This window comes from Cetorhinus maximus, chromosome 1 (assembly GCF_964194155.1).
Source record: "Cetorhinus maximus chromosome 1, sCetMax3.hap1.1, whole genome shotgun sequence".
Taxonomy (NCBI): Eukaryota; Metazoa; Chordata; class Chondrichthyes; order Lamniformes; family Cetorhinidae; genus Cetorhinus; species Cetorhinus maximus.
This window is the reverse complement of record NC_135879.1, coordinates 226,708,083-226,992,779: the sequence shown is the minus strand read 5'-3', so window position 1 is coordinate 226,992,779 and position 284,697 is coordinate 226,708,083. Positions and strand designations below refer to the sequence as shown.

The 284,697-nt window shown below is 46.5% G+C and overlaps 1 long non-coding RNA gene across 2 annotated transcripts; it reads right to left on the bottom strand.

The window, feature by feature from the left end:
* Positions 1-44,717: 44,717 nt before the first annotated feature.
* Positions 44,718-267,854, bottom strand: LOC144692012 (uncharacterized). 2 transcript variants are annotated; one of them, XR_013579270.1, is made up of 4 exons: positions 267,791-267,854; positions 253,282-253,421; positions 45,207-45,291; positions 44,718-45,025 (listed from the first exon to the last, which is right to left on the bottom strand). It is a non-coding gene; the product is annotated as an uncharacterized LOC144692012 (long non-coding RNA). The 2 variants fall into 2 exon arrangements; XR_013579253.1 differs by lacking the exon at positions 45,207-45,291.
* Between the last annotated feature and the right edge of the window lie 16,843 nt (positions 267,855-284,697).

Sequence of the window (284,697 nt, the reverse complement as noted above, 5' to 3'; positions counted from 1 at the left end):
GAACACTCACACAAAGATGCTGGGCCTGTCACATCCCCCCCTTGGCCAAATGCTGCCTACATCACATCAGGCACCACACGGTCTAACCTCCAATCGCAAGGAGGCACAAGCACGTGGAGTGCAGAGGACAGCAGATCGATTGGTGCCACACCACCTTGAAGCTCCCCTCCCAGCATGTCATCACCCTGACTTTGACATGTCCTGGAGTTCCAGCACTGCGCCTAGCTGCAGCTCCTCCAGGTTGCCCCCAACACAGTAATGTGGGTCTCAGTGTACCACATGCTGCGGGTGCAGAACCCATCTCTTCACCATCCTCTCAGGGTGACCTCGGCATGGGCAATATCTGCTGGCCCACCCAGTGAAGGACACATGCCATCAATGATTCAATGCAATCATTGCACTCAGACTTGGGGGGAGGGGGGTTTGCGGCGGGGGGGGGTGGTGCCAGGGAGGAAAGGCTACCTGCTGGGTTAAGTGACCAATGCCAACATGGTACTCACCCTTCCTGAGCGCAACAAATCGTTCAATCGCTTGCGACACTGGATCCAGGTGCACCGCACCACGTCGCAGGAGCTCACCACCTCCGCCACCTCCCCCCAGGCACGTTTGGTCATGTCCATCCTGGGGGACCAGCACCTCCGGCTGTGCTGCCACCTCCTCGAGGAGGGAAGCAAGGCATTCATCAGAAAAATGAGGGGCACAGTGCCCCCCCTGCCCTACCCTCCTGCCTGGCCTGCTCTCCAGCAGTGCTCTGGGGAGATCTTCCGCTGGCCATGATTCGCAGCCTTTGAAAGGCTGCAGCAGCTTTTTAAAACAGGCCACTGGGTCGCCATTGAACCCAGTGGTCATTGCAGTCCTGCCGCCGCCCGCCCACTCCCACTGTCCTCGGCAACCACGATTCACACTGGGCGGGCCATTAAATGTAAAATGGCGGCGCGGGCCCGATCGCGGGCGGTGACCAGGTCTGCACCCACCCACGCCAGCTCCCGCGCCGCCTGCCTGACAGGCAGAAAATTTCTGCCCACTATCACCAAATGCATCGCATCCATCGGCTGAACACTTGCCATTAGACTCAACCATATATCTATTCTTTCCCTTCGTGTGGACAAAGAGAGCACAGAATCCCAGAGAGAGGAAGAGAACCAGATGTTTCCTGACATTAAAACACAGAAGTGATGGCTACCTCCCAAATACCTGGCAATGCTATTAAATGTCAGCCACCTACATGTCATACGGCATTCAGTCATGTCGACTTGATTTCAACATCATGGGAAATACATAACAATATCTAAGACATCCACGTGTATACCCTTGTACAAGTACAAATCTTTAATCTTCATTCCCTTGTGCCCCTAAGTGTGCAACCTCTGTGGCTTCAGTAGAGGATGTTGGCAGACAGCAGGGATCCCTGCTCTGACTGCTGAGTTGCTCTTGACTGATGACCTTTTGAGTTTTGGAACCCGTGAGGGCCCTGCCAAGGAGTGTAAGGGCAGACATGGGCCATTGAGATATGAGGTACCATGTGAGTTACAGATCGAGGGTGAAGCAACAGGTGAGAAGTGGAAGCACTTTGAAAGGAGTCCCCACTTCTATGTCCACTTATGCCATCATCCCTCTCATGGCCCAGCCACATTTCCCTGTTAGCACGCTGATGGAGAACACTTTGCTGTAGATCTGTGGGGCGCTGCAAGGCAAAGGCTAGGGTATCTCATCCTATTTATGGTGGGATCCAGAGTCTGCACGCCCTCGCACAAGTTTTGCATGGACTCATGCGATTGCCACAATTGATGCTGTGTGCAGTTGGCCAGTCAGTCCATGCAAGAAGACAACGTAGCAGTGCTGTGCGACATCAACTTACTCATGCTCAAGGGGGACCCCTTCACTCACTCTACAGTCATTGTCAGCATGCTTGGAAGGCCTGTCAATGCATTACACATTATCTGCTACTGCTCAATAATGATCCTATTGATCAGCAGTTCCCAGGGTACAGCATCTGTGCTCAGCTGAGCAGGGCTTGGAGAAGGTTGGACTCTTCAACATAGACTCTTCACTGCAAATTTATGCCATTGCCATCTGTTCCTCTGCTCTTGCTCTCTTGTGAAGTATGAGACTGCACATGAAAACCCAGCCGTTTCTCTTACTGGTCCCACCCAAAGTGTGAGCATCCAAATTGATGCATGACAAGCATGAGTCATGTAACAGTGTGCCCTCTGAATGATTGTCATCCATGATCTCCATCAACGCCTGCTGCACACATGAAGGTCCTGAGGAGATAAAAGCCATGAAGTAAGTTAAAAATATTGCCAGTTACCATTATGAAAATGACCATATTTCCTGCCATGTTGAAATCAAGCCAACATGATTGAATGCCGTATGACGTGTTGGTGACTGACATTTAATAGTGTCACCAGGTAGCTGGGAGTTCCCCATCTCCTCTGTGTTTTTACATGGAAACCTCCAATTCTCTGCCTCTCCTTGGAATTCTGTGCTCTCTTTCACCTGCATCAAGGGAAAGAACGCTAATATGGCTGAGTATATTGGCATGTGTTCAGCCAATGGGTGCGGTGCATTTGGTGAGGGTGTCTGTGAGGAGGAGGCATGAAACTGCATAAGGATGAGGGTGAGTGTCAGTGGTGGATGAATAGATGGGGATGTGAAAAAGTCCATAACCAGTGAAGGATGAACGCACCTCCAAGATGTCTTTGAGAATGCTGAGTGAAGGGGTTGGGCAGATGCACACAGTGGGATTTGGGTGAAGGTCCTCAACGTATTCTACTTTCTTGACTTAGTGAGGTCATTAAACACTTCCTGCACTGTATCCAAGGCGTGTGGTACTACGCTTCTGCTGCTGACCTCCAGTGCCACCTACAGCTATGCCTTCTTGATGTCAGCAGCAGGTTTTTCTCGCCTGTTGTTGGGGAATGGAACCACTCTCTGACTCCTCACCACTCCTAGCGGCATTCCGCGGAAGTGTCATTATAGCAGGACGCAGCCTTTCACCATACTGATTCCATTGTGATATTCCTTCCTCTGTTTCTTCCAACTCCAAGCTTCAGCAAATTACATCTTTGAATTGGCCCTTTAAATCCTGGAGTTGAGATTGTGTTAGGCGAGTCCTCGTCTGTTGCTGATTGAACACGGAACCCAAAAGTAAATAATGAGATGACTTCATTAAAAAGACACAGACAGTCGCATTAAACATCATTGTGGTCTTTCCCTGCAATATCAGATAGCCCTCGTAACCCCCTCCCCCCCCTCCTCTCCCCTCACACACTTCTCTGAGTTAGTATTGGGGCCAATGTATCAAAATGGCTGGAGCAGGGCTTGAACGCATAGCTTTCCAACTCAGAAAGGGAGAAGGCTGCCAACTGAGCAACAATTAACATCTCAGTCAACTGAATTAGCATTGTTAACAGGAACATTAGTTTTACTTATGATCCATGATCAGGCTTCATGAGAATTCCTCCAGGCATTGCGTTTATTGACAAGATGGTTACATGATATTTTCTGTGGGCTAAATGTGAGACGCTGAGGAATTTCCAGCCAAATATAGTGATCATTAAGCGAGTGCTACAAATACTTGTAAGAAACATCAATACGCTATTTAGGAGAGATGTCTGAATTTCTGCCTGTTTTATTTCTCTTCAACGCAAGTGTAAGACGCAGAAACATTTGGTCGAGATTCTGCAGCACATTGGAGGTTCAAATTCAGGATCACATGTGAAATGGTATGTTATGTTTCCTTTCAGTTCCAGTACAGCTACAACACTGGCATTTACCCGGCTATGTGGAAAATTGCCCAGGTATGTCCTGTACACAAAAAGCAGGACGAATCCAGTCCAGCCAATTGCTGCCCCATCAGCCTACTCTCGATCATCAGTAAAATAATGGAAGGCGTGATCAACAGTGCTATCAAGCGGCCTTGCTTAGCAATAACCTGCTCACTGACGCCCAGTCTGAGTTCTGCCAGGGTCACTCAGCTCCTCATTACAGCCTTGGTTCAAACATGGACAAAACAGCTGAACTCCCAAGGTGAGGTGAGAGTGAGTGTCTTTGACATCAAGGCAGCATTTGACCAAGTGTGGCATCAAGGAGCCCTAATGAAACTGGGGTCAATGGGAATCGGGGAAAACTCTCCGCTGGTTGGAGTCATAACTAGTGCAAAGGAAGAAGGTTGTGGTTGTTGGAGGTCAATCATCTCAGCTCCAGGACATCGCTGCAGGAGTTCCTCAGGGTAGTGCCCTAGGCCCAACCATCTTCAGCTGCTTCATTAATGATCTTCCTTCCATCACAAGGTCAGAAGTGGAGATCTTCGCTGGTGATTGCACAATATTCAGCACCATTCACGACTGCTCAGATACTGAAGCAGTCCATGTCCAAATGCAGCAAGACTTGGAAAATATCCAGGCTTGGACTGACAAGTGGCAAGTAACATTCGCGCCATACAATTGCTAGGCAATTACTTTCTCCAACAAGAGAGAATCTAACCATCGCCCTTGACATTCAATCGCATTACCATCACTAAACCCCCCCCACTATCAACATCTTGGGGGTTACCATTGACCTGAAACTGAACTGGACTAGCCATATAAATACTCTGCCTACAAGCACAGGTCAGAGACTCGGAATCCTGCAGCAAGTAACTCACTCCTTGACTCCCCAAAGCCTGTCCACCATCTACAAGGCACAAATCAGGAGCGTGATGGAATAGTCTCCACTTGCCTGGATGAGTGCGGATCCAACAACACTCAAGAAGCTTGACACCATCCAGGACAAAGCAGCCCGCTTGATTGGCACCCCATCCACAAACATTCACTCCCTCCACCACTGGCACACATTAGCAGCAGTGCGTACCATCTACAAGATGCACTATAGGAATTCACCAAGCCTCCTTAGACAGCACCTTCCAAACCCACGACCACTACCATCTAGAAGGTCAAGGGCAGCAGATAGATGGGAACAGCACCACCTGGTAGTTCCCCTCCAAGTCACTCACCATCCTGACTTGGAAATATATCGCAGTTCCTTCACTGTTGCTAGTTCAAAGTCCTGGAATTCCCTCCCTAACAGCACTGCAGCGGTTCAAGAAGGTAACGCACCACCACCTGCTCAAGGGCAATTATGGATGGGTAATAAATGTTGGTATATCCAGCAATGCCCACATCCCATGAATAAATAAAGAAACAAGTGCCATGGCTGACCTTAAAGAAAGCTGCCCACAATGATCTAATAATCTCTGCGGCATGAATTGCCCTTATCCCAATTCTGCTGCCAAGTCAAGGAGATCTGCAGGCGCCAATTAACTGAGAGGTCATCACGCAATCAAAATGGCCAGTCCCATTGAAGGATTCTCACAGAGAGCAAACCAGGAAGTAAAATACGCTGATTATCCTCCCTAAATTTTCCAGAGTGAAATGCACATCAGGACATAAACACATGAATAGCCTCGAGGCTGATATATCACAAACAAATGTTTTCTGAAGGAAAAGCATTTAGGGAGGCAGTGGCATAATGGTAATGTCACGGCACCAATAATCCGGAGATTGAGGCTAATAATGGTCTGGGAGCATGGGTTGAAATCCCATCATAGCAGCTGGTAGGATTTAAATTCAGTTAACAAACATGGAATTGAAAGCTTGTCTCAGTAATAATGACTATGGAACTATTGTCAATTCTTGTAAAAACCGACCTGGCTCATTAATGCCCCTTAAAGAAGGAAATCTGCTATTGTTAACTGGCCTGGCCTATATGTGACTCAGACTCACAGCAATATGGTTGACTCTTAACTGTCCTCTGGAATGGTTTAGCAACTACTCAGTTCAAGGGCAATTAGGGATGGGTAGCAAATGCTAACCTTGCCAGTGACACCCACAGACCATGAAATAATAAATTATAAAGAACTCATGTCAACCAACAGGGGATAAGAAAAGGTGGCTGGCAATTGGCGAAGTAGTGACATGGTGAGGGGAAAATGCGGAATCGTGGCTAATGTATGGAGGGAGATGCAAATGTGGAATAATGGATTTGTATGAGGTTGTTGGATGGGTCCGTCATTGGAACTCAGATGAACCATGCAATAACCTGGGTGCCCCTAACATTTTGGGCAGCTATATATGAAACTGGTGGTGCATTTCCTTCATCAGCTGGGTGGAGAGAAAACTGCTACAGGACAAAAGCATCATGGCAGCTGGCTGGGAATCTCGCGCACACCTGCAGAAATAGCTCCTTGTAGTTGCACACCTGTTGCGCATTGATGAAGTAAAATCCCTTGTGGTTAATGGATACTCCTGGGTGACCTGATGCCACTTGCATGCAGTCAATGACTTCCTAGCCCTGTTGGAAGCCAGCCAGAGCTGCATACCTGAGTGCCCACTCCTTTTGACCAGCATCAATGCAGGCAAAGTTGGCATAATTGGTGGCCATGAAACAACTCTTCTGTCTTATTCAATTGTGGGCTGTCAACTGGGAGACCCTCCGGATGTCTCCAGCAGAATCCTGGAAGGATCCAAAAGCAAAAAAAAAATTAATTCAATGGTGACTTTGACAATCATTGCTAAAATTATGGCTTCCATATCCTCCTCTGACAGGCTACAGATATCTGATCCTCCTGAAGCACTGTGTAATGGCGTAAGGAGTATCATGGAGTTCAGTTCTATGGAGTACTGCTTCTACAGCGTACTAAACTCAGCTTTCAGGTCAGTGAGAGAAGAGGTACTGTTCTGGTAGATTAAAAAAAAGTAATGGTCTGCAAGAGGGAGTGGGAGACAGCAAAACCGGAGAGCTGAGGTCTAGACTTATTAGCTAAAATGAATCATTTAAACCCGTAAACTTTATCACCTAGAAGGAGAAGGGTAGAAGGTGCATGGGAACACCACAGCCTGCAAGTTCCCCTCCAAGCCATACATCATCCTGATTTGGAAATATATCGCCGTTCCTTCACTGTTGCTGGATCAAAACCCTGGAACTCCTTTCCTAACAGCACTCTGCGTGTTCCTACAACACATGGACTGCAGTGGTTCAAAAAGGAAGCTCACCGCCACCTTCTCAAGGGCAATTAGGGATGGGCAATAAATGTTGACATAGCCAGCGAAGCCCACATCCAGTGAAAGAGTAAAAAAAAAACAAGGTGCTAAAAGATTCCAAAAGATGGAGCAGAGATTTTTTTTCAGATCATGGATGGCCAGCTGTGCCCTGTTGCTTGCAATTCCTGAGCTTTGTGGGGACTTCAGAACCCTTCATGGGCCTTGGGAGGCAACATGTGTAGGAAGTGTCTCCAGCTGCTTTAGGTCAAGCTCAGGATTTCTGAGCTTGAAGGCATCAGGGGGGATGAGAGCATCCTGGATCCCACATTCCAGGAGGTGGTCACCCCACAGGCAGTGAGAGTTCAGGATAGTAGATGGGTGGCCAACTGGAAGTATAGGAAGAAGCAGTAAGCGCAGGAGATTTTGGGGCATGTGCCACTCTCAAACGGGTACTCAGCATTGGAAATAGCTGGGAGTGACAACGGCTAGGAGGGCCTACGGTTCAGACCAAGGCAGTGAAGTGCAAAGGAATGCTCAGCAGCGAGCAACAGAACATAAAGATGCAGTCATTATAGGAGATTCCACAGTTAAGGGCACAGACAGGTGTTTCTGTAACCATCATACAAACATACGAACAAAGAGCAGGAGTAGGCCATTCAGCCCCTCGAGCCTGCTCCGTCATTTAATAAGATCGTGACTGATCTGATAGTAACCCCAAATCTGCATCCCACCTACCCTGATAACCTATCACCCCCTTGCTTACCAAGAATCTATCCACCTTTGCCTTAAAAATATTCAAAGACTCTGCTTCCACCACCTTTTCAGAAAGGGACTTCCAAAGACTCATGAATGAAAAGAAATTCTCCTCATCTCTGTTTTAAATGGCTGACCTCTTATTTTTAAACAGTGACCCCTAGATTCTCCAACAAGAGGAAACATCCTTTCCACATCCATCCTGTCAAGACCCCTGAGAATCTTATATGTTTCAATCAAGTCATCTCTTACTTATCCAAATTCCAGTGGATACAAGCCTAACATGTTCAACTTTTCCTCATAAGACAGCCCGCCCATTCCACATATTAGTCTGGTAAAACTTATCTGAGCTGCTTCAAACATATTTACATCCTTCCTTAAATAGGTGACCAATACTACACACAATACTCTAGATGTGATCTCATGAGTGCTCTGTATAACTGAAGCATAACCTCCCTACATTTACATTCAATTCCCCTCGTAATAAATGGTAATTCTATTACCTTTCCTAATTACTTGCTGTACCTGCATACTAACCTTTTATGATTCATGAACTAGGACACCCAGATTCCTCTGCATCTCAGAGCTCTGCAATCTCTCACCATTTAGATAATGTGCTTCTCTTTTATTCTTTCTGTCAAAATGGACAATTTCACATTTTCCCACATTTTCCTCCATTGGCCAGACCTTTGCCCACATACTTAACCTATCTATATCTTTTTGTAACCTCCTTATGTCCTCTTCACAATTAACTTTCCTACCTATCTTTGTGTCATCAGCAAATTTGGCAACTACCCCATCAATCCCTTCATCCAAGTCATTTCTATAAATTGTAAACAGTTGAGGTCCCAGCACTGATCCCTGTGGCACACCACTCATTACATCTTGTCAACCTGAAAAATACCCATTTATGCCTACTCTGTTTCCTGTTAACCAGCCAATCTTCTACCCATGCCAATATGTAACGCCCTATACCATGAGCTTTTATTTTCCGCAATAAACTTTGATGTGGCACTTTATCAAATGCCTTCAAGAAATCTAAGTACAGTACATTCATTGCTTTCCTTTGTCGTAAAGGGACCTTGGCGTGTGTGTCCATAGATCTCTGAAGACAGAGGGGCATGTTAGTGGGGTGGTGAAAAACGCATATGGGACACTTGCCTTTGTCAATCGAGGCATAGATTACAAAAGTAGGGAGGTCATGTTGGAGTTGTACAGAACCTTGGTGAGGCCACAGCTGGAGTACTGTGTGCAGTTCTGGTCGCCACATTATAGGAAGGATGTGATTGCACTGGAGAGGGTGCAGAGGAGATTCACCAGGATGTTGCCTGGGATGAAACATTTAAGTTATGAAGAGAGGTTGCATAGACTTGTGTTGTTTTCATTGGAGCAGAGAAGACTGAGGGGCGACCTGATCGAGGTGTAGAAGATTATGAGGGGCGTGGGCAGGGTGGATAGGGAGCAGCTGTTCCCCTTAGTTGAAGGGTCAGTCACAAGGGGGCATAAATTCAAGGTGAGGGGCAGGAGGTTTAGGGGGGATGTGAAGAAAAGCTTTTTTACCCAGAGGGTGGTGACGGCCTGGAATGCACTGCCTGGGAGGGTGGTGGAGGTGGGTTGCCTCACACCCTTTAAAAAGTACCTGGACGAGCACTTGGCACGTCATAACATTCAAGGCTATGGGCCAAGAGCTGGTAAATATGATAAAGTAGGTAGGTCAGGCGTTTCTCACGTGTTGGTGCAGACTCGATGGGCCGAAGGGCCTCTTCTGCACTGTGATTCTGTCATTTTGTGTATCCACAGTACATGTTACTTCCTCAAAGAACTCCAACAAGCTGGTTAAATATGATTTCCCTTTCACAAAACCATGTTAACTCTGCCCGATTACCTTGAGTTTATCTGAGTGTCCTGCTATAGATTCTTTAATAACAGCTTCTGCCATTTTCATGGTGAGTCCTGAATGGTGTGTTTCCTCTCTGGTGCCAGGATAAAAGACATCACTAAGAGGGTGTAGTTTTTAAAAAAAATTTATTCATTCATGGGATGCGGGTGGCTAGACCAGCATTTATTGCCCATCTCTTATTGCTCTTGAGAAGCTGGTGGTGAGCCGTCTTCTTGAACTGCTGCAGTCCGTGAGTTGTAGCGCACAGTGCTGTTAGGAAGGTAGGAAAGGAGTTCCAGAATTCTGACCCAACAGTAGTGAAGGAACAACGATATAGTTCCACGTCGGGACGGTGTGTGGCTTGGAGGGGACCTTGAGGGACTTGAGGAACTCTGCAAGGGGAAGGAAGTGAACCAGAATTTGTGACACAGATGGGTACCAATGACATAAAGAGAGCAGGGATTGAGATCCTACAGTCAGATTTCAAGCGCTGGGGAGGAAGTTAAGAAGTACGACCTCGAAGATAGCAATCCCTGGATTACTCCCAGTGCCATTCACTAGCAAGAGTAGAAAAAGCAGGATAGGAGGGAACAATGCGCGGCTTGAGGCATGGTGTAGGAGGCAGGGATTCAGATTATTGGGACATTGGGACCAGTTCTGGGGCAGCAGATATCTATTCACAGAATCACAGAATCTTTACAGTGCAGAAGGGGACCATTCAGCCCCTTACTGAAAGAGAATTCTACCTAGTTGCACTCCCCTGATTTATCCCCGTAACCTTGCACATTCTCTCTTTTCAGGTAGCAGTCCAATTCCGTTTTGAATACCTCGCCTTCACCACCCTCTCAGGAACTTTGTTCCAGACTCCAACCACCCTCTGGGTGAAAGAAATTTTCCTCACATCACATTTACTCCTTTTGCCAATTATTTTGAATCTATGCCCTTTGGTTCTTGATGCTTCCTTGAGTGGGAACAGTTTCTCACTATTCACCCTGTCCATACTCCTCAGGATCTTGAATACCTCTATCAAGTCTCCTCTCAGCCTTTTTTTCTCAAAAGATAACAGTCCCAACCTCTCCCATCCATCCTCATCGCTACAGTTCTTCATCCCTGGAATTATTCTTGTGAATCTCCTCTGTACTCTCTCCAATGCCTTCATATCCCTCCTCAAGTATGGTGCCCAGAACTGGATTTAATACTCCAGATGAGGCTTAACTAGTGTGTTATACAAGTTCAACATGACCTCCTTAGTCTTTTACGCAATGCCCCTATTAATAAAGCCTAAGATACTATATGCTTTATTAACAATTCCCTCAACATACCCTGCCATCTTCAATGACCTATGTACATAGACACTGAGCTCCCCTTTGTTCCTGCAACTCCCCCAGAGTTTCTCCCTTTATTTTATACGCCTCTCCACATTTTTCCTGTCAAAATGTATCACCTCACACTTCTCTGCATTGAACGCCATCTGCCACTTGTCTGCCCAATCCACCACCATGTCTATGCCCTTTTGAAGTTCAAGACTATCCCCATCACAGTTGTCAATGTTTTCAATCTTAGTATCATCTGCAAATTTTGAAATCATGCCCTGCACACCACAGTCCAAGTTATTAATATACATCAGAAAGAGCAAGGGTCAATCGCAGAAGGTGCCACACCTGCCCCTTTACCTCCCCCCTCCTCACCGTCCAAGGGCCCAAAAACTCCTTTCAAGTGAAGCAGCGCTTCACTTGCACCTCCTTCAATTTGGTCTACTGCATTCGCTGCTCCCAATGCGGTCTCCTCTAAATTGGAGAGATCAAACGCAGACTGGGTGACCGCTATGCGGAACACCTTCAGTCTGTCCGCAAGCACACCACCCTGCTCTCATGCCCACATGTCCATCCTTGGCCTGCTGCAATGTTCCAGTGAAGCCCAACACAAATTGGAGGAACAGCACCTCATCTTCTGATTAGCACTTTACAGCTTCCGGACTTAACATTGAGTTCAATAATTTCAGACCCTGAACTCTCTCCTCTATCTTTATCCTTTTTAAATTACTTTTTACAAACTTGTTTTTATTTTATTTATTTTTAAATTTTTAAAAATTTGTTTATTTATTATGTTTTATCCTTTTTCTCCAACCACTTCCACCCCTACACCCACCCCCAGGGCCATCTGTCACTGGTTTCTATGTTGTTCTTTCACAGGTTGCTAACCCTTGTACTGTTTTCTTACCTTTGCGCCACTATCAGCACCTTCGTAAGCCTTCACCACTACCATTAACACTCCCTTTGCCTTTTGTCCATGACATCTTTGTCAGTCTGTGCTCGGCCCCCACCTATCGCTGACCTTCTATCCTATTTTACCTGCTCCAACCTCCCCCCTTCAACAGTATAAATTCCATCACATTTCTACTTCTCTTCAGCTCTGAAGAAGAGTCATACGGACTCGACACGTTAACCCTGTTTCTCTCTCCACAGATGCTGCCAGACCTGCTGAGTTTTTCCAGCATTTTCTGTTTTTGCCCCAACACTAACCCCTGGGGAATGCCACTACAAACCTTCTTCCAATCTGAAATGCAACCATTTATCACTACTTTCTGTATCCGGCCACTCAGCCAATTTCTTATCCAAGTGCCTACTTCCCTTTTATTTCATGAGCTGGAATTTTGCTCACAAGTTTGTTATCAACCTTATCTCTTAGCTCCTCAATAAACTCCAGCAAGTTAGTCAAACATGATTTTTCCTTAATGATTTCATGCTGGCTTTCCTTAATTATCCTGCACTTGTCTAAGTGACTATTGACTTTGCCCTGAACTATAGTTTCTAGAAGTTTCCCTACCACTGAGGTCAAGCTGACTGGCCTGTAGTTGCCTGCTTTATACTTGCACCCCTTTTTGAACAAGGGTGTAACATTCACAGTTCTCTGGTCCTCTGGCACTATCTCTGTTTCTAAGGAAGACGGGAAGATTATCACTAGTGCCTCTGAAATTTCCGCTCTCACTTCCCTCAGTACCCTCGGATGCATCTCACCTGCTCATGGTACCTTATCACTTTTAAATAAAGAAAGCTTTTCTGAAACCTCCTCCTTCTCAATTGTAAATTCTTTTAGTCTACCAGTTACCTCCTCTCTCACCTCGGCCTGCCTAGCATTTTATTTCTTTGTAAAAACAGATGAAAAGTACTCGTTTAATACCTCCTATAATATTTCTTCTGCCTCCACATGCACATCCCTTTTTATCCCTAATTGGCCCTACTTTTCGTTCTTTCTTTCTTGGGCTATTATCTCAAACTGTTATTTTTTGGAAACCTCAACACTGATTTTTTGGCAGTCTCTGTAGAGTTATACACTCTCTGATTCTCATTTCTCTGTGTTTATGCTAGTAATCCAGTGTCTCATTTGAAAGTGCAGCTTAAACCCACACATTTATAAGATTTGCTCTAATGCTTACCTCTTTAATAGTTACAATCTAAACTACTTATCCATTAATGTTCCTTCCATTTACTCAGGGACAAAGCAGCTCAGTCTTCATCTCTATGCACACTTTAGATGAAGAACATAAAAGTGATGAATCAAAGTTCTATATATATTTAGAACTTGAATGGACATTCAGAAAGTTTAGTAAGTCAACAATACTCAAGCCTGTTGATTGGAAAGAATTAGAGGTATTAAATCATCTCTTAATAATGCAAAGCTGTCAGTGCTGAATTATTTATTCTTAGTCCTTGCATTTTAAAAATATATTTCCTTTCAGAAAAGCTGAGCCTCTTTATTTCCAGCTCAGAAGAGTAACTGAAGATGTACACTGATGCGTATGCCCAGATTCTCCTTCCAGTAGACAGCTCAGTGTCATGAACTTGACCGGAGGGAAGTAGACACCCCAGCCCTTCAAAACATAATTTATTTAACCTCAAGTTCCAAGTTGTTCCTTTTAGTTCTAATTTAACACAGTGGAAAATCATTAGAGACTGAGAAACATTACCTCACAAAGGAAATTTATCCCCTTAACATACCTGCATCAACTTTACCGTTACTTCTGGGGTGCCTGGAGGATTTGTCCTTGGTCCCCTCCTCTCCGTCCACATGTTGCTCCTCGGCAACACCGTCTGCAGACATGAGGCCAACTTCCACATATGCTGGTGACTTTGAGTTCCACATTTCTACTGCTTTTTTGTTGTAGAAGCTGCTTATTCAGCCTCCAGAATCACACGAGCTGCATTTACATCCAGTTGAACATAGCAAAACCTAAAATCATCATCTTACGCTCCCACAGCACCCTTGCAATTGACAAGTCCAACCTGACCAATTACTGCCCCATCAGCCTAATCACAATCGTCAGCAAAGTGATGGAAGATGTTATCAGCAGTGTTATTAAGCAGCGTTTACTGAGAAATAACCTGCTCAGTGACACTCGGACTGGGTTCCACCAGGGCCACTCAGATCCTGTCCTCATTACAGCCTTGGATCAAATATAAAAGCTGAACTTCAAAGATGAGGTGAGAGTGACTGCCGTTGACATCAAGGCCGCATTTGACTAAGTGCGACATCAAGGGGGTCTTTTAAAATTTAAGTCAGTGGGAATCAGGGCAGAACCGGCCACTGCCTGGAGTCATACATAGGACAAAGTAAGACAGTTATGGTGGTTGGAGGCCAATCATCTCACCTCAGGACATCATTGCAGTGTTCCTCAGGGTAGTGCCCTAGGCACAAACATCTCAGTTGTTTCATAAATTACCTTCCTTCCATCATAAGATTAAGAACAGGGGTATTCACTGAACTTCTCAGATACTGAAGCAGTCCTGCAACATGCAGCATTAACTGGACAAGATTTAGGCTTGGGCTGTTAAGCAGCAAGTGCCAAACATGTGTCAGGCAATGGCCATCCCCAACAAGAGAAAATCTAACCATGTCCTCTTGACATTCAATGGCATTATCATCACTGGATTCCCTACTATCAACACTCTTGGGGTCACCATTGACTAGAAACTGAACTGGATTTGCCACCTGAATACTGTGGTTACAAGAGCAGATCAGAGGTTGGAATTTAAGTGGCGAGTATCTCATCTCCTAGCTCCCTAATGCCTGTCCACCATCTACATGGCATAAATCAGGAGTGTGATGGAATACTCTCCATTTACCTGGATGAGTGCAGCTCCCACAACACTCAAGAAACTCGACACCATCAAGGACAAAGCAGAACTCGCTTGATTGGCACCACATCCACCACCTTAAATATTCATTCCCTCCCTCACTGGCATATGGTGACAGCAGTACAGAATGCACTGAACAACTCACTAAACCTCCTTTGATAACACCTTCAAACCCAGATTCTATGCCACTTAGAAGGACAATGACAACAGACATATGGAAATGCCACAATCTGCAAGTTCCCCTCCAAGTCATTCACCACCCAGTACTATTCGCGACTCCTCAGATACTGAAGTATCTGTGTCCAAATGTAGCGAAACCTGGACAATATCTAGCCTTGGGCTGACAAGTAGCAAGTAACATTTGTGCCACACAAGTACCGGGCAATGACCATCTCCAACAAGAGAGAATCTAAGCATCGCCCCTTGACGTTCAATGGCATTATGATCACTGAATCCCACGCTATCAACATCCTGGGGCTACCACTGACCAGAAACTGACCTGGACTAGCCATCCTGACTTGGAAACGTATCGCTGTTCCTTCACTGTCACTGGGTCAAAATTCTGGAACTCCCTTCCTAATAGCACTGTGGGTCTACCTACACCACATGGACCGTAGTGGTGCAAGAGGTGGCTCACCACCACCTTCTCAAGGACAATTTGAGATGGGCAATAAATGCTGGCCTAGCCATGGACCCATAAATGAATTTTTAAAAAAATGATTCTATCCACTTCAGCATCCAGTACCTCAGGTTGAACAAAACTATTTGCAACCTGGGTGTGCTATCCAAACCCTCAAGCCGCTCCAACCACTGATCCTCCCATTACAAAGACACCCTGCTTTCATTTAAATAACAGCACTGGTCTCTGCCCTCACCTCATCCCATCTGCTGCTGAAACTTTCAACCTTGGGCACTGCCCCCCTTGTCTTTACCCACCATTGATGGCTGTAGCTGAGTGCGAAATGTGCAGTGGGTGGGGAGACATTCAGACCAAGTGACAACTCAACCCAGCCCAGCCTGCCAGACAGACACAGGCGCCTGGCATCAGCTGAGCTTGAAGGAAGCCATTTGTGATTCAATTTTCCGCTTTTATACTGAGTATTATTAATTATTAATCTGGGTCCTTGCTTTAGACAGCGATGTGAGAGATGGGAGCTAACAGGAAAGTGGAGTTGAAACCACAACCAGATCAGCCATGATCTTATTGAATGGCAGAACAGGCTCAAAGGGCTGAATGGCCTACTCCTGTTCCTAAGCCCTACTCCTGCTTCTAAGCCCTATGTTCTTATGTTTCTGGAACTGAAGCCCCTGTTCCCTTCCCTTACTGCGCATCATCAGTATGTTTTTGAAATGGAAAAGCCGCATGTATCTTAAGCCTTGAATGTGTGGACATATTGAGTAACCAGCATCAAGTTTCTCATAGGTTTAAATAAAAAGGATTGTTTATTCACATCTTCACCCCAAAAATCTAATGCTCTGTCACTTACTCACCCACTCACATGCACGCACTCGAGTTAACTTTCACAAGTTACAAAAGAATAGTTCATAATTCACGTGATTGGCTTGTCTTGGAAAACATGGTGCAGGCCTGATGAAAAAGAGGTTTTTCACTCCTGAGGTGCATTTAGGTGAATTCAATAGCCAAAGTCATATACTAGGGTTGATTCAGGATTCTCTCAAAAAGATGGACTTTCTGCAGGTCACGGAGTTAGTTGCTAGTGGTCTTGTTACCAGGGGGTCGGTTTTTTGAATTGGAGGACTTGAAAAGGAACAGGTTGGAGAAGTTATGATGTTTCAATCTCCAGTTCTTAAGGCATAGCTGTTGCTGCCCTTACTGCTACTGCTGGTGTGTCTCTTGCAGACAGCTCATAAACATGGCTGCCTTACCAGGGGGAGAATCTTCCCCACGTCAGGCGGGCCGTGCAGGAGCAGGGACAGGCGGGCGCGGACCCGATCATTGCCCGCGATCGGGTCCGTGCCACCATTGCACGCGGGCAGGCCAATTAAGGCCCGCTCAGCATAGTTCATCACTCCCGTGTATAGCGCGAGTGGACGGGTGGTGGCGGGTGTGCTCAGACCACCGGGTCCAATGGCGACCCGGCGGCCTGTTTAAATGAAGGCCTGGCTTCCTTGAAAAGGCTGCTCACAATGGCTGGGAGAAGAGCACATCAGAGGGAAAATGTGCCTGATGCAAGTCCGGAGGGTAGGCCATTGGGGCAGGCCAGGCCGGAGGGTAGGCCAGCGGGGCAGGCCAGGCCGGAGGGTAGGCCAGCGGGCAGTGTGCCCTTCGTTTTTCCAAGTAGGTGGCAGCGCATCAGGAGGTTCTTCTTCCAAGGGAAGGGAGGCGGAGGCTCTCCCCACCTGACCAAAAGTGCGTGGGAGGAGATGGCCAAGAGTGTTAGTTCCCATGATGTGGTGCGGCGCACATGGCTTCAGTGCCGCAAAAGATTCAACAATCTCCTGTGTTTGGGAAGGGTGAGCACCATTTTGCCTCAAGTCATTTAATGCAGCCGTCACTCTTTCCCTCCCAATGCTCCTCCCACCCCAGGCAACTCTGAGTACAGTAACGGCATTGAATCCCTCATGGCATGTATCCCTCACTGGTGTGTCAGCAGAGATTGCCCATACCTAGTTCACCCTGAGAAGGTTGAGCTAGGATGTGTTCTGCACCTGCAGCATGTGTGACACTGATACCCAGAGTATAGAATGGGGGTGAAAGTCAAGGGTCTACACCTAGGCAGAGTGCTGGAACTGGGAAGCATATCAAAGTCAGGGTGCTAACATGCTGGGAATTCTGGGAGGGGAGCTTCCAGTTGGCAGGGCACCAATCCATCTGCTGGTCTTTGTGCTCCATGTGCTTGTGTGAAGGAGGCAACATTTGGGCAATGGAGGGTTGGGGGTGGTGGTGGTCAGCCCTGGCTTGTTTGGGTGAGTGTGCGGCAGCTGCAGGGTGATGAAGAACCAGACTCCTGCAATGTCCCACTCTGGCTGGGTTGGCAGGGATGTGATGGGAATTCAGGTGCCGGCTGGACTAACCAATGCTCCTCTCTCCTTTTCAGGAGAAGACTGCGCACAAAGCGACTGAATGAATGCGGACTGGCGCAGGGCAGGCCCAGTTGGCCATTCTAACAGCTTTCGAGCAGCAGGCCATGGATCTGGAGAGGTGCCATACCCCCAGGTCCACCGGTGGCGGTGAGGCTGGGGTGCCACGGAGAGGTATGTTTGGCGAGCACTCAGGTCACCATGTGTGCCCCAGGAGCCATGGCACTGCTGAATGCTCCGTGATTGAAGTTAGCAACATGGGTTGACCATTGATTATGGAAGGATGATCTGGGGGAGCGGCATGCAAGTTGACATTGTCTGCACTGTAACTAATCAAATGTCCTTTTTCATCCTCTCAGCATCACCAGAGCAGGGCCAGGAGGAGGAGGCAAAGGGCCCACCTCTCACCCCTGAAACCCCAGAGCAAATCCACTCACCAGCGTCACACCATCTCAGCCAGGCAGGCACCAGCGCAGATACTAGTACCTCGGTGGGAATTATATATTCGGCTAGTGTCCCGGGGCACAGCGGTGAGGGCACTTCACACTCGCTTGAGGTGCGGGCAGAGACAGAGAGTGCCCAGGGCGCCGCCAGTTGGAAGACTGCTGGGGACCAGGTACATGCTCGGTCGGTGGCTGATGATGTGCCTCTGGAGACGTCCGTGAGGCAGCGAATGCTGGAAGTGCAGCAGGGTATATGGGACAATCTGGCAGAGATCCATGAGGCTATGTGTGGCATGGTGCCCGTGCTGGTGGAGTCCACGTGGAGCATCACTGGTGCAATCAGCCTCATGGCTGAGTGCCATGCTCCCTCCGTGGAGAGAGTGGCGACTCTCATGGAGAGGCTTCTCCAGGAGAACAATCAGGATCTCCTGGGGATGCACTCGGACCTGCAAGACCTCACAGTGGCACTGGCCTCAGCTGGTCAGTGCCAGTGTGGGAGATGGTCTGGGCACTGTTGTGGTATCTTTGATGAATGGACCACAGGCGACTCAGGTACAAGTTACGATCGTTTATTCGAGCAATTGCAAGGAGGGCACCATCTCAATGCAGCTTGAGACTGTATTCTGCTAAGCTACATATTTATAACTTACTGGTCACGTACAAGAACATCCTCCAGATTCCAATCTCGTCAACATATAGGTTTACGTTAAGCAGACAAATCTCTGGTCACAAAGGTTACATCATCTGTGCCTGCCTTCACCCCGGCAGACACCCTCCCAAGACCATCTGTTCTTTCCCTATCTGCTGTAAACAGGCTCAATCTTAGTTGTTTTCCAATGTAAGGCTCCAGTCTGACTCCCAAAACTCCCAATCTATCATACATACATTCTTCTTTGTCCAATATGGCCTTGCTGATGCTCACAAGCCCTGAGAATGTGCTGGTTTAGATTTCTCTCTGTCCAGCCTGACCTTTAACTGTTAACTGCTTATGCAGACAGGATTTGCCTGCTTGACTTTTTAAGTATTGATTCCCTTCAATAAAATCTTGCTGCATCCCTATGCTGTATCCCTTTACTTCCCCCTAACAGCACCAAGTGTCCCAGCTCGGTGCCCATCCATCCACGGTGAGCAGGGAGGTCCAAAGCGACCTCACGTCGGTGCAGCAGCTGCCTGTCGTCTCTGCGGGCTCCTCTCAGGGCGCTCCGGATGAGGGCAGCAGCTCTTCCGCCCCTCCACCAGTAACCGTGGCATCCAATGAGGCTGCGGTGACTGGGGAGACGGCAGCCGTGCCACTGGCCACGCCCTCCTAGAAGGGGCCATCAAATGCTCCACAGGCGAGAGGATGTCCACCAAGGTCATTGAGGCCAACAGGACAGCCACAGTGAGCAGTCTGTCTCAGATGCCAGTGCCAGCGAGGGGACAGCACCTAGACGTAGCACCCATAAGCGTAAATTTAAGGCACCTTAGACACACCACGGGTTTCTCACTGGTGCTTTTATGTTGGCCCATAATACTTTGTGGAAGACTTGGTGTGATGCCCAGAACCGTTTTTGTTTTGCTTTATGAAGTTACATTCATTCACTCAATAAATTTTGACATGTTGCCATGCCTCAGGATGATCCCTTACTTCTGCAAGTGGACGGGAAGCCATGATGTTATGAGTGAGTTGTTTGACATTGAGCTTTATTGACAAGGGCCTTAGTTAATGTTAGTATCCAGGCAGATTTAGCACTCAGATATCGAGTGTGGAGCCTGCAGCCCTGACATGTATTGGAGCTCCATCTGCGGTGGGCTAGCTGAAGGTTCTTTGGATTAAAACCTCCCGGGTGTCCCTGCCTTCCTGAAGTATGGCCAGGTCAGCATCTACCACCCTCAGTGTCCTCCTGTGCGTGCTGGGAGCATTGGGGGAATTCCATGGGTACCTTGCACAGACTTGTAGAAACAGCATCCTGTGGTCACACATTATCTGCACGTTCATGAGGTGGAAGCCCTTCCTGTTGACGAAGGCACTGGGCTCACCTGCTGGTGCCTTGATGGCCATGTGTATGCAGTCGATTGCACCCTGGATGCGGGGGAAGCCAGCAATCGCTGCAAAGCCTCTTGCTCGCTGTGTCTGGCTGGCATCGTCCCAGCGGTAGTGGATGAAAGCATACCTGAATAGAGCATCTATAACCTGCTTGACACAAGCATGGACAGCTGACTGGGACACTCTGCAAAGATCACCCACCGACTCCTGGAAAGAGCCAGAGGCATAGAAGCTGAGGGCAGTTGTGACCTTTAGAGCCACTAGCATGGGGTGTCTACCCACATAATTTGCAGAGATTTCAGGCTCTATCATCTGACAGATGGAGGTGACTGTCTCCCTGGAGAGATGGAGCCTCCTTTGGCACTGGACCTCAGACATATTGAGGTAGCTGCTTTGCCGCCCGTTTACCCTGGCAGCAGGATATTGGCATCTTCTGCGGCCCTTTCCGCCTTGCACTTCCTGTTGACCCTGCGCCCCTCGTGCCTGCGCCTCTCCCTCCAAAGGTATCTCCCCTGGAGGCTGAATGTGGACTCTGAGCCTCCTCCGCCCTTCTGGCCCTCCCTTCCTCCTCAAAGGAGGTGCCTCCAGTGGAGAGCACAACTCCCACTCCCAGGCTAAGGGAAGGCTTCCTGAAAGCTGCAGGCCCCAGAAATGATCTTTTCTGTAGAGTCCTGACCAAGTCTTTTACTCCTGCCCTAGCAGCTAATATGAGTTCTGAAGTCTTCCTGCTCACACAGGCAAGTATAAGTTACTTTCACACTTAAATACCTGAAACATCACATTCGCGACCCCACACACCTCTCTTATCCCGCCCATGGATGAGGTTTATACAAATGACTTGTACCCGCCTGCCCCTTGTGCCCGTGTGACATCCTGAAGATTGCACGGGCTGCGAAAAATCAAATTCAATTGGTGCCTCAAGGGCCTTAACTGATGGCCAGCGCACATCCAAACTTATAACATACCCACCTTTCCAAGTATCGTAACAGCGGGCGGTGATGTCGGGACGCTCGCCTGACGTCACCACGCGTCATTTTATGCGTGGGGAAAATTCTGCCCCAGGTGTTTTTTTCAGCCCTCTTTTCCAAATATGCCGTTAGTCTTGAGTTGACTAACCATAACCAAGGCTATTGTTTGCAGACATCCACCCTGGGAGTTTGAGACAATCACTCTCTTGGTTTCAGGATGACCCATTCAAGTCAGGAATGCAGTTTGGATAATCTCAGGATTTGGGCATCGACACTTCTCAGCCTGGAATGTGTTCTTTTGCCCTCTTGAGACAGTGTGGCAGTTTTTGAATCCACTGAACAAGGCAGGTGACCCTCGGTGGCCATCTTTTGCAGCACTTTATTGACAATTATTAAACGTAAAATCAGTTCCAGAAGATGCCACACTGAGTACAGCTCATGTTGTAAAAGTCATGAATAGGACATACCTTTACCGGGCATGACAGGCCCCACATTCTCCTTTAGAGCCTCCTAAAATCCTTATCCTTAATGAAGCTTGAGGTTACCTCTCCTCACGACTCCTTCTTTGGCTTAGCGTTCATTTTTTTTGTGAAAAGCCTGGGGCATTTGTCTACATTAAAGGTACTATAAACAAGTTGGTTTTGTTGCTGTTCTTACCTGCTTATTTTTTTTTAATCAATCAAATCACAGCAGCACCAGTTGTGTGTAATATGAGTGACTGTGTTTGGAAGTTGTACAGTAATACCCTTTACCCAACCAGATTAACACCCAGAAGAGGTTGACTGTTGGAACACGGAGTTTTCCTGGCAGTTTTGACCATTTTTTTCAAACCCGGTTGCTGTCATTTTCTGTTTGGAAATGCTACATTTTCCAGTCTCTCTCTCTCTCTCTCAGACTCTGTAACCACATTTAACTACAACTTAAAAATCCATAATTATCATCGACAGACCTCGCGCTTTGGTCATAAATAAGCAACCAACGTGCTGGAAAGTGTAAAGATTATCCTTAAGAAAAATGCATTCTTCAAAACCTCAGAAAAACTCTGTTTCACAAACGTGATTAATGATTCTTGCACTTCTAGCGTTTGAGGCCAGAAATTATTGTTGGCAGCAATATTTGCTTTAAAAGCCTCCATTAAATTAGTGGAAAAAATGCACTTAGTGTTGGTCCGATGATACAACAAACCCAAAACTTTCTAATTTTTGACAGTTGACGGGGCGGTTATAATTTTCAGATATTCCCTTTTCACCTTTACATTTATTCTTGTCCAACTAACTGAATGAATAGTTGCTTGATTTTCTACTTAACAGTGACATTGTAAATATTGTAGGATGATTCCTAGTGTGTTTACTCCTGGCAAAATCATAAAAGCATTCTTTCCAGTATGAGGGTGTGCATTTTCACAAGAGATACTGACCAGACAGTAAACAGATCAAAAATAAATGTATCCCTGTGATCACTTATTGAAAGTAAATGGTTTCATCAATCATTTACTGAAAATAAATGGTGTCATTGATCACTATTTAAAAGTATTGCCCTTATCACCCATTGCAATTGTTTCGGTGATCATTTAACAAAAGGTAATCATGTTTCATGTTTCAATCATCTCTCGTATTGAAAGGAAATGGTTTTATTGATCATTGAATGGAAGTAAATTGTTTCATCAATCACTTATTAGATGGAAATGTGCTCATTGATCACCTAGTAAATGTAAATGTGTTTCAGTGATCATTTATTTAAAGTAAATTGTTTCATTGATCTCTTATTGAAAGTAAATGCAGAATCTAAAGACGTCCAGGGGTATGGGGAGAGAGCAGGAGTATGGCAATGAGATAGAGGATCAGTCATGATCCATGTTGAATGGTGGAGCAGGCTCGAAGGGCTGAATGACCTACTCCTGCTCCTACTTCCTATGTTTCTTTGTTAAAAATTGGTCAGTGCCTCTGGATGGAGAAGTGCCAAACAAACACTGTTATCACAAACTATTATCACCAACAATAATTTAGGGCCTATCAGGCACTTTATGTTTCATCCAAATTGTAAGTAATTATGTTTAATTTAATTGACTTTTCCCCAATTATGGTTATAGCATTACTGTGTAATGACTATTTGTGCAGTTGTGTAAAATAGAACCACTAAAGGATATGAGTAGCAGAAATGTCTCTACTTCCACAAAAGAGACTTATAAACTAGAACACCATATCCTCCTATGACGCTGGGTGTTGTGCCAAAGAATAGGAAGATTGAAGACGTGACACAACTGTTCAAAAAGGCAGAGAATTACAGGCCAGTCAGCCTAACATCAGTGGTGGAAATCTTTTAGTGACATTAATCTAGTGCAAAATGAATTGCTCCTTGAAAAAATACGTGTTAAAATGTGTTGGAAATGAGGCGGACCCAGTAAATCAAGTGCCAGTGGGGGAACATTTAAGAGACAGTGATCATTGTATTGTATGTTTTAGGATGATGATAGAAAAGGACAATAGGCAATGCAGAGTAAAAAATAATTAACTGGACAAGAGCCGACTTCTATGGGGCAAGAATGGATGGAATTAGTAGTCACATGGAAAAACATGGGTTGATAAGGAAGAGCCAGCATGGATTTCTAAAGGGGAAATCATGTTTAAGTAACTTGCTGAAGTTTTTTGAAGAGGCAGCAGAAAAGGTTGCTGAGGATCTGTTGATGTGATGTACATGGACTTTGAAAAGGCATTTTACACAGTACCACACAACCGACTTGTGAGAAAAGTTATTACTCATGCAATAAAAGGGACAGTAGCAATGTGAATACAAAATTGGCTGAAAAATAGGAAGCAGAGAGTAATGGTCAATAGATGTTTTTCGGACTGGAGAAAGGTTTGTAGTGGAGTTCCCCAGGGGCCGGTATCGGGACCCATGCTTTTCCTGATATATATTAAAGATCCAGATCTTAGTGTTCAGGGGACAATTTCAAAGTTTGTGAATGATACGCAGTTTGGGAGTGTTGTGAACTGCGAGGAGGACAGTGTGGAACTTCAAGAGGACATAGACAAGTCGGTGGAGCGGACAGATAGGTGGCAGATGAAGTTCAATGAGGAGAAGTGAGAGGTGATACATTTTGGTAGGAAGAACATGGACAGACAATATAAAATGAGGTGGAATTTTGAAGGGGGTGCAGGAGCAGAAAGACTTGGGTGTATATGTGCATAGATCATTGAAGGTGGCAGGACAGGTGGAGAGAGCAGTTAATAAAGCATGTAGTATCCTGGGCTTTATTAGTGGGGCATAGAGTACAAGAGCAGGGAGCTTATGCTGAGTTTATGTAAGATCCTCGTTAGACCTCAGCTGGAATATTGTGTTGTATTGTATCTGTTGTATTGTTGTGGTTGTTTTGAAATTTGGAACTCTTATATTTGTTCTAATGTGTGAAAGACTAAAAGCTTCAGTAACATGCTTCCCTTTTCAGCAATATTCAACCTCTGTACTACAAAGTGACTTGAGTAAGAGTGCAGTAGTTATCCCCAGGACTCGATGTTGTTGGCACTACTACTTTTATATTTATTAATGAACTGGGCTTGGATATACAAGACATAATTTCCAAGTTTTCAGATGACAGAAAACTAAGAAATGTCATAAGCAGTGAGGAGCGTAGCACCAGACTTCAGGAGTGCGTAGACAGACTGGTGAGATGGGCAGACACATGGGCCCAGACTTTTGTGCCTCCACCCATGTTGGGGAAGAAGCGGGGGGATTTAAAAATGGTGGACGGGTCCTTATTCTGGGATTCTGGCCCCTGTACCTGACATTGTGGGATTTTTATGGCCCTGGGTTAAGGGTGCAGGTAGCAAGCCTGCATTCTGCAATACCGCTCTTGCCTACTCCATTACAGGGTTGGGCATTTTAGACCCCCTGCTATTTTCATAGAGTAAGGATCAATTCTATGGGGCAATGTGGTTCTGGGCACCATATTGTAGGAAGGATGTGAACACTTTGGAGAGAGTGCAGATGAGGTTTACAAGAATGGTCTCAGGGGTGAGAAACTTCAGCTATGAGGGTAGATTGGAGAAGTTGGGACTGTTTTCCTTGGAGAGGAGAAAGCTGAGAGGAGACTTGATAGAAGTTTTCAAAATCATGAGGGGACCGGACAGATTAGATAGTGAGAAGCTGTTCTCACTCATAAAAGTATCAAGAACGAGAGGGCACAGACTTAAAGTGATTTGCAAAAGAAGCAAAAGTGACGTGAGAAAATACTTTTTCACACAACAAATGTTTTGGGTCTGGAATGCACTGACTGGAAGTGTGGTGAAGGCAGGTTCAATTGAGGCACTCAAGAGGGAATTAGATGATTATTTGATTAAAAACAACATGCAGGGATACGGAGAAAAGGCAGGGCAGTGACACCATGTCATATGCTCATTTGCAGAGCCGGTGCAGATACGATGGGCCGAATGGCCTTCTTCTGTGCCATTAAGATTCTATGATTCTGATTCTCTATTAGTGCAGATTGTGTTTGACTAGCTTGATCCAGTTCTTCATGGAAGGAAGGAGAGGGTTGATGAGGGTAATGCAGTTAATTTTGTGTATATGGACTTTTAAAATGCATTGACTTATCAGAAAATGGTAACCTTTTGGATTAAAAGGCCAGTTACTGCTTGGATATCAAATGTGGTAACAATTGGGTAATTCCAAAATAAACGTTCTGCTGACCATATAACTGAGCAAGGTTATACATTAATTACCCAAGTGCTTGGGAATGCCTCAGCCAATCAGAGTCGGCTTGCCAGCCAAGCAGTATCCTTTCCTCCTGTTGTATTGTTGTGGTTGTTTTGAAATTTGGAACTCTTGTATTTGTCCTAATGTGTGAAAGACTAAAAGCTTCAGCAAGCATGTGCCTTCACCTTGTTCATAATAGACAGAGTACAGACCATGCTCAGCCAGCTCACATTTGCAAAACCCAAAACAAAACACGTACAGTTAGATGTGATTCTGCGATTGGGTGACAGTTGCTTAATAATCCCAAGTGTGCTAATAGCTGCACTAATTTAAGATAATCAGTCAGGCTCATAATGTGGCTTACTTATGCTTGCTAGAAGCAATATACATTCAAACACAGGGAATCTCTGCAAACAAAAGGAATATATTCAAGCCTTGCACCTTTTTTTTGAAGTGCTTGGGAATGCCTCAACCAATCAGAGTCGGCTTGCCAGCCAAGCAGTATCCTTTCCTCCTGTTGTATTGTTGTGGTTGTTTTGAAATTTGGAACTCTTGTATTTGTCCTAATGTGTGAAAGACTAAAAGCTTCAGTAACATGCTTCCCTTTTCAGCAATATTCAACCTCTGTACTACAAAGTGACTTGAGTAAGAGTGCAGTAGTTATCCCCAGGACTCGGTGTTGTGGGCACTACTACTTTTATATTTATTAATGAACTGGGCTTGGATATACAAGACATAATTTCCAAGTTTTCAGATGACAGAAAACTAAGAAATGTCATAAACAGTGAGGAGCGTAGCACCAGACTTCAGAAGTGCGTAGACAGACTGGTGAGATGGGCAGACACATGGGCCCAGACTTTTGTGCCTCCACCCATGTTGGAGAAGAGGCGGGGGGATTTAAAAATGGTGGACAGGTCCTTATTCTGGGATTCCGGCCCCTGTACCTGACATTGTGGGGTTTTTATGGCCCTGGGTTAAGGGTGCAGGTAGCAAGCCTGCATTCTGCAATCCCGCTCTTGCCTACTCCATTACAGGGTTGGGCATTTTAGACCCCCTGCTATTTTCATAGAGTAAGGATCCATTCTGTGGGGCAATGTGGTTCATGGCACCTCAGAGGATTTGTGAACCACAGAGGAACCCCAGTCTCAAGTAGGAAGCAAAAAAAAATACAACCACATTCTCCTGGAATTCTTTCATTGACAGGCTTTGAAATAAAAAAAAATGTTATTTAGGTTTCAATAGTTAGATGATGTAATGTAAGTTAGATGCGTGTTTATTGAGTTGATTCACCACAGGGCTCAGTCCAGCAAAGTTGATCATTTCATTGATCAGCATTGTGTAAGTGTTGAGATGCATTACAGTACTTTTACTGTTTGAAAAAAATGTTCTTATGGATTCAAAACTGAAGAAAGCACTGCTTTGGATCTCTAGAGCAATAACCTAAAGTGATTTAAATGCCCAGAGTCCTTTCAAAATGAGAAAAAAAAACACCTTTGGCAGCTTTCACTTAGAGAGAGAAGAAAGCACTTTCACATGGTCTGCTTTGATTGAAAGGACATCTGGTGAGGCTTTGAAAAACACAATTTTTTTTTTGGTTTCAGCGGACTCCATTGTTTACATTTCCCAAAGTTTAAATGCTTGGTTGAGTTTCAAAACTCCAGCACCACTTATCATAGCAGGGGACTATGTTCACATTTTAATTGACAGTTATAAATTATTATCTGGCTTTGAATCAACCTTCCCACCTCTTGTACACAATTTCAGCTCATGGAAAAAGACATTTCACATAGAGAATTACACAGTGATTCATTCTAGTTAGAAGAATAAGGATAGGCAATATAAACTAAATGAATTATTTTTAGAGGGAATGTAAGAAGGGAGAGAGCTGGGGGTGTACGTACATAAATCTTTGAAGGCAGCAAATAGAAGGTATATAATACAAGTTGAGAAGGCTGTTCAAAGAGCAAATGAGATTGTTGGCTTTATAAATAGAGATAGAGCACAAAAGCAAGGAAGTTATGCTAAATCTTCATAAAATTTGTTAGGTTCTAGCTTTCGTTTTTATTCATTCAGTTGCATATCCCTTGAGAAGGTGGTGGTGAGCTGACTTCTTAAACTGCTGCAGGTATACCCACAGTGCTGGGATATACAGCCTATGAACCTGGCATCGCACTGACACTGAAATTCATACATGACATTCATACAGAAGAATTTGCACAACAGGGTAAGGAAGCTATTTCATGTTGCTACTATGCAGTGGCCACGCGAGTGGTATTTTCCGCGAACAGATTGTAGCCATCAGTCCAAAAAGTGCTGGTCAGGGAGGAGGTTCCAGGATTTTGAAACAGCAACAGTGAAAGAATAGCGATGTAGTTCCAAGTCAGAATGGCATGTGGCTTGCAAGGCAAATTACAGGCGGTCTGCTGCCCTTGTTCTTCTAGGTGGTGGAGGTCGTGGGTTTGGAAGATGCTGTCAAAGAAGTCTCGGAGAATTGCTGACGTGCATCATATAGATGATAGCTGCAACACTGTGCCCAATCCAATTCTGGGCACCACGCTTTGGGGTGGATCTCAAAGCCTTAGAAAGGATGCAGAGAAGATTCACGAGAATAGTACCAGGAATGAAAGGCTCCAGCGACTTGGAGAGACAAATGAAAATGGGGCTGCTCTGCTTAGAACAGAGATTGTTAAGGGACAATTTGATAGAGTGACTAAGGAGGAACTGTTTTGAGAGGCAGTAGAGTCAGCAACCGGGGGACACAGATTTAAAATAATTGACGAAAGAACAGAGGTGAAAAGAGGAAAAAAATTACACATTGAGTTATTCTGATCTGGAGTGCATTGCCTGAAAGGGGGATTGGTGTAGGTTCAATAACAACTTTTAAAAGGTAACTGGAGAAATTGAATATATGTTTGAAGCTGAGAAATGCTGCAGGATTATAGGGAAAGTGTAGGGGAGTGGGACTAATTGGATAATTCTTTCAATGAGCCAGCAAAGACAATGGCACAAATGGCCTCCTTCTGAGCTGTATCATTATATGGAGGCCACAAATATAAGTGACTTTGTTAAGAAACAATTCCATTTGCACCAACTAGTAAAAAGTGTGGATAACAATATTAAAGGTTGCAAATAAGCAGTAAAAAACAAATTTCACATTTTGCATCAGGTTGTAATGTTAGAAGCAGTTCTGTCATTTTCCTGAACTATTATGCATTCACTTACAGAAACGGATTGGAATTAATGGTGTTAGGTTTCTCCGTGTTGATATGTGTGGGAGTAATACTGGAGCATTGTGACTGCTAAACGCCATTGAATACTTATTACCCATGACATGGTTTTGATGGGGAAATTATAGCAAAATCCAGCAGCAGCAATCAGCTCTGCAGAGCCATGGTATATAATAATGCAGCAGCCCTGCCAAGCAAATACCAACCAACATTGTAGTCAACGTCTAGAAATGTTAAACAATATTCTACTCACCAAACACTTCCAAATGATTAGAGGAACCTGCATTAGCTGCACTTGCACCCACAGTAGATTGGCATTGGAGTTAGCAATAAGTATGTTGAGAATGTCTATTTACGGTTAAGATAAATCCTGAAAACCATTCTTAATCTTTAACCACACCCCTGCCAATTAGGTGATGCTTCTCCAACATTTGGTTTCCTAACCTCTGTCCCCCCTATAATCTTTCTTGCCTTTTATTAGCATTGGTTTAGACATTGTTCTGCTGAAGTCTACATTTCTGCCTTTACTACGTTGAAACAAGCCTGCTTCCTTGCTTTCCTTACTTCCTGTGGCTTCCCTGGGTTGTAATTAAGATTTATTTCAGCATCCCCTCTCTCACGATATTTCAGAGTTTTAAAAATTTATTCACAGGATGTGGGCATCGCTGGCTAGGCCAACACATGTTGCCCATCACTAATTGCCCTTGGGAAGGTGCTGGTAAGACACCTTCTCGAATCGCTGCAGTCCATGTGGTGTAGGTACACCCTTAGAGGAATTCCAGGATTTTGACCCAACGACACTGAAGAAACAGCGATACATTTCCAAGTCAGGATGGTGAGTGGCTTGGAGGGGAACTTCCAGGTGGTGGTGCAGCTGCTGCCCTTGACCTTCGAGGTTGTAGAGGTTGTGGTTTGGAAGGTGCTGTTTAAGGAGCCTTGGTGAGTTGCTGCAGTGCATCTTGTAGATGGTACACACTGCTGCCACTGTGCAATGGTAGTGGAAGGATTGGATGTTGAAGGTGGTGGATGGGGCGCCAATCAAGTGGGCTGCTTTGTTCTGAATGGTGTCAAGCTTCTTGTGTTGTTGAAGCTGCATTCAACCAGGCAAGTGGGGAGTATTCCACTACACTCTTGATTGTGCCTTACAGATAGTGGACAGGCTTTGAGGAGTCAGGAGGTGAGTTACTCGCCGCACAATTCCTAGCCTCTGCTATTTTTATAGCCACTGCATTTATATGGCTAGTCCAGTTCAGTTTCTGGTCAATGGTAACCCCCAGGATGTTGATAGTGGGGGATTCAGTGATGGTAATACCATTGAATGTCAAGGGGAGTTGGTTAGATTCTCTCCTGTTGGAGATGCTCATTGCCTGCTGCTTATGTGGTGCAAATGTTACTTGCTACTTGTCAGCTCAAGCCTGGATATTGTCCAGTTCTTGCTGCATTTGGGCATGGATTGCTTCAGTATTCGAGGAGTCATGAATGGTGCCGAACATTGTGCAGACATCAGCGAACATCCCCACTTCTGACCTTAAGACGGAAGGAAGGTCATTGATGAAGCAGCTGAAGACGGTTGGGCTGAGGAGAACCATCTAGTTTGAGGTGTTAAACCGAGTTTCTCAGGGATCCGAAAGATCCCATAGCACTATTTTGAAAAAGGGCAGGGTCCTGGAAAGTATTTATTTCTCAACCTACAAAGTTAAAAACAGATTATCTGACCATTATCACATTGCTGTTTGAAGGAATTTGTGTGTGAACTGCTGCTGGATTTTCTACATTAAATACAAGAAGTAGCTCATCCACGGTGAAGTGCTTTGGGATGTCCAGTTGGTATATAAATGCCCCTTCTTTCTTTGTTTACCACAACTTTCTGTACTGCATTGTAGCTTTCCTCCTACCTTTTAATCTTTGTCAATGTGCCACACCGTGGAACTTGGCCTTTTGTCTTAGTTTCTAAGTCAACACAGCAAAAGTCAGAACAATGGGTGTTGTAATTCATGCTTTAAAAGTAGAATTTTGGCATAACATATGCAGTTGGGGTTATTTGCAAAGTGATTTATTCCCTTTGGCATTGACCATTGGATTTAATTAGCTAAGTTACAGATGAAAGCTGAATAAAATGACTGGGAGAAAATGTTAACAACAATGTAAATGAATAGGCCCACATGCTGAATGTCATTTCTTTATTTGTTAAGCAACTTTCTTGATTATGAAGAACAAGGAGTTTTATGAGGTGACAAAGTTGGATATTTAAATTCAATAAATTCTGGAGATTTTCTTTATTCTTGGATAAGGGTGGCACCAAGAAGGCTGAATTTTATTGCCCATGCTTATTTCCCTGAAGGCATCAAGAATCAACCACAGAGTTTAAAAGTGGAGTTACATGTAAACCTGCAGTGGTTCAAGAAGGCAGATCACCACCACCTTCTCAAGGGCAATTAGCAATGCGCGATAAAAATACTGGCCTAGCCAGCGATGCCCACGCCCTGTGAAAGAATTAAAACAGCAGCCTCAGAATGCTCCAAATCGCAGTCAATGACTTCTAAAGTTATAATATAGGAAATTGGACAGCCAATATGCACAAAACAAGGTCCCAAAAACAATAATACGGTAGACCTGTTTTTAGAGATGTTGGTTGAGGGTTAGATATTAGCCAGGACACAGGGGAGCACTCCTCTGCTCTTCTTCAAATAGACCCATAAATCCACCTGATAGGGCTTTGGTTTAACATCTCATGTGTGAGCACGCCTGACAGTAAAATAATCAGGAATAGTATTGGTCTGAATTTCATGTCTTAAGCCTCTGAAGCAGGACTTGAACCCACAGCCTTCTGACTTGGAGGTAAGAATGCTAATAACTGAGCTACAGATGACATTACTTCTTGCTACAATTCAGCACGAATTGTGGCCATTGTTTCCTGCTGTTAGCCAATGTTACAAGATTTATTGAATTCAATTTCACAACTAACTATGGTAAGATTCAAACTCAGGACCTCTGGCTTGCTAGTCAAAGGTCACAACCATTAGACTGCAGTAACCATTCCAAGACATCCCCAAATTGAAAGCCAGACATACCAGACTGGTATTTGACCTCATTTTTACTTCAGTAATATTTACATCTCTAGATTTCCTAAAGTAAATCTTCTAGTATGTTCAAGGAGTTTATCATGGAGCTTCAATCATGTCTAACACTGCCAAAATCATTGCTTTGGAGTCGTCATAGCTTAAGAATCTGTCCTCAGCCAGTGACAGTAAGCATGATTTATATCAACAACAATCTTTTATATATCATCTTTACTGAAGAAAAACATCAGAACATAGGAAACAGTAGCAGGAAGAGGCAGCCACCTCTGCCATTCAATTAGAACGCTGCTAATCTTCTACCTCAACCACCCTATCCCCATTGAACATCCCAAGTTGCTTTACAAAGGTGTAATCAGATAAAAGTGGATGCAAGACAAAGGGAATGCTGTTATGTGATGTGGCCTAAAGGTTGGTCAAGGAGGCAAGTTTTAAAGCAGGATGAAGGTGGAGATGTGGGTGAGGTTTTGGGAGGGAATTCCTAGACAGCTGAAGGCACAGTCAGTAATGGTGGGGTAAAGTGGAGGGGCATAGGTAAAAGGCAGTACTGGAGGAACACAGAGTTTGGTGGGGAGGGCTAGTGGGCACATGGATAAGGGCTGGAAGAAGTTATGGAGATAGAAGTATAAATGCAACCACAATTTACCCAATTTTCAATGCACATTTATGGAAGTCAAGTAAGAGCTAAAAAGTACATGAGTGCCTTTTAGGCATTACGTCAACATGCTGTAACCAAAAAAGCAGTTTGAGGATTTCTCTTGCGCTGAACATTTAGGGCAGAAAACTCTCACCAAATTGTAAATCATCACATGTCAGGATTTGGTTGCACTGAGCCATTAAATGCTCACCTGGAAACGAGCCAACAGATTTAAACTTTAGCTTGATAAATTAGCTTTTGCACTTTGATTAAGTGTGCCCCAAGTCCCAGGACTATACAGTAATCGAAGACCAGGTATTTTGAGTATCAGATATCAGACAGTTCTCTGGCAGTGGTTGCAATGGGTTCAGCACTGAACCACTTGCACTGACGACTCTCAGTGAGCAAAACTCAAATCACTGCAGTAACTTGGATGAAATTATTCAGATTTATCACCTTAATGATGAGGAAACACTCTCCTGAGTTGCACAAATGATGTGACTTTATTACCATACACACAAACAACAAATTTGATTGTAGGTTTAGAATCAGAATGTAGAGAAATAATTATGAGGGAAATAATGCCAAATGACAGGGAAGATTAGATGAGCAGAAGTGGCAGCTTCAGCTGTTTTAAACATTATTTGGAAGCATTTTTACGTATTCGCTGATTTTCCATGATATTGATCGGAGTCGAATTCTTCAAAGAAAAAGCATGAATTTATTCCTATTTTAATTGCCCTTAGCTGGCAGTGACAGTCACCTCCATCAATTCTGCTTCCTTACTGCCATGTCCCATTATTGAGCAGGACACCCACAGGGTTAACTTCATCACTTTTTCAGTGGCCTAAGCAATGACCCTTCAAGGGACTGCTGGAGACCCCCATCAGAAAAGGCAAGTGTTTTCTTTTAAACTCACCTTAACATGGAGCCAAGGATGAGCAGCAGTGTCCCTTCTCCATCCACAACACGATGATGCACTGCTGTCAACTGGCACTAGTCTCCTTCCTATTCTTAATCCCCCGCATCTCCACCCATCACCCCTCCAACCCTCCTGATTTATGACAAGGTGACTACCCCAAACTGGTCCTCTTCCAGGTAGCATGCTGCCTCTGGGTATCTAATTGATGTTTGCAGATTGACAGAATTATGCTGATGGGATTCTAGGCTTAAGTTTGATTGCATCTCAGGACACAAACTTCTGCCCTGTTCTCCCAATTCCCTGTCCAAACTTCCAAATGGAATTCTTGATACGATCTGCTATTATATACAGGCTTGAAACCCTGGGAGGCAGTGAGTAATACCCTGCCGGTACATAGAAACATAGAATAGAGCTTATATTACTGGGCTAGTCCAGAAGCCTGGATTAATGAACTGGAGATGTGAGTTCAAAACTCCTCCATAGCAGCTGGGAGTCACCACTCAGTTAAATAAAAAAAATAGTTATAAGGGCATTTAGGAATGGGCAATAAATGCTGGCTTTGCCAAGGCATCTCATGACTGAATAAATAAGGAAAAAGGGAACAGAGCCCTGGGGTAAAGGGAGCAGAACCTTTTGAAAGGGAGCAGGAACCTGGGAGGGATGGCTGGGGCGAACAAGAGCAGAATTCCAGCGCCAGGGAGGAGATACCAGTGCCAATGGTGTTGAAATCTGAGCAGACTCCCTCAGGTTTGCGGAGCTGACTCCAACGCCGTATGGCCCAATTACGATAATGTTAAGAGACACAGATTTTATCATACTTGCTGACCAATTGTGTGCCCCACGGGAAAGTGGGGAAACAGAGGCCTGTGGGTAACCTCCAAGTTATTTTCAGCATTTTCAGGGTAAAGTAGTTTAGAGGTACATGTTCACCTAACATCTTCGCTGGATGAGAAAGGAAAAGCCTCTGATTTCAATAATTCCTTTTACATCCTCGGATGCTCTCAATTTTTACAATTCATTCATGGGATGTGGGCATTGCTGGCTAGGCCAGAATTTACTGCCCATCCCTAATTGCCCTTGATAAGGTGATGGTGAACTGCCTTTTTGAACAGCTAAAGTCCATGTGGTGTAGATACACCCACATTACTTTTAGGGTGGGAGTTCCAGGATTTTGACCCAGCAACAGTGAAGGAACGGCAATATATCCAAGTCAGCATGGTGTGTGGCTTGGAGGGGAACCTCCAGGTGGTGGTGGTGTTCCCATCTATCTTTGAGATTGTAGAGGTTGCGGTTTGGTAGGTGCTGTCCAAGGAGCCTTGGTGAGTTGTTGCAGTGCATCTTGTAGATAGTGCACATTGTTGCTACAATGTGTCGGTAGTGGATGTTTGTGGATGGGGTGCCAATCAAGCAGGCTGCTTTGTATTGGATGGTGTCAAGCTTCTTGTGTGTTGTTGGAGCTGCACTCATTGAGGCAAGTGGAGAGTTTTCTATCACATTCCTGACTTGTGCCTTGTGGAGGGTGGACAGGCCTTGGGGAGTCAGGAGGTGGGTTACTCACCGCAGGATTCTTTGCTTCTGACCTGCTCTTGTAACCACAGTATTTATATGGCTAGTCCAGCTCAGTTTCTGGCCAACGGTAACCCTCTGGATGTTGATAGTGGGGGATTCAGTGATGGTAATACCATTGAATGTCAAGGGGCAATAGTTAGATTCTCTCTTGTTGGAAATGGTCATTGCCTGGTACTTGTGTGATGTGAATGTTACTAGTCGCTTGTCAGCCCAAGCCTGGATATTGTCCAGGACTTGTTGCATTTTGACGTGGACTACTTCTGTATCTGAGGAGCGTAGGGGTTCCCCTTTTCCCTCAGAGACCCTTCCCACACTCAAGTTCGTGACACCAGATTCACAAGTGTATGGCTTGAACAGAATGACCAGCGAGATAAGTTTCTTCTGATAATTCACAATTACTTTATTGAATCCTCAAAGCCCCACAGTACAAAACCCAAAATTTAAAACAACCTATTCCCAGTACCCAACACGAAGTCACCACAACTCGGTTAAAACTTACGAAAACGCAGGCAAAACACCATGTCCTGTCTTGAAACCTTAAGAAAAAACCCTCAGACCAATATCAATCACTATGATTTGGCTGAAATTTACAATCCCCAACATGGCTGATCTGTCCAGTGTTGACTGTAGGCCAGAGTCAAGGTGACCAAACTCGACCCTTTTTCTGACCGCAGTAGACATACTCAGATGTGCTGTTCTTTAATAATAATTTAACTTAGACATGTCAAAAACATATTTCCTGTTGTTCCAATGCCCATTTAGTTGATTCCACGCAAAGTCCCGACAAATGTCATCAGTTCCTGCTGGTTGAAACAATATAGGGTTTTCGAAGGAAGATGTATCCAGACGAATATTATCAGTTCTCATTGTAAGGGCAATTCTCCTGCTGTTTGAGATGGCACAGTAACAGCACAGTAACCTGGCTCTAAAGTTAATGAGGGTTTGAATGACCCTATTCCAGTAATATTGTTTGTGGTGGCTGAATAGTTCCTTGAGTGTATTGTATTGATGATATGTCCTTTGTGCCATTGTATTGGGTAATCAGACTTCTTGATCGTGTTAGTCAATGCCCAAACCCTTTTGATGAATCACTGTGTTTTCACTAAATGTCTGAGTTAACCCCTTGCTGCCCAGCTCTGTACTGCTGACTGCAGCTTAACTTTTTGAAATTTATAGTTCTAATCATGACGTCAAAATATGTCTGTGGGTTTGAAATTATGTTCCATAAATTTCCAAGTTTGAGGAGATTTCCTCCCTTTAATATCTCTTTTATACCTTAAATAAGATATTACTGCTGATGAATCTTCCGCCATGATGAAGTATTGCAGGTCCCAGCCAAACCTACATATTTTTACAGAATCTACACATTTAAATCCATTAACCCAAATCCCCCTTTAAATAACCCTTCCAATTTTCACCTGTTTTGCCTTATGTTTTAATTTACATAATAGTATAATTAGATATAACGCCATAACTAACTGTACAATTACTAATACATGTGATATAATTCAAATCCAAAGGGGGGCTTCAATATGGAGACCAATATCCCACCAAGGTGGGGTAGTTATCTCCCTGATCTCGTCTCTCATTTTACTATTCTCCTGTTGGAGAGTATAATAATGTTTTTGTGAAAGCTCCACCTCTTTTACCAGTTTTGTTAAAACGCTTGGGTAATGGCAGGATATCATACCCAAAATGAGATATTACTGCTTGGTCACATGTCTTTTGCTAACCACGGGTGACTGTAAGTGTTTCCTCCCCTTAACTAACTAAGTTACGTACATATTTATCTAAGCAGTTGCCCATTTTACAACATCCCTTCTCTTTCTTTGCAATTGCACATAATCATACAGACATCTGGCTTTCTTACATCTACGTCTTCTCAAACCACACAGTAAATATAATACAATAATGAATTGCACAGTGACAAAAAATGAGGAGCAATACAGATCCAGGGATGGATCTGAATATCAGTGCCAAAATCCATCCTTGGCATCACTGATCTCTCTGGGGTGAAACAGCTTATCCATTGTAACTTGAATTTGATCTCTGAATAATATCAGCTTAAACTGATACCCCTTTCGGTGTGACACTCCCGACCTGCAGATCACTTCGCTTAATATCATTAAAATTACATCATGCATGGCCTTAAAGGATCCTCCAGCTCTCCCTTCATCTGTATCCATCATGTCGTTTCCCAGTCAGGGGTTGCTCACCCATCTTTTGGTCCCTCACTCAGGGATCTTCCTATTTCTATGCATTTGCTCACCTGTTTTGTGGTTTCCCACTCCGGGGCCTTGCAATTCCTGTGCTTTTCACATCTCAAAATTGTCCTAAGTCCAAATAACAGTGTTGTTGGGCAGACAGATTTCTTGTAATATTTAATTCACTTCTTCTTCAAAAGAAACCCCTTTTTTTATGTCCATAGAAACCACCTAGATGGTCTGTGTATACCATTTTGTTTTCCCAGAATCCCTTTGAATTTCAGATAACTTTCCGTTTTCTGATAAATTAACGTTTAGAGTGCCAACCCATATGAATTAAAATTAATTCATCAATTCCAATCTCCTGTGTCCAGGCTTACTGCTTTTGAAAAGTATGACACTCATTGGTCAATGTGTTCACATCAGACTTCCCATACTCAAGCCCTTTGTCTGGGACATAACCAATGGCCTGAATGAGCTAAGGCCAAATTCCTCTTAGTTTTCCTTTTTTTCAAAAAAAAAGTATTTAGTCCATGACTATTTTGTTGAAGCTACTGCAGATCTTGTTACTTGCAATTTACCTGTAAGAAAAACACAAAAAAATCCATTTTGCTCAGGGCAAAATGGGTTAATTTGCCCCAACTTATCCGACAACTGAAAAACTTAAAAATTTTGTAATGCCCAATACGAATAAATATTAAAAAAATAGAAACTGTTTCTACGTTTTGAATTCTCATATCTCTTACACACTTGCTCAAATTTCTTAATATTCTCCTCGGACGGTATTTTAAATTACTCTTCCAGTTGTTTAAAATTCTAAGCTGTCTATTTTATTTCCCCTACTTTTGGCAGTCTGAAGTCAAGTATCCAATCTCAAAATTTTCCCTTTTCTAGGGGCAAAATTCCCAAATCCAAGACCAATCCAATTAGGATTAGCCATGATCACTTCAAATATCCCAGATTCCAATCAACCCTACCAAACATTAAAACTACCTTGCTCTCACATGTGTGAATTCATATCAGGATTAAAATTCCCACATGTTTATCAAAATACCCTGGAACCATGATTCTGGACAGTAATCATGATTCCAGGTTCAAACCTTGAAGATTTTACTTCACTAATTACACCTCCCTTTTAAGATAGATATCACAGTTTCAGAAGAAATTTTAAAACATACTCATCCGCGCAAAATCTTTATCACACACACATTCTCTCACGATATTGCGACTTTTGAAACACATTAAACAACCAATTGTTTGAAAACCACATACGAAAACAGACCGCAAGGGGTTAAGTGACACAGACGCTGGCTTGCAGACACACGAAGAAAGCAAAGAGACAAAGACCCACACTCTCTCTCTCACTCAGCACAAGCCTACAGCACAATTGGATTTAACACTTCCAACATCCATTCATTGACTGGCACTGGAGTACAGACACACAAATTCAAACAAGACGTTCTACTAAAACACACAGGTTTATTTTACCGTTCACACAGCATTTTAGCTATTCTGTGGGCATATCAATGGAATTTCTTACTTTCTCCTAGCCATTTTCTTTAACTCCAGAGTTTCTGTTATATCTCAACCTTATGCAAACAGCTGGACTATAGTCTCTCTGACAGAGGAGCTCATCCCCTCTTATCTCAGCAGGGACCAGAACCTGTTGCCTGCCCATTTTCCCTTTTAAGTTCCCAGTTCCCTTCTTTGCCCTGCATCTTACATTCTCTGACTCCTGAAAAACCTTGCCACATTTCTCAGCACAATAAATTGTTCTAACCAAAAGGCCTGTTACCTTTTCAGCTCTTAGCTTTTTCTCCTCTATCCATACTTGGATGAACACAACTTCTTCAAAATAGACTCTGTCCCCCTCCTCCAGGCACTCAGTGAGCAGTGTCTAGACCTCTTTATTAGACATTTCAAGAGGGACCTTGTCCCTGTTCTGTTCCTTTACCAAATGGTAAGCCACCTTCACACCCTCACACTTTGTCTTCAAGTCCTGAGCCTGTGCCTCGACCTCATAATATAACCTCTGATATTTGTTTCTCTCTTCCTCTACATTACAGAAGTGGCCCTGATAATAGCTCATGGTTTGTTCATGCCCTGACTATTCTGTGGCCCTTCCGATCTTTAGCTCCTCAAGTTCCTTCATCAAACGGTTAACTACCGCTTCCCTGTCTGAGGCTTGTTTCCTCAGGGTCTCTACTTCTTGTCTGAGTTTAATATTTTCACACTGATCTTTACGGTGTTGATTGTCATATCTGTACAACCACACAGCCTTTTCTATCTTCTTTCACCTTTGGGATGACTCAGCTCATCCCTTGACCCATCTTAATGGATCCTCCGAATTAGCTACTTCCCTTAGCCAAGCCTCACTTGGCTTTAGCTTCTCACAGGTATACTTCTGAAATCCTCATTTCCATTGTCATGGGAGGATCACTTTTCCTCCCTCACTTTGTCCACTGTGCCGTCTGTTCAGCCATATCACCTACTGGTGTCTTGTCATGGTCGCCAATTCTGTAGGGTTATGGGTGATTCAATAAAGCAATTGTGAATGATCAGAAGAAACTTGTCTCTCTGGTCAACTTGTCATTGTCATCAACAAGCCATACATTTCTGAATCTGTTATCATAAACTTAAGTGTGGGGAGGGTCTCTGAGGGAAAAGGGGAAACCTACAGGAGTTGCAAATGGTTCTGAACATTGTGCAATCATCAGTGAACGTCCCCACTTCTGACCTTATGATGGGAGGAAGGTCATTGATGAAGCAGCTGAAGATGGTTGGACCGAGGACACAACCCTGTGGAACTCTTTCAGTGATGCCCTGGAACTGAGATGATTGACCTGCAACAACACGACCATCTTCCTTTGTGCTAGGTATTTCTCCAACCAGCAGAGAGTTTTCCCCCCAATTCCCATTAATTTCTTTTTAAAAATTTATTTATGAGATGTGGGCTTCGCTGGCTTGGCCAGAATTTATTGCCCACCTCTAGGGCTCCTTCACAGAGTCACACAGTGCAGAAGAGGCCCTTTGGCCCATCATGCACCGACATATGAGAAACACCTGAACGACCTAGTAAATCCCATTTACCAGCACTAGGCCCATAGCCTTGAATGTTATGACGTGCCAAGTGCTCATCCAGGTACTTTTTAAAGGATGTGAGGCAACCCGCCTCCACCACCCTCCCAGGCAGCGCATTCCAGACCATCACCACCCTCTGGATACAAAAGTTTTCCCTCACATCCCGCCTAAACCTCCTGCCCCTCAACTTGAACTTGTGTCCCCTCATGACTGACCCTTCAACTAAGGGGAACAGCTGCTCCCTATCCACCCTGTCCATGCCCCTCATAATCTTGTACACCTCGATCAGGTCGGCCCTCGGTCTTCTCTGCTCCAACGAAAACAACCCAAGTCTATCCAACCTTTCTTCATAACTTAAATGTTTCATCCCAGGCAACATCCTGGTGAATCTCCTCTGCACCCCCTCCAGTGCTATCACATCCTTCCTATAGTGTAGTGACCAGAACTGCACACAGTACTCCAGCTGTGGCCTCACCAAGGTTCTATACAACTCCAACATGACCTCCCTACTTTTGTAATCTATGCCTCGATTGATAAAGGCAAGTGCCCCAAATGCCTTTTTCACGACCCCACTAACATGTCCCTCTGCCTTCAGAGATCTATGGACACACATGCCAAGGTCCCTTTGTTCCTCAGAACTTCCTAGTGTCATGCCATTCATTGAATACTTTCCTGTCAAATTACTCTTCCAAAGTGTATCACCTCACACTTTTCAGGGTTAAATTCCATCTGCCACTTATCTGTCCACTTGACCATCCCGACTATATCTTTCTGTAGCCCAAGACACTCAACTTCACTGTTAACCACCTGGCTAATCTTTGTGTCATCCGCAAACTTACTAATCCTACTCCCTTGATGCCACACTCAGTCAAATGCTGGCTTGATGTCAAAGGCAGTCACTCTCACCTCACTTCTGGAGTCCAGCTATTTTGTCCATATTTGAACCAAGGCTGTAATGAGGTCAGGATCTGAGTGGCTCTGATGGAACCCAAACTGAGTGTCAGTGAGCAGGTTATTGCTAAGCAAGTGCTGCTTGATAGGACTGTTACCCCTTACATCACTTTACTGATGATCAAGAGTAGACTGATGAGGCGGTAATTGGCTGGGTTGGATTTGTCCTGCTTTTTCTGTACAGAACATACCTGGGCAATTTTCCAAATTGCTGGGTAGATGCCAGTGTTGTAGCTGTACTGGAACAGCTTGGCTAGGAGCGCAGCAAGTTCTGGAGTACAAGTCTTCAGCACTATTGCCGGAATGTTGTCAGGGCCCATAGCCTTGGCAGTATCCTGTGCCTTCAGCTGCTTATTGATATCACATTGGAGTGAATCAAATTGGCTGAAGACTGGCATCTTGATGCTGGGACCTCTGGAAGAGGCCAAGATGGATAAACCGCTCGGCACTTCTTGGCTGAAGATTGTTGCAAATGCTTTAGCCTTATCTTTTCCACTGGTGTGCTGGGCTCTCCCATCATTGAGGATGGGGATATTTGTGTAGCCTCCTCCTCTAGTGAGTTGTTTAATTGTCCACCACCATTCACGACTGGATTTGACAGGGCTGCAGAGATTAGATCTGATCCTTTGGCTGTGGCTTAGCTCTGTCTGTCACTTGCTGCTTATGCTGTTTGGCATGCAAGTAGTCCTGTGTTATAGCTTCGCCAGGTTGACAACTTATTTTTAGGTATGCCTGCTGCTGCTCCTGGCATGCCCTCCTGCACTCTTCATTGAACCAGGGTTGATCCCCTGGCTTGGTGGTAATGGTAGAGTGGGGGAAATGCCGGGCCATGAGGTTACAGATTGTGTTCGAGTACAATTCTGCTGCTGCTGATGGTCCACAGCGCCTCATGGATGCCCAGTCTTGAGTTGCTAGATCTGGTCAACAGTTATCCCATTTAGCATGGTGGTAGTGCCACACATCATGATGAAGGGTATCGATAATGTGAAGACAGGTCGTCGTCTCCACAAGGACTGTGCAGTGGTTACACATACCAATACTGTCATAGACAGATGCATCTGCGGCAGGCAGGTTGGTAAGTATGAGGGCAAATATGTTGTTCCCTCATGTTGGTTCCCTCAACCACCTGCTGCAGACCCAGCCTAGCAGCTATATCCTTTAGGACCATGCCAGCTCAGTCTGTACGGGTGCCACTGAGCTACTCTTGGTGATGGACATTGGAGTCCCCCAACCAGAGTGCTTTCTGTGCCATTGTCACCCTCAGTGCTTCCTCCAAGTCGTGTTCAACATGAGGGCTCATTCATCGCCATTGAATTACTTAAGAAGCTCAGTGAAACTGCAGGAGCCAATGTAAGAACTTGGGAACAGGAGTAGGTATTCATCCTGGGTCCCTTTTCATCATTCAGTTAAATCACAGCTGTGTGTTTCAACTCCATTTACCCACCTTTCATCCATATCCCTTAATATCCTTACCTAACAAAGATCTGTTGATCTCCATCCTGCAAATGTGTCTTATGGATAAGTTTCACACTTTCCAACATACTGGTTGCTTATTTATGATATTACCATCCCAGCTGATGATAATAATGGACAAGGCAGGTTCCCAGAGTGAAACCTGGTCGTTGGATCCTAACTTTTGTTTTAGAAACTGTGGAGGGAAGTTACTGAACAAATTCACAAGTGTCTGCTGATGAATTTTAACACAAATAATAAAATATTTATTAAGCAAGAGAAATGAACTATATTGCACCAGACAAAAAGGTTGGAAAAGTCACAATACAAACATAAGACGATGGTTCAAATTCCCACTATTCCTTTACCCCAGCAATATCTTTACAGACTCACAAGCCAATGAAGAGCTACCACTAAGGCTTCTCGCTTGGGACTGGCGCAGTTGAAAATGGTTTTCTTCTGATGAATTCTCAAGCATTTACTCAATGCTTTTCACCCAACTCGTATCTCTCCCCGAGATACCCAAAACCGCACTCTAAACTCACTATTACTTGAATTTTAGTGCAAATACATGAGTTCCCAAAACTCGGTCTTCCAGTAGCACCTCTGCCAAACTGATCACTTTGCTGAGTTCTATAACTGTCTATTATTCAGTCAACTACTATCTCCAATAGCCTTGTCTTTCTTATCAGAAAGCATAGAATTCCTGCCCTCTTTCTCTGACACACACTGAACTCTTTATTTGAATGTCTTTCTCTCTGTGTCTGTGTCACTTGGCCACTGTATCTAGGTAACAGTAAAGTTTTTTCTCCAGAATCACTAAACTTTTAACCCATCTCTTTACCTTCAGGGGCTGTAAAATCTCATTAAAAAAAAAATATATATATATACAAACAAACCCCAAAGATCTGACCTTTAGTCAGGAGTCTACCCAGACTGCCAAAGGCTCACAAAAGATGAAAGCAAAATACTACGGATGCTGGAAATCTGAAATTAAAAACAGAAAATGCTGGACAACCTCAGCAGGTGTGGCAGCATCTGTGGAGAGAGAAATAGAGTTAACATTTTGAGCCCATATGACTCTTCTTCAGACTCTTTAAGGATGCTGCCAGACTTGCTAAGTTTTTCCAGCATTTTCAGGTTTTATTACCAAGGCTCACAAACAACCTAAATGAAACTGAAACCATTTTACCTTTCTTAACACACAAATATATATGTGTGATTTCAACTTTAAAAAATATACATTGTTCATAACAATGACCAACGCGCTAGGTCTCTCGATGAAAATTAAGGGCGTTTAAGTTGTAACTAAATGTGGCTTAAAACAAGTTGCAGTTTTTCATGTGTTTACAGAATCTGAGAGAGAGAGAGAGAGAGAGAAAAAGAGAGAGAGATAAACTGGAAAATGTAACATTTCCAAACAGAAAATCATAGCAATTGAGTTTGAAAAAATGGTCAAAGCTGCCAGCTCTGCATTCCAAAGTCAATCCCTTCAGGTTGTTAACTTGGTTGGGTACAGGGGTATTACTGTGTAGCTTCCAAACACAGCCACTCATATTACACTCAACTGGTGCTGTTATGGTTTGCTTGGTAAGAAAACTATAAGCAGGTAAGAACAACAACAAAGGCAACTTGTGTTTATATTGCACCTTTCATGTAGGAAAATGTGCCAGGCTTTTCACAAATAAAATTGAATGCTAAGCTAAATTAGAAGATATTAGGGAAGGTGACCAAAAGCTTCATGAAGCCCTGGCTGCAGGCCTCTTGTGTCCGGTGACTCACCAGAGGCAGATCCTGTCTCAACAGCTACCTTCTAAAGTATGCACAGTACCAGTATCTGCAAGTGTGAGATCAACAGATGGTGCCTCCTCTTCACCAGACTCTCGTTCCTTTTGGACTTCATTCTCCTGCATAAGTTCTTGACCAGGTGACAGTTCTTGGGTATCTAAAGGGAGAGAGGTATAAGGGTAGGGTTGGGATGAGGAAAGCAAAAGGTCGATGGTTACCACCTGCAGCTTACAAATCAGGAGAGATTGTGGGAAGAGGGTGAAGTGGGATGTGAGAAGGAGAATTAGGTAGAAACATTCCACAATGCTCTATATTCCTGCTGCTGATCACAGTCTCACCAATTACTGCCACACTGTCTCCTCCAAGGGGTTGAGAGGACACCAATAGTTAAATGCAGATGCCTCCAATTATCGGCAACTGTGCCTGCAAGAGAGAGGGAATCATGTCAGTGAATGTAGGGCAATGTGTCTGCCTGATGTGTCTGTCACAACTGAATAGCTGGCAGTGTATACACAGCTGTAAGATGTGGGTGTGAGGCTTCCAGCATTGCTAACCGTGAAATTCTGAATGTTAGGGATGAGTTGTAGTTGATGGGGATTGCTGGTAGGTGAGGGAAGGGGGAGTGATGAATGGAGTAGTCTGGGTTTATTTGTAAGGATCTAGCATTTGTAGATGCATTTACTGATTTCGATCCCTGTGTGAGATGATTGAACTTTTGTGACATTGCATCCAGCTTCTCCGAGCTAGTCTACTGTCAGTGACCGCTAAGGCTATTTGCTCTCCACTGCTTTTGTAATGTCTGTCTGGAGAGCATCTAGGCCCCTGAAGGAAGAGGATCCCTCTTCTCCTGACCACCTCCTGCACCAAGGCTGCATTGGACAAGCATGTTTTTAAAAATTCATTTATGGGATGTAGGCATCGATGGCTAGGCCAGTATTTATTGCCCATCCCTAATTGATGTTGAGCTGACTTCTTAAACTGCTGTTAGGAAGGGAGTTCCAGGATTTTGACCCAGCACCAGTGAAGGAACGGAGGTATTTTTCCAAGCCAGGATGTTGAGTGGCTTGGAGGGGAACTTCCAGGTGGTGGCAGTCAAGGACTGCTGCCCTTGACCTTCTAGATGGGAGTGGTCATGTGTGGGAAGGTGCTGTCTAAGGAGCCTTGGTGAGATCCTGCAGTGCATCATGTTAGATGGTGCATCATGTTAGATGGCGCACACTGCTACCACTTTGCATCGATGGTGGAGGGAGTGTATGTTTGCAGATCGGGTGCCAATCAGGCGGGTTGCTTTGTTGTGGATGGTCTCAAGCTTCTTGAGCGTTGTTGGAGCTGCACTCATCCAGGCAAGTGGAGAGTATTCCATCAAACTCCTGACTTGTGCATTGTAGATGGTGGACAGGCTTTGGGGAGTTAGGAGTCAGGATTCCTAGCCTCTGACCTGCTCTTGCAGCCACAGTATTTATGTGGCTAGTCCAGTTCAGTTTCTAGTAAATGGTAACCCCCAGGATATTGATAATGGGGGTTTCAGCAGTGGTAATGCCATTGAATGTCAAGGGGCGATAGTTGGAGATGGCCTTACTGGAGATGGTCATTGCCTGGCACTTGTATGGCATGAATGTTACTTGCCACTTGTCAGCCCAAGCCTGGATATTGTCCAGTCTTGCTGCATTTGGACATGGACGTCTTCAGTAACTGAGAAGTTGTGAATGGTGCTGAACCTTGTGTAATCATCAGCAAACATCCCCTCTTCTGATGTTATGATGCTCATCAACAGTGCTATCAAACGACACTTGCTTAGGAACAACCTGTTCACTGATGCTTAGTCGGGGTTCCACCAGGGCCACTCAGCTCCTGACATCATTACAAACTTGGTTCTAACATGGACAAAAGACCTGAACTCCAGAGGCGATGTGAGAGTGACTGCCGTTGACATCAAGGCAGCAGGTTCCTTCATTGTGGTTGTCAGAGATCAATCATCTCAACTTCAGGACATCACTGGAATAGTTCCTCAGGCTAGCGCCCTAGGCCCAACCACATACATCTGCGTCATCAAAGACCTTCCTTCCATCTTAAGGTTTAGAAGTGGGGATGTTTACTGATGATTGCGCAATGTTCAGCACCATTCCTGACTCCTCAAATACTGAAGCAGTCCATGTCCAAACGCAGCAAGACCTGGACAATATCCAGGCTTGGGCTGACAAGTGGCAAGTAACATTCGCGCCACACAAGTACCAGGCAATGGCCATCTCCAACAAGAGAGGATCCAACCATCACCCCTTGACGCCCCAAAGCCTGTCCACCATCTACAAGGCACAAGTCAGGAGTGTGACGGAATACTCCCCGCTTGCCTGGATGAGTGCAGCCCCAACAACACTCAAGAAGCTTGACACCATCCAGGAGAAAGCAGCCCGCTTGATTGGCACCACATTGACAAACATTCACTCCCTTCACCACCGACGAACAGTGGCAGAAGTGTGTACCATCTACAAGGTGCACTGAAAAAACTCACCAATGCTCCTTAGGCAGCACCTTCCAAACCCACGACCGGTACCATCTGGAAGGACAAGGGCAGCAGACACGTGGGACACTGCCATCTGGAAGTTCCCCTCCAAGTCACTCACCATCCTACCTCGGATATATATCACCATTCCTTCATTGTCACTGGGTCAAGATCCTGGAACTCCCTTCCTAACAGCACTGTGGGTGTACCTACACCACATGGGCTGCAGTGGTTCAAGAAGGCGGCTCACCATCACCTTCCCAAGGGCAATCAAGGATGGGAAATAAATGCTGGCTCTGCCAGCGAAGCCCACATCCAGTAAACAAATTGCAAAAACCCCCTTCCATCACTTTACCGATGATGGAGAATAGACTGATGGGGCTGGTAATTGGCCAGCTTGGATTTGTCCAGCTTTTTGTGTACAGGACATACCTGGGCAATTTTCCACATAGCCAGGTAGATATCAGTGTTGTAGCTGTATGGAACAGTTTGGCTAGGGCGCGCAGCAACTTCTGTAGCACAAGTCTTCAGTACTATTGCCAGAATATTGTCAGGGCCTTAGCCTTTGCGGTATCCAGTGCCTTCAGCTGTTTCTTGCTATCACGTGGAGTGAATCGACTTGGCTGAAGACTGACACCTGTGATGCTGGGGACCTCCGGAGGGGGCCAAGGTGGATCATCCACTCAGCACTTCTGCCTGAAGATTGCGGCAAAGGCTTCAGCTTTATCTTTTGCATTAATGTGCTGGGCTCCCCCATCTCTGGTCTGTTGTGCCACTTTCGCTCATTACCCACTTCAAGTACCTGCTGTGGCCAGAAAGCACCTTGCATTTAAGAGCTGTGTTCCGGCTGGTAAGGAGTGCAAGTTAGCTTTAAGTGGTGCTACCCTCAAATGCATTGGACCCCTTGCTGAGGTGTGCAGCCACTCAGCTGGGCTGCCATGCATTTAAATTAGCAGGAAGTTCTTGTGCTGCCCGCCACACTATAAACAGGCGTAAGTTAATCATGCATCACAATCCCCAGCCTGATTACTGACCATATCCAATTTTCCCTGATCAGCTGGAACCACAGAATCATAGAAAAGTTATGATGCAGAAAGAGGCCATTCAATCTATCGTGTCTGCGCCGGCCAAAAAAGTGAAAAAAAAAAACTAGCTGCTCATTTTAATCTCACTTTCCAACACCTGGTCCGTAGCCTTGCAGGTTCCAGCACTTCAGATGCAGCTTCAGGAACCTTTTAAATGAGTTGAGCATTTCAGCCTCAACCACCAACTTAGGCAGTGAATTCCAGACACCCACTACACTCTGGGTGAAAAAGCTTTCCCTCATGTCCCCTCTATACCTTCTATCAATCACCTTAAATCTATGCCCCCTGGTATTGACCCCTCAGCTGGGGGAAACAAGTCTTTCCTGTATACCTATCTAGGTCCCTCGTAATTTTGTACATCTCAATTAGGTCATCCCTCAGCCTCCTCAGTTCTAAGGAAAACAACCCCAGCCCATCCAATCTCTCCTCATAGCTGAAATTTTCAAGCCCTGGCAACATTCTTGTAAATCTCTTCTGCACTTTCTCCAGAGAAAGTATGTACTTCCTGTAATGTGGTGACCAGAACGGAGCGGGAGAGGAGCAGCCTTATAAAGAGCAGGGGTGGAGCAGCTGTATAAAGAGCGGGAGTTTACCTGTGAGGGAGTGGAGCAGCTATATAAAGAGGAGAGTGGAGTTTACCTGCGAGGGAGTGAAATGGCTATATAAAGAGGGGAGTGAGGTTTACCTGTGAGGGAGCGGAGCGGCTGTATAATGAGGGGAGTGGAGTTTACCTGCGAGGTAGCGGAACGGCTATATAAAGAGTGGACCGGAGTTTACCTGTGAGGGTGCTGATTCTCAACCAGACACTTGGCGGCGCTGGAATGCGAAAGGACTAACGTCAGGACAAGGGAGAGAGCTGATTGGTCGGTAGTGGGTACGTTGTTATTTTTCCACTTTAAAGCAACATACAGAAGCTAAGAATCTCAGCATTTGTTTTTTTAAGAAAAACTAAATAGTTTTCTACTTGGCTTAAATTTGAGGAAATAGTCTTAATTAAAAACAAAAAAAAAGTATGGCAAGGGTGCTCAGTCCTGTGTGTTGTACGGTCTGCAGCATGTGGGAAATCTTAGACACTCCTTGCAGTCTGGATGACCACAAGTGCAGGAAATGTCACCGGCTTGACCAGTTTGAGCAACGGATTTCGGAGCTTCAGCGTCAGCTGGAGGCACAGCGGAGCATCCGGGAGGCTGAGGGCTATGTGGATATTAGGTGTGGTCAGTCCGCAGCTTAAGGAAGTGCAGTCAGAGAGGGAATGGGTGAACACCATTCAGGAGAAGAGAGGCAGGCAAGTAGTCAGGAAAGCCCCAGAGTGCATCTCACTCAAGAACCGTTTTTCTGTGTTGGAAAAAGGTGAGGGTGAAGGTTCATCTGGAGAGTGCAGCCAGAGCCAAGTTCACAGCGCTGTGGGAGGCTCAGCTGCACAGGGGGGGAGGAGTTAAAGTGCAAGAGCAATAGTCATAGGAGACTCAAGTGAGGGGCACAGACAGGTCTTTCTGTGGCTATAGACGTGACTCCAGGATGATGTGTTGCCTCCCTGGTGCCAGGGTCAAGGATGTCACAAAATGGCAGCAGGACATTCTGAAGAGGGAGGGCAAACAGTCAGAGGTTGTGGTTCACATTGGTACCAATGACATAGGTAGAAAGAGGGTTGAGGTCCTGCAACAAGAATTTAGGGAGCGAGGTTACAGATTGAAAAGCAGGACTTCAAAGGTTATAATCTCTGGATCACTCCATGTACCACATGCTAGTGAGTATAGGAATAGGAAGATAGAGAGGATGAATGCGTGGCTGAAGAGATGGTGCGGGAGGGATGGCATTAGTTTCCTGGATCACTGGGTCTGTTTCTGGTGAAGGTGGGGCCTGTAGAAGTCGGACAGTTGCACTGAACCGGAATGGGACCAACATCCTTGCGGGGAGGTTCACTAGTGCTGTTGGTGGGGTTGGGGGGTGGGGGGTGGGTGCGGGTGGTGGAGGTCAGGGGAAGGGGTTTAAACTAATTTGGCAGGGGGATGGGATACAGAGTGGAGGTACAGTAGGGGGTGATGCACAGTCAAATATAGAAGAGAAACTAAGTCAGTCTGGAAGGCAAAGCAAATATAGACCTGTTAAGGCACAAGGGAATAATGCAAGGCTGGGTTGCAACTATTTTGACACAAGGAGCCTCACAAGTGAGGCAGATGAATTGAGGGCGTTGATTAACACATGGGAATATGATATTGTTGCTACCACAGAGACATGGTTGAGGGAATGGCAGGACTGGCAGCTCAATATTCCAGGGTACAGAATCTTCAGGCTTGATGGGGGATGGGGGGGGGGGTGTGTAAAAGAGGAGGTGCCATTACACTTTTGATCAAGGAGTCAGTTACTGCAGTAAGGAGGAATGGTATCTTAGAAGGTTCCTCAAATGAGGCCATGTGGATAGAACTTAAAAGCAAAAAGGGGGCAATCACTTTGCTGGGCATGTATTATAGGCCCCCAAACAGTCAGGGGGAGATAGGGGAGCAGATATGTAGGCAAATCTCAGAGAAGTGTAAAAATAATAGGATAATAATAGTAGGCGATTTCAACTTCCCCAATATTAACTGGGATATTCTTAGTGTGAGAGGCTTAGAGGCAACAGAATTCTTAAAGTGCATCCAGTAGAGCTTTTTGAGCCAGCACATAGAAAGTCCTACAAGAGAAGGGCAGTACTGGGCCTAATCGTAGGGAATGAAGCCGGGCAATTGGTAGAAGTGTCAGTGGGGGAGCATTTCAGGAATAGTGACCATAACTCTGTTAGGTTTAAGGTACTTATGGGAAAGGAAAAAGATGGACTGGAAATAAAGGTCCTGAATTGAGGGAAGGCTGATTTCAATATGATAAGACAGGATCTGGCCAAAGTGGACTGGTAGCAGCTACTTGTAGGAAAGTCTACATCAGAATAGTGGAAGTCATTCAAAATGGAAATAGTGGGAGTTCAGGGCCAACATGTTCCCGTAAAGGTGAAGGGTAGAACCAACAAGTCCAGAGAACCCTGGATGTCAAGGAATATAAAGGATTGGATAAGGGAAAAAAGGGAGGCTTATGGCAGATACAGAGGGCTGAAAACAGCGGGAGCCCTAGAGGAGTATAGAAAGTATAGGGGGTACTTTAAAACGTAATTAGGAGAGCGAAGAGGGGGCATGATAAAACACTAGCAGGAAAGATAAAGGAAAATCCCAAGGCATTTTATAAAGATATTAAGGATAAGAGAATAACCAGGGAAAGAGTAGGTCCCATTAGGAACCAAAGTGGCAATCTGTGCGTGGAGCTAGGGGACGTAGGTGAGGTTTTAAATGATTATTTTTCATCTGTGTTCATGATGGAGAAGGACTATTTAGGTGTAGAAATCAGGGAGGTGGACTGTGATATACTTGAACAGATTAGCATTGAAAGGGAGGAGGTATTAGCTGTTTTAGCGGGCTTAAAAATGGATAAATGCCCAGGCCCAGGTGAGATGTATCTCAGGCTGCTATGTGGGGCATGGGAGGAGATTGCAGGGGCTCTGACACTAATGTTAAAATTCTCTGTGGCCACAGGAGAGGTGCCAGAGGACTGGAGGACAGCGAATGTGGTACCATTATTCAAGAAGGGTAGTAAGGATAAACCAGGTAATTACAGGCCAGTGAGTCTAACATCAGTAGAAGGGAAACAATTGGAAAAAATTCTGAGGGACAGGATTAATCTCCACTTGGAGAGGCAGGGATTAATCAGGGATAGTCAGCATGGCTTTGTCAGGGGGAGATCACGTCTAACAAATCTGATTGAATTTTTCGAGGAGGTGACTAGTTGTGTAGATGAGGATAGTGCAGTTGATGTAGTCTACATGGACTTCAGTAAGGCTTTTAACAAGGTCCCACATGGGATAATAGTCAAGAAGGTAAGAGCCCATGGGATCCAGGGTAATTTGGCAAATTGAATCCAAAATTGGCTTAGTAGCAGGAGGCAGAGGGTGATGGTTGAAGGTTGTTTTTGCGATTGGAAGCCTGTGATGAGTGGTGTACCGCAGGGATCAGTGCTGGGACCCTTGCTGTTTGTAGTGTACATTAATGATTTAGATGTGAATAAAGGAGGTATGATCAGTGAGTTCGCAGATGTCACGAAAACTGGTGGTGTCATAAATAGTGAGGAGGAAAGCCTTAGATTACTGTACGATATAGATGGACTGATAAGATGGGCAGAGCAATGGCAAACGGAATTTAATCCTGAGAAGTGTGAGGTGATGCACTTTGGGGGGACTAACATGGCAAGGGAATACACAATGAATGGTAGGACCCTAGGAAGTACAGAGGATCATAGTACATGGTGTACATGTCCATAGATTCCTGAAGGCAGAAGCACAGGCAGATAAGATGGTTAAGAAGGCATATGGGATACTTGCTTTTATTAGAGGCACAGAATATAAGAGCAGGGAGGTTATGATGGTGCTGTATAAAATGCTAGTTAGGCCACAGCTGGAGTACTGTGTGCAGCTCTGGATCGCCACACTATAGAAAGAATCTGATTGTACTAGAGAGGGTGCAGAGGAACTTCACCAGGATGTTGCCTGGGCTGGAGCGTTTCAGTTATGAAGAGAGATTGGATAGGCTAAGATTGTTTTCCTTAGAGCAGAGAAGGCTGAGAGGGGACCTGATAGAGGTATACAAAATTATGAGGGGCATAGGTAAGGTAGATAGGAAGAAACGTTTCCCCTCAGCAGAGATGTCAATAACCTGGGGGCATAGATTTAAGGTACGGGGCAGGAGGTTTAGAGGGGATTTGAGGATACAATTTTTTTATCCAGAGGATGGTTGGAATCTGGAACACACTCCCTGAGGAGGAGGTACAGGCAGGAACCCTCACAACATTTAAGAAGTCTTTAGATGAGCACTTGAAACGCCATTGCATACAGGGCTACTGGCCAAGTGCTGGAAAATTGAAAGAGAATAGATAGGTGCTTCATGGCCAGCATGGTCACGATGGGCCTAAGGGCCTGTTTCTGTGCTGTATAACTTTATGACTCTATGAGAAGTGTACACAACATTCCAGCTTTGGCCTAACCAGCGTTTTATATAGTTCCATCATTACATCCCTGTTTTTGTATTGAATACCTCGCCCAATAAAGGAAAGCATTTCATGTGCTTTTTTGACCACATTGTCCATTTGTGCTGCGACCTTCAAGGGCCCGTGCACTCCAAGGTCTCTCACTTCCTCAACCCCTCTCAATAACTTCCCATTTATTGAGTATTCCCGTGCTTTGCTTGACCTCCCCAAATGCATTACCTCACACTTTTCTGGATTGAATTCCATTTGACGCTTCTCCACCCATTCAACCAAGCCATTGATATCATTCTCGGGTCAACAGCTATCTTCTTTACTATCAACTACACAGCCAATTTTTGTGTCATCCAGTATAGGAAGATCAAGAGATTGATTAAGAGGGGAAAACTGGAATATGAGAGTAAACTTGCAAGGAACATAAAAGCTTCTATAAGTATATAAAAAGAAAAAGATTCGTGAAGGCAAATGTATGTCCTTTACTGTCCGAAATGGGAGAATTTATAATAAAGGACAAGGGAATGGCAGAGCAATTCAACAACTACTTTAGTTCTGTCTTTATGGAGGAAGACACAAATAACTTCCCAGAAATACTAGGGAACCAAGGGTCCAGTGAGAAGGGGGAATTAAAGGAAATTAGTATTACTAAAAAATAGAGCTGGAGAAATTAATGGAGCTGAAAGCCAATAAATCCCCAGGGCCCAATAATCAACACACCTGGGTAGTAAAGGAGGTGGCTGTGGAAATAGTGGATGTGTTGGTTGTCATCTTCCAAAATTCTGTAGATTTGGGAAAAGTCCTGGCAGATTGGAGCATGGCAAATGTAAACCCACTATTTAAAAAAAGGAGGGAGGGAGAAAACAGAGAATTACAGACGGGTTAACCTAACATCAGTAGTAGAGAAAATGCTAGAGTCTATTATAAAAGTTGTGATAACAGGACACTTAGAAAATATCAATGGGATTAGACAAACTCGACATGGAGTTATGAAAGGGAAATCATGTTTGACAAACATACTGGAGTTTTTTGAGGACTTAACTAGCAGAATAGATTAGGGAGAACCTGTGGATGTGTTGTATTTGGATTTTCAGAAGGCTTTTGATAAAGTCCCACATAAGAAGTTAGTGTGAAAAATTAAAGCACATGGGATTGGGGGTAATATATTGGCATGGATTGAAAATTGGTTAGCAGACAAGAAACAGAGTAGGAATAAATGGGTATTTTTTGGAGTGACAGGCGGTGAGTCATGGGGTATCACAGGGATTAGTGCTTGGGCACCAGGTTTTCACAATATATATCAATGATTTGGATAAGGAAACTAAATGTAATGTTTCCAAGTTTGCTGATGACACAAAACTTGGTGGGAAGGTGAGTGATGAGGAGGGTGTTAAGAGGGTTCAAGGTGATTTAGACAGGTTGTGAGTGGGCAAATACATGGCAGATGCATATAACGTGGATAAGTGTGAAATTATCCACTTTGGTAGGAAAAATAGAATGGCAGAGTATTATTTAAACGGTGATAGGTTGGGAAATGTTTATGTACAAAGGGATTTGGATGTCCTTGTACACCAGTCACTGAAAGCAAGCATGTAGGTGCAGCAAGCAATTAAGAAGGCAAATGGTATGTTGGCCTTCATTGTGAGAGGACTTGAGTACAGGACCAAGGATGTCTTACTGCAGCTGTACACGGCCTTGGTGATACCACACCTGTAGTACTGTGTGCAGTTTTGGTCTCCTTACCTAAGAAAAGATATACTTGCCATAGAGGGAGTGCAGCAAGGTTCATCAGACTGATTCCTGGGATGGCAGGGTTGACATATGAGGAGAGATTAGGCCAACTAGGCCTGTATTCACTGGAGTTTAGAACAATGACAGGGTATCTCATTGAAACGTATAAAATTCTGACAGGGATGGACAGACTGGATGTAGGAATAATGTTTCCTCTGGCTGGGAGGTCTAGAACAAGGGGTCGCAGTCTCAGGATATGGGTTAGACCATTTAGGAGTGAGATGAGGAGAAACATCTTCACTCAGAGGGTGGTGGATCTGTGGAATTCTCTACCACAGAAGGCTTTGGAGGTCAACTCACTGAGTATATTTAAGAAGGAAATAGATAGATTTCTGGACTCTAAAGGCATCAAGGGGAATGGGGAGAGAGTGGGATTATGACATTGAGATAAAGGATCAACCATGATCATAATGAATGGCGGAGCAGGCTCAAAGGGCCAAATGACCTACTCCTGCTCCTAAGTTCTATTTTCTATTTCCCAATTATGCCTCCCACATTTAAGTCTAAATCATTAATATCCACAACAAACAGCAAGGGCCCCAACTTTGAGCCCTGTGGAACAGCACTGGAAACCATTTTCCATTCGCAAAAACAATCCATCGACCATTACCCTTTATTTCCTGTCACTGAGCCAATTTTAGATCCAACCTGCCACCTTCCCCTGTACCCCATGAGATCTCAGATTTCCTGACCAATCTGCCATGTGGGACCTTGTCAGATGCCTTACTGAAATCCATGTAGACAACATCCACTGCACTACCCTCATCAACCCTCCTTGTAACTTCCTCAAAAAATTCTATTAATTTAGTAAAACACAATCTTTTCCTAACAAAACCATGTTGACTATCCCTGATCAATTTTTGCCTAAGTGACACTTTATCCTGTCTCTCAGAATCATTTCCAATACTTTGCCCACCACCGAAGTCAGACTGACTGGCTTATAATTTTCTGGTCTATCCCTCGCACCCTTTTTAAATAATGGTCCGCCATTCGCAGACCTCCAATCTTCTGGGACCTCGCCTGTATATAGTGAGCATTGGAAAGTGATCCTCAGAGCACCCGCTATTTCCTCCCTGGCTTCCTTCAACAGTCTGGGATACAATCCATCCGGCCCTAGTGATTTATCCACCTTCAAGGATGCCAGTCCCTCCAGGACTTCCTCTCTCACTATGCTTGTTGTATCTAATAATTCACACTCCTCTTTAATTAGAATGTGTGCATCATCCCTCTCCTTAGTGAAGACAGAGACAAAGTACACATTGAGAACCCTGCCCACAGCTTCAGCATCAGTGCACAAGTTACCCTCTGTAGCCACTCAGTCTTGGATAAGTTCTCATGTCCATACTGGAGTTCTGAGTCAGGGGGAAGTGCAGCATCGTTAAGCCAAGATAACAACTTGCTGCCACACATTTATATGCATGATCCACAGCTCCCATGTGATATCCATATGATCTGTTTTTTACATGGCATGAACTGTATGTCAACCTAATTACCATGCAGCAAAAGGCATCCCAGAGATTGTAAATATTTGAATGCAATTTGTCAGCGTCGCTCAGTGATTTGATTGTATCCTTTTAATCGCAACGAAAGGTCAATTTCCATTTAGTGGCTGTGACACAAGCTTTGGAATGAATTCTCCAGGGGAACCTCTGGGAGGAATATAACTTTATCAAAGTCAAATGACTTTCACTGAGCCTGCAGCAAAAATCAATAAAAGTAGATTACATTGCATTACATTTGCATTTTTAGATGTGTGTCTTATGTGCAGTTGCCAGCCAATACCTGTTTACAGAACATCCTCATTACTGTGATCCTAGGTTCCCTCTAAGCTATGCGTGTGTGCGGACATGCAGCAGTCCAGAAGGTACCACACAGGCTGCTCACAAGTTGCCTCGTTTAAGATACCGCAAGTGTGCGGCCACGCAAAAAGATTTAAATGTGCCACCCATTCAGTCGGGACATTGCTGTGATCCCTAATTCCTCCAGGAAACCATGCAAGCCAGAAGGTTCCGGTTCTGTGCTCGACTGACTGATCTCAGTGCAGCCATAGGTAGCTACAGCTGACTTTTAGCTCCGCTGCGCTGAGAAAGAGAATAAAGCAGCCAGGGCTGATTCTGTTATCCAGTGGTGCAAACTGGAGTGTGGGATTCTGGATGGCTGGTGAAAAAAAAATGTGGTTCAGTTGTGATGCTGCCTTGGTTGAATAGAGCGCTGACAGTCTCTGCCTGGGGTCACACATCAAGACTGATCACTCAGCATAAACCAGGAAGCTGCTGGTGCTCATGTATTCCAGAAAGAGTATTATCTAACGCCATAAGTGATCATTGCCGATCACCAAAGGCTTCTTGGCAGCACACTTCAACCCAAGGAGCTATGGTGGTGTAGTGGTTATGTTACTGGACTAGTAGTCCAGAGGCCTGGATCACTAATTTAAGGGAAAATTGGATAGGCATTTAAGGAAAGTGATTAAGAGGCATTAGCATTTGGGATGGGCTAGAATGGACTCCTTAGATATTTCCATTTAATGCTTGCCTACGTATTTGATGCAGTTGCTCCCAGTTTGTTCCAAAGCTGTTTAGCAATCATACATAGTACTGCATTTCTCCAACTCCCTAGACAATTCTTATACCTCACCAATGAAGGTACTAGGTCAGAGGCAAATTTTTGACTTGGGTATGGAATTGGCTAGGAAGCAGAGAATAGGGATAATGGATGCATATTCCAACTGATATGATGTGACTAGTGGCGTCCCCAGAGATCTGAAATTGAATAATTTTTAAATGACTTAGCTGGAAAGGAAAAATGTGCAGGGCTACGGGGGGAAAGGCAGGGGAATGGGACTTGATGAATTGCTCTTGCATAGAGCCAGCACAGACATGGTAGGTCGAATGGCCTCCTTTATGCTGTAACCGTTCTATGAAAAGATGTAGGAAGAGAAAGCTTTATATCCAGGGTTTGCTGATGACACAAGGTTGGGTGGCACAGCAGATGGTGTAGATGGCAGCAGGAAGTTGCAAACGATATTGATAGAGTAAGTGAGTTGGCAAAAATTTTGCAGGTGGAGTCCAATGTAGGAATGCAAGAATATTCATTTTGGAATCAAGAAAAGTTAGCAACTTTGGAAGAGCAAAGAGAGATTTTAAGGTCCACTCACTGAAAGCACTCAAATCTAGTGGACAGTATTATGGCTATTGTGAAGACCAACAATTTAAATGATCCAATGAAAAAAAGCAGCGGACAAGATTAACTGCTTTTACTTTCACAATCAAACCCCAAATCAACATAAATTAAACATGAATTAACAGGGAAATTGTTGTCAATTATAAACTACCAATTGCACATTAAATGGCTGATACAACTTGGACAAATCCCACGAATTTACTTGGTGGTCCACTCAGCACATACGTCATCAATCTCAGCCCCAAAGCCCTTCAAAATTTTGTGTTTCTCATGAAGAATTCCAGCTCCTGCTCCTCCACGATTTAGCCTGAACATTAGCTGACAACAGCGCACAGCCAACCTCAGTTTCACAGGTATGGCTTCACCAAAACGGCACACATCTACTGAACTTTCTTAACTCTGCTTATGACAGTCATGATGGCATAGATCCACTAATGTTACCTTCAAGTAACAGAAAGAGTTGCAGCAACTGTTTATTTGTTTGTTCTCACTTCCTAGATCTAGCCTCTGTGTTCTTCAGCCTGCCTGTACTGTGCCGCTGGACTCATCATCTGGGGTTGGATGCTTCTGTGTCCTTTTATTTGATTTTAACCAGAAGTTTTAGTTTCCAATCTCAGTTTGGAAGTCTTAGCTTCACTAAGCTTGAATGGATGGGTGAATGGGTGGGTGAGTGAATGGGCTGGCGGATTGGTGGGTGAGCTGGGTGAAATGGTAGGTGGGCGAGGTGGTAGGTGGGTAAGTAAATAGGTGGGTGAGGTGGTTAAGGTGATAAGTGGGTAGGTGGGTAGGGGGTAGGTTGGTCAGAGTTCCTCAGGGTAGTGTCTTAGGTCCAATCATCTTCAGTTGCTTCATCAATGACCTTCCTTCCATCACAAGGTCCTGACAGTGGGGATGTTCACTGATGATTGCATAATGTTCAGCACCATTCACGACTCCTCAAATACTTAAACAGTCCATGCCCATATGCAAGACCTGGACAACATTCAGGCTTGGGCTGATAAGCAGTAAGTAACATTTGTGCTGTTCAACTGCCTGGCTATGACTATCTCCAACAATAACGAATCTGACCATCTCCCCTTGACATTCAATGGCATTACCATTGCTGTATCCTCCACTATCAACATCCTGGGGGTTAACATGGACCAGAAACTGAACTGGACTAGCCATATAAGTACTGTGGCTACAAGAGCAGGTCAGAGGCTAGGAATCGTGTGATGAGTAACTCACCTCCTGACTCCCCAAAGCCTGTCTACCATTTACATGGCACAAGTCAGGAGTGTGATGGAATACTCTCCACTTTCCTGGTTGAGTACAGCTCCCACAACACACAAGAAGCTTGACAATGTCCAGGACAAAGCAGCCCGCTTGATTGGCACCACATCCACAAACATTCACCACCTTAAACATTCCCTTCCTCCATCACCAACACACATTAGCAGCAGTGTGTACCATCTACAAGGTGCACTGCAGAAACTCACCAAAGCTGCTTAAGTAGCACCTTCCAAACCCATGACCACTACCATCGAGAAGGACAAGGGCAACAGATAGTTGGGAACATCACCACCTGGAAGTTCCCCTCCAAGTCACTCACCATCATGACTGGGAAATATATCACCGTTCCTTCACTGTCACTGTCAAAATCCTAGAACTTTCTCCATAACAGCACTGTGGGTGCACCACCTTCTCAAGGGCAATTAGGGATGGTAAATAAATGCTGGCCTAGCCAGCAATGCCTACATCCCATAAAAGAATTTTAAAAAGGCAAATGGAGAGTATTCGATCACTCTCCTGACTTGTGCCTTGTAGATGGTGGACAGGCTATGGGGAGTCAGGAGGTGAGTTACTCGCAGCGGAATTCCCAGCCTCTTGTAGCCACACTATTTATATGGCTAGTACAGTTCAGTTTCTGGTCAATGGTAACACCGAGGGCGTTGATAATGGTGGGATTCAGTGATACATACAAACATACAAATTTGTAGCAGGAATATTTCCTTCAGCCCCCTGAGCCCACTCTGCCACTCAATAAGATCATGGCTGATCTGATTGTGGCCTCAACTCTGCATTTCTCCTACCCCCTTGACTCCCTTGTTAGTCAAGAATCTAGCTACTTCTGCATTAAAAATATTCAATGATCCTGCCTCCACCACTCTCTGGGGACGGTAATGCCGTTGAATGCTCCTCCTTACTGTTTGCAATGCTTCCCAGTTTGGTACCATTGGTAAATTTTGAAGTTAATTCTGATATTCAAGTCATTTACACACATCAAAAAAAGCAGCGGTCCTTGCAATGAACCTTAGCAAACAAACTGCCCACATCCTCCTGTCTGCTAAGCAATTATTTACCATGACTTGTGTTTTCTTAAGCCAATTTTTTTAATCCAAGCTGACACTGACCTTCCTACTCCATGAGCCTCAATTTTATTAACCATTCTGGGCGGATTGGCTGCCATATCCTGTGTAATGTAATAAAATGAGTCCAACCCTGCTATACGAGATCAGACAGCTCTACGCCTCATACCAATACAGACATCTTTGTTTTAATGTTCACATCCCTCCGTGGCCTCACTGCCTCCCTGTCTCTGCACCCTCCTCCAGCCCTATAACACTCTGAAAACTTTGCATTTCTCCAAACGTGGCCTCTTGCCCAGCCTCACCATTGGTGGCCATGCCTTCATCCGTCTAGGTCATAAACTCTGGAATTCCCTCCCTAAACCTCACTGCCTCTCCACCTCTCCTTCTTTGTCTCACCCATTAAAACGCCCCTTAAAACCTCCTTCTTTGACAAACTGTTTGGTCACCTGCCCTAATATTTCCCTCTTTTGGCTCAATTTTTGTTTGATGGCACTCCTGTGAAAGGAAGAAGTATTTTATTTACACAACAACTTCCATGATCTCAGGTTGCTTCAATTTCGGTGAGGCCATTGGTGTCCCACTGTGTCCTCAGTTCTCAGTTATGCCTCCAAGCAGCGGGTAATGTACACTAGTAGGCGTACCCTGCTATCTCATCTCAGCTGACAAGCTAAACTAAGTAAGGGTATCATTAGCTTCATCTGGTGAAGATAGGGAATGTCACTCCACTTAGTGCATGAAGTCTGGAACGATGGAAGAGGCAGATGACCTTAGCAATAATACAATGGCCAGGATTTTCCCCTCGGTGATTTGGGGGCGGGGCCCGCTCACCGAGGGGAAAATGACACGGGATGACGTCGGGAGGAATATCCGACGTCATCCCTGTCCCTTTAAATTTTTAGGAAGGTGGGCGGACTGTGAAATCAGCTGTCCGCCCACCGACCTGTCAATGGCCAATTGAGGCCATTGACAGGCTAATTAAAGTAATTAAAGACCTGCCCGGCCAATCTTAAGGCTGGCGGGCAGGCCAGGAGCCCCAGCGGGCTTCTGATTGTTCATGAAATTTCATCCACTGGCGGGATGAAGTTTCATGTCTGTTTCGTAAATAAGTTATAAAGTTTATGTGTTTTTTAATAACATGTCCCATCTTGTGTGACATTGTCACATGAGGGGGACATGTTAATAATTTTTTAAGTTTTGTATTTTTAAAGTTTCTCAGACTGTCACTGGTCTCCCTGAGACAGCACTTTGTCTCAGGGAGCAGTGCACTCTCTCGCACGCATGCGTGAAGGAGCGCACTTTGACAGATGGGGAATCCCTTCCTCCCCCGCACAGGAAGCTCATAGCGCTTCCTGTCGGGCAGGCCGCTGGGCGGGCCTTAATTGGCCCACCCACTCAAAATGGTGGCGGACCCCGTTTCGGTGGCAGAGTGTCCACCTGCTGCTGAGCCAGTGGGGCCCGCACGCCATCCGAGGGCAAAATTCTGCCCAATGACCCTGAAGGCAGATAACAACAAGATGCACAACACATCCTAGGCACTCTCTTCACGAAGCAGACTTGTAGCCAGTAACCCAGAAAAGACTGGAAACTTACCGACTATCAGCCCATAGCTAGCAATAAAACCTAGGGCAGAATCGTTCCAGATTTGCACTAAGTGCAGTAGCGGACGGGAAAAAGGACATTTCACCATCCGGCTGCAAAAGTGACTTTTCACGCCATAACATCAAAATCCCGTCTCATTAATTACGCATTCCCGGGAAACACGCCATCTCACTGGCGGGCAGCCTCTGATCTGTCTGCCACACTGTCACCTTGCCGTTTCCTCATGCCAGGCACCATATTTAAAGTGCAGACACGCGTACACCTCTCTGTGCTGCCAGCCCAGGACTTCTGCACAGAAGATATGGCCCCAAAAGGCAAAGAAGACTGCAGCCCCCCCCAAATCAGTGGCACTTTCCTGGGATGCCCTTTGGATGCTGTGGATGCCCGCCGTGATGTGCTATAGCACCCGCTCTGGCTGCAGGAGGAGCAGCGACATCACCAGTTGTGAGGCGATGGCAGTGGTGGTCGGTGCCAATGTCCTGCCAAAGAGGACAGGCACTCAGTGCTGAAAGAAGATGAATGATCTCCTCCATTCTGCCAGGGTAAGTCATTCTTCTCATTGCTCTCAACTCACACACTCACAAACCAATCGCACATCCACAGGGATCATACTCACTGCCAGCTCAAAGGGACATCACCATTCACTCTCTCTCACACACACCTTCATTGTCCTCATCCATCCATGGCACCACTCAACACCTACCAATGCTAGGCATACTTATCATTTGGCCTGGCAGGCATCCTGCTCACACTCTCCACATGAATTCATGCAGGACAAGCTGGCATATATCAAAAGGGAGAGGTAGCAGATTGCTGGAGGAATGTCTGATATCACGGTCCTCACGAAATAGAGTCATCCAGCTGGCTGGTGAAGATGTGGACTGTTCCTGTGCTGACGGTGAGGTCAGTGGTGCTCAACCAAGTGATAACCCACCAATGCAACATCCATCAGACAACCATGCTGTGAATGATGTGCCCTGTTTCACAGGCCACTGCCATGCACTAATTATCACTCTTTGGTTTTGCAAGCACATCTGGGAAATAGCCGAGGGACTTTACAATCCAGGTCCTCGACTCAAGCACCGAAAAAACCTCAGAAGAGGAATCTGCTGAAACCCTCATTGATGACTCATCACAGAGCTTACCCACACCCTCAACCAACACAGAGACACACACCTCGGTGGGACCTAGTTCTAGAGTAGCCTCAGGGCCACAATCTGGTGAACACATCGCACTGTCTGATCCACAGCAAGTGGCGGCAGGGACTTCCGAGGTTTCAGGTACTTGGGGGGTTGCTGGAGAACAGAAATCTGCTGAGCCCAAGTCAGATGACAAGCCTCTGGACTCGGTCTTGTCACAGTTGCTGGACCTGCAAAGGCAAGCTCGGGAACATCAGGAAGGGATGTCTGCTGCAGTCCTCAGATTGCAAAGCACGATGGAGGAGTCCATCCCCCTTCAGTCTGAGATGATAGCGCCGGCATGCCAATGCACCGAGGTCAACACTGGTAGGACGGAGGCCGCCATGGAGACGTTGGTCCAGGATTTCGCTCCTGCTCTGCTGCATGGGCTGAACTCCATTGCTGATGCCATAGTTGGTATTCAACAGTGTCAACGCGGGAGAGGCGTGCAGGGCAGCTTGATCTCACTCCAGCTTCCCCTTCTCCTGAGGCACTCAGCCAGGGACCCTCGGGCACCAATAGGGAGAAGGATCAGCAGATGCACACCCTGGGGCCAACCACCCAGGTGTCCATCCACCCAGGTGGCTCCAGGAGTGACCGGCCCATCCGAATCCCCTCTTCCTGTTAACCCAGCAGCTTCAGCTCCACAGGCCGAGGAGGGTGCCACTACCACACAACAGATCCCCAAAAGCAGGCCAGGGCACTCCAGACCTTGGCCCTCCAGAGGACGCCTATCAAGGTCATCACAGACGGGGCATAGCAGTCAGCAGGCAACCTCCACCTTAACTGTGGATGTCGGGGGAGCACCAAGATGTAGTGGCAGGGTTAGGAAGGGGAGGTAATGGCGTAGTGGTATTGTCACTGAACTAGTGATCCAGAGACCCAGGGTAATGCTCTGGGGACCCGGGTTTGTGTCCCACTGCGGCAGATGATGGAATTTGAATTCAATAAAATTCTGGGATTACAAGTCTAAAGACCATGGAACCATTGACAATTGTTGTAAAAACCCATCTAGTTCATTAATGCACGTTAGGAAATCCTGCCACATCCAGTTGTGAATGGTGGTGGACAATTAAACAACTCACTGGAGGAGGAGGCTCCACAAATATCCCCATCCTCAAAGATGGAGGAGCCCAGCATATCAGCGCAAAAGATAAGGCTGAAGCATTTGCAACAATCTTCAGCCAGAAATGTCAAGTGAATGATCCATCTCAGCCTCTTCCAGAGGTCCCCAGCATCACAGATGCCAATCTTCAGCCAATTTGATTCACTCCACATTGATATCAAGAAATGGCTGAAAGCACTGGATACTGCAAAGGCAATGGGCCCTGACAATATTCAGGTACTGAAGACTTGTGCTCCAGGACTTGCTGCACCACTAGTCAAGCTGTTCCAGTACAGCCTCAACACTGGCATCTACCCGGCTATGTGGAAAATTTCCCAGGTATGTCCTGTACACAAAAAGCAGGACAAACCTAACCCGGCCAATTACCGCCCCATCAGTCTATCCTTGATCATCAGTAAAGTGATGGAAGGAGTCATCAACAGTCCTATCAAGCGGCACTTGCTTAGCAATAACCTGCTTACTGATGCCCAGTTTGGGTTCCGCCAGGATCACTCAGCTCCTGACCTCATTACAGCCTTGGTTCAAACATGGACAAAAGAGCTGAACTCCCGAGGTGAGGCGTGAGTGACTGCCCTTGACATCAAGGTAGCATTTGACCGAGTGTGGCATCAAGGAGCCCTAGCAAAACTGGAGTCAATGGGAATCAGGGGGAAAACTCTCTACTGGTTGGAGTTATACCTAGCATAAAGGAAGATGATTGTGGTTGTTGGAGGGGTCAGTCATATGAGCTGCAGGAGTTCCTCAGGGTAGTGTCCTCGGCCCAACCATCTTCAGCTGCTTCATCAATGACCTTCCTTTCATCACAAAGTCAGAAGTGGGGATGTTCGCTGATGATTGGACAATGTTCAGCACCATTCACCATTCCTCAGATGCTGAAGCAATCCATGTCCCAGTGCAGCAAGACCTGGACAATATCCAAGCTTGGGCTAACAAGTGGCAAGTAACATTCGCACCACACATGTGTCAGCAAGAGAGAATCCAACCATCGCCCCTTGATGTTCAATGGCATTAACATCACTGAATCCCCCACTATCAACATCCTGGGAGTTACCATTGACCAGAAAGTGAGCTTTACTCGCCATATAAATATTGTGGCTACAAGAGCAGGTCAGAAGCTAGGAATTGTGCGATGATTAATTTACCTCCTGACTCTCCGAAGCCTGTCCACCATCTACAAGGCACAAGTCAGGATTGTGATGGAATACTCCCCACTTGCCTGGATGAGTGCAGCTCTAACAACATTGAAGAAGCCTGACACTGTCCAGGACAAAGCAACCCGCTTGATTGGCACCCCATCCACAGATATTCACTCCCTCCACCATCGACACACAGTAGCAGCAGTGTGTACCATCTGCAAGATGCACTGCAGGAATTCACCAAGGCCCCTTCAACAACACCTTCAAAACCCACGACCACTACCATCTAGAAGGACAAGGGCAGCAGATACATAGGAACACCACCACCTGGAGGTTTCCCTCCAAGTCACTCACCATCCTGACTTGGAAATAAATCATCGTTCCTTCACTGTCGCTGGGTCAAAATCTTGGAACTTACTTACTAACAGCACTGTGGGTGTACCTATACCACATGGGCTGCAGCGGTTCAAGAAGGCAGCTCACCACCACCTTCTAAAAGGCAACAAGGGATGGGCAATAAATGCTGGTCCAGCCAGCGAAGCCCACATCCCGTGAATGATTTTAAAAAATGAGCCTTGTACCCTCTCTCTGCTGCAGTCTGAGGCCACCACATGGATGTCATCAGCCACGTCCTCTGCGGGTAGCCCTTGCACCCGAGGAAACAACCCTGCAATCTCTGTGGGCCTGGAAGATGTTAGGGATCTGAGACCTGTTGAGAATGTAGGAGTTGTGGACACTCCTTGGGAACCGTGCGCAGATCTGCAGGATGTGTTTGTGGTGGTCACACACCAGCTGAACATTCAGAGTGGAAGCCCTTGCAGTTGATATAGTTGACTGCTCGTTGCCACGGAGACCTGAGTGCCATGTGAGTGCAGTCGATGGCACCCTGCGCCTGTGGAAAACCTGATATCTGGACAAATCCCAGCGCTCTTGAATCCTGGCTTTCCTGATCTCGAGTGAAAGATGGAGTCTGTGACCTGATGGATGCTTTTGTGGTGGTGGCTTGCGATATCCCACAGAGGTCACCTGTGGAGCCCTGAAAGGAGCTATTTGCATAAAAATTGAGCGCTGCGGTCACTGGCAGTGGATGCCCTCAATTTCCCCTGGTGCCAAATCCCACAGCAGGTTGCAGATGTGATCGACTAATTCCCTGGACACGCATAGTTTTCTTGGCCATCAGCAGGAATGACAAGTGCCTTTGATAGACCCTGGGTCTCGCTAGGCGCTGACCAGCGATGGCTTACTGTGGGTCTTCAGTGGCGTGCATGGGAGCTCCATCCACCCCTTCTTCCTGAGGATACTGCTCATCCCTCTGCCCAGCCAGGTGCCTCCATCGCTCTCTACCCCTTTGTTTCCACTCCCTGTAAGCCATGAGGCATACAGCTGGGTCACCAGGCTCCATGCACCTGATGTACTCCTCCTGCAGGATGAAAGAGACAGACACGTGGGTTAGTTTGGGTGTACTAAGAACCTCTCTTGGTTAAGTCTGAAGGCCCCTTAATGCATCCCAGAGAGTGCTGGCCACCACTTGGATGGCCAGAGTTTAGTGCGCTGCATGGCTGCCCGAAACCCCACCCACCTCCACCCCACTTCACCTGACCGACTGGCAGCAGCTTTGCCCACTGGACTGCATGCTGTGCTCTCAGCTCAGGCACGGGCATTCTCCTAACCTGCACTGCAAGGCTGCATTGTTAGCCTGAACCATGGGAGAGGCTGGTCCAAACCAGGATGATGACATTGTAAGGGGCTGTGAGCGCCTCCACCAGCAACTGCTCCATGGCCAACTTTAGTGAGGAGATTGTACAATGTATCCAGTCATCCAACTGTTCTGCAGTCCACTAAAATGTTCATTAGTTTGCAGTCTGTGCCTAAGGGGTGAAAAGCTCTGGAACATTTGGTGGCACTTTGATGCCTCTGCGTTGCTTGCGTGGGCAGATAAGTTAGAGGCTCGACTGTAAGCATGTCAATGTGGCTGCGCCCGAACTGTCTCAGCTGCGGAGGAATGGTCACTTTATACAAGGTTTCCCTAACGTGTGGCCATTTCCCCCTCTGCACCGCCTGCAGTGCGAGTTAGAAGAATGTCTACGCCTGAGCTGACCATCAGCCGCAGTGCAGCCCTTGCCCCGTCAACTCGCCTCAACCACTGGGTAGCCCTTGCCCCCCTCAACCCGCCTCAATGACAGTGCAGCCCTTGCCCCGTTAACTCACCCGAACTGCAGAGCAGCCCTTGCCCCCCTCAACCCGCCTCAATGACAGTGCAGCCCTTGCCCCCCTCAACTCACCCGAACTGCAGAGCAGCCCTTGCCCCCCACAACTCGCCTCAATGACAGTGCAGCCCTTGCCCCAGGACCGCACTGTCAGCCAGCTGGGAAAATGCGACTTGCCTGTGCCCTCGCCTAAATGCACAGCGCCTCAACCTTGATTCCAACAGGCGACTCTTACCAAGTGCTGCGCAACGTGACTGCACACTTACCCCTGAGCTCCCCTCGAAGTGTAGCTCGCCAGGTGCACGCCTTATAAATGCTGTTGTGAAACATGTCGGTGTGCTCGGATTATCCAGCGTGGGGGGACAGATTCCAACGGGCTGGGCTTACAATGATATGCAGATGTATTACAGTGAAGTTCCCAACGGACGGCGACAGAAAACACAGCCTGCCATTGGCAGGTGGAATGGACAATTGCAAATTGGTTTCACGACGTTGAGAAACTAATTTTTGGCCTTCCCGCCATATTGTCCACTCCCGCCTGCCATGACACCCAACACCAATGGGCAAGGAAAATTCCGCCCTGAGTCACAAAATGCTGTTGCTTACAGTAGAATCAACTGCATCCAACCCTCGGCAACAGAAAGGAGCCTGAGGAGGAAGATACACTAGCAGGCCCACAGCTAGAATGAACGGGCAGGGAATTGGATGGGCTTTGTTATGATCTCTGTTTCTCCCCACGCGATATCCCTTCATGCGCAAATAATCTTCTAGGGCCAGGCCCAACAAGGGGAAGATTTGCCCTTCCTGCTAGCCAAATGCCCAGTGAAGTTGCTAGTCATCTAATATGTTGCTCGGAAAATGAAAACAAAGTGCGTCATAATTTCAGTTTGAATATTCCTGAAAAGAGAGATGTGTTGCTGAAGCTTTTCATCAAATTTGGCATTCTTCCATTTGTCAAAATGAGTACAAGATGAAAAGCTTTGACAGCATGTCTCTCCTTTCAGCAATATTTAATTGCCATTTGCGTTTACCAAAACTTTGCATTAACTTATTGGAAGTTATGCGCCATTTTAAATGTTTTTAAAAAACTGATCAAAATCTGCAACATCATTGAAAATTTAGGCTGCTGGCTTTGTTCTTTCACACTGAGCCTGATACTCTTTAATAACTATCCCTTCACCTGCTTTAAAGCGCTCGGTTCAACCTGCCTATGACGAAGGTACTTGGCAAGAAGCCAAAGGTAAAAATACAGGAAAAAAAATACTGATCGTGGAACACCTCCTGCTGTTTAACTCAACAAATGATGAACCACAAAGAAACAATAGCTCTTCCATTGAAGCCAGCTATCCTTCTGGCCTCTGCAGAAGTGAATCTCCATTATGAATCAGTTTCAAATCAGAAACATAGAAAATAGGAGCAGGAGTAGGTCATTCAGCCCTTCGAGCCTGCTCTGCCATTCAATATGATCATGGATGATCCTGTATCTGAATACCATACTCCTGCTCTCTCCTTATAGCCCTTGACAACTTTAGAATCTTGAAATCGATTTCCTTCTTAAATATATTCAGTGACTTGGTCTCCACAGCCCTCTGTGGTAGAGAATTCCACAGGTACACCACCTTTAAGTGAAGAAGTTTCCCCTCATCTCAGTCCTAAATGGTCTACACCATATCCTGAGACTGTGACCTCTGTTCTAGACCACCCAGCCAGAGGAAACATCATCGCTGCATCCAGTCTGACCAGCCCTGTCAGAAATTTATGAGATCCCCAATCATTCTTCTAAACTCCAGTGAATACAGGTCTAGTCGACCCAATCTCTCTTCATATGACAATCCTGCCATCCCAGGAATCAACCTGGTGAATCTTTGCTGCACTCCTTGTATGGCAAGTATATCCATCCTTAGGCAAGACGACCAAAACTGCACGTAATACTCCAGGTGTTGTCTCAACAAGGCCCTGTACAGCTGCACTAAGACATTCTTGCTCCTGTATTCAAATCCTCTTGCAATGGAGGTCAACATACCATTTACCTTCCTAATTGCTTACTGCACCTACATGTTTGCTTTCAGTGACTGGTGTACCAGCACACCCAGGTCCCTTTGTACATTAACATTTCCCAATCTATCGTCATTTAAATAATACACTGCCATTCTGTTCTTCCTACCGACGTGGGTAACTTCACATTTATCCATGTCATACTGCATCTGCCTTGTATTTGACCACACATTCAACTTGTCCAAATCGCCTTGAAAACTCTTAACATCCTCCTCACCACCACATTCCCACCTAGTTATGTGTCATCAGCAAACCCGGAAATATTACATTTGGTTCCCTCATCCATTGGTGTATGTTGTGAATAGCCTTGCGGTACCCCATTTGTCATTGCCTGCCACACCGAGAAAGACCTATTTTTTAATATATTGATTTACAGGAAGTGGACGTTGCTGGCTAGGCCAGCATTTATTGCCCATCCCTAATTGCCCTTGAGAAGATGGTGAGCTGCCTTCTTGAACCTTCGCTGTCTCTGTGGTGTAGGTACACCCACAGTGCTGTTAGGGAGGGAGTTCCAGGATTTTGACCCAGCTACAGTGCAGGAACGGCGATATATTTCCAAGTTAGGATGGTGCGTGGCTTGTAGGCGAACTTCCAGGTGGTGGTGTTCCCATGTATCTGCTGCCTTGTTCTTCTAGATGGTAGCAGTGATGGGTTTGGAAGGAGCTGCTTAAGGAGCTTTGGTGAGTTTCTGCAGCACACCTTGTAGATGGTGTATGCTGCTGAGACTGTGCGTCGGTGGTGGAGGAAAGTGAATGTTTGTGGAAGGGGTGCCAATTAAGTGACCTGGAAGGTGCCAAGCTTCTTGAGTGTTGTTGGAGCTGCACTCATCCAGTCAAGTGGAGGGTATTCCATCACACTCCTGACACATTCCTTGTAGATGTGGACAGGCTTTGGGGAGTCAGGAGGTGAGTCACTCACCATAGGATTCCTAGCCTCTGACCTGCTCTTGTAGCCACAGCTAGTCCAGTTCCATCTCTGGTCAATGCTAAACCCCAGGGCGTTGATAGTGGGGGTTTCAGTGATAGTAATGCCCTTGAATGTGAAGGGGTGATGGTTAGATTCTCTCTTGTTGGAGATGGTCATTGCCTGGCACTTGTGTGGTGCGAATGTTACTTGCCACATGTCAGCCCAAGCCTGGATATTGTCCAGGTCTTGCTGCATTTGGACATGGACTACTTCGGTATCTGAGCAGTCACGATCGGTGCTGAACATTGTGCAATCATCAGCGAGCATCCCCACCTCTGACTTTATGATGGAAGGAAGGCCATTGATGAAACAGCTGAAGATGTTTGAGCCTGGGACACTACCCTGAGGAACTCCTGCAGTGAGGTCCTGGAACTGGGAAGGTTGATCTCCAACAACCACAACCATCTTCCTTTGCGCTAGGAAGGACTCCAACCAGCAGAGAGTTTTCCCTCTGATTCCCATTGACTCCAGTTTTGCTAGGGCTCCTTGATGCCACACTCGGTCAAATGCTGCCTTGATTTCAAGGGCAGTCACTCTCACCTCACCTCTGGAGTTCAGCTCTTTTGTCCATATTTGAGCCAAGGCTGTAATGAGGTCAGTGACCCTGGCGGAACCCAAACTGAGCGTCAGTGAGCAGGTTATTGCTAAGCAAGTGCCGCTTGATAGCACTGTTGATGACCTCTTCCACCACTTTGCTGATTATTTAGAGCCCCTGATGGGGCGGTAATTGGCTAGGTTGGATTTGTCTTGTTTTTTGTGTAAAGGACATACCTGGGTAATTTTCCACATAGCCGGGTAGATGCCAGTGTTGTAGCTGGACTGAAGCATCTTGGATAGGGGATGCAGCATGTTCTGGAGCACAAGTCTTTAGTACTATTGCTAGAATAGTGTCAGGACCCATAGCCTTTGCAGTCTTTTGGTCTTCAGCTGTTTCTTGATATCACGTGAAGTTAATCGAATTGGCTGAAAACTGGCATCTGTGATGCTCGGGACCTCTGGAGGATACAACTGAGTGTTGTGCTTGACCAATTCAGAAGGCTTTTAAGAGTTAACCACTATACTGCAGATCCAGAGTCACATGTAGGCCAGACCAGGTGAGGATATTAAAGTATATTAGTGAATCAGATGAGTTTTTATGACGATTGACAATGGTTTCATGGTCATCATTTGACTTCTAATTCCAGATTTTTACTGAATTCAATTCCAGCATCTGCTGTGATGAGCATTACCCTGGGTGCCTGGACTACTGGTCCTGTGACAAACACCACCGTCTTCCAACTTCCTTCTCTCTGTTTCCTGTCTGCTAACCAATTCTCAATCCATGCCAATATATTACCCCCAATCCCATATGTGCTTCAATTTGACACATTAACCTCTTATGTGGGTCTCTATCAAAAATTTTCTGAAAATCCAAATACACTACATCCACTGGTTCTCCCTTATCTATTCTGCTGGTTATGTCCTCAAAAAACTCTAGTCAGTTTGTCAAACATGATTTCCCTTTCATAAATCCATGTTGACTTTGTCTAATCCAGTTGATATTTTCCAGGCGCCTGTTATCACACCCTTTATAATAGGCTCTAGCATTTTCTCTGCTCCTGGTGTTAGGCTAACCAGTCTGTCATTCACTGTTTTCTCCCTCCCACCTTTTTTAAATAATGGCGTTACATTTGTCACCGTCCAATCTACCGGGACTATTCCAGAATCTATAGAATTTTGGAAGATGACATCCAACACATCCACTATTCCCATGGCCACCTCCTTTAGTATCCTGGGATATAGATTATCAGGCCCTGCGGATTTATCGGCTTTCAGTCCCAGCACTTTTTTTTTTAGTAATACTAATTTCTTTCAATTCCTCCTTCTTATTAGACCCTTGGTTCCCTAGTATTTCTGGGAAGTTATTTGTGTCTTCTCCTGTGAAGACAGAACTAAAGTAGTTGTGTAATTGCTCTGTCATTTCCTTGTTCTCTATTATAAATTCTCCTGTTTCGGACTGTAAGGGATCTACATTTGTCTTCACTGATCTTTTACATTTTACATACTTATAGAAGCTTTTACAGCCCGCTTTTATGTCCCTTGCAAGTTTACTCTCATACTCTATTTTTCCCCTCTTAATTAATCTCTTGGTCCTCCTTTGCTGGCTCCTAAACTGCTCCCAATCCTCAGGCTTGCTACTTTTTCTAGTAGCTTTATATGACTCCTCTTTGGATCTGATACTATCCTTAATTTCTTTTGTTTGCTATGGTTGGGCCACGTTTCCTTTTGTGTTTTTGCGCCAGAAAGGGATGTATAATTGTTGCGATGCCTGTATTCATCCCTTAAATATTAGCCATTGCCTATCCACTGTCATGCCTTTTAATGAAGTTCCCCAAGCTATTCTAGCCAACTCACCCCTCATACCTTCGTAAGAATTTAGGACCCTAGTTTCAGATTGGACTACTTCACTTTCCATCTTAATGAAGAATTTCATCATGTTATAGTCACTCTACCCTAAAGGACCCCGCACAACAAGATTATTAATTAACCCCTTCGCATTGCACAATGCCAAATCTAGGATAGCCTGTTCCCTTGTTGATTCCTCAATGTACTGGTCTAAGAAACCATCTCGTACATATTCCAGGAATTTATCCGCCACAGTATTATTGCTAATTTGGTTTGCCCAGCCTATATGTAGTTTAAAGTCACCCATGATTACTGTAGCACCCTTGTTACATGCATCTCTAATTTCCTGTTTAATGCCATCCCCTACCTCACCACTACTGTTTGAAGGCCTTTTGACAACTCCTACTAATGTTCTCCACCCTCTGTTGCTTCTTAGCTCCACCAAGACTGCATCTACATCTAGATTTTCTGAGCCAATATCCTTTCTCACTATTACACTGATTTCATCCTTAACTAACAACGCCACCCCACCTCCTTTGCCTTTTTGCCTGTCCTTCCTAAATATCGAGTACCCTTGGATATTCTGTTCAAAGTCTTGGTCACCCTGCAGCCATAACTCTCTAATCGCAATTATATCGTACCCGTTTACATCTATTTGCGATGTTAATTTGTCTACCTTATTGCAAATGCTCTATGCATTCAGGTACAGTGCCTTTATGCTTGTCTTTTTAACATTTTTAGATTATTCTCTCTTTTTCTGGAATGGTAATGGAATTGACCAAGCTGAGGCACAATTAGAAGAAACATCCTGTAAGCAATCATGCTTCGGACATTATGAGTGCCGGGCAAGGTTGAGGAGCTAGCTGGTTTTTTCCTGCCCATCATTTTCCATGTGAGTGGGTCATCATAGCCAGGTGATGCCATAAAACTTCACCATTACAGTTTGCCTTGCAGCCACTGTGCAACAATTTTTTTTCACTCTGATCTTCCTACCAATTTTCTGAGCAGAGAGGTTGATAACCCAGGGGCATAGTTTTAAAGTAATTGGGAGAAGGATTAGAGGGGATGGGTGGGGGAAGGTAGTGCGGTGGTTGAGGAGAATCCAAATGGTGGTGGGGGTCTGGAACTCATCGCCTGGAAGAGTGGTAGAGGCAGAAATCCTCATTGTTTTAAAAAAAATAAAAATTAAAAAGGAATATGCACTTGTGAAGCTGTAGCCTACAGAGTTACATACTAATAACTGGAAAGTGGGATAAGGCTGGGTAGCTCTTATTCAGCCAACATGGAGATAATGGGCCAAATGGCCTCTTTCCTTGCTGTCAAATTTATTTCTATTCTATGATACCATCTCACTTGCTTATTTTCCCATTTAGCACCATTCCAACACTTGCAGTAGTTATGACCTTCAACCATAACAAGACACCACGCCTGGCTTGTCCATCCCATCCTTAATGAATGAGCTGACTGTCACAGTAATACTCAGCTATTCAGTCAGTTCTGTCATTTCTCAGCAAGATGGCTTGCAGGCTCAAGGTGTTTAGTCTGGAAGGCCACCAATACCACAGTAGGGAAGTAAGCACAGGATGTGGAGGTTGTGGCTAGACGATGCCAAGCTTGGGTTATACAAGCCTGCAACTTGAAGGAGGAGGACATGCACTTGCTTCAGTACAGAATTTCCTGTTTTTATTTCAGATTTCTAGCATCTTCCAGTATTTCACATTTGATTTAGGTAGGGGTTTGACATTCTGAAGTCTTGGAAAAATAAGAGTTGGAATTGGAAATGATGCAATAAATTTGAAATGTTTTAACCTAAATAAGGTGCTGGGAGGATGACTTATGAGAATAAACCTAAGATGAATATTTCTATTTTTTTTTCTTGGCCATATCCCAAAGTTTTAATATTTTCTGTGCAAAACCTGCAACAGCCCATTCAGAAACTTCTTGATCACTTGTTTCCCTGCCTAGAGACCTTGCTCCTGATACCCCTTTGTCATTTACAATAGTCAGGCAGAGATGAAGTGTCTAATTATAACCTGAAGTATGGATCAAGGGGGTGAGGGGTGGGGCAAATGCAAAATATGCTCACTAATCTAGATTTCAGTCAAGGTCACTTTAACTTCTGGATCTCATTAAAATGCCAGAGTGGGTGTGAAAAGAGCACAGAGCAGCTATCAACAGGTACAGGTCCTAGGAGTAATCAAAAAAGTGGAAGGAATGCTGGCCTTCATCTCATGGGGTTCGGAGTTCAAAAGTGAGGGTGCGATGCTCCAGTCGTACAGAGCCTTGGTTAGACCCCATCTGGAGAACTGCATTCAGTTTTGGGCAGCAGCAAGAGGGTGGAGGGCTGATCACCTTTTTCCTGGTGACTGCGGGAAAGCCGTGGTAGTCTCCCCACAAATTCCTACTTTTAAGGTGAACACTTGCTGAAAAACCCTGCCTGTTAAGATCGAAAACTATGGAAGAGGGTGGCATACCGATTTAGCTAAGTAACCTGTTAGCCTGTCAGTTTCTAACTGACCCACCACTCACGCCCCCACCACCCCCCCACCCCCCCTCCAACCAACAACCCCCATCCCTGCTCTAACTGGTTTCCACCTGGCAGGTAGAGTTGAAATAATTTCACAATTTCCTCCAGGCTCTGTGACAGAATGAAAGGATGGGCGCCAGAGAGTTACGATAAGTCTACTTGAGTGGAAATATCTCGCTCTCCCTCAGCTCCTCCAGGAACAACTTCGCTAAACTAAGGACCTCAACATGCAAGATATTATAGTTTGGCATTTCTATTAACTAACATTCACTACACCATGGACATAGCAATATGAAACTTGTTTGAAAGAAAAAGTACATGCAAAGAGGGAAATGCAGGAATCATGAAAGAATTTACCTTTGCTATTTATGCTCTTTTATAAACCTTCCTTTTCAGAGAATCATAGCATATTGCTGCAAAAAGAGACATGCTGTTGAAGCTTTTCACCTTGCACTCATCAGGACTGATTCACAAGAATACCCATTGTAACGGGAGGCAACAGGTGACAGGTGAAGCTAGCTGTTTCACGCTGCTACTATGCAGTAGCAACATGAGTGGTATTCACCACTAACAAGATGCTGCTGTCAAACCAAAAAGAACTTCTGCCTATCACAGAAATATGGTACATGAATTTTAGTGCCAGTGTGATGTCAGATATATATGCCGTACGTCCCAACAACTGATGGCTCATATCAAACAGCACATTCCTTCAGCTGTTCCCAACAGGCAAAGTACTGACTGTACCCAACCAACCAACCATTGCTTGCAAAACTCAAATCTAGTGTCCAACAATATATGCGATTCCGCAATTGGACAGCATTTGCTAAACAATCCTGATTGTGCTAAGAATTACACTAAGAACCAATTTAAGATTATCAATCAGGCTTGCATGTGTCCTAGGAGCTATATATATTCACACACAGCCCTGTGCTTTGTAAACAGAAGGAGCATCTCCACACATTGTGCCTTTCTCAACTAAACAAAAGCTTTGGGGACAGCCATTCCCTGGTTCATTCCCTATGGCAATGCCTTAACCAGAGTTGACCTGCTTGGTTTGAATTTAAACAAAAGCTTGGCAGTTAACTGTACCCTGGCGCATTCTCCATGGCAATGCCTCAACCAATCAGAGTCCATTTACCAACCAATCAGCACTCTCTTTTCATTCAGTATAAATTGTTGTTCCCTTTAGATTTGGTATTCTTGTGAATCTGTCCTGTTGAGTGCAAGACCAAAAACTTTGAAAACATGTGTCTTTTTTCAACAATACTCAGGTTCTGTACTACCCAGCAACTAATCATAGTATAATACAGCACAGAAGGCCATTCAGCCCATTGAGTCACCACTGGCTCTTTCAATAACTAGTTCAATGCCCCTGCTCTTTTTCTGTATCCCTGCTAGTTTTTTCTTCAATTATTTATTCAATTCACTTTTGAAAGCTACATTTGAATCTATTTCCACCAGCCTATCAGGTAGTGCTTCCAAATCCTACACAAAAAAAGTCTTTCCTCATGTTGCCTCTGGTTATTTTGCCAATCACCTTCAAGCTGTGCCCTCTGGTACTTGAACCTTCAGCCACTATCAAACTCTTCATGATTTTAAGCACCTCTATTACATCTCTTCTTAGCCTTCTCTGGTCTCAGGAGAACAATCTCAGCTTCTCCACTCTCTGCACACAACAGTAATCCCTCACCCTTGGAACCATTCTAACAAATCACTTCTGCATCCTCTCTAAAACCAGTGAAGGTAAGCATGTGCCCCCAAACCTCCAACCCCTTGTACTTTTCCTATACATAGATGCAATGTTTCAATATGCAGCTGCATTTAAGAATTTCCTTACACACCTTAATCAGCTCTATCCCATGCTCAAATTCACCTTTGAAATGGAGCAGTCAAACGAGCTCCCTTTCCTCGATCTGCTAGTTGAGACATCTGCTTATCGGTTCTCTACTGCAGTACACTACACGCCTGCATTCACTGGTTAGTATGCACACTGGAGTTTTTAAAAATGTATCCATTTACATGTGGGCATGAGTGGCTAAGCCAGCATTTATTACCCATCCCTAATTGCTCAAGAGAAGGTGATGATGAGCCACCTTCTTGAATTGCTGCAGCCCATGTGGTGTGGGTATCCCCAAAATGCTGTTAGGGAGGGAGTTCCAGGATTTTGACCCAGCAACAGTGAAGGAATGGCAATATAGTTCTAAATCAGGGTTGTGTATGGCTTGGAAGGGAACTTGAAGGTGGTGGTGTTCCCATGCTGCAGCCTTTATCCTTCTAGGTGATCAAAGTCACGGGTTTGGAAGATGCTGTCGAAAGAGCCTTAGTGAGTTGCTGCAGTGCACCTTGTAGATGGTATGCACTGCTGCCACTGTCTGTCGGTGGTGGAGGGAGTAAATGTTGAAGGTGGTGAATGGGGTGCCAATCAAGCGGGCTGCTTTGTCCTGGATGGTGTCAAGCTTCTTCAGTGTTGTTGGAGCTGCTCCAGGCAAGTGGAGAGTATTCCATCACACTCTTGACTTGTGCCATGTAGATGGTGGACAGGTTTTGGGGAGCCAGGAAGTAAGTTACTTGCCACAGAATCCCCAGCCTCTGACCTGCTCTTGTAGACACAGAATTATATGGCTGGTCCAGTGAATTTCTGGTCAATGGTAACCCCCCAAGGTGTTGATAGTAGGGATTTATTGATAGTAATGCAATTGAATGTCATGGGAAGAGAGTTAATTTCTCTCTTGTTGGGGATGATTATTGCCTGGCACTTGTGTGGCACAAATTTTTTTTATTCATTCATGGGATGTGGGCAACGCTGGCTAGGCCAGCATTTTTGCCCATCTGAACAAGGGCAATTAAGAGTCAACCACAATGGTGTGGGTCTGGAGTCACATGTAGGCCAGGCCAGGTAAGGAATGCAGATTTCCTTCCCTAACGGGCATTAGTGAACCAGATGGGTTTTTATGATAATGGTTATCTTATAATCAGACTTTTAATTCCAGACTTTTATTGAGTTCAAATTTCACAATCTGCCATGGTGGGATTCGAACCTGGATCACCAGCGCATTGCTTGAATACTAGTCCAGTGATGATACCACTGTCTCCCCATGCCACTTGACACCTATCAGTCCAAGCCTGAATGTTGTCCAGATATTACTGCATTTGGACATGGATTGCTTCAGTATCTGAGGAGCCTCAAATAGTGCTCCCAGAACATTGTGCAACCATCAACAAACATCCCCACTTCTGACCTTATGATGGAAGGAAGGTCATTGATGAAGCAGCTGAAGACGGTTGGGCTGAGGATACTACCCTGAGGAGCCCCTGCAGTGATGTCCTGGAGCTGAGATGACTGATCTTCAACAGCCACAACCATCTCCCTCTGTACTAGGTATGACTGCAACCAGCGAAGAATTTTCCCCAATTCCCATTGACTCCAGTTTTGCTAGGACTCCTTGATGCCACACTTGATCAAATGCAGCCTTGATGGCAAGGGCAGTCATTCTCAGCTCACCTCTTGAGTTAAGCTCTTTTGTCCATGTTTGGACCAAGGCTAGCCTGGTTGGTTTTGTCCTTTTTGTGGGTAGGACATACCTGGGCAATTTTTCACATTGTCAGGTAGATGCCAGTGTTGTAGATGGGACAGAACAGCTGTGCTAAGGGCGTGGCTGAATAAGATTTCAGCAGGACCAGTGAGGGAAATCGTGGGCTTTGTTCAGCATTTTTGTCCATGCTTGTCCATGACTCCTGTAGCTCAATGCGCTATAAGATTGGCCTTATCAGCAACCTTGTAAATAGGGCCAGAAATATTTGCTCATTGTGCAAGCTTGATACTGAAATGGGTGCATAGCAGTTATTCTGCAGGATAATGGCTACCCCAGTCAAATCATTGTTTGCAAAATGTCATGCAAACTCATGAATCGCCCTAAGGCCACCACATTTGATCCTGAGAAGTGCCCAGTCTACCTCAAGCTACCCTGGAAGGGTTAGGTGTCTCAAATTTTGAGCAACAAGTGAAGCTAGCTGTTTCCCACTGCTACTAATCAGTAGCAACACAATTGACATTCGCCACTAATAGGATGTTGCTGTCAAATCAAAAAGACGTTCTGTCAACACGTAAATGTGTAATGTTGTATAAGGATTCCAGTGCCAGCATGATGCCAGATATGTAGGCCATACAACTTAATGACTGGTAGATCGTTTCATGCACCACACCTCTTCAGCTATTCACAACAAGCTGAGTACTGAATGTACTCAACCAGCCTGTGCTTGCAAAACTCAGAAAAATAGTGTCCAATACTGGACAATTCATCACTTACTGAACAATCCTGAGTGTGCTAAGAATTATACCAACAACTAATTTAAAGTATCTGTCAATCTCGCAACGTGGTGCACTTACACTTGCTAGAAGGTATATATATTTATATGCAGGGAGTTGTCCTCTGCAAACAGAAAAAATATGTCCAGGCTTTGCGTCTTTTTAAATTGAAGAAAGGCATGGGAGACAGCTATTCCCTGGTGATTTTGCCGTGGCAACACCTTGACTAGAGTTGACATGCTTGTTTTGAACTTGAACAAAAGCTTGGGGATAACTATTCCCTGGCACAGTCTCCATGGAAATGCTTTGATCAATCAGAGTCCACTCGCCAACCAATCAGCACCCTTTTTTCATGCTGTATAAATTTTGTACCCTTTGAAATTTGATATTCTTGCACCTGTCCTGATGAGTTCAAGATGAAAAGTTTCGACAGTATAACTTATTGTTTAGTAATACTCAAGTTCTGTATGACCAAGTAACTATTAATATTGAAGTTCTGAAACACAAGACTCCCACAAAATGATTTGAAAGCACTGATATTATTCTATATATGTGTATATACATATACCAATGACCAGCCATCCATCCTGATACTAAACGTTTCCTACATGTAACAGACTTTGCGGAAACAGTCACACGTGGACTTTTGGAACAATGGAAGTCACCCTGAGCAATGCTCCAGTTGACCTGACACAATACTACACCTGCAACCAACTGGAGGCCAATCTGGAGAAGACACATATCTGTGCCCTCTGCATTAGGAACAGAGACACGGAACAAGAATTACACATCGAGTGGTACAGGACTTACTTCTGTTTTCACCCTGTCCACCTTCGTGTGACACTGGAATCACACTTTGAGTTACAAGAATACTACATCAAAAGTGAAAGCTGCAACTATGAATAGTATCCTACAGAATCTGGCTTAGTTGAAACAGAGAGCTGACCCATGACTACAGCTCTGGAACTCTGCTTTACAACTTCCCAATATCCTCGTCCAGCACAGGAACTTTCAAGCCCTTGCAAAGAAATTAAACTGTGTTCTTAATGCCTATTTCTGTTGTATGACTAAGTTGGACAATCTTTCCAATGTTATGTATTGCATCGCTAGACATGCAAAGAGTAGCCATAGGCCAATTGAAAATATATAAATGAATGATCCTCATTGTCCTCTGTTCTACCCAGTCTAGTTCAGAGGTAACTGGTTGAGATGTAAATTCCTTCACTTTGTCAACTTCCTCGATTCCCATCTGAGCAGTGGAAAATTAACCCTTGAGAACACATCTACAGAATAAATCACATTGTGTGGATATGGAACCCAATGAGCGATTCCCAGCTGGAGCCTCTGAGCCATACCCAATCTGGCCATACCTCCATCATTTACACACTGACAATGTGCATTCGAAAGCAATGATACACGAATGCAGTTACGATGACAGTAACTCAGTGATGTGCACCTGAGATTGTGGCCAGAGATGGTGAACCATTGTCTGCTGCCAACTCCTGTCTGAGTCCTGCAATGCTGCTGACCTTGACAAATAGAGTGATAGTGCCAAGGTGCGGGCAGCTTTCTGGCAGGGAAGAACGAGAAAATACAATACAACAACAATTGGGGGAGACGATGACGTCGGGCTAGAAATCCAGAGACCCTTGGTAAAGCTCTGGAGACCTGGTCCAAATCCCGCCAATGCAGATGGTGGAATTTGGATTCAATAAAAATTTGGAATTAAAAGTCTAAAGATGACCATGAAACCATTGTCGATTGTTCATGATGTTCACTAATGCCCTTTAGGGAAGTAAAAGACTTCCCTCCTTCAGGGAAGGAAATCTGCTGTCCCTACTTTGTCTGGCCTACATATGACCCACAGCAATATGGTTGACTCTGGAATGCCCTCTGAAATAGATTAGCAAGCCACTCAGTTACAACAAACTGCTACAAAGTCACATAAAAGGAATGAAACCGGACAGACCAACTGGCATTGACCTAGGTATCGGAACCGACAACTACAACCCTGTCGGTGGCAGAGCTGTCTCACAGGCTAGTCAAGCAACAGCCTGACAAAAGTTATCCTCATGGATTCATACCTTACAGATAATATCCCATCGTCAACATCCCTGGGTATGTCCTGTCCCAGCGGAAGGACAGGCCCAGCAGAGGTGGGGGTACAGTGGTCTACATTCGGGCAGGAGTTGCCCTGGAAGTCCTCAACATTGACTTCAGAACCCATGAAGTCTCATGGCAACAGGTCAAACATGGGCAAGGAAACCTCCTGCTGATTACCACCCTCCCTCAGCTGATGAATCAGTGCTCCTCCATGTTGAACACCACTTGGAGGAAGCACTGAGGGTGGAAGAGTATGCTCTGGGTGGGGGACTTCAATGTCCATCACCAAGAGTGGATCAGTAACACCACTACTGACCGAGCTGGCCGAGATCTAAATGACATAGCTGCTAGACTGGGTCTGTGGCAGGTGGTGAGGGAACCAACAAGAGGGAAAAACATCCTTGACCTCTCACCAACCTGCCTGCCGCAGATGCATCTGTCCATGACAGCATCGGTAGGAGTGACCACCGCACATTGTGGAGACAAGGTCCCACTTTCACATTGAGGATACCTTCCATCATGTTGTGTGGTATTACCGCCGTGCTAGATGGGATAGATTTCGAACAGATCTAGCAACTTAAAACTGGGCATCCATGAGGTGCTGTGGGCCACCAGCAGCAGCAGAATTGTACTCGAACACAATATGGAACCTCATGGCCCGGCATATCCCCCACTCTACCATTACCATCAAGCCAAGGGATCAACCCTGGTTCAATGAAGAGTGCAGGAGGGCGTGCCAGGAGCAGCAGCAGGCATACCTAAAACTGAGGTGACAACCTGGTGAAGCTATAACACAGGACTACTTGTGGCCAAACAGCGTAAGCAGCAAGTGATAGACAGAGCTAAGCAATCCCACAACCAACAGATCAGGTCTAAGCTCCACATCCAGTGGTGAATGGTGGTGGACAAATAAACAACTCACTAAAGGAGGAGGATTCACAAATATCCCCATCCTCAATGATGGAGGACCCCAGCACACCAGTGCAAAACATAAACCTGAAGTGCCAGCAAGAAGTGCCGAGTGGATGATCCATCTCAGTCTCCTCCAGAAGTCCCCAGCATCACAGATGCCAGTCTTGAGCCAATTCGATTCACTCCATGTGATATCAAGAACTGGCTGAAGGTGCTGGATACTGCAAAGGCTATGGGCCCTGGCAATATTCTGGCAATAGTACTGAAGATTAGTGATCCAGAACGTGCCACGCCCCTAGCCAAGCTGTTCCAGTACAGCTACAACACTGGCATCTACCCGGCTATGTGGAAAATTGCCCAGGTGTGTCCTGTACACAAAAAGCAGGACAAATCCAACCTGGCCAATTACTGCCCCATCAGTCTACTCTCCATCATCAGTAAAGTAATGGAAGGGGTCATCAACAGTGCTATCAAGCGGCACTTGCTTAGCAATAATCTGCTCACCGATGCCCAGTTTGGGTTCCGTCAGGACCACTCAGATCCTGACCTCATTACAGCCTTGGTTCAAACATGGATAAAAGAGCTGAACTCCCGAGGTGAGAGTGACTGCCCTTAACATCAAGGCCGCATTTGACCGAGTGTGGCACCAAGGAGCCCTAACAAAACTGGACTCAATGGGAATCAGAGGGAAATCTCTCCACTGGTTGGAGTCATACCTAGCACAAAGGAAGAAAGCTGCGGTTGGTAGAAGTCAATCATCTCAGCTCCAGGACATCACCGCAGGAGTTCCTCAGGGTAGTGTCCTCGGCCCAACCTTCTTCAGCTGCTTCATCAATGACCTTCCTTCCATCATAAGGTCAGAAGTGGGGAGGTTTGCTGATGATTGCACAATGCTCAGCACCATTCACCTGGACAATATCCAGGTTTGGGCTGACAAGTGGTAAGTAACTTTCGCGGCACACATGTGTCAGGCAATGACCACCTCCAACAAGAGAGAATCCAACCATCACCCCTTGATGTTCAATGGCATTACCATCACTGAATCCCCCACTATCAACATCCTGGAGGTTACCATTGACCAGAAACTGAACCGGTCTAGCCATGCAAATACTGTGGCTACAAGAGCAGGTCAGAGGCTAGGAATCCTGACTCTCCAAAGCCTGTCCACCATCTACAAGGCACAAGTCAGGAGTGTGATGGAATAACTCCCCACTTGCCTGGTTGAGTGCAGCTCCCATAACACTGAAGAAGCTTGACACCATCCAGGGCAAATCAGCCCACTTGATTGGCACCACATCTACGAACATTTATTCCCTCCACTACCAATGCATGGTAGCAGCAGTGTGTACCATCTACATGATGCATTGCAGGAATTCACCAAGGCTCCTTGGACAGCACCTTCCAAACCCACGACCACTACCATCTAGAAGGGCAAGGGCAATAGATGGTAGGGGACACCACCACCTGGAATTTCCCCTCCAAGTCACTCACCATCTTGACTTGGAAATATATCGCTGTTCCTTCACTGTCGCTGGGTCAGAATCCTGGAACTCCCTTCCTAACAGCACTGTGGGTGTATCCACAACATGGACTGCAGTGGTTCAAGAAGACAGCTCATCAACACCTTCTCAAGGGCAATTAGGGATGGGCAATGAATGCTGGCCCAGCCAGCAAAGCCCACATCCCGTGAATGAATTTTTTAAAATTGCTGAATTATATCAGTTGGGTGCTAATTGTACTTAGAGGGTGGGAAATAATTGGGGTCAACGTGTATTGTCTATCCACAATTGTCCTCGAGAAGCTGGTGGTGAGCTGCCTTCTTGGATTGCTTTTGGATGTGCACATCATGCAGTGTGTGTCTCTATAAATAAAAGCTTACGAGGATGCTTCCAGCGTTTTACTCTTCAGTGTCTAGCTACCTGAGTTGTGACAATGGCAGCTCCATTCTTGTTGTTATCTCAATGACTGTCAGTTTGCTTGGAGACTTGAAATGGCTGGCCTTACTGCCTGATGGGAACAGTCAGGAGTCTCATTAGCCAACACAAATTGAGGTCCTATAAATTCAGTAGGAGCCTGATGTGATTTTTGAAGTGCAAGTGGGAGGAGCCTCCATCACACAAACCAAATTCATTAGTACATGGTGTCCAGTGACCTAACCAACGGTTCCTTAACCACTTGGCAATCTATTGCCATTCTTACATTGTCATTGATGCTGGCTAATATCCTGGACCACCCTACCTATCGAGGACAAAGAGCTAAAAAGTTAAGGTCAGTCGACTCAACAGAAATGAGGGGTGGAAGTTAAGATTTTTTTAATTGAATCCCCATTAACTGACATGCTGAACTATCAGGGGAGATTGGGTTTTTAAATATCATTTGATGAAGCAGGGTTTGCTTGGTCTCGAGTCTGACTACAAAATAAACTTACTATTCAAGGATATCCTGTCAGCTCACAAAGTAACCTTTGTGCCACAGGACATTAATAATATAATTTACTATAATTATACTTAAAAAAAGAAATGTTAAACAAACAGGATGTATTAAGTATATATGAAAGAATGTCAGTCAGGCATTGAAAAATAAAATCCACTTTCTGATATACCAACTGGTACGAGACATCAATGTACAACACACTCAGTGGGGTTTTCATGTGAGGCTAGTTGAATGGGAACTCTGTGTTACTATGTATGCTGCTGATCTGATGAGATTTGGCTCATTTATTCACAAAAGTTCAGCTTTCAAGTTATGCACTTCAGTGAAAAGTTAGTTCACATTACAAAAACTAAACAAACTATCAAGAGCAATAAAACATTCTCAATGGCGGACACTAATCATCTTCCGAGATTCTATAGACTCTGGAACAGTTCCTACAGATTGGAGGGCAGCTCATGTAACCCCACTATTTAAAAAGGGAGGCAGAGAGAAGACAGGGAATTATAGACCAGTCAGCCTGACGTCGGTAGTGGGGAAAATTCTAGGGTCCATTATAAAAGATTTAATAACTGAGCACATGGAAAACAGTGGCAGAATCGGACAGAGTCAGTATGGATTTATGAAAGGGAAATCATGCTTGACAAATCTACTGGAATTTTTCGTGGAAGTAACGAGTAGAGTTGATGAGGGGGAGCCAGTGGATGTGGTTTATTTGGACTTTCAGAAAGCTTTCGACAAAGTCCCACATAAGAGATTAGCGTGTAAAATTAAAGAGCATGGGGTTGGGGGTAGTGTATTGAGATGGATAGAAAATTGATAAAAACAAAAAGCTAAAAGCTACTGCGGATGCTGGAAATCCAAAACAAAATAAAAACAGAATTACCTGGAAAAACTCAGCAAGTCTGGCAGCATCGGCGGAGAAGAAATCAGTCAACGTTTCGAGCCCTCATGGCCCTTCAGCAGAACTGAAGCATAGTTTCAACAAGGGAGAAATATAAATTGGTTTAAGGTGGGTGGGGGGGAAGAGACACATTGAGGGTGTGGTGTGAGCAGATAATCAAAAGATGTCAGAGACAAAAGGGTCAAAGAGGTGTTGAAGGTGGTGGTCTTTGTCTGAGAAAAGTGCTAATTAAGAATGCAAGACAGGATATTCAAAGTACAGCTCTAGTTGGGGTGGGGTGGAAAGACTAAAGGTTTTAGTTTTAGATTTAAAAATAATGGAAATAGGTGGGGAAAGAAGAATCTATATAAATTATTGAAAAAAAAGGCGGGTGGGGGGGGAAAAGAAACGGGGTGGGGATGGGAGGAAGGGCGTTTAAGATCTAAAGTTGTTGAATTCACGCCCAACGCAAACTGGAGGAACAGCACCTCATCTTCCGACTAGGCACTTTACAGCCTTCTGGGCTGAATATTGAATTCAACAACTTTAGATCTTAAACCCCCCTCCTCCCATCCCCACCCCGTTTCTTTTCCCCCCCCACCCGCCTTTTTTTTCAATAATTTATATAGATTCTTCTTTCCCCACCTATTTCCATTATTTTTAAATCTAAAACTAAAACCTTTAGTCTTTCCACCCCACCCCAACTAGAGCTGTACTTTGAATATCCTGTCTTGCATTCTTAATTAGCACTTTTCTCAGACAAAGACCACCACCTTCAACACCTCTTTGACCCTTTTGTCTCTGACATCTTTTGATTATCTGCTCACACCACACCCTCAATGTGTCTCTTCCCCCCCACCCACCTTAAACCAATTTATATTTCTCCCTTGTTGAAACTATGCTTCAGTTCTGCTGAAGGGCCATGAGGGCTCGAAACGTTGACTGATTTCTTCTCCGCCGATGCTGCCAGACTTGCTGAGTTTTTCCAGGTAATTCTGTTTTTATTTTGTTTTGGATAGAAAATTGGTTGACAGACAGGAAACAAAGAGTAGGAATAAACGGATCTTTTCCCGAATGGCAGGCAGTGACTAGTGGGGCACCGCAGGGATCGGTGCTGGGACCCCAGCTATTCACAATATATATTAATGGTTTAGATGAGGGAAGTAAATGTAATATCTCTAAATTTGCAGATGGCACAAAGCTGGGTGGGAGGGTGAGCTGTGAGGAGGATGCCGAAATGCTTCAGTGTGATTTGGACAAGCTGAGTGAGTGGTCAAATGCATGGCAGATGCAGTATAATGTGGATAAATGTGAGGTTATCCATTTTGGTAGCAAAAACAGGGAGGCAGATTATTAGCTGAATGGCTATAAATTGAGAGAGGGGAATGTGCAATGAGACCTGGGTGTCCTTGTACACCAGTCGCTGAAGGTAAGCATGCAGGTGCAGCAGGCGGTAAAGAAGGCAAATGGTATGTTGGCCTTCATAGCCAGAGGATTCGAGTACAGGAACAGGGATGTTTTGCTGCAATTGTACAGGGCCTTGGTGAGGCCACACCTGGAATATTGTGCGCAGTTTTGGTCTCCTTATCTGAGGAAGGATGTACTTGCTATAGAGGGAGTGCAGCGAAGGTTTACCCGACTGATTACTGGGATGGCGGGACTGACATATGAGGAGAGATTGAGTCAGTTAGGATTATATTTGCTGGAGTTCAGAAGAATGAGGGGGGAACTCATAGAAACCTATAAAATTCTAACAGGACTAGACAGGGTAGATGCAGGAAGGATGTTCCCGATGGTGGGGGAGTCCAGAACCAGGGATCACAGTCTGAGGATATGGACTGAGATGAGGAGAAATTTCTTCACCCAGAGATTGGTGACCCTGTGGAATTCGTTACCACAGAAAGTAGTTGAGACCAAAACATTGTATGTTTTCAACAAGGAGTTAGATATAGCTCTTGGGGCGAAAGGGGTCAAAGGATATGGGGAGAAAGCGGGAGCAGGCTATTGAGTTGGATGATCAGCCATGGTCATAATGAATGGCGGAGCAGGCTTGAAGGGCCAAATGGCCTACTCCTGCTCCTAGTTTCTATGTTTCTATGTTTCTATCTATCCAAAGACTACTGGTGCTGAACTTTTGCAGGGATTCTCATGATTATCTAGCTTTGGCAGGAGATTTGCAGCAATCCATGTCCAAATGCAGCAAGACCTGGACAATATCCAGGCTTGGGCTGACAAGTGGCAAGTAACATTCGCGCCTCACAAGTGTCAGGCAATGACCATCTCCAACAAAGAGAGAATCCAACCATTGCCTCTTGATGTCCAATGGCATTACCATCACTGAATCCCCCACTATCAACAATCTGGGGGCTTACCATTGACCAGAAATTGAACTGAACTAGCCATATAAATACTATAACTACAAGAGCAGGTCAGAGACTAGGAATAGTGCAACAAGTAACTCACCTCCTGACTCCCCAAAGCCTGTCCACCATCTACAAGGCGCAAGTCAGGAGTGTGATGGAATACTCTCCATTTGCCTGGACAAGTGTAGCTTCTATAATACTCAAGAAGCTTGACAATGTCCAAGACAAAGCAGCCCTCTTGGTTGGCACCACGTCCACAAACATTCACTCCCCCCACCACCAATGCACAGTGGCAGCATTGTGTACGATCTACAAGATGCATGGCAGGAAATCACCAAGTCTCCTTCGACAGCACCTTCCAAAACCACTACCATCTAGAAGGACAAGGGTAGCAAATAGATGGGAACACCACTACCTGCAAGTTCCCCTCCAAGTCACTCACCATCCTGACTTGGAAATATATCACAGATCCTTCATTGTCGCTGGACCAAAATCCTGGAACTCCCTTCCTAACAGCACTGTGCCTACACCACATGGACTCCAGCGGTTCAAGATGGCAGCTCACCACCTCTCAAGGGCAACTAGAGATGGGCAATAAATGCTGGCCCAGCCAACAAAGCCCCAATTCTGCAAATGAACAAAATAAAAATCCCGAAGAAATGGTAGGGTTTCCATGGATATTCCGCTGAAGTTCTCTTGAAACTTAGGGACAGTTCCAAGGGAAATTCGATCTACTAAGTCTTAATTCAAACTTCAGGAGATCTAATTAATGATTATGTTGTAAAGGAGCCTTTAGGAAAAAGTGACCATAATATGATAAAATTTTACATTAAATTTGAAAGTGATGTGGCTCAATTAAACAAAGGAAACTATGAATGTCCAAGGGGCAAATTGGCTATGGTGGATTGGGAAACTATATTAAAACATATGACAGTAGACAGGCAATGGCTAACATTTAAAGAAATAATACATAGTTTACAAACATACAAACAGAAATATAGAAACTAAGAGCAGGAGTAGGCCATTCGGTCCTTCGAGCCTGCTCTGCCATTCAATATGATCATGGCTGACCCTCTATCTCAATGCCATATTCCCGCTTTCTCTCCATACCCCTTGATGTCCCTAATATCTAAAAATTTATCAATTTCTTTCCTGAATATACTCAGTGACCCGGCCTCCACAGCCTTCTGTGGTAGAGAATTCCACAGGATGACCACCCTCTGAGTGAAGAAATGTTTCCCCATCTCTGTCCTAAATGGCCTGCCCCATATCCTGAGACTGTGGCCCCTAGCTCTAGACTCCCCAACCAGGGGAAACACCCTCCCTGCATCCGGTCTGTCTAGCCCTGTTAGAATTTTATACGTTTCAATCAGATCCCCTCTCATTCTTCCAAACTCTAGTGAATACAAGCCCAGTCAAACCAATCTCTCCTCATACGACAATCCTGCAATCCCCAACAAAAATACATTCCTCTAATGCACAAAAACCCTGCAAGGAACGTGTTTCAACCGTGGCTAATTAAAGCAATGAAGGATTGTATTAGATCAAAGAAAGAGGCGTATAGTTTGTCAAAAAATAATGGTAAGCCTGAGGATTGGGAGCATTTTAGAATTTTGCAATGTACCAAGAAGAAGATTAAGAAAGGGAAAATAGAATATGAAAGTAAACTAGGGAGGTACATTAAAATTCATGTAAAAGCTTCTCTAGGTATGCAAAAAGGAAAATATTAGCAAAAACAAATGCGGGTCCCTTACAAGTGGAGTCAGGAGAATTTATAATGGTGAATAAGTAAATGGTGGAGAAAAAAATAAACAAATAACTTGTGACTCCACGGAGGAACATATTAAAAACTTCCTGGAAATAATGAAGAATCAAGGGACTTGGGTAAACGAGGAACTGCAAGATATTAATACTAATAAAATACTAATACTGGAGAAATTTATGGGACTTAAAGTAGATAAATCCCCTGGGCCCAATGATCTACATCCCAGTGTTGAAAGAGGTGAATGTAGAGATGGTAGATGCATAGGTGATCACCTTTAAAAATTCTATAGACTCTGGAACGGTTCCTCAGATTGGAAGGTGGTAAATGTAACCCCACTATTTAAGAAAGGTGGGAGAGAGAAAACTGGCAACTACAGACCTGTTAGCCTGACTTCAGTCGTAGGGAAATCGCTAGAACCTATAATAAAGGATGTGATAACACAACACTTGGAAAATAATGATAAGATTAGGCAGAGTCAACATGGATTTATGAAGGGGAAATCATACTTAACACCCGTTGGAGTTTTTTTGAGGTTGCAACTAGCAGAATAGATAAGGGGGAACTGGTGGATGTGGTATAATTAGATTTTCAGAAAACTTTTGATAAGGTCCCACACAAGAGGTTAAGAAACAAAAGTAGAGCGCATGGGATTGGGGGAATATACTGGCACGAATTGAGAACTGGTTAATGGACAGAAAACAGAGTAGGAATAAATGGGTCATTTTCTGGTTAGCAGGCAGTGACTAATGGGGTACCGCAAGAATCAGTGCTTGGGCCCCAGCTATTCCTTATGTATATCAAAGATTTGGATGTGGGGATTAAAAGTAATATTTTCAAGTTTGCAGATGACACAAAACTAAGTGCAAGTGTGAGTTGTGAGGAGGATGCAAAGACGTTTCAAGGGGATTTGGAGTTGCTAAGTGAGTGGGCAAAAATTTGGCAGATGGAATACAATGTGGAGAAATGTGAGGTTATCCATTTCAGTATGAGAAACAGAAATACAGGGTATTTCTTTAATGGTGAGAGGTTGGGAAGTGTTGGGCTTCAAAGGGACTTGGGCGTCCTTGTTCCTGAGTCACTGAAAGCTAGCATGCGGATACAGCAAGCAATTTAGAAGGCAAATGGTATAGCGGTCTTTACTACAGGAGGATTTGAGTATAGGAGGAATAATGTCTTACTGCAATTAGATAGAGCCTTGATGAGACCACACCAGTTTTGGTCTCCTTACCTAAGGAAAGATATACTTGCCATAGAGGGAATGCAACAAATGTTCACCCAATTAACTCCTGGAATGGAAGGATTGTTCTGAGGAAAGATTAAATAATCTGGGTCTTTATTGTCTGGAGTTTAGAAGAATGAGAGGTGATCTCATTCAAACATACATAATTCTTACAGGGCTCAACAGGCTAGGTGCAGGAAGAATGTTTTCCCTGGCTGGGGGTTCTAGAACCAGGGGACACAGTCTCAGAATAAGGGGTAAGTCGTTGAGGACCGAGATGAGGAGGAATTTCTTTACTTAGAGGGTGGAGAATATTTGGAACTCTCTCCCCGAGGGCTGTGGAGGCTCAATCATTGAGTATGTTCAAGACAGAGATCGGCAGATTTCTACATATTAAAAACATCAAGGGATATGGGGGTTGTTCAGGAAAATGGTGTTGAAGTAGACCAGCCAAGATCTCATTGAATGGTGGAGCAGGGTTGAAGGGGCTGCCTGGCCTACTCCTGCTCCTAGTTCTTATGTTCTTAAATTCTGTTCTTAAGAGACTTTCTGGGTGAGAGATTTCTGGAAAGGGAAAGGGAAAATAATCTTCTCAAAAAGAGAATGACCTACAAGAAGTGAGCCGTGAAATATTTCAATAAAAATGACCAAAATAAAATCTCAAAATCAAGAGCGGTACAGAGATCACTTAAGTAGCATGAGTTAGGTGTATGAGTATGTGTTATGTGTATGTTAGTGTTATGACCGGAACAGAAGGAGTGCACGAATTATCAAGCCTCACTAATCTTCAGGCAGTACCATTAATTTAAATGTTTAATTTTCTCCAGAAATGGCCAATTGGGTACCTATACCAGTAGTACCCAGAAGAGACTGTGACCAAGCTTCTTTTAAAAATGCAGAATGAGTAATTTATTTCCAAACAGAACTTCTTTTAACAAATTGCAAGTACTGGTTAACCCACAATTGCAATCAAGAAATATGTCTCTTTCTAAAGGATTCCCCAAACACACACACACACACACAAAGGACAAATAATGTCTCTCTGCAGAGATGGGCTTTTGGAAGATGTGTTATAAAAAGAAATGATAAAGTCAGCAGGGTCTCGAGCTATCGACTTGGAGTTCTCTCGTGTGAAGATGGGCTGCTGGTCCTGGTGGATGCCTAGGGATTCTCACCAGCTCGGTTCAGCTGTGCAGGTCTAATTGCAGGCTGGTTACACTCTGATGAGAGTTCTGACTACAGTTGACGGCCACATACACTTTCAGGCAAGGTAGAGAGAGAGCCTTCAACTTCAGGCTGGTTTGCTATCTGCCTGTTTTCAAGTTCAGGCTGGGACTTGCTAGCTGTTGCTGCTTCCAACCAACTGCACTTCCAAATCAAAACTGCTGTTTCAGTTCTGTGGCCTCTGATAGCTTGGCAACAGTATAGTTTTTCTTCTCTCCCATGTGACTGAAAAAGTGCTTTTCATTATTTAGAATGCTTTTCATTAATTAACACAAACAAATCTTCCATGTACCTTATGGGTCAGGTGATTTCTTGGAAGAACGCCTGTTTGTTTACAGTTCCAAGGTGAACTCCTGACCTTCTCTATTAAAAAAATCCCGGGTCAGCACCCACATGCAGCCAATGGACAGCTATGTCTGCCCATTTTGTAACAGAAAAACTTCAGTCTTAAAAGACATGATTCTTACATTAGCGTATGTAATAGAGTCTCAGAACAACCTTAAGTCCTCAGTATTCTTTTTCATTGGTTCATGGGATGTGAGCATCACTGGCTAGGTCAGCATTTACTGCCCATCCCTAATTGCCCTTGAGAAGGTGGTGGTGAGCCACCATCTTGAACTGCTAAACTCCACCTGGTGTACCCCACCTGGTGTAGGTCCAACCACAGTACTGTTAGGAAGTGAGTTCCAGGATTTTGACCTAACAACAGCAAAAGAACGTGATACAAGCTCCAAATTCAGATAGTGTGTGGCTTGGAGGGGAACTTGCGGCTGGTGATGTTCCCACATGTTTCCTGCCCTTGTCCTTCTGGTAGAGGTCATGGGTTTGGAAGGTGTTGCTAAAGTAGCTTGGTGAGTTACTGCAGTGCATCTTGTATATGGTATACACTGCTGTCACTGTGTGTCGGTGGTAGAGACAGTGAAGTTTTTAAATGGTGGATGGGATGCCAATCAAGCAGGCTGGTTTTTTTTCCTGAATGACATTGAGCTTCTTGAATGTTGTGGCAGCTGCACTCATTCAGGCAAGTGGAGAGTATTCCATCACATTCCTGACTTGTGCCTTGTAGATGCTGGACAGGCTCGGGGAGTCAGGAGGTGAGTTACTTGCTGCATGATTCCCAGCCTATGACCTGCTCTTGTAGCAAGAGTATTTAGATGGCTGGTCTAGTTAAGCTTCTGGTCAATGCTAACTCCTAGTGTATTGATAGTGGGGGATTCAGTGATGGAATGCCATTGAATGTCAAACAGAAATGATTAGATTGTCTCTCGTTGGAGATGGTCATTGCCTGGCCCTTGTGTGGCTGGGTCAAAAATCCTCAAACTCTCTTCCTAACAGCACTGTGGGTGTACCTACACCACATGGTCTGCAGCGGTTCAAGAAGGCTGCTCACCACCACCTTCTCAAGGGCAATTAGGGATGGGCAATAAACGCTGGCCGAGCCAGTGATGCCCACATCCCATGAATGAATAAAAAAAAAATGTTGCTTATCACATTGTTCAGGTCTTGGTGCAGGTGGGCATGGAGCACTTCAGTATCTGAGTAGTTGTGAATGGTGCTGAACATGTTTGCAGATGATTGCACAATCCCCACTTTTGACCTTATGTTGGTGGGAAGGATATTGATGAAGCAGCTGAAGATGGTTAGACCCAAAGGAAACCTGCAGTGATGCCCTGAGGCTGAGATGATTGACCTTCAAGAATCATAGCTTTCTTCCCTTTTGCTAGTTATGACTCCAAACAGTCATAGAATTATTATGACACAGAGGGATGCCATTCAGCCCACTGAACCCATGCTGGCTCTCTGTAGAGCTATTCAATCAGTTCCACTCCCATACTCTATCCTGTGGCTCTGTAGGTTTATTTCCCTTAAGTGTCCTACCAATTTCATTTCAAATTCATTTCTAGTATCCACACTAGTGGGCAGCGAGTTCCAGGTCATTACCACTCGCTGCTTAAAAAAGTTCTGCATGTCTTGCCCAAAGCCTCAAATCTGTGCCCCCTATAGTTCTTGTACCATCAGCTAATGGGAACATACTTTGTCTATCTTATCTTTTTTTTTATTCATTCAAGAGACATGGGCTTCACTGGGCTAGGCCATCATTTATTGCCCATATTAATTGCCCTTGAGAAGGTGGTGGTGAGCTGCCTTCTTGAACCGCTGCAGTCCATGTGGTGTAGGTACACCCACAGTGCTGTTAGGGAGGGAGTTCCAGGATTTTGACCCAGCGACAGTGAAGAAACGGCGATATATTTCCAAGTCAGAATGGTGAGTGGCTCTTGGAGGGGGACTTCCGGGTGGTGGTGTTCCCATTTATCTGCTGTCCTTGCCCTTCCAGATGGTCGTGGTCGTGGATTTTGAAGGTCCTGTCTAAGGAGGCTTGATGAGTTTCTGCAGTGCATCTTGTAGAGGGTACACACTGCTGTTGGTGGTGGGGGGAGTGAATATTTGTGGATGGGGTGCCAATCAAGCAGGCTGCATATCTAAAACCTGTCATAATCTTGTACACCTATGTAAAATCTCCCCTGAATCTCCTTTGCTCCAAGGAGAACTATCCCAGCTTCTCCAACCTAACCTTGTAACTAAAATCTCTCATCCCTAGAACCATTCTGGTAAATCCCTTCTGCACTCATAGTTCATATGCTCCTGAAGTGTGTTGACCAGAACTGAATGCAATAGTCCATATAAATGTGTATGGTCTATATAAATAGTCTTTATAAATGTTCAGCATAACTTCCCTGCTTTTAAATTCAATGTCTCTTTTTATGAAGCCCAAGATCCCATATGCTTTGCTAGCTGCTCTCTCAAATGCCCCCTTCAAACATCTACTCACATCAACTCCTAGGTCCCTCTGTTCCTGTAAACTCTTCTATCTTGCTTCTCCCTATCGTTTCTCCTAAAATACATCACCGGCAGAGAGCTTTTCCTCTGATTCCCATTCAATGTAATTTTATTAGGTCTCCTTGATGCCAGCCACACTCAGTTCAAATGCTATCTTGATGTCAAGGACACCTGCTCTTGACTCAGCTCTTGAATTCAACTCTTTTATCCATATTGGGCCAAGGCATTAATGAAGCTTGGAGCTGATTGACTCTGGTGGAATCCATACTGAGCATCAGTGAGCAGGTTATTGTTGGGTATGTGTTGCTTGATAGCACTTCCATCACCCCTTCCACCTTTTCTTTATTAATTCATGGGATATGGGCACCACTGGCTAGGCCAGCATTTATTGCCCATTCCTAATTGCCCTTGAAAAGTTGGTGGTGAGCTGCCATCTGGAACCACTGCAGTCTATGTGGTGTAGGCAGGTGTAGGTACACCTGCAGTGTTGTTATGGAGGGAGTTCCATGATTGTGATCCAACGACACTTAAGGAACGGTGATATATTTCCAAGTCAGAATGGTGAGTGGCTTGGAGGAGAACTCCCAGCTAGCGGTGTTCCCATGTGCCTGCTACCCTTCTCCTTCTAGATGGTAGTGGTCGTGGGTTTGGTAGGTGCTGTCGAAGGATACTTGGTGAGTACCTGCACTGCATATTGTGTATGGTACACACTGCTGCTACTGTGCATTGGTGGCGGAGGGAGTGAATGTTTGTGGATGAGGTGCCAATCAAGCAGGCTGTTTTTCCTGGATGGTGTCAAGCTCCTTGAGTGTGGTGGGAGCTGCACTCATCGAGGCAAGTGGAGAGTATTTCATCACACTCCTGACTTGTGCTTCGGAGTTGGTAGACAGGCTTGGTGGGGTGGGGGGGTGGGGTGGGGGTGGGGGGTGGGGTCAGGAGGTGAGTTGCTTGCCGCAGAATTCTTAGCCTCTGATCTGCTCTTGTAGCCACAGTATTTATATGGCTAGTCCAGTTCAGTTTCTGGTCCATGCTAACCCCCAGGATGTTGATAGTGGGGGATTCAGTGATGGTAATGCCATTAAATGTCAAGGGGTGATAGTTAGATTCTCTGTTGTTGAAGATGGTCATTGTCTGAAACTTGTATGGCACGAATGTCACTTGTCATTTGTCAGCCCAAGCCTGGATATTGTCCAGGTCTTGCTGCATTTGGACATGAACTGCTTCAGTATCTGAGGAGTTGTGAATGGTGCTGAACATTGTGTACTCATCAATGAACATCCCCACTTCTGACCTTATGATGGAAGGAAGGTCATTGATGAAGCAGCTGAAGATGGTTGGGCCGAGGACACTACCCTGAGGAACTACTGCAGTGATGTCCTGGAGCTGAGATGACTGACCTCCAACAACCATAACCATCTTCCTTTGTGCTAGGTATGACCCCAACCAGTGGAGAGGATACCCCCTGCTTCCCATTGACTCCAGCTTTGTTAGGGCTCCTTGATGCCACCTCCTTGATTCAGTAAAATATGGCCTTGTTGTCAAGGGCAGATACTCTCACCTCACCTCTGGAGTTCAGCTCTTTTGTCTATGTTTGAATGAAGGCTCTAATGAGGTCAGGAGCTGAGTGTCCCTGGTGGAACCTAAACTGAGTGTCAGTGAGCAGGTTATTACTAAGCAAATGCCACTCAATAGCATTGTTGATGACCCCTTCCATCACTTTACTGATAACGGAGAGTAGATTGATGAGGTAGTAATTGGCCGGGTTGGATTTTTTCTGTTTTTTGTGTACAGGAAATAACTGGGCAATTTTCTGAATAGCCGGGTAGATGACAACGCTGTAGCTGTACAGGAACAGCTTGGCTAGGGATACAGAAAGTTCTGGAGCACCAGTTTTCAGTACTATTGCCGGAATGTTGTTAGGGCCCATAGCCTTTGCAGTATCCAGTGCCTTCAGCCATTTCTTGATATCATGTGGAGTGAACTGAATTGGCTGAAGACTGACACCTGTGATGCTGGGGTCCTCCGGGGCAGGCTGAGATGGATCATCCACTCGGCACTTCTGCATGAAAATTGTTGCAAATGCTTCAGCCTCATTTTGACTTGCACCACTTTGCTGATGATTGACAGTAGACTCCCTGCCGAGGTGGGAATTGGCCTGCTTGGATTTCTCCTGCTTTTCATGAACGGGACATACCTTGGCAGTGTTCCATATGTCTGGTCATCATCAGTGTTGTAGATGTACTGGAACAGCTTGGTTGGAGTCACAGTTACCACCAGCCTTCAGTACTACAGAGGTATATTTTCAGGGCCTTTGTTGTATGTTTTGTTTAGGCTTGCAATTAAAAAATATACACCTGACGGTGTGCAGAGTTCAGCATCAAAACTGATCCTAAGTGTAAAAAGGACAAATTGTGAAGTATTAAATAGACAGCCACTTCAGGGTGCTGACACTGGGATGATGGGGTAAGTTAACTCCTTCGATGATTCTAAAATGAGGTGGTTGAAGAGGAGGGAAGAGAATGGGTCTAGGTTGTCCTTTTCTGCCAGGTCTATTTATGAAATCAGTAACCTTAAAACCAGTTCCCTATTCACTAACAGTGCCATACTCCTTACCCTTACCTTCCTCAGTCACTGACCATGTGTCCACAATGCAAAACAAAATCAAAATACACACTCCAACCCAAATTTATAAATTAAATCATGTAATTTTGCATGGAAAAAAAATCCATCTTTGTGCATCCCCTTAGTTCCTCTTCCATGTGTTTTTACTTGTCTTAGTACAGTGGTTGCAGCATGGCTATTGGAAGGCTACTGACTTGCAATCGGGGAGACTGTAAGGTGGCTTTGGAGGGTGACCTCAAGAAGCTCTGAGCCTAGAAGGCCTGCACCATCTCACCATGGATGGCAGCACCCAGGGCTGGCTAACAGGCACCAGCAAGTGTACTGGTGGAGTGGCGGTGGTGGGAGGATGTCCTCTTAAGAGACAGGAGGCTCGTATTCCATAGAGTCACTGACGCTCTCTTGGGGCAGCACCACAGCAATCCAACTGATCTGTTAGAAAACACATTGCTGGACTGCTGAGACACCCTGGAATCCCTCTGAATATCCATATCCAGAGCCAAAATGGCAGCAGTCTGAGCTTCCGCTGCAGTACTTAGACGCTGGCTGCTGCAGTAGAAGCTGAAACGTCAGACTGGTTGGTTCCACAAGTTCTGCATAAAGCCCTGTGCCAAGTTGATGCCAGATTCCTCCATGCCCCTTGGCATTGAACACTCTCTGGCAAGCTTCCCAATGCACCAAGCATTTTGTGGTGCAAACCCATCAGGTTTTCTCTGTAGCCTGGATCACCAAAGTCCTCAACTGAGTTCTCGGCAGTGCAACTCCTGTCAGGCCTTGTCCTCTGACAAGCTGGTACCTGGACTCTCCTTTCCCTCTGCCCGTGGCTGCAGTGCACTTGTCCAAGGCATGTCACCACATGCAGATCCCATCTCTGTCCTCGCCTCTAAGTTATGCCCAGTGATTACGCCCAATTTGAGCTGGTCACTGCAAAATGAATTGTGTCTTCACCTTCACTGTCTTCCTGCTCTTCCTCCACTGCCTGTGCAAGTTGCAGTTCTGGGGCATCTGAAGTCAAATAGGACAAGGGTTGGCTTATGCTGAGAAAAGAGGAGAATGTAAGAAGTCCATCCTTACACCATATGCAGCTTGTAAGTCAGAAAAGTTTGAAGAATGGGGGAGAAGTGAGATCTGAAAAGGAGGATTATTAATGATGATACTGTCATCTTCAATGACTTTAGCCCTGCAGCTCGGAGGGGGGTGGGTGGGGGGTGGAGTGGGGTAGGAATAACAGAACCACAAAAGGGAAGAGCTGGAAACACAAAACATTTGGAAATAAAAGAAGGAAGGTTAATGCTTTTGGCAGAACCCCTTCATCAAAATTGACAAATGCAAGGATTTCAACCCCAAACACGAAAATATCATTCACCCTTCCAAGGTGTGGAAAGCCTGTTGTGTATTTCCTCCATTTCGGGCCTCATGTGCATCCCTGATTTTCATTGTTCCACCACTGGTGGCTGTACCTTCAGCTCCCAAGGCCCCAAGCTGTGGAATTCTCTGCCTAAACCACTCCATCTCTCCCTTTCTTCCTCAGAGAGGCCCATTAAAACCTACCTCTTTGACTAAGCTTTTGGTCACCTGTCCTCACAGCTCTTGACATGGCTTGGTGTCAAATTCTGTCTGATAAAACTCTCGTGAAGCGCTTTGGGATGATTTGCTACATTAATGGCACTATATCAGTTCAAGTTGTTGTTGCACTTGCAGTATTTTCTGTTGTTGATGCATTCATTTCGTTTAGAAGTTGTTTTGGTGGGGAAAGATCTAATAAGAAGAACTCTGGGCTGTGAGACAAACAGAAAATCGCTCTCCAATGGATTTGAAAGTTTACAATAGTTCTTTGACCTGATATCACAAATTATTCCACTGGAATTTTTTTGTGCTAAATTAAGGAAGTTAACTTTATACATCCATCCATTACACACAGGGATGTGTTGTATTCCTTCCTTCCTCATCATGGCACATCACATTAAATAATAAATCATTTAGCAAATATCTGTATTTTAAAAAACCCTCAGCTAGATATTTAAATATTTGTAATCACAGTAAGTCAAGCTTCGGTCAATCTTAAAAAGCAGAATTTCGCCCACAGACCTCCTTCCTTTCCCACACAAAAGCATATTTAACCATCAAATTTATTTGGATCAAATCGGTCTTTTGCTGATAGGCATTCATTAAACACTTCCTTTAATTATTCTTGGAAATTTGGCACTGGTTTCGATCATTTAAAGTTACAGTTTTAATTCCAGTTTTTTGGCTGTCAATCAAAGGCAATATTGCTGGTGACAGCAGAATGACCAATGATCTCCAGGAACAAACACGCTGATGAAGGGGAGTCAGGTTGGTGGCGATCAGTTAACTATTGAGATCAATGAGGGGACGTTGCAGCACTGATGAAGGCTTCCACATGAAGTTGCAGACTGAACCAATGTGCATTCTCAGCACTTCTTTTTGGGGTGATGGGCATTGGATTTTGTTCTAAACAGCAGTGAAAAACAGGGCGGAATCCTGTAGGTGTCGATGGAAATGAACACCTGGTGAGGTGTACGTGGGCTGGCCAATATGGAGACCATTCTTATTGTGCTACTGCCTGAGGTGACTCTCTACTGTGTTATTTTGTAACCCAGGGTATCAACAGGATTTCCAAAAACCTGCAACGCCACTATATCGCTGCAAAATTGCAGAACATGATCATCCTAAATTCTGCACAGTTAACCATGGAAGACCATCGGGAAGAAGTGCAGTATTTGTTTTAGTGTGAGGGAGTGCTGTATTACTCTGTGGGATGGAGTGCTGTATTACTCTGTGGGATGGAGTGCTGTATTAGTCTGTGGGATGGAGTGCTGTATTACTCTGTGGGATGGAGTGCTGTATTACTCTGTGGGATGGAGTGCTGTATTACTCTGTGGGATGGAGTGCTGTATTAGTCAGTGGGATGAAGTGCTGTATTACTCTGTGTGAGGGAGTGCTGTATTAGTCTGTGTGAGGGAGTGATGGATTGGATTGAGTGAGGGAGTGCTGTATTAGGCTGTGTGAGGGAGTGCTGTATTAGGCTGTGTCAGGGAGTGCTGTATTAGTCTGTGTGAGGCAGTGCTGTATTGGTTTGTGTGAGGGAGTGCTGTATTACTCTGTGTGAGGGAGTGCTGTATTAGTCTGGGTGAGGGAGTGCTGTATTACTCTGTGTGAGGGAGTGCTGTGTTAGTCTGTGTGAGGGAGTGCTGTATTACTCTGTGTGAGGGAGTGCTGTATTAGTCTGTGTGAGGGAGTGCTGTATTAGTCTGTGTGAGGGAGTGCTGTATTAGTCTGTGTGAGGGAGTGCTGTATTAGTCTGTGTGAGAGAGTGTTGTATTAGTCTGTGTGAGGGAGTGCTGTATTAGTCTGTGTGAGGGAGTGCTGTATTAGTCTGTGTGAGGGAGTGCTGTATTAGTCAGTGTGAGGGAGTGATGTGTTGGTTTGTGTGAGGGAGTGTTGTATTAGTCTGTGTGAGGGAGTGCTGTATTACGCTGTGTGAGGGAGTGCTGTATTAGTCTGTGTGAGGGAGTGCTGCAGTAGTTTGTGTGAGGGAGTGCTGTATTAGTCAGTGTGAGGGAGTGCTGTATTAGTCTGTGTGAGGGAGTGCTGCAGTAGTTTGTGTGAGGGAGTGCTGTATTAGTCTGTGTGAGGGAGTGCTGTATTAATCTGTGTGAGGGAGTGCTGCAGTAGTTTGTGTGAGGGAGTGCTGTATTAGTCTGTGTGAGGGAGTGCTGCAGTAGCTTGTGTGAGGGAGTGCTGTATTAGTCTGTGTGAGGGAGTGCTGTATTAGTCTGTGTGAGGGAGTGCTGTATTAGTCTGTGTGAGGGAGTGCTGTATTAGTTTGTGTGAGGGAGTGCTGTATTAGTCTGTGTGAGGGAGTGCTGTATTAGTCTGTGTGAGGGAGTGCTGTATTACTCTGTGTGAGGGAGTGCTGTATTACTCTGTGTGAGGGAGTGCTGTATTACTCTGTGTGAGGGAGTGCTGTATTACTCTGTGTGAGGGAGTGCTGTATTAGTCTGTGTGAGGGAGTGCTGTATTACTCTGTGTGAGGGAGTGCTGTATTACTCTGTGTGAGGGAGTGCTGTATTACTCTGTGTGAGGGAGTGCTGTATAAGTCTGTGTGAGGGAGTGCTATATTAGTCTGTGTGAGGGAGTGCTGTATAACTCTGTGTGAGGGAGTGCTGTATTAGTCTGTGTGAGGGAGTGCTGTATTAGTCTGTGTGAGGGAGTGCTGTATTAGTCTGTGTGAGGGAGTGCTGTATTAGTCTGTGTGAGGGAGTGCTGAATTACTCTATGTGAGGGAATGCTGTATTACTCTGTGTGAGGGAGTGCAGTATTAGTCTGTGTGAGGGAGTGATGTATTAGTCTGTGTGAGGGAGAGTTCTATTAGTCTGTGTGAGGGAGTGCTGTATTACTCTGTGTGAGGGAGTGCTGTATTAGTCTGTGTGAGGGATTGCTGTATTAGTCTGTGTGAGGGAGTGCTGTATTACTCTGTGTGAGGGAGTGCTGTATTAGTCTGTGTGAGGGAGTGCTGTATTAGTCTGTGTGAGGGAGTGCTGTATTACGCTGTGTGAGGGAGTGCTGTATTAGTCTGTGTGAGGGAGTGCTGCAGTAGTCTGTGTGAGGGAGTGCTGTATTAGTCTGTGTGAGGGAGTGCTGTATTAGTCAGTGTGAGGGAGTGCTGTATTAGTCTGTGTGAGGGAGTGCTGTATTAGTCTGTGTGAGGGAGTGCTGCAGTAGTCTGTGTGAGGGAGTGCTGTATTAGTCTGTGTGAGGGAGTGCTGTATTAGTCTGTGTGAGGGAGTGCTGTATTACTCTGTGTGGGGGAGCGCTGTATTAGTCTGTGTGAGGGTGTGCTGCAGTAGTCAGTGTGAGGGAGTGCTGTATTAGTCTGTGTGAGGGAGTGATGTATTAGTCTGTGTGAGGGATTGCTGTATTACTCTGTGTGAGGGAGTACTGTATCAGTCTGTGTGAGGGAGTGCTGTATTAGTCTGTGTGAGGGAGTGCTGTATTACTCTGTGAGAGGGAGTGCTGTATTACTCTGTGTGATGGAGTGCTGTATTAGTCTGTGTGAGGGAGTGCTGTATTAGTCTGTGTGAGGGAGTGCTGTATTAGTCTGTGTGAGGGAGTGCTGTATTACTCTGTGTGAGGGAGTGCTGTATTAGTCTGTGTGAGCGAGTGCTGTATTAGTCTGTGTGAGGGAGTGCTGTATTAGTCTGTGTGAGGGAGCGCTGTATTAGTCTGTGTGAGGGAGTGCTGTATTACTCTGTGTGAGGGAGTGCTGTATTAGTCTGTGTGAGGGAGTGCTGTATTAGTCTGTGTGAGGGAGTGCTGTATTAGTCTGTGTGAGGGAGTGCTGTATTAGTCTGTGTGAGGGAGTGCTGTATTACTCTGTGTGAGGGAGTGCTGTATTAGTCTGTGTGAGGGAGTGCTGTATTAGTCTGTGTGAGGGAGTGCTGTATTAGTCTGTGTGAGGGAGTGCTGTATTACTCTGTGTGAGGGAGTGCTGTATTACTCTGTGTGAGGGAGTGCTGTATGAGTCTGTGTGAGGGAGTGCTGTATTACTCTGTGTGAGGGAGTGCTGTATTACTCTGTGTGAGGGAGTGCTATATTAGTCTGTGAGAGGGAGTGCTGTATTACTCTGTGTGAGGGAGTGCTGTATTACTCTGTGTGAGGGAGTGCTGTATTAGTCTGTGTGAGGGAGTGCTGTATTAGTCTGTGTGAGAGAGTGCTGTATTAGTCTGTGTGAGGGAGTGCTGTATTAGTCTGTGTGAGGGAGTGCTGTATTAGTCTGTGTGAGGGAGTGCTGTATTACTCTATGTGAGGGAGTGCTGTATTACTCTGTGTGAGGGAGTGCTGTATTAGTCTGTGTGAGGGAGTGCTGTATTACTCTGTGTGAGGGAGTGCTGTATTAGTCTGTGTGAGGGAGTGCTGTATTACGCTGTGTGAGGGAGTGCTGTATTAGTCTGTGTGAAGGATTGCTGTATTACTCTGTGTGAGAGAGTGCTGTATTAGTCTGAGTGAGGGAGTGCTGTATTAGTCTGTGTGAAGGATTGCTGTATTACTCTGTGTGAGGGAGTGCTGTATTAGTCTGTGTGAGGGAGTGCTGTATTACTCTGTGTGAGGGAGTGCTGTATTACTCTGTGTGAGGGAGTGCTGTATTAGTCTGTGTGAGGGAGTGCTGTATTACTCTGTGTGAGGGAGTACTGTATTAGTCTGTGTGAGGGAGTGCTGTATTACTCTGTGAGAGGGAGTGCTGTATTACTCTGTGTGAGGGAGTGCTGTATTAGTCTGTGTGTGGGAGTGCTGTATTAGTCTGTGTGAGGGAGTGCTGTATTACTCTGTGTGAGGGAGTGCTGTATTAGTCTGTGTGAGGGAGTGCTGTATTACTCTGTGTGAGAGAGTGCTGTATTAGTCTGTGTGAGGGAGTGCTGTATTAGTCTGTGTGAAGGATTGCTGTATTACTCTGTGTGAGGGAGTGCTGTATTAGTCTGTGTGAGGGAGTGCTGTATTAGTCTGTGTGAGGGATTGCTGTATTAGTCTGTGTGAGGGAGTGCTGTATTACTCTGTGTGAGGGAGTGCTGTATTAGTCTGTGTGAGGGAGTGCTGTATTACGCTGTGTGAGGGAGTGCTGTATTAGTCTGTGTGAGGGAGTGCTGCAGTAGTCTGTGTGAGGGAGTGCTGTATTAGTCTGTGTGAGGGAGTGCTGTATTACTCTGTGTGAGGGAGTGCTGTATTAGTCTGTGTGAGGGAGTGCTGTATTAGTCTGTGTGAGGGAGTGCTGTATTACGCTGTGTGAGGGAGTGCTGTATTAGTCTGTGTGAGGGAGTGCTGCAGTAGTCTGTGTGAGGGAGTGCTGTATTAGTCTGTGTGAGGGAGTGCTGTATTACTCTGTGTGAGGGAGTGCTGTATTAGTCTGTGTGAGGGAGTGCTGTATTAGTCTGTGTGAGGGAGTGCTGCAGTAGTCTGTGTGAGGGAGTGCTGTATTAGTCTGTGTGAGGGAGTGCTGTATTAGTCTGTGTGAGGGAGTGCTGTATTACTCTGTGTGGGGGAGCGCTGTATTAGTCTGTGTGAGGGTGTGCTGCAGTAGTCAGTGTGAGGGAGTGCTGTATTAGTCTGTGTGAGGGAGTGCTGTATTAGTCTGTGTGAGGGATTGCTGTATTACTCTGTGTGAGGGAGTACTGTATCAGTCTGTGTGAGGGAGTGCTGTATTAGTCTGTGTGAGGGAGTGCTGTATTACTCTGTGAGAGGGAGTGCTGTATTACTCTGTGTGATGGAGTGCTGTATTAGTCTGTGTGAGGGAGTGCTGTATTAGTCTGTGTGAGGGAGTGCTGTATTAGACTGTGTGAGGGAGTGCTGTATTACTCTGTGTGAGGGAGTGCTGTATTAGTCTGTGTGAGCGAGTGCTGTATTAGTCTGTGTGAGGGAGTGCTGTATTAGTCTGTGTGAGGGAGCGCTGTATTAGTCTGTGTGAGGGAGTGCTGTATTACTCTGTGTGAGGGAGTGCTGTATTAGTCTGTGTGAGGGAGTGCTGTATTAGTCTGTGTGAGGGAGTGCTGTATTAGTCTGTGTGAGGGAGTGCTGTATTACTCTGTGTGAGGGAGTGCTGTATTAGTCTGTGTGAGGGAGTGCTGTATTAGTCTGTGTGAGGGAGTGCTGTATTAGTCTGTGTGAGGGAGTGCTGTATTACTCTGTGTGAGGGAGTGCTGTATTACTCTGTGTGAGGGAGTGCTGTATGAGTCTGTGTGAGGGAGTGCTGTATTACTCTGTGTGAGGGAGTGCTGTATTACTCTGTGTGAGGGAGTGCTGTGTTAGTCTGTGTGAGGGAGTGCTATATTAGTCTGTGAGAGGGAGTGCTGTATTACTCTGTGTGAGGGAGTGCTGTATTACTCTGTGTGAGGGAGTGCTGTATTAGTCTGTGTGAGGGAGTGCTGTATTAGTCTGTGTGAGAGAGTGCTGTATTAGTCTGTGTGAGGGAGTGCTGTATTAGTCTGTGTGAGGGAGTGCTGTATTAGTCTGTGTGAGGGAGTGCTGTATTACTCTATGTGAGGGAGTGCTGTATTACTCTGTGTGAGGGAGTGCTGTATTAGTCTGTGTGAGGGAGTGCTGTATTACTCTGTGTGAGGGAGTGCTGTATTAGTCTGTGTGAGGGAGTGCTGTATTACGCTGTGTGAGGGAGTGCTGTATTAGTCTGTGTGAAGGATTGCTGTATTACTCTGTGTGAGAGAGTGCTGTATTAGTCTGTGTGAGGGAGTGCTGTATTAGTCTGTGTGAAGGATTGCTGTATTACTCTGTGTGAGGGAGTGCTGTATTAGTCTGTGTGAGGGAGTGCTGTATTACTCTGTGTGAGGGAGTGCTGTATTACTCTGTGTGAGGGAGTGCTGTATTAGTCTGTGTGAGGGAGTGCTGTATTACTCTGTGTGAGGGAGTACTGTATTAGTCTGTGTGAGGGAGTGCTGTATTACTCTGTGAGAGGGAGTGCTGTATTACTCTGTGTGAGGGAGTGCTGTATTAGTCTGTGTGTGGGAGTGCTGTATTAGTCTGTGTGAGGGAGTGCTGTATTACTCTGTGTGAGGGAGTGCTGTATTAGTCTGTGTGAGGGAGTGCTGTATTACTCTGTGTGAGAGAGTGCTGTATTAGTCTGTGTGAGGGAGTGCTGTATTAGTCTGTGTGAAGGATTGCTGTATTACTCTGTGTGAGGGAGTGCTGTATTAGTCTGTGTGAGGGAGTGCTGTATTACTCTGTGTGAGGGAGTGCTGTATTACTCTGTGTGAGGGAGTGCTGTATTAGTCTGTGTGAGGGAGTGCTGTATTACTCTGTGTGAGGGAGTACTGTATTAGTCTGTGTGAGGGAGTGCTGTATTACTCTGTGAGAGGGAGTGCTGTATTACTCTGTGTGAGGGAGTGCTGTATTAGTCTGTGTGAGGGAGTGCTGTATTAGTCTGTGTGAGGGAGTGCTGTATTACTCTGTGTGAGGGAGTGCTGTATTAGTCTGTGTGAGGGAGTGCTGTATTACTCTGTGTGAGGGAGTGCTGTATTAGTCTGTGTGAGGGAGTGCTGTATTAGTCTGTGTGAGGGAGTGCTGTATTAGTCTGTGTGAGGGAGTGCTGTATTAGTCCGTGTGAGGGAGTGCTGTATTAGTCTGTGTGAGGGAGTGCTGTATTAGTCTGTGTGAGGGAGTGCTGTATTAGTCCGTGTGAGGGAGTGCTGTATTACTCTGTGTGAGAGAGTGCTGTATTAGTCTGTGTGAGGGAGTGCTGTATTAGTCTGTGTGAGGGAGTGCTGCAGTAGTTTGTGTGAGGGAGTGCTGCATTACTCTGTGTGAGGGAGTGCTGTATTACTCTTTGTGAGGGAGTGCAGTATTAGTCTGTGTGAGGGAGTGCTGTATTAGTCTGTGAGAGGGAGTGCTGTATTACTCTGTGTGAGGGAGTGCTGTATTAGTCTGTGTGAGGGATTGCTGTATTAGTCTGTGTGAGGGAGTGCTGTATTACTCTGTGTGAGGGAGTGCTGTATTAGTCTGTGTGAGGGAGTGCTGTATTAGTCTGTGTGAGGGAGTGCTGTATTACTCTGTGTGAGGGAGTGCTGTATTACTCTGTGTGAGGGAGTGCTGCAGTAGTCAGTGTGAGCGAGTGCTGTATTACTCTGTGTGAGGGAGCGCTGTATTAGTCTGTGTGAGGGAGCGCTGTATTAGTCTGTGTGAGGGAGTGTTTTATTACTCTGTGTGTGGGAGTGCTGTATTAGTCTGTGTGAGGGTGTGCTGCAGTAGTCCGTGTGAGGTAGTGCTGTATTACTCTGTGTGAGGGAGTGCTGCAGTAGTCTGTGTGAGGGAGTGCTGTATTACTCTGTGTGAGGTTGCGCTGTATTAGTCTGTGTGAGGGAGTGCTGCATTACTCTGTGTGAGGGAGTGCTGTATTACTCTGTGTGATGGAGTGCTGTATTAGTCTGTGTGAGGGAGTGCTGTATTAGTCTGTGTGAGGGAGTGCTGTATTACTCTGTGTGGAGGAGTGCTGTATTAGTCTGTGTGAGGGAGTGCTGTATTACTCTGTGTGACGGAGTGCTGTATTAGTCTGTTTGAGGGAGTGCTGTATTACTCTATGTGAGGGAGTGCTGTATTAGTCTGTGTGAGGGAGTGCTGTATTACTCTGTGTGAGGGAGTGCTGTATTAGTCTGTGTGAGGGAGTGCTGTATTACTCTGTGTGAGAGAGTGCTGTATTAGTCTGTGTGAGGGAGTGCTGTATTAGTCTGTGTGAAGGATTGCTGTATTACTCTGTGTGAGGGAGTGCTGTATTAGTCTGTGTGAGGGAGTGCTGTATTACTCTGTGTGAGGGAGTGCTGTATTACTCTGTGTGAGGGAGTGCTGTATTAGTCTGTGTGAGGGAGTGCTGTATTACTCTGTGTGAGGGAGTACTGTATTAGTCTGTGTGAGGGAGTGCTGTATTACTCTGTGAGAGGGAGTGCTGTATTACTCTGTGTGAGGGAGTGCTGTATTAGTCTGTGTGAGGGAGTGCTGTATTAGTCTGTGTGAGGGAGTGCTGTATTACTCTGTGTGAGGGAGTGCTGTATTAGTCTGTGTGAGGGAGTGCTGTATTACTCTGTGTGAGGGAGTGCTGTATTAGTCTGTGTGAGGGAGTGCTGTATTAGTCTGTGTGAGGGAGTGCTGTATTAGTCTGTGTGAGGGAGTGCTGTATTAGTCCGTGTGAGGGAGTGCTGTATTAGTCTGTGTGAGGGAGTGCTGTATTAGTCTGTGTGAGGGAGTGCTGTATTAGTCCGTGTGAGGGAGTGCTGTATTACTCTGTGTGAGAGAGTGCTGTATTAGTCTGTGTGAGGGAGTGCTGTATTAGTCTGTGTGAGGGAGTGCTGCAGTAGTTTGTGTGAGGGAGTGCTGCATTACTCTGTGTGAGGGAGTGCTGTATTACTCTTTGTGAGGGAGTGCAGTATTAGTCTGTGTGAGGGAGTGCTGTATTAGTCTGTGAGAGGGAGTGCTGTATTACTCTGTGTGAGGGAGTGCTGTATTAGTCTGTGTGAGGGATTGCTGTATTAGTCTGTGTGAGGGAGTGCTGTATTACTCTGTGTGAGGGAGTGCTGTATTAGTCTGTGTGAGGGAGTGCTGTATTAGTCTGTGTGAGGGAGTGCTGTATTACTCTGTGTGAGGGAGTGCTGTATTACTCTGTGTGAGGGAGTGCTGCAGTAGTCAGTGTGAGCGAGTGCTGTATTACTCTGTGTGAGGGAGCGCTGTATTAGTCTGTGTGAGGGAGCGCTGTATTAGTCTGTGTGAGGGAGTGTTTTATTACTCTGTGTGTGGGAGTGCTGTATTAGTCTGTGTGAGGGTGTGCTGCAGTAGTCTGTGTGAGGTAGTGCTGTATTACTCTGTGTGAGGGAGTGCTGCAGTAGTCTGTGTGAGGGAGTGCTGTATTACTCTGTGTGAGGTTGCGCTGTATTAGTCTGTGTGAGGGAGTGCTGCATTACTCTGTGTGAGGGAGTGCTGTATTACTCTGTGTGATGGAGTGCTGTATTAGTCTGTGTGAGGGAGTGCTGTATTAGTCTGTGTGAGGGAGTGCTGTATTACTCTGTGTGGAGGAGTGCTGTATTAGTCTGTGTGAGGGAGTGCTGTATTACTCTGTGTGACGGAGTGCTGTATTAGTCTGTTTGAGGGAGTGCTGTATTACTCTATGTGAGGGAGTGCTGTATTAGTCTGTGTGAGGGAGTGCTGTATTACTCTGTGTGAGGGATTGCTGTATTAGTCTGTGTGAGGGAGTGCTGTATTAGTCTGTGTGAGGGAGTGCTGTATTAGTCTGTGTGAGGGAGTGCTGTATTACTCTGTGTGAGGGAGTGCTCTATTAGTCTGCGTGAGGGAGTGCTGTATTAGTCAGTGTGAGGGAGCGCTGCAGTAGTCTGTGTGAGGGAGTGCTGTATTACTCTGTGTGAGGGAGTGCTGTATTAGTCTGTGTGAGGGAGTGCTGTATTACTCTGTGTGAGGGAGTGCTGTTTTAGTCTGTGTGAGGGAGTGCTGTATTAGTCTGTGTGAGGGTGTGCTGTATTTGTCTGTGTGAGGGAGTGCTGTATTAGTCTGTGTGAGGGAGTGCTGTATTAGTCTGTGTGAGGGAGTGCTGTAATAGTCTGTGTGAGGGAGTGCTGTATTACTCTGTGTGAGGGAGTGCTGTATTACTCTGTGTGAGGGAGTGATGCATTAGTCTGTGTGAGGGAGTGCTGTATTACTCTGTGTGAGGGAGTGCTGTATTACTCTGTGTGTGGGAGTGCTGTATTACTCTGTTTGAGGGAGTGCTGTATTAGCCTGTGTGAGGGAGATCTATATTAGTCTGTGTGAGGGAGTGCTGTATTACTCTGTGTGAGGGAGTGCTATATTACTCCGTGTGAGGGAGTGCTGTATTAGTCTGTGTGAGGGAGTCCTGTATTAGTCTGTGTGAGGGAGTGCTGTATTACTCTATGTGAGGGAGTGCTGTATTACTCTGTGTGAGGGAGTGCTGTATTAGTCTGTGTGAGGGAGTGCTGTATTACTCTGTGTGAGGGAGTACTGTATTAGTCTGTGTGAGGGAGTGCTGTATTACTCTGTGAGAGGGAGTGCTGTATTACTCTGTGTGAGGGAGTGCTGTATTAGTCTGTGTGAGGGAGTGCTGTATTAGTCTGTGTGAGGGAGTGCTGTATTACTCTGTGTGAGGGAGTGCTGTATTAGTCTGTGTGAGGGAGTGCTGTATTACTCTGTGTGAGGGAGTGCTGTATTAGTCTGTGTGAGGGAGTGCTGTATTAGTCTGTGTGAGGGAGTGCTGTATTAGTCTGTGTGAGGGAGTGCTGTATTAGTCCGTGTGAGGGAGTGCTGTATTAGTCTGTGTGAGGGAGTGCTGTATTAGTCTGTGTGAGGGAGTGCTGTATTAGTCCGTGTGAGGGAGTGCTGTATTACTCTGTGTGAGAGAGTGCTGTATTAGTCTGTGTGAGGGAGTGCTGTATTAGTCTGTGTGAGGGAGTGCTGCAGTAGTTTGTGTGAGGGAGTGCTGCATTACTCTGTGTGAGGGAGTGCTGTATTACTCTTTGTGAGGGAGTGCAGTATTAGTCTGTGTGAGGGAGTGCTGTATTAGTCTGTGAGAGGGAGTGCTGTATTACTCTGTGTGAGGGAGTGCTGTATTAGTCTGTGTGAGGGATTGCTGTATTAGTCTGTGTGAGGGAGTGCTGTATTACTCTGTGTGAGGGAGTGCTGTATTAGTCTGTGTGAGGGAGTGCTGTATTAGTCTGTGTGAGGGAGTGCTGTATTACTCTGTGTGAGGGAGTGCTGTATTACTCTGTGTGAGGGAGTGCTGCAGTAGTCAGTGTGAGCGAGTGCTGTATTACTCTGTGTGAGGGAGCGCTGTATTAGTCTGTGTGAGGGAGCGCTGTATTAGTCTGTGTGAGGGAGTGTTTTATTACTCTGTGTGTGGGAGTGCTGTATTAGTCTGTGTGAGGGTGTGCTGCAGTAGTCTGTGTGAGGTAGTGCTGTATTACTCTGTGTGAGGGAGTGCTGCAGTAGTCTGTGTGAGGGAGTGCTGTATTACTCTGTGTGAGGTTGCGCTGTATTAGTCTGTGTGAGGGAGTGCTGCATTACTCTGTGTGAGGGAGTGCTGTATTACTCTGTGTGATGGAGTGCTGTATTAGTCTGTGTGAGGGAGTGCTGTATTAGTCTGTGTGAGGGAGTGCTGTATTACTCTGTGTGGAGGAGTGCTGTATTAGTCTGTGTGAGGGAGTGCTGTATTACTCTGTGTGACGGAGTGCTGTATTAGTCTGTTTGAGGGAGTGCTGTATTACTCTATGTGAGGGAGTGCTGTATTAGTCTGTGTGAGGGAGTGCTGTATTACTCTGTGTGAGGGAGTGCTGTATTAGTCTGTGTGAGGGAGTGCTGTATTACTCTGTGTGAGAGAGTGCTGTATTAGTCTGTGTGAGGGAGTGCTGTATTAGTCTGTGTGAAGGATTGCTGTATTACTCTGTGTGAGGGAGTGCTGTATTAGTCTGTGTGAGGGAGTGCTGTATTACTCTGTGTGAGGGAGTGCTGTATTACTCTGTGTGAGGGAGTGCTGTATTAGTCTGTGTGAGGGAGTGCTGTATTACTCTGTGTGAGGGAGTACTGTATTAGTCTGTGTGAGGGAGTGCTGTATTACTCTGTGAGAGGGAGTGCTGTATTACTCTGTGTGAGGGAGTGCTGTATTAGTCTGTGTGAGGGAGTGCTGTATTAGTCTGTGTGAGGGAGTGCTGTATTACTCTGTGTGAGGGAGTGCTGTATTAGTCTGTGTGAGGGAGTGCTGTATTACTCTGTGTGAGGGAGTGCTGTATTAGTCTGTGTGAGGGAGTGCTGTATTAGTCTGTGTGAGGGAGTGCTGTATTAGTCTGTGTGAGGGAGTGCTGTATTAGTCCGTGTGAGGGAGTGCTGTATTAGTCTGTGTGAGGGAGTGCTGTATTAGTCTGTGTGAGGGAGTGCTGTATTAGTCCGTGTGAGGGAGTGCTGTATTACTCTGTGTGAGAGAGTGCTGTATTAGTCTGTGTGAGGGAGTGCTGTATTAGTCTGTGTGAGGGAGTGCTGCAGTAGTTTGTGTGAGGGAGTGCTGCATTACTCTGTGTGAGGGAGTGCTGTATTACTCTTTGTGAGGGAGTGCAGTATTAGTCTGTGTGAGGGAGTGCTGTATTAGTCTGTGAGAGGGAGTGCTGTATTACTCTGTGTGAGGGAGTGCTGTATTAGTCTGTGTGAGGGATTGCTGTATTAGTCTGTGTGAGGGAGTGCTGTATTACTCTGTGTGAGGGAGTGCTGTATTAGTCTGTGTGAGGGAGTGCTGTATTAGTCTGTGTGAGGGAGTGCTGTATTACTCTGTGTGAGGGAGTGCTGTATTACTCTGTGTGAGGGAGTGCTGCAGTAGTCAGTGTGAGCGAGTGCTGTATTACTCTGTGTGAGGGAGCGCTGTATTAGTCTGTGTGAGGGAGCGCTGTATTAGTCTGTGTGAGGGAGTGTTTTATTACTCTGTGTGTGGGAGTGCTGTATTAGTCTGTGTGAGGGTGTGCTGCAGTAGTCTGTGTGAGGTAGTGCTGTATTACTCTGTGTGAGGGAGTGCTGCAGTAGTCTGTGTGAGGGAGTGCTGTATTACTCTGTGTGAGGTTGCGCTGTATTAGTCTGTGTGAGGGAGTGCTGCATTACTCTGTGTGAGGGAGTGCTGTATTACTCTGTGTGATGGAGTGCTGTATTAGTCTGTGTGAGGGAGTGCTGTATTAGTCTGTGTGAGGGAGTGCTGTATTACTCTGTGTGGAGGAGTGCTGTATTAGTCTGTGTGAGGGAGTGCTGTATTACTCTGTGTGACGGAGTGCTGTATTAGTCTGTTTGAGGGAGTGCTGTATTACTCTATGTGAGGGAGTGCTGTATTAGTCTGTGTGAGGGAGTGCTGTATTACTCTGTGTGAGGGATTGCTGTATTAGTCTGTGTGAGGGAGTGCTGTATTAGTCTGTGTGAGGGAGTGCTGTATTAGTCTGTGTGAGGGAGTGCTGTATTACTCTGTGTGAGGGAGTGCTCTATTAGTCTGCGTGAGGGAGTGCTGTATTAGTCAGTGTGAGGGAGCGCTGCAGTAGTCTGTGTGAGGGAGTGCTGTATTACTCTGTGTGAGGGAGTGCTGTATTAGTCTGTGTGAGGGAGTGCTGTATTACTCTGTGTGAGGGAGTGCTGTTTTAGTCTGTGTGAGGGAGTGCTGTATTAGTCTGTGTGAGGGTGTGCTGTATTTGTCTGTGTGAGGGAGTGCTGTATTAGTCTGTGTGAGGGAGTGCTGTATTAGTCTGTGTGAGGGAGTGCTGTAATAGTCTGTGTGAGGGAGTGCTGTATTACTCTGTGTGAGGGAGTGCTGTATTACTCTGTGTGAGGGAGTGATGCATTAGTCTGTGTGAGGGAGTGCTGTATTACTCTGTGTGAGGGAGTGCTGTATTACTCTGTGTGTGGGAGTGCTGTATTACTCTGTTTGAGGGAGTGCTGTATTAGCCTGTGTGAGGGAGATCTATATTAGTCTGTGTGAGGGAGTGCTGTATTACTCTGTGTGAGGGAGTGCTATATTACTCTGTGTGAGGGAGTGCTGTATTAGTCTGTGTGAGGGAGTCCTGTATTAGTCTGTGTGAGGGAGTGCTGTATTACTCTATGTGAGGGAGTGCTGTATTACTCTGTGTGAGGGAGTGCTGTATTAGTCTGTGTGAGGGAGTGCTGTATTTCTCTGTGTGAGGGAGTGCTGTATTAGTCTGTGTGAGGGAGCGCTGAATTAGTCTGTGTGAGGGAGTGCTGTATTACTCTGTGTGAGGGAGTGCTGTATTAGTCTGTGTGAGGGAGTGCTGTATTACTCTGTGTGAGGGAGTGCTGTATTAGTCTGTGTGAGGGAGTGCTGTATTAGTCTGTGTGAGGGAGTGCTGTATTACTCTGTGTGAGGGAGTGCTGTTTTAGTCTGTGTGAGGGAGTGCTGTATTAGTCTGTGTGAGGGAGTGCTGTATTTGTCTGTGTGAGGGAGTGCTGTATTAGTCTGTGTGAGGGAGTGCTGTATTTGTCTGTGTGAGGGAGTGCTGTATTAGTCTGTGTGAGGGAGTGCTGTATTAGTCTGTGTGAGGGAGTGCTGTATTACTCAGTGTGAGGGAGTGCTGTATTACTCTGTGTGAGGGAGTGATGCATTAGTCTGTGTGAGGGAGTGCTGTATTACTCTGTGTGAGGGAGAGCTGTATTACTCTGTGTGTGGGAGTGCTGTATTACTCTGTTTGAGGGAGTGCTGTATTAGCCTGTGTGAGGGAGATCTATATTAGTCTGTGTGAGGGAGTGCTGTATTACTCTGTGTGAGGGAGTGCTATATTACTCAGTGTGAGGGAGTGCTGTATTAGTCTGTGTGAGGGAGTCCTGTATTAGTCTGTGTGAGGGAGTGCTGTATTACTCTATGTGAGGGAGTGCTGTATTACTCTGTGTGAGGGAGTGCTGTTTTAGTCTGTGTGAGGGAGTGCTGTATTACTCTGTGTGAGGGAGTGCTGTAATAGTCTGTCTGAGGGAGCGCTGAATTAGTCAGTGTGAGGGAGTGCTGTATTACTCTGTGTGAGGGAGTGCTGTATTAGTCTGTGTGAGGGAGTGCTGTATTACTCTGTGTGAGGGAGTGCTGTATTAGTCTGTGTGAGGGAGTGCTGTATTAGTCTGTGTGAGGGAGTGCTGTATTAGTCTGTGTGAGGGAGTGCTGTATTAGTCTGTGTGAGGGAGTGCTGTATTACTCTGTGTGATGGTGTGCTGTATTAGTCTGTGTGAGGGAGTGCTGTATTAGTCTGTGTGACGGAGTGCTGTATTACTCTGTGTGGGGGAGTGCTGTATTAGTCTGTGTGAGGGAGTGCTGTATTAGTCTCTGTGTCGGAGTGCTGTATTAGTCTGTGTGAGGGAGTGCTGTATTAGTCTGTGTGAGGGAGTGCTGTATTACTCTATGTGAGGGAGTGCTGTATTAGTCTGTGTGAGGGAGTGCTGTATTACTCTGTGTGAGGGAGTGCTGTATTAGTCTGTGTGAGGGATTGCTGTATTAGTCTGTGTGAGGGAGTGCTGTATTACTCTGTGTGAGGGAGTGCTGTATTAGTCTGTGTGAGGGAGTGCTGTATTAGTCTGTGTGAGGGAGTGCTGTATTACTCTGTGTGAGGGAGTGCTGTATTACTCTGTGTGAGGGAGTGCTGTATTACTCTGTGTGAGGGAGTGCTGTATTAGTCTTTGTGAGGGATTGCTATATTAGTCTGTGTGAGGGAGTGCTGTATTAGTCTGTGTGAGGGAGTGCTGTGTTAGTCTGTGTGAGGGAGTGCTGTATTACTCTATGTGAGGGAGTGCTGTATTAGTCTGTGTGAGGGAGTGCTGTATTACTCTGTGTGAGGGATTGCTGTATTAGTCTGTGTGAGGGAGTGCTGTATTAGTCTGTGTGAGGGAGTGCTGTATTACTCTGTGTGAGGGAGTGCTGTATTACTCTGTGTGAGGGAGTGCTGTATTACTCTGTTTGAGGGAGTGCTGTATTACTCTATGTGAGGGAGTGCTGTATTAGTCTGTGTGAGGGTGTGCTGCAGTAGTCTGTGTGAGGGAGTGCTGTATTAGTCTTTGTGAGGGAGTGCTGTATTAGTCTGTGTGAGGGAGTGCTGTATTACTCTGTGTGAGGGAGTGCTGTATTAGTCTGTGTGAGGGAGTGCTGTATTAGTCTGTGTGAGGGAGTGCTGTATTAGTCTGTGTGAGGGTGTGCTGCAGTAGTCTATGTGAGGGAGTTCTGTATTACTCTGTGTGAGGGAGTGCTGCAGTAGTCAGTGTGAGGGAGTGCTGCATTACTCTGTGTGAGGGAGCGCTGTATTAGTCTGTGTGAGGGAGCGCTGTATTAGTCTGTGTGAGGGAGTGCTGTATTACTCTGTGTGAGGGAGTGCTGTATTAGTCTGTGTCAGGGTGTGCTGCAGTAGTCTGTGTGAGGGAGTGCTGTATTACTCTATGTGAGGGAGTGCTGCAGTAGTCTGTGTGAGGGAGTGCTGTATTACTCTGTGTGAGGGAGCGCTGTATTAGTCTGTGTGAGGGAGTGCTGTATTACTCTGTGTGAGGGAGTGCTGTATTAGTCTGTGTGAGGGAGTGCTGTATTAGTCTGTGTGAGGGGGTGCTGTATTAGTCTGTGTGAGGGAGTGCTGTATTACTCTGTGTGAGGGAGTGCTGTATTACTCTGTGTGAGGTAGTGCTGTATTAGTCTGTGTGAGGGAGTGCTGTATTAGTCTGTGTGAGGGAGTGCTGTATTACTCTGTGTGAGGGAGTGCTGTATTAGTCTGTGTGAGGGAGTGCTGTATTACTCTGTGTGACGGAGTGCTGTATTAGTCTGTGTGAGGGAGTGCTGTATTACTCTGTGTGAGGGAGTGCTGTATTAGTCTGTGTGAGGCAGTGCTGTATTAGTCTGTGTGAGGGAGTGCTGTATTAGTCTGTGTGAGGGAGTGCTGTATTAGTCTATGTGAGGGAGTGCTGTATTAGTCTGTGTGAGGGAGTGCTGTATTACTCTGTGTGAGGGAGTGCTCTATTAGTCTGTGTGAGGGAGTGATGTATTAGTCTGTGTGAGGGAGCGCTGCAGTAGTCTGTGTGAGGGAGTGCTGTATTACTCTGTGTGAGGGAGTGCTGTATTAGTCTGTGTGAGGGAGTGCTGTATTACTCTGTGTGAGGGAGTGCTGTTTTAGTCTGTGTGAGGGAGTGCTGTATTAGTCTGTGTGAGGGAGTGCTGTATTAGTCTGTGTGAGGGAGTGCTGTATGAGTCTGTTTGAGGGAGTGCTGTATTAGTCTTTGTGAGGGAGTGCTGTATTAGTCTGTGTGAGGGAGTGCTGTATTACTCTGTGTGAGGGAGTGCTGTATTACTCTGTGTGAGGGAGTGATGCATTAGTCTGTGTGAGGGAGTGCTGTATTACTCTGTGTGAGGGAGTGCTGTATTACTCTGTGTGAGGGAGTGCTGTATTACACTGTTTGAGGGAGTGCTGTATTACTCTATGTGAGGGAGTGCTGTATTAGTCTGTGTGAGGGTGTGCTGCAGTAGTCTGTGTGAGGGAGTGCTGTATTAGTCTGTGTGAGGGAGTGCTGTATTAGTCTGTGTGAGGGAGTGCTGTATTACTCTGTGTGAGGGAGTGCTGTATTAGTCTGTGTGAGGGAGTGCTGTATTAGTCTGTGTGAGGGAGTGCTGTATTAGTCTGTGTGAGGGTGTGCTGCAGTAGTCTATGTGAGGGAGTTCTGTATTACTCTGTGTGAGGGAGTGCTGCAGTAGTCAGTGTGAGGGAGTGCTGTATTACTCTGTGTGAGGGAGCGCTGTATTAGTCTGTGTGAGGGAGCGCTGTATTAGTCTGTGTGAGGGAGTGCTGTATTACTCTGTGTGAGGGAGTGCTGTATTAGTCTGTGTCAGGGTGTGCTGCAGTAGTCTGTGTGAGGGAGTGCTGTATTACTCTATGTGAGGGAGTGCTGCAGTAGTCTGTGTGAGGGAGTGCTGTATTACTCTGTGTGAGGGAGCGCTTTATTAGTCTGTGTGAGGGAGTGCTGTATTACTCTGTGTGAGGGAGTGCTGTATTAGTCTGTGTGAGGGAGTGCTGTATTAGTCTGTGTGAGGGGGTGCTGTATTAGTCTGTGTGAGGGAGTGCTGTATTACTCTGTGTGAGGGAGTGCTGTATTACTCTGTGTGAGGTAGTGCTGTATTATTCTGTGTGAGGGAGTGCTGTATTAGTCTGTGTGAGGGAGTGCTGTATTACTCTGTGTGAGGGAGTGCTGTATTAGTCTGTGTGAGGGAGTGCTGTATTACTCTGTGTGACGGAGTGCTGTATTAGTCTGTGTGAGGGAGTGCTGTATTACTCTGTGTGAGGGAGTGCTGTATTAGTCTGTGTGAGGCAGTGCTGTATTAGTCTGTGTGAGGGAGTGCTGTATTAGTCTGTGTGAGGGAGTGCTGTATTAGTCTGTGTGAGGGAGTGCTGTATTAGTCTGTGTGAGGGAGTGCTGTATTACTCTGTGTGAGGGAGTGCTCTATTAGTCTGTGTGAGGGAGTGATGTATTAGTCTGTGTGAGGGAGCGCTGCAGTAGTCTGTGTGAGGGAGTGCTGTATTACTCTGTGTGAGGGAGTGCTGTATTAGTCTGTGTGAGGGAGTGCTGTATTACTCTGTGTGAGGGAGTGCTGTATTACTCTGTGTGAGGGAGTGCTATATTAGTCTGTGTGAGGTAGTGCTGTATTAGTCTGTGTGAGGGAGTGCTGTATTAGTCTGTGTGAGGGAGTACTGTATTAGTCTGTGTGAGGGAGTGCTGTATTAGTCTGTGTGAGGGAGTGCTGTATTACTCTGTGTGAGGGAGTGCTGTATTACTCTGTGTGAGGGAGTGATGCATTAGTCTGTGTGAGGGAGTGCTGTATTACACTGTGTGAGGGAGTGCTGTATTAGTCTGTGTGAGGGAGTGCTGTATTATTCTGTTTGAGGGAGTGCTGTATTAGTCTGTGTGAGGGAGATCTATATTAGTCTGTGTGAGGGAGTGCTGTATTACTCTGTGTGAGGGAGTGCTGTATTACTCTGTGTGAGGGAGTGCTGTATTAGTCTGTGTGAGGGAGTGCTGTATTAGTCTGTGTGAGTGAGTGCTGTATTAGTCGGTGTGAGGGAGTGCAGTATTAATCTGTGTGAGGGAGTGCTGTATTAGTCTGTGTGAGGGAGTGCTGTATTACTCTGTGTGAGGGAGTGCTGTATTAGTCTGTGTGAGGGAGTGCTGTATTAGTCTGTGCGAGGGAGTGCTGAATTAGTCTGTGTGAGGGTGTTCTGCAGTAGTCTGTGTGAGGGAGTGCTGTATTACTCTGTGTGAGGGAGTGCTGCAGTAGTCAGTGTGAGCGAGTGCTGTATTACTCTGTGTGAGGGAGCGCTGTATTAGTCTGTGTGAGGGAGCGCTGTATTAGTCTGTGTGAGGGTGTGCTGCAGTAGTCTGTGTGAGGTAGCGCTGTATTACTCTGTGTGAGGGAGTGCTGCAGTAGTCTGTGTGAGGGAGTGCTGTATTACTCTGTGTGAGGTAGCGCTGTATTAGTCTGTGTGAGGGAGTGCTGTATTACTCTGTGTGAGGGAGTGCTGTATTACTCTGTGTGATGGAGTGCTGTATTAGTCTGTGTGAGGGAGTGCTGTATTACTCTGTGTGAGGGATTGCTGTATTAGTCTGTGTGAGGGAGTGCTGTATTAGTCAGTGTGAGGGAGTGCTGTATTAGTCTGTGTGAGGGAGTGCTATATTAGTCTGTGTGAGGGAGTGCTGTATTAGTCAGTGTGAGGGAGTGCTGTATTAGTCTGTGTGAGGGAGTGCTGTATTACTCTGTGTGAGGGAGTGCTCTATTAGTCTGTGTGAGGGAGTGCTGTATTAGTCAGTGTGAGGGAGCGCTGCAGTAGTCTGTGTGAGATAGTGCTGTATTACTCTGTGTGAGGGAGTGCTGTATTAGTCTGTGTGAGGGAGTGCTGTATTACTCTGTGTGAGGGAGTGCTGTTTTAGTCTGTGTGAGGGAGTGCTGTATTAGTCTGTGTGAGGGAGTGCTGTATTAGTCTGTGTGAGGGAGTGCTGTATTAGTCTGTGTGAGGGAGTGCTGTATTAGTCTGTGTGAGGGAGTGCTGTATTAGTCTGTGTGAGGGAGTGCTGTATTACTCTGTTTGAGGGAGTGCTGTATTACTCTGTGTGAGGGAGTGATGCATTAGTCTGTGTGAGGGAGTGCTGTATTACTCTGTGTGAGGGTGTGCTGTATTACTCTGTGTGAGGGAGTGCTGTATTAATCAGTTTGAGGGAGTGCTGTATTAGCCTGTGTGAGGGAGAGCTATATTAGTCTGTGTGAGGGAGTGCTGTATTACTCTGTGTGAGGGTGTGCTATATTACTCTGTTTGAGGGAGTGCTGTATTAGTCTGTGTGAGGGAGTGCTGTATTAGTCTGTGTGAGGGAGTGCTGTATTAGTCTGTGTGAGGGAGTGCTGTATTAGTCTGTGTGAGGGAGTGCTGTATTAGTCTGTGTGAGGGAGTGCTGTATTAGTCTGTGTGAGGGAGTGCTGTATTTTTCTATGTGAGGGAGTGCTGTATTACTCTGTGTGAGGGAGTGCTCTATTAGTCTGTGTGAGGGAGTGCTGTATTACTCTGTGTGAGGGAGTGCTGTATTAGTCTGTGTGAGGGACTGCTGTATTACTCTGTGTGAGCGAGTGCTGTATTAGTCTGTGTGAGGGAGTGCTGCAGTAGTCTGTGTGAGGGAGTGCTGTATTAGTCTGTGTGAGGGAGTGCTGCATTAGTCTGTGTGAGGGAGTGCTGCATTAGTCTGTGTGAGGGAGTGCTGTATTACTCTGTTTGAGGTAGCGCTGTATTAGTCTGTGTGAGGGAGTGCTGTATTACTCTGTGTGAGGGATTGCTGTATTAGTCTGTGTGAGGGAGTGCTGTAATAGTCAGTGTGAGGGAGTGCTGTATTAGTCTGTGTGAGGGAGTGCTGTATTACTCTGTGTGATGGAGTGCTCTATTAGTCTGTGTGAGGGAGTGCTGTATTAGTCAGTGTGAGGGAGCGCTGCAGTAGTCTGTGTGAGGTAGTGCTGTATTACTCTGTGTGAGGGAGTGCTGTATTAGTCTGTGTGAGGGAGTGCTGTATTACTCTGTGTGAGGGAGTGCTGTTTTAGTCTGTGTGAGGGAGTGCTGTATTAGTCTTTGTGAGGGAGTGCTGTATTAGTCTGTGTGAGGGAGTGCTGTATTAGTCTGTATGAGGGAGTGCTGTATTAGTCTGTGTGAGGGAGTGCTGTATTAGTCTGTGTGAGGGAGTGCTGTATTACTCTGTTTGAGGGAGTGCTGTATTACTCTGTGTGAGGGAGTGATGCATTAGTCTGTGTGAGGGAGTGCTGTATTACTCTGTGTGAGGGAGTGCTGTATTACTCTGTGTGAGGGAGTGCTGTATTACTCTGTTTGAGGGAGTGCTGTATTAGCCTGTGTGAGGGAGATCTATATTAGTCTGTGTGAGGGAGTGCTGTATTACTCTGTGTGAGGGTGTGCTATATTACTCTGTGTGAGGGAGTGCTGTATTAGTCTGTGTGAGGGAGTGCTGTATTAGTCTGTGTGAGGGAGTGCTGTATTAGTCTGTGTGAGGGAGTGCTGTATTAGTCTGTGTGAGGGAGTGCTGTATTAGTCTGTGTGAGGGAGTGCTGTATTAGTCTGTGTGAGGGAGTGCTGTATTACTCTGTGTGAGGGAGTGCTGTATTACTCTGTGTGAGGGAGTGCTCTATTAGTCTGTGTGAGGTAGTGCTGTATTACTCTGTGTGAGGGAGTGCTGTATTAGTCTGTGTGAGGGAGTGCTGTATTACTCTGTGTGAGCGAGTGCTGTATTAGTCTGTGTGAGGGAGTGCTGCAGTAGTCTGTGTGAGGGAGTGCTGTATTAGTCTGTGTGAGGGAGTGCTGCATTAGTCTTTGTGAGGGAGTGCTGCATTAGTCTGTGTGAGGGAGTGCTGTATTACTCTGTGTGAGGTAGCGCTGTATTAGTCTGTGTTAGGGTGTGCTGCAGTAGTCAGTGTAAGGGAGTCCTGTATTAGTCTGTGTGAGGGAGTGCTGTATTAGTCTGTGTGAGGGAGTGCTGTATTACTCTGTGTGAGGGTGTGCTGTATTAGTTTGTGTGAGGGTGTGCTGCAGTAGTCTGTGTGAGGGAGTGCTGTATTACTCTGTGTGAGGGAGTGCTGTATTAGTCTGTGTGAGGGAGTGCTGCAGTAGTCTGTGTGAGGGAGTGCTGTATTAGTCTGTGTGAGGGAGTGCTGTATTACTCTGTGTGAGCGAGTGCTGTATTAGTCTGTGTGAGGGAGTGCTGTATTAGTCTGTGTGAGGGAGTGCTGCAGTAGTCTGTGTGAGGGAGTGCTGTATTAGTCTGTGTGAGGGAGTGCTGTATTAGTCAGTGTGAGGGAGTGCTGTATTACTCTGTGTGAGGGAGCGCTGTATTAGTCTGTGTGAGGGTGTGCTGCAGTAGTCAGTGTGATGGAGTGCTGTATTACTCTGAGTGAGCGAGTGCTGTATTAGTCTGTGTGAGGGAGTGCTGTATTAGTCTGTGTGAGGGAGTGCTGCAGTAGTCTGTGTGAGGGAGTGCTGTATTAGTCTGTGTGAGGGAGTGCTGTATTACTCTGTGTGAGCGAGTGCTGTATTAGTCTGTGTGAGGGAGTGCTGTATTAGTCTGTGTGAGGGAGTGCTGCAGTAGTCTGTGTGAGGGAGTGCTGTATTAGTCTGTGTGAGGGAGTGCTGTATTAGTCTGTGTGAGGGAGTGCTGTATTACTCTGCGTGAGGGAGCGCTGTATTAGTCTGTGTGAGGGTGTGCTGCAGTAGTCTGTGTGAGGGAGTGCTTTATTAGTCTGTGTGAGGGAGTGCTGTATTAGTCTGTGTGAGGGATTGCTGTATTACTCTGTGTGGGGGAGTGCTGTATTAGTCTGTGTGAGGGAGTGCTGTATTAGACTGTGTGAGGGATTGCTGTATTAGTCTGTGTGAGGGAGTGCTGTATTAGTCTGTGTGAGGGAGTGCTGTATAACTCTGTGTGAGGGAGTGCTGTATTTGTCTGTGTGAGGGAGTGCTGTATTAGTCTGTGTGAGGGAGTGCTGTATTAGTCTGTGTGAGGGAGTGCTGTATTAGTCTGTGTGAGGGATTGCTGTATTAGTCTGTGTGAGGGAGTGCTGTATTAGTCTGTGTGAGGGAGTGATGTATTACTCTATGTGAGGGAGTGCTGTATTACTCTGTGTGAGGGAGTGCTCTATTAGTCTTTGTGAGGGACTGCTGTATTACTCTGTGTGAGAGAGTGCTGTATTAGTCTCTGTGAGGGAGTGCTGTATTACTCTGTGTGAGGGAGTGCTGTATTAGTCTGTGTGAGGGAGTGCTGCAGTAGTTTGTGTGAGGTAGTGCTGTATTACTCTGTGTGATGGAGTGCTCTTTTAGTCTGTGTGAGGGAGTGCTGTATTACTCTGTGTGAGAGAGTGCTGATTTAGTATGTGTGAGGGAGTGCTGTACTACTCTGTGTTAGCGAGTGCTGTTTTAGTCTGTGTGAGGGAGTGCTGTATTAGTCTGTGTGAGGGAGTGCTATATTAGTCTGTGTGAGGGAGTGCTGTATTACTCTGTGTGAGGAAGCGCTTTATTAGTCTGTGTTAGGGTGTGCTGCAGTAGTCAGTGTAAGGGAGTGCTGTATTAGTCTGTGTGAGGGAGTGCTGTATTAGTCTGTGTGAGGGAGTGCTGTATTACTCTGTGTGAGGGAGTGCTGTATTAGTTTGCGTGAGGGTGTGCTGCAGTAGTCTGTGTGAGGGATTGCTGTATTTCTCTGTGTGAGGGAGTGCTGTATTAGTCTGTGTGAGGGTGTGCTGCAGTAGTCTGTGTGAGGGAGTGCTGTATTACGCTGTGTGAGGGAGTGCTGTATTAGTCTGTGTGAGGGAGTGCTTTATGACTCGATGTGAGCAAGTGCTGTATTAGTCTGTGTGAGGGAGTGCTGTATTAGTCTGTGTGAGGGCGTGCTGCAGTAGTCTGTGTGAGGGAGTGCTGTATTACTCTGTGAGAGGGAGTGCTGTATTAGTCTGTGTGAGGGAGTGCTGTATTAGTCTGTGTGAGGGAGTGCTGTATTTGTCTGTGTGAGTGAGTGCTGTATTAGTCTGTGTGAGGGAGTGCTGTATTACTCTGTGTGAGGGAGTGCTGTATTAGTCTGTGTGAGGGAGTGCTGTATTAGTCTGTGTGAGGGAGTGCTGTATTACTCTATGTGAGGGAGTGCTGTATTAGTCTGTGTGAGGGTGTGCTGCAGTAGTCTGTGTGAGGGAGTGCTGTATTAGTCTGTGTGAGGGAGTGCTGTATTAGTCTGTGTGAGGGAGTGCTGTATTACTCTGTGTGAGTGAGTGCTGTATTAGTCTGTGTGAGGGAGTGCTGTATTAGTCTGTGTGAGGGAGTGCTGTATTAGTCTGTGTGAGGGTGTGCTGCAGTAGTCTATGTGAGGGAGTGCTGTATTACTCTGTGTGAGGGAGTGCTGCAGTAGTCAGTGTGAGGGAGTGCTGTATTACTCTGTGTGAGGGAGCGCGGTCTTAGTCTGTGCGACGGAGCGCTGTATTAGTCTGTGTGAGGGAGTTCTGTATTAGTCTGTGTCAGGGTGTGCTGCAGTAGTCTGTGTGAGGGAGTGCTGTATTAGTCTGTGTGAGGGAGATCGATATTAGTCTGTGTGAGGGAGTGCTGTATTACTCTGTGTGAGGGAGTGCTGTATTACTCTGTGTGAGGGAGTGCTGTATTAGTCTGTGTGAGGGAGTGCTGTATTAGTCTGTGTGAGGGAGTGCTGTATTAGTCTGTGTGAGGGAGTGCTGTATTAGTCTGTGTGAGGGAGTGCTGTATTAGTCTCTGTCAGGGAGTGCTGTATTAGTCTGTGTGAGGGAGTGCTGTATTACTCTATGTGAGGGAGTGCTGTATTACTCTGTGTGAGGGAGTGCTCTATTAGTCTGTGTGTGGGAGTGCTGTATTACTCTGTGTGAGGGAGTGCTGTATTAGTCTGTGTGAGGGAGTGCTGTATTACTCTGTGTGAGGGAGTGCTGTATTTGTCTGTGTGAGGGTGTGCTGCAGTAGTTTGTGTGAGTGAGTGCTGTATTACTCTGTGTGAGGGAGTGCTGTATTAGTCTGTGTGAGGGAGTGCTGTATTACTCTGTGTGAGAGAGTGCTGTATTAGTCTGTGTGATGGAGTGTTGTATTACTCTGAGTGAGCGAGTGCTGTATTAGTCTGTGTGAGGGAGTGCTGTATTAGTCTGTGTGAGGGAGTGATACAGTAGTCTGTGTGAGGGAGTGCTGAATTAGTCTGTGTGAGGGAGTGCTGTATTACTCTGTGTGAGCGAGTGCTGTATTAGTCTGTGTGAGGGAGTGCTGTATTAGTCTGTGTGAGGGAGTGCTGCAGTAGTCTGTGTGAGGGAGTGCTGTATTAGTCTGTGTGAGGGAGTGCTGTATTAGTCAGTGTGAGTGAGTGCTGTATTACTCTGTGTGAGGGAGCGCTGTATTAGTCTGTGTGAGGGTGTGCTGCAGTAGTCAGTGTGCTGGAGTGCTGTATTACTCTGAGTGAGCGAGTGCTGTATTAGTCTGTGTGAGGGAGTGCTGTATTAGTCTGTGTGAGGGAGTGCTGCAGTAGTTTGTGTGAGGTAGTGCTGTATTACTCTGTGTGAGGGAGTGCTGTTTTAGTCTGTGTGAGGGAGTGCTGTATTACTCTGTGTGAGAGAGTGCTGATTTAGTATGTGTGAGGGAGTGCTGTATTACTCTGTGTGAGCGAGTGCTGTATTAGTCTGTGAGAGGGAGTGCTGTATTAGTCTGTGTGAGGGAGTGCTGCAGCAGTCTGTGTGAGGGAGTGCTGTATTAGTCTGTGTGAGGGAGTGCTATATTAGTCTGTGTGAGGGAGTGCTGTATTACTCTGTGTGAGGTAGCGCTGTATTAGTCTGTTTTAGGTTGTGCTGCAGTAGTCAGTGTAAGGGAGTGCTGTATTAGTCTGTGTGAGGGAGTGCTGTATTAGTCTGTGTGAGGGAGTGCTGTAATACTCTGTGTGAGGGAGTGCTGTATTAGTTTGCGTGAGGGTGTGCTGCAGTAGTCTGTGTGAGGGATTGCTGTATTAGTCTGTGTGAGGGAGTGCTGTATTAATCTGTGTGAGGGTGTGCTGCAGTAGTCTGTGTGAGGGAGTGCTGTATTACGCTGTGTGAGGGAGTGCTGTATTAGTCTGTGTGAGGGAGTGCTTTATTACTCTATGTGAGCGAGTGCTGTATTAGTCTGTGTGAGGGAGTGCTGTATTAGTCTGTGTGAGGGCGTGCTGCAGTAGTCTGTGTGAGGGAGTGCTGTATTACTCTGTGAGAGGGCGTGCTGTATTAGTCTGTGTGAGGGAGTGCTGTATTAGTCTGTGTGAGGGAGTGCTGTATTTGTCTGTGTGAGTGAGTGCTGTATTAGTCTGTGTGAGGGAGTGCTGTATTACTCTGTGTGAGGGAGTGCTGTATTAGTCTGTGTGAGGGAGTACTGTATTAGACTGTGTGAGGGAGTACTGTATTAGACTGTGTGAGGGAGTGCTGTATTACTCTATGTGATGGAGTGCTGTATTAGTCTGTGTGAGGGTGTGCTGCAGTAGTCTGTGTGAGGGAGTGCTGTATTAGTCTGTGTGAGGGAGTGCTGTATTAGTCTGTGTGAGGGAGTGCTGTATTACTCTGTGTGAGTGAGTGCTGTATTAGTCTGTGTGAGGGAGTGCTGTATTAGTCTGTGTGAGGGAGTGCTGTATTAGTCTGTGTGAGGGTGTGCTGCAGTAGTCAATGTGAGGGAGTGCTGTATTACTCTGTGTGAGGGAGTGCTGCAGTAGTCAGTGTGAGGGAGTGCTGTATTACTCTGTGTGAGGGAGCGCTGTCTTAGTCTGTGTGAGGAAGCGCTGTATTAGTCTGTGTGAGGGAGTGCTGTATTAGTCTGTGTCAGGGTGTGCTGCAGTAGTCTGTGTGAGGGAGTGCTGTATTACTCTATGTGAGGGAGTGCTGCAGTAGTCTGTGTGAGGGAGAGCTGTATTACTCTGTGTGAGGGAGCGCTGTATTAGTCTGTGTGAGGGAGTGCTGTATTACTCGGTGTGAGGGAGTGCTGTATTAGTCTGTGTGAGGGAGTGCTGTATTAGTCTATGTGAGGGGGTGCTGTATTAGTCTGTGTGAGGGAGTGCTGTATTACTCTGTGTGAGGGAGTGCTGTATTAATCTGTGTGAGGTAGTGCTGTATTAGTCTGTGTGAGGGAGTGCTGTATTAGTCTGTGTGAGGGAGTGCTGTATTACTATGTGTGAGGGAGTGCTGTATTAGTCTGTGTGAGGGAGTGCTGTATTACTCTTTGTGACGGAGTGCTGTATTAGTCTGTGTGAGGGAGTGCTGTATTACTCGGTGTGAGGGAGTGCTGTATTAGTCTGTGTGAGGCAGTGCTGTATTAGTCTGTGTGAGGGTGTGCTGTATTAGACTGTGTGAGGGAGTGCTGTATTAGTCTGTGTGAGGGAGTGCTGTATTAGTCTGTGTGAGGGAGTGCTGTATTACTCTGTGTGAGGGAGTGCTCTATTAGTCTGTGTGAGGCAGTGATGTATTAGTCTGTGTGAGGGAGCGCTGCAGTAGTCTGTGTGAGGGAGTGCTGTATTACTCTGTGTGAGGGAGTGCTGTATTAGTCTGTGTGAGGGAGAGCTGTATTACTCTGTGTGAGGGAGTGCTGTATTAGTCTGTGTGAGGGAGTGCTATATTAGTCTGTGTGAGGGAGTGCTGTATTAGTCTGTGTGAGGGGGTGCTGTATTAGTCTGTGTGAGGGAGTACTGTATTAGTCTGTGTGAGGGTGTGCTGTATTAGTCTGTGTGAGGGAGTGCTGTATTACTCTGTGTGAGGGAGTGCTGTATTACTCTGTGTGAGGGAGTGATGCATTAGTCTGTGTGAGGGAGTGCTGTATTACACTGTGTGAGGGAGTGCTGTATTAGTCTGTGTGAGGGAGTGCTGTATTACTCTGTTTGAGGGAGTGCTGTATTAGTCTGTGTGAGGGAGATCGATATTAGTCTGTGTGAGGGAGTGCTGTATTACTCTGTGTGAGGGAGTGCTGTATTACTCTGTGTGAGGGAGTGCTGTATTAGTCTGTGTGAGGGAGTGCTGTATTAGTCTGTGTGAGGGAGTGCTGTATTAGTCTGTGTGAGGGAGTGCTGTATTAGTCTGTGTGAGGGATTGCTGTATTAGTCTGTGTCAGGGAGTGCTGTATTTGTCTGTGTGAGGGAGTGCTGTATTACTCTATGTGAGGGAATGATGTATTACTCTGTGTGAGGGTGTGCTCTATTAGTCTGTGTGAGGGAGTGCTGTATTACTCTGTGTGAGGGAGTGCTGTATTAGTCTGTGAGAGGGAGTGCTGTATTACTCTGTGTGAGGGAGTGCTGTATTTGTCTGTGTGAGGGTGTGCTGCAGTAGTTTGTGTGAGTGAGTGCTGTATTACTCTGTGTGAGGGAGTGCTGTATTAGTCTGTGTGAGGGAGTGCTGTATTACTCTGTGTGAGAGAGTGCTGTATTAGTCTGTGTGATGGAGTGTTGTATTACTCTGAGTGAGCGAGTGCTGTATTAGTCTGTGTGAGGGAGTGCTGTATTAGTCTGTGTGAGGGAGTGATACAGTAGTCTGTGTGAGGGAGTGCTGTATTAGTCTGTGTGAGGGAGTGCTGTATTACTCTGTGTGAGCGAGTGCTGTATTTGTCTGTGTGAGGGAGTGCTGTATTAGTCTGTGTGAGGGAGTGCTGCAGTATTCTGTGTGATGGAGTGCTGTATTAGTCTTTGTGAGGGAGTGCTGTATTAGTCAGTGTGAGGGAGTGCTGTATTACTCTGTGTGAGGGAGTGCTGTATTAGTCTGTGTGAGGGAGTGCTGTATTACTCTGTGTGAGGGAGTGCTGTATTAGTCTGTGTGAGGGTGTGCTGCAGTAGTCTGTGTGAGGGAGTGCTGTATTAGTCTGTGTGAGGGAGTGCTGTATTAGTCTGTGTGAGGGAGTGCTGTATTACTCTGTGTGAGTGAGTGCTGTATTAGTCTGTGTGAGGGAGTGCTGTATTAGTCTGTGTGAGGGAGTGCTGTATTAGTCTGTGTGAGGGTGTGCTGCAGTAGTCAATGTGAGGGAGTGCTGTATTACTCTGTGTGAGGGAGTGCTGCAGTAGTCAGTGTGAGGGAGTGCTGTATTACTCTGTGTGAGGGAGCGCTGTCTTAGTCTGTGTGAGGAAGCGCTGTATTAGTCTGTGTGAGGGAGTGCTGTATTAGTCTGTGTCAGGGTGTGCTGCAGTAGTCTGTGTGAGGGAGTGCTGTATTACTCTATGTGAGGGAGTGCTGCAGTAGTCTGTGTGAGGGAGAGCTGTATTACTCTGTGTGAGGGAGCGCTGTATTAGTCTGTGTGAGGGAGTGCTGTATTACTCGGTGTGAGGGAGTGCTGTATTAGTCTGTGTGAGGGAGTGCTGTATTAGTCTATGTGAGGGGGTGCTGTATTAGTCTGTGTGAGGGAGTGCTGTATTACTCTGTGTGAGGGAGTGCTGTATTAATCTGTGTGAGGTAGTGCTGTATTAGTCTGTGTGAGGGAGTGCTGTATTAGTCTGTGTGAGGGAGTGCTGTATTACTCTGTGTGAGGGAGTGCTGTATTAGTCTGTGTGAGGGAGTGCTGTATTACTCTTTGTGACGGAGTGCTGTATTAGTCTGTGTGAGGGAGTGCTTTATTACTCGGTGTGAGGGAGTGCTGTATTAGTCTGTGTGAGGCAGTGCTGTATTAGTCTGTGTGAGGGTGTGCTGTATTAGACTGTGTGAGGGAGTGCTGTATTAGTCTGTGTGAGGGAGTGCTGTATTAGTCTGTGTGAGGGAGTGCTGTATTACTCTGTGTGAGGGAGTGCTCTATTAGTCTGTGTGAGGCAGTGATGTATTAGTCTGTGTGAGGGAGCGCTGCAGTAGTCTGTGTGAGGGAGTGCTGTATTACTCTGTGTGAGGGAGTGCTGTATTAGTCTGTGTGAGGGAGAGCTGTATTACTCTGTGTGAGGGAGTGCTGTATTAGTCTGTGTGAGGGAGTGCTATATTAGTCTGTGTGAGGGAGTGCTGTATTAGTCTGTGTGAGGGGGTGCTGTATTAGTCTGTGTGAGGGAGTACTGTATTAGTCTGTGTGAGGGTGTGCTGTATTAGTCTGTGTGAGGGAGTGCTGTATTACTCTGTGTGAGGGAGTGCTGTATTACTCTGTGTGAGGGAGTGATGCATTAGTCTGTGTGAGGGAGTGCTGTATTACACTGTGTGAGGGAGTGCTGTATTAGTCTGTGTGAGGGAGTGCTGTATTACTCTGTTTGAGGGAGTGCTGTATTAGTCTGTGTGAGGGAGATCGATATTAGTCTGTGTGAGGGAGTGCTGTATTACTCTGTGTGAGGGAGTGCTGTATTACTCTGTGTGAGGGAGTGCTGTATTAGTCTGTGTGAGGGAGTGCTGTATTAGTCTGTGTGAGGGAGTGCTGTATTAGTCTGTGTGAGGGAGTGCTGTATTAGTCTGTGTGAGGGAGTGCTGTATTAGTCTGTGTCAGGGAGTGCTGTATTTGTCTGTGTGAGGGAGTGCTGTATTACTCTATGTGATGGAATGCTGTATTACTCTGTGTGAGGGTGTGCTCTATTAGTCTGTGTGAGGGAGTGCTGTATTACTCTGTGTGAGGGAGTGCTGTATTAGTCTGTGAGAGGGAGTGCTGTATTACTCTGTGTGAGGGAGTGCTGTATTTGTCTGTGTGAGGGTGTGCTGCAGTAGTTTGTGTGAGTGAGGGCTGTATTACTCTGTGTGAGGGAGTGCTGTATTAGTCTGTGTGAGGGAGTGCTGTATTACTCTGTGTGAGAGAGTGCTGTATTAGTCTGTGTGATGGAGTGTTGTATTACTCTGAGTGAGCGAGTGCTGTATTAGTCTGTGTGAGGGAGTGCTGTATTAGTCTGTGTGAGGGAGTGATACAGTAGTCTGTGTGAGGGAGTGCTGTATTAGTCTGTGTGAGGGAGTGCTGTATTACTCTGTGTGAGCGAGTGCTGTATTAGTCTGTGTGAGGGAGTGCTGTATTAGTCTGTGTGAGGGAGTGCTGCAGTATTCTGTGTGATGGAGTGCTGTATTAGTCTTTGTGAGGGAGTGCTGTATTAGTCAGTGTGAGGGAGTGCTGTATTACTCTGTGTGAGGGAGTGCTGCATTAGTCTGTGTGAGGGAGTGCTGTATTACTCTGTGTGAGGGAGTGCTGTATTAGTCTGTGTGAGGGAGTGCTGTATTAGTCTGTGTGAGGGAGTGCTGTATTACTCTGTGTGAGGGAGTGCTGTATTAGTCTGTGTGAGGGAGTGCTGTATTACTCTGTGTGACGGAGTGCTGTATTAGTCTGTGTGAGGGAGTGCTGTATTACTCTGTGTGAGGGAGTGCTGTATTAGGCTGTGTGAGGCAGTGCTGTATTAGTCTGTGTGAGGGAGTGCTGTATTAGTCTGTGTGAGGGAGTGCTGTATTAGTCTGTGTGAGGGAGTGCTGTATTAGTCTGTGTGAGGGAGTACTGTATTACTCTGTGTGAGGGAGTGCTCTATTAGTCTGTGTGAGGGAGTGATGTATAAGTCTGTGTGAGGAGGCGCTGCAGTAGTCTGTGTGAGGGAGTGCTGTATTACTCTGTGTGAGGGAGTGCTGTATTAGTCTGTTTGAGGGAGTGCTGTAATACTCTGTGTGAGGGAGTGCTGTATTAGTCTGTGTGAGGGAGTGCTATATTAGTCTGTGTGAGGGAGTGCTGTATTAGTCTGTGTGAGGGAGTGCTGTATTAGTCTGTGTGAGGGTGTGCTGCAGTAGTCTATGTGAGGGAGTGCTGTATTACTCTTTGTGAGGGAGTGCTGCAGTAGTCAGTGTGAAGGAGTGCTGTATTACTCTGTGTGAGGGAGCGCTGTCTTAGTCTGTGTGAGGGAGCGCTGTATTAGTCTGTGTGAGGGAGTGCTGTATTAGTCTGTGTCAGGGTGTGCTGCAGTAGCCTGTGTGAGGGAGTGCTGTATTACTCTATGTGAGGGAGTGCTGTATTAGTCTGTGTGAGGGAGTGCTTTATGACTCGATGTGAGCAAGTGCTGTATTAGTCTGTGTGAGGGAGTGCTGTATTAGTCTGTGTGAGGGCGTGCTGCAGTAGTCTGTGTGAGGGAGTGCTGTATTACTCTGTGAGAGGGAGTGCTGTATTAGTCTGTGTGAGGGAGTGCTGTATTAGTCTGTGTGAGGGAGTGCTGTATTTGTCTGTGTGAGTGAGTGCTGTATTAGTCTGTGTGAGGGAGTGCTGTATTACTCTGTGTGAGGGAGTGCTGTATTAGTCTGTGTGAGGGAGTGCTGTATTAGTCTGTGTGAGGGAGTGCTGTATTACTCTATGTGAGGGAGTGCTGTATTAGTCTGTGTGAGGGTGTGCTGCAGTAGTCTGTGTGAGGGAGTGCTGTATTAGTCTGTGTGAGGGAGTGCTGTATTAGTCTGTGTGAGGGAGTGCTGTATTACTCTGTGTGAGTGAGTGCTGTATTAGTCTGTGTGAGGGAGTGCTGTATTAGTCTGTGTGAGGGAGTGCTGTATTAGTCTGTGTGAGGGTGTGCTGCAGTAGTCTATGTGAGGGAGTGCTGTATTACTCTGTGTGAGGGAGTGCTGCAGTAGTCAGTGTGAGGGAGTGCTGTATTACTCTGTGTGAGGGAGCGCGGTCTTAGTCTGTGCGACGGAGCGCTGTATTAGTCTGTGTGAGGGAGTTCTGTATTAGTCTGTGTCAGGGTGTGCTGCAGTAGTCTGTGTGAGGGAGTGCTGTATTAGTCTGTGTGAGGGAGATCGATATTAAACTGTGTGAGGGAGTGCTGTATTACTCTGTGTGAGGGAGTGCTGTATTACTCTGTGTGAGGGAGTGCTGTATTAGTCTGTGTGAGGAGGTGCTGTATTAGTCTGTGTGAGGGAGTGCTGTATTAGTCTGTGTGAGGGAGTGCTGTATTAGTCTGTGTGAGGGACTGCTGTATTAGTCTCTGTCAGGGAGTGCTGTATTAGTCTGTGTGAGGGAGTGCTGTATTACTCTATGTGAGGGAGTGCTGTATTACTCTGTGTGAGGGAGTGCTCTATTAGTCTGTGTGTGGGAGTGCTGTATTACTCTGTGTGAGGGAGTGCTGTATTAGTCTGTGTGAGGGAGTGCTGTATTAGTCTGTGTGAGGGAGTGCTGTATTACTCTGTGTGAGGGAGTGCTGTATTTGTCTGTGTGAGGGTGTGCTGCAGTAGTTTGTGTGAGTGAGTGCTGTATTACTCGGTGTGAGGGAGTGCTGTATTAGTCTGTGTGAGGGAGTGCTGTATTACTCTGTGTGAGAGAGTGCTGTATTAGTCTGTGTGATGGAGTGTTGTATTACTCTGAGTGAGCGAGTGCTGTATTAGTCTGTGTGAGGGAGTGCTGTATTAGTCTGTGTGAGGGAGTGATACAGTAGTCTGTGTGAGGGAGTGCTGTATTAGTCTGTGTGAGGGAGTGCTGTATTACTCTGTGTGAGCGAGTGCTGTATTAGTCTGTGTGAGGGAGTGCTGTATTAGTCTGTGTGAGGGAGTGCTGCAGTAGTCTGTGTGAGGGAGTGCTGTATTAGTCTGTGTGAGGGAGTGCTGTATTAGTCAGTGTGAGGGAGTGCTGTATTACTCTGTGTGAGGGAGCGCTGTATTAGTCTGTGTGAGGGTGTGCTGCAGTAGTCAGTGTGCTGGAGTGCTGTATTACTCTGAGTGAGCGAGTGCTGTATTAGTCTGTGTGAGGGAGTGCTGTATTAGTCTGTGTGAGGGAGTGCTGCAGTAGTTTGTGTGAGGTAGTGCTGTATTACTCTGTGTGAGGGAGTGCTGTTTTAGTCTGTGTGAGGGAGTGCTGTATTACTCTGTGTGAGAGAGTGCTGATTTAGTATGTGTGAGGGAGTGCTGTATTACTCTGTGTGAGCGAGTGCTGTATTAGTCTGTGAGAGGGAGTGCTGTATTAGTCTGTGTGAGGGAGTGCTGCAGCAGTCTGTGTGAGGGAGTGCTGTATTAGTCTGTGTGAGGGAGTGCTATATTAGTCTGTGTGAGGGAGTGCTGTATTACTCTGTGTGAGGTAGCGCTGTATTAGTCTGTGTTAGGTTGTGCTGCAGTAGTCAGTGTAAGGGAGTGCTGTATTAGTCTGTGTGAGGGAGTGCTGTATTAGTCTGTGTGAGGGAGTGCTGTAATACTCTGTGTGAGGGAGTGCTGTATTAGTTTGCGTGAGGGTGTGCTGCAGTAGTCTGTGTGAGGGATTGCTGTATTAGTCTGTGTGAGGGAGTGCTGTATTAATCAGTGTGAGGGTGTGCTGCAGTAGTCTGTGTGAGGGAGTGCTGTATTACGCTGTGTGAGGGAGTGCTGTATTAGTCTGTGTGAGGGAGTGCTTTATTACTCTATGTGAGCGAGTGCTGTATTAGTCTGTGTGAGGGAGTGCTGTATTAGTCTGTGTGAGGGAGTGATACAGTAGTCTGTGTGAGGGAGTGCTGTATTAGTCTGTGTGAGGGAGTGCTGTATTACTCTGTGTGAGCGAGTGCTGTATTAGTCTGTGTGAGGGAGTGCTGTATTAGTCTGTGTGAGGGAGTGCTGCAGTAGTCTGTGTGAGGGAGTGCTGTATTAGTCTGTGTGAGGGAGTGCTGTATTAGTCAGTGTGAGGGAGTGCTGTATTACTCTGTGTGAGGGAGCGCTGTATTAGTCTGTGTGAGGGTGTGCTGCAGTAGTCAGTGTGCTGGAGTGCTGTATTACTCTGAGTGAGCGAGTGCTGTATTAGTCTGTGTGAGGGAGTGCTGTATTAGTCTGTGTGAGGGAGTGCTGCAGTAGTTTGTGTGAGGTAGTGCTGTATTACTCTGTGTGAGGGAGTGCTGTTTTAGTCTGTGTGAGGGAGTGCTGTATTACTCTGTGTGAGAGAGTGCTGATTTAGTATGTGTGAGGGAGTGCTGTATTACTCTGTGTGAGCGAGTGCTGTATTAGTCTGTGAGAGGGAGTGCTGTATTAGTCTGTGTGAGGGAGTGCTGCAGCAGTCTGTGTGAGGGAGTGCTGTATTAGTCTGTGTGAGGGAGTGCTATATTAGTCTGTGTGAGGGAGTGCTGTATTACTCTGTGTGAGGTAGCGCTGTATTAGTCTGTGTTAGGTTGTGCTGCAGTAGTCAGTGTAAGGGAGTGCTGTATTAGTCTGTGTGAGGGAGTGCTGTATTAGTCTGTGTGAGGGAGTGCTGTAATACTCTGTGTGAGGGAGTGCTGTATTAGTTTGCGTGAGGGTGTGCTGCAGTAGTCTGTGTGAGATTTTGCTGTATTAGTCTGTGTGAGGGAGTGCTGTATTAATCTGTGTGAGGGTGTGCTGCAGTAGTCTGTGTGAGGGAGTGCTGTATTACGCTGTGTGAGGGAGTGCTGTATTAGTCTGTGTGAGGGAGTGCTTTATTACTCTATGTGAGCGAGTGCTGTATTAGTCTGTGTGAGGGAGTGCTGTATTAGTCTGTGTGAGGGCGTGCTGCAGTAGTCTGTGTGAGGGAGTGCTGTATTACTCTGTGAGAGGGCGTGCTGTATTAGTCTGTGTGAGGGAGTGCTGTATTAGTCTGTGTGAGGGAGTGCTGTATTTGTCTGTGTGAGTGAGTGCTGTATTAGTCTGTGTGAGGGAGTGCTGTATTACTCTGTGTGAGGGAGTGCTGTAATAGTCTGTGTGAGGGAGTACTGTATTAGACTGTGTGAGGGAGTGCTGTATTACTCTATGTGAGGGAGTGCTGTATTAGTCTGTGTGAGGGTGTGCTGCAGTAGTCTGTGTGAGGGAGTGCTGTATTAGTCTGTGTGAGGGAGTGCTGTATTAGTCTGTGTGAGGGAGTGCTGTATTACTCTGTGTGAGTGAGTGCTGTATTTGTCTGTGTGAGGGAGTGCTGTATTAGTCTGTGTGAGGGTGTGCTGCAGTAGTCAATGTGAGGGAGTGCTGTATTACTCTGTGTGAGGGAGTGCTGCAGTAGTCAGTGTGAGGGAGTGCTGTATTACTCTGTGTGAGGGAGCGCTGTCTTAGTCTGTGTGAGGAAGCGCTGTATTAGTCTGTGTGAGGGAGTGCTGTATTAGTCTGTGTCAGGGTGTGCTGCAGTAGTCTGTGTGAGGGAGTGCTGTATTACTCTATGTGAGGGAGTGCTGCAGTAGTCTGTGTGAGGGAGAGCTGTATTACTCTGTGTGAGGGAGCGCTGTATTAGTCTGTGTGAGGGAGTGCTGTATTACTCGGTGTGAGGGAGTGCTGTATTAGTCTGTGTGAGGGAGTGCTGTATTAGTCTATGTGAGGGGGTGCTGTATTAGTCTGTGTGAGGGAGTGCTGTATTACTCTGTGTGAGGGAGTGCTGTATTAATCTGTGTGAGGTAGTGCTGTATTAGTCTGTGTGAGGGAGTACTGTATTAGTCTGTGTGAGGGAGTGCTGTATTACTCTGTGTGAGGGAGTGCTGTATTAGTCTGTGTGAGGGAGTGCTGTATTACTCTGTGTGACGGAGTGCTGTATTAGTCTGTGCGAGGGAGTGCTGTATTACTCTGTGTGAGGGAGTGCTGTATTAGTCTGTGTGAGGCAGTGCTGTATTAGTCTGTGTGAGGGTGTGCTGTATTAGACTGTGTGAGGGAGTGCTGTATTAATCTGTGTGAGGGAGTGCTGTATTACTCTGTGTGAGGGAGTGCTCTATTAGTCTGTGTGAGGCAGTGATGTATTAGTCTGTGTGAGGGAGCGCTGCAGTAGTCTGTGTGAGGGAGTGCTGTATTACTCTGTGTGAGGGAGTGCTGTATTAGTCTGTGTGAGGGAGAGCTGTATTACTCTGTGTGAGGGAGTGCTGTATTAGTCTGTGTGAGGGAGTGCTATATTAGTCTGTGTGAGGGAGTGCTGTATTAGTCTGTGTGAGGGGGTGCTGTATTAGTCTGTGTGAGGGAGTACTGTATTAGTCTGTGTGAGGGTGTGCTGTATTAGTCTGTGTGAGGGAGTGCTGTATTACTCTGTGTGAGGGAGTGCTGTATTACTCTGTGTGAGGGAGTGATGCATTAGTCTGTGTGAGGGAGTGCTGTATTACACTGTGTGAGGGAGTGCTGTATTAGTCTGTGTGAGGGAGTGCTGTATTACTCTGTTTGAGGGAGTGCTGTATTAGTCTGTGTGAGGGAGATCGATATTAGTCTGTGTGAGGGAGTGCTGTATTACTCTGTGTGAGGGAGTGCTGTATTACTCTGTGTGAGGGAGTGCTGTATTAGTCTGTGTGAGGGAGTGCTGTATTAGTCTGTGTGAGGGAGTGCTGTATTAGTCTGTGTGAGGGAGTGCTGTATTAGTCTGTGTGAGGGAGTGCTGTATTAGTCTGTGTGAGGGAGTGCTGTATTTGTCTGTGTGAGGGAGTGCTGTATTACTCTATGTGAGGGAGTGCTGTATTACTCTGTGTGAGGGTGTGCTCTATTAGTCTGTGTGAGGGAGTGCTGTATTACTCTGTGTGAGGGAGTGCTGTATTAGTCTGTGAGAGGGAGTGCTGTATTAGTCTGTGTGAGGGAGTGCTGTATTTGTCTGTGTGAGGGTGTGCTGCAGTAGTTTGTGTGAGTGAGTGCTGTATTACTCTGTGTGAGGGAGTGCTGTATTAGTCTGTGTGATGGAGTGTTGTATTACTCTGAGTGAGCGAGTGCTGTATTAGTCTGTGTGAGGGAGTGCTGTATTAGTCTGTGTGAGGGAGTGATACAGTAGTCTGTGTGAGGGAGTGCTGTATTAGTCTGTGTGAGGGAGTGCTGTATTACTCTGTGTGAGCGAGTGCTGTATTAGTCTGTGTGAGGGAGTGCTGTATTAGTCTGTGTGAGGGAGTGCTGCAGTATTCTGTGTGATGGAGTGCTGTATTAGTCTTTGTGAGGGAGTGCTGTATTAGTCAGTGTGAGGGAGTGCTGTATTACTCTGTGTGAGGGAGTGCTGTATTAGTCTGTGTGAGGGAGTGCTGTATTACTCTGTGTGAGGGAGTGCTGTATTAGTCTGTGTGAGGGAGTGCTGTATTAGTCTGTGTGAGGGAGTGCTGTATTACTCTGTGTGAGGGAGTGCTGTATTAGTCTGTGTGAGGGAGTGCTGTATTACTCTGTGTGACGGAGTGCTGTATTAGTCTGTGTGAGGGAGTGCTGTATTACTCTGTGTGAGGGAGTGCTGTATTAGTCTTTGTGAGGCAGTGCTGTATTAGTCTGTGTGAGGGAGTGCTGTATTAGTCTGTGTGAGGGAGTGCTGTATTAGTCTGTGTGAGGGAGTGCTGTATTAGTCTGTGTGAGGGAGTGCTGTATTACTCTGTGTGAGGGAGTGCTCTATTAGTCTGTGTGAGGGAGTGATGTATAAGTCTGTGTGAGGAGGCGCTGCAGTAGTCTGTGTGAGGGAGTGCTGTATTACTCTGTGTGAGGGAGTGCTGTATTAGTCTGTGTGAGGGAGTGCTGTATTACACTGTGTGAGGGAGTGCTGTATTAGTCTGTGTGAGGGAGTGCTATATTAGTCTGTTGAGGGAGTGCTGTATTAGTCTGTGTGAGGGAGTGCTGTATTAGTCTGTGTGAGGGTGTGCTGCAGTAGTCTATGTGAGGGAGTGCTGTATTACTCTTTGTGAGGGAGTGCTGCAGTAGTCAGTGTGAAGGAGTGCTGTATTACTCTGTGTGAGGGAGCGCTGTCTTAGTCTGTGTGAGGGAGTGCTGTATTAGTCTGTGTCAGGGTGTGCTGCAGTAGCCTGTGTGAGGGAGTGCTGTATTACTCTATGTGAGGGAGTGCTGCAGTAGTCTGTGTGAGGGAGTGCTGTATTAGTCTGTGTGAGGGAGTGCTGTATTAGTCTGTGTGAGGGAGTGCTGTATTAGTCTGTGTGAGGGAGTGCTGTATTAGTCTCTGTCAGGGAGTGCTGTATTAGTCTGTGTGAGGGAGTGCTGTATTACTCTATGTGAGGGAGTGCTGTATTACTCTGTGTGAGGGAGTGCTCTATTAGTCTGTGTGTGGGAGTGCTGTATTACTCTGTGTGAGGGAGTGCTGTATTAGTCTGTGTGAGGGAGTGCTGTATTACTCTGTGTGAGGGAGTGCTGTATTTGTCTGTGTGAGGGTGTGCTGCAGTAGTTTGTGTGAGTGAGTGCTGTATTACTCTGTGTGAGGGAGTTCTGTATTAGTCTGTGTGAGGGAGTGCTGTATTACTCTGTGTGAGAGAGTGCTGTATTAGTCTGTGTGATGGAGTGTTGTATTACTCTGAGTGAGCGAGTGCTGTATTAGTCTGTGTGAGGGAGTGCTGTATTAGTCTGTGTGAGGGAGTGATACAGTAGTCTGTGTGAGGGAGTGCTGTATTAGTCTGTGTGAGGGAGTGCTGTATTACTCTGTGTGAGCGAGTGCTGTATTAGTCTGTGTGAGGGAGTGCTGTATTAGTCTGTGTGAGGGAGTGCTGCAGTAGTCTGTGTGAGGGAGTGCTGTATTAGTCTGTGTGAGGGAGTGCTGTATTAGTCAGTGTGAGGGAGTGCTGTATTACTCTGTGTGAGGGAGCGCTGTATTAGTCTGTGTGAGGGTGTGCTGCAGTAGTCAGTGTGCTGGAGTGCTGTATTACTCTGAGTGAGCGAGTGCTGTATTAGTCTGTGTGAGGGAGTGCTGTATTAGTCTGTGTGAGGGAGTGCTGCAGTAGTTTGTGTGAGGTAGTGCTGTATTACTCTGTGTGAGGGAGTGCTGTTTTAGTCTGTGTGAGGGAGTGCTGTATTACTCTGTGTGAGAGAGTGCTGATTTAGTATGTGTGAGGGAGTGCTGTATTACTCTGTGTGAGCGAGTGCTGTATTAGTCTGTGAGAGGGAGTGCTGTATTAGTCTGTGTGAGGGAGTGCTGCAGCAGTCTGTGTGAGGGAGTGCTGTATTAGTCTGTGTGAGGGAGTGCTATATTAGTCTGTGTGAGGGAGTGCTGTATTACTCTGTGTGAGGTAGCGCTGTATTAGTCTGTGTTAGGTTGTGCTGCAGTAGTCAGTGTAAGGGAGTGCTGTATTAGTCTGTGTGAGGGAGTGCTGTATTAGTCTGTGTGAGGGAGTGCTGTAATACTCTGTGTGAGGGAGTGCTGTATTAGTTTGCGTGAGGGTGTGCTGCAGTAGTCTGTGTGAGGGATTGCTGTATTAGTCTGTGTGAGGGAGTGCTGTATTAATCTGTGTGAGGGTGTGCTGCAGTAGTCTGTGTGAGGGAGTGCTGTATTACGCTGTGTGAGGGAGTGCTGTATTAGTCTGTGTGAGGGAGTGCTTTATTACTCTATGTGAGCGAGTGCTGTATTAGTCTGTGTGAGGGAGTGCTGTATTAGTCTGTGTGAGGGAGTGATACAGTAGTCTGTGTGAGGGAGTGCTGTATTAGTCTGTGTGAGGGAGTGCTGTATTACTCTGTGTGAGGGAGTGCTGTATTAGTCTGTGTGAGGGAGTGCTGTATTAGTCTGTGTGAGGGAGTGCTGCAGTAGTCTGTGTGAGGGAGTGCTGTATTAGTCTGTGTGAGGGAGTGCTGTATTAGTCAGTGTGAGGGAGTGCTGTATTTCTCTGTGTGAGGGAGCGCTGTATTAGTCTGTGTGAGGGTGTGCTGCAGTAGTCAGTGTGCTGGAGTGCTGTATTACTCTGAGTGAGCGAGTGCTGTATTAGTCTGTGTGAGGGAGTGCTGTATTAGTCTGTGTGAGGGAGTGCTGCAGTAGTTTGTGTGAGGTAGTGCTGTAATACTCTGTGTGAGGGAGTGCTGTTTTAGTCTGTGTGAGGGAGTGCTGTATTACTCTGTGTGAGAGAGTGCTGATTTAGTATGTGTGAGGGAGTGCTGTATTACTCTGTGTGAGCGAGTGCTGTATTAGTCTGTGTGAGGGAGTGCTGCAGCAGTCTGTGTGAGGCAGTGCTGTATTAGTCTGTGTGAGGGAGTGCTATATTAGTCTGTGTGAGGGAGTGCTGTATTACTCTGTGTGAGGTAGCGCTGTATTAGTCTGTGTTAGGTTGTGCTGCAGTAGTCAGTGTAAGGGAGTGCTGTATTAGTCTGTGTGAGGGAGTGCTGTATTAGTCTGTGTGAGGGAGTGCTGTAATACTCTGTGTGAGGGAGTGCTGTATTAGTTTGCGTGAGGGTGTGCTGCAGTAGTCTGTGTGAGGGATTGCTGTATTAGTCTGTGTGAGGGAGTGCTGTATTAATCTGTGTGAGGGTGTGCTGCAATAGTCTGTGTGAGGGAGTGCTGTATTACGCTGTGTGAGGGAGTGCTGTATTAGTCTGTGTGAGGGAGTGCTTTATTACTCTATGTGAGCGAGTGCTGTATTAGTCTGTGTGAGGGAGTGCTGTATTACTCTGTGTGAGGGCGTGCTGCAGTAGTCTGTGTGAGGGAGTGCTGTATTACTCTGTGAGAGGGCGTGCTGTATTAGTCTGTGTGAGGGAGTGCTGTATTAGTCTGTGTGAGGGAGTGCTGTATTTGTCTGTGTGAGTGAGTGCTGTATTAGTCTGTGTGAGGGAGTGCTGTATTACTCTGTGTGAGGGAGTGCTGTATTAGTCTGTGTGAGGGAGTACTGTATTAGACTGTGTGAGGGAGTGCTGTATTACTCTATGTGAGGGAGTGCTGTATTAGTCTGTGTGAGGGTGTGCTGCAGTAGTCTGTGTGAGGGAGTGCTGTATTAGTCTGTGTGAGGGAGTGCTGTATTAGTCTGTGTGAGGGAGTGCTGTATTACTCTGTGTGAGTGAGTGCTGTATTAGTCTGTGTGAGGGAGTGCTGTATTAGTCTGTGTGAGGGAGTGCTGTATTAGTCTGGTGAGGGTGTGCTGCAGTAGTCAATGTGAGGGAGTGCTGTATTACTCTGTGTGAGGGAGTGCTGCAGTAGTCAGTGTGAGGGAGTGCTGTATTACTCTGTGTGAGGGAGCGCTGTCTTAGTCTGTGTGAGGAAGCGCTGTATTAGTCTGTGTGAGGGAGTGCTGTATTAGTCTGTGTCAGGGTGTGCTGCAGTAGTCTGTGTGAGGGAGTGCTGTATTACTCTATGTGAGGGAGTGCTGCAGTAGTCTGTGTGAGGGAGAGCTGTATTACTCTGTGTGAGGGAGCGCTGTATTAGTCTGTGTGAGGGAGTGCTGTATTACTCGGTGTGAGGGAGTGCTGTATTAGTCTGTGTGAGGGAGTGCTGTATTAGTCTATGTGAGGGGGTGCTGTATTAGTCTGTGTGAGGGAGTGCTGTATTACTCTGTGTGAGGGAGTGCTGTATTAATCTGTGTGAGGTAGTGCTGTATTAGTCTGTGTGAGGGAGTGCTGTATTAGTCTGTGTGAGGGAGTGCTGTATTACTCTGTGTGAGGGAGTGCTGTATTAGTCTGTGTGAGGGAGTGCTGTATTACTCTGTGTGACGGAGTGCTGTATTAGTCTGTGTGAGGGAGTGCTGTATTACTCTGTGTGAGGGAGTGCTGTATTAGTCTGTGTGAGGCAGTGCTGTATTAGTCTGTGTGAGGGTGTGCTGTATTAGACTGTGTGAGGGAGTGCTGTATTAGTCTGTGTGAGGGAGTGCTGTATTAATCTGTGTGAGGGAGTGCTGTATTACTCTGTGTGAGGGAGTGCTCTATTAGTCTGTGTGAGGCAGTGATGTATTAGTCTGTGTGAGGGAGCGCTGCAGTAGTCTGTGTGAGGGAGTGCTGTATTACTCTGTGTGAGGGAGTGCTGTATTAGTCTTTGTGAGGGAGAGCTGTATTACTCTGTGTGAGGGAGTGCTGTATTAGTCTGTGTGAGGGAGTGCTATATTAGTCTGTGTGAGGGAGTGCTGTATTAGTCTGTGTGAGGGGGTGCTGTATTAGTCTGTGTGAGGGAGTACTGTATTAGTCTGTGTGAGGGTGTGCTGTATTAGTCTGTGTGAGGGAGTGCTGTATTACTCTGTGTGAGGGAGTGCTGTATTACTCTGTGTGAGGGAGTGATGCATTAGTCTGTGTGAGGGAGTGCTGTATTACACTGTGTGAGGGAGTGCTGTATTAGTCTGTGTGAGGGAGTGCTGTATTACTCTGTTTGAGGGAGTGCTGTATTAGTCTGTGTGAGGGAGATCGATATTAGTCTGTGTGAGGGAGTGCTGTATTACTCTGTGTGAGGGAGTGCTGTATTACTCTGTGTGAGGGAGTGCTGTATTAGTCTGTGTGAGGGAGTGCTGTATTAGTCTGTGTGAGGGAGTGCTGTATTAGTCTGTGTGAGGGAGTGCTGTATTAGTCTGTGTGAGGGAGTGCTCTATTAGTCTGTGTCAGGGAGTGCTGTATTTGTCTGTGTGAGGGAGTGCTGTATTACTCTATGTGAGGGAGTGCTGTATTACTCTGTGTGAGGGTGTGCTCTATTAGTCTGTGTGAGGGAGTGCTGTATTACTCTGTGTGAGGGAGTGCTGTATTAGTCTGTGAGAGGGAGTGCTGTATTAGTCTGTGTGAGGGAGTGCTGTATTTGTCTGTGTGAGGGTGTGCTGCAGTAGTTTGTGTGAGTGAGTGCTGTATTACTCTGTGTGAGGGAGTGCTGTATTAGTCTGTGTGAGGGAGTGCTGTATTACTCTGTGTGAGAGAGTGCTGTATTAGTCTGTGTGATGGAGTGTTGTATTACTCTGAGTGAGCGAGTGCTGTATTAGTCTGTGTGAGGGAGTGCTGTATTAGTCTGTGTGAGGGAGTGATACAGTAGTCTGTGTGAGGGAGTGCTGTATTAGTCTGTGTGAGGGAGTGCTGTATCACTCTGTGTGAGCGAGTACTGTATTAGTCTGTGTGAGGGAGTGCTGTATTAGTCTGTGTGAGGGAGTGCTGCAGTATTCTGTGTGATGGAGTGCTGTATTAGTCTTTGTGAGGGAGTGCTGTATTAGTCAGTGTGAGGGAGTGCTGTATTACTCTGTGTGAGGGAGTGCTGTATTAGTCTGTGTGAGGGAGTGCTGTATTAGTCTGTGTGAGGGAGTGCTGTATTACTCTGTGTGTGGGAGTGCTGTATTAGTCTGTGTGAGGGAGTGCTGTATTACTCTGTGTGACGGAGTGCTGTATTAGTCTGTGTGAGGGAGTGCTGTATTACTCTGTGTCTGAGAGTGCTGTATTAGTCTGTGTGAGGCAGTGCTGTATTAGTCTGTGTGAGGGAGTGCTGTATTAGTCTGTGTGAGGGAGTGCTGTATTAGTCTGTGTGAGGGAGTGCTGTATTAGTCTGTGTGAGGGAGTGCTGTATTACTCTGTGTGAGGGAGTGCTCTATTAGTCTGTGTGAGGGAGTGATGTATAAGTCTGTGTGAGGAGGCGCTGCAGTAGTCTGTGTGAGGGAGTGCCGTATTACTCTGTGTGAGGGAGTGCTGTATTAGTCTGTGTGAGGGAGTGCTGTATTACTCTGTGTGAGGGAGTGCTGTATTAGTCTGTGTGAGGGAGTGCTATATTAATCTGTGTGAGGGAGTGCTGTATTAGTCTGTGTGAGGGAGTGCTGTATTAGTCTGTGTGAGGGTGTGCTGCAGTAGTCTATGTGAGGGAGTGCTGTATTACTCTTTGTGAGGGAGTGCTGCAGTAGTCAGTGTGAAGGAGTGCTGTATTACTCTGTGTGAGGGAGCGCTGTCTTAGTCTGTGTGAGGGAGCGCTGTATTAGTCTGTGTGAGGGAGTGCTGTATTAGTCTGTGTCAGGGTGTGCTGCAGTAGCCTGTGTGAGGGAGTGCTGTATTACTCTATGTGAGGGAGTGCTGCAGTAGTCTGTGTGAGGGAGAGCTGTATTACTCTGTGTGAGGGTGCGCTGTATTAGTCTGTGTGAGGGAGTGCTGTATTACTCTGTGTGAGGGTGTGCTGTATTAGTCTGTGTGAGGGAGTGCTGTATTAGGCTGTGTGAGGGGGTGCTGTATTAGTCTGTGTGAGGGAGTGCTGTATTACTCTGTGTGAGGGAGTGCTGTATTAATCTGTGTGAGGTAGTGCTGTATTAGTCTGTGTGAGGGAGTGCTGTATTAGTCTGTGTGAAGGAGTGCTGTATTACTCTGTGTGAGGGAGTGCTGTATTAGTCTGTGTGAGGGAGTGCTGTATTACTCTGTGTGACGGAGTGCTGTATTAGTCTGTGTGAGGGAGTGCTGTATTACTCTGTGTGAGGGAGTGCTGTATTAGTCTGTGTGAGGCAGTGCTGTATTAGTCTGTGTGAGGGTGTGCTGTATTAGACTGTGTGAGGGAGTGCTGTATTAGTCTGTGTGAGGGAGTGCTGTATTAGTCTGTGTGAGGGAGTGCTGTATTACTCTGTGTGAGGGAGTGCTCTATTAGTCTGTGTGAGGGAGTGATGTATTAGTCTGTGTGAGGGAGCGCTGCAGTAGTCTGTGTGAGGGAGTGCTGTATTACTCTGTGTGAGGGAGTGCTGTATTAGTCTGTGTGAGGGAGAGCTGTATTACTCTGTGTGAGGGAGTGCTGTATTAGTCTGTGTGAGGGAGTGCTATATTAGTCTGTGTGAGGGAGTGCTGTATTAGTCTGTGTGAGGGAGTGCTGTATTAGTCTGTGTGAGGGAGTACTGTATTAGTCAGTGTGAGGGTGTGCTGTATTAGTCTGTGTGAGGGAGTGCTGTATTACTCTGTGTGAGGGAGTGCTGTATTACTCTGTGTGAGGGAGTGATGCATTAGTCTGTGTGAGGGAGTGCTGTATTACACTGTGTGAGGGAGTGCTGTATTAGTCTGGTTGAGGGAGTGCTGTATTACTCTGTTTGAGGGAGTGCTGTATTAGTCTGTGTGAGGGAGATCGATATTAGTCTGTGTGAGGCAGTGCTGTATTACTCTGTGTGAGGGAGTGCTGTATTACTCTGTGTGAGGGAGTGCTGTATTAGTCTGTGTGAGGGAGTGCTGTATTAGTCTGTGTGAGGGAGTGCTGTATTAGTCTGTGTGAGGGAGTGCTGTATTAGTCTGTGTGAATGAGTGCTGTATTAGTCTGTGTCAGGGAGTGCTGTATTTGTCTGTGTGAGGGAGTGCTGTATTACTCTAAGTGAGGGAGTGCTGTATTACTCTGTGTGAGGGAGTGCTCTATTAGACTGTGTGAGGGAGTGCTGTATTACTCTGTGTGAGGGAGTGCTGTATTAGTCTGTGTGAGGGAGTGCTGTATTACTCTGTTTGAGGGAGTGCTGTATTTGTCTGTGTGAGGGTGTGCTGCAGTAGTTTGTGTGTGTGAGTGCTGTATTACTCTGTGTGAGGGAGTGCTGTATTAGTCTGTGTGAGGGAGTGCTGTATTACTCTGCGTGAGAGAGTGCTATATTAGTCTGTGTGATGGAGTGTTGTATTACTCTGAGTGAGCGAGTGCTGTATTAGTCTGTGTGAGGGAGTGCTGTATTAGTCTGTGTGAGGGAGTGATACAGTAGTCTGTGTGAGGGAGTGCTGTATTAGTCTGTGTGAGGGAGTGCTGTATTACTCTGTGTGAGCGAGTGCTGTATTAGTCTGTGTGATGGAGTGCTGTATTAGTCTGTGTGAGGGAGTGCTGCAGTAGTCTGTGTGAGGGAGTGCTGCAGTAGTCTGTGTGAGGGAGTGCTATATTAGTCTGTGTGATGGAGTGTTGTATTACTCTGAGTGAGCGAGTGCTGTATTAGTCTGTGTGAGGGAGTGCTGTATTAGTCTGTGTGAGGGAGTGATACAGTAGTCTGTGTGAGGGAGTGCTGTATTAGTCTGTGTGAGGGAGTGCTGTATTACTCTGTGTGAGCGAGTGCTGTATTAGTCTGTGTGATGGAGTGCTGTATTAGTCTGTGTGAGGGAGTGCTGCAGTAGTCTGTGTGAGGGAGTGCTGCAGTAGTCTGTGTGAGGGAGTGCTGTATTAGTCTGTGTGAGGGAGTGATGTATTAGTCAGTGTGAGGGAGTGCTGTATTACTCTGTGTGAGGGAGTGCTGTATTAGTCTGTGTGAGGGTGTGCTGCAGTAGTCAGTGTGATGGAGTGCTGTATTACTCTGAGTGAGCGAGTGCTGTATTAGTCTGTGTGAGGGAGTGCTGTATTAGTCTGTGTGAGGGAGTGCTGCAGTAGTCTGTGTAAGGGAGTGCTGTATTAGTCTGTGTGAGGGAGTGCTGTATTACTCTGTGTGAGCGAGTGCTGTAATAGTCTGTGTGAGGGAGTGCTGTATTAGTCTGTGTGAGGGAGTGCTGTATTACTCTGTGTGAGGGAGTGCAGTATTAGTCTGTGTGAGGGAGTGCTGTATTAGTCTGTGTGAGGGAGTGCTGTATTACTCTGTGTGAGGGAGTGCTGTATTAGTCTGTGTGAGGGAGTGCTGTATTACTCTGTGTGAGGGAGTGCTGTATTAGTCTGTGTGAGGGAGTGCTGTATTACTCTGTGTGAGGGAGTGCTATATTAGTCTGTGTGAGGCAGTGCTGTATTAGTCTGTGTGAGGGAGTGCTGTATTAGTCTGTGTGAGGGAGTGCTGTATTAGTCTGTGTGAGGGAGTGCTGTATTAGTCTGTGTGAGGGAGTGCTGTATTACTCTGTGTGAGGGAGTGCTCTATTAGTCTGTGTGAGGGAGTGATGTATTAGTCTGTGTGAGGAGGCGCTGCAGTAGTCTGTGTGAGGGAGTGCTGTATTAGTCTGTGTGAGGGAGTGCTGTATTGCTCTGTGTGAGGGAGTGCTGTATTACTCTGTGTGAGGGAGTGATGCATTAGTCTGTGTGAGGGAGTGCTGTATTACACTGTGTGAGGGAGTTCTGTATTAGTCTGTGTGAGGGAGTGCTGTATTACTCTGTTTGAGGGAGTGCTGTATTAGTCTGTGTGAGGGAGATCTATATTAGTCAGTGTGAGGGAGTGCTGTATTACTCTGTGTGAGGGAGTGCTGTATTACTCTGTGTGAGGGAGTGCTGTATTAGTCTGTGTGAGGGAGTGCTGTATTAGTCTGTGTGAGGGACTGCTGTATTTGTCTGTGTGAGGGAGTGCTGTATTAGTCTGTGTGAGAGAGTGCTGTATTAGTCTGTGTGAGGGAGTGCTGTATTTGTCTGTGTGAGGGAGTGCTGTATTACTCTATGTGAGGGAGTGCTGTATTACTCTGTGTGAGGGAGTGCTCTATTAGTCTGTGTGAGGGAGTGCTGTATTACTCTTTGTGAGGGAGTGCTGTATTAGTCTGTGTGAGGGAGTGCTGTATTACTCTGTGTGAGGGAGTGCTGTATTAGTCTGTGTGAGGGGGTGCTGCAGTAGTTTGTGTGAGTGAGTGCTGTATTACTCTGTGTGAGGGAGTGCTGTATTAGTCTGTGTGAGGGAGTGCTGTATTACTCTGTGTGAGAGAGTGCTGTATTAGTCTGTGTGATGGAGTGTTGTATTACTCTGAGTGAGCGAGTGCTGTATTAGTCTGTGTGAGGGAGTGCTGTATTAGTCTGTGTGAGGGAGTGCTGCAGTAGTCTGTGTGAGGGAGTGCTGTATTAGTCTGTGTGAGGGAGTGCTGTATTACTCTGTGTGAGCGAGTGCTGTATTAGTCTGTGTGAGGGAGTGCTGTATTAGTCTGTGTGAGGGAGTGCTGCAGTACTCTGTGTGAGGGAGTGCTGTATTAGTCTGTGTGAGGGAGTGCTGTATTAGTCAGTGTGATGGAGTGCTGTATTACTCTGTGTGAGGGAGCGCTGTATTAGTCTGTGTGAGGTTGTGCTGCAGTAGTCAGTGTGATGGAGTGCTGTATTACTCTGAGTGAGCGAGTGCTGTATTAGTCTGTGTGAGGGAGTGCTGTATTAGTCTGTGTGAGGGAGTGCTGCAGTAGTCTGTGTGAGGGAGTGCTGTATTAGTCTGTGTGAGGGAGTGCTGTATTACTCTGTGTGAGCGAGTGCTGTATTAGTCTGTGTGAGGGAGTGCTGTATTAGTCTGTGTGAGGGAGTGCTGCAGTAGTCTGTGTGAGGGAGTGCTGTATTAGTCTGTGTGAGGGAGTGCTGTATTAGTCTGTGTGAGGGAGTGCTGTATTACTCTGCGTGAGGGAGCGCTGTATTAGTCTGTGTGAGGGTGTGCTGCAGTAGTCTGTGTGAGGGAGTGCTGTATTAGTCTGTGTGAGGAAGTGCTGTATTAGTCTGTGTGAGTGATTGCTGTATTACTCTGTGTGTGGGAGTGCTGTATTAGTCTGTGTGAGGGAGTGCTATATTAGACTGTGTGAGGGAGTGCTGTATTAGTCTGTGTGAGGGAGTGCTGTATTAGTCTGTGTGAGGGAGTGCTGTATAACTCTGTGTGAGGGAGTGCTGTATTTGTCTGTGTGAGGGAGTGCTGTATTAGTCTGTGTGAGGGAGTGCTGTATTAGTCTGTGTGAGGGAGCGCTGCAGTAGTCTATATGAGGGAGTGCTGTATTACTCTGTGTGAGGGAGTGCTGTATTAGTCTGTGTGAGGGAGTGCTGTATTACTCTGTGTGAGGGAGTGCTGTATTAGTCTGTGTGAGGGAGTGCTGTATTAGTCTGTGTGAGTGAGTGCTGTATTACTCTGTGTGAGGGAGTGCTGTATTTGTCTGTGTGAGGGAGTGCTGTATTACTCTGTGTGAGGGAGTGCTGTATTAGTCTGTGTGAGGGGGTGCTGCAGTAGTTTGTGTGAGGTAGTGCTGTATTACTCTGTGTGAGGGCGTGCTGTCTTAGTCTGTGTGAGGGAGTGCTGTATTACTCTGTGTGAGAGAGTGCTGTATTAGTATGTGTGAGGGAGTGCTGTATTACTCTGTGTGAGCGAGTGCTGTATTAGTCTGTGTGAGGGAGTGCTGTATTAGTCTGTGTGAGGGAGTGCTGCAGTAGTCTGTGTGAGGGAGTGCTGTATTAGTCTGTGTGAGGGACTGCTGTATTAGTCTGTGTGAGGGTGTGCTGCAGTAGTCAGTGTAAGGGAGTGCTGTATTAGTCTGTGTGAGGGAGTGCTGTATTAGTCTGTGTGAGGGAGTGCTGTATTACTCTGTGTGAGGGAGTGCTGTATTAGTTTGTGTGAGGGTGTGCTGCAGTAGTCTGTGTGAGGGAGTGCTGTATTACTCTGTGTGAGGGAGTGCTGTATTAGTCTGTGTGAGGGTGTGCTGCAGTAGTCTGTGTGAGGGAGTGCTGTATTACGCTGTGTGAGGGAGTGCTTTATTAGTCTGTGTGAGGGAGAGCTGTATTACTCTGTGTGAGCGAGTGCTGTATTAGTCTGTGTGAGGAAGTGCTGTATTAGTCTGTGTGAGGGAGTGCTGCAGTAGTCTGTGTGAGGGAGTGCTGTATTACTCTGTGAGAGGGAGTGCTGTATTAGTCTGTGTGAGGGAGTGCTGTATTAGTCTGTGTGATGGAGTGCTGTATTAGTCTGTGTGAGGGAGCGCTGTATTAGTCTGTGTGAGGGAGTGCTGTATTACTCTGTGTGAGGGAGTGCTCTATTAGTCTGTGTGATGGAGTGATGTATTAGTCTGTGTGAGGGAGCGCTGCAGTAGTCTGTGTGAGGGAGTGCTGTATTACTCTGTGTGAGGGAGTGCTGTATCAGTCTGTGTGAGGGAGTGCTGTATTAGTCTGTGTGAGGGAGTGCTGTATTAGTATGTTTGAGGGAGTGCTGTATTAGTCTGTGTGAGGGAGTGCTGTATTAGTCTGTGTGAGGGAGTGCTGTATTAGTCTGTGTGAGGGAGTGCTGTATTACTCTGTGTGAGGGAGTGCTGTATTACTCTGTGTGAGGGAGTGATGCATTAGTCTGTGTGAGGGAGTGCTGTATTACACTGTGTGAGGGAGTGCTGTATTAGCCTGTGTGAGGGAGTGCTGTATTACTCTGTTTGAGGGAGTGCTCTATTAGTCTGTGTGAGGGAGATCTATATTAGTCTGTGTGAGGGAGTGCTGTATTGCTCTGTGTGAGGGAGTGCTGTATTACTCTGTGTGAGGGAGTGCTGTATTAGTCTGTGTGAGGGAGTGCTGTATTAGTCTGTGTGAGGGAGTGCTGTATTAGTCTGTGTGAGGGAGTGCTGTATTACTCTGTGTGAGGGAGTGCTGTATTTGTCTGTGTGAGGGAGTTCTGTATTACTCTATGTGAGGGAGTGCTGTATTACTCTGTGTGAGGGAGTGCTCTATTAGTCTGTGTGAGGGAGTGCTGTATTACTCTGTGTGAGCGAGTGCTGTATTAGTCTGTGTGCGGGAGTGCTGTATTACTCTGTGTGAGGGAGTGCTGTATTAGTCTGTGTGAGGGGGTGCTGCAGTAGTTTGTGTGAGGGAGTACTGTATTACTCTGTGTGAGGGAGTGCTGTATTAGTCTGTGTGAGGGAGTGCTGTATTACTCTGTGTGAGAGAGTGCTGTATTAGTCTGTGTGATGGAGTGTTGTATTAATCTGAGTGAGCGAGTGCTGTATTAGTCTGTGTGAGGGAGTGCTGTATTAGTCTGTGTGAGGGAGTGCTGTATTGGTCTGTGTGAGGGAGTGCTGTATTACTCTGTGTGTGCGAGTGCTGTATTAGTCTGTGTGAGGGAGTGCTGTATTAGCCTGTGTGAGGGAATGCTGCAGTAGTCTGTGTGAGGGAGTGCTGTATTAGTCTGTGTGAGGGAGTGCTGTATTAGTCTGTGTGAGGGAGCGCTGTATTAGTCTGTGTGAGGTTGTGCTGCAGTAGTCAGTGTGATGGAGTGCTGTATTACTCTGAGTGAGCGAGTGCTGTATTAGTCTGTGTGAGGGAGTGCTGTATTAGTCTGTGTGAGGGAGTGCTGCAATAGTCTGTGAGAGGGAGTGCTGTATTAGTCTGTGTGAGGGAGTGCTGTATTACTCTGTGTGAGCGAGTGCTGTATTACTCTGTGTGAGCGAGTGCTGTATTAGTCTGTGTGAGGGAGTGCTGCAGTAGTCTGTGTGAGGGAGTGCTGTATTAGTCTGTGTGAGGGAGTGCTGTATTAGTCTGTGTGAGGGAGTGCTGTATTACTCTGCGTGAGGGAGCGCTGTATTAGTCTGTGTGAGGGTGTGCTGCAGTAGTCTGTGTGAGGGAGTGCTGTATTAGTCTGTGTGAGGAAGTGCTGCATTAGTCTGTGTGAGGGATTGCTGTATTACTCTGTGTGTGGGAGTGCTGTATTAGTCTGTGTGAGGGAGTGCTATATTAGACTGTGTGAGGGAGTGCTGTATTAGTCTGTGTGAGGGAGTGCTGTATTAGTCTGTGTGAGGGAGTGCTGTATAACTCTGTGTGAGGCAGTGCTGTATTTGTCTGTGTGAGGGAGTGCTGTATTAGTCTGTGTGAGGGAGTGCTGTATTAGTCTGTGTGAGGGAGCGCTGCAGTAGTCTATATGAGGGAGTGCTGTATTACTCTGTGTGAGGGAGTGCTGTATTAGTCTGTGTGAGGGAGTGCTGTATTACTCTGTGTGAGGGAGTGCTGTATTAGTCTGTGTGAGGGAGTGCTGTATTAGTCTGTGTGAGTGAGTGCTGTATTACTCTGTGTGAGGGAGTGCTGTATTTGTCTGTGTGAGGGAGTGCTGTATTACTCTGTGTGAGGGAGTGCTGTATTAGTCTGTGTGAGGGGGTGCTGCAGTAGTTTGTGTGAGGTAGTGCTGTATTACTCTGTGTGAGGGCGTGCTGTCTTAGTCTGTGTGAGGGAGTGCTGTATTACTCTGTGTGAGAGAGTGCTGTATTAGTATGTGTGAGGGAGTGCTGTATTACTCTGTGTGAGCGAGTGCTGTATTAGTCTGTGTGAGGGAGTGCTGTATTAGTCTGTGTGAGGGAGTGCTGCAGTAGTCTGTGTGAGGGAGTGCTGTATTAGTCTGTGTGAGGGAGTGCTGTATTAGTCTGTGTGAGGGAGTGCTGTATTACTCTGTGTGAGGGAGCGCTGTATTAGTCTGTGTGAGGGTGTGCTGCAGTAGTCAGTGTAAGGGATTGCTGTATTAGTCTGTGTGAGGGAGTGCTGTATTAGTCTGTGTGAGGGAGTGCTGTATTACTCTGTGTGAGGGAGTGCTGTATTAGTTTGTGTGAGGGTGTGCTGCAGTAGTCTGTGTGAGGGAGTGCTGTATTACTCTGTGTGAGGGAGTGCTGTATTAGTCTGTGTGAGGGTGTGCTGCAGTAGTCTGTGTGAGGGAGTGCTGTATTACGCTGTGTGAGGGAGTGCTTTATTAGTCTGTGTGAGGGAGAGCTGTATTACTCTGTGTGAGCGAGTGCTGTATTAGTCTGTGTGAGGGAGTGCTGTATTAGTCTGTGTGAGGGAGTGCTGCAGTAGTCTGTGTGAGGGAGTGCTGTATTACTCTGTGAGAGGGAGTGCTGTATTAGTCTGTGTGAGGGAGTGCTGTATTAGTCTGTGTGATGGAGTGCTGTATTAGTCTGTGTGAGGGAGTGCTGTATTAGTCTGTGTGAGGGAGTGCTGTATTACTCTGTGTGAGGGAGTGCTCTATTAGTCTGTGTGATGGAGTGATGTATTAGTCTGTGTGAGGGAGCGCTGCAGTAGTCTGTGTGAGGGAGTGCTGTATTACTCTGTGTGAGGGAGTGCTGTATCAGTCTGTGTGAGGAAGTGCTGTATTAGTCTGTGTGAGGGAGTGCTGTATTAGTCTGTTTGAGGGAGTGCTGTATTAGTCTGTGTGAGGGAGTGCTGTATTAGTCTGTGTGAGGGAGTGCTGTATTAGTCTGTGTGAGGGAGTGCTGTATTACTCTGTGTGAGGGAGTGCTGTATTACTCTGTGTGAGGGAGTGATGCATTAGTCTGTGTGAGGGAGTGCTGTATTACACTGTGTGAGGGAGTGCTGTATTAGTCTGTTTGAGGGAGTGCTGTATTACTCTGTTTGAGGGAGTGCTCTATTAGTCTGTGTGAGGGAGATCTATATTAGTCTGTGTGAGGGAGTGCTGTATTGCTCTGTGTGAGGGAGTGCTGTATTACTCTGTGTGAGGGAGTGCTGTATTAGTCTGTGTGAGGGAGTGCTGTATTAGTCTGTGTGAGGGAGTGCTGTATTAGTCTGTGTGAGGGAGTGCTGTATTACTCTGTGTGAGGGAGTGCTGTATTTGTCTGTGTGAGGGAGTTCTGTATTACTCTATGTGAGGGAGTGCTGTATTACTCTGTGTGAGGGAGTGCTCTATTAGTCTGTGTGAGGGAGTGCTGTATTACTCTGTGTGAGCGAGTGCTGTATTAGTCTGTGTGCGGGAGTGCTGTATTACTGTGTGAGGGAGTGCTGTATTAGTCTGTGTGAGGGGGTGCTGCAGTAGTTTGTGTGAGGGAGTACTGTATTACTCTGTGTGAGGGAGTGCTGTATTAGTCTGTATGAGGGAGTGCTGTATTACTCTGTGTGAGAGAGTGCTGTATTAGTCTGTGTGAGGGAGTGCTGTATTACTCTGTGTGAGAGAGTGCTGTATTAGTCTGTGTGAGGGAGTGCTGCAGTAGTCTGTGTGAGGGAGTGCTGTATTAGTCTGTGTGAGGGAGTGCTGTTTTACTCTCTGTGAGCGACTGCTGTATTAATCTGTGTGAGGGAGTGCTGTATTAGTCTGTGTGAGGGAGTGCTGCAGTAGTCTGTGTGAGGGAGTGCTGTATTAGTCTGTGTGAGGGAGTGCTGTATTAGTTTGTGTGAGGGAGTGCTGTATTACTCTGCGTGAGGGAGCGCTGTATTAGTCTGTGTGAGGGTGTGCTGCAGTAGTCTGTGTGAGGGAGTGCTGTATTAGTCTGTGTGAGGGAGTGCTGTTTTACTCTCTGTGAGCGACTGCTGTATTAATCTGTGTGAGGGAGTGCTGTATTAGTCTGTGTGAGGGAGTGCTGCAGTAGTCTGTGTGAGGGAGTGCTGTATTAGTCTGTGTGAGGGAGTGCTGTATTAGTTTGTGTGAGGGAGTGCTGTATTACTCTGCGTGAGGGAGCGCTGTATTAGTCTGTGTGAGGGTGTGCTGCAGTAGTCTGTGTGAGGGAGTGCTGTATTAGTCTGTGTGATGGAGTGCTGTATTAGTCTGTGTGAGGGATTGCTGTATTACTCTGTGTGAGGGAGTGCTGTATTAGTCTGTGTGAGGGAGTGCTGTATTAGACTGTGTGAGGGAGTGCTGTATTAGTCTGTGTGAGGGAGTGCTGTATTAGTCTGTGTGAGGGAGTGCTGTATTACTCTGTGTGAGGGAGTGCTGTATTAGTCTGTGTGAATGAGTGCTGTATTAGTCTGTGTGAGGGAGTGCTGTATTAGACTGTGTGAGGGAGCGCTGCAGTAGTCTATGTGAGGGAGTGCTGTATTACTCTGTGTGAGGGAGTGCTGTATTAGTCTGTGTGAGGGAGTGCTGTATTACTCTGTGTGAGGGAGTGCTGTATTAGTCTGTGTGAGGGAGTGCAGTATTAGTCTGTGTGAGGGAGTGCTGTATTAGTCTGTGTGAGGGAGTGCTATATTTATCTGTGTGAGGGAGTGCTGTATTAGTCTGTGTGAGGGAGTGCTGTATTACTCTGTGTGAGGGAGTGCTGTATTAGTCTGTGTGAGGGAGTGCTGTATTAGTCTGTGTGAGGGAGTGCTGTATTAGTCTGTGTGTGGGAGTTCTGTATTAGTCTGTGTGAGGGAGTGCTGCAGAAGTTTGTGTGAGGGAGTGCTGTATTACTCAGTGTGAGGGAGTGCTGTATTAGTTTGTGTGAGGGGGTGCTGCAGTAGTTTGTGTGATGGAGTGCTGTATTACTCTGTGTGAGGGAGTGCTGTATTAGTCTGTTTGAGGGAGTGCTGTATTACTCTGTGTGAGAGAGTGCTGTATTAGTCTGTGTGAGGGAGTGCTGTATTACTCAGTTTGAGGGAGTGCTGTATTAGTCTGTGTGAGGGAGATCTATATTAGTCTGTGTGAGGGAGTGCTGTATTAGTCTGTGTGAGGGAGTGCTGTATTACACTGTGTGAGGGAGTGCTGTATTAGTCTGTGTGAGGGAGTGCTGTATTAGTCTGTGTGAGGGAGTGCTGTATTAGTCTGTGTGAGGGAGTGCTGTATTAGTCTGTGTGAGGGAGTGCTGTATTACTCTGTGTGAGGGAGTGCTGTATTTGTCTGTGTGAGGGAGTTCTGTATTACTCTATGTGAGGGAGTGCTGTATTACTCTGTGTGAGGGAGTGCTCTATTAGTCTGTGTGAGGGAGTGCTGTATTACTCTGTGTGAGGGAGTGCTGTATTAGTCTGTGTGCGGGAGTGCTGTATTACTCTGTGTGAGGGAGTGCTGTATTAGTCTGTGTGAGGGGGTGCTGCAGTAGTTTGTGTGAGGGAGTGCTGTATTACTCTGTGTGAGGGAGTGCTGTATTAGTCTGTTTGAGGGAGTGCTGTATTACTCTGTGTGAGAGAGTGCTGTATTAGTCTGTGTGAGGGAGTGCTGTATTACTCTGTGTGAGCGAGTGCTGTATTAGTCTGTGTGAGGGAGTGCTGTATTAGCCTGTGTGAGGGAGTGCTGCAGTAGTCTGTGTGAGGGAGTGCTGTATTAGTCTGTGTGAGGGAGTGCTGTATTACTCTGTGTGAGGGAGTGCTGTATTACTCTGTGTGAGGGAGTGATGCATTAGTCTGTGTGAGGGAGTGCTGTATTACACTGTGTGAGGGAGTGCTGTATTAGTCTGTGTGAGGGAGTGCTGTATTACTCTGTTTGAGGGAGTGCTGTATTAGTCTGTGTGAGGGAGATCTATATTAGTCTGTGTGAGCGAGTGCTGTATTACTCTGTGTGAGGGAGTGCTGTATTACTCTGTGTGAGGGAGTGCTGTATTAGTCTGTGTGAGGGAGTGTTGTATTAGTCTGTGTGAGGGAGTGCTGTATTAGTCTGTGTGAGGGAGTGCTGTATTTGTCTGTGTGAGGGAGTTCTGTATTACTCTATGTGAGGGAGTGCTGTATTACTCTGTGTGAGGGAGTGCTCTATTAGTCTGTGTGAGGGAGTGCTGTATTACTCTGTGTGAGGGAGTGCTGTATTAGTCTTTGTGCGGGAGTGCTGTATTACTCTGTGTGAGGGAGTGCTGTATTAGTCTGTGTGAGGGGGTGCTGCAGTAGTTTGTGTGAGGGAGTGCTGTATTACTCTGTGTGAGGGAGTGCTGTATTAGTCTGTGTGAGGGAGTGCTGTATTACTCTGTGTGAGAGAGTGCTGTATTAGTCTGTGTGATGGAGTGTTGTATTAATCTGAGTGAGCGAGTGCTGTATTAGTCTGTGTGAGGGAGTGCTGTATTAGTCTGTGTGAGGGAGTGCTGCAGTAGTCTGTGTGAGGGAGTGCTGTATTAGTCTGTGTGAAGGTGTGCTGCAGTAGTCAGTGTGATGGAGTGCTGTATTACTCTGAGTGAGCGAGTGCTGTATTAGTCTGTGTGAGGGAGTGCTGTATTACTCTGTGTGAGGGAGTGCTGTATTAGTCTGTGTGAGGGAGTGCTGTATTAGTCTGTGTGAGGGTGTGCTGCAGTAGTCTGTGTGAGGGAGTGCTGTATTACTCTCTGTGAGCGAGTGCTGTATTAATCTGTGTGAGGGAGTGCTGTATTAGTCTGTGTGAGGGAGTGCTGCAGTAGTCTGTGTGAGGGAGTGCTGTATTAGTCTGTGTGAGGGAGTGCTGTATTAATCTGTGTGAGGGAGTGCTGTATTACTCTGCGTGAGGGAGCGCTGTATTAGTCTGTGTGAGGGTGTGCTGCAGCAGTCTGTGTGAGGGAGTGCTGTATTAGTCTGTGTGAGGGAGTGCTGTATTACTCTGCGTGAGGGAGCGCTGTATTAGTCTGTGTGAGGGTGTGCTGCAGCAGTCTGTGTGAGGGAGTGCTGTATTACTCTGTGTGAGGGAGTGCTGTATTACTCTGTGTGAGGGAGTGCTGTATTAGTCTGTGTGAGGGAGTGCTGTATTAGTCTGTGTGAGGGAGTGCTGTATTAGACTGTGTGAGGGAGCGCTGCAGTAGTCTATGTGAGGGAGTGCTGTATTACTCTGTGTGAGGGAGTGCTGTATTAGTCTGTGTGAGGGAGTGCTTTATTACTCTGTGTGAGGGAGTGCTGTATTAGTCTGTGTGAGGGAGTGCTGTATTAGTCTGTGTGAGGGAGTGCTGTATTAGACTGTGTGAGGGAGTGCTGTATTAGTCTGTGTGAGGGAGTGCTGTATTAGTCTGTGTGAGGGAGTGCTGTATTACTCTGTGTGAGGGAGTGCTGTATTAGTCTGTGTGAGGGAGTGCTGTATTAGTCTGTGTGAGGGAGTGCTGTATTAGACTGTGTGAGGGAGCGCTGCAGTAGTCTATGTGAGGGAGTGCTGTATTACTCTGTGTGAGGGAGTGCTGTATTAGTCTGTGTGAGGGAGTGCTTTATTACTCTGTGTGAGGGAGTGCTGTATTAGTCTGTGTGAGGGAGTGCTGTATTAGTCTGTGTGAGGGAGTGCTGTATTAGTCTGTGTGAGGGAGTGCTATATTAGTCTGTGTAAGGGAGTGCTGTATTAGTCTGTGTGAGGGAGTGCTGTATTACTCTGTGTGAGGGAGTGCTGTATTAGTCTGTGTGAGGGAGTGCTGTATTACTCTGTGTGAGGGAGTGCTGTATTAGTCTGTGTGAGGGAGTGCTGTATTAGTCTGTGTGAAGGAGTGCTGTATTACTCTGTGTGTGGGAGTTCTGTATTAGTCTGTGTGAGGGAGTGCTGTATTAGTCTGTGTGATGGAGCGCTGCAGTAGTCTATGTGAGGGAGTGCTGTATTACTCTGTGTGAGGGAGTGCTGCATTAGTCTGTGTGAGGGAGTGCTGTATTACTCTGTGTGAGGGAGTGCTGTATTAGTCTGTGTGAGGGAGTGCTGTATTAGTCTGTGTGAGCGAGTGCTGTATTATTCTGTGTGAGGGAGTGCTGTATTAGTCTGTGTGAGGGAGTGCTGTATTACTCTCTGTGAGGGAGTGCTGTATTAGTCTGTGTGAGGGAGTGCTATATTAGTCTGTGTGAGGGAGTGCTGTATTACTCTGTGTGAGGGAGTGCTGTATTACTCTGTGTGAGGGAGTGCTGTATTAGTCTGTGTGAGGGAGTGCTGTATTACTCTGTGTGTGGGTGTTCTGTATTAGTCTGTGTGAGGGAGTGCTGCAGAAGTTTGTGTGAGGGAGTGCTGTATTACTCAGTGTGAGGGAGTGCTGTATTAGACTGAGTGAGGGAGTGCTGTATTACTCTGTGTGAGAGAGTGCTGTATTAGTCTGTGTGAGGGAGTGCTGTATTACTCTGTGTGAGCCAGTGCTGTATTAGTCTGTGTAAGGGAGTGCTGTGTTACGCTGTGTGAGGGAGTGCTGTATTACTCTGTGTGAGCGAGTGCTGTATTAGTCTTTGTGAGGGAGTGCTGTATTACTCTGTGTGAGCGAGTGCTGTATTAGTCTGTGTGAGGGAGTGCTGTATTAGTCTGTGTGAGGGAGTGCTGCAGTAGTCTGTGTGAGGGAGTGCTGTATTAGTCTGTGTGAGGGAGTGCTGTTTAACTCTGTGTGAGCGAGTGCTGTATTAGTCTGTGTGAGGGAGTGCTGTATTAGTCTGTGTAAGGGTGTGCTGCAGTAGTCAGTGTGAGGGAGTGCTGTATTAGTCTGTGTGAGTGAGTGCGGTATTAGTCTGTGTGAGGGATTGCTGTATTACTCTGTGTGAGGGAGTGCTGTATTAGTCTGTGTGAGGGGGTGCTGTATTAGACTGTGTGAGGGAGTGCTGTATTACTCTGTGTGTGGGAGTGCTGTATTACTCTATGTGAGCGAGTGCTGTATTAGTCTGTGTGAGGGAGTGCTGTATTAGTCTGTGTGAGGGGGTGCTGTATTAGTCTGTGTGAGGGAGTGCTGTATTAGTCTGTGTGAGGGAGTGCTGTATTACTCTGTGTGAGGGAGTGCTGTATTAGTCTGTGTGAGGGAGTGCTGTATTAGTCTGTGTGAGGGAGCGCTGCAGTAGTCTATGTGAGGGAGTGCTGTATTAGTCTGTGTGAGGGAGTGCTGTATTACTCTGTGTGAGGGAGTGCTGTATTACTCTGTGTGAGGGAGTGCTGTATTAGTCTGTGTGAGGGAGTGCTGTATTACTCTGTGTGAGGGAGTGCTGTATTAGTCTGTGTGAGGGAGTGCTGTATTAGTCTGTGTGAGGGAGTGCTGTATTATTCTGTGTGAGGGAGTGCTGTATTAGTCTGTGTGAGGGAGTGCTGTATTACTCTGTGTGAGGGAGTGCTGTATTTGTCTGTGTGAGGGAGTGCTATATTAGTCTGTGTGATGGAGTGCTGTATTACTCTGTGTGAGGGAGTGCTGTATTACTCTGTGTGAGGGAGTGCTGTATTAGTCTGTGTGAGGGAGTGCTGTATTAGTCTGTGTGAGGGAGTGCTGTATTAGTCTGTGTGAGGGAGTGCTGTATTAGTCTGTGTGAGGTAGTGGTGTATTAGTCTGTGTGAGGGTGTGCTGTATTAGTCTGTGTGAGGGAGTGCTGTATTTCTCCATGTGAGGGAGTGCTGTATTACTCTGTGTGAGGGAGTGCTCTATTAGTCTGTGTGAGGGAGTGCTGTATTACGCTGTGTGAGGGAGTGCTATATTAGTCTGTGTGAGGGAGTGCTGTATTACTCTGTTTGAGGGAGTGCTGTATTAGTCTGTGTGAGGGGGTGCTGCAGTAGTTTGTGTGAGGTAGTGCTGTATTACTCTGTGTGAGGGAGTGCTGTATTAGTCTGTGTGAGGGAGTGCTGTATAACTCTGTGTGAGAGAGTGCTGTATTAGTATGTGTGTGGGAGTTCTGTATTACTCTGTGTGAGCGAGTGCTGTATTAGTCTGTGTGAGGGAGTGCTGTATTAGTCTGTGTGAGGGAGTGCTGTATTAGTCTGTGTGAGTGAGTGCTGTATTAGTCTGTGTGAGGGATTGCTCTATTACTCTGTGTGAGGGAGTGCTGTATTAGTCTGTGTGAGGGAGTGCTGTATTAGACTGTGTGAGGGAGTGCTGTATTACTCTGTGTGAGGGAGTGCTGTATTACTCTATGTGAGCGAGTGCTGTATTAGTCTGTGTGAGGGAGTGCTGTATTAGTCTGTGTGAGGGGGTGCTGTATTAGTCTGTGTGAGGGAGTGCTGTATTAGTCTGTGTGAGGGAGTGCTGTATTACTCTGTGTGAGGGAGTGCTGTATTAGTCTGTGTGAGGGAGTGCTGTATTTCTCTATGTGAGGGAGTGCTGTATTACTCTGTGTGAGGGAGTGCTCTATTAGTCTGTGTGAGGGAGTGCTGTATTACTCTGTGTGAGGGAGTGCTGTATTAGTCTGTGTGAGGGAGTGCTGTATTAGTCTGTGTGAGCGAGTGCTGTAATACTCTGTGTGAGGGAGTGCTGTATTAGACTGCGTGAGGGAGTGCTGTATTACTCTGTCTGAGGGAGTGCTGTATTAGTCTGTGTGAGGGAGTGCTATATTAGTCTGTGTGAGGGAGTGCTGTATTACTCTGTGTGAGGGAGTGCTGTATTAGTCTGTATGAGGGGGTGCTGTATTAGTCTGTGTGAGGGAGTGCTGTATTAGTCTGTGTGAGGGAGTGCTGTATTAGTCTGTGTGAGGGAGTGCTGTATTAGTCTGTGTGAGGGAGTGCTGTATTAGTCTGTGTGAGGGAGTGCTGTATTAGTCTGTGTGAGGGAGTGCTGTATTTCTCTATGTGAGGGAGTGCTGTATTACTCTGTGTGAGGGAGTGCTCTATTAGTCTGTGTGAGGGAGTGCTGTATTACTCTGTGTGAGGGAGTGCTATATTAGTCTGTGTGAGGGAGTGCTGTATTACTCTGTTTGAGGGAGTGCTGTATTAGTCTGTGTGAGGGGGTGCTGCAGTAGTTTGTGTGAGGTAGTGCTGTATTACTCTTTGTGAGGGAGTGCTGTATTAGTCTGTGTGAGGGAGTACTGTATTACTCTGTGTGAGAGAGTGCTGTATTAGTATGTGTGAGGGAGTTCTGTATTACTCTGTGTGAGCGAGTGCTGTATTAGTCTGTGTGAGGGAGTGCTGTATTAGTCTGTGTGAGGGAGTGCTGTATTACTCTGTATGAGGGAGTGCTGTATTAGTCTGTGTGAGGGAGTGCTGTATTACTCTGTGTGAGGGAGTGCTGTATTAGTCTGTGTGAGGGAGTGCTATATTAGTCTGTGTGAGGGAGTGCTGTATTACTCTGTGTGAGGGAGTGCTGTATTACTCTGTGTGAGGGAGTGCTGTATTAGTCTGTGTGACGGAGTGCTGTATTAGTCTGTGTGAGGGAGTGCTGTATTAGTCTGTGTGAGGGAGTGCTGTATTAGTCTGTGTGATGGAGTGCTGTATTAGTCTGTGTGAGGGAGTGCTGTATTACTCTATGTGAGGGAGTGCTGTATTACTCTGTGTGAGGGAGTGCTCTATTAGTCTGTGTGAGGGAGTGCTGTATTACTCTGTGTGAGGGAGTTCTGTATTAGTCTGTTTGAGGGAGTGCTGTATTACGCTGTGTGAGGGAGTGCTGTATTAGTCTGTGTGAGGGGGTGCTGCAGTAGTTTGTGTGAGGTAGTGCTGTATTACTCTGTGTGAGGGAGTGCTGTATAAGTGTGTGTGAGGGAGTGCTGTATTACTCTGTGTGAGATAGTGCTGTATTAGTATGTGTGAGGGAGTGCTGTATTACTCTGAGTAAGCGAGTGCTGTATTAGTCTGTGTGAGGGAGTGCTGTATTAGTCTGTGTGAGGGAGTGCTGCAGTAGTCTGTGTGAGGGAGTGCTGTATTAGTCTGTGTGAGGGACTGCTGTATTACTCTTTGTGAGCGAGTCCTGTATTAGTCTGTGTGATGGAGTGCTGTATTAGTCTGTGTGAGGGAGTGCTGCAGTAGTCTGTGTGAGGGAGTGCTGTATTACTCTATGTGAGGGAGTGCTATAGTAGTCTGTGTGAGGGAGTGCTGTATTACTCTGTGTGAGGGAGCGCTGTATTAGTCTGTGTGAGGGAGTGCTGTATTACTCTGTGTGAGGGAGTGCTGTATTAGTCTGTGTGAGGGAGTGCTGTATTAGTCTGTGTGAGGGGGTGCTGTATTAGTCTGTGTGAGGGAGTGTTGTATTACTCTGTGTGAGGGAGTGCTGTATTACTCTGTGTGAGGTAGTGCTGTATTAGTCTGTGTGAGGGAGTGCTGTATTAGTCTGTGTGAGGGAGTGCTGTATTAGTCTGTGTGAGGGATTGCTGTATTACTCTGTGTGACAGAGTGCTGTATTAGTCTGTGTGTGGGAGTGCTGTATTACTCTGTGTGAGGGAGTGCTGTATTAGTCTGTGTGAGGCAGTGCTGTATTAGTCTGTGTGAGGGGTGCTGTATTAGTCTGTGTGAGGGAGGGCTGTATTAGTCTGTGTGAGGGAGTGCTGTATTAGTCTGTGTGAGGGAGTGCTCTATTAGTCTGTGTGAGGGAGTGCTCTATTAGTCTGTGTGAGGGAGTGATGTATTAGTCTGTGTGAGGGAGCGCTGCAGTAGTCTGTGTGAGGGAGTGCTGTATTACTCTGTGTGAGGGAGTGCTGTATTAGTCTGTGTGAGGGAGTGCTGTATTACTCTGTGTGAGGGAGTGCTGTATTAGTCTGTGTGAGGGAGTGCTGTATTAGTCTGTGTGAGGGAGTGCTGTATTAGTCTGTGTGAGGGAGTGCTGTATTAGTCTGTGTGAGGGAGTGCTGTATTAGTCTGTGTGAGGGAGTGCTGTATTAGTCTGTGTGAGGGAGTGCTGTATTACTCTGTGTGAGGGAGTGCTGTATTACTCTGTGTGAGGGAGTGATGCATTAGTCTGTGTGAGGGAGTGCTGTATTACACTGTGTGAGGGAGTGCTGTATTAGTCTGTGTGAGGGAGTGCTGTATTACTCTGTTTGAGGGAGTGCTGTATTAGTCTGTGTGAGGGAGATCTATATTAGTCTATGTGAGGGAGTGCTGTATTACTCTGTGTGAGGGAGTGCTGTGTAACTCTGTGTGAGGGAGTGCTGTATTAGTCTGTGTGAGGGAGTGCTGTATTAGTCTGTGTGAGGGAGTGCTGTATTAGACTGAGTGAGGGAGTGCTGTATTAGTCTGTGTGAGGGAGTGCTGTATTAGTCTGTGTGAGGGAGTGCTGTATTTGTCTGTGTGAGGGAGTGCTGTATTACTCTATGAGAGGGAGTGCTGTATTACTCTGTGTGAGGGAGTGCTCTATTAGTCTGTGTGAGGGAGTGCTGTATTACTCTGTGTGAGGGAGTGCTGTATTAGTCTGTGTGAGGGAGTGCTGTATTACTCTGTGTGAGGGAGTGCTGTATTAGTCTGTGTGAGGGGGTGCTGCAGTAGTGTGTGTGAGGGAGTGTTGTAATACTCTGTGTGAGGGAGTGCTGTATTAGTCTGTGTAAGGGAGTTCTGTATAACTCTGTGTGAGAGAGTGATGTATTAGTCTGTGTGATGGAGTGTTGTATTACTCTGAGTGAGCGAGTGCTGTATTAGTCTGTGTGAGGGAGTGCTGTATTAGTCTGTGTGAGGGAGTGCTGTATTAGTCTGTGGGAGGGAGTGCTGCATTACTCTCTGTGAGCGAGTGCTGTATTAGTCTGTGTGAGGGAGTGCTGTATTAGTCTGTGTGAGGGAATGCTGAGGTAGTCTGTGTGAGGGAGTGCTGTATTAGTCTGTGTGAGGGAGTGCTGTATTAGTCAGTGTGAGGGAGTGCTGTATTACTCTGTGTGAGGGAGCGCTGTATTAGTCTGTGTGAGGGTGTGCTGCAGTAGTCAGTGTGATGGAGTGCAGTATTACTCTGAGTGAGCGAGTGCTGTATTAGTCTGTGTGAGGGAGTGCTGTATTAGTCTGTGTGAGGGAGTGCTGCAGTAGTCTGTGTGAGGGAGTGCTGTATTAGTCTGTGTGAGGGAGTGCTGTATTACTCTGTGTGAGCGAGTGCTGTATTAGTCTGTGTGAGGGAGTGCTGTATTATTATGTGTGAGGGAGTGCTGCAGTAGTCTGTGTGAGGGAGTGCTGTATTAGTCTGTGTGAGGGAGTGCTGTATTTGTCGGTGTGAGGGAGCGCTGCAGTAGTCTATGTGAGGGAGTGCTGTATTACTCTGTGTGAGGGAGTGATGCATTAGTCTGTGTGAGGGAGTGCTGTATTACACTGTGTGAGGGAGTGCTGTATTAGTCTGTGTGAGGGAGTGCTGTATTACTCTGTTTGAGGGAGTGCTGTATTAGTCTGTGTGAGGGAGATCTATATTAGTCTATGTGAGGGAGTGCTGTATTACTCTGTGTGAGGGAGTGCTGTGTAACTCTGTGTGAGGGAGTGCTGTATTAGTCTGTGTGAGGGAGTGCTGTATTAGTCTGTGTGAGGGAGTGCTGTATTAGACTGAGTGAGGGAGTGCTGTATTAGTCTGTGTGAGGGAGTGCTGTATTAGTCTGTGTGAGGGAGTGCTGTATTTGTCTGTGTGAGGGAGTGCTGTATTACTCTATGTGAGGGAGTGCTGTATTACTCTGTGTGAGGGAGTGCTCTATTAGTCTGTGTGAGGGAGTGCTGTATTACTCTGTGTGAGGGAGTGCTGTATTAGTCTGTGTGAGGGAGTGCTGTATTACTCTGTGTGAGGGAGTGCTGTATTAGTCTGTGTGAGGGGGTGCTGCAGTAGTGTGTGTGAGGGAGTGTTGTAATACTCTGTGTGAGGGAGTGCTGTATTAGTCTGTGTAAGGGAGTTCTGTATAACTCTGTGTGAGAGAGTGATGTATTAGTCTGTGTGATGGAGTGTTGTATTACTCTGAGTGAGCGAGTGCTGTATTAGTCTGTGTGAGGGAGTGCTGTATTAGTCTGTGTGAGGGAGTGCTGTATTAGTCTGTGGGAGGGAGTGCTGCATTACTCTCTGTGAGCGAGTGCTGTATTAGTCTTTGTGAGGGAGTGCTGTATTAGTCTGTGTGAGGGAATGCTGAGGTAGTCTGTGTGAGGGAGTGCTGTATTAGTCTGTGTGAGGGAGTGCTGTATTAGTCAGTGTGAGGGAGTGCTGTATTACTCTGTGTGAGGGAGCGCTGTATTAGTCTGTGTGAGGGTGTGCTGCAGTAGTCAGTGTGATGGAGTGCAGTATTACTCTGAGTGAGCGAGTGCTGTATTAGTCTGTGTGAGGGAGTGCTGTATTAGTCTGTGTGAGGGAGTGCTGTATTAGTCTGTGTGAGGGAGTGCTGCAGTAGTCTGTGTGAGGGAGTGCTGTATTAGTCTGTGTGAGGGAGTGCTGTATTACTCTGTGTGAGCGAGTGCTGTATTAGTCTGTGTGAGGGAGTGCTGTATTATTATGTGTGAGGGAGTGCTGCAGTAGTCTGTGTGAGGGAGTGCTGTATTAGTCTGTGTGAGGGAGTGCTGTATTTGTCGGTGTGAGGGAGCGCTGCAGTAGTCTATGTGAGGGAGTGCTGTATAACTCTGTGTGAGGGAGTGCTGTATTAGTCTGTGTGAGGGATTGCTGTATTACTCTGTGTGAGGGAGTGCTGTATTAGTCTGTGTGAGGGAGTGCTGTATTAGTCTGTGTGAGTGAGTGCTGTATTACACTGTGTGCGGTAATGCTGTATTAGTCTGTGTGAGGGAGTGCTATATTAGTCTGTGTGAGGGAGTGCTGTATTGCTCTGTGTGAGGGAGTGCTGTATTAGTCTGTGTGAGGGAGTGCTGTATTAGTCTGTGTGAGGGAGTGCTGTATTACTCTGTGTGTGGGAGTTCTGTATTAGTCTGTGTGAGGGAGTGCTGCTGAAGTTTGTGTGAGGGAGTGCTGTATTACTCAGTGTGAGGGAATGCTGTATTAGTCTGTGTGAGGGGGTGCTGCAATAGTTTGTGTGAGGGAGTGCTGTATTACTCTGTGTGAGCGAGTGCTGTATTAGTCTGTGTGAGGGAGTGCTGTATTAGACTGTGTGAGGGAGTGCTGTATTACTCTGTGTGAGAGAGTGCTGTATTAGTCTGTGTGAGGGAGTGCTGTATTACTCTGTGTGAGCGAGTGCTGTATTAGTCTGTGTGAGGGAGTGCTGTATTAGTCTGTGTGAGGGAGTGCTGCAGTAGTCTGTGTGAGGGAGTGCTGTATTAGTCTGTGTGAGGGAGTGCTGTATTACTCTGTGTGAGCGAGTGCTGTATTAGTCTGTGTGAGGGAGTGCTGTATTAGTCTGTGTGAGGGAGTGCTGCAGTAGTCTGTGTGAGGGAGTGCTGTATTAGTCTGTGTGAGGGAGTGCTGTATTAGTCAGTGTGAGGGAGTGCTGTATTACTTTGTGTGAGGGAGCGCTGTATTAGTCTGTGTGAGGGTGTGCTCCAGTAGTCAGTGTGAGGGAGTGCTGTATTAGTCTGTGTGAGGGAGTGCTGTATTAGTCTGTGTGAGGGATTGCTGTATTACTCTGTGTGAGGGAGTGCTGTATTAGTCTGTGTGAGGGAGTGCTGTATTAGACTGTGTGAGGGAGTGCTGTATTAGTCTGTGTGAGGGAGTGCTGTATTTGTCTGTGTGAGGGAGTGCTGTATTAGTCTGTGTGAGGGAGTGATGTATTAGTCTGTGTGACGGAGTGCTGTATTAGTCTGTGTGATGGAGTGCTGTATTAGTCTGTGTGAGGGGGTGCTGCAGTAGTTTGTGTGAGGGAGTGTTGTATTACTCTGTGTGAGGGAGTGCTGTATTAGTCTGTGTGAGGGAGTGCTGTATTACTCTGTGTGAGAGAGTGATGTATTAGTTTGTGTGATGGAGTGTTGTATTACTCTGAGTGAGCGAGTGCTGTATTAGTCTGTGTGAGGGAGTGCTGTATTAGTCTGTGTGAGGGAGTGCTGTATTAGTCTGTGTGAGGGAGTGCTGTATTACTCTCTGTGAGCGAGTGCTGTATTAGTCTGTGTGAGGGAGTGCTGTATTAGTCTGTGTGAGGGAATGCTGCGGTAGTCTGTGTGAGGGAGCGCTGTATTAGTCTGTGTGAGGGAGTGCTGTATTAGTCAGTGTGAGGGAGTGTTGTATTACTCTGTGTGAGGGAGCGCTGTATTAGTCTGTGTGAGGGTGTGCTGCAGTAGTCAGTGTGATGGAGTGCAGTATTACTCTGAGTGAGCGAGTGCTGTATTTGTCTGTGTGAGGGAGTGCTGTATTAGTCTGTGGGAGGGAGTGCTGCAGTAGTCTTTGTGAGGGAGTGCTGTATTAGTCTGTGTGAGGGAGTGCTGTATTACTCTGTGTGAGCGAGTGCTGTATTAGTCTGTGTGAGGGAGTGCTGTATTATTCTGAGTGAGGTAGTGCTGCAGTAGTCTGTGTGAGGGAGTGCTGTATTAGTCTGTGTGAGGGAGTGCTGTATTAGTCTGTGTGAGGGAGTGCTGTATTTCTCTGTGTGAGGGAGTGCAGTATTATTCTGTGTGAGGGAATGCTGTATTAGTCTGTGTGAGGGAGTGCTGCATTAGTCTGTGTGAGGGAGTGCTGAAGTAGTCTGTGTGAGGGAGTGCTGTATTAGTCTGTGTGAGGGAGTGCTGTATTAGTCTGTGTGAGGGAGTGCTGAAGTAGTCTGTGTGAGGGAGTCCTGTATTAGTCTGTGTGTGGGAGTGCTGTATTACTCTGTGTGAGGGAGTGCTATATTAGTCTGTGTGAGGGAGTGCTGTATTAGTCTGTGTGAGGGAGTGTTATTTCAGTCTGTGTGAGGGAGTGCTGTATTAGTCTGTGTGAGGGAGTTCTGTATTACTCTGTGTGAGGGAGTGCTGTATTAGTCAGTGTAAGGGATTGCTTTATTAGTCTGTTTGAGGGAGTGCTGTATTACTCTGTGTGAGGCAGTGCTGTATTACTCTGTGTGAGGGAGTGCTCTATTAGTCTGTGTGAGGGAGTGCTCTATTACTCTCTGTGAGGGAGTGCTGTATTAGTCTGTGTGAGGGAGTGCTGTATTAGTCTGTGTGAGGGAGTGCTGTATTATTCTGTGAGAGGGAGTGCTGAAGTAGTCTGTGTGAGGGAGTGCTGTATTAGTCTGTGTGAGGGAGTGCTGTATTACTCTGTGTGAGGGAGTGCTGTATTACTCTGTGTGAGCGAGTGCTGTATTAGTCTGTGTGAGGGTGTGCTGTATTAGTCTGTGTGAGGGAGTGCTGTATTAGTCTGTGTGTGGGAGAGCTGAATTAGTCTGTGTGAGGGAGTGCTATATTAGTCTGTGTGAGGGAGTGCTGTATTACTCTGTGTGAGGGAGTGCTGTATTAGTCTGTGTGAGGGAGTCTGCAGTAATTTGTGTGAGGGAGTGCTGTATTACTCTGTGTGAGGGAGTGCTGTATTACTCTGTGTGAGGGAGTGCTTTATTAGTCTGTGTGAGGGAGTGCTGTATTAGTCTGTGTGAGGGAGTGCTGCATTAGTTTGTGTGAGGGTGTGCTGCAGTAGTTTGTGTGAGCGAGTGCTGTATTAGTCTGTGTGAGGGAGTGCTGTATTACTCTGTGTGAGGGAGTGCTGTATTAGTCTGTGTGTGGGAGTGCTGTATTACTCTGTGTGAGGGAGTGCTGTATTAGTCTGTGTGAGGGAGTGCTGTATTAGTCTGTGTGAGGGAGTGTTTTTTTAGACTGTGAGGGAGTGCTGTATTAGTCTGTGTGAGGGAGTGCTGTATTACTCTGTGTGAGGGAGTGCTGTATTACTCTGTGTGAGGGATTGCTGTATTAGTCTGTGTGAGGGAGTGCTGTATTAGTCTGTGTGAGGGAGTGCTGTATTACTCTGTGTGAGGGAGTGCTGTATTACTCTGTGTGAGGGAGTGCTGTATTAGTCTGTGTGAGGGAGTGCTGTATTACTCTGTGTGAGGGAGTGCTGTATTACTCTGTGTGAGGTAGTGCTGTATTACTCTGTGTGAGGGAGTGCTGTATTATTCTGTGTGAGGGAGTGCTGTATTAGTCAGTGTGAGGGAGTGCTGTATGAATCTGTGTGAGGGAGTGCTGTATTACACTGTGTGAGGGAGTGCTTTATTACTCTGTGTGAGGGAGTGCTGTATTAGTCTGTGTGTGGGAGTGCTGTATTACTCTGTGTGAGGGATTGCTGTATTAGTCTGTTTGAGGGAGTGTTTTTTAGTCTGTGTGAGGGAGCGCTGTATTAGTCTGTGTGAGGGAGTGCTGTATTACTCTGTGTGAGGGAGTACTGCATTACTCTGTGTGAGTGAGTGCTGTATTACTCTGTGTGAGGAAGTGCTGTATTAGTCCGTGTGAGGGAGTGCTGTATTACTCTGTGTGAGGGAGTGCTGTATTACTTTGTGCGAGGGAGTGCTGTATTACTCTGTGTGAGGGAGAGCTGTATTACTCTGTGTGAGGGAGTGCTGTATTAGTCTGTGTGAGGGAGTGCTGTATTAGTCTGTGTGAGGGAGTGCTGTATTACTCTGTGTGAGGGAGTGCTGTATTACTCTGTGTGAGGGAGTGCTGTATTAGTCTGTGTGAGGGAGTGCTGCAGTAGTCTGTGTGAGGGAGTGCTGTATTACTCTGTGTGAGGGAGTGCTGTAATAGTCTGTGTGAGGGACTGCTGTATTACTCTGTGTGAGGGAGTGCTGTATTACTCTGTGTGAGGGAGTGCTATATTAGTCTGTGTGAGGGAGTGCTGTATTACTCTGTGTGAGGGAGTGCTGTATTAGTCTGTGTGATGGAGTGCTGCAGTAGTCTGTGTGAGGGAGTGCTGTATTAGTCTGTGTGAGGTAGTGCTGAAGTAGTCTGTGTGAGGGAGTGCTGTATTACTCTGTGTGAGGGAGTGCTGTATTAGTCTGTGTGAGGGAGTGCTGTATTACTCTGTGTGAGGGAGTGCTGTATTAGTCTGTGTGAGGGAGTGCTGTATTAGTCTGTGTGAGGGAGTGTTTTTTTAGTCTGTGTGAGGGAGTGCTGAATTAGTCTGTGTGAGGGAGTGCTGTATTACTCTGTGTGAGGGAGTGCTGTATTTGTCTGTGTGAGGGATTGCTGTATTACTCTGTGAGGGAGTGCTGTATTAGTCTGTGTGAGGGAGTGCTGTATTAGTCTGTGTGAGGAAGGGTTTTTTTAGTCTGTGTGAGGGAGTGCTGAATTAGTCTGTGTGAGGGAGTGCTGTATTACTCTGTGTGAGGGAGTGCTGTATTAGTCTGTGTGAGAGAGTGCTGTATTACTCTGTGTGAGGGACTTCTGTATTACTCTGTGTGAGGGAGTGCCCTATTAGTCAGTGTGAGGAAGTGCTGTATTAGTCTGTTTGAGGGAGTGCTGTATTACTCTGTGTGAGGGAGTGCTGTATTACGCTGTGTGAGGGTGTGCTGTATTAGTCTGTGTGAGGGAGTGCTGTATTACTCTCTGTGAGGGAGTGCTGTATTAGTCTGTGTGAGGGAGTGCTGCATTAGTCTGTGTGAGGGACAGCTGTATTATTCTGTGTGAGGGAGTGCTGAAGTAGTCTGTGTGAGGGAATGCTGTATTACTCTGTGTGAGGGAGTGCTGTATTAGTCTGTGTGAGGGAGTGCTTTATTACTCTGTGTGAGGGAGTGCTGTAATAGTCTGTGCGAGGGAGTGCTGTATTACTCTGTGTGAGGGAGTGCTATATTACTCTGTGTGAGGGAGTGCTGTATTACTCTGTGTGAGGGAGTGCTGTATTAGTCAGTGAGAGGGAGTGCTGTATTAGTCTGTTTGAGTGAGTACTGTATTACTCTGTGAGAGGGAGTGCTGTATTAGTCTGTGTGAGGGAGTGCTGTATTTGTCTGTGTGAGGGAGTGCTGTATTAGTCTGTGTGAGGGAGTGCTGTATTACTCTGTGTGAGGGAGTGCTGTATTAGTCTGTGTGAGGGAGTGCTGTATTACTCTGTGTGAGGGAGTGCTGAAGTTGTCTGTGTGAGGAGTGCTGTATTAGTCTGTGTGTGGGAGTGCTGTATTACTCTGTGTGAGGGAGTGCTGTATTAGTCTGTTTGAGGGAGTGTTTTTTAGTCTGTGTGAGGGAGTGCTGTATTAGTCTGTGTGAGGGAGTGCTGTATTACTCTGTGTGAGGGAGTACTGCATTACTCTGTGTCAGGGAGTGCTGTATTACTCTGTGTGAGGAAGTGCTGTATTAGTCCGTGTGAGGGAGTGCTGTATTACTCTGTGTGAGGGAGTGCTGTATTACTTTGTGTGAGGGAGTGCTGTATTACTCTGTGTGAGGGAGTGCTGTATTACTCTGTGTGAGGGTGTGCTGTATTAGTCTGTGTGAGGGAGTGCTGTATTAGTCTGTGTGAGGGAGTGCTGTATTACTCTGTGTGAGGGAGTGCTGTATTACTCTGTGTGAGGGAGTGCTGTATTAGTCTGTGTGAGGGAGTGCTGCAGTAGTCTGTGTGAGGGAGTGCTGTATTACTCTGTGTGAGGGAGTGCTGTAATAGTCTGTGTGAGGGAGTGCTGTATTACTCTGTGTGAGGGAGTGCTGTATTACTCTGTGTGAGGGAGTGCTATATTAGTCTGTGTGAGGGAGTGCTGCAGTAGTCTGTGTGAGGGAGTGCTGTATTAGTCTGTGTGAGGGAGTGCTGTATTACTCTGTGTGAGGGAGTGCTGTATTACTCTGTGTGAGGGAGTGCTGTATTACTCTGTGTGAGGGAGTGCTGTAATAGTCTGTGTGAGGGAGTGCTGCAGTAGTCTGTGTGAGGGAGTGCTGTATTAGTCTGTGTGAGGGAGTGCTGTATTACTCTGTGTGATGGAGTGCTGTCTTACTCTGTGTGAGGGAGTGCTGTATTAGTCTGTGTGAGGGAGTGCTGTATTACTCTGTGTGAGGGAGTGCTGAATTAGTCTGTGTGAGGGAGTGCTGTGTAAGTCAGTGTGAGGGAGTGCTGTATTAGTCTGTGTGAGGGAGTGCTGTATTTCTCTGTGTGAGGGAGTGCTGTTTTACTCTGTGTGAGGGAGTGCTGTATTAGTCTGTGTGAGTGAGTGCTGCAGTAGTCTGTGTGATGTAGTGCTGTATTACTCTGTGTGAGGGAGTGATGTATTAGTCTGTGTGAGGGAGTGCTGTATTACTCTGTGTGAGGGAGTGCTGTATTACTCTGTGTGAGGGAGTGCTGTATTAGTCTGTGTGAGGGAGTTCTGCAGTAGTCTGTGTGAGGGAGTGCTGTATTAGTCTGTGTGAGGGAGTGCTGTATTACACTGTGTGAGGGACTGCTGTATTACTCTGTGTGAGGGAGTGCTGTATTACTCTGTGTGAGGGAGTGCTGTATTAGTCTGTGTGAGGGAGTGCTGCAGTAGTCTGTGTGAGGGAGTGCTGTATTAGTCTGAGTGAGGGAGTGCTGTATTACTCTGTGTGAGGGAGTGCTGTATTATTCTGTGTGAGGGAGTGCTGTATTAGTCTGTGTGAGGGAGTGCTGTATTAGTCTGAGTGAGGGAGTGCTGAAGTAGTCTGTGTGAGGGAGTGCTGTATTAGTCTGTGTGAGGGAGTGCTGTATTAGTCTGTGTGAGGGAGTGCTGTATTAGTCTGTGTGAGGGAGTGCTGTATTAGTCTGTGTGAGGGAGTGCTGAAGTAGTCTGTGTGAGGGAGTCCTGTATTAGTCTGTTTGTGGGAGTGCTGTATTACTCTGTGTGAGGGAGTGCTGTATTAATCTGTGTGAGGGATTGCTGTATTAGTCTGTGTGAGGGAGTGTTTTTTTAGTCTGTTTGAGGGAGTGCTGTATTAGTCTGTGTGAGGGAGTGCTGTATTACTCTGTGTGAGGGAGTGCAGTATTATTCTGTGTGAGGGAGTGCTGTATTAGTCTGTGTGAGGGAGTGCTGCATTAGTCTGTGTGAGGGAGTGCTGAAGTAGTCTGTGTGAGGGAGTGCTGTATTAGTCTGTGTGAGGGAGTGCTGTATTAGTCTGTGTGAGGGAGTGCTGAAGTAGTCTGTGTGAGGGAGTCCTGTATTAGTCTGTGTGTGGGAGTGCTGTATTACACTGTGTGAGGGAGTGCTATATTAGTCTGTGTGAGGGAGTGCTGTATTAGTCTGTGTGAGGGAGTGTTATTTCAGTCTGTGTGAGGGAGTGCTGTATTAGTCTGTGTGAGGGAGTTCTGTATTACTCTGTGTGAGGGAGTGCTGTATTAGTCAGTGTAAGGGAGTGCTGTATTAGTCTGTTTGAGGGAGTGCTGTATTACTCTGTGTGAGGCAGTGCTGTATTACTCTGTGTGAGGGAGTGCTCTATTAGTCTGTGTGAGGGAGTGCTGTATTACTCTCTGTGAGGGAGTGCTGTATTAGTCTGTGTGAGGGAGTGCTGTATTAGTCTGTGTGAGGGAGTGCTGTATTATTCTGTGAGAGGGGGTGCTGAAGTAGTCTGTGTGAGGGAGTGCTGTATTAGTCTGTGTGAGGGAGTGCTGTATTACTCTGTGTGAGGGAGTGCTGTATTACTCTGTGTGAGCGAGTGCTGTATTAGTCTGTGTGAGGGTGTGCTGTATTAGTCTGTGTGAGGGAGTGCTGTATTAGTCTGTGTGTGGGAGAGCTGAATTAGTCTGTGTGAGGGAGTGCTGTATTAGTCTGTGTGAGGGAGTGCTGTATTACTCTGTGTGAGGGAGTGCTGTATTAGTCTGTGTGAGGGAGTCTGCAGTAATTTGTGTGAGGGAGTGCTGTATTACTCTGTGTGAGGGAGTGCTGTATTACTCTGTGTGAGGGAGTGCTTTATTAGTCTGTGTGAGGGAGTGCTGTAATAGTCTGTGTGAGGGAGTGCTGCATTAGTTTGTGTGAGGGTGTGCTGCAGTAGTTTGTGTGAGCGAGTGCTGTATTAGGCTGTGTGAGGGAGTGCTGTATTACTCTGTGTGAGGGAGTGCTGTATTAGTCTGTGTGTGGGAGTGCTGTATTACTCTGTGTGAGGGAGTGCTGTATTAGTCTGTGTGAGGGAGTGCTGTATTAGTCTGTGTGAGGGAGTGTTTTTTTAGACTGTGTGAGGGAGTGCTGTATTAGTCTGTGTGAGGGAGTGCTGTATTACTCTGTGTGAGGGAGTGCTGTATTACTCTGTGTGAGGGAGTGCTGTATTAGTCTGTGTGAGGGAGTGCTGTATTAGTCTGTGTGAGGGAGTGCTGTATTACTCTGTGTGAGGGAGTGCTGTATTACTCTGTGTGAGGGAGTGCTGTATTTGTCTGTGTGAGGGAGTGCTGTATTACTCTGTGTGAGGGAGTGCTGTATTACTCTGTGTGAGGGAGTGCTGTATTACTCTGTGTGAGGGAGTGCTGTAATAGTCTGTGCGAGGGAGTGCTGTATTACTCTGTGTGAGGGAGTGCTATATTACTCTGTGTGAGGGAGTGCTGTATTACTCTGTGTGAGGGAGTGCTGTATTAGTCAGTGAGAGGGAGTGCTGTATTAGTCTGTTTGAGTGAGTGCTGTATTACTCTGTGTGAGGGAGTGCTGTATTAGTCTGTGTGAGGGAGTGCTGTATTAGTCTGTGTGAGGGAGTGCTGTATTAGTCTGTGTGAGGGAGTGCTGTATTACTCTGTGTGAGGGAGTGTTGTATTAGTCTGTGTGAGGGAGTGCTGTATTACTCTGTGTGAGGGAGTGCTGAAGTTGTCTGTGTGAGGAGTGCTGTATTAGTCTGTGTGTGGGAGTGCTGTATTACTCTGTGTGAGGGAGTGCTGTATTAGTCTGTTTGAGGGAGTGTTTTTTAGTCTGTGTGAGGGAGTGCTGTATTAGTCTGTATGAGGGAGTGCTGTATTACTCTGTGTGAGGGAGTACTGCATTACTCTGTGTGAGGGAGTGCTGTATTACTCTGTGTGAGGAAGTGCTGTATTAGTCCGTGTGAGGGAGTGCTGTATTACTCTGTGTGAGGGAGTGCTGTATTACTTTGTGTGAGGGAGTGCTGTATTACTCTGTGTGAGGGAGTGCTGTATTACTCTGTGTGAGGGTGTGCTGTATTAGTCTGTGTGAGGGAGTGCTGTATTAGTCTGTGTGAGGGAGTGCTGTATTACTCTGTGTGAGGGAGTGCTGTATTACTCTGTGTGAGGGAGTGCTGTATTAGTCTGTGTGAGGGAGTGCTGCAGTAGTCTGTGTGAGGGAGTGCTGTATTACTCTGTGTGAGGGAGTGCTGTAATAGTCTGTGTGAGGGAGTGCTGTATTACTCTGTGTGAGGGAGTGCTGTATTACTCTGTGTGAGGGAGTGCTATATTAGTCTGTGTGAGGGAGTGCTGCAGTAGTCTGTGTGAGGGAGTGCTGTATTAGTCTGTGTGAGGGAGTGCTGTATTACTCTGTGTGAGGGAGTGCTGTATTACTATGTGTGAGGGAGTGCTGTATTACTCTGTGTGAGGGAGTGCTGTAATAGTCTGTGTGAGGGAGTGCTGCAGTAGTCTGTGTGAGGGAGTGCTGTATTAGTCTGTGTGAGGGAGTGCTGTATTACTCTGTGTGATGGAGTGCTGTATTACTCTGTGTGAGGGAGTGCTGTATTAGTCTGTGTGAGGGAGTGCTGTATTACTCTGTGTGAGGGAGTGCTGAATTAGTCTGTGTGAGGGAGTGCTGTATTAGTCTGTGTGAGGGAGTGCTGTATTAGTCTGTGTGAGGGAGTGCTGTATTAATCTTTGTGAGGGTGTGCTGTATTGGTCTGTGTGAGGGAGTGCGGTATTAGTCTGTGTGAGGGAGTGCTGTATTAGTCTGTGTGAGGGAGTGCTCTATTAGTCTGTGTGAGGGAGTGCTGTATTAGTCTGTGTGAGGGAGTGCTGTATTAGTCTGTGTGAGGGAGTGCTGTATTACTCTGTGTGAGGGAGTGCTGTATTAGTCTGTGTGAGGGAGTGCTGTATTAGTCTGTGTGAGGGAGTGCAGTATTAGTCTGTGTGAGGGAATGCTGTATTAGTCTGTGTGAGGGAGTGCTGTATTAGTCTGTGTGAGGGTGTGCTGTATTAGTCTGTGTGAGGGAGTGCTGAATTAGTCTGTGTGACGGAGTACTGTATTAGTCAGTGTGAGGGAGTGCTGTATTACTCTGTGTGAGGGACTGCTGTATTAGTCTGTGTGAGGGAGTCTGCAGTAGTTTGTGTGAGGGAGTGCTGTATTACTTTGTGTGAGGGAGTGCTGTATTAATCTGTGTGAGGGAGTGCTGTATTAGTCTGTGTGAGGGAGTGCTGTATTAGTCTGTGTGAGGGAGTGCTGCAGTAGTTTGTGTGAGGGAGTGCTGCAGTAGTTTGTGTGAGCGAGTGCTGTATTAGTCTGTGTGAGGGAGTGCTGTATTACTCTGTGTGAGGGAGTGCTGTATTAGTCTGTGTGAGGGAGTGCTGTATTACTCTGTGTGAGGGAGTGCTGTATTACTCTGTGTGAGGGAGTGCTGTATTAGTCTGTGTGAGGGAGTGCTGTATTAGTCTGTGTGAGGGAGTGCTGTATTACTCTGTGTGAGGGAGTGCTGTATTACTCTGTGTGATGGAGTCCTGTATTACTCCGTGTGAGGGACTGCTGTATTAGTCAGTGTGAGGGAGTGCTGTATTAGTCTGTGTGAGGGAGTGCTGTATTACTCTGTGTGAGGGAGTGCTGTATTACTCTGTGTGAGGGAGTGCTGTATTAGTCTGTGTGAGGGAGTGCTGCAGTAGTCTGTGTGATGTAGTGCTGTATTACACTTTGGGAGGGAGTGCTGTATTAGTCTGTGTGAGGGAGTGCTGTATTACTCTGTGTGAGGGAGTGCTGTATTACTCTGTGTGAGGGAGTGCTGTATTAGTCTGTGTGAGGGAGTGCTGCAGTAGTCTGTGTGAGGGAGTGCTGTATTAGTCTGTGTGAGGGAGTGCTGTATTACACAGTGCGAGGGAGTGCTGTATTACTCTGTGTGAGGGAGTGCTGTATTACTCTGTGTGAGGGAGTGCTGTATTAGTCTGCGTGAGGGAGTGCTGCAGTAGTCTGTGTGAGGGAGTGCTGTATTAGTCTGTGTGAGGGAGTGCTGTATTACTCTATGTGAGGGAGTGCTGTATTATTCTGTGTGAGGGAGTGCTGTATTAGTCTGTGTGAGGGAGTGCTGTATTAGTCTGTGTGAGGGAGTGCTGAAGTAGTATGTGTGATGGAGTGCTGTATTACTCTGTGTGAGGGAGTGCTGTATTAGTCTGTGTGAGGGTGTGCTGTATTAGTCTGTGTGAGGGAGTGCTGTATTAGTCTGTGTGAGGGAGTGCTGAAGTAGTCTGTGTGAGGGAGTCCTGTATTAGTCTGTGTGTGTGAGTGCTGTATTACTCTGTGTGAGGGAGTGCTGTATTAGTCTGTGTGAGGGAGTGCTGTATTAGTCTGTGTGAGGGAGTGTTTTTTTATTCTGTGTGAGGGAGTGCTGTATTAGTCTGTGTGAGGGAGTTCTGTATTACTCTGTGTGAGCGAGTGCTGTATTACTCTGTGTGAGGGAGTGCTGTATCAGTCTGTCTGAGGGAGTGCTGTATTACTCTGTGTGAGGGAGTGCTGTATTACTCTGTGTGAGGGAGTTCTGTATTACTCTGTGTGAGGGAGTGCTGTATTAGTCAGTGTGAGGGAGTGCTGTATTAGTCTGTTTGAGGGAGTGCTGTATTACTCTGTGTGAGGGAGTGCTGTATTACTCTGTGTGATGGAGTGCTGTATTAGTCTGTGTGAGGGAGTGCTGTATTACTCTCTGTGAGGGAGTGCTGTATTATTCTGTGTGAGGGAGTGCTGTATTATTCTGTGTGAGGGAGTGCTGCATTAGTCTGTGTGAGGGAGTGCTGTATTAGTCTGTGTGAGGGAGTGCTGTATTAGTCTGTGTGAGGGAGTGCTGAAGTAGTCTGTGTGAGGGAGTGCTGTATTAGTCTGTGTGAGGGAGTGCTGTATTACTCTGTGTGAGGGAGTGCTGTATTACTCTGTTTGTGGGAGTGCTGTATTAGTCTGTGTGAGGGAGTGCTGCAGTAGTCTGTGTGAGGGAGTCCTGTATTACTCTGTGTGAGGGAGTGCTGTAATAGTCTGTGTGAGGGAGTGCTGTATTACTCTGTGTGAGGGAGTGCTGTATTACTCTGTGTGAGGGAGTGCTATATTAGTCTGTGTGAGGGAGTGCTGCAGTAGTCTGTGTGAGGGAGTGCTGTATTAGTCTGTGTGAGGGAGTGCTGTATTACTCTGTGTGAGGGAGTGCTGTATTACTCTGTGTGAGGGAGTGCTGTATTACTCTGTGTGAGGGAGTGCTGTAATAGTCTGTGTGAGGGAGTGCTGCAGTAGTCTCTGTGAGGGAGTGCTGTATTAGTCTGTGTGAGGGAGTGCTGTATTACTCTGTGTGATGGAGTGCTGTATTACTCTGTGTGAGGGAGTGCTGTATTAGTCTGTGTGAGGGAGTGCTGTATTACTCTGTGTGAGGGAGTGCTGAATTAGTCTGTGTGAGGGAGTGCTGTATTAGTCTGTGTGAGGGAGTGCTGTATTAGTCTGTGTGAGGGAGTGCTGTATTAATCTTTGTGAGGGTGTGCTGTATTGGTCTGTGTGAGGGAGTGCTGTATTAGTCTGTGTGAGGGAGTGCTGCATTAGTCTGTGTGAGGGAGTGCTGTATTAGTCTGTGTGAGGGAGTGCTGTATTAGTCTGTGTGAGGTAGTGCTGTATTACTCTGTGTGAGGGAGTGCTGTATTAGTCTGTGTGAGGGAGTGCTGTATTAGTCTGTGTGAGGGAGTGCAGTATTAGTCTGTGTGAGGGAATGCTGTATTAGTCTGTGTGAGGGAGTGCTGTATTAGTCTGTGTGAGGGTGTGCTGTATTAGTCTGTGTGAGGGAGTGCTGAATTAGTCTGTGTGACGGAGTACTGTATTAGTCGGTGTGAGGGAGTGCTGTATTACTCTGTGTGAGGGACTGCTGTATTAGTCTGTGTGAGGGAGTCTGCAGTAGTTTGTGTGAGGGAGTGCTGTATTACTCTGTGTGAGGGAGTGCTGTATTACTCTGTGTGAGGGAGTGCTGTATTAGTCTGTGTGAGGGAGTGCTGTATTAGTCTGTGTGAGGGAGTGCTGCAATAGTTTGTGTGAGGGAGTGCTGCAGTAGTTTGTGTGAGCGAGTGCTGTATTAGTCTGTGTGAGGGAGTGCTGTATTACTCTGTGTGAGGGAGTGCTGTATTAGTCTGTGTGAGGGAGTGCTGTATTACTCTGTGTGAGGGAGTGCTGTATTACTCTGTGTGAGGGAGTGCTGTATTAGTCTGTGTGAGTGAGTGCTGTATTAGTCTGTGTAAGGGAGTGCTGTATTACTCTGTGTGAGGGAGTGCTGTATTACTCTGTGTGATGGAGTGCTGAATTACTCTGTGTGAGGGACTGCTGTATTAGTCAGTGTGAGGGAGTGCTGTATTAGTCAGTGTGAGGGAGTGCTGTATTAGTCTGTGTGAGGGAGTGCTGTATTACTCTGTGTGAGGGAGTGCTGTATTACTCTGTGTGAGGGAGTGCTGTATTAGTCTGTGTGAGGGAGTGCTGCAGTAGTCTGTGTGATGTAGTGCTGTATTACACTTTGGGAGGGAGTGCTGTATTAGTCTGTGTGAGGGAGTGCTGTATTACTCTGTGTGAGGGAGTGCTGTATTACTCTGTGTGAGGGAGTGCTGTATTAGTCTGTGTGAGGGAGTGCTGCAGTAGTCTGTGTGAGGGAGTGCTGTATTAGTCTGTGTGAGGGAGTGCTGTATTACACAGTGCGAGGGAGTGCTGTATTACTCTGTGTGAGGGAGTGCTGTATTACTCTGTGTGAGGGAGTGCTGTATTAGTCTGCGTGAGGGAGTGCTGCAGTAGTCTGTGTGAGGGAGTGCTGTATTAGTCTGTGTGAGGGAGTGCTGTATTACTCTATGTGAGGGAGTGCTGCATTATTCTGTGTGGGAGTGCTGTATTAGTCTGTGTGAGGGAGTGCTGTATTAGTCTGTGTGAGGGAGTGCTGAAGTAGTCTGTGTGATGGAGTGCTGTATTACTCTGTGTGAGGGAGTGCTGTATTAGTCTGTGTGAGGGAGTGCTGTATTAGTCTGTGTGAGGGAGTGCTGTATTAGTCTGTGTGAGGGAGTGCTGAAGTAGTCTGTGGGAGGGAGTCCTGTATTAGTCTGTGTGTGGGAGTGCTGTATTACTCTGTGTGAGGGAGTGCTGTATTAGTCTGTGTGAGGGAGTGCTGTATTAGTCTGTGTGAGGGAGTGTTTTTTTAGTCTGTGTGAGGGAGTGCTGTATTAGTCTGTGTCAGGGAGTTCTGTATTACTCTGTGTGAGGGAGTGCTGTATTACTCTGTGTGAGGGAGTGCTGTATCAGTCTGTCTGAGGGAGTGCTGTATTACTCTGTGTGAGGGAGTGCTGTATTACTCTGTGTGAGGGAGTTCTGTATTACTCTGTGTGAGGGAGTGCTGTATTAGTCAGTGTGAGGGAGTGCTGTATTAGTCTGTTTGAGGGAGTGCTGTATTACTCTGTGTGAGGGAGTGCTGTATTACTCTGTGTGATGGAGTGCTGTATTAGTCTGTGTGAGGGAGTGCTGTATTACTCTCTGTGAGGGAGTGCTGTATTATTCTGTGTGAGGGAGTGCTGTATTATTCTGTGTGAGGGAGTGCTGCTTTTGTCTGTGTGAGGGAGTGCTGTATTAGTCTGTGTGAGGGAGTGCTGTATTAGTCTGTGTGAGGGAGTGCTGAAGTAGTCTGTGTGAGGGAGTGCTGTATTAGTCTGTGTGAGGGAGTGCTATATTAGTCTGTGTGAGGGAGTGCTGTATTAGTCTGTGTGAGGGAGTGCTGTATTAGTCTGTGTGAGGGAGTGCTGTATTAGTCTGTGTGAGGGTGTGCCGTATTAGTCTGTGTGAGGGAGTGCTGAATTAGTCTGTGTGAGGGAGTGCTGTATTAGTCTGTGTGAGGGAGTGCTGTATTACTCTGTGTGAGGGAGTGCTGTATTAGTCTGTGTGAGGGAGTCTGCAGTAGTTTGTGTGAGGGAGTGCTGTAATACTCTGTGTGAGGGAGTGCTGCATTAGTCTGTGTGAGGGAGTGCTGTATTAGTCTGTGTGAGGGAGTGCTGTATTACTCTGTGTGAGGGAGTGCTGTATTAGTCTGTGTGAGGGAGTGCTGCAGTAGTCTGTGTGATGTAGTGCTGTATTACTCTGTGTGAGGGAGTGCTGTATTAGTCTGTGTGAGGGAGTGCTGTATTACTCTGTGTGAGGGAGTGCTGTATTACTCTGTGTGAGGTAGTGCTGTATTAGTCTGTGTGAGGGAGTGCTGCAGTAGTCAGTGTGAGGGAGTGCTGTATTAGTCTGTGTGAGGGAGTGCTGTATTACACTGTGTGAGGGAGTGCTGTATTACTCTGTGTGAGGGAGTGCTGTATTACTCTGTGTGAGGGAGTGCTGTATTAGTCTGTGTGAGGGATTGCTGGAGTAGTCTGTGTGAGGGAGTGCTGTATTATTCTGTGTGAGGGAGTGCTGTATTAGTCTGTGTGAGGGAGTGCTGTATTAGTCTGTGTGAGGGAGTGCTGAAGTAGTCTGTGTGAGGGAGTGCTGTATTACTCTGTGTGAGGGAGTGCTGTATTAGTCTATGTGAGGGAGTGCTGTATTAGTCTGTGTGAAGGAGTGCTGTATTAGTCTGTGTGAGGGAGTGCTGAAGTAGTCTGTGTGAGGGCGTCCTGTATTAGTCTGTGTGTGGGAGTGCTGTATTACTCTGTGTGAGGGAGTGCTGTATTAGTCTGTGTGAGGGAGTGCTGTATTAGTCTGTGTGAGGGAGTGTTTTTTTAGTCTGTGTGAGGGAGTGCTGTATTAGTCTGTGTGAGGGAGTTCTGTATTACTCTGTGTGAGGGAGTGCTGTATTACTCTGTGTGAGGGAGTGCTGTATTAGTCTGTGTGAGGGAGTGCTGTATTACTCTGTGTGAGGGAGTGCTGTATTACTCTGTGTGAGGGAGTTCTGTATTACTCTGTGTGAGGGAGTGCTGTATTAGTCAGTGTGTGGGAGTGCTGTATTAGTATGTTTGAGGGAGTGCTGTATTACTCTGTGTGAGGGAGTGCTGTATTACTCTGTGTGAGGGAGTGCTGTATTAGTCTGTGTGAGGGAGTGCTGAATTACTCTCTGTGAGGGAGTGCTGTATTAGTCTGTGTGAGGGAGTGCTGCATTAGTCTGTGTGAGGGACTGCTGTAATAGATTGTGTGAGGGAGTGCTGAAGTAGTCTGTGTGAGGGATTGCTGTATTACTCTGAGAGGGAGTGCTGTATTAGTCTATGTGAGGGACTGCTGTATTAGTCTGTGTGAGGGAGTGCTGTATTAGTCTGTGTGAGGGAGTGCTGAAGTAGTCTGTGTGAGGGAGTGCTGTATCAGTCTGTGTGAGGGAGTGCTGTATTAGTCTGTGTGAGGGAATGCTGTATTAGTCTGTGTGAGGGAGTGCTGTATTACTCTCTGTGAGGGAGAGCTGTATTAGTCTGTGTGAGGGAGTGCTGCATTAGTCTGTGTGTGTGAGTGCCTTATTAGTCTGTGTGAGGGCGTGCTGAATTAGTCTGTGTGAGGGAGTGCTGTATTAGTCTGTGTGAGGGAGTGCTGTATTAGTCTGTGTGAGGGAGTGCTGTATTAGTCTGTGTGAGGGAGTGCTGTATTACTCTGTGTGAGGGAGTGCTGTATTACTCTGTGTGAGGGAGTGCTGTATTAGTCTGTGTGAGGGAGTGCTGCAGTAGTCTGTGTGATGTAGTGCTGTATTACACTTTGGGAGGGAGTGCTGTATTAGTCTGTGTGAGGGAGTGCTGTATTACTCTGTGTGAGGGAGTGCTGTATTACTCTGTGTGAGGGAGTGCTGTATTAGTCTGTGTGAGGGAGTGCTGCAGTAGTCTGTGTGAGGGAGTGCTGTATTAGTCTGTGTGAGGGAGTGCTGTATTACACAGTGCGAGGGAGTGCTGTATTACTCTGTGTGAGGGAGTGCTGTATTACTCTGTGTGAGGGAGTGCTGTATTAGTCTGCGTGAGGGAGTGCTGCAGTAGTCTGTGTGAGGGAGTGCTGTATTAGTCTGTGTGAGGGAGTGCTGTATTACTCTATGTGAGGGAGTGCTGTATTATTCTGTGTGAGGGAGTGCTGTATTAGTCTGTGTGAGGGAGTGCTGTATTAGTCTGCGAGGGAGTGCTGAAGTAGTCTGTGTGATGGAGTGCTGTATTACTCTGTGTGAGGGAGTGCTGTATTAGTCTGTGTGAGGGAGTGCTGTATTAGTCTGTGTGAGGGAGTGCTGTATTAGTCTGTGTGAGGGAGTGCTGAAGTAGTCTGTGTGAGGGAGTCCTGTATTAGTCTGTGTGTGGGAGTGCTGTATTACTCTGTGTGAGGGAGTGCTGTATTAGTCTGTGTGAGGGAGTGCTGTATTAGTCTGTGTGAGGGAGTGTTTTTTTAGTCTGTGTGAGGGAATGCTGTATTAGTCTGTGTGAGGGAGTTCTGTATTACTCTGTGTGAGGAAGTGCTGTATTACTCTGTGTGAGGGAGTGCTGTATCAGTCTGTCTGAGGGAGTGCTGTATTACTCTGTGTGAGGGAGTGCTGTATTACTCTGTGTGAGGGAGTTCTGTATTACTCTGTGTGAGGGAGTGCTGTATTAGTCAGTGTGAGGGAGTGCTGTATTAGTCTGTTCGAGGGAGTGCTGTATTACTCTGTGTGAGGGAGTGCTGTATTACTCTGTGTGATGGAGTGCTGTATTAGTCTGTGTGAGGGAGTGCTGTATTACTCTCTGTGAGGGAGTGCTGTATTATTCTGTGTGAGGGAGTGCTGTATTATTCTGTGTGAGGGAGTGCTGCATTAGTCTGTGTGAGGGAGTGCTGTATTACTCTGTGTGAGGGAGTGCTGAAGTAGTCTGTGTGAGGGAGTGCTGTATTAGTCTGTGTGAGGGAGTGCTATATTAGTCTGTGTGAGGGAGTGCTGTTTTAGTCTGTGTGAGGGAGTGCTGAAGTAGTCTGTGTGAGGGAGTGCTGTATTAGTCTGTGTGAGGGTATGCCGTATTAGTCTGTGTGAGGGAGTGCTGAATTAGTCTGTGTGAGGGAGTGCTGTATTAGTCTGTGTGAGGGAGTGCTGTATTACTCTGTGTGAGGGAGTGCTGTATTAGTCTGTGTGAGGGAGTCTGCAGTAGTTTGTGTGAGGGAGTGCTGTAATACTCTGTGTGAGGGAGTGCTGCATTAGTCTGTGTGAGGGAGTGCTGTATTAGTCTGTGTGAGGGAGTGCTGTATTACTCTGTGTGAGGGAGTGCTGTATTAGTCTGTGTGAGGGAGTGCTGCAGTAGTCTGTGTGATGTAGTGCTGTATTACTCTGTGTGAGGGAGTGCTGTATTAGTCTGTGTGAGGGAGTGCTGTATTACTCTGTGTGAGGGAGTGCTGTATTACTCTGTGTGAGGTAGTGCTGTATTAGTCTGTGTGAGGGAGTGCTGCAGTAGTCTTTGTGAGGGAGTGCTGTATTAGTCTGTGTGAGGGAGTGCTGTATTAGTCTGTGTGAGGGAGTGCTGCAGTAGTCTGTGTGAGGGAGTGCTGTATTAGTCTGTGTGAGGGAGTGCTGCAGTAGTCTGTGTGAGGGAGTGCTGTATTAGTCTGTGTGAGTGAGTGCTGTATTACACAGTGCGAGGGAGTGCTGTATTACTCTGTGTGAGGGAGTGCTGTATTACTCTGTGTGAGGGAGTGCTGTATTAGTCTGCGTGAGGGAGTGCTGCAGTAGTCTGTGTGAGGGAGTGCTGTATTAGTCTGTGTGAGGGAGTGCTGTATTACTCTATGTGAGGGAGTGCTGTATTATTCTGTGTGAGGGAGTGCTGTATTAGTCTGTGTGAGGGAGTGCTGTATTAGTCTGTGTGAGGGAGTGCTGAAGTAGTCTGTGTGATGGAGTGCTGTATTACTCTGTGTGAGGGAGTGCTGTATTAGTCTGTGTGAGGGAGTGCTGTATTAGTCTGTGTGAGGGAGTGCTGTATTAGTCTGTGTGAGGGAGTGCTGAAGTAGTCTGTGTGAGGGAGTCCTGTATTAGTCTGTGTGTGGGAGTGCTGTATTACTCTGTGTGAGGGAGTGCTGTATTAGTCTGTGTGAGGGAGTGCTGTATTAGTCTGTGTGAGGGAGTGTTTTTTTAGTCTGTGTGAGGGAGTGCTGTATTAGTCTGTGTGAGGGAGTTCTGTATTACTCTGTGTGAGGAAGTGCTGTATTACTCTGTGTGAGGGAGTGCTGTATCAGTCTGTCTGAGGGAGTGCTGTATTACTCTGTGTGAGGGAGTGCTGTATTACTCTGTGTGAGGGAGTTCTGTATTACTCTGTGTGAGGGAGTGCTGTATTAGTCAGTGTGAGGGAGTGCTGTATTAGTCTGTTTGAAGGAGTGCTGTATTACTCTGTGTGAGGGAGTGCTGTATTACTCTGTGTGATGGAGTGCTGTATTAGTCTGTGTGAGGGAGTGCTGTATTACTCTCTGTGAGGGAGTGCTGTATTATTCTGTGTGAGGGAGTGCTGTATTATTCTGTGTGAGGGAGTGCTGCATTAGTCTGTGTGAGGGAGTGCTGTATTAGTCTGTGTGAGGGAGTGCTGTATTAGTCTGTGTGAGGGAGTGCTGAAGTAGTCTGTGTGAGGGAGTTCTTTATTAGTCTGTGTGAGGGAGTGCTATATTAGTCTGTGTGAGGGAGTGCTGTTTTAGTCTGTGTGAGGGAGTGCTGAAGTAGTCTGTGTGAGGGAGTGCTGTATTAGTCTGTGTGAGGGTGTGCCGTATTAGTCTGTGTGAGGGAGTGCTGAATTAGTCTGTGTGAGGGAGTGCTGTATTAGTCTGTGTGAGGGAGTGCTGTATTACTCTGTGTGAGGGAGTGCTGTATTAGTCTGTGTGAGGGAGTCTGCAGTAGTTTGTGTGAGGGAGTGCTGTAATACTCTGTGTGAGGGAGTGCTGCATTAGTCTGTGTGAGGGAGTGCTGTATTAGTCTTTGTGAGGGAGTGCTGTATTACTCTGTGTGAGGGAGTGCTGTATTAGTCTGTGTGAGGGATTGCTGCAGTAGTCTGTGTGATGTAGTGCTGTATTACTCTGTGTGAGGGAGTGCTGTATTAGTCTGTGTGAGGGAGTGCTGTATTACTCTGTGTGAGGGAGTGCTGTATTACTCTGTGTGAGGTAGTGCTGTATTAGTCTGTGTGAGGGAGTGCTGCAGTAGTCTGTGTGAGGGAGTGCTGTATTAGTCTGTGTGAGGGAGTGCTGTATTACAATGTGTGAGGGAGTGCTGTATTACTCTGTGTGAGGGAGTGCTGTATTACTCTGTGTGAGGGAGTGCTGTATTAGTCTGTGTGAGGGATTGCTGGAGTAGTCTGTGTGAGGGAGTGCTGTATTATTCTGTGTGAGGGAGTGCTGTATTAGTCTGTGTGAGGGAGTGCTATATTAGTCTGTGTGAGGGAGTGCTGAAGTAGTCTGTGTGAGGGAGTGCTGTATTACTCTGTGTGAGGGTGTGCTGTATTAGTCTATGTTAGGGAGTGCTGTATTAGTCTGTGTGAGGGAGTGCTGTATTAGTCTGTGTGAGGGAGTGCTGAAGTAGTCTGTGTGAGGGAGTCCTGTATTAGTCTGTGTGTGGGAGTGCTGTATTTCTCTGTGTGAGGGAGTGCTGTATTAGTCTGTGTGAGGAAGTGCTGTATTAGTCTGTGTGAGGGAGTGTTTTTTTAGTCTGTGTGAGGGAGTGCTGTATTAGTCTGTGTGAGGGAGTTCTGTATTACTCTGTGTGAGGGAGTGCTGTATTACTCTGTGTGAGGGAGTGCTGTATTACTCTGTGTGAGGGAGTGCTGTATTACTCTGTGTGAGGGAGTTCTGTATTACTCTGTGTGAGGGAGTGCTGTATTAGTCAGTGTGTGGGAGTGCTGTATTAGTCTGTTTGAGGGAATGCTGTATTACTCTGTGTGAGGGAGTGCTGTATTACTCTGTGTGAGGGAGTGCTGTATTAGTCTGTGTGAGGGAGTGCTGAATTACTCTCTGTGAGGGAGTGCTGTATTAGTCTGTGTGAGGGAGTGCTGCATTAGTCTGTGTGAGGGACTGCTGTAATAGTCTGTGTGAGGGATTGCTGAAGTAGTCTGTGTGAGGGATTGCTGTATTACTCTGTGAGAGGGAGTGCTGTATTAGTCTATGTGAGGGAGTGCTGTATTAGTCTGTGTGAGGGAGTGCTGTATTAGTCTGTGTGAGGGAGTGCTGAAGTAGTCTGTGTGAGGGAGTGCTGTATCAGTCTGTGTGAGGGAGTGCTGTATTAGTCTGTGTGAGGGAATGCTGTATTAGTCTGTGTGAGGGAGTGCTGTATTACTCTCTGTGAGGGAGAGCTGTATTAGTCTGTGTGAGGGAGTGCTGCATTAGTCTGTGTGAGTGAGTGCTTTATTAGTCTGTGTGAGGGAGTGCTGAAGTAGTCTGTGTGAGGGAGTGCTGTATTACTCTGTGTGAGGGAGTGCTGTATTAGTCTGTGTGAGGGAGTGCTGTATTAGTCTGTGTGAGGGAGTGCTGTATTAGTCTGTGTGAGGGAGTGCTGAAGTAGTCTGTGTTAGGAGTGCTCTATTACTCTGTGTGAGGGATTGCTGTATTACTCTGTGTGAGGGAGTGCTGTATTAGTCTGTGTGAGGGAGTGCTGTATTAGTCCGTGTGAGAGAGTGCTGTATTACTCTGTGTGAGGGAGTGCTGTATTAGTCTGTGTGAGGGAGTGCTGAATTAGTCTGTGTGAGGGAGTGCTGTATTACTCTGTGTGAGGGAGTGCTGTATTACTCTGTGTGAGGGAGTGCTGTATTAGTCTGTGTGAGGGAGTGCTGCAGTAGTCTGTGTGAGGGAGTGCTGTATTAGTCTGTGTGAGGGAGTGCTGTATTACTCTGTGTGATGGTGTGCTGTATTACTCTGTGTGAGGGAGTGCTGTATTACTCTGTGTGAGGGAGTGCTGTATTAGTCTGTGTGAGGGAGTGCTGCAGTAGTCTGTGTGAGGGAGTGCTGTATTAGTCTGTGTGAGGGATTGCTGTATTACTCTGTGTGAGGGATTGCTGTATTACTCTGTGTGAGGGAGTGCTGTATTACTCTGTGTGAGGGAGTGCTGTATTAATCTGTGTGAGGGAGTGCTGCAGTAGTCTTTGTGAGGGAGTGCTGTATTAGTCTGTGTGAGGGAGTGCTGTATTACTCAGTGTGAGGGAGTGCTGTATTAATCTGTGTGAGGGAGTGCTGTATTACTCTGTGTGAGGGAGTGCTTTATTAGTCTGTGTGAGGGACTGCTGTATTAGTCTGTGTGAGGGAGTGCTGAAGTAGTCTGTGTGAGGGAGTGCTGTATTACTCTGTGTGAGGGAGTGCTGTATTAGTCTGTGTGAGGGAGTGCTGTATTAGTCTGTGTGAGGGAATGCTGTATTAGTCTGTGTGAGGGAGTGCTGAAGTAGTCTGTGTGAGGGAGTGCTGTATTAGTCTGTGTGTGGGAGTGCTGTATTACTCTGTGTGAGGGAGTGCTGTATTAGTCTGTGTGAGGGAGTGCTGTATTAGTCTGTGTGAGGGAGTGTTTTTTTAGTCTGTGTGAGGGAGTGCTGTATTAGTCTGTGTGAGGGAGTGCTGTATTACTCTGTGTGAGGGAGTGCTGTATTACTCTGTGTGAGGGAGTGCTGTATTAGTCTTTGTGAGGGAGTGCTGTATTAGTCTGTGTGAGGGAGTGCTGTATTAGTCTGTGTGAGGGAGTGCTGTATTAGTCTGTGTGAGGGAGTGCTGTATTACTCTGTGTGAGGGAATTCTGTGTTACTCTGTGTGAGCGAGTGCTCTATTACTCTGTGTGAGGGAGTGCTGTATTAGTCTGTGTGAGGGAGTGCTGTATTAGTCTGTGTAAGGGAGTGCTGTATTAGTCTGTGTGAGGGAGTGCTGTATTAGTGTATGTTAGGGTGTGCTGTATTAGTCTGTGTGAGGGAGTGCTGTATTAGTCTGTGTGAGGGAGTGCTGTATTACTCTGTGTGAGGGAGTGCTGTATTAGTCTGTGTGAGGGAGTGCTGTATTAGTCTGTGTGAGGGAGTGCTGTATTAGTCTGTGTGAGGGAGTGCTGTATTAGTCTGTTTGAGGGTGTGCTGTATTAGTCTGTGTGAGGGAAAGCTGTATTACTCTGTGAGGGAGTGCTGTATTAGTCTGTGTGAGGGAGTCTGCAGTAGTTTGTTTGAGGGAGTGCTGTATTACTCTGTGTGAGGGAGTGCTGTATTACTCTGTGTGAGGGAGTGCTGTATTAGTCTGTGTGAGGGAGTGCTGTATTAGTCTGTGTGAGGGACTGCTGCAGTAGTTTGTGTGAGGGAGTGCTGCAGTAGTTTGTGTGAGCGAGTGCTGTATTAGTCTGTGTGAGGGAGTGCTGTATTACTCTGTGTGAGGGAGTGCTGTATTAGTCTGTGTGAGGGAATGCTGTATTAGTCTGTGTGAGGGAGTGCTGTATTAGTCTGTGTGGGGGAGTGCTGTATTACTCTGTGTGAGGGAGTGCTGTATTACTCTGTGTGAGGGAGTGCTGTATTACTCTGTGTGAGGGAGTGCTGTATTAGTCTGTGTGAGGGAGTGCTGTATTACTCTGTGTGAGGGAGTGCTGTATTAGTCTGTGTGAGGGAGTGCTGCAGTAGTCTGTGTGAGGGAGTGCTGTATTACTCTGTGTGAGGGACTGCTGTATTAGTCTGTGTGAGGGAGTGTTGTATTACTCTGTGTGAGGGAGTGGTGTATTACTCTGTGTGAGGGAGTGCTGTATTAGTCTGTGTGAGGGAGTGTTTTTTTAGTCTGTGTGAGGGAGTGCTGTATTAGTCTGTGTGAGGGAGTTCTGTATTACTCTGTGTGAGGGAGTGCTGTATTACTCTGTGTGAGGGAGTGCTGTATTAGTCTGTGTGAGGGAGTGCTGTATTACTCTGTGTGAGGGAGTGCTGTATTACTCTGTGTGAGGGAGTTCTGTATTACTCTGTGTGAGGGAGTGCTGTATTAGTCAGTGTGTGGGAGTGCTGTATTAGTCTGTTTGAGGGAATGCTGTATTACTCTGTGTGAGGGAGTGCTGTATTACTCTGTGTGAGGGAGTGCTGTATTAGTCTGTGTGAGGGAGTGCTGAATTACTCTCTGTGAGGGAGTGCTGTATTAGTCTGTGTGAGGGAGTGCTGCATTAGTCTGTGTGAGGGACTGCTGTAATAGTCTGTGTGAGGGATTGCTGAAGTAGTCTGTGTGAGGGATTGCTGTATTACTCTGTGAGAGGGAGTGCTGTATTAGTCTGTGTGAGGGAGTGCTGTATTAGTCTGTGTGAGGGAGTGCTGTATTAGTCTGTGTGAGGGAGTGCTGAAGTAGTCTGTGTTAGGAGTGCTCTATTACTCTGTGTGAGGGATTGCTGTATTACTCTGTGTGAGGGAGTGCTGTATTAGTCTGTGTGAGGGAGTGCTGTATTAGTCCGTGTGAGAGAGTGCTGTATTACTCTGTGTGAGGGAGTGCTGTATTAGTCTGTGTGAGGGAGTGCTGAATTAGTCTGTGTGAGGGAGTGCTGTATTACTCTGTGTGAGGGAGTGCTGTATTACTCTGTGTGAGGGAGTGCTGTATTACTCTGTGTGAGGGAGTGCTGTATTAGTCTGTGTGAGGGAGTGCTGCAGTAGTCTGTGTGAGGGAGTGCTGTATTAGTCTGTGTGAGGGAGTGCTGTATTACTCTGTGTGATGGTGTGCTGTATTACTCTGTGTGAGGGAGTGCTGTATTACTCTGTGTGAGGGAGTGCTGTATTAGTCTGTGTGAGGGAGTGCTGCAGTAGTCTGTGTGAGGGAGTGCTGTATTAGTCTGTGTGAGGGATTGCTGTATTACTCTGTGTGAGGGATTGCTGTATTACTCTGTGTGAGGGAGTGCTGTATTACTCTGTGTGAGGGAGTGCTGTATTAATCTGTGTGAGAGAGTGCTGCAGTAGTCTTTGTGAGGGAGTGCTGTATTAGTCTGTGTGAGGGAGTGCTGTATTACTCAGTGTGAGGGAGTGCTGTATTAATCTGTGTGAGGGAGTGCTGTATTACTCTGTGTGAGGGAGTGCTTTATTAGTCTGTGTGAGGGACTGCTGTATTAGTCTGTGTGAGGGAGTGCTGAAGTAGTCTGTGTGAGGGAGTGCTGTATTACTCTGTGTGAGGGAGTGCTGTATTAGTCTGTGTGAGGGAGTGCTGTATTAGTCTGTGTGAGGGAATGCTGTATTAGTCTGTGTGAGGGAGTGCTGAAGTAGTCTGTGTGAGGGAGTGCTGTATTAGTCTGTGTGTGGGAGTGCTGTATTACTCTGTGTGAGGGAGTGCTGTATTACTCTGTGTGAGGGAGTGCTGTATTAGTCTGTGTGAGGGAGTGTTTTTTTAGTCTGTGTGAGGGAGTGCTGTATTAGTCTGTGTGAGGGAGTGCTGTATTACTCTGTGTGAGGGAGTGCTGTATTACTCTGTGTGAGGGAGTGCTGTATTAGTCTTTGTGAGGGAGTGCTGTATTAGTCTGTGTGAGGGAGTGCTGTATTAGTCTGTGTGAGGGAGTGCTGTATTAGTCTGTGTGAGGGAGTGCTGTATTACTCTGTGTGAGGGAATTCTGTGTTACTCTGTGTGAGCGAGTGCTCTATTACTCTGTGTGAGGGAGTGCTGTATTAGTCTGTGTGAGGGAGTGCTGTATTAGTCTGTGTAAGTGAGTGCTGTATTAGTCTGTGTGAGGGAGTGCTGTATTAGTGTATGTTAGGGTGTGCTGTATTAGTCTGTGTGAGGGAGTGCTGTATTAGTCTGTGTGAGGGAGTGCTGTATTACTCTGTGTGAGGGAGTGCTGTATTAGTCTGTGTGAGGGAGTGCTGTATTAGTCTGTGTGAGGGAGTGCTGTATTAGTCTGTGTGAGGGAGTGCTGTATTAGTCTGTTTGAGGGTGTGCTGTATTAGTCTGTGTGAGGGAAAGCTGTATTACTCTGTGTGAGGGAGTGCTGTATTAGTCTGTGTGAGGGAGTCTGCAGTAGTTTGTTTGAGGGAGTGCTGTATTACTCTGTGTGAGGGAGTGCTGTATTACTCTGTGTGAGGGAGTGCTGTATTAGTCTGTGTGAGGGAGTGCTGTATTAGTCTGTGTGAGGGACTGCTGCAGTAGTTTGTGTGAGGGAGTGCTGCAGTAGTTTGTGTGAGCGAGTGCTGTATTAGTCTGTGTGAGGGAGTGCTGTATTACTCTGTGTGAGGGAGTGCTGTATTAGTCTGTGTGAGGGAATGCTGTATTAGTCTGTGTGAGGGAGTGCTGTATTAGTCTGTGTGGGGGAGTGCTGTATTACTCTGTGTGAGGGAGTGCTGTATTACTCTGTGTGAGGGAGTGCTGTATTACTCTGTGTGAGGGAGTGCTGTATTAGTCTGTGTGAGGGAGTGCTGTATTACTCTGTGTGAGGGAGTGCTGTATTAGTCTGTGTGAGGGAGTGCTGCAGTAGTCTGTGTGAGGGAGTGCTGTATTACTCTGTGTGAGGGACTGCTGTATTAGTCTGTGTGAGGGAGTGTTGTATTACTCTGTGTGAGGGAGTGGTGTATTACTCTGTGTGAGGGAGTGCTGTATTAGTCTGTGTGAGGGAGTGCTGCAGTTATCTTTGTGAGGGAGTGCTGTATTAATCTGTGTGAGGGAGTGCTGTATTACTCTGAGTGTGGGAGTGCTGTATTACTCTGTGTGAGGGAGTGCTGTATTAGTCTGTGTGAGGGAGTGCTGCAGTAGTCTGTGTGAGGGAGTGCTGTATTAGTCTGTGTGAGGGAATGCTGTATTAGTCTGTGTGAGGGAGTGCTGTATTACTCTCTGTGAGGGAGAGCTGTATTAGTCTGTGTGAGGGAGTGCAGCATTAGTCTGTGTGAGTGAGTGCTTTATTAGTCTGTGTGAGGGAGTGCTGAAGTAGTCTGTGTGAGGGAGTGCTGTATTACTCTGTGTGAGGGAGTGCTGTATTAGTCTGTGTGAGGGAGTGCTGTATTAGTCTGTGTGAGGGAGTGCTGTATTAGTCTGTGTGAGGGAGTGCTGTATTACTCTGTGTGAGGGAGTGCTGTATTACTCTGTGTGAGGGAGTGCTGTATTAGTCTGTGTGAGGGAGTGCTGCAGTAGTCTGTGTGATGTAGTGCTGTATTACACTTTGGGAGGGAGTGCTGTATTAGTCTGTGTGAGGGAGTGCTGTATTACTCTGTGTGAGGGAGTGCTGTATTAGTCTGTGTGAGGGAGTGCTGCAGTAGTCTGTGTGAGGGAGTGCTGTATTAGTCTGTGTGAGGGAGTGCTGTATTACACAGTGTGAGGGAGTGCTGTATTACTCTGTGTGAGGGAGTGCTGTATTACTCTGTGTGAGGGAGTGCTGTATTAGTCTGCGTGAGGGAGTGCTGCAGTAGTCTGTGTGAGGGAGTGCTGTATTATTCTGTGTGAGGGAGTGCTGTATTACTCTATGTGAGGGAGTGCTGTATTATTCTGTGTGAGGGAGTGCTGTATTAGTCTGTGTGAGGGAGTGCTGTATTAGTCTGTGTGAGGGAGTGCTGAAGTAGTCTGTGTGATGGAGTGCTGCATTACTCTGTGTGAGGGAGTGCTGTATTAGTCTGTGTGAGGGAGTGCTGTATTAGTCTGTGTGAGGGAGTGCTGTATTAGTCTGTGTGAGGGAGTGCTGAAGTAGTCTGTGTGAGGGAGTCCTGTATTAGTCTGTGTGTGGGAGTGCTGTATTACTCTGTGTGAGGGAGTGCTGTATTAGTCTGTGTGAGGGAGTGCTGTATTAGTCTGTGTGAGGGAGTGTTTTTTTAGTCTGTGTGAGGGAGTGCTGTATTAGTCTGTGTGAGGGAGTTCTGTATTACTCTGTGTGAGGGAGTGCTGTATTACTCTGTGTGAGGGAGTGCTGTATCAGTCTGTCTGAGGGAGTGCTGTATTACTCTGTGTGAGGGAGTGCTGTATTACTCTGTGTGAGGGAGTTCTGTATTACTCTGTGTGAGGGAGTGCTGTATTAGTCAGTGTGAGGGAGTGCTGTATTAGTCAGTGTGAGGGAGTGCTGTATTAGTCTGTTTGAGGGAGTGCTGTATTACTCTGTGTGAGGGAGTGCTGTATTACTCTGTGTGATGGAGTGCTGTATTAGTCTGTGTGAGGGAGTGCTGTATTACTCTCTGTGAGGGAGTGCTGTATTATTCTGTGTGAGGGAGTGCTGTATTATTCTGTGTGAGGGAGTGCTGCATTAGTCTGTGTGAGGGAGTGCTGTATTAGTCTGTGTGAGGGAGTGCTGTATTAGTCTGTGTGAGGGAGTGCTGAAGTAGTCTGTGTGAGGGAGTGCTGTATTAGTCTGTGTGAGGGAGTGCTATATTAGTCTGTGTGAGGGAGTGCTGTATTAGTCTGTGTGAGGGAGTGCTGAAGTAGTCTGTGTGAGGGAGTGCTGTATTAGTCTGTGTGAGGGTGTGCCGTATTAGTCTGTGTGAGGGAGTCCTGAATTAGTCTGTGTGAGGGAGTGCTGTATTAGTCTGTGTGAGGGAGTGCTGTATTAGTCTGTGTGAGGGAGTGCTGTATTACTCTGTGTGAGGGAGTGCTGTATTAGTCTGTGTGAGGGAGTCTGCAGTAGTTTGTGTGAGGGAGTGCTGTAATACTCTGTGTGAGGGAGTGCTGCATTAGTCTGTGTGAGGGAGTGCTGTATTAGTCTGTGTGAGGGAGTGCTGTATTACTCTGTGTGAGGGAGTGCTGTATTAATCTGTGTGAGGGAGTGCTGCAGTAGTCTGTGTGATGTAGTGCTGTATTACTCTGTGTGAGGGAGTGCTGTATTAGTCTGTGTGAGGGAGTGCTGTATTACTCTGTGTGAGGGAGTGCTGTATTACTCTGTGTGAGGTAGTGCTGTATTAGTCTGTGTGAGGGAGTGCTGCAGTAGTCTGTGTGAGGGAGTGCTGTATTAGTCTGTGTGAGGGAGTGCTGTATTACACTGTGTGAGGGAGTGCTGTATTACTCTGTGTGAGGGAGTGCTGTATTTATCTGTGAGGGAGTGCTGTATTAGTCTGTGTGAGGGATTGCTGGAGTAGTCTGTGTGAGGGAGTGCTGTATTATTCTGTGTGAGGGAGTGCTGTATTAGTCTGTGTGAGGGAGTGCTGTATTAGTCTGTGTGAGGGAGTGCTGAAATAGTCTGTGTGAGGGAGTGCTGTATTACTCTGTGTGAGGGAGTGCTGTATTAGTCTATGTGAGGGAGTGCTGTATTAGTCTGTGTGAGGGAGTGCTGTATTAGTCTGTGTGAGGGAGTGCTGAAGTAGTCTGTGTGAGGGAGTCCTGTATTAGTCTGTGTGTGGGAGTGCTGTATTACTCTGTGTGAGGGAGTGCTGTATTAGTCTGTGTGAGGGAGTGCTGTATTAGTCTGTGTGAGGGAGTGTTTTTTTAGTCTGTGTGAGGGAGTGCTGTATTAGTCTGTGTGAGGGAGTTCTGTATTACTCTGTGTGAGGGAGTGCTGTATTACTCTGTGTGAGGGAGTGCTGTATTAGTCTGTGTGAGGGAGTGCTGTATTACTCTGTGTGAGGGAGTGCTGTATTACTCTGTGTGAGGGAGTTCTGTATTACTCTGTGTGAGGGAGTGCTGTATTAGTCAGTGTGTGGGTGTGCTGTATTAGTCTGTTTGAGGGAGTGCTGTATTACTCTGTGTGAGGGAGTGCTGTATTACTCTGTGTGCGGGAGTGCTGTATTAGTCTGTGTGAGGGAGTGCTGAATTACTCTCTGTGAGGGAGTGCTGTATTAGTCTGTGTGAGGGAGTGCTGCATTAGTCTGTGTGAGGGACTGCTGTAATAGTCTGTGTGAGGGAGTGCTGAAGTAGTCTGTGTGAGGGATTGCTGTATTACTCTGTGAGAGGGAGTGCTGTATTAGTCTATGTGAGGGAGTGCTGTATTAGTCTGTGTGAGGGAGTGCTGTATTAGTCTGTGTGAGGGAGTGCTGAAGTAGTCTGTGTGAGGGAGTGCTGTATCAGTCTGTGTGAGGGAGTGCTGTATTAATCTGTGTGAGGGAATGCTGTATTAGTCTGTGTGAGGGAGTGCTGTATTACTCTCTGTGAGGGAGAGCTGTATTAGTCTGTGTGAGGGAGTGCTGCATTAGTCTGTGTGAGTGAGTGCTTTATTAGTCTGTGTGAGGGAGTGCTGAAGTAGTCTGTGTGAGGGAGTGCTGTATTAGTCTGTGTGAGGGAGTGCTGAAGTAGTCTGTGTTAGGAGTGCTGTATTAGTCTGTGTGTGGGAGTGCTGTATTATTCTGTGTGAGGGAGTGCTGTATTAGTCTGTTTGAGGGAGTGTTTTTTTAGTCTGTGTGAGGGAGTGCTGTATTAGTCTGTGTGAGGGAGTGCTCTATTACTCTGTGTGAGGGATTGCTGTATTACTCTGTGTGAGGGAGTGCTGTATTAGTCTGTGTGAGGGAGTGCTGTATTAGTCCGTGTGAGGGAGTGCTTTCTTACTCTGTGTGAGGGAGTGCTGTATTAGTCTGTGTGAGGGAGTGCTGAAGTAGTCTGTGTTAGGAGTGCTGTATTAGTCTGTGTGTGGGAGTGCTGTATTATTCTGTGTGAGGGAGTGCTGTATTAGTCTGTTTGAGGGAGTGTTTTTTTAGTCTGTGTGAGGGAGTGCTGTATTAGTCTGTGTGAGGGAGTGCTCTATTACTCTGTGTGAGGGATTGCTGTATTACTCTGTGTGAGGGAGTGCTGTATTAGTCTGTGTGAGGGAGTGCTGTATTAGTCCGTGTGAGGGAGTGCTGTCTTACTCTGTGTGAGGGAGTGCTGTATTAGTCTGTGTGAGGGAGTGCAGAATTAGTCTGTCTGAGGGAGTGCTGTATTACTCTGTGTGAGGGAGTGCTGTATTACTCTGTGTGAGGTAGTGCTGTATTAGTCTGTGTGAGGGAGTGCTGCAGTAGTCTGTGTGAGGGAGTGCTGTATTACTCTGTGTGAGGGAGTGCTGCATTAGTCTGTGTGAGGGTGTGCTGTATTACTCTGTGTGAGGGAGTGCTGTATTACTCTGTGTGAGGGAGTGCTGTATTAGTCTGTGTGAGGGAGTGCTGCAGTAGTCTGTGTGAGGGAGTGCTGTATTAGTCTGTGTGAGGGATTGCTGTATTACTCTGTGTGAGGGATTGCTGTATTACTCTGTGTGAGGGAGTGCTGTATTACTCTGTGTGAGGGAGTGCTGTATTAATCTGTGTGAGGGAGTGCTGCAGTAGTCTTTGTGAGGGAGTGCTGTATTAGTCTGTGTGAGGGAGTGCTGTATTACTCAGTGTGAGGGAGTGCTGTATTACTCTGTGTGAGGGAGTGCTGTATTGCTCTGTGTGAGGGAGTGCTTTATTAGTCTGTGTGAGGGACTGCTGTATTTGTCTGTGTGAGGGAGTGCTGAAGTAGTCTGTGTGAGGGAGTGCTGTATTACTCTGTGTGAGCGAGTGCTGTATTAGTCTGTGTGAGGGAGTGCTGTATTAGTCTGTGTGTGGGAGTGCTGTATTACTCTGTGTGAGGGAGTGCTGTATTAGTCTGTGTGAGGGAGTGCTGTATTAGTCTGTGTGAGGGAGTGTTTTTTTAGTCTGTGTGAGGGAGTGCTGTATTAGTCTGTGTGAGGGAGTGCTGTATTACTCTGTGTGAGGGAGTGCTGTATTACTCTGTGTGAGGGAGTGCTGTATTAGTCTTTGTGAGGGAGTGCTGTATTAGTCTGTGTGAGGGAGTGCTGTATTAGTCTGTGTGAGGGAGTGCTGTATTACTCTGTGTGAGGGAATTCTGTGTTACTCTGTGTGAGGGAGTGCTGTATTACTCTGTGTGAGGGAGTGCTGTATTAGTCTGTGTGAGGGAGTGCTGTATTAGTCTGTGTGAGGGAGTGCTGTATTAGTCTGTGTGAGGGAGTGTTTTTTTAGTCTGTGTGAGGGAGTGCTGTATTAGTCTGTGTGAGGGAGTGCTGTATTACTCTGTGTGAGGGAGTGCTGTATTACTCTGTGTGAGGGAGTGCTGTATTAGTCTTTGTGAGGGAGTGCTGTATTAGTCTGTGTGAGGGAGTGCTGTATTAGTCTGTGTGAGGGAGTGCTGTATTACTCTGTGTGAGGGAATTCTGTGTTACTCTGTGTGAGGGAGTGCTGTATTACTCTGTGTGAGGGAGTGCTGTATTAGTCTGTGTGAGGGAGTGCTGTATTAGTCTGTGTAAGGGAGTGCTGTATTAGTCTGTGTGAGGGAGTGCTGTATTAGTGTATGTTAGGGTGTGCTGTATTAGTCTGTGTGAGGGAGTGCTGTATTAGTCTGTGTGAGGGAGTGCTGTATTAGTCTGTGTGAGGGAGTGCTGTATTACTCTGTGTGAGGGAGTGCTGTATTAGTCTGTGTGAGGTAGTGCTGTATTAGTCTGTGTGAGGGAGTGCTGTATTAGTCTGTGTGAGGGAGTGCTGTATTAGTCTGTTTGAGGGTGTGCTGTATTAGTCTGTGTGAGGGAAAGCTGTATTACTCTGTGTGAGGGAGTGCTGTATTAGTCTGTGTGAGGGAGTCTGCAGTAGTTTGTTTGAGGGAGTGCTGTATTACTCTGTGTGAGGGAGAGCTGTATTACTCTGTGTGAGGGAGTGCTGTATTAGTCTGTGTGAGGGAGAGTTGTATTACTCTGTGTGAGGGAGTGGTGTATTACTCTGTGTGAGGGAGTGCTGTATTAGTCTGTGTGAGGGAGTGCTGCAGTTATCTTTGTGAGGGAGTGCTGTATTAATCTGTGTGAGGGAGTGCTGTATTACTCTGTGTGAGGGAGTGCTGTATTACTCTGTGTGAGGGAGTGCTGTATTAGTCTGTGTGAGGGAGTGCTGCAGTAGTCCGTGTGAGGGAGTGCTGTATTAGTCTGTGCGTGTGAGTGCTGTATTACTCTGTGTGAGGGAGTGCTGTATTACTCTGTGTGAGGGAGTGATGTATTAGTCTGTGTGAGGGAGTGCTGTATCAGTCTGTGTGAGGGAGTGCTGTATTACTCGGTGTGAGGGAGTGCTGTATTACTCTGTGTGAGGGAGTGCTGTATTAGTCTGTGTGAGGGAGTGCTGTATTAGTCTGTGTGAGGGAGTGCTGTATTAGTCTCTGTGAGGGAGTGCTGTATTAGTCTGTGTGAGGGAGTGCTGTATTAGTCTGTGTGAGGGAGTGCTGTATAACTCTGTGTGAGGGAGTGCTGTATTACTCTGTGTGAGGGAGTGCTGTATTAGTCTGTGTGAGGGAGTGCTGTATTAGTCTGTGTGAGGGAGTGCTGTATTAGTCTCTGTGAGGGAGTGCTGTATTACTCTGTGTGAGGGAGTGCTGTATTAGTCTGTGTGAGGGAGTGCTGTATTACTCTGTTTGAGGGAGTCCTGTATTGGTCTGTGTGAGGGAGTCCTGTATTGGTCTGTGTGAGGGAGTGCTGTATTACTCTGTGTGAGGGATTGCTGTATTAGTCTGTGTGAGTGAGTGCTGTATTACTCTGTGTGAGGGAGTGCTGTATTAGTCTGTGTGAGGGAGTGCTGTATTAGACTGTGTGAGGGAGTGCTGTATTTGTCTGTGTGAGGGAGTGCTGTATTAGTCTGTGTGAGGGAGTGCTGTATTAGTCTGTGTGAGGGAGTGCTGTATTTGTCTGTGTGAGGGAGTGCTGTATTAGTCTGTGTGAGGGAGTGCTGTATTAGTCTGTGTGAGGGAGTGCTGTATTACTCTGTGTGAGGGAGTGCTGTATTAGTCTGTGTGAGGGAGTGCTGTATTACTCTGTGTGTGGGAGTGCTGTATTAGTCTGTGTGATGGAGTGCTGTATTAGTCTGTGTGAGGGAGTGCTGTATTAGTCTGTGTGAGGGAGTGCTGTATTAGTCTGTGTCAGGGAGTGCTGTATTAGTCTGTGTGATGGAGTGCTGTATTAGTCTGTGTGAGGGAGTGCTGTATTAGTCTGTGTGAGGGAGTGCTGTATTAGTCTGCGTGAGGGAGTGCTGTATTGGTCTGTGTGAGGGAGTGCTGTATTTGTCTGTGTGAGGGAGTGCTGTATTAGTCTGTGTGATGGAGTGCTGTATTACTCTGTGTGAGGGAGTGCTGTATTTCTCTGTGAGAGGGAGTGCTGTATTAGTCTGTGTGAGGGAGTGCTGAATTAGTCTGTGTGAGGGTGTGCTGTATTACTCTGTGTGAGGGAGTGCTGTATTACTCTGTGTGAGGGAGTGCTGTATTAGTCTGCGTGAGGGAGTGCTGTATTAGTCTGTGTGAGGGAGTGCTGTATTTGTCTGTGTCAGGGAGTGCTGTATTAGTCTGTGTGATGGAGTGCTGTATTACTCTGTGTGAGGGATTGCTGTATTACTCTGTGTGAGGGAGTGCTGTATTACTCTGTCTGAGGGAGTGCTGTATTACTCTGTGTGAGGGAGTGCTGTATTTCTCTGTGAGAGGGAGTGCTGTATTAGTCTGTGTGAGGGTGTGCTGAATTAGTCTGTGTGAGGGTGTGCTGTATTACTCTGTGTGAGGGAGTGCTGTATTACTCTGTGTGAGGCAGTGCTTTATTAGTCTTTGTGAGGGAGTGCTGCAGTAGACTGTGTGAGGGAGTGCTGTATTACTCTGTGTGAGAAAGTGCTGTATTAGTCTGTGTGAGGGAGTGCTGTATTACTCTGTATGAGGGAGTGGTGTATTACTCTGTGTGAGGGAGTGCTGTATTTCTCTGTGAGAGGGAGTGCTGTATTAGTCTGTGTGAGGGAGTGCTGTATTACTCTGTGTGAGGGAGTGCTGTATTACTCTGTGTGAGGGAGTGCTGTATTAGTCTGTGTGAGGGAGTGCTGTATTAGTCTGTGTGAGGGAGTGCTGTATTAGTCTCTGTGAGGGAGTGCTGTATTAGTCTGTGTGAGGGAGTGCTGTATTAGTCTGTGTGAGGGAGTGCTGTATAACTCTGTGTGAGGGAGTGCTGTATTACTCTGTGTGAGGGAGTGCTGTATTAGTTTGTGTGAGGGAGTGCTGTATTAGTCTGTGTGAGGGAGTGCTGTATTAGTCTCTGTGAGGGAGTGCTGTATTACTCTGTGTGAGGGAGTGCTGTATTAGTCTGTGTGAGGGAGTGCTGTATTACTCTGTTTGAGGGAGTCCTGTATTGGTCTGTGTGAGGGAGTCCTGTATTGGTCTGTGTGAGGGAGTGCTGTATTACTCTGTGTGAGGGATTGCTGTATTAGTCTGTGTGAGTGAGTGCTGTATTACTCTGTGTGAGGGAGTGCTGTATTAGTCTGTGTGAGGGAGTGCTGTATTAGACTGTGTGAGGGAGTGCTGTATTTGTCTGTGTGAGGGAGAGCTGTATTAGTCTGTGTGAGGGAGTGCTGTATTAGTCTGTGTGAGGGAGTGCTGTATTTGTCTGTGTGAGGGAGTGCTGTATTAGTCTGTGTGAGGGAGTGCTGTATTAGTCTGTGTGAGGGAGTGCTGTATTACTCTGTGTGAGGGAGTGCTGTATTAGTCTGTGTGAGGGAGTGCTGTATTACTCTGTGTGTGGGAGTGCTGTATTAGTCTGTGTGATGGAGTGCTGTATTAGTCTGTGTGAGGGAGTGCTGTATTAGTCTGTGTGAGGGAGTGCTGTATTAGTCTGTGTCAGGGAGTGCTGTATTAGTCTGTGTGATGGAGTGCTGTATTAGTCTGTGTGAGGGAGTGCTGTATTAGTCTGTGTGAGGGAGTGCTGTATTAGTCTGCGTGAGGGAGTGCTGTATTAGTCTGCGTGAGGGAGTGCTGTATTGGTCTGTGTGAGGGAGTGCTGTATTTGTCTGTGTGAGGGAGTGCTGTATTAGTCTGTGTGATGGAGTGCTGTATTACTCTGTGTGAGGGAGTGCTGTATTTCTCTGTGAGAGGGAGTGCTGTATTAGTCTGTGTGAGGGAGTGCTGAATTAGTCTGTGTGAGGGTGTGCTGTATTACTCTGTGTGAGGGAGTGCTGTATTACTCTGTGTGAGGGAGTGCTGTATTAGTCTGCGTGAGGGAGTCCTGTATTAGTCTGTGTGAGGGAGTGCTGTATTTGTCTGTGTCAGGGAGTGCTGTATTAGTCTGTGTGATGGAGTGCTGTATTACTCTGTGTGAGGGATTGCTGTATTACTCTGTGTGAGGGAGTGCTGTATTACTCTGTCTGAGGGAGTGCTGTATTACTCTGTGTGAGGGAGTGCTGTATTTCTCTGTGAGAGGGAGTGCTGTATTAGTCTGTGTGAGGGAGTGCTGAATTAGTCTGTGTGAGGGTGTGCTGTATTACTCTGTGTGAGGGAGTGCTGTATTACTCTGTGTGAGGCAGTGCTTTATTAGTCTTTGTGAGGGAGTGCTGCAGTAGACTGTGTGAGGGAGTGCTGTATTACTCTGTGTGAGAAAGTGCTGTATTAGTCTGTGTGAGGGAGTGCTGTATTACTCTGTGTGAGGGAGTGGTGTATTACTCTGTGTGAGGGAGTGCTGTATTACTCTGTGTGAGGGAGTGCTTCAGTTGTCTGATTGAGGGAGTGCTGTATTTGTCTGGGTGAGGGAGTGCTGTATTACTCTGTGTGAGGGAGTGCTGTATTAGTCTGTGTGAGGAAGTGCTGTATTACTCTGTGTGAGGGAGTGCTGTATTAGTCTGTGTGAGGGAGTGCTGCAGTAGTCTGTGTGAGGGAGTGCTGTATTAGTCTGTGAGAGGGAGTGCTGTATTACTCTGTGTGAGGGAGTGCTGTATTACTCTGCGTGATGGAGTGCTGTATTAGTCTGTGTGAGGGAGTGCTGTATTAGTCTGTGTGAGGGAGTGCTGTATTACTCTGTGTGAGGGAGTGCTGTATTAGTCTGTGTGAGTGAGTGATGTATTTGTCTGTGTGAGGGAGTGCTGTATTAGTCTGTGTGAGGGAGTGCTGTATTAGTCTGTGTGAGTGAGTGCTGTATAACTCTGTGTGAGGGAGTGCTGTATTACTCTGTGTGAGGGAGTGCTGTATTAGTCTGTGCGAGGGAGTGCTGCAGTAGTCTGTGTGAGGGAGTGCTGTATTAGCCTGTGTCAGGGAGTGCTGTATTAGTCTGTGTGATGGAGTGCTGTATGAGTCTGTGTAAGGGACTGCTGAATTAGTCTGTGTGAGGGAGTGCTGTATTAGTCTGTGTGAGGGAGTGATGTATTAGTCTGTGTGAGGGAGTGCTGTATTAGTCTGTGTGAGGGAGTGCTGTATTAGTCTGTGTGAGGGAGTGCTGTATTAGTCTGTGTGAGGGAGTGCTGCAGTAGTCTGTGTGAGGGAGTGCTGTATTAGTCTGTGTGAGGGAGCGCTGTATTAGTCTCTTTGAGAGAGTGCTGTATTACTCTGTGTGAGGGAGTGCTGTATTAGTCTGTGTGAGGGAGTGCTGTATTAGTCTGTGTGAGGGAGTGCTGTATAACTCTGTGTGAGGGAGTGCTGTATAACTCTGTGTGAGGGAGTGCTGTATTACTCTGTGTGAGGGAGTGCTGTATTAGTCTCTGTGAGGGAGTGCTGTATTAGTCTGTGTGAGGGAGTGCTGTATTAGTCCTTGTGAGGGAGTGCTGTATTACTCTGTGTGAGGGAGTGCTGTATTAGTTTGTGTGAGGGAGTGCTGTATTAGTCTGTGTGAGGGATTGCTGTATTACTCTGTGTGAGGGAGTGCTGTATTCGTCTGTGTGAGGGAGTGCTGCAGTAGTCTGTGTGAGGGAGTGCTTTATTAGTCTGTGTCAGGGAGTGCTGTATTAGTCAGTGTGATGGAGTGCTGTATTAGTCTGTGTGAGGGAGTGCTGTATTAGTCTGTGTGAGGGAGTGCTGTATTAGTCTGCGTGAGGGAGTGCTGTATTAGTCTGCGTGAGGGAGTGCTGTATTAATCTGTGTGAGGGAGTGCTGTATTAGTCTGTGTGAGGGAGTGCTGTATTAGTCTGTGTGAGGGAGTGCTGTATTAGTCTGTGTGAGGGAGTGCTGTATTACTCTGTGTGAGGGAGTGCTGTATTAGTCTGTGTGAGGGAATGCTGTATTAGTCTCTGTGAGGGTGTGCTGTATTAGTCTGTGTGAGGGAGTGCTGTATTACCCTGTGTGAGGGAGTGCAGTATTAGTCTCTGTGAGGGAGTGCAGTATTAGTCTGTGTGAGGGAGTGCTGTATTAGTCTGTCTGAGGGAGTGCTGTATTAGTCTGTGTGAGGGAGTGCTGTATTAGTCTGTGTGAGGGAGTGCTGTATTTCTCTGTGTGAGGGAGTGCTGTATTAATCTGCGTGAGGGAGTGCTGTATTACTCTGTGTGAGGGAGTGCTGTATTACTCTGTGTGAGGGTGTGCTGTATTACTCTTTGTGAGGGAGTGCTGTATTAGTCTGTGTGAGGGAGTGCTGTATTAGTTTGTGTGAAGGACTGCTGTATTAGTCTGTGTGAGGGAGTGCTGTATTACTCTGTGTGAGGGAGTGCTGTATTAGTCTATGTGAGGTAGTGCTGTATTAGTCTGTGTGAGGGAGTGCTGTATTAGTCTGTGTGAGGGAGTGCTGTATTACTCTGTGTGAGGGAGTGCTGTATTAGTCTGTGTGAGGGAGTGCTGTATTACTCTGTGTGAGGGAGTGCTGTATTACTCTGTGTGAGGGATTGCTGTATTACTCTGTGTGAGGGAGTGCTGTATTAGTCTGTGTGAGGGAGTGCTGTATTAGACTGTGTGAGGGAGTGCTGTATTAATCTGTGTGAGGGAGTGCTGTATTTGTCTGTGTGAGGGAGTGCTGTATTAGTCTGTGTGAGGGAGTGCTGTATTACTCTCTGTGAGGGAGTGCTGTATTAGTCTGTGTGAGGGAGTGCTGTATTAGTCTGTGTGAGGGAGTGCTGTATTACTCTGTGTGAGGGAGTGCTGTATTACTGTGTGTGAGGGAGTGCTGTATTAGTCTGTGTGAGGGAGTGCTGTATTACTCTGTGTGAGGGAGTGCTGTATTAGTCTGTGCGAGGGAGTGCTGCAGTAGTCTGTGTGAGGGAGTGCTGTATTAGCCTGTGTCAGGGAGTGCTGTATTAGTCTGTGTGATGGAGTGCTGTATGAGTCTGTGTAAGGGACTGCTGAATTAGTCTGTGTGAGGGAGTGCTGTATTAGTCTGTGTGAGGGAGTGATGTATTAGTCTGTGTGAGGGAGTGCTGTATTAGTCTGTGTGAGGGAGTGCTGTATTAGTCTGTGTGAGGGAGTGCTGTATTAGTCTGTGTGAGGGAGTGCTGCAGTAGTCTGTGTGAGGGAGTGCTGTATTAGTCTGTGTGAGGGAGCGCTGTATTAGTCTCTTTGAGAGAGTGCTGTATTACTCTGTGTGAGGGAGTGCTGTATTAGTCTGTGTGAGGGAGTGCTGTATTAGTCTGTGTGAGGGAGTGCTGTATAACTCTGTGTGAGGGAGTGCTGTATAACTCTGTGTGAGGGAGTGCTGTATTACTCTGTGTGAGGGAGTGCTGTATTAGTCTCTGTGAGGGAGTGCTGTATTAGTCTGTGTGAGGGAGTGCTGTATTAGTCCTTGTGAGGGAGTGCTGTATTACTCTGTGTGAGGGAGTGCTGTATTAGTTTGTGTGAGGGAGTGCTGTATTAGTCTGTGTGAGGGATTGCTGTATTACTCTGTGTGAGGGAGTGCTGTATTCGTCTGTGTGAGGGAGTGCTGCAGTAGTCTGTGTGAGGGAGTGCTTTATTAGTCTGTGTCAGGGAGTGCTGTATTAGTCAGTGTGATGGAGTGCTGTATTAGTCTGTGTGAGGGAGTGCTGTATTAGTCTGTGTGAGGGAGTGCTGTATTAGTCTGCGTGAGGGAGTGCTGTATTAGTCTGCGTGAGGGAGTGCTGTATTAATCTGTGTGAGGGAGTGCTGTATTAGTCTGTGTGAGGGAGTGCTGTATTAGTCTGTGTGAGGGAGTGCTGTATTAGTCTGTGTGAGGGAGTGCTGTATTACTCTGTGTGAGGGAGTGCTGTATTAGTCTGTGTGAGGGAATGCTGTATTAGTCTCTGTGAGGGTGTGCTGTATTAGTCTGTGTGAGGGAGTGCTGTATTACCCTGTGTGAGGGAGTGCAGTATTAGTCTCTGTGAGGGAGTGCAGTATTAGTCTGTGTGAGGGAGTGCTGTATTAGTCTGTCTGAGGGAGTGCTGTATTAGTCTGTGTGAGGGAGTGCTGTATTAGTCTGTGTGAGGGAGTGCTGTATTTCTCTGTGTGAGGGAGTGCTGTATTAATCTGCGTGAGGGAGTGCTGTATTACTCTGTGTGAGGGAGTGCTGTATTACTCTGTGTGAGGGTGTGCTGTATTACTCTTTGTGAGGGAGTGCTGTATTAGTCTGTGTGAGGGAGTGCTGTATTAGTTTGTGTGAAGGACTGCTGTATTAGTCTGTGTGAGGGAGTGCTGTATTACTCTGTGTGAGGGAGTGCTGTATTAGTCTATGTGAGGTAGTGCTGTATTAGTCTGTGTGAGGGAGTGCTGTATTAGTCTGTGTGAGGGAGTGCTGTATTACTCTGTGTGAGGGAGTGCTGTATTAGTCTGTGTGAGGGAGTGCTGTATTACTCTGTGTGAGGGAGTGCTGTATTACTCTGTGTGAGGGATTGCTGTATTACTCTGTGTGAGGGAGTGCTGTATTAGTCTGTGTGAGGGAGTGCTGTATTAGACTGTGTGAGGGAGTGCTGTATTAATCTGTGTGAGGGAGTGCTGTATTTGTCTGTGTGAGGGAGTGCTGTATTAGTCTGTGTGAGGGAGTGCTGTATTACTCTCTGTGAGGGAGTGCTGTATTAGTCTGTGTGAGGGAGTGCTGTATTAGTCTGTGTGAGGGAGTGCTGTATTACTCTGTGTGAGGGAGTGCTGTATTACTGTGTGTGAGGGAGTGCTGTATTAGTCTGTGTGAGGGAGTGCTGTATTAGTCTGTGTGAGGGAGTGCTGTATTACTCTGTGTGAGGGAGTGCTGTATTACTCTGTGTGAGGGAGTGCTGTATTAGTCTGTGTGAGGGAGTGCTGTATTACTCTGTGTGAGGGAGCGCTGTATTACTCTTTGTGAGGGAGTGCTGTATTACTCTGTGTGAGGGAGTGCTGTATTACTCTGTGTGAGGGATTGCTGTATTACTCTGTGTGAGGGAGTGCTGTTTTACTCTGTGTGAGGGAGTGCTGTATTAGTCTGTGTGAGGGAGTGCTGTATTAGACTGTGTGAGGGAGTGCTGTATTAGTCTGTGTGAGGGACTGCTGTATTATTCTGTGTGAGGGAGTGCTGTATTAGTCTGTGTGAGGGAGTGCTGTATTACTCACTGTGAGGGAGTGCTGTATTAGTCTGTGTGAGGGAGTGCTGTATTAGTCTGTGTGAGGGAGTGCTGTATTAGTCTGTGTGAGGGAGTGCTGTATTACTCTGTGTGAGGGAGTGCTGTATTAGTCTGTGTGATGGACTGCTGTATTAGTCTGTGTGAGGGAGTGCTGTATTACTCTGTGTGAGGGAGTGCTGTATTAGTCTGTGTGAGGGAGTGCTGTATTACTCTGTGTGAGGGAGCGCTGTATTACTCTTTGTGAGGGAGTGCTGTATTACTCTGTGTGAGGGAGTGCTGTATTACTCTGTGTGAGGTTGTGCTGTATTAGTCTGTGTGAGGGAGTGCTCTATTACTCTGTGTGAGGGTGTGCTGTATTAGTCTGTGTGAGGGAGTGCTGTATTAGTCTGTGTGAGGTACTGCTGTATTACTCTGTTTGAGGGTGTGCTGTATTAGTCTGTGTGAGGGAGTGCTGTATTAGTCTGTGTGAGGGAATGCTGTATTACTCTGTGTGAGGGAGTGCTGTATTAGTCTGCGTGAGTGAGTGCTGCAGTAGACTGTGTGAGGGAGTGCTGTATTACTCTGTGTGAGGGAGTGCTGTATTAGTCTGTGTGAGGGAGTGCTGTATTACTCTGTGTGAGGGAGTGGTGTATTACTCTGTGTGAGGGAGTGCTGTATTAGTCTGTGTGAGGGAGTGCTGCAGTTGTCTGATTGAGGGAGTGCTGTATTAGTCTGTGTGAGGGAGTGCTGTATTACTCTGTGTGAGGGAGTGCTGTATTAATCTGTGTGAGGAAGTGCTGTATTACTATGTGTGAGGGAGTGCTGCATTAGTCTGTGTGAGGGAGTGCTGCAGTAGTCTGTGTGAGGGAGTGCTGTATTAGTCTGTGAGAGGGAGTGCTGTATTACTCAGTATGAGGGAGTGCTGTATTACTCTGCGTGAGGGAGTGCTGTATTAGTCTGTGTGAGGGAGTGCTGTATTACTCTGTGTGAGGGAGTGCTGTATTACTCTGTGTGAGGGAGTGCTGTATTAGTCTGTGTGAGGGAGTGCTGCAGTAGTCTGTGTGAGGGAGTGCTGTATTAGTCTGTGAGTGGGAGTGCTGTATTACTCTGCGTGAGGGAGTGCTGTATTACTCTGTGTGAGGGAGTGCTGTATTAGTCTGTGTGAGGGAGTGCTGTATTAGTCTGTGTGAGGGAGTGCTGTATTACTCTGTGTGAGGGAGTGCTGTATTACTCTGTGTGAGGGAGTGCTGTATTAGTCTGTGTGAGGGAGTGATGAAGTAGTCTGTGTGAGGGAGTGCTGTATTATTCTCTGTGAGGGAGTGCGGTATTACTCTGTGTGAGGGAGTGCTGTATTAATCTGTGTGAGGGAGTGCTGTATTAGTCTGTGTGAGGGAGTGCTGTATAACTCTGTGTGAGGGAGTGCTGTATTATTCTGTGTGAGGGAGTGCTGTATTAGTCTGTGTCAGGGAGTGCTGTATTAGTCTGTGTGATGGAGTGATGTATTAGTCTGTGTGAGGGAGTGCTGTATTAGTCTGTGTGAGGGAGTGCTGTATTAGTCTGTGTCAGGGATTGCTGTATTAGTCTGTGTGATGGAGTGCTGTATTAGTCTGTGTGAGGGAGTGCTGTATTAGTCTGTGTGAGGGAGTGCTGTATTAGTCTGCGTTAGGGAGTGCTGTATTAGTCTGCGTGAGGGAGTGCTGTATTAGTCTGTGTGAGGGAGTGCTGTATTAGTCTGTGTGAGGGAGTGCTGTATTAGTCTGTGTGAGGGAGTGCTGTATTAGTCTGTGTGAGGGAGTGCTGTATTACTCTGTGTGAGGGAGTGCTGTATTAGTCTGTGTGAGGGAGTGCTGTATTAGTCTTTGTGAGGGAGTGCTGTATTACTCTGTGTGAGGGAGTGCTGTATTAGTCTCTGTGAGGGAGTGCAGTATTAGTCTGTGTGAGGGAGTGCTGTATTAGTCTGTCTGAGGGAGTGCTGTGTTAGTTTGTGTGAGGGAGTGCTGTATTAGTCTGTGTGAGGGAGTGCTGTATTTCTCTGTGTGAGGGAGTGCTGTATTAATCTGCGTGAGGGAGTGCTGTATTACTCTGTGTGAGGGAGTGCTGTATTACTCTATGTGAGGGAGTGCTGTATTAGTCTGTGTGAGGGACTGCTGTATTAGTCTGTGTGAGGGAGTGCTGTATTAGTTTGTGTGAAGGAGTGCTGTATTAGTCTGTGTGAGGGAGTGCTGTATTACTCTGTGTGAGGGAGTGCTGTATTAGTCTATGTGAGTTAGTGCTGTATTAGTCTGTGTGAGGGAGTGCTGTATTAGTCTGTGTGAGGGAGTGCTGTATTACTCTGTGTGAGGGAGTGCTGTATTAGTCTGTGTGAGGGAGTGCAGTATTACTCTGTGTGATGGAGTGCTGTATTAGTCTGTGTGAGGGAGTGCTGTATTAGTCTGTGTGAGGGAGTGCTGTATTAGTTTGTGTGAAGGAGTGCTGTATTAGTCTGTGTGAGGGAGTGCTGTATTACTCTGTGTGAGGGAGTGCTGTATTAGTCTATGTGAGTTAGTGCTGTATTAGTCTGTGTGAGGGAGTGCTGTATTAGTCTATGTGAGTTAGTGCTGTATTACTCTGTGTGAGGGAGTGCTGTATTATTCGGTGTGAGGGAGTGCTGTATTACTCTGTGTGAGGGAGTGCTGCATTGGTCTGTGTGAGGGAGTGCTGTATTACTCTGTGTGAGGGATTGCTGTATTAGTCTGTTGGAGTGAGTGCTGTATTACTCTGTGTGAGGGAGTGCTGTATTAGTCTGAGTGAGGGAGTGCTGTATTAGACTGTGTGAGGGAGTGCTGTATTAGTCTGTGTGAGGGAGTGCTGTATTAGTCTGTGTGAGGGAGTGCTGTATTACTCTGTGTGAGGGAGTGCTGTATTACTCTGTGTGAGGGAGTGCTGTATTAGTCTGTGTGAGGGAGTGCTGCAGTAGTCTGTGTGAGGGAGTGCTGTATTAGTCTGTGTGAGGGAGCGCTGTATTAGTCTCTTTGAGAGAGTGCTGTATTACTCTGTGTGAGGGAGTGCTGTATTAGTCTGTGTGAGGGAGTGCTGTATTACTCTGTGTGAGGGAGTGCTGTATAACTCTGTGTGAGGGACTGCTGTATTACTCTGTGTGAGGGAGTGCTGTATTAGTCTCTGTGAGGGAGTGCTGTATTAGTCTGTGTGAGGGAGTGCTGTATTAGTCTCTGTGAGGGAGTGCTGTATTACTCTGTGTGAGGGAGTGCTGTATTAGTTTGTGTGAGGGAGTGCTGTATTAGTCTGTGTGAGGGATTGCTGTATTACTCTGTGTGAGGGAGTGCTGTATTAGTCTGTGTGAGGGAGTGCTGCAGTAGTCTGTGTGAGGGAGTGCTTTATTAGTCTGTGTCAGGGAGTGCTGTATTAGTCTGTGTGATGGAGTGCTGTATTAGTCTGTGTGAGGGAGTGCTGTATTAGTCTGTGTGAGGGAGTGCTGTATTAGTCTGCGTGAGGGAGTGCTGTATTAGTCTGCGTGAGGGAGTGCTGTATTAATCTGTGTGAGGGAGTGCTGTATTAGTCTGTGTGAGGGAGTGCTGTATTAGTCTGTGTGAGGGAGTGCTGTATTAGTCTGTGTGAGGGAGTGCTGTATTACTCTGTGTGAGGGAGTGCTGTATTAGTCTGTGTGAGGGAATGCTGTATTAGTCTCTGTGAGGGTGTGCTGTATTAGTCTGTGTGAGGGAGTGCTGTATTACTCTGTGTGAGGTAGTGCAGTATTAGTCTCTGTGAGGGAGTGCAGTATTAGTCTGTGTGAGGGAGTGCTGTATTAGTCTGTCTGAGGGAGTCCTGTATTAGTCTGTGTGAGGGAGTGCTGTATTAGTCTGTGTGAGGGAGTGCTGTATTTCTCTGTGTGAGGGAGTGCTGTATTAATCTGCGTGAGGGAGTGCTGTATTACTCTGTGTGAGGGAGTGCTGTATTACTCTGTGTGAGGGTGTGCTGTATTACTCTGTGTGAGGGAGTGCTGTATTAGTCTGTGAGAGGGAGTGCTGTATTAGTTTGTGTGAAGGACTGCTGTATTAGTCTGTGTGAGGGAGTGCTGTATTACTCAGTGTGAGGGAGTGCTGTATTTGTCTATGTGAGGTAGTGCTGTATTAGTCTGTGTGATGGAGTGCTGTATTAGTCTGTGTGAGGGAGTGCTGTATTACTCTGTGTGAGGGAGTGCTGTATTAGTCTGTGTGAGGGAGTGCTGTATTACTCTGTGTGAGGGATTGCTGTATTACTCTGTGTGAGTGATTGCTGTATTACTCTGTGTGAGGGAGTGCTGTATTAGTCTGTGTGAGGGAGTGCTGTATTAGACTGTGTGAGGGAGTGCTGTATTAATCTGTGTGAGGGAGTGCTGTATTTGTCTGTGTGAGGGAGTGCTGTATTAGTCTGTGTGAGGGAGTGCTGTATTACTCTCTGTGAGGGAGTGCTGTATTGGTCTGTGTGAGGGAGTGCTGTATTAGTCTGTGTGAGGGAGTGCTGTATTACTCTGTGTGAGGGAGTGCTGTATTACTCTGTGTGAGGGAGTGCTGTATTAGTCTGTGTGAGGGAGTGCTGTATTAGTCTGTGTGAGGGAGTGCTGTATTAGTCTGTGTGAGGGAGTGCTGTATTACTCTGTGTGAGGGAGTGCTGTATTACTCTGTGTGAGGGAGCGCTGTATTACTCTTTGTGAGGGAGTGCTGTATTACTATGTGTGAGGGAGTGCTGCATTAGTCTGTGTGAGGGAGTGCTGCAGTAGTCTGTGTGAGGGAGTGCTGTATTAGTCTGTGAGAGGGAGTGCTGTATTACTCAGTATGAGGGAGTGCTGTATTACTCTGCGTGAGGGAGTGCTGTATTAGTCTGTGTGAGGGAGTGCTGTATTAGTCTGTGTGAGGGAGTGCTGTATTACTCTGTGTGAGGGAGTGCTGTATTAGTCTGTGTGAGGGAGTGCTGCAGTAGTCTGTGTGAGGGAGTGCTGTATTAGTCTGTGAGTGGGAGTGCTGTATTACTCTGCGTGAGGGAGTGCTGTATTACTCTGTGTGAGGGAGTGCTGTATTAGTCTGTGTGAGGGAGTGCTGTATTAGTCTGTGTGAGGGAGTGCTGTATTACTCTGTGTGAGGGAGTGCTGTATTACTCTGTGTGAGGGAGTGCTGTATTACTCTGTGTGAGGGAGTGCTGTATTAGTCTGTGTGAGGGAGTGCTGTATTAGTCTGTGTGAGGGAGTGCTGTATTATTCTCTGTGAGGGAGTGCGGTATTACTCTGTGTGAGGGAGTGCTGTATTAATCTGTGTGAGGGAGTGCTGTATTAGTCTGTGTGAGGGAGTGCTGTATAACTCTGTGTGAGGGAGTGCTGTATTATTCTGTGTGAGGGAGTGCTGTATTAGTCTGTGTCAGGGAGTGCTGTATTAGTCTGTGTGATGGAGTGCTGTATTAGTCTGTGTGAGGGAGTGCTGTATTAGTCTGTGTGAGGGAGTGCTGTATTAGTCTGTGTCAGGGATTGCTGTATTAGTCTGTGTGATGGAGTGCTGTATTAGTCTGTGTGAGGGAGTGCTGTATTAGTCTGTGTGAGGGAGTGCTGTATTAGTCTGCGTGAGGGAGTGCTGTATTAGTCTGCGTGAGGGAGTGCTGTATTAGTCTGCGTGAGGGAGTGCTGTATTAGTCTGTGTGAGGGAGTGCTGTATTAGTCTGTGTGAGGGAGTGCTGTATTAGTCTGTGTGAGGGAGTGCTGTATTACTCTGTGTGAGGGAGTGCTGTATTAGTCTGTGTGAGGGAGTGCTGTATTAGTCTTTGTGAGGGAGTGCTGTATTACTCTGTGTGAGGGAGTGCTGTATTAGTCTCTGTGAGGGAGTGCAGTATTAGTCTGTGTGAGGGAGTGCTGTATTAGTCTGTCTGAGGGAGTGCTGTGTTAGTTTGTGTGAGGGAGTGCTGTATTAGTCTGTGTGAGGGAGTGCTGTATTTCTCTGTGTGAGGGAGTGCTGTATTAATCTGCGTGAGGGAGTGCTGTATTACTCTGTGTGAGGGAGTGCTGTATTACTCTATGTGAGGGAGTGCTGTATTAGTCTGTGTGAGGGAGTGCTGTATTAGTCTGTGTGAGGGAGTGCTGTATTAGTTTGTGTGAAGGAGTGCTGTATTAGTCTGTGTGAGGGAGTGCTGTATTACTCTGTGTGAGGGAGTGCTGTATTAGTCTATGTGAGTTAGTGCTGTATTAGTCTGAGTGAGGGAGTGCTGTATTAGTCTGTTTGAGGGTGTGCTGTATTAGTCTGTGTGAGGGAAAGCTGTATTACTCTGTGTGAGGGAGTGCTGTATTAGTCTGTGTGAGGGAGTCTGCAGTAGTTTGTTTGAGGGAGTACTGTATTACTCTGTGTGAGGGAGTGCTGTATTACTCTGTGTGAGGGAGTGCTGTATTAGTCTGTGTGAGGGAGTGCTGTATTAGTCTGTGTGAGGGACTGCTGCAGTAGTTTGTGTGAGGGAGTGCTGCAGTAGTTTGTGTGAGCGAGTGCTGTATTAGTCTGTGTGAGGGAGTGCTGTATTACTCTGTGTGAGGGAGTGCTGTATTAGTCTGTGTGAGGGAATGCTGTATTAGTCTGTGTGAGGGAGTGCTGTATTAGTCTGTGTGGGGGAGTGCTGTATTACTCTGTGTGAGGGAGTGCTGTATTACTCTGTGTGAGGGAGTGCTGTATTACTCTGTGTGAGGGAGTGCTGTATTAGTCTGTGTGAGGGAGTGCTGTATTACTCTGTGTGAGGGAGTGCTGTATTACTCTGTGTGAGGGAGTGCTGTATTAGTCTGTGTGAGGGAGTGCTGTATTACTCTGTGTGAGGGAGTGCTGTATTACTCTGTGTGAGGGAGTGCTGTATTACTCTGTGTGAGGGAGTGCTGTATTAGTCTGTGTGAGGGAGTGTTGTATTACTCAGTGTGAGGGAGTGGTGTATTACTCTGTGTGAGGGAGTGCTGTATTAGTCTGTGTGAGGGAGTGCTGCAGTTATCTTTGTGAGGGAGTGCTGTATTAATCTGTGTGAGGGAGTGCTGTATTACTCTGTGTGAGGGAGTGCTGTATTACTCTGTGTGAGGGAGTGCTGTATTAGTCTGTGTGAGGGAGTGCTGCAGTAGTCTGTGTGAGGGAGTGCTGTATTAGTCTGTGTGAGGGAATGCTGTATTAGTCTGTGTGAGGGAGTGCTGTATTACTCTCTGTGAGGGAGAGCTGTATTAGTCTGTGTGAGGGAGTGCTGCATTAGTCTGTGTGAGTGAGTGCTTTATTAGTCTGTGTGAGGGAGTGCTGAAGTAGTCTGTGTGAGGGAGTGCTGTATTACTCTGTGTGAGGGAGTGCTGTATTAGTCTGTGTGAGGGAGTGCTGTATTAGTCTGTGTGAGGGAGTGCTGTATTAGTCTGTGTGAGGGAGTGCTGTATTACTCTGTGTGAGGGAGTGCTGTATTACTCTGTGTGAGGGAGTGCTGTATTAGTCTGTGTGAGGGAGTGCTGCAGTAGTCTGTGTGATGTAGTGCTGTATTACACTTTGGGAGGGAGTGCTGTATTAGTCTGTGTGAGGGAGTGCTGTATTACTCTGTGTGAGGGAGTGCTGTATTACTCTGTGTGAGGGAGTGCTGTATTAGTCTGTGTGAGGGAGTGCTGCAGTAGTCTGTGTGAGGGAGTGCTGTATTAGTCTGTGTGAGGGAGTGCTGTATTACACAGTGCGAGGGAGTGCTGTATTACTCTGTGTGAGGGAGTGCTGTATTACTCTGTGTGAGGGAGTGCTGTATTAGTCTGCGTGAGGGAGTGCTGCAGTAGTCTGTGTGAGGGAGTGCTGTATTATTCTGTGTGAGGGAGTGCTGTATTACTCTATGTGAGGGAGTGCTGTATTATTCTGTGTGAGGGAGTGCTGTATTAGTCTGTGTGAGGGAGTGCTGTATTAGTCTGTGTGAGGGAGTGCTGAAGTAGTCTGTGTGATGGAGTGCTGTATTACTCTGTGTGAGGGAGTGCTGTATTAGTCTGTGTGAGGGAGTGCTGTATTAGTCTGTGTGAGGGAGTGCTGTATTACTCTGTGTGAGGGAGTGCTGTATTACTCTGTGTGAGGGATTGCTGTATTAGTCTGTGTGAGGGAGTGCTGTATTACTCTGTGTGAGGGAGTGCTGTATTAGTCTGTGTGAGGGAGTGCTGTATTAGACTGTGTGAGGGAGTGCTGTATTAGTCTGTGTGAGGGAGTGCTGTATTATTCTGTGTGAGGGAGTGCTGTATTAGTCTGTGTGAGGGAGTGCTGTATTACTCACTGTGAGGGAGTGCTGTATTAGTCTGTGTGAGGGAGTGCTGTATTAGTCTGTGTGAGGGAGTGCTGTATTAGTCTGTGTGAGGGAGTGCTGTATTATTCTGTGTGAGGGAGTGCTGTATTAGTCTGTGTGATGGACTGCTGTATTAGTCTGTGTGAGGGAGTGCTGTATTACTCTGTGTGAGGGAGTGCTGTATTACTCTGTGTGAGGGAGTGCTGTATTACTCTGTGTGAGGGAGCGCTGTATTACTCTTTGTGAGGGAGTGCTGTATTACTCTGTGTGAGGGAGTGCTGTATTACTCTGTGTGAGGTTGTGCTGTATTAGTCTGTGTGAGGGAGTGCTCTATTACTCTGTGTGAGGGTGTGCTGTATTAGTCTGTGTGAGGGAGTGCTGTATTAGTCTGTGTGAGGTACTGCTGTATTACTCTGTTTGAGGGTGTGCTGTATTAGTCTGTGTGAGGGAGTGTTGTATTAGTCTGTGTGAGGGAATGCTGTATTACTCTGTGTGAGGGAGTGCTGTATTAGTCTGCGTGAGTGAGTGCTGCAGTAGACTGTGTGAGGGAGTGCTGTATTACTCTGTGTGAGGGAGTGCTGTATTAGTCTGTGTGAGGGAGTGCTGTATTACTCTGTGTGAGGGAGTGGTGTATTACTCTGTGTGAGGGAGTGCTGTATTAGTCTGTGTGAGGGAGTGCTGCAGTTGTCTGATTGAGGGAGTGCTGTATTAGTCTGTGTGAGGGAGTGCTGTATTACTCTGTGTGAGGGAGTGCTGTATTAATCTGTGTGAGGAAGTGCTGTATTACTATGTGTGAGGGAGTGCTGCATTAGTCTGTGTGAGGGAGTGCTGCAGTAGTCTGTGTGAGGGAGTGCTGTATTAGTCTGTGAGAGGGAGTGCTGTATTACTCAGTATGAGGGAGTGCTGTATTACTCTGCGTGAGGGAGTGCTGTATTAGTCTGTGTGAGGGAGTGCTGTATTAGTCTGTGTGAGGGAGTGCTGTATTACTCTGTGTGAGGGAGTGCTGTATTAGTCTGTGTGAGGGAGTGCTGCAGTAGTCTGTGTGAGGGAGTGCTGTATTAGTCTGTGAGTGGGAGTGCTGTATTACTCTGCGTGAGGGAGTGCTGTATTACTCTGTGTGAGGGAGTGCTGTATTACTCTGTGTGAGGGAGTGCTGTATTAGTCTGTGTGAGGGAGTGCTGTATTACTCTGTGTGAGGGAGTGCTGTATTACTCTGTGTGAGGGAGTGCTGTATTAGTCTGTGTGAGGGAGTGCTGTATTAGTCTGTGTGAGGGAGTGCTGTATTATTCTCTGTGAGGGAGTGCGGTATTACTCTGTGTGAGGGAGTGCTGTATTAATCTGTGTGAGGGAGTGCTGTATTAGTCTGTGTGAGGGAGTGCTGTATAACTCTGTGTGAGGGAGTGCTGTATTATTCTGTGTGAGGGAGTGCTGTATTAGTCTGTGTCAGGGAGTGCTGTATTAGTCTGTGTGATGGAGTGCTGTATTAGTCTGTGTGAGGGAGTGCTGTATTAGTCTGTGTGAGGGAGTGCTGTATTAGTCTGTGTCAGGGATTGCTGTATTAGTCTGTGTGATGGAGTGCTGTATTAGTCTGTGTGAGGGAGTGCTGTATTAGTCTGTGTGAGGGAGTGCTGTATTAGTCTGCGTGAGGGAGTGCTGTATTAGTCTGCGTGAGGGAGTGCTGTATTAGTCTGTGTGAGGGAGTGCTGTATTAGTCTGTGTGAGGGAGTGCTGTATTAGTCTGTGTGAGGGAGTGCTATATTAGTCTGTGTGAGGGAGTGCTGTATTACTCTGTGTGAGGGAGTGCTGTATTAGTCTGTGTGAGGGAGTGCTGTATTAGTCTTTGTGAGGGAGTGCTGTATTACTCTGTGTGAGGGAGTGCTGTATTAGTCTCTGTGAGGGAGTGCAGTATTAGTCTGTGTGAGGGAGTGCTGTATTACTCTGTCTGAGGGAGTGCTGTGTTAGTTTGTGTGAGGGAGTGCTGTATTTCTCTGTGTGAGGGAGTGCTGTATTTCTCTGTGTGAGGGAGTGCTGTATTAATCTGCTTGAGGGAGTGCTGTATTACTCTGTGTGAGGGAGTGCTGTATTACTCTATGTGAGGGAGTGCTGTATTAGTCTGTGTGAGGGAGTGCTGTATTAGTCTGTGTGAGGGAGTGCTGTATTAGTTTGTGTGAAGGAGTGCTGTATTAGTCTGTGTGAGGGAGTGCTGTATTACTCTGTGTGAGGGAGTGCTGTATTAGTCTATGTGAGTTAGTGCTGTATTAGTCTGTGCGAGGGAGTGCTGTATTAGTCTGTGTGAGGGAGTGCTGTATTACTCTGTGTGAGGGAGTGCTGTATTAGTCTGTGTGAGGGAGTGCAGTATTACTCTGTGTGAGGGAGTGCTGTATTACTCTGTGTGAGGTTGTGCTGTATTAGTCTGTGTGAGGGAGTGCTCTATTACTCTGTGTGAGGGTGTGCTGTATTAGTCTGTGTGAGGGAGTGCTGTATTAGTCTGTGTGAGGTACTGCTGTATTACTCTGTTTGAGGGTGTGCTGTATTAGTCTGTGTGAGGGAGTGTTGTATTAGTCTGTGTGAGGGAATGCTGTATTACTCTGTGTGAGGGAGTGCTGTATTAGTCTGCGTGAGTGAGTGCTGCAGTAGACTGTGTGAGGGAGTGCTGTATTACTCTGTGTGAGGGAGTGCTGTATTAGTCTGTGTGAGGGAGTGCTGTATTACTCTGTGTGAGGGAGTGGTGTATTACTCTGTGTGAGGGAGTGCTGTATTAGTCTGTGTGAGGGAGTGCTGCAGTTGTCTGATTGAGGGAGTGCTGTATTAGTCTGTGTGAGGGAGTGCTGTATTACTCTGTGTGAGGGAGTGCTGTATTAATCTGTGTGAGGAAGTGCTGTATTACTATGTGTGAGGGAGTGCTGCATTAGTCTGTGTGAGGGAGTGCTGCAGTAGTCTGTGTGAGGGAGTGCTGTATTAGTCTGTGAGAGGGAGTGCTGTATTACTCAGTATGAGGGAGTGCTGTATTACTCTGCGTGAGGGAGTGCTGTATTAGTCTGTGTGAGGGAGTGCTGTATTAGTCTGTGTGAGGGAGTGCTGTATTACTCTGTGTGAGGGAGTGCTGTATTAGTCTGTGTGAGGGAGTGCTGCAGTAGTCTGTGTGAGGGAGTGCTGTATTAGTCTGTGAGTGGGAGTGCTGTATTACTCTGCGTGAGGGAGTGCTGTATTACTCTGTGTGAGGGAGTGCTGTATTACTCTGTGTGAGGGAGTGCTGTATTAGTCTGTGTGAGGGAGTGCTGTATTACTCTGTGTGAGGGAGTGCTGTATTACTCTGTGTGAGGGAGTGCTGTATTAATCTGTGTGAGGGAGTGCTGTATTAGTCTGTGTGAGGGAGTGCTGTATTATTCTCTGTGAGGGAGTGCGGTATTACTCTGTGTGAGGGAGTGCTGTATTAATCTGTGTGAGGGAGTGCTGTATTAGTCTGTGTGAGGGAGTGCTGTATAACTCTGTGTGAGGGAGTGCTGTATTATTCTGTGTGAGGGAGTGCTGTATTAGTCTGTGTCAGGGAGTGCTGTATTAGTCTGTGTGATGGAGTGCTGTATTAGTCTGTGTGAGGGAGTGCTGTATTAGTCTGTGTGAGGGAGTGCTGTATTAGTCTGTGTCAGGGATTGCTGTATTAGTCTGCGTGATGGAGTGCTGTATTAGTCTGTGTGAGGGAGTGCTGTATTAGTCTGCGTGAGGGAGTGCTGTATTAGTCTGCGTGAGGGAGTGCTGTATTAGTCTGCGTGAGGGAGTGCTGTATTAGTCTGTGTGAGGGAGTGCTGTATTAGTCTGTGTGAGGGAGTGCTGTATTAGTCTGTGTGAGGGAGTGCTGTATTAGTCTGTGTGAGGGAGTGCTGTATTACTCTGTGTGAGGGAGTGCTGTATTAGTCTGTGTGAGGGAGTGCTGTATTAGTCTTTGTGAGGGAGTGCTGTATTACTCTGTGTGAGGGAGTGCTGTATTAGTCTCTGTGAGGGAGTGCAGTATTAGTCTGTGTGAGGGAGTGCTGTATTACTCTGTCTGAGGGAGTGCTGTGTTAGTTTGTGTGAGGGAGTGCTGTATTAGTCTGTGTGAGGGAGTGCTGTATTTCTCTGTGTGAGGGAGTGCTGTATTAATCTGCTTGAGGGAGTGCTGTATTACTCTGTGTGAGGGAGTGCTGTATTACTCTATGTGAGGGAGTGCTGTATTAGTCTGTGTGAGGGAGTGCTGTATTAGTCTGTGTGAGGGAGTGCTGTATTAGTTTGTGTGAAGGAGTGCTGTATTAGTCTGTGTGAGGGAGTGCTGTATTACTCTGTGTGAGGGAGTGCTGTATTAGTCTATGTGAGTTAGTGCTGTATTAGTCTGTGTGAGGGAGTGCTGTATTAGTCTGTGTGAGGGAGTGCTGTATTACTCTGTGTGAGGGAGTGCTGTATTAGTCTGTGTGAGGGAGTGCAGTATTACTCTGTGTGATGGAGTGCTGTATTACTCTGTGTGAGGGAGTGCTGTATTAGTCTGTGTGAGGGAGTGCTGTATTTCTCTGTGTGAGGGATTGCTGTATTAGTCTGTGTGATGAGTGCTGTATTACTCTGTGTGAGGGAGTGCTGTATTAGTCTGTGTGAGGGAGTGCTGTATTAGACTGTGTGAGTGAGTGCTGTATTAGTCTGTGTGAGGGAGTTCTGTATTTGTCTGTGTGAGGGAGTGCTGTATTAGTCTGTGTGAGGGAGTGCTGTATTACTCTCTGTGAGGGAGTGCTGTATTAGTCTGTGTGAGGGAGTGCTGTATTAGTCTGTGTGAGGGAGTGCTGTATTACTCTGTGTGAGGGAGTGCTGTATTACTCTGTGTGAGGGAGGGCTGTATTAGTCTGTGTGAGGGAGTGCTGTATTAGTCTGTGTGAGGGAGTGCTGTATTACTCTGTGTGAGGGAGTGCTGTATTAGTCTGTGTGAGGGAGTGCTGTATTACTCTGTGTGAGGGTGTGCTGTATTAGTCTGTGTGAGGGAGTGCTGTATTACTCTGTGTGAGGGAGTGCTGTATTACTCTGTGTGAGGGAGTGCTGTATTACTCTGTGTGAGGGTGTGCTGTATTAGTCTGTGTGAGGGAGTGCTCTATTACTCTGTGTGAGGGTGTGCTGTATTAGTCTGTGTGAGGGAGTGCTGTATTAGTCTGTGTGAGCGAGTGCTGTATTACTCTGTGTGAGGGTGTGCTGTATTAGTCTGTGTGAGGGAGTGCTGTGTTAGTCTGTGTGAGGGAGTGCTGTATTACTCTGTGTGAGGGAGTGCTGTATTAGTCTGTGTGAGGGAGTGCTGTATTAGTCTGTGTGTGGGAGTGCTGTATTACTCTGTGTGAGAGAGTGCTGTATTAGTCTGTGTGAGGGAGTGCTGTATTACTCTGTGTGAGTGTGTGCTGTATTTGTCTGTGTGAAGGAGTGCTGTATTACTCTGTGTGAGGTTCTGCTGAATTAGTCTGTGTGAGGGAGTGCTGTATTAGTCTGTGTGAGGGAGTGCTGTATTACTCTGTGTGAGGGTGTGCTGTATTAGTCTGTGTGAGGGAGTGCTGTATTAGTCTGTGTGAGGGAGTGCTGTATTAGTCTGTGTGAGGGAGTGCTGTATTACTCTGTGTGAGAGAGTGCTGTGTTAGTCTGTGTGAGGGATTGCTGCAGTAGTCTGTGTGAGGGAGTGCTGTATTAGTCTGTGTGAGGGAGTGCTGCAGTAGTCTGTGTGAGGGAGTGCTGTATTACTCTGTGTGAGGGAGTGCTGTATTACTCTGTGTGAGGGAGTGCTGTATTAGTCTGGGTGAGGGAGTGCTGTATTACTCTGTGTGAGGGATTGCTGTATTAGTCTGTGTGAGGGAGTGCTGTATTACTCTCTGTGAGGGAGTGCTGTATTAGTCTGTGTGAGGGAGTGCTGTATTAGTCTGTGTGAGGGAGTGCTGTATTACTCTGTGTGAGGGAGTGCTGTATTACTCTGTGTGAGGGAGTGCTGAATTAGTCTGTGTGAGGGAGTGCTGTATTAGTCTGTGTGAGGGAGTGCTGTATTACACTGTGTGAGGGAGTGCTGTATTACTCTGTGTGAGGGAGTGCTGTATTACTCTGTGTGAGGGAGCGCTGTATTACTCTTTGTGAGGGAGTGCTGTATTACTCTGTGTGAGGGAGTGCTGTATTACACTGTGTGAGGGAGTGCTGTATTACTCTGTGTGAGTTTGTGCTGTATTAGTCTGTGTGAGGGAGTGCTCTATTACTCTGTGTGAGGGTGTGCTGTATTAGTCTGTGTGAGGGAGTGCTGTATTAGTCTGTGTGAGGTACTGCTGTATTACTCTGTTTGAGGGTGTGCTGTATTAGTCTGTGTGAGGGAGTGCTGTATTAGTCTGTGTGAGGGAAAGCTGTATTACTCTGTGTGAGGGAGTGCTGTATTAGTCTGTGTGAGGGAGTGCTGTATTAGTCTGTGTGAGGGAGTGCTGTATTAGTCTGTGTGAGGGATTGCTGTATTACTCTGTGTGAAGGAGTGCTGTATTAGTCTGTGTGAGGGAATGCTGTATTACTTTGTTTGAGGGAGTGCTGTATTAGTCTGTGTGAGGGAGTGCTGCAGTAGTCTGTGTGAGGGAGTGCTGTATTAGTCTGTGTCAGGGATTGCTGTATTACTTTGTGTGAGGGAGTGCTGTATTAGTCTGTGTGAGAGAGTGCTGTATTAGTCTATGTGAGGGAGTGCTGTATTAGTCTGTGTGAGGGAGTGCTGTATTAGTCTGTGTGAGGGAGTGCTGTATTAGACTGTGTGAGGGAGCGCTGTATTAGTCTGTGTGAGGGAGTGCTGTATTACTCTGTGTGAGGGAGTGCTGTATTACTCTGTGTGAGGGAGTGCTGTATTTATCTGTGTGAGGGAGTGCTGTATTAGTCTGCGTGAGGGAGTGCTGTATTAGTCTCTGTGAGGGAGTGCTGTATTACTCTGTGTGAGGGAGTGCTGTATTAGTCTGTGTGAGGGAGTGCTGTATTAGTCTGTGTGAGGGAGTGCTGTATTAGTCTGTCTGAGGGAGTGCTGTATTAGTCTGTGTGAGGGAGTGCTGTATTACTCTGTGTGAGGGAGTGCTGTATTTATCTGTGTGAGGGAGTGCTGTATTAGTCTGTGTGAGGGAGTGCTGTATTACTCTGTGTGAGGGTGTGCTGTATTAGTCTGTGTGTGGGAGTGCTGTATTAGTCTGTGTGAGGGAGTGCTGTATTAGTCTGTGTGAGGGAGTGCTGTATTAGTTTGTGTGAGGGAGTGCTGTATTAGTCTGTGTGAGGGAGTGCTGTATTACTCTGTGTGAGGGGGTGCTGTATTAGTCTATGTGAGGGAGTGCTGTATTAGTCTGTGTGAGGGAGTGCTGTATTAGTCTGTGTGAGGGAGTGCTGTATTACTCTGTGTGCGGGAGTGCTGTATTAGTCTGTGTGAGGGAGTGCTGTATTAGTCTGTGTGAGGGAGTGCTGTATTACTCTGTGTGAGGGAGTGCTGTATTAGTCTGTGTGAGGGAGTGCTGTATTAGGCTGTGTGAGGGAGTGCTGTATTAGTCTGTGTGAGGGAGTGCTGTATTAGTCTGTGTGAGGGAGTGCTGAATTAGTCTGTGTGAGGGAGTGCTGTATTACTCTCTGTGAGGGAGTGCTGTATTAGTCTGTGTGAGGGAGTGCTGTATTAGTCTGTGTGAGTGAGTGCTGTATTACTCTGTGTGAGGGAGTGCTGTATTTATCTGTGTGAGGGAGTGCTGTATTAGTCTGTGTGAGGGAGTGCTGTATTAGTCTCTGTGAGGGAGTGCTGTATTACTCTGTGTGAGGGAGTGCTGTATTAGTCTGTGTGAGGGAGTGCTGTATTAGTCTGTGTGAGGGAGTGCTGTATTAGTCTGTCTGAGGGAGTGCTGTATTAGTCTGTGTGAGGGAGTGCTGTATTACTCTGTGTGAGGGAGTGCTGTATTTATCTGTGTGAGGGAGTGCTGTATTAGTCTGTGTGAGGGAGTGCTGTATTACTCTGTGTGAGGGTGTGCTGTATTAGTCTGTGTGTGGGAGTGCTGTATTAGTCTGTGTGAGGGAGTGCTGTATTAGTCTGTGTGAGGGAGTGCTGTATTAGTTTGTGTGAGGGAGTGCTGTATTAGTCTGTGTGAGGGAGTGCTGTATTACTCTGTGTGAGGGGGTGCTGTATTAGTCTATGTGAGGGAGTGCTGTATTAGTCTGTGTGAGGGAGTGCTGTATTAGTCTGTGTGAGGGAGTGCTGTATTACTCTGTGTGCGGGAGTGCTGTATTAGTCTGTGTGAGGGAGTGCTGTATTAGTCTGTGTGAGGGAGTGCTGTATTACTCTGTGTGAGGGAGTGCTGTATTACTCTGTGTGAGGGAGTGCTGAATTAGTCTGTGTGAGGGAGTGCTGTATTAGTCCGTGTGAGGGAGTGCTGTATTACACTGTGTGAGGGAGTGCTGTATTACTCTGTGTGAGGGAGTGCTGTATTACTCTGTGTGAGGGAGCGCTGTATTACTCTTTGTGAGGGAGTGCTGTATTACTCTGTGTGAGGGAGTGCTGTATTACACTGTGTGAGGGAGTGCTGTATTACTCTGTGTGAGTTTGTGCTGTATTAGTCTGTGTGAGGGAGTGCTCTATTACTCTGTGTGAGGGTGTGCTGTATTAGTCTGTGTGAGGGAGTGCTGTATTAGTCTGTGTGAGGTACTGCTGTATTACTCTGTTTGAGGGTGTGCTGTATTAGTCTGTGTGACGGAGTGCTGTATTAGTCTGTGTGAGGGAAAGCTGTATTACTCTGTGTGAGGGAGTGCTGTATTAGTCTGTGTGAGGGAGTGCTGTATTAGTCTGTGTGAGGGAGTGCTGTATTAGTCTGTGTGAGGGATTGCTGTATTACTCTGTGTGAAGGAGTGCTGTATTAGTCTGTGTGAGGGAATGCTGTATTACTTTGTTTGAGGGAGTGCTGTATTAGTCTGTGTGAGGGAGTGCTGCAGTAGTCTGTGTGAGGGAGTGCTGTATTAGTCTGTGTCAGGGATTGCTGTATTACTTTGTGTGAGGGAGTGCTGTATTAGTCTGTGTGAGAGAGTGCTGTATTAGTCTATGTGAGGGAGTGCTGTATTAGTCTGTGTGAGGGAGTGCTGTATTAGTCTGTGTGAGGGAGTGCTGTATTGGACTGTGTGAGGGAGCGCTGTATTAGTCTGTGTGAGGGAGTGCTGTATTACTCTGTGTGAGGGAGTGCTGTATTACTCTGTGTGAGGGAGTGCTGTATTTATCTGTGTGAGGGAGTGCTGTATTAGTCTGTGTGAGGGAGTGCTGTATTAGTCTCTGTGAGGGAGTGCTGTATTACTCTGTGTGAGGGAGTGCTGTATTAGTCTGTGTGAGGGAGTGCTGTATTAGTCTGTGTGAGGGAGTGCTGTATTAGTCTGTCTGAGGGAGTGCTGTATTAGTCTGTGTGAGGGAGTGCTGTATTACTCTGTGTGAGGGAGTGCTGTATTTATCTGTGTGAGGGAGTGCTGTATTAGTCTGTGTGAGGGAGTGCTGTATTACTCTGTGTGAGGGTGTGCTGTATTAGTCTGTGTGTGGGAGTGCTGTATTAGTCTGTGTGAGGGAGTGCTGTATTAGTCTGTGTGAGGGAGTGCTGTATTAGTCTGTGTGAGGGAGTGCTGTATTAGTTTGTGTGAGGGAGTGCTGTATTAGTCTGTGTGAGGGAGTGCTGTATTACTCTGTGTGAGGGGGTGCTGTATTAGTCTATGTGAGGGAGTGCTGTATTAGTCTGTGTGAGGGAGTGCTGTATTAGTCTGTGTGAGGGAGTGCTGTATTACTCTGTGTGCGGGAGTGCTGTATTAGTCTGTGTGAGGGAGTGCTGTATTAGTCTGTGTGAGGGAGTGCTGTATTACTCTGTGTGAGGGAGTGCTGTATTAGTCTGTGTGAGGGAGTGCTGTATTAGGCTGTGTGAGGGAGTGCTGTATTAGTCTGTGTGAGGGAGTGCTGTATTAGTCTGTGTGAGGGAGTGCTGTATTAGTCTGTGTGAGGGAGTGCTGTATTACTCTCTGTGAGGGAGTGCTGTATTAGTCTGTGTGAGGGAGTGCTGTATTAGTCTGTGTGAGTGAGTGCTGTATTACTCTGTGTGAGGGAGTGCTGTATTACTCTTTGTGAGGGAGTGCTGTATTAGTCTGTGTGAGGGAGTGCTGTATTTGTCTGTGTGAGGGAGTGCTGTATTAGTCTGTGTGAGGGAGTGCTTTATTAGTCTGTGTGAGGGAGTGCTGTATTACTCTGTGTGAGGGAGTGCTGTATTAGTCTGCGTGAGGGAGTGCTGTATTACTCTGCGTGAGGGAGTGCTGTATTACTCTGTGTGAGGGAGTGCTGTATTACTCTGTGAGAGGGAGTGCTGTATTAGTCTGTGTGAGGGAGTGCTGTATTACTCTGTGTGAGGGAGTGCTGTATTACTCTGTGTGAGGGAGTGCTGTATTACTCTGTGTGAGGGTGTGCTGTATTAGTCTGTGTGAGGGAGTGCTCTATTACTCTGTGTGAGGGTGTGCTGCATTAGTCTGTGTGAGGGAGTGCTGTATTAGTCTGTGTGAGGGAGTGCTGTATTACTCTGTGTGAGGGTGTGCTGTATTAGTCTGTTTGAGGGAGTGCTGTATTAGTCTGTGTGAGGGAGTGCTGTATTACTCTGTGTGAGGGAGTGCTGTATTAGTCTGTCTGAGGGAGTGCTGTATTAGTCTGTGTGTGGGAGTGCTGTATTACTCTGTGTGAGAGAGTGCTGTATTTGTCTGTGTGAGGGAGTGCTGTATTACTCTGTGTGAGTGTGTGCTGTATTTGTCTGTGTGAAGGAGTGCTGTATTACTCTGTGTGAGGTTCTGCTGTATTAGTCTGTGTGAGGGAGTGCTGTATTAGTCTGTGTGAGGGAGTGCTGTATTACTCTGTGTGAGGGTGTGCTGTATTAGTCTGTGTGAGGGAGTGCTGTATTAGTCTGTGTGAGGGAGTGCTGTATTAGTCTGTGTGAGGGAGTGCTGTATTACTCTGTGTGAGAGAGTGCCGTGTTAGTCTGTGTGAGGGATTGCTGCAGTAGTCTGTGTGAGGGAGTGCTGTATTAGTCTGTGTGTGGGAGTGCTGTATTACTCTGTGTGAGAGAGTGCTGTATTAGTCTGTGTGAGGGAGTGCTGTATTACTCTGTGTGAGTGTGTGCTGTATTTGTCTGAGTGAAGGAGTGCTGTATTACTCTGTGTGAGGTTCTGCTGTATTAGTCTGTGTGAGGGAGTGCTGTATTAGTCTGTGTGAGGGAGTGCTGTATTACTCTGTGTGAGGGTGTGCTGTATTAGTCTGTGTGAGGGAGTGCTGTATTAGTCTGTGTGAGGGAGTGCTGTATTAGTCTGTGTGAGGGAGTGCTGTATTACTCTGTGTGAGAGAGTGCTGTGTTAGTCTGTGTGAGGGATTGCTGCAGTAGTCTGTGTGAGGGAGTGCTGTATTAGTCTGTGTGAGGGAGTGCTGCAGTAGTCTGTGTGAGGGAGTGCTGTATTACTCTGTGTGAGGGAGTGCTGTATTACTCTGTGTGAGGGAGTGCTGTATTAGTCTGGGTGAGGGAGTGCTGTATTACTCTGTGTGAGGGATTGCTGTATTAGTCTGTGTGAGGGAGTGCTGTATTACTCTCTGTGAGGGAGTGCTGTATTAGTCTGTGTGAGGGAGTGCTGTATTAGTCTGTGTGAGGGAGTGCTGTATTACTCTGTGTGAGGGAGTGCTGTATTACTCTGTGTGAGGGAGTGCTGAATTAGTCTGTGTGAGGGAGTGCTGTATTAGTCTGTGTGAGGGAGTGCTGTATTACACTGTGTGAGGGAGTGCTGTATTACTCTGTGTGAGGGAGTGCTGTATTACTCTGTGTGAGGGAGCGCTGTATTACTCTTTGTGAGGGAGTGCTGTATTACTCTGTGTGAGGGAGTGCTGTATTACACTGTGTGAGGGAGTGCTGTATTACTCTGTGTGAGTTTGTGCTGTATTAGTCTGTGTGAGGGAGTGCTCTATTACTCTGTGTGAGGGTGTGCTGTATTAGTCTGTGTGAGGGAGTGCTGTATTAGTCTGTGTGAGGTACTGCTGTATTACTCTGTTTGAGGGTGTGCTGTATTAGTCTGTGTGAGGGAGTGCTGTATTAGTCTGTGTGAGGGAAAGCTGTATTACTCTGTGTGAGGGAGTGCTGTATTAGTCTGTGTGAGGGAGTGCTGTATTAGTCTGTGTGAGGGAGTGCTGTATTAGTCTGTGTGAGGGATTGCTGTATTACTCTGTGTGAAGGAGTGCTGTATTAGTCTGTGTGAGGGAATGCTGTATTACTTTGTTTGAGGGAGTGCTGTATTAGTCTGTGTGAGGGAGTGCTGCAGTAGTCTGTGTGAGGGAGTGCTGTATTAGTCTGTGTCAGGGATTGCTGTATTACTTTGTGTGAGGGAGTGCTGTATTAGTCTGTGTGAGAGAGTGCTGTATTAGTCTATGTGAGGGAGTGCTGTATTAGTCTGTGTGAGGGAGTGCTGTATTAGTCTGTGTGAGGGAGTGCTGTATTAGACTGTGTGAGGGAGCGCTGTATTAGTCTGTGTGAGGGAGTGCTGTATTACTCTGTGTGAGGGAGTGCTGTATTACTCTGTGTGAGGGAGTGCTGTATTTATCTGTGTGAGGGAGTGCTGTATTAGTCTCTGTGAGGGAGTGCTGTATTACTCTGTGTGAGGGAGTGCTGTATTAGTCTGTGTGAGGGAGTGCTGTATTAGTCTGTGTGAGGGAGTGCTGTATTAGTCTGTCTGAGGGAGTGCTGTATTAGTCTGTGTGAGGGAGTGCTGTATTACTCTGTGTGAGGGAGTGCTGTATTTATCTGTGTGAGGGAGTGCTGTATTAGTCTGTGTGAGGGAGTGCTGTATTACTCTGTGTGAGGGTGTGCTGTATTAGTCTGTGTGTGGGAGTGCTGTATTAGTCTGTGTGAGGGAGTGCTGTATTAGTCTGTGTGAGGGAGTGCTGTATTAGTTTGTGTGAGGGAGTGCTGTATTAGTCTGTGTGAGGGAGTGCTGTATTACTCTGTGTGAGGGGGTGCTGTATTAGTCTATGTGAGGGAGTGCTGTATTAGTCTGTGTGAGGGAGTGCTGTATTAGTCTGTGTGAGGGAGTGCTGTATTACTCTGTGTGCGGGAGTGCTGTATTAGTCTGTGTGAGGGAGTGCTGTATTAGTCTGTGTGAGCGAGTGCTGTATTACTCTGTGTGAGGGAGTGCTGTATTAGTCTGTGTGAGGGAGTGCTGTATTAGGCTGTGTGAGGGAGTGCTGTATTAGTCTGTGTGAGGGAGTGCTGTATTAGTCTGTGTGAGGGAGTGCTGTATTAGTCTGTGTGAGGGAGTGCTGTATTACTCTCTGTGAGGGAGTGCTGTATTAGTCTGTGTGAGGGAGTGCTGTATTAGTCTGTGTGAGTGAGTGCTGTATTACTCTGTGTGAGGGAGTGCTGTATTACTCTGTGTGAGGGAGTGCTGTATTACTCTGTGTGAGGGAGTGCTGTATTACTCTGTGTGAGGGTGTGCTGTATTAGTCTGTGTGAGGGAGTGCTCTATTACTCTGTGTGAGGGTGTGCTGCATTAGTCTGTGTGAGGGAGTGCTGTATTAGTCTGTGTGAGGGAGTGCTGTATTAGTCTGTGTGAGGGAGTGCTGTATTAGTCTGTCTGAGGGAGTGCTGTATTAGTCTGTGTGAGGGAGTGCTGTATTACTCTGTGTGAGGGAGTGCTGTATTTATCTGTGTGAGGGAGTGCTGTATTAGTCTGTGTGAGGGAGTGCTGTATTACTCTGTGTGAGGGTGTGCTGTATTAGTCTGTGTGTGGGAGTGCTGTATTAGTCTGTGTGAGGGAGTGCTGTATTAGTCTGTGTGAGGGAGTGCTGTATTAGTTTGTGTGAGGGAGTGCTGTATTAGTCTGTGTGAGGGAGTGCTGTATTACTCTGTGTGAGGGGGTGCTGTATTAGTCTATGTGAGGGAGTGCTGTATTAGTCTGTGTGAGGGAGTGCTGTATTAGTCTGTGTGAGGGAGTGCTGTATTACTCTGTGTGCGGGAGTGCTGTATTAGTCTGTGTGAGGGAGTGCTGTATTAGTCTGTGTGAGGGAGTGCTGTATTACTCTGTGTGAGGGAGTGCTGTATTAGTCTGTGTGAGGGAGTGCTGTATTAGGCTGTGTGAGGGAGTGCTGTATTAGTCTGTGTGAGGGAGTGCTGTATTAGTCTGTGTGAGGGAGTGCTGTATTAGTCTGTGTGAGGGAGTGCTGTATTAGTCTGTGTGAGGGAGTGCTGTATTACTCTCTGTGAGGGAGTGCTGTATTAGTCTGTGTGAGTGAGTGCTGTATTACTCTGTGTGAGGGAGTGCTGTATTACTCTTTGTGAGGGAGTGCTGTATTAGTCTGTGTGAGGGAGTGCTGTATTTGTCTGTGTGAGGGAGTGCTGTATTAGTCTGTGTGAGGGAGTGCTTTATTAGTCTGTGTGAGGGAGTGCTGTATTACTCTGTGTGAGGGAGTGCTGTATTAGTCTGTGTGAGGGAGTGCTGTATTACTCTGCGTGAGGGAGTGCTGTATTACTCTGTGTGAGGGAGTGCTGTATTACTCTGTGTGAGGGAGTGCTGTATTAGTCTGTGTGAGGGAGTGCTGTATTACTCTGTGTGAGGGAGTGCTGTATTACTCTGTGTGAGGGAGTGCTGTATTACTCTGTGTGAGGGTGTGCTGTATTAGTCTGTGTGAGGGAGTGCTCTATTACTCTGTGTGAGGGTGTGCTGCATTAGTCTGTGTGAGGGAGTGCTGTATTAGTCTGTGTGAGGGAGTGCTGTATTACTCTGTGTGAGGGTGTGCTGTATTAGTCTGTTTGAGGGAGTGCTGTATTAGTCTGTGTGAGGGAGTGCTGTATTACTCTGTGTGAGGGAGTGCTGTATTAGTCTGTCTGAGGGAGTGCTGTATTAGTCTGTGTGTGGGAGTGCTGTATTACTCTGTGTGAGAGAGTGCTGTATTTGTCTGTGTGAGGGAGTGCTGTATTACTCTGTGTGAGTTTGTGCTGTATTAGTCTGTGTGAGGGAGTGCTCTATTACTCTGTGTGAGGGTGTGCTGTATTAGTCTGTGTGAGGGAGTGCTGTATTAGTCTGTGTGAGGTACTGCTGTATTACTCTGTTTGAGGGTGTGCTGTATTAGTCTGTGTGAGGGAGTGCTGTATTAGTCTGTGTGAGGGAAAGCTGTATTACTCTGTGTGAGGGAGTGCTGTATTAGTCTGTGTGAGGGAGTGCTGTATTAGTCTGTGTGAGGGAGTGCTGTATTAGTCTGTGTGAGGGATTGCTGTATTACTCTGTGTGAAGGAGTGCTGTATTAGTCTGTGTGAGGGAATGCTGTATTACTTTGTTTGAGGGAGTGCTGTATTAGTCTGTGTGAGGGAGTGCTGCAGTAGTCTGTGTGAGGGAGTGCTGTATTAGTCTGTGTCAGGGATTGCTGTATTACTTTGTGTGAGGGAGTGCTGTATTAGTCTGTGTGAGAGAGTGCTGTATTAGTCTATGTGAGGGAGTGCTGTATTAGTCTGTGTGAGGGAGTGCTGTATTAGTCTGTGTGAGGGAGTGCTGTATTAGACTGTGTGAGGGAGCGCTGTATTAGTCTGTGTGAGGGAGTGCTGTATTACTCTGTGTGAGGGAGTGCTGTATTACTCTGTGTGAGGGAGTGCTGTATTTATCTGTGTGAGGGAGTGCTGTATTAGTCTGTGTGAGGGAGTGCTGTATTAGTCTCTGTGAGGGAGTGCTGTATTACTCTGTGTGAGGGAGTGCTGTATTAGTCTGTGTGAGGGAGTGCTGTATTAGTCTGTGTGAGGGAGTGCTGTATTAGTCTGTCTGAGGGAGTGCTGTATTAGTCTGTGTGAGGGAGTGCTGTATTACTCTGTGTGAGGGAGTGCTGTATTTATCTGTGTGAGGGAGTGCTGTATTAGTCTGTGTGAGGGAGTGCTGTATTACTCTGTGTGAGGGTGTGCTGTATTAGTCTGTGTGTGGGAGTGCTGTATTAGTCTGTGTGAGGGAGTGCTGTATTAGTCTGTGTGAGGGAGTGCTGTATTAGTTTGTGTGAGGGAGTGCTGTATTAGTCTGTGTGAGGGAGTGCTGTATTACTCTGTGTGAGGGGGTGCTGTATTAGTCTATGTGAGGGAGTGCTGTATTAGTCTGTGTGAGGGAGTGCTGTATTAGTCTGTGTGAGGGAGTGCTGTATTACTCTGTGTGCGGGAGTGCTGTATTAGTCTGTGTGAGGGAGTGCTGTATTAGTCTGTGTGAGGGAGTGCTGTATTACTCTGTGTGAGGGAGTGCTGTATTAGTCTGTGTGAGGGAGTGCTGTATTAGGCTGTGTGAGGGAGTGCTGTATTAGTCTGTGTGAGGGAGTGCTGTATTAGTCTGTGTGAGGGAGTGCTGTATTAGTCTGTGTGAGGGAGTGCTGTATTACTCTCTGTGAGGGAGTGCTGTATTACTCTCTGTGAGGGAGTGCTGTATTAGTCTGTGTGAGGGAGTGCTGTATTAGTCTGTGTGAGTGAGTGCTGTATTACTCTGTGTGAGGGAGTGCTGTATTACTCTTTGTGAGGGAGTGCTGTATTAGTCTGTGTGAGGGAGTGCTGTATTTGTCTGTGTGAGGGAGTGCTGTATTAGTCTGTGTGAGGGAGTGCTTTATTAGTCTGTGTGAGGGAGTGCTGTATTACTCTGTGTGAGGGAGTGCTGTATTAGTCTGTGTGAGGGAGTGCTGTATTACTCTGCGTGAGGGAGTGCTGTATTACTCTGTGTGAGGGAGTGCTGTATTACTCTGTGTGAGGGAGTGCTGTATTAGTCTGTGTGAGGGAGTGCTGTATTACTCTGTGTGAGGGAGTGCTGTATTACTCTGTGTGAGGGAGTGCTGTATTACTCTGTGTGAGGGTGTGCTGTATTAGTCTGTGTGAGGGAGTGCTCTATTACTCTGTGTGAGGGTGTGCTGCATTAGTCTGTGTGAGGGAGTGCTGTATTAGTCTGTGTGAGGGAGTGCTGTATTACTCTGTGTGAGGGTGTGCTGTATTAGTCTGTTTGAGGGAGTGCTGTATTAGTCTGTGTGAGGGAGTGCTGTATTACTCTGTGTGAGGGAGTGCTGTATTAGTCTGTCTGAGGGAGTGCTGTATTAGTCTGTGTGTGGGAGTGCTGTATTACTCTGTGTGAGAGAGTGCTGTATTTGTCTGTGTGAGGGAGTGCTGTATTACTCTGTGTGAGTGTGTGCTGTATTTGTCTGTGTGAAGGAGTGCTGTATTACTCTGTGTGAGGTTCTGCTGTATTAGTCTGTGTGAGGGAGTGCTGTATTAGTCTGTGTGAGGGAGTGCTGTATTACTCTGTGTGAGGGTGTGCTGTATTAGTCTGTGTGAGGGAGTGCTGTATTAGTCTGTGTGAGGGAGTGCTGTATTAGTCTGTGTGAGGGAGTGCTGTATTACTCTGTGTGAGAGAGTGCCGTGTTAGTCTGTGTGAGGGATTGCTGCAGTAGTCTGTGTGAGGGAGTGCTGTATTAGTCTGTGTGAGGGAGTGCTGCAGTAGTCTGTGTGAGGGAGTGCTGTATTACTCTGTGTGAGGGAGTGCTGTATTACTCTGTGTGAGGGAGTGCTGTATTAGTCTGTGTGAGGGAGTGCTGTATTACTCTGTGTGAGGGAGTGCTGTATTACTCTGTGTGAGGGAGTGCTGCAGTAGTCTGTGTGAGGGAGTGCTGTATTAGTCTGTGTGAGGGAGTGCTGTATTAGTCTGTGTGAGGGAGTGCTGTATTACTCTGTGTGAGCGAGTGCTGTATTAGTCTGTGTGAGGGAGTGCTGCAGTAGTCTGTGTGAGGGAGTGCTGTATTAGTCTGTGTGTGGGAGTGCTGTATTACTCTGTCTGAGGAAGTGCTGCAGTAGTCTGTGTGAGGGAGTGCTGTATTATTCTGTGTGAGGGAGCGCTGTATTACTCTGTGTGAGGGAGTGCTGTATTAGTCTGTGTGAGGGAGTGCTGTATTACTCTGTGTGAGGGAGATCTATATTACTCTGTGTGAGGGAGTGCTGTATTAGTCTGTGTGAGGGACTGCTGTATTACTCTGTGTGAGGGACTGCTGTATTAGTCTGTGTGAGGGAGTGCTGTATTAGTCTGTGTGAGGGAGTGCTGTATTACTCTGTGTGAGGGAGTGCTGTATTAATCTGTGTGAGGGAGTGCTGTATTAGACTGTGTGAGGGAGTGCTGTATTAGTCTGTGTGAGGGAGTGCTGTATTAGTCTGTGTGAGGGAGTGCTGTATTAGTCTGTGTGAGCGAGTGCTGTATTAGTCTGTGTGATGGAGTGCTGTATTACTCTGTGTGAGGGAGTGCTATATTACTCTGTGTGAGGGAGTGCTGTATTAGTCTGTGTGAGGGAGTGCTGTATTAGTCTGCTTGAGGGAGTGCTGTATTACACTGTGTGAGGGAGTGCTGTATTAGTCTTTGTGAGGGATTGCTGTATTAGTCTGTGTGAGGGAGTGCTGCAGTAGTCTGTGTGAGGGAGTGCTGTATTAGTCTGTGTGAGGGAGTGCTGTATTAGTCTGTGTGAGGGAGTGCTGTATTAGTCTGTGTGAGGGAGTGCTGTATTACTCTGTGTGAGGGAGTGCTGTATTAGTCTGTGTGAGGGAGTGCTGTATTACTCTGTGTGAGGGAGTGCTGTATTAGTCTGTGTGAGGGAATGCTCTATTACTCTGTGTGAGGGAGTGCTGTATTAGTCTGTGTGAGGGAGTGCTGTATTAGTCTGTGTGAGGGAGTGCTGTATTACTCTGTGTGAGGGAGTGCTGTATTAGTCTGTGTGAGGGAGTGCTGTATTCGTCTGTGTGAGGATGTGCTGTATTAGTCTGTGTGAGGGAGTGCTGTATTAGTCTGTGTGAGGGAGTGCTGTATTACTCTGTGTGAGGGAGTGCTGTATTACTCTGTGTGAGGGAGTGCTGTATTATTCTGTGTGAGGGAGTGCTGTATTTGTCTGTGTGAGGATGTGCTGTATTAGTCTGTGTGAGGGATTGCTGTATCAGTCTGTGTGAGGGAGTGCTGTATTACTCTGTGTGATGGAGTGCTCTATTAGTCTGGGTGAGGGAGTGCTGTATTACTCTGTGAGGGAGTGCTGTATTAGTCTGTGTGAGGGAGTGCTGTATTAGTCTGTGTGAGGGAGTGCTGTATTAATCTGTGTGAGGGAGTGCTGTATTACTCTGTGTGAGGGAGTGCTGTATTAGTCTGTGTGAGGGAGTGCTGTATTAGTCTGTGTGAGCGAGTGCTGTATTAGTCTGTGTGAGCGAGTGCTGTATTAGTCTGTGTGAGGGAGTGCTGTATTACTCTGTGTGAGGGAGTGCTGTATTAGTCTGTGTGAGGGAGTGCTGTATTACTCTGTGTGAGGGAGTGCTGTATTAGTTTGTGTGAGGGAGTACTGTATTACTCTGTGTGAGGGAGTGCTGTATTACTCTGGGTGAGGGAGTGCTGTATTAGTTTTTTGTGAGGGAGTGCTGTATTAGTCTGTGTGAGGGAGTGCTGTATTAGTCTGTGTGAGGGAGTGCTGTATTACTCTGTGTGAGGGAGTGCTGTATTAGTCTGTGTGAGGGAGTGCTGTATTACTCTGTGTGAGGGAGTGCTGTATTAGTTTGTGTGAGGGAGTACTGTATTACTCTGTGTGAGGGAGTGCTGTATTCCTCTGGGTGAGGGAGTGCTGTATTTGCTTTTTGTGAGGGAGTGCTGTATTAGTCTGTGTGAGGGAGTGCTCTATTACTCTGTGTGAGGGAGTGCTGTATTAGTCTGTGTGAGGGAGTGCTGTATTAGTCTGTGTGAGGGAGTGCTGTATTAGTCTGTGTGAGCGAGTGCTGTATTAGTCTGTGTGAGGGAGTGCTGTATTACTCTGTGTGAGGGAGTGCTGTATTAGTCTGTGTGAGGGAGTGCTGTATTACTCTGTGTGAGGGAGTGCTGTATTAGTTTGTGTGAGGGAGTACTGTATTACTCTGTGTGAGGGAGTGCTGTATTACTCTGGGTGAGGGAGTGCTGTATTAGTTTTTTGTGAGGGAGTGCTGTATTAGTCTGTGTGAGGGAGTGCTGTATTAGTCTGTGTGAGGGAGTGCTGTATTACTCTGTGTGAGGGAGTGCTGTATTAGTCTGTGTGAGGGAGTGCTGTATTACTCTGTGTGAGGGAGTGCTGTATTAGTTTGTGTGAGGGAGTACTGTATTACTCTGTGTGAGGGAGTGCTGTATTCCTCTGGGTGAGGGAGTGCTGTATTTGCTTTTTGTGAGGGAGTGCTGTATTAGTCTGTGTGAGGGAGTGCTCTATTACTCTGTGTGAGGGAGTGCTGTATTAGTCTGTGTGAGGGAGTGCTGCAGTAGTCTGTGTGAGGGAGTGCTGCGATAGTCTGTGTGGAGTTGCAGTACAGCTGAGTACAGGCCATCTTGGCATTCCTCTCAAAACACCTGACCATCGGGTATGATAGTGCATTGGCTTTATTACTGGGCAATAATTGACAAATTGTAATAAACGTTAAAATATTCCACTGATGTCCTTTCTTCGTATCGTCCAAGTGTGACTCTGGACCCACAACAAGGTGGATGAGTAAGTGAAGTAGATGAGCAAGCCATTCAATTGCCCACCACCTTCGCAGGGCAGCTAGAGATAGATAATATAAATCAGCCTGCTCTACATCTCAGGAATGAATATTTTAAAAAGTACACCATTCAACCAACCCCTCTGCATTTCTCGACAAGTCTTTTTTCTCCATTCCCATTGTTCAACAATACAAATCACATAGGCACACTGCAAATTCTCCCTATCTCACCCCAAACACACTCGCCTCTTCCCTTGCTCTCTGACCACTGCACTGAAGCTAAGGACATTAGTCACCCAGGAGCAACCATGAGCATCGAAGGAGCTAGGGGTCTTGGCAGGGGGTCTGCACCTTGCTTGCCTTGTCTTCGTTTACATTTATTAAAAGCCATTTGATTCTAAAAATGAATAGCTGAACTGCATTGTGTATTAGGAAAATAATATTTATATCAACTCAAAGTGTTGCAAAAATATAATTGCCTATGAATAAACTGCAGAATATAAAGTATTTAGCAGCTGAGCTTCCCTATGGCACTCACTACTAACTCAGTTATTTTGCGTCTGAACTTAATTACATTGGGCTTAATATAGCTTGTTGTTTGAACTGAGTGACTAGACAAGCAGCACTCAGGATTATAATTAAATTGAAGAATCAGAAATTCAAAGAAGATCATTTACTGGAAGAGCTATTAATAGTTTCCCCTGGTTGTGATATTTTAAGATAGTTTCAATAATATATATATTATGCATTTATAATACACATATATATAAGATAAAAGGGTAGGCAAAAGAAGATTGATGCAAATGTGGAACCACAAAGGAGGCCTTCATGTGGTGGCCATGGTTCTGACAAATTTGCATTTGTCTTCACTAGGGAAAAGGATGCTGCTCATGTAGCAGTGAAGAAGAAGGAAGTGACGACATTTGATAGGATTAAAATAAAGGGGATGTACTTGAAAGGTTGGCAGTCCTCAAAGCAGAAAGGTCACACAGTCTTCACAGAATCACAGAATCTTAATGGCACAGAAGGAGGCCATTTGGCCCATCATGCCTGTACCAGCTCTCCAAATGAGCATTATGACCGATTGCCATTGCCCTGCCTTTCTCCCGCACCCCTGTACCTTGTTTCGATTTAAATAATCATCTAATGTCCTCTTGAATGCCTCGAATGAACCTGCTTCCACCACACTTCCAGGCAGTGCATTCCATTCTTTATGGGATGTATCCTAGGTTTCTGGGGGAAGTAAGGGTACAAGTGCAGAGGCTCTGACCACAATTTTTCAACCCTCCTTAGATACTGGGGGTGGTGCCTGGGACTGGAAAATTACATATGTTACACCCCTGCTTAAAAAAGGAGAGAAGGAGGGTAGGGAACAGGAGCTTTCTGGGGATGCAATGCAAATCTCCTGCCTGCAACAATCCTATGGATGTGAGAGTTAAGATCGACCCTTAAGTTGTTAGCGTAGCTTTGGAATGCTGGAGGCCCTTTATCCCTGGAAAATGCCGTTCAGAGCTTCTCCCACACTAATCTCACTGCTCGAACAAGCACTTGAAGTTTTCTTGCCTTAAGAAATGTGTTACCCATTTGTTACTGTGAATTCTCTTTCTCGCTGCAGGCTCATTTTCTTTCTTATACTTCCCAGTTACACTTCAGATTATGTCTTAGGGCCATGGTTGTGAGTCTGTGTTAGCTAATCAAAACTACAGTCATGTTTCTCAGCAAGCTCTGAAGGTGTTCCATTTTCCCTCAACTGAGGTGTCAAGAAATAATTTTTCCCAGTAAATCTGTTTTAGCTCTTTCCTCCTATCAGGTCAGGCCTTGAGAATGTAAACCTCAATAGTTTGTGCTTGGTGGTGTTCAGTTCCAAATTATATTGGAAAGAAAGAAAGTAACTTGTATTTGGATGATGCCTTTCGTGACTTCAGAATGCCCCACAGTGCTTTACAGGATTTTCGATAATTTAGACGGCCATTCAGCCCATTGTGCCTGTGCTATTTTGAAGAGCTATCCAATTAGTTCACTCTCCTGCTCTTTCCCCATAGCCCACTATAAGTATTGATCTAATTCCCTTTTGAAAGTTAACATTGAATCTACTTCCGCCGCTGTTTCAGGAAGTGCATTCCAGGTCATGCTGCATAAATTTATTCTCTTCACGTCACCTCTAGGCCTTTCGCTAATCATACTTCTCCAAGTGGAGACAGTTTATCTTGATTTAGTCTGTCGAAACTGTTCATGATTTAGAACACGTCTATCACTCCCCTTCTGTCTTTAAAATGTTTGCTTTGCCCTCCCCCTGGAACGTTGGCTGTTTGAGAGTTGAGAGAAGAGGGCCTGATTAGGGAGACACTTCTCAGCCACCTGGACACAGTGTCCAGCCCATTCTAGTGGATTTTGAGGGGGTTTTGCTTGAATGCTTGTGGCGCCGGCCTCAAGAAGGACACAGATGTTTGTTTGATGTTCTTCCCATTGAATCCGGAGGATGAAGCGGACACACTGCTGATGGAATTTCTCTAGTGCTCTTATGTGTCATTGATGCACAGTCCATGTCTCACTGCAGTACAGCAATGTGGAGATAACAACTGCTCTGTACACTAGGACTTCTGTCGACTTGCGAGCACTCACTGCCTTAGTTTGTCGAAGGCTGAGCTGGTGCTGGTGCTCTGAAGCTCTCCCTGAAACGCAGCAGCATTGACCTTAATGACTCAGAGGAAATTGCTACCTGTCGCTCAGGACAGGTGCTAACCTGCCCATCAATCTGCATCACACCTGGAGTCACAGCTTCTAAATGATGAGACAGAGCGGCGGCAGAGGATGAAAGAAAAGGAAGCAAATCCTGCGCTCCGGATCACACTACCTCAAGGGATGTCCTGCCCATTATAGCCAAAGATACGGGGGCCGAGAATCAGCCTGTTCAGTCAGACAGGCTGAAACTCTCTACTCTGAGTAGACATCAACCTCAAATCGAGGGACAGCCGCCGATGATCAAATCTCCCCATAACAACCCCAGTTTCTCATGCCTGTACACCTAACTGAAACCAGTCATCCCTGGTACCATTCTAATAAACCTCCTCTGCATCCTCTCCAAGACCTTGACATCCTTTTTGAAGCGTGGTGCCCAGAATTGAAATCCGCCCCAATTTCCTTCTTGTCCAGCTCTGGTAACGATCTCCATTGGGGATTGGCTGTAGTCCCTGCAGTGGCCTCCGGCCCTGCCTGCCGCTGCTGGGACAATCGAGCTTCCAACCATCTGATCGGCCGACAGCCGCCTAAGGCAGGACTTCACATCCCTGAGCAGCAGAAACTCTGCCTCAAGGCTACTAATGGCTGTTCTTGCCGTGGGTGGGCTCCCCAACAACTTTTTGACTGGGGAGGGAAATCTGTAAAATCCAGCCCATTGTGAAAGTTGGCTCGTTGTGCTGTATATCTGTTTGTCATTATGGCTGACGCTTAAGTGCCCTCTGAAATGGCTTAACAAGCCACAAAGTTGCACCAAATTGCATCAGAAAAGTCAAAAAGAAACAAGACTGTGCCACCCCAGCAATGACCTAGCCACCGGACGTGACAATGGCACACCCAGCCTGTTGACCTTTCAAAGTCCTTACTACATTGGGGGGCTTGTGCTAAAATTGGGAGAGCTGTCTCACAGACTAGTCAAGCAACAGCCTGACATAGTCATATTCACGGAATCATACCTTATTAGACAATGTTCCAGACACCACCATCACCATCCCTGGGCATGTCCTCTCCCACTGACAGAAGTGGCGGCACCCTGGTAAATAATGGGGACGAAGTTGCCCTGGGAGTCCTTAAAATTGACTCTGGACCCCATGAGGTCTCATAGCATCAGTACAAACATGGGCAAGGAAACCTCCTGCTTATTACCATTTACCACCCACCCTTCTCCTCAGATGATGAATCAGTACTCCTCCATGTTGAGCACCAATTGGAAGTCAGTGGGAGCAGTGGGGGAGGATGGTCAGGTAGGCAGTGAGAGGGTGGTCAGTGAGGTGGGAGGGGTCAGTCGGGGGGTATGGTTCCCGTTGTCGGGGGAAGGGAGGGTCAGTACTATAGTTACCTAAGAGTTAGAAGCAATTTTAATTATTGGAGCTTTCCTTGGGTAACTTTTTTTTATTCATTCATGGGATGTGGGTGTTGGTGGCTGGGCCAGGATTTATTGCCCATTCTCTGATTGCCCTTGAAAAATGAGTGGCTTGCTGGGCCATTTCAGAGTCAACCACATTGCTGTGGGCCTGGAGTCACATGTAGGCCAGACCAGGTACTGACGGCAGATTTCCTTCCCTAAAGGACATTAGTGAGCCAGATGGGTTTTTACAACAATCGACAATGGTTTGATGGTCATCAGATTTTTTTTACTGAATTCAAATTTCACCACCTGCTGTGGTGGGATTCAGGCCCAGGCCCCCAGAGTATTACCCTGGGTTTATGGAGTACTAGGCCAGTAACAATACCACTATGCTGCCGCCTCCCCGTTATTACTGCAAGATAGTCAGAACCATTTGAAGTTTGCGATTTATATTATGCTTTCAGATTGTTTTGATAACAGGGCAATTGCACAAAAGAAGATTGAACTTCCTGGGCAATCCTTACCTGGGGATTTCTGAGGGTGGGATAGTGGTGGTGGTGGTGGGGGAGCGGGGGGTGGGGGGAGGGGTGGGGGCGGTGGGGGCTGGTCAGATTCCCCAGCACATCTTTAGGGTACCCCCCAGTTACGACGGAGCCTGGAGGTTACGGGCCATTGTCACTGTTAGTTCAAGATATTCTAATTTTTACATGGGATTGTCATTTGTGGTGTTTGTGAGGTTCATGTCTTTTAGATGTTTGATCCCACTGTGACTATGCTTCCCAACGGGCACTCGAAGGGTATGAGGGGGAGAGTTAAAGGGGTGAGGGTGGAGATAAGGGGCTTGGAAACAGGAGCAGCACCAAAGCCATGATATCTTTCCCTGTACCTGCTGGAAACTTATATAACCACGCCACTACTCAAGCTGTTCTATTCAATCTACAACACTGGCATCTACCTGACCATGTGGAAAATTGCCTAGGCATGTCCCGTCTACAAAAAGCAGGACAAATTCAACCAGGCCAGCCTTGGCCCAAACATGGACAAAAAGCTTAACTCAAGAGATGAGCTCAGAGTGACTGTCATTGACATCAAGGCAGCATTTGACCAAGTGTGAAATCAAGAAGCCCTAGCAAAACTGGAGTCAGCGGGAATCACAGGAAAAAAACTTTTCACTGGTTGGGGTCATAGCAGACACAAAGGAAGATGGTTATGGTTGTTGGAGGTGAATCATTTCAGTCCCAGGACTTTGCTGTAGGCTTTTCTCAGGGTAGTCTCCTAGGCCCAAATATCTTCAACTGTTTTATCAATGACCTTTCCTCCATTATAAAGTCAAAAGCGGGGATGTTCGCTGACGATTGCACAATGTTCAGAATCATTTGCAACTCCTCAGATACTGAAGCAGTCCATGTCCATATGCATCAAGACCTGGACAACATTCATGCTTGGGCTGTTAAGTGGCAAGTAACATCTGCACCACATGTGTGCCAGGTGTCATGCCCAGAAGACATGATGGAAAATATATATGCCTGTATAATCCTGGCTACTCCACACATTTTTGTTTTTTAAAATAGACTAAGGCTTTACACTGACTGAAGCCTGACTAGCTACAACTCACACAAAAGGAATTTCTAGCATACAAACGTATGAAATAGGAGCAGAAGGAAGCCATTCGGCCCCTTGAGCCTGCTCTGCCATTCAGTAAGGTCATGGCTGATCTGTTCTGTTTCGAATTCCACATTCCCATCTACCTCTGATAACCTTTGATTCCCTTGCCTAACAAGAGTCTATCCACCACCGCCTTAAAAATATTCAGTGACCCCACCTCCATCGTCTACTGAGGCAGAGTGCAAAGTCACACAACCCTCTGAGAAAAAAATTCTCATCTCTGTCCTATAAGGGCAAACCATAGTTTTAAAAGAGTGGCCTTTCAAAAACAGGGACCTTATTTTCTCTAAAGAGGCGCTAATGCCCCCTGTGACTGCAGAAATCAAATTCCAAGGAAATGCACAAAGACCCTTTACAATCCTATGGCAGAGCTCTGCCCAATGGAGACAATCCATCTGTGAGGACAAAGGGACCCTGTAATCTCTGTTAAACTCATTAATGGATGAAACAGTGACCAGCTCAATAATCCAGACCAGGAATATACATCCTTTGTCTAAACCAAGGGGAAGAAGCAGGAGCTATGTTACTTGACACCCCCCCCAAACTGCTAGAACCTGTAGCATTGCCTTGTGGAGGTGAACAAAAGTGGCCTTCCATCTTCCATCAACAGAACAGCTGCAGAACCAGAGATTTGTCCAGCTTTATATTGCCTGGCCCTCAGCTAAATTGTTTCTACTGGAACATCTGAACTTCTGTACCAGTGCCTACGACAAGAGTGATTCATCTCTACATGCTTCTCCCATCGTGGAAGTCAGCACAGCTGGAAAAATGGATTACCCTGTAATGACTTGACACACTGGACAGGTTTCAACTAGAAACAGATAATTTTATTACAGGGGGATTTTCAGGTGCTACATGCTTGAACTAGGTCCTAGACAAGAAGACAGCCCTCCACCCCGCTGAATACCCGTGCTTAGGGCTTAGTGATTGGAGCCTCCAAGATCAATCACATGACCCCAATAGGCAGTAGGAAAGGCTATACCTTCAATTACTACAACCCCGCATTAGCTTTATCCTGTTAACCTCTCTGAAGGAACACACCATTGGACTTTTGATTCTGGACTCCGGACTCACGTGACACAATAATTCTTATTTTCTCTTTGCCCTGTACCACTTTTTTTTCCCTTAACCCTCTTTTATTTTATGAATGTACAGGGGTTATGTAACGACACCCCTCTTCACATTATGAGTGTGTGTAAAATAAACAAACTCTCTGATTTTATTCTATCTCAAGTTTACTGTGGGGTTAGTAATAAAGGATTGGATCATTCCAAGACTGAGGAAAATACATCACTACTTAAAAAGGGGGAAATCAAAAATCAAAAACACCTTTCTGTTTACTGACGAGTGGTGGGGGAGGAATCAGGGCTGTTTTAATTAAACCCCCCTCCTGTCCATAACATTGGCAATGAACATCCAACAAGAGAGAATCTAATCATCTTCCTTTTTTTTTATTCATTCACAGGGTGTGGGCTTCGCTGGCTGGGCCAGCATTTATTGCCCATCCCTAGTTGCCCTTGAGAAGGTGGTGGTGAGCTGCCTTATTGAACTGTTGCAGTTTATGTGGTGTAGGTAACCCACAGTGCTGTTAGGAAGGGAGTTCCAGGATTTTGACCCAGGGACAGTGAAGGAACGGTGATATATTTCCAAGTCTGGATGGTGACTGACTTGGAGGGGAACTTCCAGGTGGTGGAGTTCCCATCTATCAGCTGCCCTTGTCCTTCTAGACGGTAGTGGCCGTGGGTTTGGAAGGTGCTGTTGAAGGAGCCTTGGTGAATTCCTGCAGTGCATCTTGCAGATGGTACACGTTGCTGCTACTGTGTGTCAGTGGTGGAGGGAGTGAATGTTTGTGAATGTGGTGCCAATCAAGCGGGCTGCTTTGTCCTAGATGGTTTCAAGCATCATGAATGTTGGGGAGCTGCACTCATCCAGGCAAGTGGGGAGTATTCCATCATACTCCTGACTTGTGCCTTGTAGATGGTGGACAGGCTTTGGGGAGCAAGGAGCTGAGTTACTCGTCACATGATCCCTATCCTCTGACCTGTTCTTGTAGCCGCAGTATGTATATGGCTAGTCCAGTTCAGTTTCTGGTCAATGGTAACCTCCAGGATGTTGATAGTGGTGGATTCTGTGATGGTAATGCCACTGAACGTCAACGGGTGATGGTTGGACTCGCTCTTGTTGGAAATGGTCATTGCCTGACACTTGTGTGGTGTGAATGTTACTTGCCAATTATCAGTCCAAGCCTGGATATTGCCCAGGTCTTGTTGCATTTGGACATGGACTGCTTCAGTATCTGTTGAATAGCAAATGGTGCTGAACATCGTGCAATCAGCAGCGAACTGTCCTTCTGACCTTATGATGGAAGGAAGGTCATTGATGAAGCAGCTGAAGATGGTTGGGCTTAGGACAATGCACTGAGGAACTCCTGCAGTGATGTCCTGCAGCGGAGATGACCGACTTCCAACAACCACAACCACCTTCCTTTGTGCTAGGTACGACTCCAACCAGCGGAGAGTTTTCCCCCGATTCCCATTGACTCCAGTTTTGCTGGGGCTCCTTTATGCCACACTTGTTCAAATGCGGCCTTGATGTCAAGGGCAGTCACTCTCCCCTCAATATTCACCTTGATATTCAATGGCATTACCATCACTGAATCCCCCACTATTGACATCCTGGGGGTTACCATTGAGCAGAAACTGAACTGGACTAGCCATATAAACACTGTAGCTACAAGAGCAGGTCAGAAACTGGAAACTCTGTGGCGAGTAACTCACCTCCTGAATTCCCAAAACCTGTCCACCTCCTACAAGGCAGGAGTGTGATGGAATACTTTCCTGGTGATTTCCAGTCCAACAACACTCAAGAAATTCAACACCATCCAGGCCAAAGCAGCCCACTTCAGTGCTGCCCCATCCACCACTTTAAACATTCACTCCCTCTACCACTGCACTGCAGCAACTCATCAAGCCTCCTTCATTGGGACCTTCCAAACCTCTGTCATCTACCATCTAGAAGGAGAAGGGCAGCAGACACATGGGAAGTTCCTGAAAGTTCCCCTCCAAGCCATACAACATCCTGACTTGGAAATATATCTTCTTTCCTTCTCTGTCGCTGATCAAAATCCTGAAACTCTCTTCCTAACAGTACTGTGGGTGTACCTACACCACATGGACTGCAGTGGTTCAAAATGACAGCTTAACACCACCTTCGCAAAGGCACTTAGGGATGGGAAACAAATTCTGGCCTAGCCAGTGACCTCACATCCTGTGAAAGAATAGATGTTTAAAAATTGGGATGTCTCAGGGCGTATTTGAACTAAAATGTAGCTCTGTTGGTAACCCTCTCGCCTCCGAGCCAGAAGTTTATTAGATCAAGTATCATTCCAGAAATTTGAGCACATAATCTGGGCTGACACTCCAGTGCAGTATTGAGGAAATGATGCACAGTCCTTGGTGCTGTCTTTTGGATGTGTTAAATTGATGCCCAGTCGCATGACACTATTTTGATGATGATGCTATCTTGGGCAATATTAATCCCTCAACCACCATCACTAAAACAGATTATTTGCTCATTATTTAACTAATGTTAAGGGAACTCGCTGTGTGCAAGAAGGCTTGCAAATTTCTTAGAAGATAACCGCGATTACACTTCAAAAGTACTTTGTTGGCTATAAAATGGTTTGAGTTATCCTGAGGTTGTAAATGGTGCTCTACAAATGCAAGTCTCTCCTTCCTGAGCTAGGTATTCACATCTTTTAAAAGGTATACTTCTTCAGTCCCTCAAAAACTGTCATGACCCGTCTCTCTTAATTTCACCTGAACATGTTTTCCTCAGGTAATAAAACAAAATAAAGTAGATGCCACATTGGCCCATATCAATGCATCGTCTTACTTAAAGAAGATGGCTCCTAACCATCCTGCAGCATTACTAGCCTCTTTCCCTTTAATGAACTTCTGCCTCTCGGTCACCTGCCTTCCGGCCTCTAACTTCTGATGTTTTGTTCACAGATAGAAAAGGGATCAAAAACTTTGGGTGTAATTTGTTTCTTGAACGCCAGGACAGGTTTATTTATTTTCTATGGTGGAACACGTTGGGTGGGTTCATTGGTGTGAGAGGATAATATGCCAGGAAGGACAAAAATCAGTTTCACGACCTCGTGAAACCAGTTTACGATCGTCCACTCTGCCTGCTGATGGCGGGCCACGTTTCCTGCCATTGGACATTGGGAACCTCATTGTAATACAGCTGGATACCATTATAAGCCCAGCCTGCCCGAATCGTTACCCCTTCCCCCCACACCCCCCACCTCCGGCTGCATCGTCCGCCAGTGTCGGCGTGATTGACGCTGACATGTTTTACAACAGCATATAAAAGGCATGCACTTGGCAGGCTGCACTTTGAGGGGAATTTGGAGGTGAGTACACAGTAATGTTGTGGAGTGCTCGCCTATTGGAGGTTGAGGCGCTATGGGGGGGATGGCAAGGGCTGTCCTGCAGTTGAGGCATGTTGTTGGGGGGGCAAGACCTGCCTGCCTCCCTGCGGTTCAGGTGCGTTGGGGGGGGCAAGGGCTGCCCTGTGGTTGAAGATAGCGCATAAGAACGTACAGGGGGCGGGGAGGGGGTACGAGGGAAGCGGCCATGCATTAGGAAACCTTGTATAAAGTGACCATTCCTCCGCAGCTGAGACAGTTCAGGTGCAGCCACATTGATGTGATTGGAGTCGGGGCGCTAGCTTCTAGGCCCACCCAAGCAACGCAGAGGCATCAAAGTGCCACCGAATGCTCCAGAGCTTTTAACATGGGCATAGACTGCAAACTAATGAGCGTTTTAGTAGACTGCAGAACAATTGGATGACTGGGCATGTTGTACAATCTCCTTGCTAAAGCTGACCATGTCTCTGTTGGAGGCACTCAGAGCCCCTTGCAATGTCATCATCCTGGTTTGGACCGGTCTCTCCAATGGTTCAAGCTAACAGTGCAGCCTTGCAGTGTGGGTTAGGAGAATGCCTGTGCCTGAGCAGAGAGCACAGCATGTAGTCCAGTGGGCAAAGCTGCCACCAATTGGTCAGGTGGAGTGGGGTGGAGGTGGGTGGGGTTTCGGGCAGCCAAGAAGCGCACTAAACTCTGGCCATCCAAGTGGTAACCAGCACTTTCCGGATGAATTAAGGGGCCTTCAGACTTAACAAAGATGGGTGCTTAGTACACCCATGCTAACCCACGCATCTCTCTCTCTCATCCTGCAGGAGCAGTACATCAGGATCATGCAGCTTGATGAATTAGTTGTATGCCTCATGGCCTACAGAGAGTGAAGGCGACTGGGGTTCTTGGCTGCGCAGGAGTAGGAGCAGCAACCTCAGGAAGAAGGAGCTGGGGCTCCTGCACACGCCGCCGAAGAGCCACAGTGAGCAGTCGCTGGTCAGTGCCCAGATAGACCCAGGGTCTATAGACGTCGCCTTTCATTCCTGCCGATGCCCGAGAACCAGTGCCGCCGAAGATTAGGGAGCTGGTCGGTCACGTCTGCTAACGACTGCAGGATTTGGCGCCACAGGGACATGGAGGGCATCCACTGCCAGTAACCGTGAAAGTGACAGTCGCGCTCAATTTCTATGCCAGTGGCTTCTTTCAGGGCTCCAAAGGTGACCTCTGTGTGATTTCACAAGCCTCCACCCACAACTGCATCCATGAGATCACGGATGCCATCTTCGCGAGGGTACACAACTTTGTGCATTTCATCCGGGACCGGGACAGCCAGGATGCAAGAACGATTGAATTCGCCCAGATCTTGGGTTTCCCACAGGTGCAGGGTGCGATCGAATGCATTTGTGGTGCTCAGGTCTCCAACACAACACACGGTCAACTATGTCAACCGCAAGGGATTCCGCTCGCTGAATGTTCAGCTGGTGTGCGACCACCACAAATGGATCCTGCAGGTGTGTGCACGGTTTCCAAAGAGTGTGCATGACTCCTTAATCCTCAGTGGGTCACAGATCCCTGACACCTTTCAGGGTCTGCAGAGGCTGCAGGGATGTCTCCTTGGGGACAAGGGCTACTGGCAGAGGATGTGGCTGATGACACCCATGCGGCGGCCTCAGACTGCAGCAGTGCGACGCTATAATGAGGCTTATTCTGCAACTTGCAACTTGGGGTAGCAAACCATCGGGATGCTGAAAAGTAGGTTCTGGTGCCTGGACCAGTCTAGTGGAGACCTGCAATATAGACCACAGCGGGTGGCACACATCGTCGTCTGCTGCGCCTTTTACAACCTGATGCTGCAACGGGGAGAGGAGCTGGCTGAGGATGAGGTGGAGGAGTTGGAGGTTTCCTCCTGTGAGGAGGATGTCAACATGATGAGGGTGAGAGGTCCTTGAAGGAGACGATGTTGGGGATTAGGCCCTCGCACTGACCAGACAAGAAAGGCATGCTCAGAAGGCCCTCATAGCTGCTAGATTTGTGGAGGATGATGACGACATGCAGTGAGGTGACCCCATAGTTCCTCACATCGCATTTGTGAACATTTGACTTAATCTGGCTTATGTTAGCACGAATACCCTCTGTGAGAATGCTCCTGTCATGAAGACGCAGTGGAGGCCCTAATTATTGCCCGATTGCAGGAGGATGATGACGACATGCAGTGAGGACACTCCATGGATCTTCACATTTCCTCCGAGAATCTCTGACTCCTTGAGGAGAAGGATTGGAGCTGCCCCGCACCCCCTCCTGTACACACTGTGGGAGGCCAACTATTGCGTCCGCGATGGAGTTGAGCCTGCAACAATGCAGGAGTGATATCCTGGACCAGGTCTCCATGGCGGCCGCCATCCTGCCAGTGTCGACCTCGGTGCATAGCATTGCCTGCGCTGTCACCTCAGCCTGAAGGTGGACGGCCTCTTCCATTGTGCCTTGCAATCAGAGGAGTGCAGCGGACATCCCTGAAGTTCCCGTGCTTGCTTTTGCAGCTCCAGCAACTGTGACATGATTGAGTCCAGGGGCTCATCACCTGACTCAGACTCAGTAAATTTCTGGCCTCCAGCAGTCCTCCGAATGCCGGGGACCTGGAAAGTCCCTGCCCCCTCTTGCTGTGGATCAGATAGCGTGAGGTGCTCACCAGATTGTGATCCCGAGGCTACTGTAAAGCTAGGTCCCACCAAGGTGTCTGTCTCTGTGCTGGTGGAGGGTGTGGGTGAGCGCTGTGACGGGACTTCATGGGGGGTGCCTCCAGATTCCTCTTCAGAAGTTTCTTCGGGGCTTAATTGGAGACCTTATCCATATAAAATATATCAACTGCACTACCCTCATCCACACACCTGGTCACCTCCTCAAAAAATTCAATCAAATTTGTTCGGCATGACCTCCCTCTGACAAAGCCATGCTGACTATCCCTGATCAAACCTTGCCTCTCCAAGTGGAGATAGATACTCTCCTTCAGAAATTTCTCCAATAGTTTCCCTACCACTGACGTGAGACTCACTGGTCTGTAGTTCCCTGGCTTATCTCTACAACCCTTTTTAAATAGCGGAACCACATTAGCTGTTCTCCAGTCCTCTGGCACCTTCCCTGTGGCCAGAGAGGAATTAAAAATTTGGGTCAGAGCCCCTGCGATCTCCTCCCTTGCCTCCCTCAGCAGTCTGGGACACAAATCATCCGGAACTGGAGATTTGTCCACTTTTGAGCCTGCCAACATCTCCAATACCTTGTCTCTCCCTATATCAATTTACTCAAGAACCTTGCAGTCTCTCTCCCCGAAAATGGGATTAGTGTAGCCAGATCTTTGTTGACTGGTGAAGACATGGTGGGCTGAATGGCCTCCGTCTGTACTGTATATGTCTATGAGTCTATGAGTCTATCTTTTTATACCCCTGGCTAGCAAAAAACTATCAATCTCAGGTTTAAAATTATTAATTGCCCCAGCATTTACTGCTTTTGCGAGTTATTGTTCCACGCTGCCTCCACTGTTTGCATGAAGAAGAGTTTCCCAACTTCTCTCCTGAATGTCCTGGCCCCGATGTTAAGGTTATGCCCCTTTGCCTGGAATTCCTCACCACTGGAAAAAGTTTCTCTCTATGTACTCTATCAATTCCCTTCAAAATCCTCAGTCAAATCTCTTAACCTCCATATTCCAGGGAACACTAGTTCATGTTATTGCTCCTGATAATCTGAAGCCCAGGTAACATTCTGATGAATTCTTACTGCATGCCTTCCATTACCACATACTGGTTTATCTTCTATAACAGATTTCATTTGAAAAAAAAATCTCAGCTCCTCAACCTTCCAGAAGTTTCATTTGATTCCGAAATACTAGTAAATACTTCAAACTCCGTTTATCTAACACAGAGGCATTTAGCACCCACTTCCAATATTTATTAGTGCCCTCTCAAGTACCCATCAAACATGACAACATCAGCATATATGTGTGCGCTGTCTAAATATAATTTACTGTTCATATGGTGAGATTAGGAAGGCAAATGCAATGTTGGCATTTATTTCAAGAGGACTAGAGTATAAAAGCAGGGATGTGCTGCTGAGGCTTTATAAGGCTCTGGTCAGACCACATTTAGAATATTGTGAGCAATTTTGGGCCCCGTATCTCAGGAAGGATGTGCTGGCCCTGGAGAGGGTCCAGAGGAGGTTCACGAGAACGATCCCAGGAATGAAGGGCTTAACATATGAGGAACGTTTAAGGACTCTGGGTCTATACTCGATGGAGTTTAGAAGGATGAGGGGGGATCTGACTGAAACTTTCAGAATACTGAAAGGCCTGGATAGAGTGGACGTGGGGAAGATGTTTCCATTAGTAGGAGAGACTAGGACCCGAGGGCACAGCCTCAGAGTAAAGGGAAGACCTTTTAGAACAGAGATGAGGAGAAACTTCTTTAGCCAGAGAGTGGTGAATCTATGGAATTCATTGCCACAGAAGGCTGTGGAGGCCAGGTCATTGAGTGTATTTAAGACCGAGATAGATAGGTTCTTGATTGGTAAGGGGATCAAAGGTTACGGGGAGAAGGAGGGAGAATCGGGTTGAGAAACTTATCAGCCATGATTGAATGGTGGAGCAGACTTGTTGGGCCAATTGGCCTAATTTCTGCTCCTATGTCTTATGGTCTTATGTGCTACCCTGATGCTCTGTGCCAGGGAATGGAAGGATGCAGATTCAGTCCCCTAGCCTGTGAGCACTCCCTTATCTGAGGTACTGAATGGAGGAGGCAATATTTAGGGGGTCAATAAGGGTCACACAGGCAGCATTTTCAGGTATCACAGTGACTGGAGCACTGCACTTACAGGAATACAGGGAGAAAAGATGATGGTCAATTATGGAGGTTTCAAAACTAGCCATAAGAAAGCATATTCGAATGTGTGCACACAGGAGAGAACACGATACAGGTGTGTGCATTCATATACACATAACCATACAAACATACACATAGAACAACGCATCCACAAGTGTACATTCGTGCATACACAACTACGAACGGAAAACCCCGGCTATTGGAAAGGAGAGATCAGAACTTGGTACATGGTGGGGGGAAGGGATGGAAAGTCCTCGTCTATAATGAGAGAGAGATTAGAGCTTATGGGGACGGGGCAAAGTCACTGACTGCTCCAGTGAGGAGAGGTCAGCATTAGCAGAAGAAAGACTAAAGGCTTCCTTGAAGGCTTGGCGGGGGGGGAACAAACCCCATCCCATGCCCCTCTTCCATCCCTTGTGAGGGGGTTTACCATTGAGAGCATACAACAAGGACATGCATGCACACGCCTAAAACACAATAAACACACTTGAATACAAACATACAGGTGGAAACATATGCAACAAACAAATGCATAGAAACACACTGACCTACAAATACTTCACACGTTTAAACCCGTGGACATATAACACATATACAAACATACACATACCATGCATATAAGCACATAGACTCGTACACAACACACACACACCACATTGTACATTCATTTTAATTTTACATAATGGCTTCAGTAGAAGGAAGGTTCTGGGGAGTATAATAGTTGTAATAGTGTCCAAGCCAATGTGGCCCAATTCAAACAGTGGCTGAAAATTAAAAGTTACCCTCCTCAAGCACAAGACAAGCACACAGTGCATTCTTCAGTTTCAAAATTTATAAAACCAACCACGCCGTTTATTGGCGTTGAAAACAAAACTCTATTTACCAAGGTACCCAACATCTATTCATTTATTAGCAGTTCAGTCTGCTCCTTACGTCAAGAACAGTGTTTAGTCTTCAGTTCCAAGCTGCAGCAGAACTGAGATTCTGAAGGACCTTTTTCCTGCCGACATATGATGCTGTATTACACCCAGTTTGTGGATCAATGTTAATTACTATATAACCAGCCAGTTACATCAAGAGGAAACATATAGTTATGGAGATCAGTCCGGTTGTCAGTGGATTTATTTTAGATTCCACAAACAACTGTTTTCCTGTGCAAATAATTCAACATTTTCATGATTCATGATTCCACTTTCTTTCTTCAAGGGAAACAGGTGAGTAATTTATGAACTCAGGACACTGCTAAAAACTTTAGCCTTTACTATCTGGGCAATAATCTAGCAGAACAGATTGCCCGACATGTAGAAACAAGAAGATTAACATTCTATCAGTTTCTATGATAAGCAGGTGATCTGCTTCGCCAGGTTACTGCCCGGAGTTGGAGGCTGTGGAGGCTGAAGATAATAACTTCCATAAAGTTTTGGTATAGAAGCCAGTTTTAACGTGCAGACAAAATGTTAACCTGTCGGTTTTCATTTAAGGGTCACATTTGAATTACAAGCCTGAATTCCTTGTCAGCCACAAAGGTTGCGGGCCCTTTGTCTGGTAGTGACCTCTGCCCACCCACTCCTGTTTCACTGACCTGAGATCATTTCCTAGGGTCGGAGTAACTTAGGTATTGAGGCGGGAGGAATGAAGTGGGGTTCATTTTTAATGGTTGCTGATTCCCCTGCCTTGGGTGGAGAGGATGATGGGATTGACCATGACCTCTCGGCTGGTGTGCTGCATGAAGAGAAGGAAAGCATCATAAGGTTTTAAAGCCCAGTAGCTGATTACTTAAGTAGATGTAAAATTGCTCCCCCTCTGCCCCTGCCCTTAGCAACGTGGGATGCTGGAATTACACCAATAGTTTGGCCCATTCTTTTGCATGAGAGCTGGTATCATGAAACTGTCAGAATGTTGCAAGAACCCCACTGGTTTGTTAATGTCTTTGAGGGAAGGAAACCTGCCATCCTCACCCGGTCTGGTCTCTGAGTGACTCTGGTCTCAAACTGATTGGATTGACTCTTAACTCCCCTCTGAGGTCACTCAGTTGTAACAGAACCTCGGGCAACAAGGGATGGGCAATGAATGCCGATCAAGCATCGACACTTACCACCCGAGGATGAATAATTAAAAAAAAGATGAAGTGAGTATTGTCAAGCTGAGACTGAATCATTGTTTTATTTTATTTTTTTTTTTGGTGAAAAATGGTTTATTAATCACATTTTCCTTAAAGTACTATGTTTATTTGCCCTTCTTTGCTGTTGCACTGCGCCCTCTCCTGTGATGACAATACAGGCAGATTAGCATAGGCGGCTGTGACTCTTTGCACTCGCATTTGATCAGTGATGTTCAAAGAGACATCATTAGTGGCCACTTATTATCTCCCTAGTTACACACAAACTACAGAGCTCGATTTGCAACACAAATCACTTGTAGCAATGTTAACTCTGGGTGTCAGGAGGGCACTGACCTAGCAAGTCAGTATCTAATTCGTTTACATTCAAGCTGTGCCAGGTATACTTCACTCCCCAAACTCACAATGGTACTTACATCAGCATTAATGCTTTGTCTCTGCAGCAGAAACTACAGCAGACAGCTCTGTAAAATATACAAAAGGAGAAATTACTGTCACCGGGTGAAAATCCTGGAACTGCCTCCCTAACAGTATTGTGGGTGAACCTGCACCACAGGGACTGCAGCGGTTCAAGAAGGCAGCTCACCACCACCTTCTCAAGGACAATTAGGGATGGCCAATAAATGCTGGCCTAGCCAGTGATGCCCACATCCCATGATTTAATTTTTAAAAATTAGGACTTAAAATAAATGAGCCCAGTTACATAGAATTACATGGAATTTTATAGCACAGAAACTAGGAATTTGCTTGTGTTTATGCTCCACAAGAGCCTCCTCTCACTCGATTTACTTTATGCAACCCTTTCAACACGTCCTTCCATTCCGTTCTCCATTATGTATTTATTTAGCATCCTCCTAATTGCATCTGTGCTATTCAACTCAACTGCTTCACGTGATATCAAGCTCCACATCCTCACCACTTTCTGAGCATTTATCTAAGTGGAATTGTATTTAAACTGTGGAATTTCCCAGGAATAAACTACCTCTCCTTATAATGATAATAATAATAATAATATACCTCTCCTTTAAGTCTGGGAGCTGCACTCCATGGGGTTGGATTTTTACCTCCTCTAGCAGGTGGGAAAGGGCGATATTGCAATTACAACAGCAGCAAACCATCTTCTTCTGCCCCGTTCCTACCAACATTCGGGTCACTGTCAGTCTGACTGGGGCCTTGAACTCCAGGTGGGGATGTTGTCAGTTCATGAGTGTCAGGATTCATGGTATTAATAGGACTCTGATGACACTTTGAAATACTGGAGCTCCTCCTGGTCAAATTAAAAGTCCTTCCTCTAGATATCTGACCCTGGTGGACCCTCCCTTGTGATCATCTCATTGAACCCTAGATCTCTCTACTCATTCGCACCTTTTGGAGTCCTTCCATTAAGTCTAGACTCCTGTTCCGATTTTTCTCCCTACATGTACTACTTCACAATTCACCGCCTTAAATTTCGTCTGCAACCCCATCTGGTCACTCTGTCACTTCGATATGTGTCTATCTTAACATTTATACAATCTCCTCAATGTTTGGCTAGCCCCCCGCTATTGTATCATTGACAAACGTTTAGAATGTACTTCCTATACCTAACCCTATGTACATTGTTACGATCCTGTTAGGAACAGTTGACGTTTAAAAAATAAAATGAAACACCCAGCAATCAATTGACAGAAGCACATCACAGAACTTCATGCTTGCAAACAAAAGCAAACTTTATTGTACATATTAAAAAAATTAAACAAAACAAGCGCTACTAACTTAACATAAAGACTAATGTTATAAAGTCAGTTTTACTTTTGCTTCCTCCCCACCCCACCAAGTGTTCCCTTATCTTAAAAAATCTTGAAGGCTCATTCAGTTTTCCTGGGACTAACTCAAAGGTATATCAGAGATCTCTGCAATTCACTCTGATTTCTCCTCAGGCTTCCAACTATTCTCCAAGGTACAAGATTTCATCGGGGACCTTCCATCAGATTTTGGCTAAGTGGCCCTCCAACTTTCCTTTAAAAGCTCACCACTCTAGATTCCACAGCTCAAACACGGGCCTCCCTGAGATTCCTGCACAGCGGCTGTAAACATTAGAAAACACCCTCGCTTTCTAACAGCAGGTTGCTATGGTTTCAAAATGCAACCAAGAGATTCCAGAACTCCAACTGTACAAGGTTAACTGTGTTTCACTGAGAGGATTATACTGGATGATTCTTTTCCTTTAGCTTCTAGCAAAACAAATTTTCCAGTGTTTTTTCCCCTCACTAACTTTGTCTTATATTGAATACCAGCTCCCAATCATAAGCTGAGTCATGAACGATAGATCTAGCATTTACTCTACCTCAGGTGTAGGCCTGGCTTTATCTCTCAGCTTCCAAGGAGCTACAAGCTACATAAGACCCAAAGCGGACACAATCTTTTAGCTGCTTTCCAAACATCAACCACTCTTGCCTGTTGGCTATGCACTGACCAAATTCACAGAGATAAACTCAAAACAAAATATCTAACTATCTCTGTGGCAATGTGGCACACAAGGCCTGTTCCCAGATAAAAATGCCAGTTAACTACATTTTAATACTAAAGCTTTCCTTAATTCTGGGAAAACACATGAATAACTTATATCTAAATAACTGCAGACATCATGCCAACAGTTCTTTACTAAGTAAGCCCATCTATTGTATTATGACTCTCGCCCTTTCACAAGTTAGCTTTTTCATTGTAATTATCTGAAGTCTGTGTGGTTTGCCAGCCTCGAGATGTATACTAGGTTTTTTTTCCCACAGAACTTACATTTAAAAATTCAATCTCTAAAACTAAAAAGTTGTACCTCTAAAACATATGTCCTATGATATTTAGGCATACGCAACATCAAGAACAAACAAAGAACAAAGAGCAAAGAAAAGTACAGCACAGGAACAGGCCCTTTGGCCCTCCAAGCCTGCGCCGATCATATTGCCCGTCAACTTAAACATTTTGCACTTCCGGGGTCCGTCTATTCCCATCCTATTCATGTATTTGTCAAGCTGCCTCTTAAACACCACTATTGTACCTGCTTCCACCACCTCCTCTGGCAGCGAATTCCAGACACTCACTACCCTCTGTGTAAAAAACTTGCCCTGCACATCTCCTCTATAGTTTTCTCCTCTCACCTTAGATCTAAAACCTGGACCAAACACTGATCTCTGGCTACATTCCCAACTAAATATTGGGAAGACAATACCCATTATCTTTAGTTCCTGCCACAAGGACCGTTGCTGAAGCACTCTCTCCCAGCCACTGTCTGAGGCTGTACAAATGCTTTGTAACCTTGGTGTCCTATTTGACCCTAAGATGAGCTTCTGACCCCACATACTCCTAATATACTCTGCAACACCAAAGCTACCTCCATCTCAGTAAAGTTAATCATCTCTGCTCTCACTTCAACTCAACTGTTGCTCATCTGTTCCCCAGGCCAACTTCCCCTCTTGAAACATTCATAAGCTTGCATTCATCCCAAACCATGCTGCCCATATTCTAAGTTGCAGTCCCAATCACCTGCTACTCTTCTCTTTGTTGACCTGATCTAACAATGCCTCAACTTACAAATTCTCATCCTTGTTTTCTAATCCTTCCATGGCTTTGGCCCTCCTTATTTCTGTAAGCCTCTTCAGCCTTAAAACCCTCAGATTTTTGCACTCCTCCAATTCTGGTCTCTTGACCATCCCTAATTTTCATCACTCCACCATTGGCAGCTGCTTAGGCCGTAACCTCTGGAATCCCTCCCCCCCCCCCTCCCCCCCCCCCCCCCAAACATCTTTACTGTTCCCTCCTTCTTTAAGAAGTTCCTTAAATCCTATCACCTTCATCAAGTTTTTTGTCATCTGTGCTAATGTACATTATATCTACAGCAATCTCTTTGTCTATCCAATCAATCAGTTTTTTAAAGAACTACAATAGTTTTTGTCCCAAGCACAATAGGCCGACTGGTCTCCTTGTGTGCTGTCTAATTCTATAATTCTATGAACATAACTCTAATTATCTAAACTTAGAATTGACCCAACCTGCAGTTGATTTCAGCAATCTTAGCATGAATTTTAAGCTCAGCAGTGAAGGAACAGCACTTGCTGACAGTTACCCACAAAGCTTTGACTGACTTTAGATTGGAGACTTCCTTTAATCTGGAGTAAGTTCCAGCATGGTGCCCACTACAGTGGGTCCATGGCATGAACAAGGTCAGGCCCTTATCCAATTAGATTGAAAATACGTCATTGACCACGTAAATTCTAAACCAGGAAGTATAAAACAGGTAATATAAATTACGTTTAAATAGCCTACAGAGTCATACAATAGAATCATGGAATCATTACAGCACAGAAGAACATCATTTGGCCTATCATATCCACGCTGACTCTCCTAAGAAGCCAGTTAATGCATCGTCACTCCCCTGTCCTCTGCCCACATCCCTTCACATTCCTCCTTTTCAGGTATTTAGAAAATGTAGAAAGGTTTACAGCTCAGAAGGAGGCCACTCTGCCCATTGCGTCTGCGCTGGCTGAAAAATGAGCCCTCCAGCCTAATCCCATTTTCCAGCACGTGGTCCATAGCCCTGGAGGTTACGGGACTTCAGGTGCCTCTCTAGACAACTTTTAAATTAATTTTCCAAAATTCCCTAGATCCACGGAATGTTCCATTAGATTGGAAAGTAGCAAATATAACTCCTTTATTCAAAAAGAGAGGGAGACAGAAAGTAGGAAACTATAGGCCAGTTAGCCTAGCATCTGCTATAGGGAAAATGTTAGAAGCTATTATTAAAGATGTTATAGCAGGGCACTTAGGAAAACTCAAGGCAATCAGGCAGAGTCAACATGGCTTTGTGAAAGGGAAACCATGTTTAACCAATTTATTAGAATTCTTTGAAGGAGTCACAGGTGCTGTGTATGAAGGGGAAATGGTGGATGTACTGTATTTAGATTTCCAGAAGGAATTTGATAAGGTTATTGCAGAAAATAAAATGCATGGTGTAGGCAGTAACATTTCGGCATGGATGGAAGATTGGCTGTCTAACAAGAAACAGACAGTTGGCATAAATGGGTCTTTTTCTGGTTGGCAGGGTGTGATGAGCGGTGTGCCACAGGGATCAGGGCTAGGGCCTCAACTGTTTACAATTTATATAAATGACTTGCATGAAGGGGCCGAAGGAATGGTTGCTAAATTTGCTGATGACACAAGGGTAGGTAGGAAAGTAAGTGGTGAAGAGGACATAAGGAGGCTACAAAGGGATGTAGATAAGTTAAGTGAATGGGCAAAGATCTGGCAAATGGAATATAATGTGGGCAAATGTGAAATTGTCTATTTTGGCAGGAAGGAAAAAAGAACATATTATCTAAATGTTGAGTGATTGCAGAGCTCTGAGATTCAGAGTGAACTGGGTGTCCTAGTGCATGCATCACAAAAGGTTAGTATGCAGGTACAACAGGTAATTAGGAAAGCTAATTATTGTGAGGGGAATTGATTACAAAAGCAGGGAGGTTATGCTTCAGTTGTACGGGTCACTGGTAAGACCACACCTGGAGTATTGTATACAGTATTGGTCTCCTTATTTAAGGAAAAATGTAAATACGTTAGAAACAGTTCAGAGAAGGCTTACTAAACTAATACCAGGAATGGATCCCGAAGGGCCATGAAGGCTCGAAACGTTAACTGATTTCTTCTCCGCCGATGCTGCCAGACCTGCTGAGTTTTTCCAGGTAATTCTGTTTTTGTTTTGGATTTCCAGCATCCGCAGTAGCTTTTAGCTTTTTGTTTTTATCCAGGAATGGATGGGTTGTCTTATGAGGAAAGGTTGGACAGGTTAGGCTTGTATCCTCTGGGGCTTAGAAGGGTAAGAGGGGATTTGATGGAAACCTTTAAGATTCTGAGGGGTCTTGACAGAATGTATGCAGAGATGATGTTTCCTTTTGTGGGAGAATCTAGAACTAGGGGTTACTGTTTAAAACGAAGGTGTTGCCTATTTAAGACAGAGATGAGGAGATTTTTTTTTCTCTCAGAGGGTTGTGAGTCTTTGGAACTCTCTTCCTCAAAAGGCAGTGGAAGCAGAGCCTTTGAATATTTTTAAGGCAGAGCTAGATAGATGCTTGATAAGCAAGGGGTGAAAGGTTATCGGGAGTAGGCAGTAATGTGTGGTTGAGGTTACAATCTGATCGACCATAATGTTATTGAATGGCAGAGCAGGTTCAAAGGGCCGAGTGGCCTATTCCTGCTCCTAGTTTGTATGTCTGTATGTTTTATGTATGTACTTGAGGGTTTCTACTACCCTTTCAGGCAGTGAGTTCCAGACCCCTATCACTCTCTGGGTGAATAATGTTTTCTCCTCTCCCCTCTAATCCTTCTACCAATCACATTAAACCTATGCCTCCTGGTCTGACCTCTCTGCTAAGGGAAATAGGCCCTTCCCATCCACTCTATCCAGGTGCTTCACAACCTTGTACACCTCAATCAAGTCTCCCCTCAGTCTCCTCTGTTCTTAGGAAAACAACCCCAGCCTATCCAATCTTTCCTCATAGCTGCAATTTTACAGTCCTGGCAACATCTTTGTAAATCTCCTCTGTACCCTTTCTAATGCAATTACATCCTTTCTGTAATGAGGTGATCAGAACTGCCCACAGTACTCAAGTTGTAGCTGAACTAGTGTTTTATATATCGCCATCATAACCTCCCCACTCTTATATGCTACACCTCAACTAATGGAGGAAGGGGAGGCAATGGCATAGTGGTGTTGCTGCTGGACTAATAATCCAGAGACCTAGGGCTCTGAGGACATGGCAGATGATGGGATTGAGTTCAATATAAGTCTAATGATGACCATTGTTGATTGTTGTAAGAACACATTTGATTCACTAATGTCCCTTAGGGAAGGAAATCTGCCATCCTTACCTGGTCTGGCCTACATGTGACTCCATGTGGTTGACCCTTAAATGCCCTCAGGACAAGGGCAATTTGGAATGGGCAATAAATGCTGGCTGAGCCAGCAATGCCCACATCCAATGAATAAAAAGAAAAGTGCCCTCTTAACCACCTTATCGACCTGTCCTGCTACCTTCAGGGAACAGTGGACATGCACTGCAAGGTTTGTTGCTTCTTCTATTCCTCTCAGTATCCTCCCATTTATTGTGTAATCATTTCCCTTGTTTGACATCCCCAAATGCATCATCAACTCACACTTCTCTGGTTGAATTCCATTTGCCACTTTTCTGCCCACCTGACCCGTCCATTGATATTTCCTTGCAGTCTACAGCTTCCCTCCTCCATGTGGCCAATTTTTGTGTTATCTGCAAACATGGCCCCTACATTTAAGTCCAAATCACTAATATATACCACAAAAAGCAGGAGACCTTCTACTGAGCCCTGTTGAACCCCACTGGGAGCAACCTTCCAGTCACAAAACATTCGACAACCATTGCCCTTTGTTTCCTGCCACTGAGCCAATTTTGTATCCAGCTTTCTACATTCTCCTGGATCCCATGGGTTTTTATTTTTTCAATCAGTCTGCCATGTGAGATCTTGTCAGAAGCCTTGCTAAAACCCTGTAGACCACATCAACAGCACTACCCTCATCAATCCTCCTTGTTACCTCCTCAAAAATTTCAATCAAGTTAGTCAGACATGACCTTCCTTTAACAAATCCATGCTGACAGATGGGGAAATGAGACTGAGAAAGACAGATGGGATTAAGGGAGAGAGATAAAGGAGACAGAAAAAGTGAAAAAAGAAATTGGCCGGAATTTTCCATGAATTGCACTAAGTGTGGTGGCAGGCGTGACAAAAGATGCTTTTCCCCACCAGCTGCAAGGGCAGGTTTTTGCGCCGTATCATCCCTTTCCTGCCTCATTAATTATGCAGCCCCCAGAAACACATCGTCTCACTGATGGATGGCCTCTGAATCACCCGCTATGCCATTACCTCACCATTTCCTCACCCCGGGTGCCAAATCTAAACTGCGGCTGATCACAATTCTCAATGCTCACAGCCCAGGACTGCTCCAGTGAAGACATGCACCCGAAAGACAAGAAGAGTTCAGGGACCAGTCCCTGGAATGCCTTTTGGAGGCCTGCCATGGTGTCCCCTACCCCTGCTCTTGCCACAGGAGGTCCAGCAATCTCACCACCCTGGCTTGGGAGGTAGTGGCAGTGGCAGTGCTGGTCAGTGCCAATGCTGCACAGAAGAGGTTGGCCATCCAGTGCATAAACAGGGTGAATGTTCTCATCCGTGCTACCAAGGTAATGTAACCATCTCATCACTCTAAACTCACACACACAGTGAAGTGATGGAAGAGGTCATCAACAGTGCTATCAAACGGCACTTGCTTAGCAATAACCTGCTCACTGATGCTCAGTTTGGATTCTGCCAGGGCCATTCAGCTCCTGACCTCATTACAGCCTTGGTTCAAACATGGACAAAAGAGCTGAACTCCTGGGGTGAGGTGAGAGTGACTATCCTTGACATCAAGGCTGCATTGACCGAATGGCATCAAGGAGCTCTAGCAAAACTGGTGTCAATGGGAATCAGATGAAAAACTCTCCACTGGTTGGAGTCACACCGAGCACAATGGAAGATGGTTGCCGTTGTTGGAAGTCAGTCATCTCAGCTCCAGGACATCACTGCAGGAGTTCCTCAGGGTAGTGTCCTTGGCCCAACCATCTTCAGTTGTTTCACCAATGACCTTCCTTCCATCATAAGGTCAGAAGTGGAGAGGTTCACTGATGATTGCACAAAGTTCAGCAACATTCATGACTCCTCAGATACTGAAGCAGCCCATGTCGAAATGCAGCAAGACCTGGACAATATCCAGGTTTGGGCTGACAAGTGTCAAGTAACATTCATGCCACACAAGTACCAGGCAATGACCATCTCCAACAAGAGAGAATCTAGCCATTGCCCCTTGATGTTCAATAGTATTACCATTACTGAATCCCCTACAATCAACATATTGGGGGTTACCATTGACCAGAAACTGAATTGGACTAGATAAATGCTGTGGCTGCAAGACTAGGTTAGAGGCTAGGAATCGTGTGACAATTAACTCAACTCCTGACTTCCCAAAGCCTGTCCACCATCTACAAAGCACAAGTCAGGAGTGTGATGGAATACTCCCCACTTGCCTGGATGAGTGCAGATCTAACAGCACTCAAGATGCTTGAAACCATCCAGGACAAAGCAGCCCACTTGATTGGCATCACATCCACAAACATTCACTCCCTCCACCACCGACACTTAGTAACAGCAGTGTGTACCATCTACAAGATGCACTGCAGGAATTCACCAAGGCTCCTTCAACAGCACCTTCCAAACCCTCAACCACTACCATCTAGAAGAACAAGGACAGCAGATAGATGGGAACACTACCACCTGGAAGTTCCCCTCCAAGACATTCACCATCCTGACTTGGAAACATATCGCCATTCTTTTACTGCCATTGGGTCAAAATCCTGGAATTCCCTTCCTAACAGCACTGTGGATGTATCTACACCACACGGACTGCAGCTGTTCAAGAAGGCAGTTCAACAACACCTTCTCAAGGGCAACTAGGGACGGGCAATAAATGCTAGCCCAGCCAGTGAAGCCCACATTCTTTGAATGAATAATAAAAAAGGATTTACTACTCTCTGTATAGTGCCATTGACATGAATAGTGAACATTCACATGAACTACCAGATCAGGTAAACAGGCTTCAGTCCAATATTTCGTACCAAGGATGGCACATTTGACAATGCAGCACTCCCTCAGCACCACATTTTAATGTCAGTCTTCGATGTTATGCTCAAGTCCTTGGTCCATGAACTGATAATATTCAAACTTGACAGAAAGCTACCAACTTCTCTCAGCAATAAATGCACTGTTCTTCTTTTGCTAATGACCAGATCATTAGCAAAAATTATTTTGGTTGCGGGATCGATATTGCATGCTGGAGGGAACTGTCCTGCTTTTCAAACTAATATCATCAGGTACTTTACATCTACCTGAGAGTGCATGTGGGATAGCAGTCTCATGCAAAAGACAATACCTCACCGGTACATCATTCCTTCAGTTCTGCACTAGAGTCTCAGCCAGGATTTTATGCTCAAGTCCCTCGAGTAGGATTTAAACCCACAACCTATTGAGACTCAGAGTTGAAGGAGCTAACACCTTTTTTAATATTCCTTCTTGGGATGTAGGCTTCATTGGCTCCGCCAGCATTTATTGCCCATCCCTAATTGCCCTTGAGAAGGTGGTGGTGAGCTGCGCTCTTGAACCGCTGCAGTCCATGTGATGTAGATACACCCTTTAGGGAGAAAGATCCAGGGTTTTGACCCAGCGACAGCCATGACCAACACAAATACAAGGAATAAGGAACTCTGCCATCTTGGGAGGTGCATTATTCATAGAAGTACCAGAGAAAGATTATTTTAATATCAATTAATTTTTCATTTGATTTCCTGGAGCTTTAGAATCAGAATCATAGAATGATGGTAGCACAGAAGGAGGCCATTTAGCCCATCATATCTGTGCTTGCTCTCTGCAAGAGCAAATCAGCTCATCCTACTTCTCTCACCGTTTTCCCTTAACCTAGCAGTGTTTTTTTTTTCCCTTTAGGTGCTTTCCAATTCCCTTTTGAAGGCCACGATTGACTCTATCTCCTCCACACTTTCAGGCAGCACATTCTAGATCCTGATCACTCACTGCATAAAACCATTTTTCTTCATGTTGCCATTGCTTCTCTTGCCAAATTGAAGTCCTCTGGTTCTTAACCCTCCTGTGCCAGCAGGAACAGTTTCTCCCTGTCTACTCTGTCTGGACCTCTCATGATTTTGAACAGGTCTATCAAATTTGCTCTTAACCTCCCCCAGCCTAAGGACAATTGCCCCAGCTTCCATGATTTATCCCGGTAACTGAAGTCTCTAACCCTTGGAACCATCTTTGTAAATATTTTCTGCACGCTCTCTAAAGCCTTCACATCCTTCCTAAAGTCTGGTGCCCAGAATTGGACACGTTACTCCAGTTTAGACTAAGCCAATGTTTTATATAAGTTCATAATAACTTCCTAGCTTTCTCAACCTGCCCTGCCACCTTCAATGATTTGTACACATATTCTCCCAGGTCCTTGTGTGCCTGCACACTCTTATTGCCCTTCATTTTATAATGCCTTTTCTCATTCTTCATACCAAAATTTACCACTTCATCTGCCATGGGCTCACCCATTCCACCAGTCTGTTGGCACAGAAGGAGGCCATTCGGCCCATCATATCTGCACCGGCTCTCCAAATGAGCATTATGACCTAGTGCCATTGCCCTGCCTTTTCCCCGTACCCCTGCACATTGTTTCTATTCAAATAATCATCTAATGCCCTCTTGAATGCTTCAGTTGAACTTGCCTCCACCACACTTCCAGGCAGTGTATTCCAGACACAAACCATTTGTTGTGTGAAAATGTTTTATCTTCCGTCACATTTGCTTCTTTTGCGAATCACTTTAAATCTGTGCCCTCTTATTCTTGATCCTTTTATGAGTGGGAACAGCTTCTCCCTATATACTCTGTCCAGCCCCCTCATGATTTTGAACATCTCCATCAAACCTCCTCTTAGCCTTCTTGTCTCGAAGGTGAACAGTCCTAATCTCTCCAATCTATCCTCATAACTGAAGTTTCTCATCCTTGGAACCATTCTTGTAAACCTCTTCTGCACTCTCTCCAATGTGTTCACATCCTTCTTATAATGTGGTGCCCAGAACTGCACACAATACTCCAGCTGAGGTCTAACGAGTGTCTTTTATAAATTCAGCATAACCTCCTTGCTCTTGTACTCTATGCCCCTATTAATGAAGCCCAGGATATTATATGCTTTATTAATTGCTCTCTCCACCTGTCCTGCCACCTTCAATAATCTATGCACATATACATCCAAGTCTTTCTGCTCCTGCAGCCCCCTTCAAAATTTCACCCTTTTTTAAATTGTCTGTCCATGTTCTTCCTACCAAAATGCATCACCTCACACTTCTCCGCATTGAACTTCAACTGCCACCTATCTGCCCACTCCACCGACTTGTCAATGTCCTTTTGAAGCTCTACATTGTCCTCCTCGCAGTTTACAACACTCCCAAACTTCGTATCATCCTCTTGAATTCTGTCACTATCCCCAGATTTTACAATGCTTCCAAATCTTGTGTCATCTGCAAATTTTGAAATTTGAACCCAAGCCTAGGTCATCAACATGTATCAAGAAAAACAGGGGTCCTAATACCAATCACGGGGAAACCCCACTATATACTTTCCTCCGGTCTGAAAAACAACCGTTCATCACTACGCTCCTGTCATCAGCCTAATTTGTATCCATGCTGCCACTGTCCCTTTTATTCCATGGACTTCAACTTATCCAGACAAGCCTGTTATGTGACACTTTATCAAACGGTTTTTGGAAGCCCATGTACACCACATCAACCATATTAGCCTCATCAACCCTCTCTGCTGCTTCATTAAAGAAGTCAATCAAATTAGCTAAACACAATTTGACCTGAACAAACCCATACTAACTTTCCTGAATTAATGAGCCCACAGTGACTGTTAATTCTGTCCCGGCTTATTGTTTCTAAAGGTTTTCACACTAGCGAGCTTAAATTAATTGCTCTGTATTTGCCTTGTGTATCCTTGCACCCTTTTTTGAACAAGGGTACAACATTTACAAACTCCTGTCCTCTAGCACAAGCCCTGTAGCTAAGGAAAATTGGAAGATTATGGCCAGTGTCACTGCAATTTCCATCCTTATTTCCCTCAGGATCCTTGGATGCACCTCATTCAGTCATGGTGACTTATCAACTGTAAGTACAGCCAGTCTTTCTAATAGCTTGTTAGTCCATCCAGTACCTCAACTGCCTCCTCTTTTACTGTATGACTCAGCAATATCTTCTTTCTTGGTAAAGTCTGATGCAAAGAACTCAGTACCATCAAACCAAAGAAAAATTATGGTGCAGAAAGAGGCCATCGTGTCTGCTCCAACCAAAAAAGAGAAGAATAGAAACAAGCTGCTAATTTTAATCCCACTTTCCAGTACCTGGTCTGTAGCCTTGCAGGTTACAACACTCCTGGTGTAGATCCAGGCACCTTTTAAATGAGTTGAGCGTTTCAGCCTCAACCACCAACTTAGGCAGTGAATTCCAGGCACCCACCACCCTCTGGGTGTAAAAGTTTTTCCTCATGTCTCCTCTAATTCTTCCAACAATCACTTTAAATCTGCCACCCCTGGTAATTGACCCCTCAACTAGAAGAAACAGGTCTTTCCTGTCTACCCTATCTAGACCCCTCATAATTTTGTACACCTCAATTAGATGACCCTTCACCTTCTCTGTTCCAAGGTAAACAACCCAATCTATCCAATCTTTCCTCATAGCTGCAATTTTTAAGCCCTGGCAACATTCTTGTAAATCTCCTCTGCACTCCCTCCAGAGCAATTATGTCCATCCCGTAATGTGGTGATTTGTACACGAGGTTCCAGCTGTGGCCTAATCAGCATTTTATACGGTTCCGTCATTACATCCCTGCTTTTGTATTCAATACCTCGTCCAATAAAGGAGAACATTCCATATGCTTTCTTTACCACCCTATCCACCTGTCCTGCCACATTAGCTATGTTCCCTGCCTCTATGCATATGTTCCCTTCCTAGTCGCTAATCAGCCCCAGCCCTCCTCTGACTAGGACTTTGCTATTTATATGGCTATCGAAGACTAGAGTTTAGATGGGCACTGTCTCCATGAAAGCCATTTGGTTGAACGTTTCCAGTTTTGTTTCCATACATTGTGTGGCCCATTTTCCACCCTACCTCACGTCACATTATTTCCAGAGGTGGTGTCCTAATGTAAATGGGGTCAGCTGTTCATACCTTCCTCAATAACACGGAGTAAAAAAAAATCCAGAGGGGAGGAAAATTCTCATTTTAAACATTGACTGGGAGAATAATAAGAGCACTTTGTACTTCATATTACCTGAAGTGGCTGATGATGGTGATGGTTGCAGACCATGGATTGCTGAATGCTTGCTTCAAATTCCTTGTCATTTTTGATGTAAATCAGTAACCAATGTAGCAAATAAAAAAGGAAGCATGAGGCAGTTCAGTGACCTGCCACATATTGCAGAGTTGTTGTTTCAATTGCGAGCGCCTCATATTTAATCTCTGCTGCCAGGAGAATTTAAATTGTTTACATACAGTTGAGGGTATGCTTGGCCTGTGTAAATATGAGGATGGAGAAAGGTAAACAGTGACTTTCAATGGCTTACCAGATTTCCCACAGAACTTGCAAGGACGTTAAATAGTTTTGTTCCTCTCATCCAGCAGTTAAAATAAATATTTTCATGTATAAGGTCACTGCTAGGCAATTAACGTTTTCGGACATGTTGCACATTATTAGGGAATCTTCATTATTATCTGTACTCCTCTTAAAGGATGTTTGCTGTAGAACTTTCACCTCTGAGCCAGAAGGCCATAGCTTCATGTCCCACTCTGAAGATGTGAGTTCATAATCCAGGCTGGTATCCTTATATAGGACTGAAAGAATGCTGCACCGTAGCAGGCACCGTCTTTCAGGTGAGGTGTTAAAGCGAGGCCCCGTCTGACCTCTCAAGAGGCCCTATAAGATCCCATGGCACTATTTTGAAAAAGGGCTGGGAAGTTCTCTCAAATGTCTTGGCCAATATTTATCCCTTACTCATAGAAGATCTGGTCATTATCACAGTGCTGTTTGCGGGAGCTTGTTGTACACAAATTGGCTGCTGCATTTCCTACATTACAACAGAGGTTACACTTCAAAAAGTACCTCATTGGCTGTAAAGGTGCTTCAGGATGCCCTGAGGTTGTGAAAATGCTGTAGAAATTCAAGTCTTCCTTTTCTTTAGCTATTTAAGTCACAGGCTGAAGGTTTCATCTGAGATTAATCTGTGGCACGGGCTGTAAGATTACAGTGGGCTGGGGGAGTGAATTTCTGTGGGGTTCTCCCATTGCACCACCATAGGTCTGGTGGAGAAACGTTGCAAATCCTAAAAAAATGACGCTTATGTCAGTTTGGGAAAGATAGGAATAGCAGCAGGCCATTCGGCCCTATGAAGCTGTTCTGCTATTCAGTTAGATCGTTGTTGGTTTGTATCTTAACTGTGCCTTGTTTCCATAACTCTCAGTACCCTTGCCAAACATTAATCTCAGTTTCAACGTTGTGAAATGACTTAGGGTGGAATTGTCCAGTCCGTTGGTGGGCGGGGGTTGGGGGGGAGGGAATTCGGTGTGAGGAGCAGATCTGTTTCATTCTAGCGTGAAATTACAGTGGGATCATCCGATTGTGTCATTCACATGGCGAATGTGAATCCCACTGGAGGCCAGCGTGATCACGATTTGCACCCCAGTGATGGGATGCATAGTAAGGCACAACTGGAATCTTCCCCCACGCCTGATTTACTGTTACCCCGGCAGGAAAACATGCCAGCCCAGAACACGTCTAGGCGAGTGTGATGTGCAGAAGTCAGGACTTACCATTAGGGCCTTGCTCAGATTGTGGACATCTGAGGAGAAGATGCCGGCTATGGCTATGGCTAGCAGATCCTGTAGGAACAGGCGCATCGCACTCATGGACATGGCTGTGCTGCGAAGCAGTTCGCCGTTGATGCTTTGGACCTGCTTTGGAACATTACGGCCTTGGCCATGGGCTGCTACAGGTGACCGGCGAAGTGTGGGGGGAGGAAGGTCCAGCTGTGAGTGGGAGAGGAAGGCGTACTGGGAGCGGAGGGGGGGTGAAGGTGTTGGAGGTTAGGAGGGGGGTCGACAGTGTCAATGGGGAGGAGGGAATATGCAGGGGGTTGGAGGGTGTAACAGGAAAGGATGCTGCAAGTGGGGAGGTGGGCGAAAGGGAGGGAGTTCAGAGGGGGGATGGTGTCCGGGGGGGCAGGAGGGAGTTCGGAAAGGGGAAGGTGTCTGGGGGGAAGAGGCAGTAAGGGGGCAGGGATGTCTACCTGAATGTTCAAGGGAAGGGTCTGTGGAGTCAATGAGTGTCTCCTGGTGAGCGAACTGAGGGTGGGCATAGTGGGAAGGAATGGTGAGTTTGAGACGGGGCAGATGGAATCGGTAGGGTGGGAGAGTGAGGGTGCATCTGTAATGATAGAAGGGGCGGCGAGGGTGGTTGGTGGATACATGGATGCAGACACGGACCCTGGGGGTGAGAAGGAGGAGGTCGATGCGGATGGGGGTGGGGTTCTCCGGGAGGTAGGGAACATGCACATTCACCTGGATATCCTAGAATGACAGGTTGGTAGGTGACGGTGAGGAAGTGGAAGGTGTTGCCAGGGGGGTCGACAGTGATGGGGGAAAGGACATGAGTGACTAGGGGAAGGGAAAGAACGGGGGAGCTGATCAAAAACTTGACAACTACCATGTTTCTCAAATTGAAAGTGAGCGGAGTCTCGTGTTGGACGGGCACGGGTGCTGCATGGGAGGGTGATCAGTGGGTGAGTGAAGATGCAGGTCAACTGAAAAAAACCCTAGCAGTCAGCATTGAAAATGCTCAGGACAGTGAGATGCGTGTGATGGATGAAGGCTCCACATGTGTAGGAGAATGCTTGCACGGAGCTCAGAGAGGCTTTGCCCCACACACATACTTCACCCTCCAGAATCACTTGTGGTCTGGCTGCGTGCAGCTGAACTGCTGGGGGCGGTGGTGGGGGGATGCAGGGAGAGGGCTTGTGAAGCTTATCAATGTAGCATTATTACACATTATTCAGTGAAAGGGAATATATGTTCAGATTATGAAATGGCAAAATAGGTTCACCCATGCAACCACTTGTGATTAGAATTTCTTAACTTTTCTAGGCCTATCGCTCCTTTCACCCTGACATCTGCAGCAAGGGTGGAGCCTGTGCAATGGTTGGCCCTTTGGCCTCTGTTGACTTCAGCATGTGACCTCTGGAGAGTTGAGGCCTTGAGGGCCCTGGTTTCCTTTGGCTGTCCTCCTGTGGGCCAGCTGCTCCCTCTGCGGTGACAGAGGACGAGGTTGAAGGGGTCACAAGCAAAGAGGACTCGAAGGGAGTGGACAGCGTCTGAGATTCCTGAGTGGATGACCCAGGGGTGTCCAGCTGCTGCCCCTCCTCCTTTTGGGTGCTTGAGGGCCCCGGCCTTACTCCTTGAGGGGAAGGAGCACCAGGGGGAGGCACGTTGAGATGCTCCATTTCCCTCTTGTATTGCCACTGCAGGAACTCACCCATGGCTACCGCGAAGGAGCCCAGGTCTGCGCGTATCTCTGTGTTGTGCTGGGCTAGGGCCTCCATGATGTCCCTATCCTTCACATGGAGACCTCCATATGCGCACATTTGGGTAGCACTTCATCGGAGAGCAGGTGGACACACTCCTCCGACTCACGTGCCACTCCATTGAGGACTTCCAACAGCTCTGCGTGATGTTCCCCCACCTTCTGCTGACTCTTCACGATGAGTTAGAAAGTTGAATTTAGAGGTTTGTCATCTGTCTCAGACCTCACAGATGCCTCTTCCCCAGTAGTCCTCTGAGTGCCGGGGAGCTCAGCTGAACTTGCCTTCTCTTGTTGTGGGCACGTGTCCATGTGGTGACCACCAGATTGTGAGCCCGAGCCTGCTCTAGATCTAGGTTCCACTGCGATGTGTGTCTCTGCGCTGGTGCAGGGTGTGGCTAAGCGCTGTGATGAGTCTTCCAAGGCTGCTTATTTCCAGCTCTTCAGTGGAGGAGGTGTCCTGCGTCCTTTTGGCTGGAGATGAGGACATGGATGGAGCTGAGGGACTGGCTGATGAGGGTGTCAGTCGCTTGGCAGAGCTCCCTGTGAACCAAAGTAGAGATAATTAGTGCATGGCAGCAGAGTCAAAAGCAGGAGAGAGACACTCACAGTTGCATTGAGAGAGGGATGATTTGGTGCAGGATCCTCACATGGGTGTTTGCCGCCGAGCTCACCATCACAGTGGGCATGGTTCACATCCTCACCAGCCAGCACAATGGCACATTCCTCAAAGTGAGTGAGGGGTCTAATATGGGCCACTCCACCCCCAGTTGGGGATCACCTTGTTGTTGTGAGCCAGCTTCTCCTGCATGAAAACAGATGGAGAGAGTACGAGCAGGATGCATGGCACTTTGTGGAATGTTTGTGTGGTGAACAGAGCCATGGATGGGATGAGGATGTGAGCTCCAGAGGATACGAGCCTGATGGAGATGTGAGGGTGTGTGTGAGAGTTAGGGGTGTTGTCCCTTGAGAAGTGAGATCCCTGTGGATTGTAATGGGTTTGTGAGTGTGCGAGTTGAGAGTGACGAGGTGGTTGACTTATCCTGGCGGAAAGGATGAGAGCATTCATCCTCTTCCTGCACTGGATGGCTGACCTCCTCTGTGCTCTGGTGGCATTGGCCGCCACTGCCACTGCCCCCCAGGCTGGATTGGTGACTCTGGTGGACCTCCTGCAGCCAGAGTGGGGGTAGAGGACATCGCGGCAGCCTTACGCTGCAATCAGCAGGTGCTCCAGGGAGGCGTCACTAAATTTGGGGTCTGCCATCTTCCTGTCTTTTGGAGCCATGTGCCACCTGGAGCAGTCCTGGTCTGTAGTTATGAAGTAGGCTGCGTTCTGGTCCGCTTTAGATATGGAGCCCGGACCGAGGAAGCACTGAGGTCATGGCAGGGCGGGTAAACCAGAGCTCGCCCACCAGCGATCCTGCGTGTTTCTCGTGAATGCATTATTAATGAGGTGGGACGTGTCGGGAAGGGATGATATGGCACGTAAACCCGCCATTGAGGCCGGCAGCTAAAACCTCTTCTTTCACGCCCACTACCGCACTCAGTGCAAATATAGGACAATTCCACCCTTAGCCTTAACAGCCTTTTGAGGGAGAGGGTCTCAGACTTTTATTACTCTTTATGTGAAGAAGTGTTTCTTGAGATCACCTTGAGCAGCCTAGCTCTAATCTTATTATGTCCCCTTGTTCTGGACTTACCCACAAGAGTGTGAGTTGAGAGTGATGGGGTGGTCCACCAGAGTCACCAATCCAGCCTGGGAGGTGGTGGCAGCGGCAGCCAGTGCCACTGGAGCACAGAGGAGGTCAGCCATCCAGTGCAGGAAGAGGATGAATGCTCTCATCCGTTCCACCAGGGTAAGTGAACCACCTCATCACAGCTCCTCTGTGCCTACCCTGTCAACTCTTTAGATCAACTTAAACACAGCAATTATATCACCCCTTAATCTTCTATGCTCAAAAGAATACAATCCAGAGGGGAAATTGAGGTAAAGCTGCACAGTGCCACTCCAAGCAGCACAATGCAAATGAATTTTCCCTTTTCTATCTTTGAGACTCAAGCTGTTTCTGCTTCTCGAAGTCTAAGTAAAATTCAAAGTTTTCCATTATAGCTTCACTTTTTTATAACAAACTGCTCTGATCTCTTTGTTTATATATCCTGTCACGCAATCGTTGCTATCTGGGAGGTTTATAAACAACTCCCACCAAAGTCTTGTACCTTTCTTTTTCTCAATTCTACCCAGAGTGTTTCTGCTGCCTGGTCACTCCTACTGAAATCATTTCCTTTCAGACACTGTCTGTGTCGCTTATCAATATTGCTCCACCTTCTCCATTTTCCCTGCCATTTCTAAAGACCTTACAACCTCTTTCATGTCTGGCATGTTGCCAGACCTTAGTGACCTCAGGGGTTTCCATGGCTTTACAAACAGACAAACCTGGTTGGAAACTCACCCCCATCGTCGTTGACTGTGCTTTCAGGGCATTGCATTCTGCTTCCTGCTCAGTCTCCACTGACCTTAAAAACGTTCATGAACTTTTCACCTGCAACACTCTAAAAATGTAAGTGTTTTTGTAAAAAAAGCCAAGTTTCCAATAGATGTTATTATTCTACAAATCCCTAGACATGAATCTTGCAAATTGCTGTTCAGATTCTGTTAGATCTGCTTTGGTGAATCTTTGTGGCTCATCCATTCACGAGCCTTTGGCTTTAGATCTATGGGTGTTAAGGCCCCCAAAAGCTTAGTAAATAAAACCATTACCAAGCTAATCATGATTTACAGGTGTTGCGTCAGATATTATAGATCGGTCTGACTCACACCGTTTACTTAGATTTAAATTTAGTAAGGTGATGCTCTATCATCTGTGAGAGCAATTAAAAGAGGATTTAACATTCAGGATAATGTTGGCTTATCAATATAAAATCTCTTTGCAACTTGGCACTATTTCATTCAGATATGGGCCAGTGTACTTAGTTTCTTCTACTGTATTTCCATAAAGATCATGTTGACCCAATTGGTTGAGGGGCACAGTGCCTTATACTTTTGCTCTGGTGCAACATTGTATTTTTGCAGTTGTGTGCAGTGATATTCATTGTTGTTGTTGCTGCATTTCATAAAAGTATTGATCATCTACTCATTGACGATGGCATCGTGGTGATGTCACTGGACTAGCAATCCAGGGGCCCATGCTAATGCTCTCGGGGCACAGGCTCAATTCCCACATGGCAGCTAGTGGAATTTAACTTCAATTAATAAGTCTGGAATTCAAAGCTAGTCTCAATAATGAAGACCATCAAACAGTCGGATTGTTGTAAAACCCATTAGGTTCATGTTAGTCCTTTAGGGAAGGAAATTGCCTTCCTGACTTTAATCTGCCCTCCATGTGATTCCAAACCCACACAATGTGGCTGACTCTTTACTTCACCAAACCATTACAGAAAAGTTGATAGGTAGGGGGTATGATCAAGAAGTTCGTGGATGACATGAAAATTGGTAGGGTGGTATAAAATGAGGAGGATAGCCATAAACTGCAGGAGGAAATCAATGGACTGGTCAGGTGGGCAGAGCAGTGGCAAATGGAGTTCAAACCGGAAAAGTGTGAGGTAATGCACTTGGGGAAGGCTAACACGGCAAGGGATTACACTATGTATGGTAGGACCCCGGAAAGTATTGAAGATCAGAGAGACCTTGGTGTGCATATCCACAGATCCCTGAAGTTGGAAGGGCAGGTAGATAAGGTGGTTAAGAAGGCATATGGGATACCTGCCTTTATTAGCCGAGGCATAGAATACAAGAGCAGGGAGGTTATGGTGGAACTGTATGAAACGTAATTTAGGCCACAGCTGGAGTACTGCGTTTAATTCTGGTCGCCACACTATAGGAAGGATGTGATTGTACTGGAGAGGGTGCAGAGGAGATTTACCAGGATGCTGCCTGGGCTGGAGGGTCAGAGCTATGAGGAAAGATTGGGTAGGCTGGGATTTTTTTCCTTGGAGCAACGAAGTTTGAGAGGGGACCTTACAGAGGCTTAAAAGATTATGAGGGGCATACATAGGGTGGATAGGAAAGCACTTTTTCCATTAGTAGAGGGGTCAATGACCAGGTGGCATTAATTTAAGGTAAGAGGGAGAAGGCTAAGAGGGGAGTTGAGGATAAATGTTTTCACCCAGAGGTTGTTGGCAGTCTGGAACTCACTGCCTGAAAGGGTGGTTGAGTCAGAAACTCACATAACATTTAAGAAGTATTTAGGTATTCACTTGTATTGACATAGCCTCCAGGGTTATGGGCCAAGCGCTGGAAAATGGGACTAGTGTAGTCAGGTCTTTGTTGACCAGTGCGGACACGATTGGCTGAATGGCCTCCTTCTGTGCTGTAGACGTCTACGAGTCTATGAGTCTTTGGATTAAAATTGGACATACCATCCAGCATCTACCTAAGTATTGGAAACGACAATGACGCACCCAGCCCTGTCAACCCTATAAATTCCTCCTCACTAACATCTGGGGGCTTGTGCCAAAATTTGCGAGGGAGAACTGTCCCACAGGCTTGTCAAGTAAGAGCCTGGCATTGTCATAATCACCGAATCCTACATTACAAACAATGCCCCAGACACCACAATCACCATCCTTGGCTATGTCCGAAGGTACAGTGGTTTATAATTGGAGTTGCCGTGTGTTCCTCATCAACATCGACTCCGGGCCACTTGAGGTCTCATGGCATCAGGTCAAATATGGGCAAGGAAACCTCTTGCTGATGTCCACTTCCGCTCTACCTCAGCTGATGAATCTGTACTTCTCTATGTTGAAAACCACTTGGAAGAAGCATTGAGGATGGCAAGGGCACAGAATGAGCTCTGGTTGGGGGATTTCAAAGCCCATCACCAGGAGTGGCTCAGTAGCACCAGCCTAAGTTGGCTGAGCCCTGAAGAACATATTTGCCAAACTGGGCTTGTGACAGGCGGTGATGGAACCAACAAAAGGTAAAAAACCTACTTGGTCTCTCCTCACCAATCTACCTGTCGCAGATGCCTCTGTCCATGACAGCATTGTGAAGGTGACCACTGCACAGTCCTTCAGTCCTTGTCGAGATGAAGTCCCATCTTCACAGAGCGTATACCATCATCATGTTGTGTAGCACCACCACCATGCTAAATGGGATAGGTTCAGACAAATCTAGCAGCTCAAAACTGGGCATCCATGAGGTACTGTGGGCCATTAGCAGCAGCAGAATTGTATTCAACCACAGTCTGTAACCTCATGGTCTGGCATATCCCTCACTCTACCATTACCATCAAACTAGCAGATTAAACCTGGTTCAATGAAGAGTGCAGGAGGGCATGCCAGGAGCAGAAACAGACATACCTAAAAATGAGGTGTGAACCTGGTGAAGCTACTATACTTGCATGCCAAACTGTGGAAGAAGCATGCGGTAGACAGAGCTCAGCGATCCCACAACCAACAGATCAGACTTAAGCTCTGCAGTCCTGCCACATCCAGTTGTGAATGATGGTGGAGAATTAAACAGCTCACTGGAGGAGAAGGCTCCACAAACATCCCCATCTTCAATGATGGGGAATCCCAGCACATCTGTGCAAAAGACAAGGCTGAAGCATTGGCAATCATTTTCAGCCAGAAGTGTCAAGTGGGAGAAAAATCTTGGCCTTTTCTGGAGGTCCCCAGCATCACAGATGCCTGTCTTCAGCCAATTTGATTCACTTCATGGTAGATGGTGGGATTTGAATTCAATAAAAAAAAATCTGGAATTAAAAGTCTAATGGTGACCATTGTCGATTGTTGTAAAAACTCACCTGGTTCACTAATGTACTTTAGGGAAGGAAACCTGCCGTCCTTTTCTTGTCTGGCCTACATGTGACTCCAGACCCACAGCAATGTGGTTGACTCTTAAATGCCCCTTGAAGAAGGGGAATTAGAGATGGGCAATAAATGCTGGCCTAGCCATACCCCATGAATGAATTAAAAAAAATATATAAATATTGTGTCTACAACAAGAACAGGTCAGAGGCTAGGAAGTTGCTGGCGAGTAACTCCTGAATCTCCAAAGCCTGTCCACTATCTAAAAAACACAAGTCAGGAATGTGATGGAATACCCTCCACTTGCCTGGATGACTCAAGAAGCTCAACACCATCCAGGACAAAGCAACCTGCTTAATTGGCACACCATCCACCACTTTAAACATTCACTCTTCTACTACCAACACACAGTGACAGCAGTGTGTACCATATACAAAATGCACTGCAGCAACTCACAATGGCTCCTTTGACAACACCTTCCAAATCTGTAACTTCTAGAAGGGCAAGGGTAACAGATGCATGGGAACACCACCACCTGCAAGTTGCCTTCCAAGCTACACACCTCCTGACTTGGAACTACATCGCCACTCCTTCACTGTCAAAATCCTGGAACTCCCTCCCTATCAGCACTGCAGGTTCACCTGCACCACATGGACTGCAGCGGTCCAAGAAGGTGGCTCACCCCCACCTTCTCAAAGGCAATTAGGGATGGGCAACAAATGCTGGTCTTCCTAGTGACATTCACATTCCATGAAAGAAGAAAGAAAAGCTTTCAGCTTCCACATCTCCAGTGGAATTGAATTTTGACCTTACTCGCAGAAACCCTTACATTTAGAAGATGCCTGTGCACTGGTATCATTAATTTATTCCATATTTAAGAAGTTAACTGAGCATAGAGTGCAACATCATTACACAGCTGGAAACCTGGTGAACACAGCAATTGTTAGCCAAGTTTGGAATAACATTTCCACAGCCAGTGGATATAAACTGGATTAGCTGGTTTATCACAGTCTGTTGAACTATTCATTCAACAGATTAGGACAGAAAAAGTTCTTACCAATTGAGAGATCCTTACATAAACAATTATTCTTACAAAAGGTGATTCTAGCAAGTGGAAATTGGCTGTGAAATGAATGGATGTGAAAGCTAGTTAACACTGCTTAACTGGCTAAAGTTGTATAGCTGGGTGTGCTTTATATCTGGCTAACACAGCTTAACTGGCTAACATTGTATAGCTGGGTGTGCTTTATATCTGGCTAACACAGCGTAACTGGCTAAAATTGTATAGCTGGGTGCACTGCATAACTGGCTAACCCTAACTATAACACTATATAACTAGCTCCCACTACATAACTGATTAAGACTGTTTAACTTGTTAACACTGCATAACTGTCCAACACTCTATAACTGGCTAACAATGCATAACTGGCTAACACTCCATTTATCCACAAGTGACCATTGCTTTCAAAGTAATTATTTAGCTGTGGAGCACTTTGGGGTGTCTTGAAAGATGCGTCTGACTGCACGTTTCTTCCTTTGTTTCCTTTTTCCATTTCTTTTTACATTCTTACTTCACTTTCTTTCCATCATCTTTTCACTTCTTCATTTCTCTCCATCATGAAATGACCTGAAGGACAACATCAAGAAAATAGGAAAATTGGTTGGAAAGACTGCTGAGAACATAGCCTGCTCAATTTCCTCTCTGTTAAAATTTGTGGATGGAAATTCAAGTCCTAGGATGCAGAATTCACCAATATACATGTCCCAGAGGCAGCAAGACAGACTATGATAACTTATGACAACTTATGGCAGCCTTATGATAACTTCTAATAGCTACTTTGCTCATCACACATGTTTTGGGTGAGTGGGAGCAGGGAGAGCCCTTAGACATCCTGGTGGGGGATGGAGATGTAGAGGGAATGGACATCCATGGTAAAGAGGAGGCGGTTGAGGCCAGGGAACTTGAGATTGTTGATATGATGTAGAGCATTAGAGGAATCGCGGATTTAGGTGGGAAGAGGCTGGACCATGTTTTGGTTCTGGGAATAAAACAACATAGTAAGGGAATGAAACAGAGCAGAAATGCTCTCGGTAAGGGCAGCAATGGGACACCAACTGAATTTAAGGGACCTGAGAAAATCAGTGGAAGTAATCAATAATCATATTTAATAATAAGTATTGGATAACAGGTGAAGGCAATGAACAACAGGAACTGGGGCAAGAGGGATAAGCAAGTTAGCAGGGAAAGGCTGGCCGCCAATAGGTGAAGGACAGTGCCTTCTGTGGGAAGGTAAGCCAATGGCTACTTGCTATTAAGCACCACAGTACGCTGTAGACCAGACATGGGGCTGTATAGGCTTTTGAATTCCAGAGGTTTGATTCAGCCTTTCATCCACCCCTGGTAAGGAGAATGAGTAATGTAAATTAGGAAATGGGGGGACAGCAGGGACTGTGAAGTGCTTGCTGCACTCCTGTAGTGTCTTTTCTTTTATTCATTCACGGGATGTGGGCTTCACTGTCTGAGCCAGCATTTATTAGCCATTCCTAGTTGCCCTTGAGAAGGTGGTGGTGAGCTGCCTTCCTGAACCGCTGCAGTCCACGTGCTGTAGGTACACCCACAGTGCTGTTAGGGAGGGAGTTCCAGGATTTTGACCCAGGGACAGTGAAAGAACTGCGATATATTTCCAAGTCAGGATGGTGAGTGACTTGGAGGGGGACTTCCAGGTGGTAGTGTTCCCATCTATCTGCTGCCCTTATCCTTCTGAATGGTAGTGGTCATGGGTTTGGAAGGTGCTGTCTTAGGAGCTTTGGCGAATTCCTGCTGTGCATCTTGTAGGTAGTACACGCTGCTACTACTGTGCTTTGGTGGTAGAGGGAGTGAATATTTGTGGATGTGGTGCCAATCAAGCGGGCTGCTTTGTCCTAGACGGTGTCAAGCTTCTTGAATGTTGTGGGAGCTGCACTCATCCAGGCAAGTGGGGAGTATTCCATCACACTGCTGACTTGTGCCTTGTAGATGGTGGACAGGCTTTGGGGAGTCAGGAACTGAGTTACTCATCACACGATTCCTAGCCTTTGACCTGCTCTTGTAGCCACAGTATTTATATGGCTGTTCTACGATTGAATAAGGATCACCGTCATTGGCGTTCCACTGTAATTCGACAATGGTTTTATGTAATATGTTGTATATCTTTAAGAAGGATGTTATAAAGGAGGATCACATGATCTTGTGTAATGGGACAATATAGATGGGCTGGTAAGATGGGCAGGGCAGTGGCAAATGGAATTTAATCCTGAGAAGTGTGAGGTGATGCATTTTGGGAGGACTAACACAGCAAGGGAGTACACAATGAATGGTAGGACAGAGGATCAGAGGGACCTTGGTGTACATGTCCATAGATCCCTGAAGGCAGCAGCACACGTAGATAAGATGGTTAAGAAGGCATACAGGATACTTGCCTTTATTAGCTGAGGCATAGAATATAAGAGCGTGGAGGTTATGTTGGAGCTGTATAAAAGTGCTAGCTAGGCTGCAGCTGGAGTACTGTGTGCAGTTCCGGTCACCACATTATAGGAAGGATGTGATTGCGCTGGAGAGGGTGCAGAGGAGATTCACCAGGATGTTGCCTGGACTGGAGCGTTTCAGCTATGAAGAGAGACTGGATAGGCTAAGGTTGTTTTCCTTAAAGCAGAGAAGGCTGAGGGGGGACCTGATAGAGGGGCATAGATAAGGTAGATAGGAAGAAGTTTTTCCCCTTAGCAGGCATGTCAATAACTAGGGGGCATAGATTTAAGGTAAGGGGCAGGAGGTTTAAAGGGGATTAGAGGAAAAATTTTTTCACCCAGAGGGTGGTTGGAATTTGGAACACACTGCCTGAGGGGGTGGTAGAGGCAGGAACCCTCACAACATTTAAGAAGTATGTAGATGAACGCTTGAAACACCATAACATACAGGGCTATGGGCCAAGCGCTAGAAAATGGGATTAGAATAGATAGGTGCTTGATGGCCGGCATGGACACGATGGGCTGAAGGGCCTGTTTCTGTGCTGTATAACTCTATGACTCTATGACTCTAATAGAAGAGTAGTGTGGGCTACCTCAGTAGCCAGTAGTCTGTAGTTAGAAGGAGAAGTATGGAGATGGGTTTGATTTAGGGGCACACGTGTAGCTGCTGAGTATCTTTATAAATAAACAGAATGTGTTCCACCTAAGAAGTGTCTGCTGATCAACTCTATCTATAGTACCAACTCGGCCATCCCACAACAAGTGTACAACTGGGATTCGCAAGTCCCAACATCTGGCCTCACATGCAATCTGTCTCTTAACTAAACAGCATTGATCACATATGGATTTGCCCTCTGCACCCACTCCATTTTTGCCATTATAAATCACAACAATGGCTACATTTCAAAAGCACATAATTAGCTGTGAAGCACTTTAGGGCATCCTGAGCTTGTGAAAAGCATTACATTAATGCAGGTTCTTTCTTCCATTATCATACACCCATTCTTTCTTTCCCAGTCTGACCACTATATATTTAACTTTGCGTTCTCCCAGAAGCCTTAAACTGTCATTGTGAAGAGAGTCCAAAATGCCATCAAACAAATATTTCATTTTGACTGCAGCACACATTTAAATGAAACTGTGTTCATCATTGAGATCTGTGTTCAAAGTAGTGAAAAATCTGATTAGACTATATTTTAATGTGTAAAGCAAATTGCTTGCTAACAATACATGACTGATTGCAATGCTGCAGTGAAAGGACTGGAGGACAAATCATTCACAGAAAAGGGTAAATAAATAAACTTTTCTTGACCATGGCAGTTTAGAAAAATAAAGCTACTGAACTTCAATGACAATGTTTGATTAAGACAGTCAGTGTTCTGTGAGATTTGCTCCTTCCCTGGGTTACCCTGGGAATCTGCTAGGAAAGAGACTTATCTCATGAAGAAATGTGTCAGTTATTCTTCTATGATGCCAGCACAACTGGACAGACAAATAAACTAAAACTGTCTTGATTTTAACCTTAACCCTCATCAACTGGTTCTTCAAGGGGAGTTCCTACACTTTCATGTTCTTGCTGAGGAAAGTCAAGTGCTCAGGGAATGTGAGTCAGAGATAGGAATACAATATTTTAGCCGGATTCTCTGACTGGGAATGCTGGATGGGGAAACCATCTGAGAGCCCCCCACTTTGAAAGAAGAAAGGAATGCAAAATCTAAGGCTCGTCCTTCCTTTCTGGCATTGGTACAGACGCAGCAATATTGCAATATTTTATTGGCAATACTGTAAATTAGTGCAGAACATGAAACACGACTGTTAGGAATGTTAACATGAAATGCCTCAGCAGAGAGTCTGTTTTATGTTAATGACTCCAATTTGTAAATAACGGCATCTCCACAGTCCGCCACAATAGCGTTTTGGAAGGTGTCCAAAAATCAACCTCATTCTCCACAGCTCCTTTTTGAGGTTAACACGATTGTCGTCGGAATGATATTTGTTTTGTTACTTGTTGTCTTCATGCAGATAAATCCACCCATTTGATGACTGTAATTTTACCTTTAGTAATTTTACAGATTTTGTTATGTCCTGAGGACCGTTATGGAACTTTCACCTGCTGTTATCAACTCTGTGGAATGAAGTAAGTTACTGTAACGCAAGCCTAGAGGTCATAGAAGAGCTATGAAGAAATGGCCTTCAGCTGCGTATATAATTGAATACCGCTGTTATGGGAAGTCTGGGGTCTGATGCTATGGGAGGGGATTATTTTTATTCATTCACAGGATGTGGGCTTTGCTGCCTGGGCCAGCATTTATTGCCCATCCCTAGTTGCTCTTGAGAAGGTGGTGGTGAGCTGCCTTTTTGAACTGCTGCGTCTATGTGGAGTAGGTACACCCACAGTGCTGTTAGGAAGGGCGTTTCAGGATTTTGACCCATCGACAGTGAAGGAACGGCAATATATTTCCAAGTCATAATGGTGAGTGACTTGGAGGGGAACCTCCAGGTGGTGGTGTTCCCATCTATCTGCTGCCCTTGTCCTTCTAGATGGTAGTGGTCGTGGGTTTGGAAGATGCTGTCTCAGAAGCCTTGGTGAATTCCTGCAGTGCATCTTGTAGATGATACACATTGCTGCTACTGTGTGTCAGTGGTGGAGGGAGTGAATGTTTGTGGATGTGATGCCAATCAAGCGGACTGCTTTGGTCCTGGACGGTGTCAAGCTTCTTGAGTGTTGTGGGAGCTGCACTCATCCAGGCAAGTGGGGAGTATTCCATCACACTCTTGACTTGTGCCTTGTAGATAGTGGACAAGCTTTGGGGAGTCAGGGAATGAGTTACTCATTGCACAATTCCTACCCTCTGGCCTGCTCTTGTAGCCAAAGTATTTATCTGGCTAGTCCAGTTCAGTTTCTATTCAATGGTGACCCCCAGGATGCTGATAGTGGGGAATTCAGTGATGGTAATACCATTGAACAACAAGGGGCAATGGTTGGATTCTCTCTTGTTGGAGATGGTCTTTACCTGACACTTGTGTGGCACAAATGTTACTTGCCACTTGTCAGCCCAAGCCTGGATATTGGACACGGACTGCTTCAGTGTCTGAGGAATCATGAATGGTGCTGAACATTGTGCAATCATCAGGGGCAAAGCAATTTCTGAGCACAAGTCTTCATACTATTGCTAGAATATTGTCAGAGCCCATAGCCTTTGCAGTACCCAGTCCCTTCAGCCATTTCTAGACATCCTGTGGAGTGAATCAAATTGGCATCTGTGATGCTGGGGACCTCTGGAGGAGGTCAAGATGGATCATCCACTCGGCACTTCTGGCTGGAGATTGTTGCAAATGTATTAGCCTTATCTTTTGCACTGCTTTGCTGGGCTCCTCCATCATTGAGTATTGGGATATTTGTGGAGCTTCCTTCTCCAGTGAGTTGTTTAATTGTCCACCACCATTCATGACTGGATGTGGCAGGACTGCAGAGCTTAGATCTGATTTGTTGGTGGTGGAATCGCTAAGCCCAGTCTATCACTTGCTGATTATGCTGTTTAGAAAGCAAGTAGTCCTGTGTTGTAGCTTCATCATGTTGACACCTAATTTTTAGGTATGCCTGGTGCTGCTCCTGGCATGCCCTCCTGTACTCTTCATTGAACCAGGGTTGATCCCCTGACTTGATGGTAATGGTAGAGTGGGGGAATAAGCTGGGCCATGAGGTTACAGATTGTGTTTGAGTACAATTCTACTGTTGCTGATGGCCCACAGTGCCTCATGGATGCCCAGACTTGAGTTGCTAGATCTGTTCGAAATCTATCCCATTTAGCACAGTGGTAGTGCCACACAACATGATGGAGGGTATCCTCAATGTGAAGGCGGGACTTCGTCTCCACAAGGACTGTGTAGTGGTCATTCATACCAATACTGTCATGGGCAGATGCATCTGTGGCAGGCAGGTTGGTCAGGATGAGGTCAAGGATGTTTTCCCTCTTGTTGGTTCCCTCACCACCTGCCGCAGACCAGTCTAGCAGCTATGTCATTTAGGACTTGTCCAGCTCGGTCAGTAGTGATGCTTATGAGCCAGCCTTGGTGATGGACATTGAAGTCCCCCACCCAGAGTGCATTCTGACACCCTTGCCGCCCTCAGTGCTTCCTCCAAGTGATGTTCAGCATGAAGAAGCACTGATTCATCAGCTGAGGGAGGGTTGCATGTGCTAATCAGCAGGAGGTTTCTTTGCTCAGGTCTCATGTTTGACCTGATGTCATGAGACTTCAATGGAGCCTGGAATTGACGTTGAGGACTTGCTGGGCAA